The following is a 274,773-nucleotide window of genomic DNA, read 5'->3' as shown; positions in this document are numbered from 1 at the left end:
GCGGGGAAAAGCTGCAATGGCACCAATCTAATGGCTTGTTACGAGGTGAAGGTCAGATTTAGAGGAACGGAAGGTGAAGGAGACTCAAGGACGTGCTGACCAGGTGGGACGTTTCTGATGGAGGACAAGGGTCCTCATCCTTCTGCACCGCGCCAGATGAGGGACTCCAGGGAGGCGGAGTCAACCCCAAGCTGAAAAACAGCTAGATTTTATTTCATGTGTTCTTCCAGATTTTTAAGCTAATGACAAATATCATGTGTCTCCTTGCTTGGCACCCAGTATTTAAGGTTGGACTTGGAGCAATGGGATATTGATTAGCTGTACTGTTGATCACCACCAGAGGGCATTTTAGCCGTTTTTTCATAAAGAAAATACATAAAATCTTCACATACAGTTGTGGAGAGTTTAGCCAAGAGGTGAATTACGGGATCAATCTATGTTCCGACTCTCACCCGTGGTCTTTGGGACAGCACCGGGAGAGCTGGTGGAAGTGACGATCTACAGTAGGTTTCCCTGCTAAGGACACCGCCCCCGCGACCAAGACCTGAACAATCGGTGGACCACAAGGTGATGAGAATTGCTCCCAATCGAAAAGTGTTTAGTAAAGATATTAAGATGTTGTATTGGGTGTGGTTCAGCTGGCTTGTTATTGTTAGTATGGAAAGTCAGCTGGCATTGGCCAATGGGAAGGCTGCTCTTAAACCGTCAGAGTCTTCTGATGCAGCGTCAGCTGACGTGACGTTCGCTGCTTTGACCACACACCTGCTACAGACTTGTCACTCCGGATGGAGACCCTAGTTAGCTGTGAGTTGAGGAGGCCACCTCCTCCCCAAAAAAACGTTTCCACAATTCCGTCTTCACAACCAAACATGACTTTGGCTGTTGCATATCGCAACACCACGCTGACACTTGCCGTGACATTCCCGCCGGAATCACTCAGACACATCGAGGGGCGATGCCAGCATGTTTCAAGCTCTGTGATCAAAGGCCCAAAATACACACACACACGCACGCACATGCAACACAGAGGACATAACAGGCCTGCACAGGCATGGGGACATAAGACAGAAGTCCCACCCCTTTCATGCTAAGAAAACATGCCACTCATCCTGTGATACAGAGAATCTATCTATCTATCTATCTATCTATCTATCTATCTATCTATCTATCTATCTGTCTGTCTATCTGTCTATCTATCTATCTATCTGTCTGTCTGTCTGTCTGGTTGAATATGATGAACAGAAGATCAGAATGCAGACGATCTGATTGAATCAACAGATACGGATGTCTTTCTGTTTTTTAACTCGTGCGGTTTTGGTTTTTTGGTTTTCTCTGCCATCACTTCAAATCCTCTGAACAAACATTTTTAATGTCAAATCCAGCATCTTAACTTTTTCTGTGCTTGAATTCAAACCGACCTGCAACGTGTTTGACTTGGAGGTCTTGAAGTCGGCAAACTGATAAAGAGCTGACAAGGTCTCTGAAAGCCTGTGGGCTGTTTTTTTCCCCCTCAGTAGGAAGCTGAGGTGTTGAAACAGGGCCTAGAGGGAAAACATCAGGCGCCCAAACACACAAGTTCCTTTTTCTCACACTTCACGGTAACATACATCAATATTGGCTTGTTTACTAATAGGATCAGACAGCGAATACATGAAACCGACCGAGGAACTCCTTCATGTTTTTCTAACACACACACACACACACACACACACACACACACACACACACACACACACAGGACAGACACGCACATGCAGTGTCAGGTGGAGCTGTGGCCGGCAAAATTCCATGTCTCACAGGTTCATTACACGTTGCCAAGGGTCATCAATACGACACACTGGACTGAGTTACAGCATCAAGTTCAACATGGGGAAAACATCTGACACACACACACACACACACACACACACACACACACGCTCTCTCTCTCTCTCTCTCTCTCTCTCATACACACACACACACACACCAATTTTGTCTGGAAACCATCTAACCATCGGCTGATGTTAGGCTTTGATTTGGAGATTTGGGTTGAGGTGTATGTCATTTTTTCCGATATTTGGACGTGTTGAAATTTTGCATTTGACCACTCTGTCTCATGATAGGACAGTCGTTTCGGTGAGTTCTGACCAGATTTAGGTTTTGATTTTGTTTTTTTCTGTCCCAGGCAGTAAATACTATAGTATTTTGTTTTTTTCGGATATTCGGGCATGCTGAAAATTTGCATTCTCCCTCATCATGTGCTTAAGATTAATTTAGGGTTTGGAGTTAGGGTTAGGGTTGGTGTTTGGGTTGTGGTTGGAGTTGGGGTTACGGTTTGGATTACCCTTTGGGTTAGGGGGGTTGGGGTGACATTTGGGGTTAAGGATGGGGTTAGGGATAGAGTTGGGGTTGGACTTGTCGTTAAGGTTATTTTTGGGGCTAGGGTTATGGTTGGAGTTAGGGTTGGAGTTGGTTGGGGGTTGGGGTTATCCTTAGGGTTGGGATTAGGGTTAAGGTTGGGGTTCTCCTTAGGGCTGGGATTAGGGTTAAGGTTGGGGTTCTCCTTAGGGTTAAGGTTGGCTGAGGGATAGGGATGGGGTTGGGATTAGGTTTGGGGTAGGACGTTAGGGTAACAGTTGCGGTAAGAGTTGGAGTTAGGGCTAGGGATAGGGCTATGGTTGATGTTACGGTTGGGGTTACCTTCAGGGTTAGACCTTGGCCTAGGCTTGGGTTTGCAAGTGGACGAACACACACACACACTCTCTCACACACACACACACGCAGGTTGTTGGTGACACAAATAACAAGTTAAAGCCTCAGTCTCAAATTCTATATTATGTTTTTTTCCCCTTTAGGACTTTCAGTTAGGGATTTTTAAAATCAATAAATCTCTTAAATTAATGTCAGACATTTTAAAATAAAGCCAATACTTGCTTAAATTGTTCTCAAGATTTTATTTTAATAAATAGAATAAATTTCATCCAATTCATTTCTTAAGTTTGTTCTTGGGTTTTTAAGTATCTTGTTGGCTGTGTTGAGTTACAGAACAGCAGCATGAAACACTGTTGCTCCTCAGACTTCTTAAGTGCACAAGCCTGAGGAGCAACAGTGTGTGTGTGTTTGTGTGTGTGTGCCCGCACACACACACACACACACACACACACACACACACATGCATGTGTTTTCACGCATGCGCGCATGCGTGAAAACAGAGTGGCACCGTTGGGCACCGTCTGTAAGGTCCAGTGCTAAAACTTTCACTGGACCAGAACACCAGAACTCTCACTTCCTGCGGCAATGCCTCCGTCCTGTTTGTGACTGAAGGCGCCTGGCGCCGCATCACGTTTACTTTGACTGTTGTGTTTTTCCTGTTACCACAGTGGACAACACAACACGGTAAACACACATCCAAGTATGTTTGACAGCCAAATGGTTCTGCTTGACGGTAGCACGTCTCTCTTCTGAAGAGTGTGTTTTATTCCACTCTGTCAATAAGACGGCTCTTTGGTTTCCACACCCCATTTATGCACATTACGCTTTTTTTTCTTTCTTCTTTTTTAAGAATTGAAATCAAATCAAGGAAACCTATTCTGGCCTGCAATGAGAATTGATTGTTCAGAATTTCTTATTTCATTAAAGAAGAAAATAATGTGTGTGTGTGTGTGTGTGTGTGTGTGTGTGTGTGATATATATGTACATATATATATATATATATATACATATATATATATATGTATATATATATATATATATATATATGTATATATATATATATATATATATATATATATATATATATATATATATATATATATATATATATATATATATATATATACATATATATATATATAACTTTGATACATTAAAAATGGTATCAAAGTTCGTGTGTTCCACATATTAATATTTTAAGTGATGAGCTTCTTCCTTATGGAGATGATCAGCTGGCCCGGCCAGCCGGTCAGCTGACCCTGCCGGCCTCCATCCGCCCTACAAGTGAAAGTGAAAGTCCACGGCAGGAAGTTGCGGTCGTAAACATCCTCCAGCCGCCGCCCCGCTGTCATCCTGGGCCGTGAGGATGACAAACTCCCGGGCAGCTGCAACCTCTGGTCGGGGAGGACGGGAGGGAGGCCCCGCCGCTCGGGAGGGAGAGGCCCCGCCGCTCGGAGTGATCTATTGCCGGTGTCCGTCCGGCCAGAGGCGGCCCGGTCCCGCCCGAGCCCGGCGCTCCGGAGGCTCGTGTTTAGGCTGATCCAGGAAACAGACCCTTCCTCCGGCTAAACACGCCGCGGCTCTCCGCTGCAGCGGCGTGGGGGAGGGGATCGAACCGGTGGGTCAGCGGGGACGCGCGGAGAAGCTTCACAATTACATAAAGTTCAAATGAAAAATAAAGAAAACTGTACACTTTTTGGTCGGAGTTTTGTTACTTAATTTATAGGCACTAGAATCTATGCAGACAGACATCTTATTTTATTTTATTTTAATCTGGGACAAGTTTTTTTTTTTTTTTTTTTAAGTCGAGAATCTTTGTGACTTTGGACTTTGTTTCGGTTTTCTGCAGCACGAGGTCAGAAACTCATCAAAACTTCATCAGAGTCCATCCATCAGCCTGACAGAGGTCGTGTGAGAGGGAACTTTCTCCGCAGTCATCCCTCCCTCTCTCTCTCTCTCTCTCTCTCTCTCTCTCTCTCTCTCTCCCCCCCTCTCTCTTCTCTTCCTTCTTATTGGCTGATGGATGGATGATCTTCTGCAAGATAAGTTTCTGTCCAGACGCACAAAAAAGCTTTATCATCTCATTTTTAAAATACCCACATTTTTTTGAGAAAACCAGGCAACTATTTTTCTTTTCCTGTACTTTCCTACCAACGTAGAAATTTCGAAAAAACGTTTTTAATTATCTGTTTTATTTATTTGTTTTTTGCCTCAGAGATCCTGTTGACACTGGATGGGCTGCTTTGTGTAAACATATGATTTACAAACAAATGTGTGCAAATATTGACGCAGTGGGCCTTTTTTTTCAACATCATTTGGCCGATTAACAGTTGGATTTTTACCAAATAAGCAAAAAGGCAAATCTTTTGAATTGTTTTTCAGCCTTATACTTTCTTTTAAATTATATTTGAATCTTGTCAATTCAAACCTCTTACGCCGTCATCCGACATGTTTTTTTGTTTTCTTTTGTTTTCTTCTCAACACTGGGGTGTTTCTTAAAAGCGACAAGGAGTCCCGGATCGACTGACGGAGAGCTCTGCTCAATTCACCTCAGCCTGGCGGTGAATGATGGTCTGAGCTGCGGCAGGTTGGTGCAGCGGCGGCGGCGGCGGCGGCGGCTGTTTGGGAGATGGAGGCCCGACAGGAGAAGACCAGCGGAGGAGGGCGGCCAGGCACTATTGGGATCATCATCATCATCATCATCATCATCATCATCATCATCATCATCATCATCATCATCATCACAAGGGGGCCTCCAGCTGTTTTTCCTGGAGTTGTTAACATCCTCCAACGGATCAGCAGCAACTTCTGGAAACTCCGTCTGAATGAGAAACAACACCTCCATAAATCAATAACTCTGAAACGCTCGTTTCCTCCGCGCTAATAACAATGGAAGCGGGAGGCTGCTCGCGCGCGCACACACACACACACACACACAGAGTAGAATAACTGCATCTGCAATAACTGTTGATCATTTACTTTCTGAGGAAAAAGAAGAAGAAGAAATGGAGGAGAGGAGGAGGAAGAGGAAGAACGGAGGAGGAGGAGGGGGTGGAGGAGGAGGAAGAGGAGAATAAGGGGGCTGGTGGAGGAGGATGAGGATGGGGATGAGGAGGAGGAGGTCTCTGTCTGCTTTCATTTCCCACATAAATCAGGGATTCCTGCCGGTAAAAGTCTCTCGTTTGTCAGCGGAGTCTGGCGAGCCGCGTGACAGACAACGAGAAACAGAAGTCCCATTAGGTAAACCATTCAGCTGCGCAATTTATACTGCATAAACACCCGCGGTTGCGTCACGCAGCGTGTGTCCGGGGAATTTTTAAAACAGACTCGCAGCTCCGAGTGAGCAGCAGGCAGCAGGATGGAAGGTTAAATAATAATAATAATAATAATAATAATAATAATAATAATAATAATAATAATGGCAATGGAAGCCAACAAGCAAACAATGTCTCAATCTGTGTGTGTGTGTGTGTGTGTGTGTGTGTGTGTGTGTGTGTGTGTGTGTGTGTGTGTGTGGTCGCCGGGCAGCGTCCTGCAGGCGGACGTGGCCCGTCGCGGATCACCGAGATCGCGTCTTCCCACTCCGGCTAATGGAGCTATTAGTGGCTGCAGGCCTCCGCTATCTAAACATACACACCCGCGCGCGCACCCCAGGCACAGGCATGTATGTGCAAGACTCGCGCGCGCACACCTGTATGAAAGGCAGGCGGCGAGGCGCAAAATAAGTTTGTTTAACTGCGTTTCGCTTTTAAATAATCTCGGATGCTTATAGCTTTGTGGGGGAATTTTTTTTTTAAATTTGAAAAAAAAAAACGGAGAATTGGAATCAAATTTTACGAACTACATTTTCCAGCAAACAAAAGCTCATTTGAAACAAGTCTGTGGGAATTTTTTTTCTTTCTTTCTGGGGTGGAGGTTCGTCTTTAAAAGTGGAACTAAAAAATCTCGTGTTTTTGTGTGTGTGTGTTTTGTTTTGTTTTTTTAATAATAACTTTCTTAATTAATAATTCTTACAAAAAAAATAATTCGACTTTCAGTTTTCATCAATATCAGCAAACTAGTTAAATAAAGGGTTCTTACATTATAATGCATTGGGTGGAAAGTATCGTGTGATATCATACAATTGCAGCGTGGCTCCTTTCTTTATCAGAACAATTGATTTTAAATAATTGTTTTAATTTTGAACAAATTCCGAAATTTTCTTTTTTTTATCGCTTTGCTTTTTTTTCCCCTCCATGGCGGCTCTCATTTGAACTCAAAATAAATCACTTCTCTCAACCAACTCGTGTCCAACCGTCTGGAGATGGAGCAACAAAAAACACGCCGGCAATTAACGTGTGTGTCCTTAGACATTCATAAGATAGACATCTTCCCTCTGTCTCTCTCTCTTTCTCTCTCTCGCACACACACACACACACACACACACACACACACACACACACAGGCCAGATTATCTCTCCTTCCCCTCCGTCCATCCATCCAGAGCCGCCTGGCGCCTCCGCGGGGACGCAAATGACAGCAGACAAGAGGTGTAGCGTTTCCTATTGTTGCCTCGGTGCACGCGCGCACACACATAGAAACACACACTCTCACACACTCAAGCCACCTTGACAATTTAGAACTAATCTCACGGATATTGTAACGACCCCTCCTCCCCCACCCAACTAAAAAGTCAGAAAGCGACAGAGTTTTATTTCATAATGTCTCAATTTCACGACAAATGCGACGACTCAACAAGTCTCAAGTTCACAGACACACCTAATGGCAACATAATGACAAATAAAGCAGCTTTTTTTTTTTTTACATGTACAACAGACAAAAAAAACACAAATTCAACAAGAAGAACACACTTTGTAACTTTTGTTTTGTCTTTTTTTTTTTTTTTTTTTTTAAAGAAAGAAAAATCGTATTTCTATCCTATAAAACAAGTCTACTTTGAATTGTTTTTCTGTGATTTTTGATGTTCAGGAAGATTTATTCCCTCCCTACATTCTAAAGGATCGGGATTGGAGATTTGAATTTATTGTAGTTAGTAATTATTTAATTTCTCTCAGGCCTGGTAAACACGCAGAGGCCTGAGAAGCTCCACGGAGAAACTAAACCAAACCGCTGTTAGAAAAAAAAATTCATTGAAGACAAATTTGAATTATACACATATATATGTATATATATATATATTGCCTCTATATGATATCGAAAAAATAACATGCAATATTACAGGATGATTTTTAAATTTCACTGTCTGGAAAATATCTCCGGCCTGATTTTTGGGCTGAGTGGGGGGGCCGAGCTGAGGCCTGGTCAGGGTCACTCGTCCCCTCGGAGTCTCGGGTGCAGCAGCAGCAGCAGCAGCAGCAGCAGCAGCCGCAGTGGCAGCAGCTTCACTCAGCAGCTCTGTCAGCACCGGGTCGCCTCCAGCCAGCTCAAAGACTTCCTGACAGACATTTATCTGCCTCACAGTCGCGCGCACACACACGTTTGGCCACACGTGTGGCCAAAAAAGCAGTAGAACGAGTCAGTTCAAAGAGTCGGTTCAAAGAGTCGGTTCAAAGAGCCGGATACCGTCTGTGAAGAGCATTTCTTTATGAGAAGTACAGTATAAGGTGAGACTGCAGGTGCTCTGTGAAGATGATTTCAATGTGTTTTTACAGATGTTGGTCCAGTGACGAGGGGACAGAGAGCCAACAGGAAGTTTCTTAATTTCTTCAACTTCTTTAAAACGTTTCTTTTATTTTACTTGAGAGGAAAAGTGACCTGAATGGCCAACAATTAACATTTTCCATCAACCCTCCTCAAATCTGAATAGCAGCACCAGATTCTGAGGACCTGATTCCACCAGGACCAGCAGAGACTGACGGTGGTGCAGCTGGTCTAAGGTTCAAACCCAGAGTTTTACAGTGCAGGAAAGAGAGAAATCTCAGAAAAGAAGATGGACACTGGAAAGTTTTGAATGACTCAGAGAGGTCAACGGCAGAAACGTGAAGATGAATGTTGCAGGAGAAGTGGAGCAAGTGTGAAGGTGAAGGTTGGTGGCGCTGTGGGACTGTTTGCGATGCTTCAGCAGGTTCGAACCCTGCCTGCGACCATGTGACCCGAGCTTGACACTTAAATTGGAAGAAAATAAAATCAATGCTGAGTTTTTACTGAAGATTTTTGCAGGGCAAAAAGAGCCAAAGTTACAAAAACACATAATACATAAATTGAGCTGTTTAAATGTGTTACTTTTTGATTAAAACCGAAAATAAAAGCATAAATAAATTATTGAAAACACAAAAATAATTATAATATTAAAATTTGCACAACATTTTTCTTTTAATGCTCTTACTTCAGTTCATATTGAAATATTCTGGATGACTCACCCAGTCAACGTCTCATGCATTGCAGCCACTGGCTTTGCCCAACAGCATAACATCGTCTGATTGGTTGGTTTTCCATGGGGCTCCCTGTGGTGCGTCAGCTTCCAGTTGGACATTGAGATTTTCGCTGACATACTCTACCCTTTTCAAGGTTAAAAGGTCAACGGCATTTGTACCTCCTGACCAGTGGGGGTCGCTCTCACTCACTGTTCAGGACGGGACGGTGGCCGACAAGGGCCAAACACAATACAACTGCCTAATGCACCTTAGTTGGCGAAAACAGCTGCAGATAAATATGGAAACAAAATTCACAAACACAAATGTAAAAAACAAGGCACAAAAAGAGGATTGTGGGTCAAATGGAAAAAAAAAAAGCGCTGCAAGACATAGAAACATATACGTGATCAAGAAATGCGCTGCAAACAGAGAAGCGATGCAAACCAAGAAAACACATGCAAAGGGAGAAAAAAAAAAAAACGCTGCATAAAGCAGTCACTACAACAGGAGTGCTCCGAACCTGTAGGGGCGCTCTTAGCGGAACAGCTCAATGGAGAAACACGCATGTTTGCATGTTTTTCTGTTTTGTTTTGTTTTTTGCATCCGTTGTGTTTTGCATGGCTTCTCTGTTTGCAGTGCATTTGATGATTAAGTATATGCTTTCAAGTCTTGCAGCGTTTTCCATTTGCACCACGATCCTCTTTTTGTATCTTGTTTAGTCTTGTGTTTGTGAATTTGCATCGTTTCCATACCTGCAGCTGTTTTGTGTTTGGCCCTTGTCGGCCACCGTAGGACGGCACATCAAGTCAGTTGTCTTTAATTAGAATAATTTGCATTGTGAATTATTAACAAAACAAAATCCCCTGGTGGACGCGAACGCTGGCTGTCCGGTCGAGGCCACCATATGTATAGTTTTAATTTCATCCTGATGGCCTCGCCTCCTCGCCGCCCTCAGCGCGGCGTCGCTGGATTTAAAGCTTATTTAAAGAAGACGGAGGCGGCGGCCAGGCAGTCTAAACACCAGCGTCCTTCTTTTACGAGGACGCGCTGATGATGATATAACGTGATTTGGAGGGAGTCGCCGCTGAGTCTGCAGACCGACACACACACACACACATGCACACACATGTACGTACAAACACACACGCACGCACACACACACACTCACGCACTCATCTGCCTCCATATGTACAGCTGCACGAAAGGATATTTACTACCTGCCTGGATCGAGGGCCACTAGCTCGAACCGGGGCTGCTCTCTGGGTCCTTGAAATGTTCAACACACACACACACACACACACACACACACACACACACACACACACACACACACACACACACCTTGGACTGGTTTTTAAAAAATGAAAACACCATATATAAGGAAATTAAAATGCATTCAAAGTCATCAAAAGTGTCTGAACTTTGTGATTCTCAAATTTGAATTTTGATGTAGTGTTTTTTTTGCGTTGAAAGCAAACAGCAGAGGCGCTGAAGCGGTTGGAGGGGACAGTGGTTTGATTTCGAGGGTCCGAACCCGCAGAACGTTGCAGCTAAAAGAGGAGTCACGTGTTGTGACTGATCAGCTTTGATCTCTAAATGAATGATTCAGTTTCCAGCCGTCACATGTTGGGAGAGGAGAAAACACACACACACACACACACACACACACACACACACACACACAACCCAGAATCCCAGAATGTCGACGTGTGTGAGCTGGGTGGCGGTTTGGCCTCGTCCTGAAGCTCTTCAGTGGCTCTTCAGAGACTCTGACACTCTGTCAGGAAAAGGTTCCAGTTCAGGGCGACTCGGACCTCACAGGAAAGGCCTGAATAAACCCTCTCAGACCACGATTTATTGGCGGGATTTGATTCATTTCTGGAGCTTTTGCAGAATGTTCAGTCCGTCTCGGTGTGATTCTCTGTCACGACACTGGGACAGAGTGGAGTTGATCTCAAGAAAAGGAGCAAGGTGTACCCAACTAGGATCAGCTGACAAGCAGGGAAAACCCAGAACTTTCATTGTGTTGAAAAAATTTCTCCATTATCAGAGCGGCTATACATGAAAACTTTGCTTCATTTTAAAATTGTATCTCTCCTGTCAGATTTGGTGCAGGTTTTTTTTTTCTGATATCGTGTTTTCAGATGGACCTGGAGGTGCTGGAGGTCCAGAGGCGAGGGGTCCCACTGGAAAACGGAAAGGGGAGCTGATAGGAGCAGATTAGGTCTAGCTAAAAACGTCACTCAGTTTTCCTGCAGGAATCTTAATTGCCCCGCGGGGCCGCTGCTTATCGGCGCAGGGCGGTTATTAATACAACGGGCGATAAAGAGGCCGCAGGGACACTGAGAGCAGCTGGGACACTGTTTGGGGTGGGGTGGGGGGGTGGGGGGGAGTCATGAACTGTGCTTTATTCTGGAGACTCTGACACTGAGTTCCTCTCAAAGCTTCACTCTGATCAGATCTTCAACCAGGAACCTGGAGGAAAAACACTTCCACTGCAGGGTTGGATAATCTTCCACTACTACTACTACTACTACTAATAATAATAATAATAATAATAATAATAATAATAATAAATTGTACCAACATTTTTCAAAAAGCCCCTTTGACCTCTGATGAAGCTGCACAGATGAAGTGGAGCTCCAGCCCTGACTGACCTCACTGCCGACTTTCAGCTTTCTCATTCTACTCCTCCTGCTGCTCCTTCTCGTCCTCTCTGTAAAGTGACTCAGTTAGGGTTGTGAAACCCAACGCAAATGTTCAGACTCACAGTCACTGTGGCTGAAACCTGCTCCTGGATAGAAAAAAAAAAAAAAAATCCCAGAGACGGTGAAGACACACAAAAACAACCTCTGAGCACGTCACGTGGCACGCCCCCCCCCCCACACACACACACACTTCTTCTTCCACACCTCCCTCCTTCCCTCCCTCCCCGATCTCCCCTCCGGCCCACTCGGACTTTCCATTTCACTCACTGGCCGCCTCCCCCTGACATCAGAGAGGCAGCGGCGCTCCCTGGTTCCGGCCCAGGACCGCACAGTCCCCGCACAAAGAAGCGGCAGCGCAGCTCCGACAGCCCGGGGGGGGAAGGCAGCAGGGTACCTGGGAACACGGCGACCCGGGGAAGTGACGGACCACCGCCAGACTCACCGTGCGATGAGGGATCCAGGGAGACTTTACGCACATCCAGATTGCGCGCCGAGGACCGAGCAGCTCCGCCGTTCGTGATCGAGAGAGAGTGACAGAGAGAAGGTGAGAGAGAGCGGGAGAGAGGGAGAGAGAGGGAGAAAGGCTGAAGAGTGCGCGAGGGGGGGAGACCGGGGGCGCGTGCATGTTACTCCACTGCGGGCTCCACTTCCTCGGCGCTGCAGAGCAGGAGCAGCCGGGTGACATGATGCTGCAGAGCCCGCTCACCTCCACGCCGTTTTCCGTCAAAGACATCCTGAAGCTGGAGCAGCAGCAGCAGCAGCAGCAGCAGCAGCAGCGGCGGCAGTCCGCCTCCCTGGAGCTCCAGCGCCGCTCCCACCAGCAGCTCACCGCCTCCTCCTCTTCTCCTCCTCCACCTCCTCCCGGCGGGCAGCAGCACTACCACAGCCCGCCGTCCTGCATGCTGCTCGGGGCCCGGGACAGCCCTCCCTTCTCGGACGGGGAGGACAACCTGGCCTACCTGAGCGCGCTGGCGGTGCGTGACGAGGAGCGCGGCGACACCAGCCTGTCTCCGGACATGTACGTCCACGCCGGGCTGCAGGGAGCCAAGCTGGAGGCCGCCGAGCTGGAGGAGCAGGAGAGCAGTGAGTAGCCCGGCCTCGGTCACATCAGGACACACTGGGGGAGGGGGAGAGAAATATTAATATTGTTAGAAATCAAGGTTGGGAAGTGTTTGGATATTAAAATACACATTTATTTGTCAAGCTGCTGCAGCAGATTTTAATGCAAATTTGAAGCAAATGCTAACAAGGACAAAACAGGTGTGTTACAGTTATTTCTAAAATATTGTAAAAATTGATATATTTGTGAAAAAACATACGATTCATTTATTTATTTCTGTCTGTCAGATTTAAGCAGTTGAAATGAAACAGAAAACGTTTTGAGGTTGTTGTTGTTTTTTTGTTTTTTTAAATATATATTATTCTCTCCCGGGATGTTGAATAATTGTCTAACATTGAAGAAAAAAAAACTTCAAATAGAAAAACGACTAATTTCTTTAAAAAAAAAATATATATATATAAAAAAAAGTTGCCCTTTGACACACACACACACACACACACACACACACACACACACACACACACACACACACACACACACACACACACACACACAGGTGACGGATCCCATGCAGTCTGCACATGTCAAACACTTTCTAGTGGCTCGCTGCGCTTCTGTGTTATGATGTGTGGAACCATAAAGCGACAATTAGTTTGGAGAGGCCTGTAGAAGAGGTGACACCGGCCAATAAACAGCGGCGCCCTCATTAGAGGCCGCGTGCACCCGCTGCAGTCACTCATCTTCCGGTCTGGAGGAAGGTTACTAACTACCAGCAGCGTGTTTAGTTGAGTTTTGTTCCAGTCTTGTTCTTACATTAACCTCAAGAACAATTTTATCGTTTTGGTTTTAATTAAAGTCAAAAATTTAAAATAAAACTTAAAAAAATATTTTTTTTCATGCAATTAAATGAAGTGACACCGGCAGTCTAACGGTTTTTCTCCCCTCACTCTCCCACTCCCACTCCCCCCCCCCCCCTCTAGAGAGCTGCGGCTTAGTGTCCCGGGACGACGCACCGGAGGGCGGCCCGGTCCACGCGGAGCGGCCGGCCCAGAAGCAGCGGAGCCGGCGGAGGCCCCGGGTCCTCTTCTCCCAGGCGCAGGTCTTCGAGCTGGAGCGGCGCTTCAAGCAGCAGCGCTACCTGTCGGCGCCCGAGCGGGAGCACCTGGCCGGCAGCCTGAAGCTCACCTCCAACCAGGTGAAGATCTGGTTCCAGAACCGCCGCTACAAGTGCAAGAGGCAGCGGCAGGACAAGTCCCTGGAGGCGGCGGCGGGTGGCCAGCTGCACCCGCCGCCGCCCCGCCGCGTCGCCGTGCCGGTGCTGGTGCGCGATGGGAAGCCGTGCCTGGGTGGCGCGCAGGGCTATGGGGCAGCGGCCGCCGCCGCCGCTGCCGCCGCCGCCGGGTCCCCCTACGGCTCCGGGCCGTACGGCTACAACGGCTACCCGGCCTACAGCTACAACGGCCCGGCGTACAACAGCAACTACAGCTGCACGTACAGCAGCATCCCCGCGCTGCCGCCCTCCAGCTCCTCCAACACCTTCATGAACATGAACCTGGGGAACGTGGGCGGTCTGGGCGGCTCGCCGCAGCCGCAGCCGCACCAGGGGGCGGCGGTCGCCTCGTGCCAGGGCTCCCTGCAGGGGATCCGGGCCTGGTAGTGTAGCAGCCAGCCTCGAGCGGCCCCCGGACGGACCTTACGCAGACCCCGTGGAGCGAGGGAGGTGGGGTGCGCGTGCGCGCGCTCGAAACCTGCGGAACAGTGAGTGTGCGTGCATTCGGGTTGACAACCACGTGCCACACCAGAGGCTTGCGCGTGCGTGCATGCAAGGAGATGATGTCACGCGCTCTCCAGTGGTTAGTTGGTTGTTGCGTCTCTTCACCGGAACTTTGGGGAAATTATATCTTTTTTTTTTTTCCAAAGAGAGAAATCTAAAACATTTGTTTTTCTGCCATATTTTAAGAGTCGAGTATTTTGTTTTGTTTTTCTTTTGTTCCATTTTTCCTCATCAGAGAATTGTTGTAGTTAATTTCACATCTATCCAAATAAATCAGAGAAAAGAGTCACGACGACGTGCGTTTGATTCTATCACTCCGCATCTATTGAGGAAAAAAACAGCACCACCTACACCCCTGAGTGGTGATTAGCCAGAGTGCAGCGCTCCCGAGCCCAAGCCGCCGTCACGAGCCCATTAATTTGAGTCCGCGTGCGGGGGCACTTTTCTTGCGCCAGACCAGAGCGTGTGACGGGCAGCGCTGCCGGAGGAGGCCGAGCCGGGAGGCTCTTTGTGCCGCCGTGAAAGGAGGAAGTTTCTCCCCATTTTGCAAGGGGGTTGGGGGGGGGGTTCCCTTAAAAAAGGACGCGATTAGGCACCGAAAATACGAGCCGGCGAGCGGGAATAATGGCTCTCATTGGGCCGGCGGGACAAAAGGTGTGTGGTAGGCAGAACCGGCCACTCGGCAAAGACAAAGGCGCGCCGGGGCCGCGAGATTGACGTCCTAATATTCCCATTGGAGGGCCGGCCAGCGAGCGAGCGGCTCACCTTTGTCCCCTTCAGGAGGCTGCGCTTTGTTCCCGCAGAAAGGCGCTGCGAGGTCCCGCCGAGAGGCGCTTCAGCTGCCCTGCTGGCAGCGGGAGGCTCTTGTGCGAAATGAGGGGGGTATTATTGCTACAAGTTTCAGCGTTTCTGCTTGCAAGACCGGAGAGGAGAGACTACCGGCGGCTGTTAGTTCAGTCTCGGGGAGTTTTTATTCACGTCAGTCAAGTAGCCGTCTGGACCCGGGCCGAAAAGAAAGAATGTACATTTTTTAAAGGGAATGAAGCGGGGGTAATTGGTGATTTAAAAAAAAAAAAAAAAAAATGTGTGTGTTAATAGCTGGAAAAAGAAAATGTGGGACGCTGGGTGTTTTGTTTTGTTTTTTTTAGTCCGTGGCGTGTCATTTTGTTTTTAAACGCAGCGACGGAGAAAGTGAAGAAATGACGCAAAGATTTTCTACCAAAGAAAGTGGCTTTAGATTTTGTCAGTTGTGCGGACTCCAATAATTCTGCTCTAACTGATAAAGACATGGGAGATGAGAATTATGATAACAATACGAAAAAAATTAGCAGCGGTTTTTATTTCGTCTGGGTCGTCAGGATGAAAAGTAAAAAAAATAAAAAAATAAAAAAATAAAAACGGGGGAGAAAGAAAGCTACGTTGACTTGACAGATGAAGCTCAGCAAAACGAAATATTAATTGAAATTTTTAAACTAAAACAAAGGAAAATGGAAAAGTAAAATTATCACTGAATGAATTCTGCACACTGCGAGCAAAATTAAAGGACCAACCTGTTGAATGCTTGGACACTATTGAATGCTGGCCAAGCTAATATGAACAGTGTCATTGGGTCCGAGGTCCACGGTGGTCAATATTTGAATGCATTTTATTCTATTTTTGCCCTATTTGCAATTTTAACAAAACACAAAGTTTTCTTCTCGGGAAAGTAATAAATATTGGGCTAAATAAAGCTGAAGCATTTAAAATATGATTGGGTCCGTGCAGAGGAGAAGATGGATTTATTTCCTGCAGCAGGCAGTTCAGTTCAGATAATCATCGCGGTGTGAAACACCGAGGAGGAAAACATCCATTAGGGCTCCTCATTGTTCCTGTGCAGGACAGACGGCTCGCTGCGAGGAGCCGCTGCTGCCAATTAGACACACACACACACACACACACACACACACACACACACACACACACACACACACACACACACACACACACACACACACAAGCGGGTGGCTGACGGCGAACACTGGGAGTTTTTGTCCTTCAAATCAAATAAGAAAATTCTCGTTCGGTTTTAAAACAGCAGTAATTCAGCTTCAGCTTCCGGTTCGGTTCAAGAACAAACACCTGGCTGTGACTCTTCGGCTCCTCTGCTGCCCAGACGGTCAGTCTGAGCTGTTCATCCACTGATCGGATCAGCTGATCTTCTGCTGTGGACCAAACAGCTCCAGCAGTTTCAAGACGCAGCGAGTGGGAGAAAAAAAAAAATGTTGAGAGAAAATCACTTGGGGGGGGGGGGGGGGGGGGGGATCTAAGAATTTAAAAACGACATTCTAAAAACCAAACGATATATTTAATAATAATATATTTGTGTGTATACCTCATTTAAAAAGGTTGAAATGCGCTCTGCTTCTTGACCTGAAAATGTTTTGTTTAAGTAATCTAACCCGTCGCTGATTTAATGTTCGGAAATATGACTGTAAGGTTAAACTTCAAGTGAGGGATATCTGTTCTGAGGCAGTGAGAAAATTGTAATGGGAAATATGAATTTTTGAAAGAGGACAAACCATCTTTAACTTTTTTTCCCCTATAATTCAAAATAGATGTCTGAATTTCATCTGTTGCAACATTATTGCAATTTTTTGTGCTTAGCTTATATGACTAATAATATTAAAAATATTACTACTACTAGTTATTATTATTATTATTATTATTATTATTATTATTGTTATTATTATTATTATTATTATTATCATTATTATTATCATTAGTCGTAGTAAATATATGTGGTGTAACTTTTTAAACAAATATAAGTTTATTTAAAAAATATTGGTTAAAGTAAACCTTTTTCAGAACATATTGGTTGTAAAATAAATTCTATAACGTCAAACAACTTGGTGGAGATGGAGGTCGTTGTGGCGGTGGTTGTAGTGGTGGTGGTGGAGTTTAGAGGCGCACAAGGCACTCAGCTGAGTTTCTTGTCTGACAGTAAAGTGTCTGCTGCCGGCGGCTCGTCTGGTCTAATCTCTCCTGCATCAGGAAGCCTGAAGGTCTGAAGGTCCTCACTGTCACTCACCCTTTATTTTATCATGTCTTTTAATCTTGGAAAAACTCTGTGTGTGTGTGTGTGTGTGTGTGTGTGTGTGTGTGTGTGTGTGTGTGTGTGTGTGTACGTGCGTGCATCGCTGCAAGGCTCCATCAATCCATTTAACTTTTTCCAGGCTGACTACCTGAACTATGAGGTGTACACAGACACACAGACACACGCACACACACACTGTCAGTTTCTCCTGCCAGAAGGTGTTATGTTCGCTGACAGTCGGGGAATAAAGGCCTTAAATCTCATCAGCCCAGAACAAATCACGTTCTTCCCGGTTAAATAAATCATAAATCAGTGTCTGATGATGGCTGTTAATTCTGTGAGTGGGTGAGGAACACAAACACTGCAGCGGAAAACTCTCACAACTTATTAGTCAAGTGTCATTTTGTAGAGGTTCTACTGTATATTGACATAATATAATATAATATATAATATAATGTGAACAAAGGAAGTGCGTCAGCTACTGAGAAGTGACAACAGGAAGTGGCCCCATTCCATCGTGGCAGCTGATCTGATGCTGCAACTTTGACCGAAGAAGAAGAAGAAGAAGAAGAAGAAGAAGAAGAAGAAGAAGAAGAAGAAGAAGAAGAAGGGGTAAATCAGTTCCGACACCAATAAACTGTGGTGATAAAAAAAAATATGAAAATTGACAATTGAATTCTGTGTAAGAAATACTTGTACTTTGTCCAATCAAAAAAAATCCCAACAATTCTTGACATAAAAAAATCAAAACTAAAGAGAGTTCTAAACAGATTTTTTTCCTCAGTTATATGTTTAAAACTATATATATATGTGTGTATATATATAAATATATATGTATATATATGTGTATGTATATATATATATATATATATATGTGTATATATATATACACACAAACACACATATATCAAACCATAATTCTTCCAACATATTTTTTTTTCCTTTTTCTTTTTTTATTTATAAGAAAAAATATTTCATGGTTTCATGTCTGTCATATTCCAGCAAAGCGGTCGCTCAGCTCCAACATGCGACTCAAGCTTCTGTCTGAATTAAAAAGCCCTAAACTGATGCTAATGCTAACGTGTTAATGTCGTCCTCTCTGTTTCTGCCCAAACACACACGTCCCTTGTTTGTGCAGAAGCTGCTGCTGCCGCCGCCGCCACTCAGTCACGATTGGGCTAGGGGACGCAGAGCTCCGCCCCCTTCCATTAGAAGATGCCAGTTGTCCGTTGAGCTCCGACAGGCCTGAACAGGCTGCGTTCACTCACGGACACACCTCACCTCCCGTCACCGAGCAGGTCTGAACATCGCAGAGCATCACGACAGTTTTCACAGCAGCTCGGCTGATTCAAAAGAGACTTTATGTTTTGTTTGTGTTTTATGGGCGATTGAGTTATAAAAAGGGGAAAGTTCTCCTTCTTTTGGTTCTGATGACCCCTGTTAAAGATTCACCAGCAGGAAGTTCAGGAACTGGGGGGGGGGGGGGGGGTGGAACTGGGAGGAACTGGATTGGGGAAACAGCATAGAAACTTCACTTTAGGAGCTTTGCAAAGACAAAAACATACGTCTGAAAAACTCAACCGTCACGTCTCTTCCAGAAATCTGGACCTGCTGTCCTCAGATAACAGCCGGTGGGAAGCAGGAAGCCTCTGATTGGTCGCCACGATGGCGGCGGTGAGGCCTGACGTGTGTCACCACCTCGCGGCGAGTCTTGACTCCGGCTGCCGTTTCACTGGACCAAAGCCAGTCTGCAGTAGAGAGGCTTCACTCCTTCAGTTCTTCTTTCCACTGATGAAACATTTTGTCAGGCTGTGAACAGACTGCAGCGTCCATACTGGCAGCAGCCTCCTGTTTCTGTCACAGCTGAACCCTGGCTCTGGCTCCTCCTCTTCCTCCTCCAACAAATCAGATGAACCAGTTGAAAATGATCCAGAACATTGAACCTTGAACACTGATCCAGTTGCCTCGGGAAACCCTCTGATTTCATCTGAAAGTGTTTTCTGACCGGAAGTGAAAAGTCAGAGTTTGGAGACTTTTGAGACTCATTGCGTTGACTTTTACTTCCCTCATCTGCTCAACGGAAAGAGGAAACATCTCTGCAGATGGATCTCCAGCCGGATTTCACAGCAAATGGGTCATGAAGGTTCTCACAGCTCCAGCCGCTCAGTGAAGCTCCTGCACAGTGAGAACCTTTTTCAGACGGCTGAGCTGACTAATAGATGGGCCATGCTGGAAACCTGCATGAGTCACGACTCTGCAGAACATCAGCGGCTGCAGGGAGTTTCGGCTCTTCAGGCCAGAAAATCCTCCAATTGAAAATGTGACACCTGCGGCTTTAGTGCAAAGTGCTCTTCAGACTCTGCTCATCGTCCAGGCGCCGAGCCCACGTGGGCCAACATATGAGTGTCGTCAGCGCAGATAAGCTTCTTCTTCCCTCCCCTGACCTTTTTTTTTTTTGCAGCGATTCGTGATGTTTCTGCTGGTTTCCTGTGTGGAGGGGTGGGGCGTGGTGGGTGAGGATGGGGGGGCTGGACGCCTCGGCTCGTCCATCAGTCTGAGATATCCAAATATTTACCCACTGATGCACATTAATCCGTGCAGAGCCGCAGCTTTCTGGGTCAAAAACGCAACGTTTCTGGGAAGATACAGCAGCAGCGGTCAGTGTTTATCCACAGCTACCCACTGGGATTTATCCTCGGCTGTCACGCTTCACAATAACACACATAAATTCCAGACAGTGTGTGTGTGTGTGTGTGTGTGTGTCCCTGAAAATCATTAAAATCATCAATTTGGGGTTTGTGCAGCAGCTGGGAAAGTCTGGGTGAAACTCCATCGTCCTGTTTCCTGAAGCAGAAGAAACAGCAAAACAGCTTGACTGAGAGGTTTTAGGCCGAAAACTGATTCAGTTTCTTCAAGGAAGTCAGATGAAAAGGCTTTTAATAAATTCAATGTGCTTGTGACACCAAAAAAATAAAATAAAATTAAGAAAACATGTCTTCCAACAGCTGATTTTTTTTTTTTTTTTTTACATTTCATTTTATTTCCTTTCTCCTTTTGTCAAATTAAACTGGAAGGACTTTGCACTGGTTTATGGAGCAGGGCGGTCCAACTCCAACTCTGTTGCAAAAGCCAAATGGGAAGGGTCACATGTTTGATATTATCATATTATTAGCATATTTGTTTTCAGATTACTTTTTTGTCTGAGCAACAGGCACGCAATTAGTACATTTCTGTGCAAAAAAATTAGCTGCAATATCACAACTGACCACTAGGACAGTCACAGCTGGCCACGATCTGTTTTCTAAACTGTCAATGAAATATGATTTTGTTGCAGCCGCAGATACGGTGTATGTGTGTGTGTCTCTCTCTCTCTCTCTCTCTCTCTCTCTCTCTCTCTCTCTCTGTGTGTTAATGAGTGAAGGGTGTGGCCTCACACGCCGTGAAGTAGCTGGTTGCCTGATGGTTGGTTGTTGGGAAGGCACCAGCAAACGTGGGCGGCCGAGGAGCCGCTGCGGACACAATGACCGCCGGCTCTATTTTTAACTGCCGTGACTCGCTGTGATTTACGAGATCAGGACCTGCAGCGCCCCGCCTTTCCCATCGGAACAATCTGGGCCTCAAGCACAAGTGGAGGTACGTGTAGTTCTCAACGCCGCACCTGATAAATCTCCCGAAAACGGAAAACACTAGTTTACAGTTCGTCCGGTGCAATAATCATTCACACACAAAGGCACACTTACATGTAGGCAGACAGAAAAAGGGCTTGGTTTCTGCTGCTGGCGTGGAGAGATATTATATTAAAAAAGTGCCCTGATGCCAAACTGGAGCGGAAACTTCAGAACTCAGCAGTGAACATATATATATATATATATATACATATATATGTATAAACATTATATACATATATGTGTGTGTGTGTGTGTGTATTTTCTATATTCAAAATTGATGCTGAAGATTGCCAAAAATTCTATATGTATATATATTTATATATATATGTATATATATATATATATATATATATATATATATATATATATATATATATATATATATATATATATATATACAGTATATATGACAAACAAGGTCGAGGCAGGTCATGTTATGTTTAGCTAGTGGCACCCTCATTGGACGGCTGACTGGTCAGCTGAGCACCAATGGCCAAACAGGAGGTGGGGGCATCCATCTGAATCTGAACATTAGAATCTTCATCTTCATAATATCACCATTTAACACCATTTTCCATGTGACTCAAGCTGAGCTATGATAAGCCAAACTAAACTAAGCTAAGCTAAGCCGTAGCGCCCGCGGATGAACCTCCTCATGAGGCCGTCAGTGTCGTCACCTCGGATGTTGTGGCCGGTTGTCGCTGTTGTGTTGCGTCTCTTGATCGTGTCGCCGTGGAAACTGGAGTCGATGACGTCCGGCTGCTGTCACAACAAGATGTCGCCGCTGAGCAAAACACACAAACACACAAACAAAGAGAACGCTCACAGTGCGTTCTGTTTACCACAGAATGAAAGGCAGCAACCAACAACGTCCACCAGCAGAAAAACAGTTGTTGTGTGATTGCGATTCATCATCCGGGAGTCGGAAACTTCACAAGTGCCTACGAAAACAGGGAAATTTCTTCAAACTGAGTTTGTGTTTCTGGAGTTTTGAGTCACGCTGCAGCCAGGCCAGTAGGGGGTGCCCTGACAAGGAGGATGTGAAAACATCCATCTCAATACAGTCACAGGTGGCAGCTGCTCCACCTTCCTGCCGCTTTGGCAACCAACCGCAACAAATTGACAGCAGGAGGCGCCGCGTGTCAGGAAACCGAGACGGATGACAGAAATCTCACTTTGCCCCTGCACGTCTTTCATATGTATTTATTTAAGTTCCTGCAAATTTACTGTCTTGAAGTAAGAAAAGAAGAGTAAAAAAACCAAACAAACCTGGAACATTTCATGCAATTGCTGCAACAATTCATCATCGTCATACGTCTCCAGCCTCGTTCCTCTGCAGTGGTCCATGCCGGCACCCGGGGCGCCAACAGCACAACATGCCACGTGGCTGCGCGCAAGCATGATTAATGCTGCCTCAGCTGAGAGTTGCAGTGCGCTAGTGCGACCTGCAGGCGGAGCACCAGAGATCAACTGCTGCTGTAGCTAGGCACAAAAAAACAAAACAAAAAATAACCCCAAACATTTAACACAGAGCAGAGCAGAGCAGGAGGTGCTGGTTTCACCCGTCTCCCAGCACACACACACACACACACACACACACACACACACACACACACACACACACACACACAGTTGACCTTGGCTCTGCTGCCGTGCAGACGACCAGCTGACCTCCGTCAGCCAGACCTTCCTGTCGGGCCAAACACATCAGCGGATCGGCTTTCAGAGAGGGGGGAGGAAGGGGGGTAGTGGGTGAGATAAGAGGGGAGGGGCGGGGTGGGTGAAGTGATACATGAAAGACGGCGTTCTGAGCTTGTCGGCCGGAGGCAGCGACAACAAACAAGGAAACCGGATCAGCCACAGACGGAAGGATGGACGCAGCCTCGCTGGCACACAGCCGGGGGGAGGGGCCGCTGCCGGACCATTACCCACAATTCACAGTCACAGGCCCAGTCTGCCGCAAAGGGGTGGGATGACAGGCTCCGCCCACTTTACTGGCAGCCAATCAGGGTCTTGAACAGTCAGCAGGTCACCTTGTCATTTATTAATTTTTGGTTGTTCAGTTCACAGACGATGTGTGTGTGTGTGTGTGTGTGTGTGTATCTGTTTGAAATCTAGCAGCCCCTAGTGGTGAAGAAGTAGATTGGAGTGTGTCATGTAAAAGCTTTGCTAATGCTGGAACTTCAGCTTCAGCTACCTGATACATCACCGCTCATGTGGAATTAGAACAAAATCTCATAAGTGTGCCTCTCCCATCTATATTGGGACACAGTCCTCTCCAGAAATGTTTTTAGATGAGTCAACTAACTGGATTGTAACTCCTCTGAACATCTGGCACAAACATTTTAAAGACCCAAAATTTGAACGAAATGCTCGGCTATTGGAGGACAGCAGATTTAACACCGGGCAAATCTGGGTATTACCTCATATTGTAAGGTCTCTTCTATGTAGATCTCCAGGATCTACTCAACTTTACAAACGGACTGAGGTTTCTCTGCAATGTATATTAAATCAAGGTGGGAAAAAGAGGCCAAAACACAGTTAAATTAAGAGGATTGGCTAAACATTTGTTTTGGAGGGAATCCAGATGGAAAAACACAGCAAGATTCTTCGTAACTCCAAAAATCAAAAAACAAATTGCGGAGCAACAATCCAGACCACGGACAGTGTTGGAGAGGATGTGGTAATTTGTCTACTGGCCAGTTTCACATTTTCTGGGATTGTCCTAATATTTCCCCACACTGGGCAGACATAATAGCAGTGATCAAATCAATATTCACCTAAGAGTCTGATCTTAGATTCAGTGTTACATATTTAGGAAACCTTCCAACTCAGTTGAATAAACCAGATACCTGTTACAACTGCTATTAGCAAGTAGCAAAACGGCAATAACCAGGAAATGGCTGCATAGCGAATGTCCAACAATTTCAGACTGGATAAGAACAGAAGAAATTCACAGCATGGAGAGGTTGACATTTTCTTTGAGACACCGAAAAGAGGTAACGAATATTGGAAGACATGGAGATGCCATTTCAGTCAGAGACAATCACTAATCACATGCTTTTTTATCTTATCTGTGAAGGACATGGCAATTGTAATCCGGGTGGAGAACTTTGCACCTCTTGTGACTGTGTGGTGGAACACCCCCCTCTGGGGGTATTTTGTGTTACTGTGGACCAAAAAAAGAGGACAGTGGAATCTCCAAGGACAGCTGCTGTGAGCATTTACAACCCTCCTACACCCTCTTTGTCAGCCATTTCCCAGTCTGTCTATTTCATCAATGTATTTAGTTGTAGATGACCCTGTCTGATGTTTGCGGTCTATACATGTATTTTGAGTTGTTGTTCGTTGTTTTTGTGTTTACACACAATACATATGAGAAGTGAAGACAACGCAGACAGGAAGTAGTTGGAGCGCCGGGGCACCAAGAGAAGACCCTGCTTCTGCGAGGAGCTGCCACAGCGACTTTTATTTACAATTCACAAAATACAGGCGTCGTTCTCTATCGGTGCTTCACAGCTAGGCCCCCCCCCCCCCTTCTTCTCTCTCTTTCTCTCTCTCAATCAGTCTTTGGTTTTTCCTGGTCTCTCTCGCGTCACATGACGCCACCAGCGGGTCAGAATGTGAACTTGCTTTTTCTCCCTCGCTGCCGCCACCGCCGCCGCCACTATAACTTCCTGTTTCCATCTTCTTTGCCGTGAGTTGACGGACAGGTGAGTTTCCGCTTCATCAGCGGAGCAGCAGCAGCAGCAGCAGCAGCGTCACTATGGCTTCATGAAAACCCCGCCCACCCTCCCACCCTGTGGGTGTGTCCGAGGGTCTCTGTCGTAGTTGTGCGTTAGCAGGACGTACAGCGGCTGAGCGGGAGGCGGGGCTTAGCATGGCGGGGGAATAAAACGAACCGGACTCGATGTGCGTTTGGCAGAAAGTAAACAAAAAAAAAGGCGGGCGGGGCGGGACAACCTGAGCCTGACTCCGCCTACCCGCCCCGCCTATAGACCTACCAGGGGGATTTCATACAAACTCAGTGCGTGAGTTCAATAACATTATTATCTTTAGTTTATTTGTGTTTCCGAAAACACAACTATGTTGTTTAAATTTTATCCAAAACTAAATTCTTAATTTATTATTATTATTATTATTATAAAAATAAAATAAATAACAGCACAGATGTGGGACAGTGCTGCCACCTGCCTGCTGTAGCAGGGCGCCCCCGTGTGGCCACCAGTAGTAGTAGCAGCAGTAGTGGGGGGGTAAAGTTCAGACCCTCTTCTCAACTTTTAGCAGGAAGTCATGTGACTCGCACGCCTTCAAAAAAATATATAAAAAAATAAAATAAATAAAGCCAAGAGTTGAACTTTAACCCCCAATGCTGAGCTGCAGGTGGCTGATGGACAATTACATTCCTTCTTTTTTTTTAACATTACACTCTATTCTTCCTGCGCGCGCTAATGCTAACTAGCTTTCTGAAAGCAGGCTTGCGGGGAGGTTTGTCCTGCCCAGCACCGGAATGGAACGCGGCCTTGTGTGTTTAAATCGATACTTCCTGTCCGAACCAGGAAGCAGGACGCAGGAAACTGGCCCTCACCTGCTAGAAACTAAACGACGTGTGCAATCAATTGATGTCGGCCAAACTCCCCCACCCAAAACAAGAACAAAAAAAAAATCAGAAAAAAATAAGAAAAAAAAGAAAGGTTGACTTCCTGCTTCCAGCATTCAGGTGCCTAGAAGCCAGACGGTGGCGACCTCCGCGACCTCTACTTGTCTCCCTCGCCGCGCAGCCGGCGCTCGTGCTGCCGCTTGGTGATGATGTACTTGAAGAACTCGTAGACGGACCAGCTGATGGCGGTCGACGGCATCTGGTAGATGATGCGAGCCTGCACGCCCTTGAAGAAGGCCGGGGCTCCGCCCATCCGGTACACCGTCCGACAGGCCTCGCCCAGGCCCGAGATGTGGCGGCCGCCGGGCGCTGCCGCGGCCGCCGCGGCCTGGCCCGGGACCACGTGCACGGCCTGGGCCTCCTGCGTGTTGAGCAGCGTCTTGCACACGTCGAGAGGCGTGGTGGCGGCGGCGGCAACGGCGCCCGCCAGCGCCCCCGACAACACGTGCGAGGACGGGTTGTAGTGGCGGTGCGGGTTGAGCAGCTCCTGCAGGTACTCGTAGGTGATGAAGTGCAGCGCCTGGAAGGGCACGTTCATGGTCAGCTGCGTGGTGTAGCTGCGGTAGAACGCCGCCGGGCCCTCGCGCCGCAGCAAGGAGGCCACGCAGTGCGTGACGCCGCGGTACGGAGAGTTGAACATCTGCATCCGCTGCTTCACCACTGAGGAAGGGGAGGGGCGAGAGAGAGAATGAGTGGGTGAGTGAGTGAAAGTAAGTAAGAAATATTTCATAATCCCAAAACTGTGTGCTGAACGCCCGCTGCTGCTGCTGCTGCTGCTGCTGCTGCTGCTGCTGCTGCTGCTGCTGCTGAGGCTGGAGCTCCACCCGGTGGACAGATGATGCAACAGCACCAGAAGTTTTTTTTTTTCTATTTCGGGCCTATGAAGGTGATGGGTCATGGGCAAAACTATGGCCCGGGGGCTATATGCGGCTCGGTAAGCTTCTAAACCCGGCCCGCCGAACTTGAAGAAATGATATTAATAGTAAGTAAGCCATAAAATGGAACTAAAATTGCTGTATTTCATCCACTCATTTCAATAAAGAGCTCAATACCGTGGGGCTTCAAGGACACATATTTTGTCATAACTTTGCGTTTGATCATTTTTAATTGACATTAAAGCTACATGGTATGCTTTCTACCTTTCCCTCATACATATTTATAGGTACCTGTGTTCCATAAATGCAGCGGACTGAGACACTGCACAGACAGGAGCTTGTGTGTGTGTGTGTGTGTGTGTGTGTGTGTGTGTGTGTGTGTGTGTGTGTGTGTGTGTGCGCGTGCTGCTACCTTCAGCTGGGTTCATGATGGCATCGTGCAGCACCGTCGCCATGCAACCAGCCGCTCCTGCAGGACAGAAGTCAACATCAGATTTATTTATTTATTTATTTATTTATTTATTTATTCAAATCCTCCTCCTCCGAGTCGCTGGGATTTATCTGATGTCAACGGCGCCCCGACTCACCGTTGGCAAAGTGGCTGTTGGCTCCCGGGTGGATGGCGTCGCTCAGCGAGAACTTGATCTTCTCGTAGCAGGCAAAGTAGAGGGCGTGTGCAGGCCCCGCCCCCACCGCCAGCACGTTCACGCCTCGGATGGGCCGCCACACGCCCTCCGTCCGCACGATCTGCCGGAGCGCGTCCATCACGTTCCTGTAGCGGGCGCTGGGCTCCGGCTGCAGGCTCTGCATTCGGGTCTGGAGGAAGAAAAAACGTGTTTCGGACAACCAATCAGCTTCCGGCTTCGCTTGCACGAGGTTTGGTCCAGACAGAATCCCGACAAAAACTTTGACACATTTGCAGCAGAGACAGTAACAAAACATCCGATGCTGTTGAACGTTGAAACAATAATCATCTTTTGCTGCGTCTGCCAGCCAATAATCATCTGGCATCAAGATCTAAAGTGGCTGCTGATTGGCTTTCATATCACAGAGGCGGGACCTAAAGGCAATGGCAAACTTTTCTTGATGTCAGAGTGAAAATTTGCATCATTAGTGCCAAAGATGCTAAAGTGGCTCCACTTCATGAAGGTTGATCAGAATAAAGGATGGGAAGACAACAAAGCTGATTTGGAGGAAAATCCTGATCCAGTGAAATGGATGTGGATGGTTCTGGTTCTGGTTTCGGTATTGAAACCGAGGTATCGACACTGGCACTGTATCAAAACATTTGGAATGGAACTCAGCCATAAACCTGACACTAAAATTCGGGCCGCTTTAACGTTGGAACGGTGCTGTGTGGTCCAGACTGCTTCCTTCCGAGGGACACTCTGGTCACAGTGACACAACGTGGCCTCTGTCAGCCTCAGACACAAAGAGCTTCTGTGTTCAGAAGCGGGAAACGCCGAAACATTCGGAGCAGCATTAAACTTCACATCCACAGCTCTGTCAAAAACACCATCAACCCTCCGGCCAGACAGACTAGCAGACGGACGGAGGGCGGGCGGTGAGATAAGACTGTGAACACGACTGTCTCAGGCTGCAGATGGAGCAACCTGCAAACTGCTGCTGTGGCGCAACCTCCAAACTTCCGATATTTGACTTCCAGTAAATATTCAGAGGTCACGCTGCAGAGGAGGAAGCGCGGACATTCCCGCTCTCTCCGTGACTCACCGGGAAAGCGCCCAGTCATCCGTCCACAATGACTTCTAGTCTGCTGGGTATTTCCACTTCAAGTCTGTGGTCTGTCCAGTTTACACAAGCAGCAGCTCACGTTCAGTCAGAGACGGAACTCAGAGAATAAAAAGCAAAAGTAAAACAATAACTTGGCACCGGCCAATAGGAGCGCTGCTGCTCTGAGGGCAGTGGGCAAACTGTGGGATTCATCTGCAGTTCATCGCTCAGCTCAGCTGGTTCACTACGCCCGACTCGACATCCGGCACATCAGCGCTGATTGCAAAAATGAAGTTTTGCATACAGTTTTAATTACAGGAGTTCTTTTCCCTGCAATTCTTCCAAAGCGATATTCCTCAAAATGCACATGAAGAACCTTCATTTTTTCAAGATGCCTTGATTAAAAAAAAACCAACAACAACAAAACATCTGAGCTTTTGAAACTTAATTCATTGCTATAAATTACAAAAGCAGCCACAGAGTTTAATGAACTGAGTCAACAGGACCAAAGTGGCTCCACGATGACGAGCTAAAATAAAATAATTTAAAAAAAAAACTTCCTTCAAAGGTTATTTTACAACATTCCTAACTGTGGGACCATAAACGCACCATTTATCCAAACCTCTATAAAACTGTTCTGTTCCCATTGCTGTTGAGCACCAATGCACTAACAGCTGCGGGGACAAAGCCCGGCTCACCCGCCGCCGCCACCACCATGTGACGGATGTTGTTTTGTGCGACTAACAGAAGGAGGGAAGAAAGTGTGTGAAGGGGTCTGCAGCTCAGGGTTAATATGCCTTAAAACACACACACACACACACACACACACACACACACACACACACACACACACACACACACACACACACAAGGAAATCAGTGTTCCACCGTTTTCACACTCAGGGCTGTAAAAACAGTCTAATCACAGCCATAAAAAGTTTGGCCGGGAAGTTCAGTGAGAAGAGCTCGATCCATAAAGGAAATTCCGCCGTTTCATAAAAAGTGACATCAACAGTGGCACCTTCCCAGCTACATAAAACTAAGAACAGGCAGAGAATATGGGGAACTCCTGTTACGCCAGAATTGATCATTAATGGATTTTTCTTTTTGTTTTGTTTTTAACTTGAGAGATTTTTTTTTTTAAAGAGGAAGTGATGTCAGTTATTGCAAAGTCATTGCAACACATCTGTCCGTGACGTGGAGATATTTCTTACCCAGCTGCTGTGGCCAAACATTCGGGGATTTTTTTTTACATGTGATATAACTGAATTATTGACCATGTGCTCGGGCTGGATTCCTGTAAAAACATCATGTAACAGTGACGGTGGTGAATTTCCTGCTACTGCTTCCTCGTATTCACTTATAACACAAGGAACTTGACTAACAAAGGGGGAAGTTTTTTTTTTTTCTCTCCAATTGACGTGAACATGTTCCTGGTTTGTTTTCGAGACACAAAGTCAAGTGAGGAATTCATCACTAACATGATAATGCTTGTTTGTTCCCCTGACTGACTTGACGTCTGCGCACATAGAGAGTCAATAAGTTAAAGTTCAGCTCAAGTTGACAGACACTCACAGTACAATCGCACACATTACGCAACATGTTTGACTTTTGGCTGGAATGGTCGTAATCGATAAGAAGTCCGTTATCGTCAGACTTTTAATATCACATCTATTAGGTGCAACAGTGACTGGGGCGAAGGGACATCAGTCTAGTAACCCGGCTACGCTCACACACATCTTTACAACATCCAGCATCCACTATACACAAGTGATTCGGGCGACGAACAGTTAGCAAGCGGCTAATCGCGATCCATTCAAGTAAGAAGGGCACCAGTTTTAAGCTAGCGGTGACACACGCGACTGCTCAGATTCAGATTTCTTTTGCTGCTGCTAAAAGTAAACACGACTGTGAGCAGAGTCAACTTGGGAATGAAATAAAAGCTTTATCTCGAGCTAAAGGCGACCACCGCTGTTTGACATTCCACACTTGACCGCACTTGTGCAACCTTAAAACCTGTCCGGGCAGCGCTTGCCGCCTAGCTGACCTCTGTTAGCTGTTAGCATCCGGGGCTCAGGCTTCGGCCGCGGCCTAAAGACTCGTCTGTTTACGCAACCAGTGGCCGCTGTGGCGGTGTCGTCACGGGGCTTCGGAACCCTCACACGGCATGGTGTTAGTTACCTTGACACAGTCGATGGGGTACATGAGGCAGTGCTCCATGACTCCAGCCACGGCTCCTGCCAGCATGTGAGTGCTGGTGGCGACTCCCTGCGGCAGCCCTTCATAGTCTATTTCTGGCTCCGCGGAGGTCGTGCTCTCGGGAGTCGCTCGATGCTTCGTGGGGACAAACTCCTGCTCCACCGCCACCCTCGGTGCCAGAGACCCGCTGAAATCGCCCGTGGCTTCCAGCAGCCTGCCGCCCAGCCATCGGAACTCTGCCCCGGCTGCTGCGCCTGTGACCCGGCTGTCAACGCCCGGTGCGTCCACGGACGTTCGCCGGGACACGAAACCGCCCGCCTCCATTTGCAGGAAGAGGATGAACCTGTGTGGTGCCGTCAAATGAAGCGACCGGCCCGCTACCGCAGACTTCGCTCCGTCCCGGCCAGTTTACGGGCTCCTGTTGGCGGGACGCTTCCTCGGTGTGGGTGCGCAGCTCCGCTCGGACAGTGCGGGAAACTTGGAGAGTCGGGCGGGTTCATTCCCCGGGTTGGAGAGGAAATCGCTGCAGCTGATTGGAGGGATATCCAGTCCATCAGTTACACAGTACATGATTGGCCCGTTAAATCAAAACGCGGGGAGGTACCTACGGTGGGCGTCGTTCAACGGCTGGGCGTGACGTGATGTGCGGGAAACTGTGTGGAGAGAAGAAAAGAAAGTGCAACAGTAGAAATTTAAAGTGACAAAATTTGGAATGAAAACCAAGGGAGCATGACACACCCATGTCTTCACAATTCTCTTTTGATAGTGATAGCCAGAGGTTAAACATTAAAACAAAAACATATACTAAAACTAAATTGTTTTCCATCCAAAGCCTTAACAAAATCATCTACAAAAATGTTTTTTTTTGGTAGTGTATCAATCTTTATTAATAATCATTAATAAAGATTAATACAAACTGTGCGGATGGCAGATTTTTGACCCCCCCCCCCCAAGGGGGCCCTTTGCCTGCACCTTTCGATGTTGTTCAGAAGTTCACATTTTTAGATACATTTTAAAGTAATAAACGAATACAGTCCATTTTTTTTTAATTCAAAATAAGAATATAAGTAATACACTGAACAGTGTTTATATCTTTTCTCACATTAATAAACAACATTTGTAAAAAGAACGCAAATTGTACATTGGAGTAAATTTCAGATGTTGTCTTTAGGTGTTGCTCGGACACAAATCTGTACACTGTGCTTTTCATCAGCATCGTTTGTTAAAAGAAAAAAAAAGTTACTTGCAACTAAATATTAAAAGTTCATTTTACTCAGAAATGTTGCATTAAGTTCAGATCCCACCCTCCGAAACGGCTGTTTAGAGAAAGAAGGCGAACTCCCCGACCCTTTTCTTTCAGCACCTGAACGCACCAGTTCTACGCAATCAGAAACGTGCTCGGTGACGTAACACACGAGCTTAACGGAAGTTTGCGGGCCGTCGCTTCCTCTGCGCCTGTGCCGGCGACGCTGCCGATAGTCGCCAGGAGTGTAATTTTATCCTCGCCGTGGTCTCACAGAGGAGGAGGAGTAGACAAACAAACCAACAAAAACACTTGGTGACCGTCTCAGCCTCGAGGAAACACACTGTTACCCGGCCGGTTCGACTCGTCCCATGACGGCGACGAGACGTTTCTAGGTGAGTTTTTGTCGGAGCGGGTTTCAGGACGGAGCTTCTGGCTAACAGCTGCTAGCTGGCTAACAACCACAACATCAAGCTGCCGTGGTTGTTGCGGTCAGCAACGTTTTTATTGTGGGTTCTGTCCATCGAATCGATCGTTTAGAAGCAACGCGTTTGTGTTCCAAAAGTGCCTAAGGAAACAACAACGAATGAATTCCCTGCTGTGTGTTTTAAATAGGCGTTGAAATTACATTCCGCACGTTTAAACCCCCTGTATTTTTTGTTTGTTTGTTTGTTTGTTGTTTTTGTCTCAGCAGGTTTAAAAGTTCCGGTCAGATCCTGATCACTTTGGGTTGCAGACACAATGAGGTGACGACTGTCACTGTGTGTGTGTGTGTTTGTTTGTTTTTTTTTCAATCTGTTGACGTGGACCTTCTCCCATGGCCAGGTAACAACAACACACTGATAACCAGCTGTTGGTTACACAACACCTTCACACGGAGGTCCGAAACATGGGGCAGCTTTTATATAACACACAATCCGTCTTGGTTTCGTGTTGTTTGTTTGTTTTTGTTTATTCACGTACTTCACAAACATTGCCAAATATTTCAACGCTGAAAAGAAACTACCTCATAGACAAGCTTGGAAGAATTATAAATAAAGTTAATGTAAAACGAAATATTAAACCAGTGATAACCTTTTTTTTTATTATTATGCAACAGCTGACTGTAATGGCTCGCACACATGTCTTCACACGTTGTCCTCCTCTCGCTTCATATTTTGGTACCCACTGCAACAGGAAGTCTCATGGTCAGTTTTTCGTCCCCCCCCCCCCCCCCTCCCTCCTCCACCACCACAGGATCACCTTCTCCTGCCTGCCGGCCCCCTGCTACTGCAGCATCTCGCTGCTGGGCTGTGCCCCCCGTCAGAGGCTGCTGGTGCTGCTGGTGCTGCTCACCTCGGCCATCCTCCTGCTGGGGACCTACCAGAGGCAGCTGTGGGGGGGCCAGCGGCGGCGAGGACCCCGGGTCAACCTGTGAGTACACACGCTGGACGCACGCTGACGCTTAAAACGCAGCGGCGAGCCGTCAGGTCTGCCGGACGACTCGGCCGTCTGTCAGCAGGAACCGTAGAGCATATATCTGCTGGTGATTGGCTGGCGTGGCTCCCTCCCTTCCTCACAGCAGAGGTGGCTGGACTGATTGTGTTGCTGCTGGACGTGTGAGAGCGACTGCAGGTGTTGGAGAGGAAGAGATAACCTGGGAGTTCAGATGAAGGCATCTAGGGCCGTGTTTCCATACATACATACTGTACAAGGTCCCTACACAGTTCCACCCGTTACCATTACCCGGTACCTGCTTCCTTGGGGTTCCAAGCATGCAGACCAGGGACCATAGCGGTGATGTAGCACAGAGCAGGCAGCTGATTGGGTAAGAGTTTGGACGAATGCCATGGGCGAATGAAGAGCGGCAGACGTTTTTGTTCTTGGTGGCTGAAGAAAAAGGTCAATAGAGCTGGACGGACTCAGCGACACGCAATGAAAAAGTCTTCCTGGTTTCGCAGCCGGTGGCTGAAGTACAGCAAAACAGTGTCGGGAGGAATAATAATAAAAAAAATGTCAGAGGGACACCCGAAGCACAACAGTCGGAGTGGAATGAACAGAGAAGGTTTTTAATGGCGATAACCTGGAGGGAGTTGTTTTTTTTTTAGAATAGAATAGATGTACTTTATTGATCACATGTATGGGTAACTGTGATTTTGCAGCATTAAAAACAATACAAAAAAATAAACTATACAGTAATTTCAAAGAGTTGATTTAATCTATAACAACAAACAAACAAGAGCAAGATGTACAAAAGGCAGTCAGTCGGGCAGAGGCTGGGAAAAGCAAAGTAAGATGAAGATGAAAATTTTGTTTCAGACTTGTTTGGACAATTTGGAGATTGTAATTGGAGTGAGGCTGTTGCCGGTTTTGACAGTAGATGGCGTAAAAATGAGGATTCAGTCAATTGCATATTAGCTGGTCTATAAATCTAAATTCATTAGAGTTGACATCATTGTCAGAAAGAGTTCCAGCAGCCCTGAGAGACCACAAGAGCTCGGTTGATGATTATCTTGTCTCCGGTGTGATGATGATGATGATGATGATGATGATGATGATGATGATGATGATAGTGGTGATGGTGGTTGTCTTGTCTGCAGCTACCTGTCCATGGCCGAGTCCATGGAGGCCACGGACGTCCTGAACCCGGCGCTCAACTACGGCATCATGGTGGACTGCGGCAGCAGCGGCTCGCGGGTCTTCGTCTACTACTGGCCGCCACACAACGGGAACCCCCACACGCTGCTGGACATCCGGCAGATGAAGGACCGCGACCACAAACCCGTCGTCAAGAAGATCAAACCAGGTGAGCGGCTCCAGCCGGCAACATGGCTGGATGTGTTTACTTTAGCTGGGGAGGGGTGTGTGTGTGTGTGTGTGTGTGTGTGTGTGTGTGTGTGTGTGTGTGTGTGTGTGTGTGTGTGTGTGTGTGAGGGGGGGGTGGGAGGTGGGGGGGGGGGGTTGCACTAACTGCACTCAGCCTGCACTCAGCCTGCAAGTGTGCATCAGCTTGACTGTGAAGGTGCTAACTGCAGGTGATCGCTGCTTGCAGCAGGGGGCAGTGTGCAGGAATGGACAGGAACTGGTTTTCCTCCCGCCAACCATTAATTTGAGCTACGTGGCAGTTTACACTCTGTACTGTTTATCTTTAAGGAGGGCGTCACTGATATGATATTAATATATGTTGATATAGCATTTGAGATCTTTGGTCCCGGAAAGATATCCCGCTGGATGTCCCGCATGATGTCATCAGTTATGGACAAGCTATTTTGCTAGCAGCCAGCCCCCACTGGAACCACTCTGCTGAAACACGCGCGTCGCTTGCTGTTATGCTTCGATGCGGTTTGATGACATCATCAAGCGTAGTCGAGATGAGTAAAGTAAAGCATTGTCATTTACTATTTAGTAATACCAGGAAATTCGAGGAATTCATTATTTGGCATGGCTACTAAATTCGGGAATTTTTTTAAAAAAGATTATAATTTTTATAATATTTTTACCCCGATACCGATATTTTCCGATATTGATTTTTAATGCCTTTATTGGCCGATAATATCGGACTTCCCTTCCCTGTAGTTTCACTTGATCCATCATAGTTTACGATGCTTGTGCGTCTGTTCTGTCTAATGTGTGTGTGTGTTTCTAAGCCCTGTAGTGCCCTTTGTGATGTCACAGAAGATAGCACTCCAAGGCTGGAGTAGAGTTTTAGGAGGAGGCTGAAAACAAGGGGTTAAATGGGCTGTTTTCTGGAGATTTTTGCTGAATAATTTGTGCAGGTCTGTGGTTCTGTAATAAAATATAATGTATGTCTCTCTCTCTCTCTCTCTCTCTCTCTCTCTCTCTCTCTCTCTCTCTCTCTCTCCCTCAGGTATCTCCACCCTGGCCAACTCGCCCTCCCAGGCCAGCGACTACCTCAACTCGCTGCTGAGCTTTGCCGCCGCCCACGTCCCCAAGAACAAACACAAAGAGACGCCGCTGTACATCCTGTGCACGGCGGGCATGAGGCTGCTGCCGGAGAAGTGGGTGACACGATGCTCTCAGACACACACACACACAGAAAAACACGCGCGCGCGCACACACTCACTCGTGATTGGCTGTCGGTCGCCCCCAGGCAGCAGGAGGCCATCCTGGACGACCTGGCGGCAGACGTCCCCCGAGAGTTTGACTTCCTGTTCTCCCGCTCGCACGCCGAGGTCATCCCAGGGAAGCAGGAAGGTGAGCTGACTCCCGATTGGCTGCTTTGAAAATGGCTCAGCGGCACCCTGTCCTGTCCACCCCCTGACTGTGTGTGTCTCCTGCTCAGGAGTGTACGCCTGGATCGGCATCAACTTTGTCCTGGGACGCTTCGACCACCCGGACGAGGGTGAGCGACAGGCGCTTGAAGTGAAGCGGCGACGTTTTAATCAGCCGACTCACTTCCTCCCTCTCTCCCGTTCAGAGGACTCCATGGTGGAAGTGACCACGGGCTCCCAGGGCCAGCAGCCAATCAGCAGGCGGCGCACGGTGGGCATCATCGACATGGGCGGGGCTTCGCTGCAGATCGCCTACGAGGTGCCGAACGCCGTCACCTTCAGTTCGCCTCAGGAGGTGAGCCCTAGAACCACCGTCAGATTCATCCTCAGCAGGAGACCGTTGTGCCCTTTGTGATGTCACAAAGGGCACCGGTAGCTCTCCGAAGGGTAGCGTTGAATTTTAGCAGAGGAGGCTGAAAACAGAGGGTTAAACAGGCTGTTGTCTGGAGATTTTTCCAGATTTATTTTGTGTGTGTGATGTAATGCGCTGTTGTCCAGGAGGAGGCGGCAAAGAGCGTCCTGGCCGAGTTCAACCTGGGCTGCGATGTGGAGCACACGCAGCACGTCTACCGGGTCTATGTCACCACCTTCCTGGGCTTCGGCGGCAACATGGCGAGGCAGCGCTACGAGGACCAGCTGCTCAACGACACGCTGGCCAAGAACAGGTGAGAACCACACACACACACACACACACACACACACACACACACAGGGAAAATGTCCATCTTAATCACACTTGTGCGACCAGTAAATTTTGACGATTATTTTTTTTGATCAATAAATTTTATTTGTATAGCGATTTTCAAGAAACTCAAAGACGCTTTACATAAAATAAAAATCATAAAATCATTTAAGCCTCTGTCCCACTAAAGTTAGCGGGATGACACCATGTTTTTGGACGCGAGACGTCACCAAACCCAGCGGGGTGCCCCCCCCCCGCCGGTAAGCTGCCCCCACCCCCCACCCCCGCCGCGCTTTCAAGAGTCCGGCGGTGGCCAGTGTTCTTAGTTGTTGGCCACTTTTGGAACGATGACGTCGTTCACACCAGACTTGAAGCGAGAGGACAATGAACAATTATCGAGCGCTGACGGAACGTGACGGAAAACTTTTGCATCAGTGCTTGATATACGCCGCGACTGGCGCAATATTATGATTTAGCGCACGTTACGCTCAACGTCACGCCGTGCGGCAGGTAGAAAGAGGTGGTGATGTCCCGGGTGTCCCGATTCCATCGCAAGCCGAGCGGAGCCGATTATCACCCGGGTCGCTTGCCGGGTTGTTTGACCCGTTATGTCGCGCGGAACAGCGCGGCTCGGTGAGCAGATTCCACCGCCACCAAATGCCGATTGGTAGTGGGACATCACCACGTTTTTTTGGGCCAGTGGAATTGGGGCTTTACAGTCAGATGTGAATACAGGACAAGTACATGAATTCGGACATTAATCACGTTAATTATCAAATGTATTTTGCTGCTGACAAACTTTTGATCAATTTGCAGATCAAAAGTTTCCGTCTTCATCAGTAATACAGTGAAAATGAGAGCAAATGCAAATAATTACTCTGCAAGTCCATTTATAGTGGCGCCCCCTAGATTTTCTGCTCATGAATTTAAAATTTAGAATTAGGTGGCGCCACCGTCTTCCTAGATAAAAAAAAAAAACAAAACACACAGCAGCCAGGCTTTATTTTTAGTCCGACACAGAAAAAAAAGCCACTTCATTTTTTTAAGCCCGGTTTGTTTCTGCTGCCTCCACATCTGCTCCGGAGCTCCAACAGGTGGTGGGAAAAGATATTAAACAGCTACATGCCGCCACTGCCGCCGGCGCCGGCGCCGCTCTGCTTGTTTACGGTAATTACGTTTGATGAGCCTCCTCCTCTGACCCCGGAAACACAAAACACGTGTTGAATCGACTGCTGCTGGCAAACACGCGGAGCTGCCGACTGTCAGGATGTGGCAGTTTGAATTTTCTTTCAGAATAAATGTCACATTTTAATTGAGGGTTTTTTTTTGTTTTTTTTTGTTCGATGAAGCGATGAAGGTGCCAGGATGACCGAGTGACTCTGGTTTGGTTTTTCTGCAGGTTCCTCACGGCTCAGACGGGCCTGAGCGAGGACAAGCCCTACCTGGACCCCTGCCTGCCGCCCGACATGTCGGACTTGGTGGTGCGGGGCAACGACACGCTGCACCTGAGGGGGCGGGGCGACTGGGCCCAGTGCCTGGAGCAGGTCCGCCCCTTCCTGGGCCTCCACAACGGAACCATGTCGCCGGGAGGCGTCTATCAGGTGGGAACCGACCACATGTGTATTATCACAACTGGACAGTGGGACTGCCAACATGGCAGCATGATCCCCCCCCAGTGGCCACTAGAGGTACTGCAGCCACAAAAAATCCAATGTGGCCCAAAAAACATTTTTTTTCTCTATAAGATTTCAATGCAAAAATAAACAGCTGTACAACGGATAACAGGACGACCTTTGACCTGACACACAGTTCGTAATAAATCTTTGTGTTACATTTTTAAGGCCTGGACTTTCAATCTTTTTCAAAGATTTCTGCCACGTCACATGACGCGCTGCTGTGTCTCGACTTGTTCTGATTGGCTGATGCTTCCTGGTGCATCACATGACTTACAGAGGTGTGACGGGAAGTGGCATGACTGCTACTCGCTCATTGAGGCCATGTGCTGTGGAAAGTAACCGTGAAGCCATTTCAAAGTGATGGATATTTTCACTCGCTCGCGACTCCATCGAAATGAAAGGGCGGCCATTTTGGATCCTGTGGGTTTGGGGCTGACTCAGACGTTAACTGACTGACTGACTGGTTCATCTCCGTTTGGTTTTCAGGCTCCCATCAACTTCACCAACAGCGAGTTTTACGGCTTCTCGGAGCTCTTCTACTGCACCGAGGACGTCCTGCGGCTCGGGGGGCAGTACAACAGCCGCAAGTACTCCAGAGCTGCAGCGGTACGAGAAAAAAAAATCATCACCACCACCACCACGACACACCAGAGCAAGAGGTTGTCGGTCCGACTCACAGAGACTCACTGGGTGGTTTGTTTTGTTTCTGCCGTGCAGGACTACTGCGCCACCAAGTGGTCGACGCTGAAGCAGCGTCTGGACAACAAGCTCTTCTCGCAGCACGCCGACATCAACCGAGTCAGGTCAGCTCACACAACCTCACCCCACACACACACACACACACACACACACACAGGTAAAGGTCCAGTCCCATTTTAAGGGCCTTTTACCAAACATTTGATACATTTGTAGCAGCGAAAAAAAATCATCATCTTTCGGTGCCAAATTCCGATACAATCTCAGCGTCTCATTTGGCATCGATATCTAAAGTGGCTGGTGATTGGCTGTCACATTACAGAGGCGGGAACTAAAGACACTGGAAAACTGTTGTTTTACGTGCGAAACAACGTGGGAAAACTAGCGCCCCAGGCCAGACACGTGACCTCGTCCCTGCTGTCTCCCAGGTACCAGTGCTTCAAGTCGGCCTGGATGTTCGAGGTTCTTCACTCGGGCTTCCGCTTCCCCCTCGACTACCCGGACCTGAGCACGGCCCAGCTGGTCCACGACAAGGAGGTGCAGTGGACGCTGGGGGCCATCCTGTACAAGACCCGCTTCCTGCCGCTCAGGTGGGCCGCCCGACACACACACATCCATCCATATTCAATAGCCGCTCCTTCCTGCACTCAGTGTCACGTGGGTCTGCTGGAGCCTCTCCCAGCTGTCTTAGGGCGAAGGCAGGGTGACACCCTGGACAGGTCACCAGTTCATCGCAGGGCCACATAGAGACAAACAACCATTCGCACTCACACACACACACCTACGGACAATTTAGAGTTTCCCATTCACCTCACATGCATGTTCTTGGAGTGTGGGAGGAAGCCGGAGAACCTGGAGAGAACCCGCGCACATTCAGTGGAGAACATAGAAAACTCTGGCAAAACAGACATTATAAAAATCAGTCGAAAAGCAAGTTCTCGTCTCAAAGGTCATGACCTTTCTCACTCAAACAGTCGTACACACCAACAGGCTGTGTCCGAAATCTTCATTCACATACTATATACACCCTTTACGTTCATTATTCACTATATTGGGGCCATGGCATTTTGTAGTAGTGTCCAAATTCCCATTGGTACATCACTATATAGTCAACTCAACATATCTCACAATGAATTGCTAAAGTAGCATACAACTAAAGGTCACTAACCCGGCAATATATCCCATCATGCATTGCACTAACGCTGGCCCAAATTCTAAGGGCCAGATCCACAAAGCGATTGCGCGGCTTTTGCGCCAGAAACTCCGTGTAAACAGCGCCAAGAACGGTGATTCCGATCCACAGAGGGGACGCAAACGTGAAAATCAGTGCAAAATGCGCCGAGCTGCAGGTAGCGGCAGTATTGCGCCAGACTCATTTGAATGTATTGAAATGAGTGATTACGCGCCAAAGGAGGACACCCCCTTCTATGCAAATATGCCTCATTCAAACAGCGGCAGATCCAGAAAGAGTTTGCGCTGGTGTCCGCACGCAGTTTGACAGACGCAAACACCGCCAGCCAAAACCAGGCGCAGCTTCTGTCCGTCAGAGTGTTTCTGGCTTCTGAGTGAAACTTTCCTCTCTGAAAAGCCTGAAATATATATATGGCTCCCCAAATCTTATATATAGATAGGCATAGACTACAGTATATATGCCAATACTTTAGATAGGCTATGAAAAATACAAATGGTACTCAGGTGTTGGTGACTAACGCGTCTTGACTTTCTTTCATTATGGCAGCAGTCTTGGTAGACGGAGGAGGCATCGTAATGCCCAGCGCACACAGGAGCGTTTATCCTGGCAGAGCTTCGCTGTCAAACACACGCACTCACCAACAACCTTTGGCGCAAACTGCTCTCGGGTTGCCAGACCGCAACATTCGCACCTGTTTCAGGTGCCGCATTCGTGGGCGTGTTTGCGCCTGCATGTCATTAGCACAAAAACCTTTGTGGATCCCCGCATCTGTGGCGCAGATTGCAGCCGCAATCCCCCGTGTGTGTGTGTGTGTGTGTGTGTGTGTGTGTGTGTGTGTGTGTGTGTGTGTGTGTGTGTGTGTGTGTGTGTGTGTGTGTGTGTGTGTGTGTGTGTGTGTGTGTGTGTGTGTGTGTGTGTGTGTGTGTGTGAAATAATTCCATAGGATTCTATGGAATTATTCTACATTAACCCGGACCCGTGGTTGATTTCACACACAGCAACAGTGTGAACTGAGCACAAAGTTTCCAAACCACAATTTAAACCTTAAAAACAGCAAATTTTGGATGCACTGCACCTTCAGGATCCCACGTCTGCAGCACACACGTGCAGGTTTTTTATCACCACCACGTGTTTCTCTCTCTCTCTCTCCTGGTCGGTGCTCTAACAGGGACCTGCAGGCGGAGAGCCTCCCCCGGCCGAACCCCCCCAGCTGGTTGCGCTCCACTTTCCTGTCCACCCACCACATGCTGTCGCTGTGCATCCTGGTGGTGCTGCTCGCCATCCTGCTCTACATCCTGCGCCTGCGGAGGATCCACCAGCGGGAGCAGCGGCAGACCGAGACCCTCAACCTGCTATGGGCCGAGGAGGGCGAGATGCTGCTGCCGTGATGTCATCGGCTGCTCGCTCACGGGTCTCCCCCTAGAAATGGAACACCGCTGCTGCTGCAGCGGCTGTGAAACGCAGCGCCGACTGCAGTCTGTAGGAACTTCTCCCTGCTTGGACGCAGCCTGCTCTGAGCCTTTTTTTTTTTTTTTTTTCTGTTTTTAACTGTGAATTAGCGTCTGCCAAGTGAGAACAGGATGTTGGATGGATTCCACTTCCTTTGATTCATCCAGAGACTCGGTGATGCTGCTGCTGCAGGTCTGAACCAGACGACGACATAAAAAAACTGAAAAAAAAGGGCCAAAGAGGAAGATTTCAGGGAAAAATAACCTTTTTGTTTCTCTTTGTGATAATCTTTGCTCGCTTCTTTCTACATGTCTGACAATCCAGGTGATAATCTAGACATGTACAGTTGTGAATAATAATGATAATAATAATTATAATAATAATAATGATTCCAATCTGTGGGAATTAACCACTTTGATGTTTGGTACAGGTTTTTTAACGTTGTTTATCTGAGTCAGTAAATCTGAACTATTGAATCAGTGGGACAGACACACTGCCACCTACCTGTCGGAGGGCTAAATGCTGCGAAATGAAGCGTCGGTGGCGCAAAATTTAGCAAATCAGCTGCTTAAATACCGAGGAGGGGGCGGAGCCAGTGTCGATGGGACCAAAATGAGATGTTTTCAAAGCCATACACCCCCCCCCAATCTAGACTTTCTACCCACTGTGTCTTTTTTTTGTTGTTGTTTGTTTCATGACTCGGCCAGACTCATCCGTCCGTCCTGTTTAGAATCCTGTTACGTCTCCTCGTCCAGCCGCCCTTTAAATTCCAAGATGCTAAGAAATAATGATTTGATCCTTTCAGTTGACGTGTCTTTTTGATGTGGGACCAGTGTGCGACTCGTTCCAGAGCTGGGCACCGTGCAATGTTGTTGAACATGCCAGTGAAGGCGTCGCTGGACCAAGAAATGTTCAATAAAAAGAAAAAAAAGGAAAGAAAAACAACAATTGTGTCATGAAATCAACCTGAGCAGTTTGTCTCATTTACGAGCTTTGTGTCACAGGCATCATCAGGCAGAAACACAACCAGGAACCGGTTCAGCATCAAACAAAGTACTTCTCTATACGCCTTAAACGTTTTAAATTTTCAATTGCACTGAAGCTAAATCTAATATTTGCACACAGGCGCAGCTTAGTGATTCCACAGTCGGGCCTGGAAGCTCTTTGCAAACGTGAGAAATGGTGCAGACGGGGGGGAAAAAAAAAGAGAAAAGAACAAATTCCAATAGTTTATGGTCGTCATACTCACTTTGGATGTCAAAACTAATTTGGGAGAACTGGCCCTTTAATCACGGTTCAACGGGTTGAGCGGGTTCAACGGGTTCTCTGTTCTCTTGGCGTGCGGGGCTCGACAGGCTTCAGTTGCCAGATGCCACTGAGGGCTCAGACAGACACAGACAGAAACACAGACAGGCGGCAGATTCACCAGCAACATGGAAAAAAATGTTTTTCGCTTATGTGTATGTGTATTTCTTTTTTGTAATTTAACATTTTTGGGTGCAGTGACCACCGCTGGCCTGCAGGGGGCGCCTCAGAGGCCAGCGATAATGACAAGTCTCACTCTAATCTGTCAAGCGTTTGACAAACAAACAAAAACATCCTCGGCCTGATTTTATTTTAAAAATATACTTTAATACAACAGCTGCATATAAATATTAAAATATACATTATACAGGTGTACAGTACACACACACAAAAACAAACAAACAAAAAAAAAACAAAGAAATAGTAGTAGGCTTCTATTTGTACGGCACTTCTTGTATCTTTTTTTGTAATTTTTTTTTTTTCTTGTTGGAAACTATTTTGTCCAAAGTTTGTTAACTGACGAGAGAGTTGTGTTACTGGTGCGTTAACGGGTCTGTCCGCACGCAACGTCACCGTGGTCATGTGACTGCGTCCGGGCGGACAGACAGACAGACAGACAGACAGGTGGGAGTGGGGGTGGGGGGTTTGGGTTGCTGTACACTATGTGACACGACATTGTGGAATGTTTGCTCCTCTTCTAGTCAGACAACCAAGGAGGGATCTGACTTTTGAGGGTTTTTTTTTTTTTTTTTGTCTTTTTTTCTCGTCTCCAGCAATCTTTTGTTTCTTCGACCTTGACCGAAAGAAACGACTGACTTTTCCGGTTTTGGTTTTGAGCTACTCCAAACATCAGTCCGGCCTCCGTTCTGACATGAACGTCCAGGGAATCGTTCCGACAACCCCAAATACTTCTGCTTCCTCTTCTTACAAGGACGCATTTCATTAAAAAAAAAACAAGAATAAAATAAAATAAAAACTCGACAGTCGACCAGGAGCCTCAGACGAGCTGCTCTCGCTTCTCTGCCGTTGGTTCACACCTGAAGACTTGAACATCGGAGGCCTTGACGGGCTCGCTGGGGGTCGAGAGACTTTTACTGCCAATAAATAATAGAAAGAAAGAAAAAACTAGGGGCACCGATTGCCGATTTCTTTTTTTCCCCCTCCCTCTTGTTTGAATCAAAGCTACAAAGTGCAAATTCTGTCAAGCTCTGCCCACCATGAACCAGTCACAAAATTTATTCTAATTTTTTAAATGTGGATTAGCGTCGGATTTCACCCGACGAGTAAAATGCTGGCTGATCGCGCCAACACATCCAGTGTCTCGTCCTATATGACGCTTGACCCTGCCTTCCCGAGGCCTAAGCCCCGCCCCATCCCCACAAACTTGGGCCCCGCCCCCAGAAACAGGAGGGGGGGCGGGGCTGCGGCTCGTCCTGGGCAGCCGTCAGAGGAACCAGAGCGCCACTGATACACTAAACCCAGTCTGGGTCCAAGAAGCCAACAAGCCCCCCCCCCCCCCCCCCCCACCGCCTCTGAAACCAGAGACCGTCGCAGCGTCTCCAACAATGTGAGCGCCGAGGAGACGGGCAGCCAGAGGTCAGCGCCGTCCCACCAGTGTCGACTTACTGATGGGTTTATACAGCCAAGAAGAAGAAGAAGAAGGAGGAGGAGAAGAGGCTCTGTCAGGAGGGACGGATGGCGTTCAGCATCCAGAACTTTCCACCAGGCACTAGTCAGCAAACTGGGACTCGTCGACTCATTGAAAGAAAAAATAAATACATTTGAAAAAAAAAAGAAAAGAAAAAAATTGGACGAAAGGGAAAAGTTGGACACCAAGGAGTTCAAGTTAAAAATTGACCCTGAAGCGGAGCGAAAATCTTGATGGGAAATTGCCGAAAAATTGCAAACGAAACATTTCTTTTACCGTCTGCACTCAGCAGGGGGCGCTAGCGTCACAAACTTTGGAGGCGTAAAAAAAACAAACAAACAAACAAACAAAAAAAGATCGGCCAGTCAGTAAAGTGCTTAATTTAGAAAACAGTTTTGACGTTTTTTCTCGGGAGAGAGGGGGGCAAATTCACATTCTGGTCCTCAGTTTTCAAACCGAGCGTTGACAAGTTAGTGAAGAAAACAGACAAAGACAAAGCAGCTGGTTGAAGCAAATACAGACGCCTTAGCTTTTCCTCCAATTCGCTGACAAGGAAGTAAAAGTAGTAAAATAACATGAATTCTGCAAACACTTTTAGCGCTTGCAAGTGCAGCCAGAACCAGGCGCACCGTTTCCAGTCCGTATGCTAAGCTAAGCTAAGCTAAGCTAGCCGTCCCCTTTAACGACCGGGCGTCGCAACGTGCCTCGAGCTAATTTTCCTTTTGAAGGAGCTCGTAAACTTGAACCAATCAGCATCAGGCATCTTTGGGTCGTTCCAGCCTCCAACATCGAAGAGTCCCTCGCTGCCTCCAGGCATTCTGGGAAACGGGAGTCAGGGAGTGCGAGCGGAGACAGGTGGCCCCTCCCCCTCGTTAAAGCTGTGAGTGTTAAAGGGTTTTTCCGAGCATTTGTCTACCAGCTGGTGAAAAAACAACAAAAAACAGCGCCTCCTGCTGTCCGCCGTCGGGATCGACTGCAGAATTTGAACGCCCTGCAAGAGTTTCCTCCTCCAGCTGGGTTTTATCCCCCACGCCCTCGTCATATAGACAGACGCACACAGCAGATGGTGCCGCAGTTACACAACGGCCACTTTGCAGGAGGGGAAACATCAGGCTGGCGAGCTGGGAATGCCCCGCTGACCCCGGCGACCTCGTCCTCCTGTCGGTGCCATGGACGCATCGAGCCACTTCAGGGGAGCAACAGTTGTTTTCCAGTACTGCAGGGATGCAGGGGTCCAGGAAGGTTGGGGGCGGGGGGGTGGTTCAGGTCTACAGAAGATCTTCAGGGAGGAGGACAAACTCATGATGATGATGATGATGATGATGAAGGACTGGAAACGAGGAGCAGTGGCCTCTAAAGGTGGGTGTGGAGGATGGAGTGGGTGGGGGACGGGACAGAAACAGAATCCAGAGGGTGTGTGTGTGTGTGTGTGTGTGTGTGTTGGAACGAAGCCTAAACGGGAGCTCGAGGAACAAAATATAAAAAAAAAAACTTAGCAGCTTAGCAGTCACTTCTCCGCTAACAATTCCCAGAGATGTTGTTCACAGAAGCTGCAGCTGCCTCCTCCTCCAGCTCCTCCTCTACTAGCTCCTCCCCCTCTAACTCCACCCCCTCCTTCTCTAGCTTCACCTCCTCCTCTAGCTCTGCCTCCTCCTGGATTCAAAAACTCCCAATGATTCCATGGATCATCATCATCATCAGCCAAGTGTCACCTTGTGGCAGGTTTTCAGGATCAGGTGATGACTGATGGCCAATGACTCCGCCCCCTCCCCCGTCCTCCCGTCCTCCCCTCCGTGGCTCCCAGGCACTTCGGAAAGGCTCCACCCACAGCGACGGTTCAGGGAAACCCAGCCGGGGGCTCCGGTCTCAAGCTCACGGTTGAAACACTTCTGACTCCCCCTCCCCCACCACTGGGGACAGTAGCACCAATCTGAAACACACCCATAGCGTCGCCTCCAGGCGCCAACAGTCTAGTTTTTTTTTTTGTTTTTTTTGTTTTTTGGGAGGAGCTCGGCTCCTCCTCTTCGAAGGTGCTTAAGTTTGTTTGACCACAGTGCAATTCAAAAGTTCCTCCACTTTTCTTCTGTTGCTTTAACGTCCCACAAGGTTTAGAGACCGAGGACAGGCTGGTCTGAAGTCTTCAGCAACGAGCACAAAAGAAGAAGAAGAAGAAGAAGAAGAAGAAGAGAAGGCAGATATCTCAGCGCCGACGAGCCTCAACTTTGAGGGGGCGTCGCCCAATAATAATAATTATAATAAAACAACAAAAAAACAAAAACAAAACCCTTAACATCATAGTCATAAAAACAAACAAACAGATCAAGCTTATTTGCTTTCTAGATCTACAAGTGTTTTTTGTTTTTTTTTTCCTTTCTCTTTTTGCGGTTGCAGTTTTAGGAAGGTGCGCTACATGATCAAGGTCGGGGGGGCCGAGCAGAGGACGGGGCTGGGGTGAGGGGGGTGGGGCTCTGAGGACACTTCCCTTTTTCTTTTGTTTAAAATGAAACGGCGCTCCAGGCAGGCGGGTCACCACGAAGCGGGACACCTTGCCCAGTTCTGTTATTTCTTTGGTTGGTTTTGGTTTAAGGTGCAACTTCCTGTTTCGTTTTGCTTCTGGAAAAAACAAAGAAAGAGAGAAACACACGCCGGCCCTTCCCGACCTGGCTGGCCTGCGCCCCTACTTCCTACTTCCTGTGTCCTCAGAGGCCCCGCCCACCGCCGCCCTCGGCTCACTAGCGGTTCCCCCCCGAACAGCAACTACGACCATCTACAAAACAGTGCAATGTCTATTCATAGGCACACTGGGATACAGCACACACAGGAAACACTGGAACTCAGTACACACTAGCACACGGTATTTGTACACGTCCGTCCGTCTGTCCGACACACACACACACACACACACACACACACACACACACACACACACAGTCCCGCGCGCGCGCGCACACACACACGCGCACACACACACACACACACACACACACACACACACACACACACACACACACACACACACACACACACAGAGACATCAGCAGCAGTGGCGGCAGCTCTGGCCTGGTGCTGGTTGCGTTGTGGCCTGCAGGGGGCGGGGTTTGTTTCTGAAGGTGTCCTCCGTACGTGGCAGCGCCTCCCACTGTCTTGCTGGGGTGAGTGCAGTGTGACGGAGGAGGAGGAGGAGGAGAAGCTGGAAGGCGTGAAAGGAGGAGGAGAAGGAGGAGGAGGAGGAGGAGGAGCAGCTTCTATGCCGCTGACTCCTCCTCCTTCCTCTGCTGGGGCTCTTTGCGTTGGTTCTGGCCGCCACTGGCGCTGGCTGCCAGGATCCTCTGCACAAAGTCTTTGGTCCTCCCGGCCACTAGAGGGCCTGCACCATAAAAACATAATACAAAGAAAATAGGTAAGTGTGACACAAAGAAAAGCCAACTACAACAACAACAACAAAAACAGCAGCACAGAACGGACACGTGTATGACAGTTGCTATTTGCTATACATATTTTTATACTGCTTCCTGCAGTATAAAAAAACAGATCCAACTTCACCAGGACAGGAACCATGATAAGACTTGGGACCAGGCCTGAGACCAGGACCTGGACTAGGACCATGGCATTGAAGCCAGTGTTTTGTTCTACTGTAAAACACAACTCAGGCCGCCTCTTTAGCAGGCTAGCTAGTTGCTAACGTTAGCATCGGGTGCGACCAAGCAGCTGAACAGGCGGCTGCGATTTCTTCAACCCACCGCTGGACTCTCGCAGGATGTCCTCCAGGCGTCGGGTCATGCCTCGCTCGTCCACGTCGTCTTCCTCGCTGCTCTCCACCCGCCGCCGGATCACCTCCTTGATCCGCAGCAGCGCCCCCAGCAGGTTCTCTGCCAGAACCACAAAAGTGCATTTTTTAATTTTTCATGATTGACTCCTCCTCCTCCTCCTCCGAGCTGGACGTCTCCTGCTGCAGGTCAAAGTCAGGCCAGTCGTTTCCTGCGCCTGGAGCTCGACTCTGCCGCTGTGAATCATCAGCACCGTCCTCTCTGGAGGGGGGGTCATGTGACCTGACGGCGCCCCCTCCTGTCAACACACATTAAGCTCAGATTCGATCGACTTCCGCGCTGTTTAGCGTGCGTGAGTGAGTGAGTGGGCGAAGGAAGAGGGACACACACACACACACACACACACACACACACACACACACACACACACACACACACACACACACACACACACACGCTGGCAGAACATCAAAGTCTGTCTTGTTTGAAGTTCTTCTGCAGCTTCTGCTGTTTAATATGTAACGTGTGATTTGCATAGATGCTAATTACAGTGATGGAGAGACAAGGAGGAGGAGGGGGAGGGGGGGAGGAGCGACAGTGACCCCGTCCAACATCGCAGCCTCGCACAATCATCTTCCAGCGAGACTGCGGTTTGCCTTCCGTTCTATTTTGGATAATCAATAATTCCCCTCACGTGAAGTTTCTGCCCTTCAAAAGGTCTCGCAACTCTTTGATCAGATTCATCCCCGCCTCCTGAAGCGAACTGGAGCAGGAGCACAGTTAGCCCCGTGTTTAGCAGCCTCCTGCTAACGCCGCAACGCGGGGACAGGAGGTTGAGGAATTCCACTCTGGAAAAAGTTGGAAGAGATTCGCCACCAGGCCTCAGCTCAGCAGAGGAGGAGGGCCGGCGCAGTGTGTTTCGTCACAGTGAGTGTGTGACACACACACGTTGGAATAATGCCTGTCGGTCGTCATGGAAACTGACCAACCGCAATATTGCTTTTTTTTTTTCTTCCCCAGAATAAAGGGCAAATACCGGCGGAGAGCCCATCCCTTCATTCTCATCGCACTGCTTTCAAACGCTGAGCTGTCAATTAATCGTGATGTCGACGCCCCCTTTTCCAATTACTTCCAATAGCGCGACAAAACCGTGGCGGGAAAGTCATTGTGGTTCCAGGGGAAGTTTTAGTTTGTCGTTTGAGCCGCCGCCGTGTTTGGTGATGATGCAGTGTTTGTCTGCTGCAGTTGTTGTCGGGTTTTGCGTCGCTCTTTAGACATTTGTGGCGTTTTAACTGAGCTTTTTTTTTTTGCAGGGTTGTGTCGTCCGTGTTTGTTCCTCTGTGGGGTTTTTTTTGGGATTCTGCAGCGTCTGTGCTGGCCGGCTGCGGCGTGTCGATGAATTGATTTTATTTTTCTGACTCAGCGCGACGCGTTGGTGCGCCACACTGGGCTCGACGCCGCCATGTGCAACAGGAGGTCGAGCATGCGTGCGTTGTAACACTGACCGTACTCCTGGTTGAGTCCCCACAGCTTGATCTTGTTGGCTTCGTGCTGGGCCTTCTTCTTCAGCCTGCAGGCCCTGGAGGAGGAAGAAGAGGAGCAGGAGGAAGAGTAGGCAGAGTGTTTCACCATCAGTCGCTGGAATTCATCAACCGCCAACACACACACACACACACACACACACACACACACACACACACACACACACACACACACACACACACACACACACACACACACACACACACACACACTTAAAAGCCTCTCGCGGATTTCCGGTGCAGAGACGTCTGCAGGTCTGCTGCTTTGTTTCCGCTGCGCCTGCGCCTACAGTTACTTTTGCGATTTTATTTTGAAATTTATTTTGAAAGCTCAATCGCCGACGTCACAGAGGGAAGACCCAGGGCTAAAGGCCACGCCGGAGGACCCGCTTCCCGGACTTAGCACGGTGTCCACACAGAATTCAGTGGTCGATGGGAGCAGATTTGTTGACGACAATAAAATAAATAAAATAAAATAAAATAAAATACTAGCGAGGTGTGGAGGAGAGGAAGACTGGAACGTGAGGAGCTTGCTGTACGACCGTACGTCTGTTCATGGAAACACATCCGTTGTATTCTGTGTGTGTATGTGTGTATGTGTGTGTGTGTGTGTGTGTGTGTGTGTGTGTGTGTGTGTGCGTTGAGAGCCAGTAAATCAGTAAATCCAGCGACGACCTTTCAGCCGCTCTCATAAATACACCAGACTGTGACGTCCTAAAAGCCTGTGGACATGAAGCCGGAGATCAAACCTGGCAACCGGTCGCTGGGGGGGGGGGGTGTTCGGGTGGGGGTAGTAGAGGGTTCAGGGGAGGGGGGTGGGGTGGGGGGGTGGGGTCGGCGTCTGGAGGAAATGAATGACTCAGAGAGAGAAAGCGCAGAGTCACTGTGATGTGGGCAGAGCTGCACACAGACAGGATGTTTGGTTCTGCTGTTGCTCAAGTTTGTCACGATGAGTGTGCACGCGCGCACACACACACACACACACAATTCACAATGACAACACATCTGCATTGATTCTATTTGTATTGAGCCCAGATTGACAGGCTTTGCACGTCACTTGGTTTTTCAGTTCCGGTTGAGATCAATTTATTTTCACCTGGACTAAACACAAAAATCGCGCCCTTTGTGACATAACAACAGGCTGAGTGAGGCCCAAAACCGTGTGTCGGTCAGTCTGTCGCAGTTCTCCTCTGGTTCCTCCACCGCCACCGGGAGGTGCTGCTGAGGCGGCTTCCGATAATCCCGCCTGCCGCCAGGAAGAGGGAAAATTCCTGCACGTTAAAGCTAAACACGACCTCGGTCACGTGACCCCCCACCCCCCACTCCCCCCGCCTCGTCTCGCCCACCCTCCTCCTCCCACATCGTCTCTCTGGCGGCGAACTCAGTCGTGTTTAATCTACGTCTCGAACACACACAAAAAAATGAAAAAAATAAATATCCCAGAGCCTCCCTGCTCCTCGTTCTCCGGTGCTGAGCTCCGCCCCCTCCCCTTCCTCCCCCGCCTCCTCACAGATGAACTCTCCGTGACCCTCCTCCTCCTCCTCCTCCTCCTCAATCCTGCCCTGATTTCCTGTGATTCAGCCTTCCATCCTTCCTTCATCCACTCAGCCATGTTCACCACTGAAGGAAAACCATCAAAGAGCCTCAATCAACCCAATAAAAAGAGAACACACACACACACACACACACCATTTTTCCAGCCCCCTGGTGGCGCTCTGGGGTCGCTCGGCTAAAGGTCGTCTGCAGTGCACGGCGGCGGGATTCAAAAAGAAAAGAAAAGAAAAAAAAAACCCTTCGCCGGGAATTAAAATGCAGGACGACAGAATTCCAATCATTCCGTTAAAAGTCCACAGCGCCGCATTCCACAAGCACAAGGTTTTTTTTTGTTTTTTTTTCTTCCACCATTTCTCTCTTCCTCAGTTCTTCCTCTCTCCCAGTCCTCCAGTATCAGCACCCAGAGGTTCGGGATTTAAACCTGAAACTCGATCTTTTTTTTTGGCGAGCAGATTTGTTTTTTTTTAAAGAAGCGCCTGCAGGAGTTTTTTTTTTCTATCTCTCTCAAGAGAGGCGGAGCAGCGGGATAGCTGGCAAGCTCAGTAGCGCTACCTGGAGGCCAGCTTGTTCTTCTCCTTGCGGGAGCGGGCCCTGGCCACGGCCGGCAGCTCGTTGACGGGGCCCATCCCGTCGATGGCGGCGTTGAGCTTCTGCAGCTGCTCGCCGATGCTGTGCAGCTTCTGGGGGTTTGGCGTCAGGTCGCTGGCGTCCGTCTTGCGGGCTTTGCGACGCCCCTTTTTACCTGGATGAGGAGGTGAAAGCTGGCGGTCAGAGAACTGGCCTTCAGCCTTTAGGAGTGAAGGCTGCACATTGTCTGGTTTGCTTTCGTTATTAGCAAAGATCCCGGTTTAGTGAATTACTGAGCTGTATTTTTTATTTATTTTTTGTGTTTTGCTATATAAAAAGAAGAACGTAGCCGATTAAATTTGCGTTTCAAGATGAAAAATGAAAATAAGGAACCAGGACCCATTTGAGTCCCTTAATCTGGCTCCTCTGGAAGCTCCAGCTGAAGAACCCTGTTGGAACACCAACTTGACTTGTTTTGTTCGAGATCATCTCGATGTTCAATGTGCCTTTTGCAACTTCATCACTAAAAGCAGCCGATGTGCCTGATGTTCGGCAAGGCGCTCGTACAGTATGTGGAGGTGAATTTAAAGTGACATTAATGGTTTGCTGCGTGTGGACAAGTTAAAAATAAAATTCAAAGCCGATTTTCTGCAGCCGACTGAAGCGTCACGACCCAAAAGTGGGTCGCGGAGCTGTTTTGGCTGGGTCGTGGTTTCGTGGGCAGTATCCATTTTCTTTTTTTTTTCTTCTTTTTTTTTAATAGATTTTAATAGATTTCTAGAGAAAATGTTGGCCATTTATTTAGTAGGACACACAATTCAATTCAATAATTCATTAATTTACTGGACATGATAGAATGCGGGCTAGAAGTTTAAATTTATGTGGAATAAATTTTCAGTCGCAAAAAAAACAACAACACAACTGCGGGTTCCGAGACCCCACCAGTTGAGAGGCGCCGCTCTAAGCCAATCAGAAGCGACTGGGGTTCCTGTGCTCACCCTCTCGGCGGTACAGCGTGCTGGGCAGCGTGCTGGAACTCCAGGACAGCGACCAGCGCACGTCTCCGCCCAGCTTCTTCTTGGTGGCCGTCTCGCGGCTGCGTCTGTACTCCCAGAAGCAGCGGCGCTTGGACGGCCGCTCGCCGGGCTCTTTGGCCGGCTCCGCCTCCTCCGCCACCGCCTCTGATGGAACAACGGCACAGAACAAACAACAGGTTTCAGAACTTCGGCAGCCAAGCAAAAAAATAATAACAACAACAAGTACAAATGTTTCAGTCGGCCGCTGAAACGTCAGAGTGAGTCTCCGTCACTGCGGAAGATCGCGGTGCAACTCCTGCAGATGCACATCAAGCTCAGCCTGAATCTGCCACCCTGTGATCTGGAGCTGCTTCTCAAGCGTTTATTCGCACTTTGATGCAGCTATAAATACTGCTGCCGACAACCAGCCAGTCTATTTTTACACGACAACCACCCAGATTTTTTTTTATTTTCTTTGCACAATGGGGTTCCAGATGAGCTTTCACTCTACGATTCCTGATGCAGAAACAGGAAGCAGTCAACGCCGAAGTGCAGCGACGCGTGGTCGAGGACTCCTGCAGGGAGCTTCAATCCAAGTCACCTGATGGTGGCGCCGTCACCATCAATGCCACCGGCAGCGGCTGCTGTTGCTGCTGCAGAGACAGACACCTGCACCAGAGCACGGAGGCAGCAGAGGATTAGCCTCGGGTGCAGGGATCCGTGAATAATGATGTCATGAATAATGAAAAAAACATGGCGAGCAGCAGCAGCAGCAGCAGCTCCTGCTAGTCTGCAGGAAAAATGAATGACTGCGGTGGGATTAAATCACACACACACACACACACACACACACACACACACACACACACACACACACACACACACACACACACACACACACACACACACACACACACACACACACACACACACACACACACACACGTTGACCTCACTGCTATGAGCTAACAGACCAGCAGCAGCAGCAGCAGCAGCAGCAGCAGCAGCAGCAGCAACCTGATCCGGCCAGAGGCCTGTGAGTGGGGACAAGGCAGGCGGTGACGGGATCTCTGCGCCACCTCGTGATTTCATGTCCATGTTCTATAAATACTTGCTGTCCTGAGTGCGGACATGGAACAGCAGCCTGCAGCAGGTTGTCAGGTGGGGCTTCGCGTCATCGCCGGCAGAACAAAGAGCTGCTGAGGTGCCGTTTGGAATCTCGACCCAAAGACGATTTTAAGAAAAGAAAAAACTACCGGTACATTATTAGAGGTCCACATCAAGGAGCCTCTGCAGGTTCAGCTTGTCTGTGTGCACTGCGGGTTGCTGGGTTCCGATCACTGTTTTATCAAAATACTTTTTTCAGCCAATCTTTCTGGTGTTAGGTTACAGCCTTTCACTGCTGCTGCTGTTTTTGTCCATCCCCCAAGAGATTCAGTGGACTCTGGAGAATCTGGTCCTGGACTTCCTGAAGATGCTTTAAATCAGTTTAAGGATGTTGATGATCATCACTAACGAAAAGCAGAGAAAGAGAAGCTAAAACAACGGTCTTTTGTTTGGCGAAGCTCCGCCCCCTCAGAAATATTCCACCACCTCGCCACTTGGTGCCTCCAGCACCGGAAATCAAACCCACAACAGGAGGATGTTGTGTCCCTCTGAGGTCTGGAGGCCAGTCAGACCCTGACGGTCTGGTCATGTGACTCACCGCATTCACTCTCTGAGGAGCTGGACAACTCCGCCTCCTCCACGGCCGTCTCCTCCCCTTCCTCCTCCTCCTCCACCTCGTCCTCCTCCTCCTCCTCCTCCTCTTCGTCCTCCTCCTCCTCTTCCTCCTCCAGCTGCTGCTCCTCGTCCTCCGTGTTGCGCTCTGACCTGGACTGGCTGGCCTGGCCGCAAGGTGCCTCCTGCTGTGCCTCCTCCTCCTCCTCCTCCTCTTCCTCCTCCACCTCCTGCTGGGGGCCGTGCCTCCCCCCTGCTCCCAGCTCCTCCCCCTGGCTCAGGGAGTAGTTGTGCTCCTCGTTGCAGTGCTCCAGAGCCAAACCAGCTGCCGCCGCCGCCGCCACCTCCTCCTCCTCCTGTGCCACCTGATACACCTCCACCGTGCGCTGCCTGGACGGGCCTCCTGCTCCTGCTCCTCCTCCTCCTCCAGATCCTCTGCCCATCACAGGCTCCTCCGCAGTCCCAACAGAGGAACCTCCTCCCCGCTCTGCCTCCCCAGCGGGGGTCTGGACCTCCTGGTTGGCGGCCGGTACAGTCAGTCTGCTGCCCCTCCCCCTCCTCCGCTCCTCCTGCTCCTCCTCCACCTCCTCGCAGCTCGTCCCCCAGCGGCCCAGCAGGACGGCCTCCTCGGAGTAGGCCAGCAGCTCGCCGCCGACGCCGAGGCCCAGCTTGGTGAAGCGGGTCATCTCGTCCAGCGCCGACACGTCCCAGCGCTCCGGCTGCAGGTCCTCACCGAAGCTGCCGTCATCCACCAGGTCGCTGAGCAGCTCGAAGGGACGCTTCCGGGAGAGCGCCGGGGAGCCCAGCATAAGGAGCACGCTCTGCGGAGAGGAAAACAAGACCAGTGTTACAGTTTGTCCATATCAGAGTGGAGCTCAGAGGGAAGAAATAAATGAATAAATATTAGGGCGGGTTAGCGTTAACGCATTAATCGCGATTAGTTAAATACAATGCATAATGCGATTAAATTTTCTTTTTAATCGCATTTCAAACGTAAGGTCGGGGTCACACTGGAAGCGGAAGCGCTAGCGCTGTGGAACGGGGTCCCGCTTCCTTTCGGCGCCCTTGTTAGCGCGCACCTCCGCGGCGTACAGCGATCGTTTCGCCATCTGGTCTATTTTGTGCGCTAGCCGCGAGCGAAGCTAGACAGGAAGTCACTCAAAGAAACGCGAGAAAATACGGTAAGTCCACAAAATAAAAGCAATTCTCAAAAAAAAAATACAGTGATTGACAAATGCGATCATATTTGTGTGCGTTGTATTTGTCAGTATTTAAACAGAGTGCAACAGAGATGAAAACAAACTAACACTCACACGCACACGACACATGAAAGAGAGCGACAGAGTGGGCCGGCTACGGGGCGGTGGGGTGGGGGATTTGGGTGTGTAAACACACAAACAAACAGGGAAAGAGCGAGAGAGAGGCAGAGAGGAGCTGTCGTCAAGTCAAGATGGATGATGTAAAATTGATCTTGATGGAAAAAACAACTCTGAATGGGAACAAACAGCAGCTGAGCAGAAGCGCTTGTGGACCGTCGCGGAGAAATATGCGTCTGGTGTGAACAGGAGGGCTGAGGCTCGCAGGCGATTCGCAGGCGTAAACCTGGCGTAAACCTTCTTGTCCCTTTTACTAACCCATAGTCGGCCCCTCGGGCCGATTTCTTTGCATTATGGGGTTATAACTGCCATGAAATGCAAAATAACAGACTTTTACACGTGCAATACGAACCGAAGATTCTGCGATTAATCACGGTTAAAAAAAATTAAACGTTTGTCAGCCCTGATAAACACATAAATAAATGAATAAATAAATAAAATGAATGAACGAATAAATAAATACATAAATGTAATTTAAATCCTGCTGAGATATAATTAAACTCAACCTTCCAGGAAGCGTTTTAGTCATCGGCTAAATAACAGGATGCTGCTGTGGTCATGTGATCGTCACCGCAGGAAGCCCATATAATCACAGCCATTATTGTTCCGTAATAAAATTATCTACACTGGCTGGCTGGCTGGCTGGCTGGCACACACACACACACACACACACACACACACACACACACACACACACACACACACACACGGTATATTATCTCTCCGTGCGGCAACAAACAAAGGAACCAGACGTTCCATTTAAATGCAGGATGTTGGAGAGAATACATACTAAATAACTGTAAATAATCCAACTGCTCAGCACATGTAAATATCTTGATTTTACTTCTCACTCTAGAAATGAAATGTTCCTTCTCTTTGCAATACTTTTTGTTGCTGTAATTATGAAAATTTGTTAAAAACAGAAGTGACTGGAACTCTGTTTTCCGGAGAAACGTCCGATGGCAAGCGTTCCCGACGCTCTTGAACATCATAGCCAAAAGTCTATTTGCAAATTCTGTCAGCGTAATGAAGATTACAGTGTTTTACATATACATTAAAAAAAAACACTGGTAGTGCAAAGACACATTAGAAAACTGAATTTGTGCAACATAAAACATAAAAACACAGATATAAAAAAAAAGGTGTTAAAACTGTGATCGTTTCGTCGTACTGCCCCCTTCTGGGAGGATCTCACCTGGTCGTACTCAGTCCTGCCCCCTTGTGGCGACATGGCCAGAGGGTAGGGGCTCAGCAGACCCCGGTGACCTCCGTAGGCCTCGCCAAACGCCGGCTCCATCCCGTTCAGACCCGGCTGAGAGAGGGAGAGAGAGAGAGAGAGAGAGAGAGAGAGCAAAAGAGAGAGAGAGAGAGAGAGAGAGAGAGAGAGAGATGAGATACTTGAAGGAAACGTTGATCTGAAAGACAAAGTTCTCTTCTCTCCCTTTTACCTGAGGCATGCCCAGGGCAGGTGTGTGTGTGTGTGTGTGTGTGTGTGGGAAGGGGGGCGGGGGGGTGGTAGGGGAGGCCGAGTGGGGTGTCAGCTGGCGGTCACAATGTCGGATCAAGCAGCAGCAGCGGCGGTGGCAGCGAGTTCTGCCGAAGCTCCTCTCACATGCCGCTGCGCCGCAGGAAGCCTCCCAGCGTCCGAGCCTGCGGGGACGAGAGCAGAGCAGAGGGTGAAAGAAAGAAAGGAGAAATAAAAAGTGAAGGTATTTATTTTATTTCCCCGTGCAGGAAGAAGAAGAGTCTCTCTCTCTCTCTCTCTCTCTCTCTCTCTCTCTCTCTCTCTCTCTCTCTCTCTCTCTCTCTCTCTCTCTCTCTCTCTCTCTCTCTCTCTCTCTCTCTCTCTCTCTCTCTCTCCAGCCAGGTCGGCGCTCTGAGGCTCCGCCCATATTAAAGCCGCCACAGCCACTGTTGTTGTTGCTGCTGCTCGTCACGTTTTTAGCGGCTGATCTATTAATAAATCGATTCATTCAGCGGCGCAGCCAGGAATGTAGGACACATTAAAGACAAAACTGAACCAACGGCGGCTGCACAACCACAGGGGGCGCCGGTCGCTGCATTCTTCAGGAAAACGTGCCGCCAATTAGCAGCCAGCTGCCGCTGCCTCCAGGTTCACATTGTTCCATCGCACACGTCACGGAGCGAGCGACAAAAAAAAAAAAAAAGTCATGGGGACAAAGGCGCCGTTTCCAACGGCGCCACGGAACAGTGAACACAGCACAGTGGAAGTCGGTCACAACCGTAGCCAAGAAACTGAAAACCACAGAAAGAAAAGAAAAAACTTCATCCGACTGTGACGAGTCAGTGCAGGTCCCTTTGACGCTTGTTTCTAGCTTTACCCAGTGGCCACGTGTGGTACTGCAGCTACAATCTTGTTTAGCACAGGATTGAATTAAGATGAAAAGTCTGGAAAACGACAACGCTGCACCTCAGAGGTGAATGATTTCATTTAATTTGGAAAATGAGAGCAAAGTTTCTGAAAAGGGCATTTATGTTCTATACTCGGCAGTCAATCATTTGTTGCTCTCTGTTTTTTGGTCCCGATCCCATCGTGATTTTTCTTAATGAGTAATTGCAGATCCAATCTTTTTACTTACCTTAAATAAACTGAATTCATTGGATTCAGACTTTTCTCTTGGTGCGTTGCAAAATAAATTGGATTATTTTCTTCAATGATCAATCTACGCTATGCTTTTGCTTCACCGTTTTGTTTATTTTACAAATTGAAGAAGTGAGCAAACTATATAAATGAAATAAAATTATGTAAAATTGTGCTTATAAAGTGAGCACATTCATTTTCAAAGTGTCTTCAGAGCTTGGTGATGACTGCACTCTTTGCTCAATAAATAAATTTAATCACTTACTTCAGTTACAGTAAACCACCAAAGCAAAATAAACCTAAATCAGTGCAGCAGCTCACGGCGAACACAGCTAACTGGTCTTTTCTTGAACTAGCGAGCAGCGTCTGCCGCTTCAAACCAGCTTTTGATTTGGTAGCAGCGCTGTATTCCTTATATTCTGCTTCGTGTGTCTTGAGATGCCGAATTGAATTAGTTGTGTTAGAGGAAACTCTGTTGTAGAATCGTAGAATGGCCACACGGCCGACATAGTTGTGGTGTTTACACATGTGGAGCCGTGCGGCTGGGTGGAAACCTTCAATCTCCATACGTCACGTCCGTTCGGAGCACAGCAGTGATGACCAGTAGAGGGCAGACTAGCACCTCTTATTTATTGCAAACTACAAATGTATAACGTTATTGATATATTTCAAGATCGGATCGGGGATTTTGAACGCAGATCGGCGGATCACCAATCGACCAATAGACGCCATTGGTTGTGATTTAGCCCTGTACAAATAAAGTTTTATTATAATTATAATTATTATAATTATTATTATTATTATTGTTATTATTATAAACAAAATGTACTAGATCGGCATGCCGATCCGATCCAAATGATCAAATTGGGACATCCCTGGTATTATTAGATATAACACTGGTCATTTTGCAAAGCTTGACATGAGTCGGCATTATTGTTACACCGCTAGCACCGAATTTGTGTGAGAAAACCTAAATTTAGATGTCTCAGTTGCTTTCCAACCCCATGCAAAAGCATGTGACAAAAGCAGAGGGCAAAACTGAGAATAAGTACTGAGCCTTAAGCTTCATGACAAAAGTAACAAAAGCGGTCCATCTATATCGTCATCATCATAATAAAGCCGTTCGCCAGCTGCTTCCTCTGGTAAAGTGACCTCAGTGACTCAGGCTGTTAGAGAGAAAAGGGACAGAACAGGATTTGTGAACTTCTAGGAGAAAAAAAAAAAAAAAAATCACAGACTTGTGACACAATGAACTTTAGTGTGCGCCGGCCATAGAGTTCATTCGTCGCAACGCTGTCAAACGTGCAGCCACGGTGCTGTTGCAGAGATCCCCGAGTCTGCTGCAACCGTGCGTGTTTATGTGACAACAACACTGCGGCTTAAATTACTGAGTCAACAACTGAACCATTATCATACAAAAAGTGAATAGTCTCGCAGGGAAACGCCAGAAGCAAATATCAACCACCAGAGTTGAGAGTGTGTAAAAGTACTTAGTAATTTACTTCTAACTACCTCCAAGAGACAGCAACATCCCAACCTTTCAAATACATTTAAAAAACAAAAAAAAAACAAAACAGCTTTTCCAAAAACTGACGAGAATACATTGCACAGCTTTCTCGGCCCCGCATCCCCCCCCCTGGTGGCGAAACCCAAACGCAACACTCAGCGGCCTGGTTCCGCCGGGTCTGCACAACAAGCCGTCGCTTATCAACGACGTCAATAGCGCACATTCTTTCAGTGTGAACATCATCACGAGGAAATGACGTCAGAATCCATTTCACACACACACACACACACACACACACACACACACACACACACACACACACACACACACACACACACACACACACACACACACACACACACACACACACACACACACCATTTCCAGGTTTAAACCAGGCTAACTTTGTCTTCCGAGGGAAGCAGTGGCTCTGGCTCCGCCCAGTACGGATAAACTCCACCAATGGCGTCGTCCGCCAGGCTGCACCGGCAGCTCGGCACGACTTCACGTTTGTGTGACCAAAAAAAAAAAAAAAAACCTCCCAAATTCTCCACCGGCTCAGAGGAGTGATCCTACCAACAGGCTCCTTCCAGACAGCCACATGATGAAACACCGAGCAACACACACACACACACACACACACACACACACACACACACACACACACACACACACACACACAGGGCTAGGGAACAATGCAAAGCCCACCGCTCGCTACCTGTGGGGAGCCAGGAGGCTGCGGCTCACGCTGACCCGGGTTCAGTGACTCCCGAACAAAAAGCCAAAACACATTCCCGGACCGCAGGCACACAGGAATGAGGAAACCAGGCCCGGCTGACTGGTCATGACACTCACTGCCTTGGCACGCCCCGTGGAAAATTGCTGTTTGGCTCACACTCACACAGAGGACGAGTCAGCTACTAGCATGCTTATGTTCTCTCACACACACACACACACACACACACACACACACACACACACACACACACACACACACACACACACACACACACACACACACACACACACACACACACACCAAGGTTAGAAGTCAATAAGAAAGTGCAGAAAAGGAATGCAAGACGGTGAGATCACGAGGGGATCAGCGACTTGTATCAACAGCAGAAACCTGCTCAAGTGCCAATTACGCCTGTTTCCATCCAAACTGGGGGTGGGGGGGGAGAGACAACAGTAATTAGAGACGAGGACTCCTCCAGGTGCAGCCACGTCCTGGACGGAGCGGCTGCTACTGCTGCCACTAATCTGCTCTCTTTAGGCGTCGCATGTTCGCCAAACATTCGTCTTGTTTGCCGTGTACGGGAGGATAGGGAGCCGCGAAAATAAACCCTGCATTCATTTATTGTGTGTCAGTTTGATATCGGCCAAAGTGCAAAGGTCTGACTCACTCGCTCACACGCAGGCAGGCAGGCAGGGTTCACCCTGAGGTAAGAGGGAGACAAAAGCAAATTGCTTCACCTCAGATCCACAGCGGGTCAACAGTCGGTCAGCAGCTACCACGTTCAGCCGACCGTCGTGTCAGTAAACAAGCCAGAGCGAACCGACAAGGGTCCGCTTAAAAAAAAAAAAAAAAAAGAGGTCAAAGCGGCGGTGAGAGGTCGTGCGGCGGGAGGAAGGAAATGATTCCTGACTCGCTTCCCTCTGCTGCTCGCAAACCCTGGCCCTCTCACACTCACTTCTGAAATACGAGCTTCGCCTCAATTAGCAATTGTCAACGCAAAGAGAGAAAAAAACAACACAAAACACATGACCGCAGCAGCTCATTATGAAACACAGGGAAGGGCAGCGAGCGGAATTCACTTTTACAGCAGTGTTGCTGCAGCTCGAGATGATCTCATGTCACCACCTACCCATCTTGTTTATATATATATGACTAACACAACAATGTGCATGCTTGATACAAATTTTAACAAAACAAAAACATGAACAAATACTTTATTTATTTATTTTTTAGTAACAATCACCAATTAAGTAGACTGTAATACCTTATTATTATTTTTAGGTTGGGAAGATAATTAATACTGCAATATTTTTCAAATATATATATAAACCGTATGATGTTTACATAGTTTCTCATAAAACTGAAAAGATGAGGTTTGTCTGTGTCACATGGTTATGAGGCAAAACTTGTTTTAAATGCCAACTTTTCAAAATAAAGGCACTGGCTGTTGATTCAGCGGAAGAGAGAGAGAGAGAGAAAAAAATAACTCCAACGCTTCCTGAAAGTGAAGCAAGCCACTGTGAAGGTGTGACCCAAAAAACACACACACACAAAAAAACAGAGCAACAACATGACCAGCGTAGCCAGACAATGAACCTTTAGCAGCGGGAGGCCTCTTCAAAATAAAACAATACATGAAGCCTAATATATAATAGTACAACTAAATCCTTTGCACGGCAGCTAAAGGAAGAAGAGAGGCTGGAGGGTGGGAGTAAAATTAGGAAGGAGTCCTGTTAGAATAAAGGGGGCTGTGATGGCGGAGACTTGGCCGAGCAGCAGTGCAGGAGCGGTGGGCGGGAGCGGAGGGATGAGACGGTCTGGCTGCCGGGCTGTCTGAGAGGCTAATTTGCCAAATTAAACCTCCCCCACCTCCCCCTCCCAAAAAAAAAAACAAAAAACCACCAAACACTAATACTAATCAGAGCCGCGGTAAAAGCTTCGTCCTCGCTTCAGAACCTTTTTTTTTTTTTTTTTTTTTTTTTAAATATACATCTGCAAATTAATAATAAAATAAAGTGTGCTGGGACTGGATGTGCCCCCCTTGTATCTCCTATCCGTGTCCTTGGCGCTGAGCGACGGATGACCACAGTGGCCCCGTCCACCCCTCGCATCGGCTCGGCTCGACTCGCATGGATGGATAGATGGAAGGATGACCGTCCACACCACCACTTGTCGGGTGGGCACTTCTGCCGTCACACCTCGGTGCATCGGCGGCCAAAAGCTCGGGCGAAGCTCGGCGACGGTGCCGAGTGTCCCCCGCAGCTGGATGGAACAACAGGCAGGAGGGGAAGGTGCCATGGTGGCAGCCAGCAGTGTGTCCCGCATGGCACGGCGAGCTCCAGCCGCCCACCGACCGCACGAAAAACACACACACACACACACACACACACATCCACACAGACACACACACAGACACACACACACACTCCTTTCTATCCACACATAGACGCGTCCACAGCGGGACCTTCGGCGCACACAATATCTGAGAATTGTGTTTTTAGGAAGAAGAGGAACAAAATAAAGTGCGTGCTCTTACGGGCGTCGCGGAGTCTCCAGCTGAAACAACGACGGGGCTCCTCGCAGCGTAAGACAACAATAAAAACCAAAAAAAAAAAAAAAAAAAAAAAAAAAAAAAAAAAATGGGGCGCAGCTGGCACTGCCACCGGATGTCCAATATTAATTGTTAATACGCTCCATTTCTGGGCATGTGGTTTGGAGCTGCAGAAAGAAAGAACGAGAGGAAGGAAGGTCGCCTTCCACGCACGTTTTAAAAAAAAAAGAAAAAGAAAAAGAAAAAGAAAAAAAAAGTATGGTTTCAGTTCCCGGACCTTAGATTTCCTCCTTTTTTTGTGTGAAAGTTGAGACGGAGCGTAAATCACGAAGCAAGTCTGGCTGCTATTTGTCCACCTGCAGATGCTGCTGCAGGCCTGGGCAAGTTGGAAGAAGGTTTTTTCGACCATGGAAGAGATTTAATAAAAAAAAAAAAAAAAAAACTGTCAACAAGAACCAGCGGGGGGCGTTTTTTGTTTTATCAGACTTACAGGAATAGCTGGCACTCGTTCAGGAGTGGGATACAAACGTGAGCAAAAGGTTGCATTTCCGGGATGAAACGTGGATACACCAGGGTCCCCGAAAGAAGTAAAGCGGGGGACAAACAAACCAGTGAGGCTTCTCGAAGCACAGCTGGCGACTATTTGAAAGTAGACACGATATATATATATTATATATATATATATATATATATATATATACATATATATATATATTTTTTTTAATTGTTACAGAACACTGCAAAAAAGGAGCCCGACTATTTACTCTCCATAAAGTGCAAATGTTTGCCTTACGCACCGTATAACTCGCAGCAAACCAACCCCATCTCGCGTTTCTCCTGACGGGGAATAAAAAAGCCAGGAAAAGGTGGGCGTGTGTGTGTGTGTGTGTGTGTGTTAGAGAGAGAGAGAGAGAGAGAGAGAGAGAGAGAGAGAGAGAGAGAGAGAGAGAGAGAGAGAGATCCCCCCCTCTCTTACCGTACGGCGTGTCCTCGGATGTCCTCCCCGCCGCCTAACAGGCTCCTCCGGACCAGGGGGGTAAAATGTCGGCCTCGGCACTCTCCAGATGATATTAATGCGCAGCATCCACGGCGCGAGCGAGCGAGGGTGCGTGCGAGAGCGAGAGCCCGCGTGGACAAAAACGGCCGTGGCTCGAGCGCGCAGCAGTCCAGGAGCCCAACCGGCGGGAAGTTTTCAGTTGTTCGGCTTCAAGGCGAGCGGCGGCGACCGCCTTTACGTGGCGGACGGACGGACGGAGCGGGGCCCGAAAATGTGGTTCCACTAGTGACTGTTAGCCAGCAGCCCTCCCCGCCCCCCTGCTCCTCCTCCCTCACTCCCTCACTCCCTCCTCCCCGCACCGTTAGTTGCCTTTAGGAGAGATGAGACGAGCGAGTGGCACGAACAAAAGGCCAAGTGTGTGTGTGTGTGTGTGTGTGTGTGTGTGTGTGTGTGTGTTTTGTTTTGTCAATAAAGTTTTAAAAAGCGCGTAAAACAGGCCTCCTGTCTGACCACCCAGCCACACCACACGCTGCTGTCCGCCATGCCGCTTCCCACCGTCGACCCGATTCCACTTTGATGGGACGAAAACATTAAGACAAAAATGGAGGGCGTGGATTCAAAGGCTTCCGGACGGTCGGTGCCCGTTCGTGTTTGCGTGCCACCTACTGTCAGCGAACCTCCGCCGCCGTCTCCTTTGCCTTTACAACTGTTGTTATTGTTGTTGTTGTTGTTGTTGTTTGGGGGTTTTTTTGCACCCGGGTTGGCGGTGACGCGGCAAGTTAGCCGTCCGTGTCAGTGCTCACCGGAGCGGGGAAAGTTGACAGGAGGAGCCGCGGCCCGGGCCCGAGACGGAGAGAGTTGTCAGGTCAAGTGTGAAAACATGTTGCCGCTCTCATGGGGCGGAACGGAACGGTGGTGGTGGTGTGGGGAGGGGGTACAACTGAGTTCGCGGATAATCCCGTAGAAAGCGTACATAAATTTCGAGAGATTCGAGTAAAGATCGACTCTTGGACTTTCAGAATAAAAGTCAATGTGAGGAGTACGCTGTACAACTATATGGATTCTCAGGGTTTTTGTCTTTTTCTACGACTGAAACGTCTAAAATATCCACGTTTGTACAATTTGAAGAGAAAATGCCGAGCCATGATTTTTTATAACCACAACAAACCATACATTCACATTGAGAACATTTTTACTTATATCAATTTGATAGTTTACAAACTCACAAATGTACAAACCTTGTTTAGCTGACTGTTTCTATCATCATCTAACTTATCATAAGGTAGGTTAACAATTTCTGCAAACTCATTAGATCATCAGGAGTATATTGACCAAGGCCTGTATTAGTCACATTTTTAGACATTACCACACAGTACAATATTTAGAGATCTCAGCTGTTGTGCAATATGTACTTCAGCTTGAATAAAAGAGTCATACAATTTATTCAGTTGGCGTTTGTGCTATTTATTCTTAAATGTACAAGACACTGTTTCCGGTCCTGAGCACATGGAAAATCGTTAGCTTGACGTCTCGACGGCAGCGAAAGCGGAAGTGGTACGTTCGCGCGGCGGCAACAGGGGGCGGGGTCACACGACCCGTCTTTCAGGACACCAGGAAGACGGGGGTCTTATGAACCCACTGACCCCAACAGGATCCCGCCTGCTTCACAGCGGAATCCCCCTGGAACCACTTAGCTGGGAGAGTAGAGGACCCCGGCGGCACGACGCTGCAGGCTTACTGGAAACTGCAAACACAACTCCTCTGACAACTGAAGCCCGAGAAATCTTCACAAAGAAAAACAGAAAACAAAAAACCCTTTGTCTTTGCTATTCACTCACAAACTGACAACAAAACTTACCTCAGAAACTTAAATAACTTCTTTGGTTTCGACCACAAACAACAGCCGCTGGATGGTTTTAGTCTCCCAACACATTCTTGTGAAAGTTGTGTAACAGATATATAGATGTGGATGAATGTGTGGCTATGTATGTATGTATGTGGCTGTGTGTATATGTATATACTATGTATACATGCACACACACACACAGACAGTACATAGTTCTTTCAAGCTAAACTTCTGGTTGGTGCATTTGAGTTGATGTGGTCAGCACTGTGGCCTCACAGTGAGAAGGTTGCTGGTTCAATTTCTGGGCCTGGGGACCTTTCTGTGTACAGTCTGCATGGTACCTGGCTCCTCTCACACTCCAAACACAGGTATGTGAGACGAATCGGTAACTCTAAATTGTTTGTTTGTTTGTGTGTGTGTGTGTGGGGGCAGTTTATTGTGTTTACATGAGGCCCTGTCGTGAAGTAGCGATTTGTCCGTGATGTAGCCCCGCCTTCGTCTGATGGCGAGCTGTGATTGGCTGACCCCTCCCCTGGGTGGAGGAGAAAGCGGGTACAGACGATGAATGAATGAATGGATGGATGATGCATTTGAAAAAAACACTCCAATACATACTAATACTTTCATCCATCACATGACAAACACGTTGTGCCACTTAGAGCTCTTTAACTTGCAAATACGCTGCAGGCATAATTTAAGATTGTTCAGCATCGGGGGGGTTGGGATTAAATATGCATTAGCGGATTTTCAGCTGCTCCCTCTACATGAGAGGGACGGCAATGTCGGGCCATATGGGGTGTGGGGTGGGGGTGGGGGGTTTACATAAGAGGTGTTTAAATTTTAACAACCACTGGGAGGAAAGTAGGTCTTGACGGTGCACAACAGCAGCAGCGAACCACAGACTGCGAACATCGCCGAGGAGACACTGCCAGACCCACTCGGTGTTTGCCTTTGCCGGCGAGAGCTCATAGGTCTGTGTGTGTGTGTGTGTGTGTGTGTGTGCCCGCGCGTGTGTGCAGCTCAGGGCCCTGCAGGCGCTCTGTGCACACAACACTGACACAATTTGTCCTCCATCTGTTTAAATAAGCGACGAGCTGAACGACGTTTCACCAAATCTTATGTCCACAAAAAGTTACAAAAAAAAAAATCACATATATATATATATATATATATATATATTACACACACACATACAGTACAGGGAAAACAGCGTCCCTGAGCTTTCGCTCCGCCAGCTGGAGGAAATAGAGAAGGGCATCAAAAATATGAAGCAAATAAAGAAACAAGATTAGCTGAATGAATAAAATAAAACAAAATGGGCTTTCATGTCCATGAAATGGCAATTTTTGCAATTCTGTCCACACACTCCTCCAGAATGAACTTTCACAACATATTTGTGTCTCATTCTATTCCGTTGCCATCATGTTGATGTTTTTCTAACAGTTTTTTTTTTTTCAATAGTATTGCATATTTTCCCAATTTGGAATCATTAAAACCTATCTATCTATCTATCTATCTATCTATCTATCTATCTATCTATCTATCTATCTATTTATCTATCTATCTGTCAGAACCAATACCCCCCCTTTGGGCACAAATAAAGGTCTTGAATTAAAACAACAAGAAGTAGAAAAACAACAAAAGACATTCACTCACCTTTCCTCTCATCTCCTTCCATGTTTCCTTCCCTGAGAAGGGAAAGTCAGCGTGCGTTGGAAGCAGCTTCCCGGGAATCCTCGCTACATCGCCTCACCGGCACCCGCTGAGTTGGCCGACGGCCTGACGTGTGAATCCTTCGCCTTGCCGCCGGCCGATGTTCACCCTGAGTCTTCAAGGTAGGCTGGAGCCGGCAGCCTCCTCTAGACACCCCGCCCACTCTCTCAACGCTGCCTTATGTTTACAAGGAAGCCCTGCACTGTCTTTCTTTTTTCTGTCCTTCCTTCTTTCTTTCCTTTTTGGCTTTCTTTCTTCCTTTCTTTATTTTTTGTCTGTTTATAATGGAGAAAGAGTGAGTGAGTGAGAGGAAGAGGGTCCAGGCTGAAGGTTCTTTGGGTTTTTGTCAGTGGGGTGAAGGTCATTCATAGAAATGCAGCAGCAGCAGCAGGGTTGCATTAGACACATATCTCTTCCTCTTAATTTTTATTCTCTTTAATTGAGTCGCCAACATACAGTTCCACTCACATAGAAGCACTTACTGCACACTACCACAAGGTCACATTAGAGAGATTTTTTTGAGAGCCAGCGTTAAAGATCTGCCATTCAATACAGTTTTTTTTTTGTAACCATGGTGACTGCTCACACACACACGTGCACGCACGCTAACATAACACACACTAAAATCTATTTCAAACTATGTTGCCAGGAATATTTAACAGGGGGGGCGTGGGGGGGTGACGGCAGCCAGTTAGCGAGAGAACCCGACAGATATGTGAAGAGCGGCAGGGACGTGAGATGACGAGGCTCAGTTCGCAGCCAGGAGGGGGCGAAATGTTCCCGACTTCAGTGGCGACGATGAGTGCGCTGGTCGCCCGGACGATGACTCGCTGGGAATCTTTGGTTCCCTCTTTTAGCGAGATGCGAAGCTGTATAACTGCGGAACGTATCGCTGCGGAAACAAAGTGGGAACACAACGCCGAAAACTCCAGGTTTTCATCATGAGAAAAAAACAGTCCAGAATGATGCTAATACTTAAAAAAAAAAAATACAAAAGAACGAACAAACAGAAGCTCAACACTGCATTTAGAAAGTCAGTCTAGTGTTAAAATAACATTCCGGCCTGAAAATGCTGACATGTATCACAGAAGGGACGTCCTATCGGTCGTCCTAATTTGGAGTTGTTTTTTTCCCCTGGTGGCCGCACATGGTATTGCAGCTCCATCGCTAAATACAAACGTCAGTTGGGAGGTTTACAACTGCTTGCGCTGAGCAAAAAAAAAAAAAGCATATTTTTTTCCGACTGAATGCACGCTCGCGGTCAGCCGGTCGAGCTGACAGGAAGTGAGGACGGAGGCCTCGAGAGCAATTCTGACTTGAATGGGCGTCAAAATCATCTTTGTGCAGAGGAGCAGGTCCTGGCCACTAAGCGGCGGAGCTGCACCTCGCGGCGTACCACCACCACAACTATCAGAGAGGCATGGAGGAAAAGTTAGAACGCAATTTGGTCTTTCTAAAAAGTAGCTGTATATTGATTTTGATTCTTTTTGGCTGAAGCAAAGTGAGTTTGGGGTGGGGGGAGGGGCAGTAGGAGGGCCAGGGCTATCAGGGTTTGGGTTTAGGGAGGTGGAGGGCTGTCAGGGTTCGGGGGAGGAGGAAAGGGGAAGGGCTGTCAGGGTTCGGGGGGAGGTAGAAGACATAGTTGTGGTCGTGGTGGGCAGCCGGAACCCCTTAAAGCTTCACAACAATGGTGATGAGGAACCACCAGCAACTAATAGAACAACAACAACAACAAAAAAAAGAATAAAATCAAAATTAAAAAAACGCAAATATTTAAACAGACGACGGAGTGATGACATCATCAGCAAAGAATATTATGAGGCTGCATTATTTTAGTTTCATGTTTCAAAAAAAAAAGGGGGGGGCGGGAACAACACGACTGATGACAGCAGAGTGCTGAACACGAGATTGGATGTTGAAATCAGATCCAGTCGGTCAGTTTCCGTCAAAGGAGGAGAAACATCCCGGCATGTCAGAATCGGGGCTATGCTATTGCTATTCTGTTCATTTTTTTAATGAACAGAACAGCAATAGCAATCGTCATGCAGCCGCGCAAACAACAAACCGGCCTTTGATTAAAGAGCCGCTCGTCCATGTGATATGATCCATTGTTGGGTTTCTAAAAAGTTCCCTTTGTTCCACATCTTTCTTTCATCTGTCGCTGAAAAGAAGATGCAGAGGGAGGCAGGTGGTGAGGTGGGTGGGGGTGTGTGTGTGTGGGGGGTCACTGTCTGAAAAAAAGCTCCCCGACCCTGATAACCAACCTCACGTTGGAAGGTGGTTAGCAATGGTTTTTTTTGCCCTTTTTCTAATCCGTGGGTGTTGGATTTTGGGGATTTAATTCTCAATTTCAAAAAAACAAACAACGAGCAGAATAATAAAGAGAAAAAATATATATACGACAAGAAGCACCAACAGGCCAAAGTGGGCCGGCTCTCATGAATGAGGGGTTGGGTGCGAGGGGGTTGAAGTGTTGTGAAGTGGGAGAGAATCGCTCTTCACCTCCCACAGCTCTGGGAGATTCTCCTGGCCGCCGTCCAGCACTCGCACTAATGAACTCTTCACACACTCTCTCTCTCTCTCTCTCTCATACGCACACACACACACACACACACACCATATTACATCACAGATAATAACAGTTATATAACGAGGCGGTGCGGACACAGAGGTAATTACAACACTCTTACATCAATGTCCGCCGCACAAATAAATACAAATGTTTAAAAAAAAATTCACGTTCCCTGATGGCAGTGACACAAACAATAAATAAATAAAATGCATGAAAACCTGGACAGGAAATAAAGTGGATTTTAGAAAGATTGCACATTTGGTAGATTAATATCTACTAACGGATGAAGCTGGAATTCATTATCGGTCGCAAAACAAAGAAAAATTGGAAGAAAAAAAAAGACAAAGTTCCTCCTCAATCAGGACCTTTAGATGAACGGACGTGAGTTTTCAAAAAGTCCGGCTGCTGCTGATGGAAACGAACAAAAGTGAAAGCGACACTGACTTCTCAGCTGTCCTCTGGTTGGCGAGGGAGAGGGTGCAGTAACATCCAGTCAACAACAGGGGGCGGGATTTGTGACGGCGACCTGGTGCAGAAACAGACAAGAGCGGACGTCACGTCAGGGCTCCACTGGTGACATCACGACAGTGACGCGGCTCACGAGGCCAATACATATTCACTGCCATCAAGAGGAAATGAGAAGTTCTCTTTATTAAAAAAAAAAAAAGGGACTGTAAAGTTCATCCTCATTGTCAGATTTGACTATATAATTAATTTTCTAGGAAACTATATAAAGTAAAAAAAAAAAAATCATCATGACTGGGCAGTTAAATTTAAATAGACACCAAAAAGATCACGTAGTTGAGTTCATCAGGTAGAGATCAGTACTTTGGCCCCAACATGATGCAACCAAACGCAACTTCACACAACTTGAAGGAATCAGGGTTCTGAAGGAATCGGGGTTCTGGAAGTACCAGAGTTCCCGAGGAACCACGGTCCTCACTAGTAGCCAGAATCAAAACATGCACATGAAAAAGAGGCTCCACCTTGTGGCAGGATGAGAGGAAAACAGCCTGAGCTTCAACATCGGCTCAATAATAATAATAATAAAAAAAAACTCTTTCAAGGATGTAAAATAACCGACAGTCTGTGAATTCATGAAGGAACGAGTGTTTTTTACCTCTTTTACTACACAACCTGGAAACACCACACCTAAACAGCCAATCACATCTCAGCAGTGCTTTTTTTTTTTTTTTTTTTCCTCGTCGGCAGGCTGTCCAAAAAACCTGCTCAAATGTCGGACAATCTCACCTCGTCTTACTCCCAGAAGTAGCGCAGATACCAGATGGTCTCATTCTTCAGCTGGGGTCCGAACAGAGGGTTGGTCTGGGCCAGGATGGCGATCAACCAGCTGGGTGGAGAAGGGGGGGGCGGGGGGGGTAGAGAGAGAGAGAGAGAGAGAGAGAGAGTGAGAGCGAGAGAGGCTCAGCGTCACAATCTCAAAACCTGGAGATGTGTCCAGAAAGCGGCACACTTAGCCCTCTGTTTGCAGCTTCCAGCTGAAACTGATGCTTATTAGCTTATAGCTGATTTGTCACGCCTTCCATGAGTCTGGAAGTGGTTAGTTAAATTAAGGCAGTCGTAGAGGGCGGAGCCAACACCTGTCTGGGGCTGTGACATCACAGGGGGGTTGTACTAGCAACAAATAAAGGGTGGAGGTTTCTCATCTGATGGGAGTCCACTGACTGGACAGAGACATGGACGACTGAATGTGGAAAAAAATTAATCAGCGAAGTCAATTTTGAAAGTCTGATCTGGATGCATTTATGTATCATTTAATGATTAAAAGGTTTTCATTCTTCTATCTAATTTGCGTCTCTTATGCAGGTCATTGTGTTCTCTAGAGGTCACGAGGGAACTTCTTCACAGCTCCGCCGGCTCCCAGGGCACTGACGGCTTCACTGTGGCCTCCACTGTTTCACTGAACTCAACACACAGTTGACCGTCTTCTATAAAAGGACATGAGAAGACGCCGATTCTCCGCAAGCTTTTCTGGGCGAGCAGAGCAAACTCCACCCCGAGCGCCTGTTGACCTTGTCACTATTATCTTTTCACTGCCCCACTCAAAAGAGAAGAAAAAAAAAAGAAGAAGAGGAATCCGGAATGAAAACACTCCAGTTTGCGAAGGATGAAAACTGCATAATGTGTTATAAAAAAGGTATTGTACCACACACCTTTAACAGCCTTCAGATTTCAACCTTATGTCAACATCTAAAGTTTGGAGAACGCTTTGAATTTTATACAAATATTTATGTTAATAGTTTCCTGCTAACTGTTGCCAAAGTCATCCAATGTATACATAAATACATAAATAAAAATTGTGAACATTTGAACATTTAAATCTAGTATAAAAAAGCATTTCTGCCTTTTTTTTTTTTAACTGACTCCTATGAGGGCAGTGCTTTGAGTTAGCAAGTAACTTCTAAAGGATCGAAGGCTCTGTCACATGGTGAAAACTACCAAGTCTTAGCCTTAGTAGTTTTAGTAGTGAATTTTGACTTCAGAAGCCGCCACTTTGCTTTCAGATTGTTTGTTATCTTTCTCTGTCTCATTACAGTGGTAAGTAGTTCATCCAAACTGGATTGCAGGAAACACATCTATTTTGACTGAAATGTATCTTCAGAATAATCTGCCAATTCACAACCGTCCTGGACTGTCCCTATTGAACGGCTGTTTCTGCTGCAAGTGAATTAAGCAGGTCACCTGTATCACGAGACACTCTTACTATTAAGTAACACACATTACAGGGCTGTACAGTGCGACAGTTCACAACACATTTGCGAATTAAAATCATCCTGTGCGAAGAGAACTATGTTTACACTCGGACTTGTGCTAATGAGTTGCGCAGGCAGGCATCATGAACATGAGCATGAAGTGGGAAAACTAGTATTACTTTTGACCTACACGAGTAACCATCCGTTGTTGGTAAAACTGATCCATGGGAGTTGCAGTTCTACATGTATACTATCCATCTCAATTCAACTATTTAAGAACTACATTTCCTGGTTCAAATTAATTTCACAATAAACCTGTTAACTAACTGTCCATCCCGGTGTGCTACAAATTTTTTCTTTGTGCTACTAATTTTTTTTTTTTTTTTTAACTTGCTAGCACTGATGCTACCACTTAAAAAGGTAAGTGAACAGCCCTGCATTATTGCCTGGAACAAAGATGACTTGCAAAAACTCTGTAACAACACACGCTTCCATCTCCCGGAAAAATGTAATCTGGAAGTGATGAAGCCACGGCAGAAGAACGAGGCGAGACACAAGAAGAGAGAGAAGAGAGCTTGTACTCACAACAAGTAGCAGCAGACCGCTGTGAGAATGAGACTGGTCACGATCACCCTGCAAACACAGAAAGGGAAACAGGAGAAATGACAAAAAGCTACTTTTAAAGGTTTTAAAGGTCACCTGTTGGGAACATTTTAGATCTGAATTTTTAAAATCCTGGACTCGGACCTGGAAGTTACCTATGAAAAATAAAAACCCTCTACAAATCAGATAGCAGCATATTTAGCCCTCTGTTTACAGCCTCCTTTTAAAACTCAGGCTGTGTTCACACGTTTGGATGGGGGACAGAAACACCTGGCTAGAGGGTGTTGCCGCTAACATGGGAGAGCTATTAGTGACGTAGGGTGCCCTTTGTGACATCACGAAAGGGCCCGATGTCCGAGTACAGTGTTTCTCATAAGGGTGGTGGTGGGAAATAAAAAGTAAAGGACTGATGTCCAGTTCTGAGGAGTATAATGGGACAGAGACACATATCTGGTTAAGTGACTTAACAAGAGGCCTTTAGAGGCTAATAATGTTGATGGTGGGACATGATGATGATGGTGATGATGATGATGATGACGATGATGATAGGATGGAAGTGATGCGGGGCCTCCATCACATGACTGGCAGCGGCAGCATCAGCGCCGCCATCGTGTCCGTGTGAGCCGAACGGACGTGAAGCAAGCGTTGATAAACAACGTTGTTAACGAGCCAGAGTCAAATTACGGACACAAACAGCGTCGAAATAACACAGAGGCGACGCGACGCCAGCGCAACCGCCGCTGATGACGGCATCCAGGCACCCACAACCAACGCAACCTACCCCCGGTTGGGTCCTTTGGGCACCAGGAACGGGGCGACGACGCCCACCAGGCCCCACAGCGTGGTGAAGCAGATCATGGGCAGGGCGAGCGAGTGGGACACCATGGTTCCTGTTGGCAGGACGGGGAGGCGAGACGAGACGAGGGGTCGGTGCCGTTTCTCCCGCGGCGGGCGAAGACGAGCATCAATGGCGGATTAGCCGAGCGGTCACTTCCGCAGAGGTCCCGCCCACCTGGGGGGAAATTACGCCGTGTGATTGGCCCACTGCTTCGAGAAGGCGCTTTGCGATTGGTCCAGCTGCCTGTACGTCAACATTAAAGCCGCGGGGATTTAGACGGACGAGCATCAGAGCCAGCAGACTGCAGATAGTGGGATCAATACAATACAACGTCCGGTTATTTTTACCCGTTACTATCGTGTGCACAGTTCTGATTAACAGTGGTCATCACGTGACTGTAAACCCGTCGATATTACGAGGTATTTTTATTTCTGAACAACAAATGTTTTAAGAATTCTGGGTTATGAAATATTGAGAATGGAGTATCAAAAATGCATGAATTGAATTAATAAAATTCAATAACTGCGCAGGCATCCAACTAAGCTAGCAAGCAAGCAAACAAGCAAGCAAACAAATGTCCAAAATTATTAGATGGCACAAAATCATCTAAATGTTGTGTGAAATGCTATTACCGGAAGTCATTTTATTGTTGACGGCTGACCGCCGGAAGTCGAAGAAAGTCCTGGCTTGTCGAACTTTACATAGAGGGGACCAGCCAGAAAGTCCATCGTGCGTACCTCGACGTGGGCCCGTTCTTTCACTGGCGAGGTCTCAACAGAAGTTGACGCCCGTCTTCCCTTGTCGGTGTGAACTCTTGTGTGGGTCATGCGAGTCGGCTGGAAGTGATGAAGTTCCCCGGGGACCTGTGCCGGCGGCTGCTGCTCGGTCTGAGAGCCGGTGAGTCGCCGACAACTTGACCTGAAGTTATTTTTTTCATGGAAATTGTATTTATTTATTTATTTATTTATTTATTTATTCATTCTTGTTCTCGATTTTTTTCGACTGCACTGGAAATGCAGCTGTAATTACGTGGTATAATATATACACACACACACACACACACACACACACACACACGCACTCACACACACACACACACACACACACACACACACACACACACACACACACCGTATTAATTTGTCAGTTTTGTTCTTATGCATTTTATGATGGCACTTAAAACATACATTATTTTTCTTTATTTTTCTATACACAATATGTTTGTTTGGTTTTTTTTTTTTATTACAGTGCAATTCCATTTCCCCCTCTCTATAGCTGATAGCAGATACTTCCTGTCTGAAGTTGGGAACTTATGTAACATGTTCACAAATAAAAGTATCACAAATAGAAAAAGAAAAAAACATATATATATATACACACACACATACATACATATATATGTATGTATATATATATATATATATATATATATATATATATATATATATATATATATATATATGTATATATATATATATATATATATATATATACATATGTATATATATATATATATATATATATATATATATATACATATATATATATATGTATATATAGATGTACATGCCAAAATTTCTGGAAAATCGAATCACCTAAAAAACGTGGTTTGGGATGCAGTGGTTGAACTGGGGGATATACAGGACGACTGATGACTGCAGTGCCTCCCACAGTTGAAGGTAGGGGACGTGGGGGGGTATTTAAATGCATAGTCTGAAATGAAGGTAGGTGGCGCTGAACACTGGGGAGGTGCCAACCCCTCATGCCAGTGCTCAGATATCCAGACCATAAATACACCCAGAGGCATTTGACAGGCAAATGAGCCGATCAACTGAAGAATGTACAGAAACTGGTTCAACAGGACTGGTCCGTGGTCAGCTCTGATTTAGTGGCCTTCTGCCCGTCATGTGTCTGCAAATGCTATGACACGTCCCCTCAAACACAGTGAGGCCAGGAACCACTGAGAGGAGATGAGTTTTACTGCAACAGGTTCTTCAGATGCGATGCTTCATGTTGACCTGATGATGACCCCGCCAAGCCACCAGAGCTGCTTCACTTCCTGGTCGGCAGAATGCCTTGTACACATATTGGATTTGTAATCCATTTCCTGCCAACGTTAAGCAGCTGTGTTCCGACTCGGCTTCCTCCCGCAGGTTTGCCCTCATGTCTGCTTGTCCGTTAGGTTTGAGGAGCAAAAACCTTCAGAAATCAGTCAATTGGTCGTTGGTTTCTTCCTCAGCTTTTGATGGGAACACTGGTCACTGAGGTTCCATGTTACCCAAAGTTCTGGAAATGTTTTTGCGATTATGAAATGCTTTAGAAATGATGAACTGCAAATGGGCGGAGCATGGCTTGACTCAAGGTCTCGACTCTGGATCTCATCCTGAACATTTAGCGGTGCGTCGAGGTGAAGGTCACTCCTGACACAAGTGTAGAGAATAAAACTTTTCTGTTCTGTGGTATATTTTCCGGAACCCAATGAACATTTTTTGGTGACTTGTGTGTTGTTTTTGTTGTTGTTGCTGTTGTTGTTGTTGTTGTTGTTGTTGTTGTTGTTGTTGTTGTTGTTGTTGTTGTTGTTGTTTAAATTACTTTGTGGATGGGAGTGAGGCAGAGCGGAGGTTTTCACTTAAGGTTTCACTATCTGTAACTGTTTTTTAATACGCCATTTGATACTGAAACATTTGCCATTTCAAAAGATTTGCAGATTCTGATGGTTTACTATCACATTCACATGAAATTTTTGTTTTTATTCATAGACAGTAAGAGTTAAATATTTTGAGCGCAAACTGACAGATTAGGGAGGAGAGGTAAAAAAAAAAAAAAAACCCAGCCTGGCTGATGGTGAAGGAAGCTAAAAGTTCTCTCTGTTCCTGGAGCTGAGCAGACTGATAAGGTCAGCAGGAAGCCTCCCCTCTCCGCTCTCACCCCTCTGATCCCCCTCCATCCTCCTCTACACCACACATTTCATGATAGTGACAACAATCAAGCATTTTACTTTTACAGTATAGAAGCCAAAATTATTAGCCCCTCTCATGACAAATTCTAGATTTATCCATGGAAAGGAACATTGACAAAATGTGTTTGTGGTGTTTTTGTTTCCAAAATAACAAAGACATAATGTCTGCTAAGTTTAGTAACGGTATTTTACTGATACATGGTGATACACCATGATAGACAGCCCTCTTAACTGTGTTCCATTAAACCTCATCTTCAGAAGAGGCCAGGTCAGCAACAATCATCTTGGCAGATGTCCGCGGCTTTTTGCTGACAGCTCTTGACTATTTTCCTCTCTAGTGTTCTTGAAATCTTTTGCGTGTGACCGCATCCAAGTGTTTTTCTTTCTTTTTTTTTTTTTCATAATTTGTGTCCTTGTACTTGGTAATGATGCAACATAGAACAGTTCTAGAAACTGTGAAACGCTTGGACATTATGGTATAGCCTTCCTCCTTATCATGAACCTCCACTACGAAGCCTAATTTCTTTTGTCTTTGGCATGGTGAGTAAAAGTAGTCCCTTACAATGTTGTGTACAAGTGCCCTGTTCCTTGAAGTCTTTATTTGCTGAGGTGTTGTTAGGAAGCCAATTGACTGCACAGATGTGGTTTGAAAGCTGATTGGTGTGTTTTGAAAGCAAAACTTCACATTTTGATATAAAGGAAGCCTAAAAATGTATTTTTTCCCCCAAAATGTACCAAAACCTACGAAAAAGCACGAGTGAATGTTTCACTATGTCAAATTTTTATCAATTCTGCATTGGGAAGAATTTTAGGCAAATGTTCCATAATTCCAGGGGTGCTTTTATTAAAAAGCCATCGACACGCTACTGCAGGGAATTGCACAATTTGTTGCAGTGAGATAAATTTTAAGTGGAAGAAAAAAAAAGGACATTACTAACAAACAACACCTGGTGACTCTTGTGTGGCAGTGCGGTATCAAACCAGTTCTGTCGACCTTGAGGATTTGGAGACAAAACACTCCCTGACACTTACTCGAACACAGTGTTTCAAATCTTGTTGTTGAACTGGTGGATCAGCACTTAGACTGCCTATGTGTGTGTGTGTGTGTATGTGTGTGTATCGCGTAGAAGAGCCTGCTGAGGAGACACGGGTTCAGGATGGAAACTCGGACCAGGACCTGACGGACAGAAGGCAACAAGCTGGGTCATCGCAGGTAAACTGGAAAAACACACGACTGGCCAGGGCGAACCGCGGATCATCTGACACGCCCCCCTGCTCTGCCACGTCCTGCCCACTCGGCTGCCGACTCCACCTCATCTCACCAGTGTTTCACCTTCCAAACAACTGCTCTGCTCTGAAACCCCCCTCCTTTCTCAAATTGGCCACGTGCCTCCCTTGATGGCAACCAGTTGGAAGTTCTCTGATGTTCGGATGTAAAACTTGTCATTGGGAACATTGTGTGCTTTGTGCGTGTGCGTGCGTCACTGTCAGGAGAGGCTGGCCAGCGAGGAGGGTTTGGACGAGGAAGAGAGGACGCGGAGGAGAGCTGAGAGGAGGCGAGCAAAAAAGAGAGTAAGAAGAGGGGAAAGAATTCATTATCACTCAGAGAGAAAACAAATAAAAAAAAAAAAAAAAAAACTGAGTCACACAATTTTAACCTCAAGTTTAGTGATGTCGTTTCTATCAAATTGCCTCTTTAATTTGCACATTTCCTCAGAGATCACCACATGCAGTTCCTTTAAATCCATCCGGAACAAAAAAATGTGTTTTGCCACCATGAAAAGGACCGAGTAGTCATCAACACATGTAAAATAACTACGATCAATACCGATACCAACACTGGTATCGATATTAGCAATATTTGTATCAACACTCCCACCAATACTTTATCCCACATGCATCCATTAAAAAAAAACAACCTCTTTCAGAGGCAGAAGGAACGGAGGAAGCAGGAGCGGGCTGAGAGGATGGAGGACGGGGCCGGACAGGTGAGCTTCATGGGTGGCGCTGTGGTCCATCTTGCGTGGTTCCTTGATAGACCCCCGTCACAACCTGGGACTTCCTTTTCTGTGGTGGCAGGAAGAGGTTGAGGAATGTGTTGCTGCAGCGTCTCAGAGCGTTCGCAAGGAGCAGCGGGGATGGACCGCCAGGAGCCCTCAGTCACTACCTGCTCACCAGCGTGCCCAGAGCGGCGGCAACTGCAGACAACCTGATGAGGTAGGTTGGCCGGTGGGCCACGCCCCGCTTTCAAAATAAAACACAAGGCAGCTAGAACGCCGCTGGTTGCAAAGACTGAGGCTTTTGTGTTTATTGCTGGAGTTCATTTCAATCAGTTCAGTCAGTTTCAAGGTAATGAGAACAAATGTTTGAAAAAAAATTACAAAATAAAAAATAAATAAATATATATTTTAATTCGAACATCAAATCAAAGTTGGAGTCCAGTTTCCCCCCCTTCTTTGCTTTAATATCTGCACATCTGTGCTTTACGCCTCGCCGTGTTTGAGAACTTTGTGTTGCTGCAGGAACCAGAGTGGGACGTCAGCAGCGCCTTTGTGGCCAAAGTTGCCAATCACATCAGGCTCCGTAGCCAAATGGGCGGAGCAACGGTGAGCAGCAGCAGGGAGGATGAGGAGAACGAGGGCAGCGGCTCTCAGGTTCCACACACATGCACACACACGCACATACATTACATGCTGCTGCTGAACTTACATCTACATCTAGTGGTGATGAATGACATTTCACACTGCCATTTCCTCCGGTTGTAACATTGTGCCTCTAAAATTCCTCACACTGAAGTTTTCCAGGTTGTGCGCTTTTTTTTTTAAAAGTATCTCGTGTAAATAAGTTATAAATAATCATGATTCGCTTATGGGTTTTTGCTGCTGTTTGTGTGCATTGTGACTGCAGGGCGCTGAGGTAAAGAGGAGGGGCGAGGCCCTCACAGGTGATTCATATTTACAGCATCCACAAGCCTTTCACTTTTCCACATGTAGTGCTGGAAGGTTTTATTTCAAAGGTGATCGTACCGACTGTGCGTTGACAGCGAAGGGCATTCAGTTGTTCGGCAAGAGTCGCTACAGCCACGCACTGGCCATTTTCACAGAAGCCATCCACTGTGACCCCAAGGACTACAGGTGACCCCTCCCCCGGCGAGCTCCCGGGTCCTCCCCCTGCCATCTTCCTTGGCCTGTGTGACTCTGCCTCCTCCGCCTCCTCCTGCAGGTTCTACGGAAACCGCTCCTTCTGTTACCTGTGCCTGGAGAAGCACCAGCCTGCCCTGGCCGACGCCCTGAGGTCCATCCAGCTGGCTCCTGATTGGCCGAAGGGATACTTCAGGAAGGGGTGTGCCCTGATGGCACTAAAGGTCGCCCCCTATCGCCAAACCTCTTCTTTGGTTTCCCTAAAAACTATGTTGAAAACGCTATGTGACCCCTGTGTGTGTGTGTGTGTGTGTGTGTGTGTGTGTGTGTGTGCGCGCGCGCGTGTGCGTGTGCTGTAGCGGTACCCTGAGGCCGAGCAGGCCTTGGAGCAGGTGCTGGAGCTAGACCCTCGCTGTAAGGAAGCGCCAATAAAACTGCTCCGCTGCCGCCTCCTTCAGCTCACGGTAAGGAATTGCAGTGACGGGACGCCGGTTCACCGTCGCGCCTCCAAATCCAATATCATTTCAACTTCTTGTTTGTTTGTTTTTTGCTAACCACAGGCGCTGGGTCTGGACAAAGAACAGGGGCAGGGGCGGAGTGACACTGATAGAGGTGTAATTTTTTGGGGATTCTGAAAACATGAGAGCACACGTTTTAGTGGAAGGGACACAGCAAGTCAACAACATTGTAAATTACAAGCAAAATTAAAATTGTGAAATTATAATTTGATACAATAAAGATAATTCAACGAACTCCTGAGCCTGTTAACCGCTGATAAGTTCACACACTGCCTACAGTTAGGGAGGTGATGTTGGTGATGATGATGATGATGATGATGATGATGATGATGTAAAATGTTGTTTTTTTTGTTTTTTTAATCACCTTCCAGCTCTGAGGCCTCCATCTCTGCAGGACCAGAGCAGGTACAATGACGTCATCACACACCCACACCACACAAAGCCATCTGTGTATTTACACTTTGCACGCGACAGATGTGAATGCTGACCCTGCAGGTGGGTGGTGGACATGCACGTGTAATTGCTGGTGTGGTTTTATCCTCTCTGTGTTCCGCCTCCTCTTGCTCTCTTCCTCTCCCGCCATGGAGAAGCTGCTGCTCTCTGTGGGTTGGCAACGTCACAGTGGAGGTGACGAAGGGCGACCTCTGGGATCTCTTCCAAACGTAAGAACTGCACGGCCGCGCGAGAGAGAGAAAAACAGAGAGACAGAGAAAGGAATCAGTAGCAGAATACGGATAGAAAATCATGAATAGGTTTCTTTTTTTTTTTAACTGCATGTGTGTGTGTGTGTGTGTGTGTGTGTGTGTGTGTTTGTTTTACTTGCAGGTTTGGCGAGATCAAGAGCATCAGAGTTATGCATGAACGTTTCTGCGCCTTTGTCAACTTCCAGAACGCTAGCATGGCTGCCAGCGCCCTGGAGATGCTGAAGGTGATTGGCAGCACGGCCCGACGTGACATATCACAGAATAAACTATATTCTGGTTTTTAGATTTTTTTTTCAGACAGATTAAGAGTCCATGGCCTAAAAATGAACAATAGGAACATTTATTATGAACCATCATTTTGGTAGGAGGTGGTATCCTGTCAACCGTTTATTTTTGTATTTTTTGTCCATGGGCAAAAATGCTTTTTTGGCCACATGGGATTTCTAGCTACAGTACCTCGCGTGGCCACTGGAAAAAAAATTGGAGCGCCTCCATACTGGAAGCCCAGAATCCAGTTCTTATAAAACATCCATGGTATGTGTTAAAAAGGTCTGGGGTTTTCCTTCCTGTTTTCTTATGTTTATGCTCCGAATTAATTTTACTCTTGTTCTCCTTAGGTTTATGTTTAAAGCTAAGTATTCTAGGGATAAAGGCACCAAGTTTAAAGATAGAGACTTGAAAGAGGCTAAAGCTGTGAAGGCCTGTTTGAACCCGACAGCGAATAATACCACATTATTCTTGGGTTGTTGCTGCTTTGTTCTTTGGTTGTCCTAGATTTGTCCTTGTGGTCTTGGACCAATTTCCTATTGACCTTGCTTGCCTGTAACTCAAACTCTCCACCTGATATTAAATCCTTCTATTGCCATCAAGCCTTCCGACTCTCCACAGTGAATTATCCAACCACCCACCACTACTTTTCAGGGTGACCATGTGTTCTCCTCTCCAGGGGGTGGAGATCAGGGGCACCAGGCTGGTGATGAGGTACCCGGAGAACTGGACACAGCACACCCCATTGGCCACCAAGAGGCAGAGCCAGAGCGTCGACGAGACACCGTAGAGCTCTTTTGCAGAACTTTCTGTGAAGGTGAAAGTGAAAGTGACGGATCTGGTGAAGTTCTTTAAGAAATCAAAGACATAATGATTTCAACAGTTCTCTCTCCTGCATCTCCAGATGCTATGTGCTGATAGATGGGGACAGGTGCTTCTACTGGCAGACCTCAGGCTATTTCTACGGCAACCAGTGCCGCTTCTAACATGTCCCGTGACAATAAGACTGAGATGGTAAACAGTGACTGGCAGTGCCACAGAAACATTTAGATGATGGTATATGGAGCCATGAAGGTCCATGTAAAGACCACTGGGACCAAGAGTCCACAGGGGTCAGACGTCAGGACTCAGACACTGTTCACATTAAAGTTTAAAGACTTAATGTGTTTGAGAGCACCAAGAGAGGTGTCAAAAGTGTTGTAGCATCTCAGAGGAGGTTCCCTCCAGGAGAACCCTGGTCCCTGCCTAGAGTCCCCTGGCTGTGAGAAACCATGCCAGCTGCTGTCGAATGACTGCAATTATTTTGCCAAACACAAGTTGTATTTGCAGTTGTGTTTGTATCTTGGTTTCAGAAGACCCTGTTCAAGGTGATACCTGGCTTGAGACTGCAAGTTCCCCAGTTGGACCACAGTGCCCATGATGTTGTGTTGGCCTCTGCCATGCCGACACAGGTGTCTGGCATGAAAACAATCAGATGAAGTGACAGCCACAACCCCTTTGTATACAGCCTCACTCAATGGTTGTCTTTTGCCTGAAGAAGGTTACCAGTGTGAGGCGGCTTTTTTTTTTGTCTTCTGAGTGTCCAGCACCAGCACCTCCCTGAAGAACTCTTTTTCTACTGCCAAACACAAGTCTGAAAGAGTCAATATTTGCAACCTTTTCTGTATGTATTTCCATAAAATAAATGAAACCAACATGAAATGATTTGGAGTTGTTTTATTATTATTTTTTCACATCATAATACATTATTTCACATCTTCACATTGAAAACTGTTTTTAGAGTTCAAGAAGACATTTATCATTTTTTAAAGATAATTTTCTCGATAAGGAGATAATTGGCATGATCACATGTTCCTGATTTGAAATAAAGACTGTTGGAAGATCCTGAAAAGGGGGCTGGAACATCACCGAGAAAGTAAACCAAGACACTGTCTGTGGTTGTATTATGCCGGATGTGTTGGTCCAAACAACTATGAAACCACTGTTCCAATCCCTCCCACACACAATCGTCTGAGGTCAACATACCACTGTCCCTTGAAGGAGGAAGTATCCAGTGATTGACAGAATGTCCAGACCGTTTCCAGTTGATTGAGGCAAGAGGAAGTAAAAAAAACACTGGTTCAAGAGAAACAGCAGAAGTGGACTGCGAAAGGTTTCCTGGGACAGAAATTAAATTTCTGCAGAATTCTGACCCATTCCAGCCTGGTGTCTAAGACAGAGTGACTGGCCAGTCGATATTTCTGTGATTTTTGGGGCACTGTAAGTTCCAGGGGCAATATTTTCAAATGTCTGAGCTCAGCAGCTAAATCGGCCCCACCAAAAGCCGCTGGCTGACAGAGATAAGTTTCTTTTACTTATGTTACAAAGTCATGTTAGACTTTGACATTCTGCCACCTGTTTACAGCTTCTGTGCCAAACAGATCCTTGTGGTGACGCCTCTGTCGTGACCACATCCCTTCTCAACGGAAGCTGCTGAAGCTCAGTTTTGTTTTCTGATAAATCAGTTGCCTGTCTTCCGACTGGTGGCGTGCACCTTCAGACTGATAAACAGACCAGGTCTACATCGACGGACATAATGATTAGACTGTCCCTGTTGCTCTGCCTGGCAGGTACTGTGGACATTTGCCTTTTTTTCTTGCTTCCTTTATTGACATTACCTTGCAAAAATCTTCTCGAGAAGGTTCTGACACCTACATATGTGTTGTGTCTTACACACAGTTACTGGTAGGTTTTGCCCCATGCTGTTGTGTTCTAAGGTTTGGCAGCAGCCTGTGGACAATGTCTGTTACTTAATACCACAGTTTTTCTACTAAATTAGCCCAATTTTGATTTCTCCAAGCGTCATCTGCATCACTTCATCTTAGGGTTGTGTGTCTGTGCGGTTCCACCCTAGGTTTGTGTTCTGTTTCAGCGGCCCAAAGTGCACGTGGCCTCAGATGCATTTCCACCGACATTTGTGCCCTCAGAGGGTTGACTGTGGACATCCGCTGCATCCACGGGAAGTCGCCAGCAGCCAACGGAGTGTCTGTCAAACCCGGGAAAGTAGTGTGGTTCACCGAAGTGCAAGGTCAGCTACCTGTGGACCTGAGAGACGACCCAGCGTACTCTAGCCGAGTCAAGTACTTCTGCGATCGGACGACGTGCACTTTGTGGATTGCAGCTGTGAGAGAGAGCGACTCGGCGGTGTACAGGTTCGCTTTTAGACGGAACAGCAAAAGGAAACTAGACCTCTCACCCGGAGTCTCCTTGTCCGTCACAGGTACCAGCTTCCGATCCTCCAAACGCCCCAACATTTCATACAATTTTTATGCCCTGATCACGCAGTCCGTGACCCTTCTCTGCTCCATTTTTCACAGGTCCAGACGTACAGGTGCAGGTGAGAAGATCTCATTTGGTTTACGCCGATCTCTTCTGTCGTAGCAGCTGCTTCTTGCCCAGACACCAGTCTTATGTCTGGTACAAGAACGGGCAGAAAGTTGTGGATGAGACTTTGGCTTTGTATCCGGACTTCTTTGACCCCTCAGATAGCGTTTCTTGCGCTTTGAGTGCATTCGAGGATTTCCCCGCGCCAACAGTGTGTGAGTTGATTCTGCTCTTTGAAGGACCAGTCCAGGTGACTTTTGACTGTGCTGTTTCTGTTTGTGTGGTTTTATCCACTGGTTTCCTTTAATACAATGAAGACTTGTTTTCTTCTGGTTGAACATATCTGTAGTTGTGGTGAAGGAGTGACTTTCTGTGTTCAGTTTGCACATTGTCCATGTCTGAATTTCCCAGAAAAGATTTCAATTAAATTTTAGTGCACTAGATTTCTTTTGATAATCTCAGTCTTCTCTGTGATTGTTTGGAAAGAACCAGTCGATGAAAAACCCGCATCAGACATCCTGTACATCAGTCAGTATGTATGTTTGTTTTTTGTTTTTTTTAGGTGTCATCGATGAAAGCTGCAACCGAGTCTCTTACTCCACCAGGACCATCTGCGCCCTCAGAGGCTCCTCTGTCAACATCTCAGCCAACTACAGCAGTTCAGAAGATCACTTTGAAAGGAAGACGTGGTCCTGCAGAGGGTGTCCTGTCCAGTGGCCCAGTCCCTCTTCACCCGGGGACACCGGCAAGGACTCTGAGTATGTCGGTCGTGTTCAGGTGTTGGAACCAGAGCGAGGACTCTCCACTCTGATGATCACAGACTTGAGGAACATCGACTCGGCCGAGTATCGCTTCACCTTCACAAGCAGAGGCTTTGAGTGGACGAGCGACTTGCCGGGAACGACTCTGACCGTCTCAGGTGCAGGAAAAACACCAGCAACTTTCACTTTTGCTCTGACTGCCTTCATTCACTCTGTTTATAGATATATATTTATAAAAGACAAATACATGAGAACATCAAAAATCTTGATCGTCCCCTAGAACTCCTCCTCTTGACTCTGCCTTCTGCGTGACAGTGAGCTGGCATAGGTAACAGACTGCAGCAGGGTTTCAGGCAGTTTCTCAAATCTGCCCACATTTTGTTGTCTCCAGGTTTGCAGGTGCAGGTGAACAAAGCGGCCATGCAGCTGTCAAGCACAGAGGTAGAGCTCAGCTGCTTAATTGGCTGCACCCCGTCCACTCACCCAGTCTACGTCTGGCTGAAGAACGGACAGAAAACCCACCAGGTCACAGCCCGGTACAGGGACCGCCTACAGCCAGGGGATAAGGTTTCCTGCGCGCTCCAAGGACACGAGGTTTACAGTTCGCCTGCCGTGTGTGAGCTCGCCACCTCGTAATTTCTAGACTCCCGTTTTGCACTTTTCCTGCAGTTTTCCTCACTCTAACTTTATATCCTTTTTCCCTCCAGACGCCCCACAGTTTCCTTCCGTGTCGTTTAGGCCCCCGGGTGACATCATTGAGGGGACTCGGGTGACTCTGACCTGTAGCAGCGACGCTCACATCACAGCCAGCTACTCCTGGTACAAGGGGAACTTGAATCCTGTGCACATCAAGAGCGGAAGTGATCTAGTCTTCAGCTCCATCCGCTCCTTGGACTCGGGACATTATTTCTGTGCAGCCCAGAACCAGCTGGGCACCAGGATGACTCAACACATCATTGATGTGAAATGTATGGGAAGCTACATACAGACACACACATTATTCACTGCCTTCCAGGCCATTTGGTAGATATTCACCATATAACCATTAAAAAAAGACTGTATATATACATATATATATAGGGTTATATATATATATTAAAAAAAAAAAAAAAAAAAAAAAAAAAATAAAAATATATATATATATATATATATATATATATATATATATATATATACATATATATATATATATATATATATATATATATATATATATATGTATATATATATATGTATACATGTATACACATATATATTTATATAGTGCATTTAGGCACATCATCCAGGCCTAGCCATTGCTTTGCCCCTGCCTTAACTAACTAGTTCCCAACAAGATTTGTGTGTTTGTTATCTTGAGGTCCTGATGTTAGGGCAGAAGGAGTGCTGTGGGGTTGTTCTGAGCTCCACAGTATTGACGGGAGGTAACATCCAGAGGAATAAAGTTGTTCTGAAGCCTCGAATGAGGCTTTTTTTGTTAGCACTTCGATTTGTCTACAGCCTTTTGTGAGGCCTGATAGCCTTGACCCAGTTCATGCGACGTCTTAACCTCCTCCAGATGGTCCAAAGTTCTCCTCGGTGTCAGTGAGGCCGGCTGCTGAAGTACTGGAGGGCGCTTTTGTGACCTTGAACTGTAGCAGCAACGCCAATCCCGCAGCCAATCACACCTGGTACAGAGGGAATCAGGTGCTCCTCAGCCGTGGACCCGTTTTGGATCTCATCAACATCGGCCCCGAGGACAGTGGGAACTACAGCTGCAGGTCTAAGAATCTGCACGGGGAGGAGGATTCTGTGCCCGTCTTTGTGGACGTTCAGTGTGAGTACGAGACTCAAACCTTACCTGTTCTGAATCGGGATTGATGACCACTGTCCCCAAGTGTGTATCAATACCATTGTTTCACTGATCCAGAGCAATTCTCGGTGAAGGAAGATCTGCATCATACTTATTTGGTAGTTAGGATACAGCTCTTTTGTCGCTTTTGTCGCAGAGGACAACAGCAAATAAGAAGGACCGAAAATTAACATTTAAATGGACTTTTCAAAACAAGGATGGCATTTGTGGAATTATGGCATCAACAGTTGCTTCCCTTATGCTTGTTTTAATCAGAGAAGTTGTGGCAAAGGCCCATTGCTGCTGCCCAAAGGTCACAATTAGAAATTTGTATTGCTAACGCTCTCACATGCTTCTGCCTCTGTACCTGCAAGACAACTTCTCACTTAAATGAGAAATATGGTCATGTTTAGTCTCGTCAAACCATTTTCTGTCAATGTCATTGTCAGGACACAACTGAGTAACAGTTTTCTGTGTTTTCCAAGTCATGGGAAGCAGAAAACAAAAAAGCTTTTAGTCTCAACATTCAATTAAGCGAGCCATTGTTATTACTTTCACTCTGCAGACGCTCCGAGGCCCCCCTCCATGTCAGTGAGACCCTCCAGTGTGCTGGTTGAGGGCGGCTCAATGACTCTGACATGCCGCAGCGACGCTAACCCTGAAGCTGACTACATCTGGTACACGGAGGGCAAAGACGCAGAGCCAGCAGCATCCGGCCCGGACTTCACCATCAGCCCCATCCGAACCGAGGACAGCGGGAATTATCGTTGCAAGGCCTGGAACTCCAGAGGACACCAGAGCGTCACTCTACACCTGCTCGTTGTGGCAGGTTCGTTTTGCACTCTTTTTTCTTTGTTTTGTTTTAATTGTTGTCTTTATCCTTAAACCAAATGTTTCACTTTCCAATCAGTAATTCGAGATCATGTTCATTTAGTCTTTTTTTGAAGAATATTCAGATGCTCTTCTGTTCAGATAAACAAAGTGCAGAAGATGTTACCTGTTTGACAGTTTCAACTGCAGTTGTGGTCTTCGTCCGAAACGTTCGTCATCACATGGGCTTTGGATTTGGATCTCAGGGCCTAGAAATCAACCAGACCAAATAATTTCTTGAACTGATTGTATCACTTCCTTTATAGGAATTGCTTAGCGTTCTCTCATGCAGGACAAAGATTAGGAATTTTTCAGGAATTTTGTTTTCTTGCCAAAAATGCTGCCTTTCACATATCGTATGTGACAGTTAAGGTCAAGTCAAGTATGTCAAGTCAATTTCAAAAGTAATTTACACTTTAAAAAAAGTGAAAAGAGGTGACACTTCAGAGAACGATAAACTCATTCAATAGAAGGGCGGAATGTGAAAAAGAGACGGTGAGGCGGTTCACAAGGATGAAGCAGAAGAGGAAAACTTAAAATCAGCCACTGTCAAAGGTTACTGCTGGAGAAACAATCACATGATATACTTGGGCAAAGGTAAAAATAATCACCTCAAACACCAAAAAAACATGATCAGAAAGCAGGACAGCGGTTCCATCAACTGGCGGTTTAGGGGCATCTTGGGATTCCCTCCTCTTGAGACGACGAGGGTCTTGGCCAGCCGGGATAATTGGCACGTCAGCAAAATGTCACACGCTTCGGAGGAAGAACAGTACAAAGTTGAAACTGTAGCAATCGGGTAACATCGGACACACTTTGCGGGAGATGTCCCACAATACAAGTTGCCACTATATACTCGTCAGAACACTTTGCAATTGCCACAATTCTTGATCGCAGTAAAATGTTGATGTGTGATGTCACCTGACGATCCTGTGACCCCACGATTGAAGTCTGTGTTTTTTTTTTGACAGCTTCTAAGGAGGCATCAAGATTGAGATCTGACATGGTCAAAGTGTACGTCTTCATCCTGCTGTGCCTGGTTGTCTTCCTCTTGTGTTTCTGCTATGTAGTAAAATCACGCCGAATGACTTTACACTCAGTGTTGACCGAAGGCGAGAGAGAGGACGAGCCTGTCCTGCTTCTCAACACAAATCTATCCTAAGGTTTTAAGGTTTGCTCTTGATGACGAGTCCTTGCAGCTGCTTGCTGTTTGCTAATTTGGATAAGATAAGATAAGATAAGATAAGATAAGATAAGGGAGTGTTTCCACTAGCATATGTGTTTCCTTTGCATCCACATGGTACCAGCTCGGCATAGATGGACTTAAGACAGCAAGGCGGACCGAAGGTCCCTTAGCATTTTTTTATCCCTTCCGTGTCTCCAGAGTCATAGGTTTTACTTTTTTAAATTGATCTTGTTTTTGTTCTTAAAATTCTTTCTTTAATACTCTTGACTTTGGTTTTGGTTTTGGTGAAGAACTTGTGCTCATCTTTCATCAAATGTCTTAACCAATCAGTGCCTTGCTCTGTGTTTATGTTACATTTTGGTCCCTGCTCGACTAGCTTCGAACCCCAGCCAAGCAGGGACCAACAAAGTAACGGTTAGTACCGTGTTGGGGCAAGTGGAAGCACTCACAAACCGACCCCAGCCGACTGTGGCTTGGGAGGTAGAGAGGGTTGTCCAATGACCGAAAGGAAAGGTTGGCCATTCAAATCCTGCTCCATCCTAGTCCATCGTTGTGTCCTTGGGCAAGACACTTAACCCTAAATTGCACCCAATTGGGCTGGCAGCGCCTTGCATGGCAGCAGCCACCCATTGGTGTGTGAATGGGTGAATGAGAGGCCATTGTAAAGCGCTTTGGGGTACCGTGAAGGTGCTGGAAAAAGTGCTATACAAGTGCAGTCCATTTACTAGTGGAAACGCGCTCATGTGTTTTGTGCTAATTTGCACCAACGCACCATTATGCACAGATTAGGTGGTGGTTTCCCCTGATTAAGTAACGTGAACAATTTCAAAACATGTTTCTCTGGTGAACTGCAAAGGGTTGTTGAGTATTAATAGTCACTGTGGTTACATTCACAGCTTAATCAAATCATTGGCATTCTCCAATTAAAGGATTGGATGGGAGAAGTGTCCCTATTCCAAGTTCACATTCTGGGAGATAATCAGATTATAGGTTTAAGTATGTCTGCCTCTGTGACTTCAGGTGGCACTTAACTCTCATCTTTACTGGTGGTGGGTATTAGGACACATGTGAGTGTACTGTGACTCTTTTGAATAAATGGCCATTGACCCTGGGGCTGTTGGAGAACCATGTTTCTTTGTTGGCCCAGCAGAATGTGCTAATAGTTAGGATGCTATGGTGATTGCCACAACAATGGCGTTCTACTTATCGCGTCATCTCATTTTACTCACAGGTCAAAGCTGAGGGAACGGCTCTAGAGCACAAACAGAATGCATCCTCTGATTCCCATCAGATTTCTATGTGTGTCTGGCAGCAGAAATTGGAGTATGATTGGATAATCTGGGTCTCTTTCTCTGATGTTGAGAACTCACCCATTTCCAATCACATTAAAGTGTTTACATGCATTTTCTAAACTGATCACCGTAGTTAGACAAACCTCTGATTATCTACTGTAGAGTGCATGCAAACAGACTGAGTGACTGCTTTTGACTGTTTTCCATCTTCAAATTCTGGTGACCTCTCTTGGTTCTGCCTCCTTGCTGAAGAGCACTGAGGAGCGACGTCATTGCCAAAGTTAACTTGCATTGTTGCAACAAATTAGTGATGGTGTGAAGACTTCAAGGGTCTTCAGTTAAATACAGGAAAACCACATTTAATTTGGCAGCAGAGACAGTTTATGCTTTTATTCTGCAGAAGAGCAGGACAGAAGCTGCAAGTGGCCTTTCGTGACCACATCCGCACATCAACAATGTGAAAACATTATAGTGCAGGAGCTAAACTTGAAGTGTTACTAGGTTTTCAAAGTTTCCTGTTTATTTCCCTGCTCTCAGTTGCTCAAGCAAATGTTTTCTACAATGTTTGACGTAAAAAACAAAAGAAAACATACTTCACCGACTAACTGTCTGAGAGAGGGATCCATCCCTCTCATTTTATATTTACTTAAAGATTTCTATGGTGTTTTGTCATTTTTTTAAATCTTGTATTATTGTTTCAATTTGTTTTTGTTTGAATGGTCAGAAGATCTGACACCCAAAGCTTTTGGGTCCCTCAGCCCATCTTCAACATAGATCAAGGGTCTCAAACTCATTTTACCTGGGGGCCGCTGGAGGCAGAGACTGGGTGAGGCTGGGCCGCATGGGGTATTCCACAAGAAAAGCTTAGTTAAAAAATAAATTTTAAATAATAATAATAAATAAACAAAATAGTAGACATGTTTTAAGATTTGCAGCCTGTTTTGCTCTCTCATCTCCCAGATATTTTGCATACTCCTCAGCATGTCTAGTTGTGTAATGACGTATTTTGTTTTTTATATTGTATTCCTTGTGCACCGCAACTTTCTCTGTGTAAATAAGACACACTGGAGTGCCTCTGTGCTCAACAAAGAAATATTGAATCTCCCACTTTCTCTGGAATTGTCTTTGCTCATCACCAACCTTTCTCTTCACTATAGGCTTTGAAAAAGACGTTTGGGGCTGTGGAATTTGTTTTCATTCCACTTGGTGTCACTGTCGTATTTAGCCGACGCACGGAGAACGTCATTTCAGCAATGTGCATAATTTTCGCTTCTTTTTCCAGTAACAGCAGCACAGTGGTCGGTGGATAATAGCCCAGTAGCAGTTTCCTTTGCTTTTGCGTCAGATTTTAATATCTTTTATGATAAATTGAACCTCATGGTATTTGTAGATGGTAGAAAGTACCGGGACAGTGAGCGCAAAAAGGCGACTACTCCCAGAGTGTTGTCCGGCGTGTTGTTACAGGAAAAAGAAGCAAAAATGCCACCATGCTGTTGTTGTTGTGAATGTAAAAATAGAAACAAAAAAAAGGAAACAAATGACATATATAGAAATCTATGTAGTATTCATCATGTGAGGCAAAGCCAAATAACGATGCCACCCTAAAGTTTTCCAGGTTATCGGGGACTGTTATTGCCGACAGAAGGGTGTCGCTAAATAATTGCAGACCACATTAGGCTACAATTGAGCGGGCCGCGAGTTTGAGACCCCTGACATAGATGGATATGTTTTGCTGATGTAATAGAATACAACAGAATACAATTGAATAAAGTTGAATACCCTTTATTGTCATTAGATATATTACAGAGATTTAAGAGCTTCTCCTTTTTCTTTTAGTGCAGATAGTTAAAAAAAGGGGTCATTAGGACAGAGATAAAGTCCCTCAAGACAATACCAATTGGCTCTATAAACAAATATAAAGGTTACAAAATGAAGGCAACATAAAAAGACATCTAATATATTTTAAAAAACAAACAAACAAACAAACATGTAAAATGTATTGCACAGAATGGTTGGAAATTTACAGAATAACTGTAGTGCACAAGACGACTCACAGATGATTGTGTATGCACTGTACACTATACAATGTTTCATTGAATGTTAAATGTAAAGTTCAAATAAAATCGCTCACTTGTGCTTCTTTTGTCTTTTTTTGTTTTTAAACAAAACAAGAAGAAAGAAATCTAGCAAAAAGAACAGGGTGAGTGAAAACAGACTTACTCCTTAGAAAAACCAGACAGGACATGACAGACATTATGTTGATGGCAGCTCTACTTATACTACACCTGGTTTCACTCTAAACTCATTGTTTTTTACATTACATATTTTGATTTTTCAAAATAACTGGTTTAAATTAACTAATGATTCGGTAAATATCAATTTCGAGAGAAAGGTCTTTGTTAGGCCAAAGAAATTAAACAGTGTGCCAAGAAAAAGAACAGACCATGTTTATTTGTTTGAGTTATTTTTCCATTAAATACCAATTTTGAATCCACTTTATTCACACTTTAATTATTTTTGTCATCATATGTTATTCTAATTAAGTAATTTCTTCTTTACAACTTTCAAAAACTCAAAGATGCTTTGTGTTTAAAGTGAAAATAGGTGGGGCTTGGTTTCATGGTCTACGTGACACCAAAGTGTCCCAGAGATCAAACTGGACTCATAACCTTCCTGATGTATGAAGGTGACCTGCTGTTTTTGACGGAGACGCCATGAGTTTGGAAGCAAGGTGTGCATTGGTTGTTGTCCTCCTGTCTGTGAAAGGTATGTCTTAATCTAGAACACAGAGGAATTAGCGTTGTGATGTTCCTCTGAACTAACCCGTCCTGACTTTACGAAGATAGTAAGAGGTCTGTGCAGGTACTCGGTCATCCAGGTCATCTTAAAGTAGAGGGATTAAGGGGGGGCAACTGGACTTTTTCTTGCGATCGTGAAGACGTTTTGCCTTTCATCTGAAAGGCTTCTTCAGAACTGAAGAAGCCTTTCAGATGCGAAATGTTTGCAAGATCACAAGACCAAGTCCAATTGCGTGAAGTCAATGCCTGCCTTTCAAAGGTGCTAAGTAAAAACACAACATTAATGGCTGCAATCACTTCCAGCTTTGGTAAATCACAGTGCGTCTGATGAATAATTTATTTGCAAGATTTTGCCAGAAACACCCGTATCTACAGATTCAAGCCAAAAGCACTAATGGGACTCTGTGCCTTATTTTGCTCATGTGACACTTGCAACCCTCATTGCGTTCCCTCAGTAGATCAGTTAAGGCGGTTTTTACCACATCACTATCTAAATATACTATATGACTTCCTGTCAGACCAGGCCTTTTTGCTGATCTCGTGTTGAGTATAACTCTCTGTGTTTTCTGGTGTTCTCTCTGTTGTAGTGATGCATGCTGGGAATGATTTCCGAGTAACTTATTCCCAGACTTACATCTGTGCTGTCAAAGGCTCCACAGTGTCCTTATATTGTGATGTTGAACCTCAAGGACAGGAAGTGATCTGGGTTGTAGGATTTCGATCTGTTGATTTGAAAGAAGATCTGCAGTATCTAGGTGGAGTGAAGAACTATTCTAATGATAATTGGAGAAGATACACTGTGGAAATCAGTGACCTGAGAGAGAGTGACTCAACTGAGTACAAGTGCAAAGTCACAACTAAACCACCAAATGTGGAATCGACTGGTTCACGCAGAGTCACTTTATCAGTCACAGGTGACGCTGCCTCTCTTTTGCTTACTGGGAAGATTCAGATCATTTTAACTTGTCATTCTGACTGACATGATGTTGCTGCTCCCATTTCATGTGTCCAGACCTCCAGGTGAAAATGAAGAAGTATCCAACAGGTAGGATGACACTTAGATGTCACAGCAGTTGTTTGCCATCTGGATATCGTTCCTACATCTGGTACAGAAATGGAGAGAAAATTCCACAACAAACATCTTCCGCCTACTCGGGCTACTTACATTTTTTCGACAGTTTTTCCTGTGCTGTTGAGGGACAAGAGAAGTTTGTCTCTCCTCCAGTGTGTACGTTTTAAACAGTGACAAACGCAACACAGTTCATAGTTTTAAACCACTTTAACATGTACTGTTGACTGTGTTGAGTCTGAAATAGGTCACGTTTAAAATCATCCAATCACTGCTTTGTATTTCAGGTGTTGTGCAACAAAGTGACATGCGACTGCAGAAATGTCTGTGCCACAGAAGGATCATCAGTTGACATTTCCTCTTCTTACAGCAGCTATTTCAACATCACATCTAAACTCTGGTTCAGTGGTGAACGGCAATGGACTAGTTCTTCTGGTTCTGGTCTTCAAGATCGTGTTCAGGTCCTAGAAACAGAACAAGGACGCTCCAGACTGAGAATTACTGACCTGAGAAAGAATGACTCTGCAGAGTATTACTTTAAGTTCAAAACCTCAAAGTTTACATGGGAGAGTGATTTACCTGGAACCACTCTGACTGTCACAGGTGCCAAAAAGTATTGATCCTTCAGTATTGATCCCCAACCATACTTGTGACTGAATACTTTAGTTTCCCTTGTCTACAGCATTGTGTATTTACCATCCTTGTCTTTAGCTCTGCAGATTGAGGTGATAACAACAACAACAGGGCAGTTTGGTGAGGAGGTTGAGCTCATGTGTCACAGTGACTGCACTCCAGCAAGTCGCCCCAAATTCGTCTGGTTCAAGAATGGCCGCAGACTGGAAGAGACACAAACATCTTTTTATAAGGCTGGATTTCACTTGGAGAGGCTGTTTCTTGTTCTTTGGCAGGACATGAGAACCATCGCTCTCCTCCAGTTTGTGAGTTTCTAAGCCGACAACACAGACACACACTAATGTTTGTACAGACTGACAGTCTAATGGTCAGACTGGTCTGTCATCAGCATTCAGTTGATTTTCAGGACACAAAAACACCTTGTCACACCTTCTCCAGACTCTCCAACGCCTCCCACTGTGTCAGTGGCTCCCTCTGCTGTTCTGGAGGAGGGTAGCTCACTGACTCTGACCTGTAGGAGCAATTCTAACCCTGATGCAAACTACACCTGGTACAGAGAAGAAGACAGGGGCCGTGATCTTCGTGAAGGAACAAATCAACTTGTTTTCACCTCTATACAGACGTCTGACTCTGGATTATATTTCTGTAAAGCTGAGAACAAGCTGGGCTCCAATTGGTCTGGCTCCACACTGATTAAAGTGACGTGTGAGTGAAAATTGATTTGCAGCCAACTTTACCAAAATGTTGCATCACTTCCTGATTTGATCTGAACTCTTCTTCTCCATCCTTTGGTTTTCTCTCTGCTTCTCTAAGCATCTCCACTCTAACCATTGATTGGCCACAGCTGCGCTTTCCGACCTCTCAGTCAGGCTGCTCACATGTCAGTGCGTCTCTTAGCACCTTCAAACAAGTCACGTTGTCTTCTAGAATGTCACCATTATGAATCTGAATCTTGAATCTAGAGCCTGGAGGGACAGCTCAGGGTCAGGGCTTCTGTCCTTTTTTATCCATCATAGGTGGAGCTTGGTGATGGGTGGCAAGAGGGGTGGAAGGAGTGGGATATTTTAGGCGCAGTGGTTAGCGCTGCAGCCTCACAGCAAGAAGGTCGTGGGTTCGATTCCGGGGCCCGGACCTGGGACCTTTCTGTGTGGAGTTTGCATGTTCTCCCTGTGTCTGCGTTGGTTCTCTCCGGGTTCTCCGGCTTCCTCCCACACTCCAAAAACATGCATGTGAGGTCAATTGAACACTCTAAATTGTCTGTAGGTGTGCATGTGAGCGTGAATGGTTGTTTGTCTCTATGTGGCCCTGCGATGAACTGGCGACTTGTCCAGGGTGTCCCCTGCCTTCGCCCTAAGACAGCTGGGATAGGCTCCAGCAGACCCCCGTGACCCTGAGCTCGGGACTAAGCGGGTATGGAAAATGAATGAATGAATGTATTTTTTCTCATGGCAGCAATTGCTCAGCAGGGGTCGCCATCCTACAGGGGAAATTTGGTGAGAAAATTATAAAGTATGATACAAGAAGGCAGATGGATCATTCTGTTTATAGCAACCAATCGCTTGTTATTATAATTATTATTTTTTTAAATAGATTTTTTTTTTTTTTTAAATAGGGGTGGATCAATGGCTGACATTGTTTCCCTCAGCAGAGAGTTTATGGGGTGGAGATTTCAACACAGTGTGGACAGATGGTCCCCAAAGCCACAGACAACTGAGGGAAACTGAAAAAGTATAGACATGGCGCAACAAGAACAGATCCCTCCAATCCCACATAGATTTTTGGTTCACTTCAGCTGAGCTAGGAAATAAGATAGACGTCATCCAAATAGAACCTACAATGCTGACAGATCACAAAACTATATCAATTCAATTCCATTTTGGATCTGACAGGCAGAGGGTGAATGTAGATTATTGGAAATTAAACAAAATGCTATTATTAGCCTGTGGAAAAAAGTGCCTGTTGAAATCAGATGGCTGCAAGAAAAAAAGAGGCAAACAATTTTTATTTAAATTTCATTTGTTTTGATGAGTTTTTTTTTATTTGAAATTAAATTTTAGTATTCAACTTTGCTTGTTCCATATTTAGGTTGAAGCAAAAAATGTTTGTGTCCATATAAAAAAGTTCACTGTTAAATCTGGAGATGGATTTTTAGAAAATAAATATCAATGTTGGCCCGCGACTTTGTCCAGCTTTTAAATTTAAATAAATTCGACAACGGGAAACAGTCAAAAACCTCTTGAACATCCGGGAATGCGCCTTTCGCTTCCACATCTACTGCGCATGCGCCACTCACATAGGGCAGGTACTCACATCGGGTTGTGACACGGATAACTGCTTGGCTTGGAGGGGAAGGTGTTAGTGTGGTACTGTATGGAAAAAACAATGACAGAGGATTGAAGATGATTGGATTTAACATCAGTCATCATCGCTACATAACTGAGCTGTTAAATAATAATTTTATTTACTTTAAATCCATTTGTTTACATTAGTTTTATCTGAATGCACAACTTTTTTAAAAAAAAAAAGATACAGTGCTTAATTTATGATTATATATATTGATAAAAGCTTAGCATACCGTCCATAAAAATATAAATAAAAGTGTGAGTATGCATTTTATTTATAAAGATGTGCTGAATATATTTGCAAATCTGCTTTATAAGTAATCAGCAGGATGTATAATTTAAAAAGAATAAATAAATAAAATTCCTGAGCGACACAGTGGTGTCGCCTCACAGCAACAAGGTCGTATAACTGATTTGTGCAGTTATGTTTATAACTGAACAAATGAGCTGTGAAAGGTTCGTTTGTGAAGATGTGGCCTGAAATTTGTGTGTGTTACCAAAGGCTCTTCAAAGAGCTGCCCAAAGCTTCCATAAAGAGAGCTGTGGTCATCTATCTGCTCTTTTATCTGTGGAAGCGCCAACTACAAAAAAAAACAAACTCGTTTATAATTACATTCAGTGATTTAAAATCACACATTCGACAAAGGAGGCATGGATTGAGGCAAACTGCCTCAACTAACTATGATACTATACCTAAACCCGCCAAAAGCTCCCGGGTCAAAAGTCCAGCCAACCCGTTTTTGAATATTTGACAACGGGTTTGGTGCATTAGCGGTATTGTTTAAATACATATTCATTCGTAATTCCAACGCACAGTCGTTTCACAGTGGTATGGCACGATTGAAACGAAGGGGCCGAGGGGAGGAGACTAGCGAGACCCTTTGATTCTCGGTCTGTGTCACGCCAGCCAATCAGAAGAGGGCGACCACACAGTCTACTTTGCATACTGCCTGTATAAATATAAGTCTCCCTCAGTCCACTGGTCACTGCATTATCGCATCACGATGCCTGAGCAAGCAAAGTCCGCGCCCAAGAAGGGCTCCAAGAAAGCCGTGACCAAGACCGCCGGCAAAGGCGGCAAGAAGAGGAGAGCGCGCAGAAAGGAGAGCTACGCCATCTACGTGTACAAGGTGCTCAAGCAGGTGCACCCCGACACCGGCATCTCTTCCAAGGCGATGAGCATCATGAACTCGTTCGTCAACGACATCTTCGAGCGCATCGGCGGCGAAGCGTCTCGTCTGGCTCACTACAACAAGAAGTCCACCATCACCTCCAGGGAGATCCAGACCGCCGTCCGCCTGCTGCTGCCCGGAGAGCTGGCCAAGCATGCCGTGTCTGAGGGCACCAAGGCCGTCACCAAGTACACCAGCTCCAAGTAAACAGGCTGTTGTCTCCACAACCCAAAGGCTCTTTTAAGAGCCACCCACAGCTTCTCCAGAGTGACGTTCCTGCTCTTGAATCAAAACATTGTCAATACATGTTAAGTTGCTTGTTACCCACCCCCCCGGCCCCCTCCCATCTCCTCACCATGCAACAATAAATTAAGCATACGTAGGTCAGGAGCCGTTTATCTAAATATTCAATGTCCATGAATACCATGGACTTGTGATCAACTCATGTTTTTCTTCTAAACCACATATGACCTACCTGGCACAAGGCCGTCACAAATGTTGATTCGATTCAACTCTGCTCCTTCGTACGACGCTGAAGTTGGTGCCATATTCGCCGCGGTACTTAGGTTTCGATTCCACCTTAAAAATATCCCGCAATTTGACCGCTAGATGGCTGTGCTTACATTTAAAATCCCAACACTGTTCATCATATAAAATTCAGCGACTCATGTCTATGAGGTGGAGCTCTACTATCACAATCGGTGCACATATTTCACGGGAAATCATTTTTGGCCTTTTGGAGGGACTCCAAAGTTGACAACTTTGCCACTGACATTCTGATATTTTTCATTCACATGTTGGCAACACAATTCCGCTTTCAATCAAAATAAAGCATTTACTTGACTTTATTGACTTTGCCATGGCCAAGAAAAGTGTGAACTAAGACATAATGCTGCAATTTCAGCCTTTTGAGTATTTTGGGCTTGTTTTGAGGGTGCTCGTAGAAATATTGCCTGAGCTGTATGTGCAAAATCTCTTATCATTACAAAAAAACCTGCATCATGCCAAAAAAAAAAAAAAAAAAAGATTTTAGGATTAAAATAAGACAATGATATTTATAATTAACGGATTCGCTTCAGAAAGGGGACATTGATATGTTTTCCAATGAAATTTACAATGATACCTCACATGTCCATTTCTACTGTGGAATCTGGTAGAAAAGCTCAGCACACCCGTCCACACAGGTACGTAGGAGGAGGTTGCTGACCTTGGATCTCCAAATAATAAGAGAGACTTCCGCACACCGTGTTGCACTTCACCAATTTAATGTGCAAACATTTTGGTCCATGGGACCTTTATCAAGCATGGAAAAAGTAACCGTGCTTTGACAATATATAATGCGATCGGTGTGCAGGATGACCAATCATGGATCTGGCAGACTTAATCACTGGATGACCATCACCTGTCTGAGAAGAATAGAAAGGATACATTAGAATGAAAAATACAGTGATGTCAATGGCAACGTTGTCAACTTTGGAGTCGAAAGGAATCGAAACCTAAGAAGCACTGCGGCGATGTGGGGCCAACTTCAGCGTTGTCTGCTTTGTGCTATAAACGACATCCTTGTGAAAAGGTGACCAAAACCATCACAGTGTGACTCACTCATTTCTTTCCTCATTCCCTTGACTACTTGCTCAGATACCACTGCGACTAATCGGACATCATGCTGTTAATCGCCAGCCACGACACAGTGCTTGGGATATACAAGAGGACCATTAGAGGGCTCCAAAGCGCTCGATCCTTATGGTGCTTTGTTCCTCATTTTCGATGTAGGGCAGAGCTAAATGAGGCAACGCGTTCAGCTGTCTTGTGGTTGGCATCAGCGCAGCTCCAGCACCCTGGACAGAGACAGCGGCTCAGCTGCTTTTTGGACGCCCCTGCAACCAATCACAGAGCGTCCTGCAGCCCTCGAGTTGCTCACCTGTCTACGGATCAACACATACGACAATCTCGTTTCTCACTTGTGTCCTCACGTTTGACAAACACCCACACACAAACGCGCGCATTTCTCGTTGCTACCCGGTAGGTGGCGTACAACGCCACGACAACATGGGGCTAAACAGCGCCTCCACGGAGAGCCCCGGGAGGGCAGCTCTTTGGTTGTTGCTTCCATCCACGTCCGTACACTGGCCTTATATAACGGCACATGGGCAGCGACGAATCACTTGCTTTGTGCGATCGCAACAGCAATCATGAGTGGTAGAGGCAAAGGAGGAAAGGGACTTGGAAAAGGTGGCGCCAAGCGTCACCGCAAGGTTCTCCGTGATAACATCCAGGGAATCACCAAGCCCGCCATCCGCCGTCTGGCTCGCCGCGGTGGAGTCAAGCGAATCTCCGGTCTCATCTATGAGGAGACTCGCGGTGTGCTCAAGGTCTTCCTGGAGAACGTCATCCGCGACGCCGTCACCTACACCGAGCACGCCAAGAGGAAGACCGTGACCGCCATGGATGTGGTGTATGCCCTCAAGAGGCAGGGTCGCACTCTCTACGGCTTCGGCGGTTAAACTCCTTCTTCTCACATCTAAAAACCAAAGGCTCTTCTAAGAGCCGCCAAAATCTTCATTAAAAGAGCTGTCGTCCTGACTCCAAGTCAAGCTGGGAACGATTGGCTTGGCCCTAATTCATCAAACCCAATTCACCAAGTCAAATAGCAGTGCTAGCACTCTGAAACAATCACCATGTGTCATCCTAACACAATGTAAAAGGTAGACAGTGCTGTCTGGTGTAATTTGTCATTACATTCTTGTAGTTACTTTATTATCCACAAAACCAAGTCAGAGCATTTTCTGCTCCACAATCTTTTCCTAACCAGCCTGGATTTCAGCAAACCTGCCGCCGACACATGTACAATGGCAATTTTTAATGTGCTTGTGAAATGAGTGTGGGTTACAATGAAAAGCAAAGATTGACAAGGACCGGCTTCAAATACAACTGCCTGTCTAGGCCACAGCTCATTTTAGCCAGCCAGTGTTCAACTAAAAGAAATTACAGTGACTCAAGAGTGTGTGTTAAACTAATGTATAAACAGAAATGAACACTGTACTGCAAGAGTAGTTGAATCTTTCTGATGGAAACGGGTGGCATTTGCTGCTGAAATGCAACGCCGTCTACACACCTTCACAGTGCAAACTATCCTACGCAGATCCTCGTGGTTGCTCTGACCTGGCCCTTCAAGGACATTCAAGCCATGCTCCTCCATGCAACTGTTTAATATCAACCCAGCAAACTTGTCCCAATGTCATGACTATTCCAATTAGCGTCACTGTAATGCGTTTAATATAAGAGCTGCAATACTAGAAATGTTGGCTAGATGGCACTGCAGCTTTGTGGCGGTGTTGTAGCTTTGTGGTGGTGTTACTGTGTTGTTGTGGAGACCGGAGAATAAAAGTGGCAAGTTGATCACCAGACACGGCGTCGTCCATCACACATATTACAATCATTATCGTTAATATCCCAATTATTCTTTTCCCACAATAATCAAGAAGGAATTTGTCTTTTGTAAAGTGTTGAGTGGCTCTTAAAAGAGCCGTTATGTTGACTAGGCAGGAGACACTCTAAGCCCTCTCTCCGCGGATGCGGCGAGCCAGCTGGATGTCTTTGGGCATGATGGTGACCCTCTTGGCGTGGATGGCGCACAGGTTGGTGTCCTCGAAGAGCCCCACGAGGTAAGCCTCGCTGGCCTCCTGCAGAGCCATGACGGCCGAGCTCTGGAAGCGCAGATCGGTCTTGAAATCCTGCGCGATCTCTCTGACGAGGCGCTGGAAGGGCAGCTTGCGGATGAGCAGCTCGGTGGACTTCTGGTAGCGACGGATCTCCCTGAGAGCCACGGTACCGGGCCTGTAACGGTGAGGCTTCTTCACTCCGCCGGTGGCCGGGGCGCTCTTGCGGGCAGCCTTGGTGGCCAGCTGCTTCCTGGGAGCTTTGCCTCCGGTGGACTTACGGGCGGTCTGCTTGGTTCTTGCCATTGTTTCAGCGCGAAACTTTCTTCAGAATCAAAGTGAGCCCATGACGACAGGATCGCTCCTCTTAAACGCTCCGAACGGCTGCAGCGCTGTGACGTAGCGGTAGCTTCCCGGCTGCTGATTGGATCGGCCACCTTGCACCGCCTCGCCTCCGCCGCGGGGCGGGCGACAAACGGTCCGACGCTCTGCCTCCTATTGGCGGAGAGGTGAGCGTGGCAGTCCAGCAAAATTCGAAAACGGCCCGCGTCCGGCAGGCTTCTCCTGATTGGTCAGGCACGAGGCGCCCCTGCTGCTCTGACATATAACTAGACTTTGCCCGTCAGCTCGTCACATTTTCTCTGCGATCTCCCGAGAAAGTTTAGCTATCATGAGTGGAAGAGGCAAAACCGGCGGCAAGGCCAGAGCAAAGGCCAAGACCCGCTCCTCCAGAGCCGGGCTGCAGTTCCCGGTGGGCAGAGTCCACAGGCTGCTGCGCAAAGGCAACTACGCCCAGCGAGTGGGCGCCGGTGCCCCGGTCTACCTGGCCGCCGTGCTCGAGTACCTGACCGCTGAGATCCTCGAGTTGGCCGGCAACGCTGCCCGCGACAACAAGAAGACTCGCATCATCCCGCGTCACCTGCAGCTGGCGGTGCGCAACGACGAGGAGCTCAACAAGCTGCTGGGCGGCGTCACCATCGCTCAGGGCGGTGTGCTGCCCAACATCCAGGCCGTTCTCCTGCCCAAGAAGACCGAGAAGCCCGCCAAGGCCAAGTAAATGCCTCCATCTGCTACTCGACCACCAACTACAAAACGGTTCTTCTAAGAGCCACACACTCCTTCTGTACAGAGCTCCTTTCATCACGTTGCAACCCTCCTCAAAATTACTTTTACGGTCACAATTCTCTTCTCCTGTCAACATTACTTTTGCTGGCTCTCAAACTTCGTCATAACTGGGCTCCTCTCACAACGCAGCTATGGCAACGCCTTGTAAATCTATCATATTACTATTATACTATTATAATATGCAAAGTCTTGCAAAGTTTTGTCCGGACATCATGTATGTGTGTATGTGTGTGTGTATGTATGTGTATATGTATATGTATATATATGTATGTGTATATATATATATATGTATATGTGTATATGTATGTATATGTATATATATGTATGTGTATATGTATATATATGTATATATATGTATGTGTATATGTATATATATGTGTGTATATATATATATGTGTATATGTATATATATGTGTGTGTATATGTATATATATGTATATATATGTGTATATATGTATATATATATATGTATATATGTATATTTGATGTGTATATATATATATATATATTACTATTATACTATTATAATATGCAAAGTTTTGTCCGGAAAGGGTACTTGCACATCAAAACAAACACTGTGCTGAAAAAATCATTACCCCTTGTAATAAGTTGCACCGGCAAAAAAATGAAAGTAAAGCACTGCAGCTACTTTTGTTGTGCTAAAACTAACTGTACCAAATAAGCTGCATAATGTGGCTTCTATATACAATTATAACGGTTACATTTTTATACAATTCCTAAATTGCAGGTTTTTTTTTTTTAATAGCACATCAAGTTTTGTTTTTTTTTTCCTATAGCTTACCCACACTGGCCGTTGCCCAAAGAAGAAAGAGATTAATGCTGAACATCACCTGGAAAGATAAGATATGGACGCAAGTGATGGACATCATCGGAATGGTGCACAACATGGCAGGACATTTGACATCGATATCACAATATCGACCCCAAAAAATATTGATTATCATATCGAATTTGAAGAATACGTTATGGCCCATCACAAGTATTGATAGTGTGTCGGTATTGTGCTGTGCAGTCCATTTACGACAACACCTGATGGATCGCATTATGGATCGTCAGGGTGTTTTTTTCTTCTATCTTATTTTAAATCTTAATAGAAGTGTAAAATACATTTGATTCAATAAAGTCAATAAAACTAAAAGTGTGTCATAATGTGAAAATCAAAGTGAAAGTGTGAATGTAATGTTTAGAACGCCCGCTCACAAGACAGAGGACACCGGAGTACATACAAACTGTTGATACAGCTGGAAGAGTATTAGCTTATTAGCTGGCGTAAGATCAAAATGGTGCCACACGGCGGACACCTTCCTCTTCTTTTAGGCTTCAAAGTGATGATGCATTTCTTTATTTTGTTGCGGACACGTCCCGTTGACAGATGCATTTCCTTATCGACACAGCTTGACATTGCAGCGACGGGCGATACGGCGCCTGTACCGGTCACGTGACTTAATTAAAGCGATACACGCACCAAAACGGGGTATCGCTCTATGACCTATGATCAATGGGCCCTTCTCTATCATTCACATCACTGCTTCCCCTGTTCATATAATGGTGATGTGATGTGTACTTTAAAATTGGTTGAACACAGTATTTACATTGGCTGCACTGTTATATATTCACAAACATGGAATGAAGTCTTCAAAAAGACGTGTGTGGCTCTTAGAAGAGCCTTTGGTTGCATGAGAGCAAAAAATATAAGCAGTTTACTTCTTCTTGGCTGCTGCCTTTTTGGGGGCTGCTGCCTTCTTGGCTTTGGGCTTGACCACCTTCTTGGCGGGGGACTTCTTGGCTGCTGGCGCCTTCTTGGCCGGCTTCTTGGGGCTCTTGGTGGTCTTTTTGGGGCTCTTGGCTGCCGCTGCCTTCTTGGGAGTTGCTGCTTTCTTGGGCTTCTTGGGAGACTTCTTGGCTGCGGGCTTCTTGGCCGCCGCGGCCGCCTTGGGCTTCTTAGCAGCGGCTTTCTTGGCTGCGGGCTTCTTGGCTTTAGCGGGCGACTTCTTGACCGCAGCGGGCTTCTTCTTCTTGGGCTCGGCGGCAGTCTTGGCCAGCTTGAAGGAGCCCGAAGCGCCGGTGCCCTTGGTCTGGATCAGGGTTCCCTTGACGACCAGAGCCTTGATGGCGATCTTGACGCGGGTCTTGTTCTTCTCCACGTCGTAGCCTCCGGCGGCCAGATGCTTCTTCAGGGCTGCGGTAGAAACGCCTTTGCGCTCCGTGGACGCGGTCACAGCCTTGACGATGAGTTCCTGCACGCTGGGGCCGCTCCTCGACGGCTTCGACGCCGACTTCTTCTTGGCCGCTTTGGCCGGAGCGGCGGCGGCTGCTGGAGCGGGAGCGACTTCTGCCATGGTTTCTAGTTTGCGAGGATACACTGAGCTGAACACAGAGACAACAATGACCGAATCCCACCAGGAAGCGGCACTTAAACACACCATGAGAACCGTAGAGAGTCAATCCAGGCCGCTGCCTCTCCGGCGCTCTTGACGCAGCGGCACTTTGTGTTTTCTCCTCCGGATAAAACCGTCAAAAACCAAATATTGGAGCAGTGATGAATACCGACTGTCACATGAGCCGACAGCGGACGTGTCCACCTTTATTTCAAAGTGGTGTTGAGCTTCGTTGCGGCCCGTATTTTATTCACATACCCTCCAAACATCACGGACTCACCGCTGCGAGCAGCACAAAGTAGCGACTCTTGACACTTTTTTATCTGATAAAACATTGACATTTTTTACAGATGTTTGTCGAAAGTAGTTTTCGTGCTAGCAGACATGTTTGTGCAGACAACGAAGATAAAAATAACAACGTGGTAATTATAGGTTGATAATTAATGGAAGTTTTGTGGCGGCAGCAAACACAGCGGTCATGGCAGGGCTCCACGGTCAGTCTAAGCTCTTTGCAAAGCTGCCGAAAACATTTATGTTGCTCGTCACGCATTCAACTGATATAATATACTAATATAACTCAACTAATATAATATAATAAAATGGGTTTAAGTTTGGAATACATTTTAAAACAATAAAGTGAATAAATACCGAAGTGTAAGCTGCAGATTACTATGTTGCTTTGTGATCGAATAGCCTCCTCCAGCAGGACAGCATACAAAACCTGTTCAGATATATAAATATATAAAAAAATAAATGATTTCAATTGATTAGATTTCAATTGTTTAAAATATGTACTTGGTGGTACTTTTTAAACTAATATTTAGAATTAAATACATGTTGAAATGAACCTTTATTTATAAAACACTAAATCACATCAATTGACCAGACCCCGTCTCAGAAGGGCAGTCATCTTCTTTGACCGGTTAGAGTGAAAAGGAAATACAAAAAATAAAGAGATCAAATTAGAGATAGTAGAGTCAGAGTGGCGGAAAGGCCAGTGAACGTCAAAGTATTAAAAAAAAAAAAAAAAAAAAAAAAAAAAAAAAAAAAAAAAAAAAACTAATAGTAATTCCTTGTATACATGTTAAAACAGTGGTGTTGCTGGTGTGCATCATTAAAGGAAAACTCTTTTCAAAAGAACACATTAAAAGAACGACCTCTGTCAAAAAGCACAGGGTTAAAAATTGAGTTTACCTCAACTTTTATCAGTAGAATAAAGGTTTTGACCCAACTTGATAATAACAAGGCCTTCCTTGTGCCACCGTTATGTGCAATTACTATTCTGTTAAATGTTACACAGCAGCTTCTGTGTTTGCTGCTTTATTGATGCCACCGATACCCCGTCAAACAAATCTTGAAAAAAAAAACATTTTGACCAGAAAAATCATCCATGTGTTAATTTAATCACAAGACATTGCCCACATTAATTTCTTTGTCACCGCACTTCCAGTCACCCAGCTGATATAATACCAGAGTTTAAAATGGCTAAATGGCTGTTACTTTTCTCCTTCCATTTGAACCACATCAATCTTCAAGGTCACCTGCTATTGAAAGTTTCATAGGAGACAAATGACTATGCAACATGTTATTAATTCTTAGCTTGCAAATCAAGTTTTTATTTTTACAGGATTGACTGCCGTGACTGAGGTTAAAAGAACTATATATATATACATATACACACACATATATATACATATACACATATATATATATACACACATATATATACATATACACATACATATATATACATATATATACATATACACATACATATATATACATATACATACATATACACATATACATATATATATATATACACATACATATATATACATATACATATACACATACATACACACACACATACACACATACATGATGTCCGGACAAAACTTTGCAAGACTTTGCATATTATAATAGTATAATAGTAATATGATAGATTTACAAGGCGTTGCCATAGCTGCGTTGTGAGAGGAGCCCAGTTATGACGAAGTTTGAGAGCCAGCAAAAGTAATGTTGACAGGAGAAGAGAATTGTGACCGTAAAAGTAATTTTGAGGAGGGTTGCAACGTGATGAAAGGAGCTCTGTACAGAAGGAGTGTGTGGCTCTTAGAAGAACCGTTTTGTAGTTGGTGGTCGAGTAGCAGATGGAGGCATTTACTTGGCCTTGGCGGGCTTCTCGGTCTTCTTGGGCAGGAGAACGGCCTGGATGTTGGGCAGCACACCGCCCTGAGCGATGGTGACGCCGCCCAGCAGCTTGTTGAGCTCCTCGTCGTTGCGCACCGCCAGCTGCAGGTGACGCGGGATGATGCGAGTCTTCTTGTTGTCGCGGGCAGCGTTGCCGGCCAACTCGAGGATCTCAGCGGTCAGGTACTCGAGCACGGCGGCCAGGTAGACCGGGGCACCGGCGCCCACTCGCTGGGCGTAGTTGCCTTTGCGCAGCAGCCTGTGGACTCTGCCCACCGGGAACTGCAGCCCGGCTCTGGAGGAGCGGGTCTTGGCCTTTGCTCTGGCCTTGCCGCCGGTTTTGCCTCTTCCACTCATGATAGCTAAACTTTCTCGGGAGATCGCAGAGAAAATGTGACGAGCTGACGGGCAAAGTCTAGTTATATGTCAGAGCAGCAGGGGCGCCTCGTGCCTGACCAATCAGGAGAAGCCTGCCGGACGCGGGCCGTTTTCGAATTTTGCTGGACTGCCACGCTCACCTCTCCGCCAATAGGAGGCAGAGCGTCGGACCGTTTGTCGCCCGCCCCGCGGCGGAGGCGAGGCGGTGCAAGGTGGCCGATCCAATCAGCAGCCGGGAAGCTACCGCTACGTCACAGCGCTGCAGCCGTTCGGAGCGTTTAAGAGGAGCGATCCTGTCGTCATGGGCTCACTTTGATTCTGAAGAAAGTTTCGCGCTGAAACAATGGCAAGAACCAAGCAGACCGCCCGTAAGTCCACCGGAGGCAAAGCTCCCAGGAAGCAGCTGGCCACCAAGGCTGCCCGCAAGAGCGCCCCGGCCACCGGCGGAGTGAAGAAGCCTCACCGTTACAGGCCCGGTACCGTGGCTCTCAGGGAGATCCGTCGCTACCAGAAGTCCACCGAGCTGCTCATCCGCAAGCTGCCCTTCCAGCGCCTCGTCAGAGAGATCGCGCAGGATTTCAAGACCGATCTGCGCTTCCAGAGCTCGGCCGTCATGGCTCTGCAGGAGGCCAGCGAGGCTTACCTCGTGGGGCTCTTCGAGGACACCAACCTGTGCGCCATCCACGCCAAGAGGGTCACCATCATGCCCAAAGACATCCAGCTGGCTCGCCGCATCCGCGGAGAGAGGGCTTAGAGTGTCTCCTGCCTAGTCAACATAACGGCTCTTTTAAGAGCCACTCAACACTTTACAAAAGACAAATTCCTTCTTGATTATTGTGGGAAAAGAATAATTGGGATATTAACGATAATGATTGTAATATGTGTGATGGACGACGCCGTGTCTGGTGATCAACTTGCCACTTTTATTCTCCGGTCTCCACAACAACACAGTAACACCACCACAAAGCTACAACACCGCCACAAAGCTGCAGTGCCATCTAGCCAACATTTCTAGTATTGCAGCTCTTATATTAAACGCATTACAGTGACGCTAATTGGAATAGTCATGACATTGGGACAAGTTTGCTGGGTTGATATTAAACAGTTGCATGGAGGAGCATGGCTTGAATGTCCTTGAAGGGCCAGGTCAGAGCAACCACGAGGATCTGCGTAGGATAGTTTGCACTGTGAAGGTGTGTAGACGGCGTTGCATTTCAGCAGCAAATGCCACCCGTTTCCATCAGAAAGATTCAACTACTCTTGCAGTACAGTGTTCATTTCTGTTTATACATTAGTTTAACACACACTCTTGAGTCACTGTAATTTCTTTTAGTTGAACACTGGCTGGCTAAAATGAGCTGTGGCCTAGACAGGCAGTTGTATTTGAAGCCGGTCCTTGTCAATCTTTGCTTTTCATTGTAACCCACACTCATTTCACAAGCACATTAAAAATTGCCATTGTACATGTGTCGGCGGCAGGTTTGCTGAAATCCAGGCTGGTTAGGAAAAGATTGTGGAGCAGAAAATGCTCTGACTTGGTTTTGTGGATAATAAAGTAACTACAAGAATGTAATGACAAATTACACCAGACAGCACTGTCTACCTTTTACATTGTGTTAGGATGACACATGGTGATTGTTTCAGAGTGCTAGCACTGCTATTTGACTTGGTGAATTGGGTTTGATGAATTAGGGCCAAGCCAATCGTTCCCAGCTTGACTTGGAGTCAGGACGACAGCTCTTTTAATGAAGATTTTGGCGGCTCTTAGAAGAGCCTTTGGTTTTTAGATGTGAGAAGAAGGAGTTTAACCGCCGAAGCCGTAGAGAGTGCGACCCTGCCTCTTGAGGGCATACACCACATCCATGGCGGTCACGGTCTTCCTCTTGGCGTGCTCGGTGTAGGTGACGGCGTCGCGGATGACGTTCTCCAGGAAGACCTTGAGCACACCGCGAGTCTCCTCATAGATGAGACCGGAGATTCGCTTGACTCCACCGCGGCGAGCCAGACGGCGGATGGCGGGCTTGGTGATTCCCTGGATGTTATCACGGAGAACCTTGCGGTGACGCTTGGCGCCACCTTTTCCAAGTCCCTTTCCTCCTTTGCCTCTACCACTCATGATTGCTGTTGCGATCGCACAAAGCAAGTGATTCGTCGCTGCCCATGTGCCGTTATATAAGGCCAGTGTACGGACGTGGATGGAAGCAACAACCAAAGAGCTGCCCTCCCGGGGCTCTCCGTGGAGGCGCTGTTTAGCCCCATGTTGTCGTGGCGTTGTACGCCACCTACCGGGTAGCAACGAGAAATGCGCGCGTTTGTGTGTGGGTGTTTGTCAAACGTGAGGACACAAGTGAGAAACGAGATTGTCGTATGTGTTGATCCGTAGACAGGTGAGCAACTCGAGGGCTGCAGGACGCTCTGTGATTGGTTGCAGGGGCGTCCAAAAAGCAGCTGAGCCGCTGTCTCTGTCCAGGGTGCTGGAGCTGCGCTGATGCCAACCACAAGACAGCTGAACGCGTTGCCTCATTTAGCTCTGCCCTACATCGAAAATGAGGAACAAAGCACCATAAGGATCGAGCGCTTTGGAGCCCTCTAATGGTCCTCTTGTATATCCCAAGCACTGTGTCGTGGCTGGCGATTAACAGCATGATGTCCGATTAGTCGCAGTGGTATCTGAGCAAGTAGTCAAGGGAATGAGGAAAGAAATGAGTGAGTCACACTGTGATGGTTTTGGTCACCTTTTCACAAGGATGTCGTTTATAGCACAAAGCAGACAACGCTGAAGTTGGCCCCACATCGCCGCAGTGCTTCTTAGGTTTCGATTCCTTTCGACTCCAAAGTTGACAACGTTGCCATTGACATCACTGTATTTTTCATTCTAATGTATCCTTTCTATTCTTCTCAGACAGGTGATGGTCATCCAGTGATTAAGTCTGCCAGATCCATGATTGGTCATCCTGCACACCGATCGCATTATATATTGTCAAAGCACGGTTACTTTTTCCATGCTTGATAAAGGTCCCATGGACCAAAATGTTTGCACATTAAATTGGTGAAGTGCAACACGGTGTGCGGAAGTCTCTCTTATTATTTGGAGATCCAAGGTCAGCAACCTCCTCCTACGTACCTGTGTGGACGGGTGTGCTGAGCTTTTCTACCAGATTCCACAGTAGAAATGGACATGTGAGGTATCATTGTAAATTTCATTGGAAAACATATCAATGTCCCCTTTCTGAAGCGAATCCGTTAATTATAAATATCATTGTCTTATTTTAATCCTAAAATCTTTTTTTTTTTTTTTTTTTGGCATGATGCAGGTTTTTTTGTAATGATAAGAGATTTTGCACATACAGCTCAGGCAATATTTCTACGAGCACCCTCAAAACAAGCCCAAAATACTCAAAAGGCTGAAATTGCAGCATTATGTCTTAGTTCACACTTTTCTTGGCCATGGCAAAGTCAATAAAGTCAAGTAAATGCTTTATTTTGATTGAAAGCGGAATTGTGTTGCCAACATGTGAATGAAAAATATCAGAATGTCAGTGGCAAAGTTGTCAACTTCAGCGTCGTACAAAGGAGCAGAGTTGAATCAACATTTGTGACGGCCTTGTGCCGGGTAGGTCATATGTGGTTTGTAAGACAAAACATGAGTTGATTTTAATGGCAAGTCCATGGTATTCATGTCCATTGAATATGGGGGGGTGGGGGTAAAAAGCACGTTGACATGTATTGACAATGTTTTGATACAAGAGCAGGAACGTCACTCTGGAGAAGCTGTGGGTGGCTCTTAAAAGAGCCTTTGGGTTGTGGAGACAACAGCCTGTTTACTTGGAGCTGGTGTACTTGGTGACGGCCTTGGTGCCCTCAGACACGGCATGCTTGGCCAGCTCTCCGGGCAGCAGCAGGCGGACGGCGGTCTGGATCTCCCTGGAGGTGATGGTGGACTTCTTGTTGTAGTGAGCCAGACGAGACGCTTCGCCGCCGATGCGCTCGAAGATGTCGTTGACGAACGAGTTCATGATGCTCATGGCCTTGGAGGAGATGCCGGTGTCGGGGTGCACCTGCTTGAGCACCTTGTACACGTAGATGGCGTAGCTCTCCTTTCTGCGCGCTCTCCTCTTCTTGCCGCCTTTGCCGGCGGTCTTGGTCACGGCTTTCTTGGAGCCCTTCTTGGGCGCGGACTTTGCTTGCTCAGGCATCTTGATGCGATAATGTAGTCACCAGTGGACTGTGGGAGACTTACACTTATACAGGCAGTATGCAAAGTAGACTGTGTGGTCGCCCCCTTCTGATTGGCTGGCGTGACACAGACCGAGAATCAAAGGGTCTCGCTAGTCTCCTCCCCTCGGCCCCTTCGTTTCAATCGTGCCATACCACTGTGCAACGATTGTGCATTGGAATTACGAATGAATATGTATTTAAACAATACCACTAATGCACCAAACCCGTTGTCAAATATTCAAATACGGGTTGGCTGGACTTTTGACCCGGGAGCTTTTGGCGGGTTTAGGTATAGTATCATAGTTAGTTGAGGCAGTTTGCCTCAATCCATGCCTCCTTTGTCGAATGTGTGATTTTAAATCACTGAATGTAATTATAAACTTTTTTTTTTGGCGCTTCCACAGATAAAAGGGCAGATAGAGGACCACAGCTCTCTTTATGGAAGCTTCGGGCAGCTCTTTGAAGCGCTTTTGATAACACACACAAATTTCAGGCCACATTTTCACAAACAAACCTTTCACAGCTCATTTGTTCAGTTATAAACATAACTGCACAAATCAGTTATATGACCTTGTTGCTGAAGGCGACACCACTGTGTCGTTCAGGAATTTTATTCATTTATTCTTTTTAAATTATACATCCTCCTGATTACTTATAAAGCAGATTTGCAAATATATTCAGCACATCTTTATAAATAAAATGCAAACTCACACTTTTATTTCTATTTTTATGGACAGTTTTTTTTTTTAAAGTTGTGCATTCAGATAAAACTAATGTAAACAAATGGATTTAACGTAACTAAAATTATTATTTAACAGCTCAGTAATGTAGCTTTTCTTTTTTACTTTTCAAGATTGGTTGACTTTTCAAACTTTGCTTTAGGTATTTGCACCTCTATGATGTTAACAAATCCAATCATGTTCAATCCTCTTCACACGCTCATTTCGTTTGATTTTGTTACTCTCTCCCACCACATGAGGGCATGCTCAAACAACATTTGGACTGCACTTTCGATTTTCAAGCAAACTTGGTATTTATTCAGGTTTCCCCACAAAAACAGACATGAGCCAAAGCACCACACTACCCCCTTCCCCTCCAAGCCAAGAATAGTATCATTATTTAAAGCCATACAGCTGCAGATTCATTTTTTCCCCAATAAAAGAACATCTGTCATTTCAATTTTCACATCACTTAAACTAAACTAGATTTTATTTTGTGTGTGTCTCACTACTTCAGGCGACATGCAGATTTGGTTTCTTCAAACATGATGACAGAAGAATCAAAACAGAGATTTCACCCTGATGTCACACAACTCAGCTGAAGATTCATTCCCTACCGAAAGCGCAGCATGCAGTGGCTGAGTGAAGGTGGTCTGGACTGTGTGGATGAGTTCCATGGTTCCACACACGGCGTAGAAGGACAGGAGACCTTTGCTGTGGTCCAGGTACACCCCCACTCTGGAGTACACAGGTGCGTAGAGACGAGTGTTTTTGGCATTGTGACGGAAAATATATCCATCACTGAAAGGGGATAAACACCAGGCCTTGTCAGTGAATGTATAAGTACGGTTATCTCCTTCTGACTTTGGTGTTCTGCTGATGTCCCAGTAGGTCACTACTACACCAATATAATGACTACGACCTCCTAACTGCAGCTCCCAGTAACATTGTCCAGTCAGGCTCTCTTTACTCAGGACCAGGCTGTTGTCAATGAATCTGTCTGGATGGTCAGGGTAAGGCTGTTCTTCATTCACATATGTCACTTTTCTCTTGTCTTCAGATAATAACAGATGTCTGTTTGCCGTGTTTGGATCCAGAGTGACTGCGTGCCAATGCTTGAGGAAGTCCTCCCTGCTACTGAGCTCTGGTTCAAAAACATCAATGTTGCACACTCTTCTTGAGATGTCCACCTGCGTCTCCATCAGAAATTCCTGCATTTTATCTCTGAGCTCCGACACAGCTCCTGTAACCTCCTCAAAGTGTCCCACTGGACGGATCGTCAGTCTTGGGGTGTCAAAATCTACCTGCCAGAGAACTCTACTATAGGAGGCGCTCTTCATGGTAAACTTATAGAGATCCCGTGTGCGTGAGATCCTCTCTAGCCAAGCATCTCTCCTCTTCAGCTCAATGATCTTCTGCTCCAGCTTCCTCTGGAGCTCTTTTACTCGACTCACTTCTGCTTCCTGCCTGGATCTGACCTGTTGCTGCACCTCACAGCGTCTTTTCTCCAGCAGGTGAATCATCTGGGTGAAGATGTCCTCACTGTTCTTCACTGCTTTATCAGCAGAATCGTCGATGACCTTCATCTCCTTTTGAAGCACAAGTCTTCCTCTCTGTCATGAATTAACTGCTGAATTTGCTTCCTACTCCGCTCCTGACCTCCTGACAGATCCTTCATCAACTCATCATGGGAAGTGCACATGTAGTACTCTTGGAGCTCCTGGGTGGGTACCACCAGCTTGTGTCTCTGAAATGCTGAGGACTGATGATGAGGCTGGAGGTGAGAGTTACAGTAGGAGGCCCGGCAGTCCAGACAGGACTTGAGGGCCTTCAGTTTCCTCCCAGTGCAGACATCACAGGCCACATCTTCAACTCTAGCATAGCAGTGATCCGCAGGAGCAGCCTGGTGTTTAGTCTTCTCCAGGGCCTCCACCAAAGCTGCTAGCATGGTGCTCTTCTCCAACACAGGCCTCGGTTTAAAAGTCCTGCTACACTGAGGGCAGCTGTAGATTCTCCTCTCCTCCTCTGCATCCCAGTGGTCTTGAATACACTCACTGCAGTAGCTGTGTCCACAGAGAGTCGTCACGGGAGCTTTCAAAAGATCCAGACAGAGGCAACAAGAGAAGGTGTTCCACTCCAGCTTCACTTTCTGCGCCATTTCGCTTCTCTGGGAGCGACCGAGCCGTTTCAAAAGATGCCGTCTATGCGTGTTCATGGATGAGTACGGCGCTCTCAGATGCGGAAATACTTCGAACTGAGGGTGAGGGAATATTCAATCCGGGCTGTGATTGGCTGCGTGGATAAAGCGCTTTTTCCCCACAGAGTGCGGTTCGGGAACACGTCCGCACTGCAGTCTGAAGTGACGTCTAAAAGAATGAGTCGACAATCGCGACGCTGTTTAAAGTGTGCACTGAACTAAATACGTTCGTGGGATTCCGTCTGCAGTCGGATCGTCTGCGAATTTCAAGATTCCTCTTCAGAGAGAAAAAAAAGCCTCTCTCGGTCACCAAGAGTCATAAAAATAGCAGAGGGTCTCCGCAGATCGTGTCTCTGTGCAGAATTAGTGCGGGTGCAGAATCGTTCCGGGTGGAAGTGACTGCCGATACGGCAACTCCATTGTGACATACCTTTACATCGCAGTCGAACGTGATATACGGATAGGTCGCGGTACATTTACGTCCTAATAGTTGCCGTATGTGACGTAATTAGCAGTCGCCTCTGTCCGGTGGGCGACTGCCAACGACGTCACATACGGCAATTCCATTAGGACAAACTACATCGGTTGATTAAGCTTTTTTTTCTGTCAACCACTGGCGTATTTTATTGTACTTTGTATTAATGTTGTATACACGAAATTCTCTCTCTCTGTATAGATATACATACAAGGTAACTCAATATACAGTTACTAATGTATGTATTCAACATACAATCTAAATATCACCCGCGGAATACAGTTTTGACCGTGATCCATCCAAATAGTACGCCCGGAACGATTCTGCACCCGGACTAATTCTGTACCTACACCACCAGAAGCTTGTTTTCATTTCATGTTCAGTTGCTGCACTTGTCTATCAAGGTTCCTCATATCGGCGATCAGGTTCAACCAACAATTTCAACTGGTTTGATTATGATTATTGACTGAATAGATCGTAATTGCGATAGAAGCGAGTTCGTATTTGTGCACGACTTCACACTGTTTAGAAAAACAGTTCAGGTCACAATGTACTAGCACAAAAGCAGGAACGTCACTCTGGAGAAGCTGTGGGTGGCTCTTAAAAGAGCCTTTTGGTTATGGACACAACAGTCTGTTTACTTGGAGCTGGTGTACTTGGTGACGGCCTTGGTGCCCTCAGACACAGCGTGCTTGGCCAGCTCTCCGGGCAGCAGCAGGCGGACGGCGGTCTGGATCTCCCTGGAGGTGATGGTGGACTTCTTGTTGTAGTGAGCCAGACGAGACGCTTCGCCGCCGATGCGCTCGAAGATGTCGTTGACGAACGAGTTCATGATGCTCATGGCCTTGGAGGAGATGCCGGTGTCGGGGTGCACCTGCTTGAGCACCTTGTACACGTAGATGGCGTAGCTCTCCTTTCTGCGCGCTCTCCTCTTCTTGCCGCCTTTGCCGGCGGTCTTGGTCACGGCTTTCTTGGAGCCCTTCTTGGGCGCGGACTTTGCTTGTTCAGGCATTCTGCAAGTAGTAGAGTGTCGAGTGACGCAGCCGTAAGTCTGCCTTTAAACAGTCTATATGCAAAGCAGGCTGTGTGGTCGCCCTCTTCTGATTGGCTGGCCTGTCTCCTGATGGAAAGTGGGTCTTGTTTGTCGTGAAGCCCTCTGCCCTTTTGTTAAAACTGCCTGTTAGGTCAATTAATAAATAAATATTATAAGTCAGTCTTTACCGGTTGCCAATTACACATTTACTGTTTTGTTACTACTGCCAGTGGGTTTTAAACCTCTCCTTTTAATTAATATTATTCTTTTGCTTTCAGATCAAACTTTGTTTTCAGTTACAAATGACGTCGCGTCGAATTGTAGGTTCGTCGTTGATGTCATCTTTGCTCGGCTCCGCTCTCTGCTCATCCAGCAGAGGTGGTGGTGTGTCGTCTATTATAAATGGACTTGGAAAGAACACACACACACACACACAGCACCTCACAGCCCGCGAGACAACCGGGGGAAAAATAAGGAAACGAGCATTTGTTGTTGTTGTTGTTTTTAAGCTATTATAAACTGTTTATTGTTCGAGCTTTACTAACCGGGAACTGACTTGAGTTTTTTTTAAAAAAACAAACAAAAATTTTTTTCCTTCGAGCCGGATTTGAACCAGCGACCTAAGGATTTCAGCATCAAAGCCTCTACAGTCCTCCGCTCTACCAACTGAGCTATCGAAGGGGATACAAATAATGCGTCGATACAGCGATTATAAACGTTGTATAAACAGATTGACTTGTATTAATTTCGATTTCTGCCATGGATTTAAACCAATCGATTAGTTGATGTGTTGTTTATATATATATGTATATATATATATATATATATATATATATATATATATATATATATATATATATAAAGAAAAAAAACTTAAGCATACAATGTTTATCTTTATTAATTTTATCCAAAAACAAATGACTGAAATCAAGTATTTTGTTTTTTTTTCCCTCAACCCTCCCTACCCTGGTGGTACGGAACTTTCCATGTATTGTCTCATTCAACGATTTGTAATAATTCCTGTTACTCGTTAAATGTTAATGGCTCTCAGAGACACTATTAAATTTACACTCAGGTCAAACCAGCAACCTGAATAATTTCCCCATAACTATACATAAATAAATGTATACACATACATTTTGTTCCCTTAAAGTTGTATGCATCGTTTCAATATGTTTTTTTTTTTTTTAAATTTCGTTACACAATGGACAAAAAAAATCAAAAAGAATTTAAAAAAAAAATCAAAATCAGGAAATTAACAGAAATGTTTTTGTATTTCTGTTAATTTCCTGATTTTGATTCATTTACCATTCATTTGAACCACACTCCTCAAGAGTACATAGCTACGTGTGGCTACAAGCTAACTAGCTAAATTCACTGGGTGGCAGTAGTGCTCCACAAGGTTACTGAAAAAGAAGAAGAAGAAGAAGAAGAAGAAGAAGAAGAAGAAGAGGCGGACGGGCAGTTGCTTCGCTGCTTCCCTTCCTCCCGCGGTGCATGATGGTCGATGTAATGGTGAAACCCGCTGCGGTGCGTCCTGTTGTTTTGCTCCTACTTCCTCCGGTCTTCCCGTGATGGTCCATAGGGGAAACGCCGGCCGCGGTGCTTCACACGACAGGTACGGACGTCACGGAGCTTCTCGCGCGTAACTTCTGTGATTTCACGGAGCCCTAAGCTAATCTAGCACGCTAGCGGTCTACGTGTAAGCGCCCCTTGACAACATTTAGCTTTAGCATTAGCTTTTTAGCAGAGGCCGCCGGTGCTCGGAGCCCTGACCCGTCAGCCGGTGTGTTTTTAATCTGTCGAACCGTCAGATCAGCGAATAAGGCGCTGCCGAACTGCTGGGACTGATGCTGAGGCTGCTGACATGAAACCGACTGGCCAGCTTCCGGTACACCTGACCGGTGTCGGCAGCAGCATTACCAAGACGTGTATTTTTGATGTTTAGGTGTTAATCAGGAAGATGTGTCCGCTGTTTTTATATAAGGCTGTTGTTGTTGTGAAAGTCAGTTATTGCGTGTTACACTGCAGTTTATGCTGCCCCAGACTCAACCTCGGATCGTTTAGCTGTCAGCGTTGTCTGGATGCTCTGGTGCGGTGTGTTGTGCGTTGTGTGAGTCCGTCAAAAGACACTTTCAGTTGCTTGCGTACAGACAATAAAATGTGTCTATTCTAAATACGAATGTGTAGGGCTTCCCATGAAGATAGTCGTAGCCAACGTTGTAGTGTTTTTGTTGCGTTCTCACCAATGCGGAGTCATTTGTCTTTCGTGAAAATGTTATTCACTGCAATCGTGAACCAGTGGAATCATCTGAATTATCTCATAAATCTGATTTAATCTTGGCAAATAACCTAGATTACGCCGAAACCAACCAGGTTGTGTTATTCATTTTATTGATTTGGGGGGGGAATCAATGATTTTGTGTTTCGCTGAGTGATCACTGGGAGATGAGTGTCCTGTTTATTTTTGAAGAAGCAAAACAAGTTTATCAGCTGTTTCTATTTTTACCCCTGGACACGTCTGCACTTCTTGAAATTATTCCATTGATGATGAAGCTGAAGACCATGGCAGTAATTCTCTCATCACTACGATGGGATTAGCTGCGAAGGATTGGGGCTGTCAGATTACACACTCATCACAGTGACACGTCTCTGTTTCATGCCTATCAAATCTGCACCCTGCGGCGCAAACGTCTTTTGTGAGCGCGATGGAGACGAATCAGGCCAACATCTTTTAAGGGTTGTGGATCGTAAATTAGTTTAATTTTAAGAAAAAAAAAAGAACAGATCATACATCACAATGAAAACTGACACCATTTGGAAAATATCAATGGTAAAAATAACCCTGTTTGCAACTGACAGGAAACATTTGTGATGATTTAAAAAAACAAAAAAACAAAACAATCTTCCTCTGCACTATTCACTTCCTGTATAGTGGTGTGTGTGTGTGTGTGTGTGTGTGTGTGTGTGTGTGTGTGTGTGTGTGTGTGTGTGTGTGTGTGTGTGTGTGTGTGTGTGTGTGTGTGTGTGTGTCACGTGACCCGTGACCCGCAACCCAGCTCAAGAGTAAAATAACAGAGGAGTGACCGAATTCAGGGTGACTATTTTTATCAGCGCACAAGTCCACATTTAGAACTGTAGAGTGGGACCGTTTCATCTCGTCTTGTGTTGATATCCTTGCGTCTCACTCCAGTGTTCTCTCTCTCTTCCTCTCTTTCTTCCCGTCGCTGTCTCTCTGCCTGCAGCTAGCCTCCTGGGAGGCCGGTCCCGATGCCATGGCCTCCAGCCACGGCTCCTCTCCGCGGCCTCACCGAGGCAGAGGCGGGTTTTTTCACAAGGAGCAGGATCTCTCCCCGCCTCGCCGCCGCCCCGTCCGGTCGCTGCCTGACGTCTGTCCCAAGGAGCCCACAGGTGGGTGCCGTGCTAGCCTCCCCCCGCCAGGTCCTGACCTCACCCCTCCGCCAGGCTGACGCCACTAGGGTTGTCACGATACCAGAATTGCAGTAGTCGATACCGATGCCTTTGAATTTCCACGACTCTCGATACTAATTCGATACCATGATTTAAAAAAAACCCAAAAAACAGAACCCGTGTACTTTTAAATTCACTACTTTATTTGGAAACTGTTTCAAACATAAAGTAAGAGACTGTCAGACAGCATCCCATCGTGTCACCTTATGCATAATGACATAGGTGGTATGGCTACATTACGTTAAATCTCTATTAAACATGAGGGAGCGACTGAGAGACAGAGAAGAAGCCTGCGCAGCTGCGCCCCAGCTGACTGTCAAGCCCTAATGATGGAACGTGTGCATATTCGGGTAAACGTAACGTGACACACAGTGATGGTAAACGGAAACTCACTCACCTTGAATTTTCTGAACGAGTCGCCATTGATCGGATTTATGACATGACGCCCAATCACGAACGTTTCAAAAACTGCACTGACTGCTCTGCGCTGTTCACACGCGTATACTGCCCCCTTCAGTTTCGCCAGGAATCGACACAGCTGGCTGACGGAAAAGTTGCATATGTGCTTCTGACGGTACCAGAAAAAAGTGTACCGAATATTTATTTTTTTGTGTGTTTCCTGAACCGTCACATTTTCTCAACGCCGACCCGATCCCCCCCCCCTCTCCCCTCACCCTCCCCCAGGCGATAGGCGGGCTCTGTGCGACGGCCCCTCGGTGGTGGCCGAGCACGACAGGTGGACGGTGTTCAGCTCCAAGGTCAACCTGCCGGCGGCGCTAAACGACCCGCGGCTCGCCAAGCGCGAGTCCGACTTCTTCACCAAGACGTGGGGGCTGGACTTCGCCGAGACGGAGGTGATGCCGTCCTTCTGCCTGCCCAACGTCACCAGGGAGCACTTTGGGCCGTACCTGCAGGAGATGGCCCAGGTAGCGTGCGCGCACACGCACACGCACACGCACACGCACACGGACACGCGTGTGGGAACTGAAAGCTTTTCTGGGCCTCAGAGTGTTTTGTTTTGTTCTTGATGGAACCAAAGAAAGCACCTCCAGCAGTTTGCGACACAGCTGACTGGTGACATCACTGGGTCGCTCCATGCTACGGTTTTCAGTCCACACTGTGATGTGGCTCAGCAGGAAAATCAGTGTCTTGACATCGTGAGAGGAGAACAAAGTGCTGCACTATTTCTCTTTTTATTTTATTTAAATTTTTAATTTCAGTTGTGACGACTCTGAAACTAAGTGGCGCTCCAGCAGCACCATGACTCAGCCCTTTTTTTTCTTTTTTTTTCTTTTAGCCTTTTCTGGTTCTCACTTCCTGTTTCAGGTGTTATTTCTTTGACAGCGACAGATGGTCTAAAAAAAACAAACTCTCACAGCAAGAAACTTTGTGACACTTCCCTTCCCCGATTGTGTTTCTGTATCCATGTCTTTGTTGCTCCTTTAAACATCATTGTTTTTGCCTCTAGTGCCACACTGAGCTTTTATCATTCTTTTTATTTTTTTCGTAGAAGGAACGAATCCACGAGCGTTGTAAGACAATCTGTCCCATCAAAGACGATGCTGACGCCTCGTCCAGCGCCGCTGCCAACCACGGTAACCGCCACCACCAACCTGCTGCTGATCCATCAGCTGATCAAACGTCTGCCGTCTCTGCCCTGCTACTGTTAAAGTGTCCATGTGTGTGTAGCTTCCCCGAAAGTCTTTCACTGTTCCCCTGTTCTTTCCCCTCATTATACCCCAAAGAACCAAACCCTCATACTTATTTGCTCCTCATTGTAAAATATACAAACATGTATAACAAAAAAGAAAGAAATAGTTATGCCTATTAGAAGGAAATTGTAGGAAAGAGGCGTTATTGATCCAGAGCTTCTCGTCTTTCCTGCAGATAAATCCAGAGCTGAACTGGAACAAGTTCCCAAGGTAACGGCTTCGCCCCTCCCACCTCGGTTTATATATATATATATATATATATATATATATATATATATATATATATATATATATATATATATATATATATTTATATATATGTACACACACATACACATACACACACACACACACACACGCACACTACGGGTTCTCAAACAATTAATTTTTAATCGCGATTAATCACAGAATTTTTCATAGTTAACTGCGCTTAATCGCGGTTTGAATTGCATGTGTAAAATTATTTAGTTCAGTTATTTTGGCAGTTTTAACACCATAAATTAAAGTATAGAGAGGGGCCGACTACGGGTTAGTAAAAGGGACAAAAAGCCTTACAGTGGGTTCACATTGGCGCGAGCCGCAGCCCTCCTGTTCACACCAGACGGTCGACAAGCGCTTCTGCTCAGCTGCTGTTTACTCCCATTCAGAGCAATATTTTTTTTCCCGTCCATCTTGACTTGACAACAACTCCTCTCTGCCGCTCTCTCTCGCTTTTTCCTTGTCTGTTTGTGTTTCGACACCCAAACCCCACCCCCGCCCCATAGCCAGCCCACTCTGTCGCTCTCTTTCATGTGCGTGTTCCAGTGTGAACCCGGCCTTACGTTTGAAATGCGATTAAAAACAATTCACTCATTATGGATTGTATTCAACTCATCGCGATGAATGCATTAGCGCTATATATATATGTGTATGTATATATGTGTATGTATATGTATGTATGTGTATATGTATATATGTGTATATATGTGTATGTGTATATATGTATATATGTATATATATATATGTGTATATATGTGTATGTGTATATATGTATATATATGTGTGTATATGTATATGTATATATATATATGTATATGTATGTGTATATATATATATATATATATATATATATGTATATGTATATGTATATATATATGTATATGTATATATATATGTATATATATATGTATATGTATATATATATATGTATATATGTATATGTATATATGTATATGTATATATATATATGTATATATATATATATATATATATATATATATATATATATATATATATATATATATATATACATATATATAAATATATATATATGTATATATATATATATATATATATATATACATATATATATATGTATATACATATATATATATGTATATTCTCTTTCTCTCTCTCTCTCAGATTCTTTGAGAGGACAGTCAGAGGTCTTTCTTTTTTCTGGTTTTCATCATCTCAAACCTGTGTGTGTGTGTGTGTGTGTGTGTGTGTGTGTGTGTGTGTGTGTGTGTGTGTGTGTGTGTGTGTGTGTGTGTGTGTGTGTGTGTGTGTGTGTGTGTGTGTGTGTGTGTGTGTGCCTGCAGATCTTCATGAGGCCCGACTTCGCCCTGGAGGACCCGACCACCTTCAACTCCGTCCTGCCGTGGTCACACTTCAACAGCGCCGGAGGGAAGAGCAGCCGAGACGTGGCCTCATCCAGGCTTCTGCAGGAGAAGGTGGACACAAATACACACACACACACCTTGATCACCCACACACACGTTCTCACGCTAACCCGCCTGCCTCCGTGTCTCCTCCTCCGCCCAGCTGAGCCACTACCTGGACGTGGTGGAGGTGAGCATCGCCCGGCAGATCTCGCTGCGCTCTGAGGCCTTCTTCCACGCCATGTCGTCGCAGCACGAGCTGCAGGACCGGCTGCGGGAGACGCAGCGCGCCGTGGCCGTGCTGCGCGACCGCACCGCACACATCGACCGCGTGGTGTGCCAGGGGCCACTGCGGGCGCTGCGCGCCTCGCTGACGCGCAACAACTGCGTGAAGCTGCACAACAAGCTGAAGCTGATGGCGGCGGTGCACCAGACGCAGCCCACCGTGCAGCTGCTGCTCTCCACCTCCGAGTTCGTCGGCGCGCTGGAGCTCATTTCCACCACCAAGGAGGTGCTGCAGCAGGAGCTGCAGGGCATCCTCAGCTTCAGGTGAGCAGGCCGCTGTCGTCCTCCTGCACCTTTGAAAGCACCTTCTGTTCCACCAGCCGCGTCTGGCAGCCGAGCGTCCAGCGCTTGGCAGGTTCAAGCGAGGATTGCAACGCCGCACGATAATCCACAGAGTCGCATTTATTTAATGTCCAGTGTGTAATATTTGGCTTGGCAGAGATGCTGCAATCTAAAACGTAGCCACTTGATGTCGCAGTTATTTCTTCCAAATCTCCAAATATTCCACACAATAAACCTTTGAAGGAAAACAAAACCCTTTTTGTCTGTCCAAACAGAACTGTCTCACGTGTTGCCTTGTGAAATGATGATAATCGTAATCGTAACAACAATCAATCAAGCTGTTTGCATTTGGTATGATAATACCAAATGCAGGTATGTTCGGCCATTACTGAAAATAAGAGTTTGCTCTTCGTCCCCTGTCGAGTTAAATAAAGGTTCGACAGAGGTATTAAAATTGTACCTTGATTTTGTTCATTCTAGTTTAACGTTTGAAGGGAAAGCTGCTCTAATTTATTTTACAGTTTAACTGAACCGTGGTCAAAGCCAATACGTCTCGGTGACGATTCACAGTAAAATACAGCACGCATATAAAACCAAAAAAACAACAACGCGGTGTATGTTATTTCAACGCAATTGGCATCGTCTGTTCCCCTGCAGACACCTGGGCTCTCAGCTGTGCGAGTTGGAGAAGCTCATCGACAAGATGATAGTGGAGGACTTCACCATGTACGCCCGCAGTGACCTGAGCCGCAGCCTGAGGGAGGAGCCGCTGGTCCTGGAGAAGGTCAGAGAACAGCAACACATAGTTCACAGTGATCCCCTGTTGATTTGACTTTCATGCAGAAGCTGTAGGGGAATATAATGTATATATGTATGTAGTGCAATGTGTAATGTACAGTATATATACACACATGTATATTTTTTTTTATCCTCACACCCACCCAAATCCAAAGTCAGAAAAAAATTAGTGTCCACTCTGTGATGGTTTGTGTGTTCATCACAGGTTCACGAAACAGACACTGCCTCACGGAAGGTGACGCACGCATGCACGCACGCATGCACACACACACACGCACACTCGCTCCAGCCAGATCATTGGAATCCATCCTCGCACGACGGCCTGTGATTGGCCAATCAGCCTCGAGCATGAAAATGCGGACTTTACCACCACAAGGCTGCTGTGATTGGGAGATGATTTCCAAAGGGTTGAAATTCCTCCAATCACTGTTGGCCTGTGATTTTTTTTTCTTTACTTTTCTTTTTTTTTTTTTTTAAAGGAATAAGGGAATTCTTTGTTCCTTCCCGTTTCTGAGCTCTAAATCTCATCAATGTGTAGTTTTTTTTGTCTTTGCAAAATCGCACAACATTTAAAGTGATTTTATTCCCGAAAAAGTATTTGAGAATATAAGCAAGTTCAAATGCCAAGAACTGAGAAATTGTTTAGCGTTATAATCACTGTGAGAGTTTCCTTTTTTGTTTGTTTGTTTTGTTGAGATTTTTTTTTTTGCTTTCCTTGTTTTCATTGTCAAGTAATTCAAGTGTGCGCACCCTGCAGGAGCGCCTGGAGTCGCTGGTGTTCGGGCTGCTGCGGCAGAAGAAGTTGGACTTTGTGGACATTTACAGCGACGAGATGATCGTGTCGGCGAAGGCCATCGTCGCTCAGGTTGGACCGCACGCACACGCACACACACACACACACACACACACACACACACACACACACACACACACACACACAGTGATTTTCTTCAGTGGCAAAGCGGCGAGTTAACGTTGCGCCTGTGTTTGCAGTGTGTGGCTGACAGTGTTGTGAACATCGAAGAGATCGACACTGAAGTCGTCACCAAGTGAGTTGAATGTGTCCTGACATTTGGTTCCTGGAATTTGTGGGCGGAGTCACTGCGCTGTCTGTTCAAGGAGTCTTTGTTCAACAGGAATTATGCACATGAAGTACTCGGGGAGGGCGCTGCAACTTCCTGGTGGTTGTTCAACGGCGTTGCCAAGGGAAATTTTGAACATTTGCTCAAGAGATGGAAAAAAAACATTTTTGTTTTTTTTATCCATTTAAGTCTGAAAATATTTGACGTCCTGCATGATCAGCAGCGTAACTAAGACAGAAACTGTGAATTTGCTCAAAGGATTGTTTGCTGGAAACAATGTTAAGTCATGAAAGTGACTGTGTGTGTGTGTGTGTGTGTGTGTGTGTGTGTGTGTGTGTGTGTGTGTGTGTGTGTGTGTGTGTGTGTGTGTGTGTGTGTGTGTGTGTGTGTGTGTGTGTGTGTGTGTGTGTGTCCAGACTGGCTGACCAGATGCGAGTCATGACGTTCCCTCAGTGGTTCGAGCTGCTGCAGAACGTCTTTGAGTGTTTCCTGCTCTTCCTGAAGAGAATCAAGGTAAGCAGACACAAACACACACACACAGACACTCACACACACACACACACACACACACACACGGCTTCATCAAGGCGTCTCTCTCCCTCCCTCCAGGCCACTGTAAGCGTGATCAGTAACGTGGTGCTGGAGGTTCTGGCTTCCAACCAGAGGAACCGGCTCCAGGAAGTGGCGGCAGCGGCGGCGGCAGCTGCGTGTTCGGTGCAGGACTCCTCCCCGTCGCTGCTGCAGGGGGAGGCGGAGCTGGCCTACCTCACCCACGAGGGGCTGTTCATCAGCGACGCTCTGAACGAGGCGCAGCAGCAGCAGCAGCAGCAGCAGGTCCTGGATCAGAGCATCGCCGTCGGCACCAGGGTCCAGCCAAGCGCCGCTGACTCCGACCCCTCTGCTGACTCCGCCCCCTCCGCTGCCTTTGAGACGTCCGTCAGCGGCTTCATGTAGGGGCTCAACACCAAACACGCATCGGCGTCGTCAGCGTTCATGTCGCTCAAAGTAACACATTTTCCACCTTCAGCTTCCATCCAGCCGTTGCCTGAATTGTGTGTGTGTGTGTGTGTGTGTGTGTGTGTGTGTGTGTGTGTGTGTGTGTGTGTGTGTGTGTGTGTGTGTGTGTGTGTGTGTGTGTGTGTGTCCTCAGGTCTGGCGAGAGCACGATGCCCTCTGACCTGGAGCTCCACAGGATCGTCAACAACCTCAAGGAGCTGCTGTTCTCGGCCTCCGACATCAGCCACGACCGCTGCGTCAAGGTCCTGACGGCCAGAGCCAAGGTGCCCACTGTTTACAGCATAGGTGTCAAACTCTGGCCCGCGGGCCAAAGTTGGCCCGCAGTGTAGTTATATTTGGCCTGCGAGGCAACACAAACCCGCTACAAACACATATACAAAACATATATACCGCTAATAATACAAATCCCAGAATGCTCTGCTGGTATTATGGTGGTAATCAGAAGGCTGCAAATAGATACGATCTTTATTTATAGTTTATTTATTTTGATGATTTTTTTATTTATTTTTTTAATTGAAATTCAATTTTGCATGTGGTATTTTGTAGTACTAAGCTTTACTTGTTACATATTCAGGTTAAAGTGAAATTTGTTTGGGTTCAATGAAAAGGCTCAGTTTTATCTGGAGGAAGATTTTTTTTCCCCCCACTCAATAGTTGCATTTCCATAACAGTTTTTTGCAAAATAAAAGTGATATTTCAAAAATTTCGACAAAGTACAATTGCGATTTGCAGGTGTTTCCATTGACTAGTGTGAAGCGCATAGCCGTAATTCTTGTCAAATCTCGTGTCGCGGGAGGTTTTTCTCGTAAGATCTCGTCCCTCGAGATTTACGAGAATTACGTTTGCGATCGTTTGTTTACGTTTTTTCCCCCGTCAAGAATGGTTGTTACATTTTTCTCTTTGATTCCTTTTAAATAATCCGTTTCCTCCTCCGTCGAAACGTAACGCACCATTTGTACTTGAAGTGAACTGGCCACGTGACCGGCGATGTCACTTCCGGTGACGTACAAATGCGGAAAAAGTGTTTCCGTGACACGTTTGCGATACACCTCAATATCGATACGTCTGAAAAACCACCTCATGAGAGCGTAAAAAGCCTTTTTGCCATATTTGAGAGTTTTTTTTTTTAATTTAGGTGTTCCCATTAGCAGTTTTTGCGCACACAGCTACTGTCAGCCAGCAACTTTGTCCGCGTTTTAAAGTTTTACACCCCTGGTTTACAGCCTCCCGTGGATAACAGAGCCTCCTCCCTCTGTGACATCACAGAGGGACGACCTCCGTGACGAAAGGTGTTTCAGCACAGCAGTGAAAAGTGCAGCAAGCAACAAAACTTTTACTTTTTGTTGTCGCTTTTTAGTGCTTTAGTGCCGTCGTCAGCGTTCATGTCGCTCAAAGTGCAAACACATTTTCCACCTTCAGCTTCCATCCAGCCGTTGCCTGAAGTGTGTGTGTGTGTGTGTGTGTGTGTGTGTGTGTGTGTGTGTGTGTGTGTGTGTGTGTGTGTGTGTGTGTGTGTGTGTGTGTGTGTGTGTGTGTGTGTGTTCTCCAGCAGGACGGCTCACTGGAGCGTCTCACCTCGGCCGAGTTTGTCGCCCTGTCGCAGGCGGTGGAGGCTTTTGCCCGCGACACAGAGGAGCTGTGCGGCAGGCGCAGCGTCTCCCTGCGGGGGGCGCTGCAGAGCCAGGCCAACCGCTTCGTGCACCGCTTCCACGAGGAGCGCAAGACCAAGCTCAGGTGCGTTGCCCTCCGCACGTTTATTTACTGTAAGAGCTGGACGCAGTTGCACTGCCGCCGCCGCTGCTGCTGCTCTGCTGGCACGCCTGATTTTTTTTTTCCCCCACCCAGTGGCCACCCGTGGTATTGCAAGAATACGACCCAAAAAGCATTTTTCCCGTAAGAAAAAAATATGGAACATCCTGTCATGGACTTTTAATCTCGATAATGACCAGAAAGTCTCTCAAAGAGTTTTATTCCCGCCTCTCGTGGTGTGTCTTAGCTCGCTCTGATTGGCTGATACGTTCCGATGCGTCGCGTGAGCTACCGAGGCATGATGGGATGTGGCACCGCTGCGTGCTACGTGCTCTCTGCCTCGCTGGCGCCTCCTGCTGGCGGCAGCTGCTGCAGGATCCCAGTCTGTGTGTGTCCTGATGTCTGTCTGTCCGTCCTGCAGCCTCCTCCTGGACAACGAGCGCTGGAAGCAGGCCGAGGTTCCCGCAGAGTTCCAGGATCTGGTCGAGTCCATCGCCAACGGCAGGATCTCGTTGCCCGAGCGCAAAATCCCAGGTATCGTCCGTCGGTTCACGGACGGAGCGCAGATCCTGTTTACTCCACCTGTTCTAGCTGATGGTGTTTTTCCCTCCTCCTTGTTTGCAGGTCCAGATGAGAAGAAACCCGCTGAGTTCCTGCTGGTCAACGGGCAGAAATACGCTGTGGTGGGGTCAGTGTCTCGGACTCGGAGAGAGCAAGCGAGCGAGCGAGTGTCCGAGCCTCACCCTCTCTCTCGCTCTCACTCTCGCTCTCGCTATCTGTCTCTCTCTCTCTCTCTCTCTCTCGCTCTCACTCTCGCTCTGGCTATCTGTCTCTCTCTCTCTCTCTCTCTCTCTCACTCTCGCTCTGGCTATCTGTCTCTCTCTCTCTCTCTCTCTCTCTCTCTCTCTCTCTCTCTCTCTCTCTCCCTCTCTCTCTATCTGTGTCTCTCTCTGTCTCTCTCCTCAGGACGGTCTTGCTGCTCATCCGGATCTTTCTGGAATACTGCCAGTGCGTCAACGACATCCCATCCATCGCCACCGACATGCTGACGCGTCTGTCGGACCTGCTGAAGGTGGGCTGTGGCTCCGCCCCCTCACTCGCCCACGTCTCTTGCTTTTAATTGTCTTTTCTTTTTTTTCTTCTTTTTTTTAATTTCGTCATGCTCAAACCTGTTTTTTTGCTCCTGCAGCACTTCAACTCGCGGAGCTGCCAGCTGGTCCTGGGCGCCGGAGCTCTGCAGGTGGTCGGCCTCAAGACCATCACAACCAAAAACCTCGGTACGACCACGCACGGTGCACACAACACACACACACACACACACAATTTACTCTGATTGCAGTTGCTGCAATTGTGTTGTTAAAGCCCTTGTCAACGTCTGTAAGGGATGTGGGGGGAAAAAATCGATTTGAATTCAAATCACGATTCTCACGTCGTTCGATTCAGTATCGATTCTCATTTTCGAAACAAAAATAGATTCTCCCCCCCCCCCCCCTCGCTCCCGGCAATGTGTATGTGCCTTCTGGGCTGCCATAGGAATAGCCTAAGCCTACCAATTGTACTCTATTGATGTTACAGTCACAGAAGTTTTATTGCTGTAATTTATTGTTCTGGTTCCTGAGTGAGAAGCAACTGAGCCTCAGATTCAGTCAGAGGTTGAAACGTTTTTGGTCGAGTCAGACAGCGAATTGTCGTCCTGGATTTACATTTGTTTGTTTACCTTATTACAATCAGTTGATTGAAACATTGTCCTCCACAATTATAAAAGCGTTTTACAAAAATCCATGGCTCTGCTTTCATGTCACCAGACTGGCGTAGAACCTGCTGAAATCCTACGCTTTGAATGAGTAGAGAATCGTTTTCAATCTGAAAAAAAATCTATTTTGAATCAAAAAAATCGATAATCCAAACAAAATTGAATGGAATCGTGGGACACCCAAAGATTCGCAGCCCTAACGTGTGTGTGCGTGTGTGTGTGTTTGTGTGCGCAGCCTTGGCCTCGCGCTGCCTGCAGCTGGTGGTTCACTACATTCCCGTCATCAGAGCTCACTTCGAGAACAAACTGCAGCCCAAACAGTTCAGCGCCCTGCGGCACTTCGACCACATCACCAAGGTGACCAACGCATTGCTGGTGTTGAGTGGCATGCCCCCCCCCCCCCCCCCCATCCCCCCTGCTGCTTTGACTGACGCGTCGCTCAAACTGTCGCTTGTGTGTCTGCAGGACTACAACGACCACGTGGCCGAGATCTCTGCCAAGCTGGTGGCCATCATGGACAGCATGTTCGAGAAGTCTCTGTCCAAGGTGAGGGTGCAGAAAAAACAAACGCCCTCTAGTGGCTGCTGGTGACAGACCGATACAGACAGTCTGGTGCTGCTGCAGATTTTGTGCGTCATGTGACCGAAGGGACTTTGTCCCCCCCCCCCTCTCAGTATGAAGTGAAGGCGCCGATGCCGTCGGGCTGCTTCAGGCACGTCTGCAAGCAGATGACCAAGATGCACGAAGCCATCCACGAGCTTCTGCCCGAGGAGCAGACGCAGGTGAGCACCAGCAGTTGGTCTCCGCTCTCCAAGTCACTTCCGGTCTGACTCGTATGTGTGTATGTGTGTGTTTGTTGTTTGTTTTGGCCTCCCTTCGCTCCCAGATGTTGTTCCTGAGGATCAACGCCAGCTTCAAGATGCACCTGAAGAGGCAGCTGGCGCGACTGGGCGTCGTCAATGACGGCGGACCTCAGCACGGGTGAGGAAGAACCAGGCTGTGAAACTGTCTGACTGACTGAATGTCTGACTGACTGTCTGGCTGACTTATTGACTGACTGACTGAATGTCCGGCTGACTTATTGACTGACTGACTGAATGTCCGGCTGACTTATTGACTGACTGACTGAATGTCCGGCTGACTTATCGACTGACTGACTGACTGTGTGTCTGACTGACTGACTGACTGACTGACTGACAGAGTGACTGTCTGACTGACTGTCTATCTGTCTAACTGACGGATTGTCTGACAGACTGACTGACTGACCGAGTGACTGTCTGTCTGTCTGTCTGACTTACTGACTGACTGACTAACTGGGTGACTGTCTGTGTGTCTGACTAACTTACTGACTGTCTGACTGACCGAGTGCCTGTCTGACTGAGTGATTGTCTGTCTGTCTGTCTGTCTGTCTGTTGGCAGGCTGGTGGTGGTGGACGTGGCCTTCTACACGGAGAACGTCCAGGTGCTGAAGAGCCTGGAGCGGCTGGACTTGAACATGGCCGAGATCTGGGAGCAGAAGAGGTGATGGAGGCCGACTGGGGACCAAAAACAACAAATAGAAACCTTCCGAGAGGAAGAAGAGGAGCAGCAGCAGCAGCTGGGTGGAGGAGGGGCCTGGGGCCAGTTCCGCCCCTCTGAAAGACTGTCTTGGAGCAAGGCATGAAGCGATCCTTGGACAAGTGCTGCCACCTGCTGTCTCATTGTGTGCAATTCAGCTGAAACACTAGTAAATTATTGGGGGGCTGTTTTAGTGGGTGGTGTAAAGAAAGTGGAATCAGAGGTCTTTGGGTAATTTATTTATCCGGTAACATTCAACACTGTGGCCGACTCTTTGGCTTTCTTTTTCTTTTTTTTTCTTTTTTTAGGATGTTGGGATTTCTGTTTGATTTTTTTTTTTTTTTTTTTACCTCAGCTTCTTCCTGTGCTCAGAGGATTCTACAGGTTTCCTTCTCAAACCTCGTCAGTAACTCCTTCAATCAATTTTTATATCCATAAACCTTAAATATCTTGGAGGAACAGCTCTCTTTAAGACCCAGGGGAAGCCTGACACACCCTGTTTGTTGGCTACTTCCTGTTTCATCACCAAAGTAAAACGGGACGACTTCTGAGTTTTTGAAATCAAACTCACTGCACATTTTTTTCTCCCCCCATTGATGATAATAATGATGATGATGATCAAAAGAAATCTTACAATGCATGAATATGTAAACTTGAAACTCCTCTTGAAAGTTTTGATGGAATCTGCTTGAAATTTTTGTTTCTTGTGTCGCTGAACGGAGCAGAAAATCTGACCTCACCTTTAATAAATGAAGAATAAAAACAGATTTTTTTCTAACACTTTTCCTACAGATCAGTTGATTTTTTTTTTTCTCTTGACCTCAACAATCAATCCTCCCACAGATTAATCTCTTTTAGGCCGTCAGATTTTCTGTTCCGCTCCGTCTTGAGCTGGCGGCTGCTGTTTGTTGCTGCAGGAATTAGTTCTCTTGAGTTCAAGGTGCTGGCACCTTAAAGCCCTTTGACCCCAGGGTGTCACGTGACCACAGCTTTCTGTCAGAACAAGAAAGAAAAAGGCAACTGGGCCGCCGTCTCTGTCTGTCTGCTTCAGAAGTGCCTCCAAATCAGATAAAAAAAAACAAACAAACCCTGTCACGTCTGAGCTCTCTGACTTCAGTGTGCCTACCATACCTGTGTGTGTGTGTGTGTGTGTGTGTGTGTGTGTGTGTGTGTGTGTGTGTGTGTGTGTGTGTGTGTGTGTGTGTGTGTGTGTGTGTGTGTGTGTGTGTGTGTCTTGGGGCTGCATGTTTGACGATCCTTCAATCTTAATGTGAATAAAAACAGGATTTTGGAGTGACTCCTGTCTGTCCATTTTCTGGGCTGGATGATGATGATGAATGTTGTTGATGATTTTGTGGTGAATTTTTGACTCCACAAGTGAAGTTCCATCTCCATTATTCTGGATGAGATGGGATGGAAGAACTCCAGAGAGGAAGTAGGTGGTGTTTGATTTTGGAGAGGATTGTAAATATTATCTGATTAACAGGATTTCAGTTTCGTTGGCATTTTGTCACATCCTACTTTTCCAAAATTCAAATTTTGACAAATATTCCTTGAGGAAGCAGTACTTCATGTAAAGAAGTGATTATTGATCAAGGTCAAGAATTTAAATGAGCAAATAGTTTAAGTTTTTTTTTTTTTTTTTTTGGGGGGGGGGGGAGAATAAAAAGAGAGATTCAGATGATTGTTCTATGATAGTTTAGCATGAAATTCGATGCTAGCGTACAAATTCTTAGAGTGATTAAAGTCATAGCACTGTCTGTTTTTGTTTTTTATACGGGGATCAAAAAATGAAAAGTCCCACATCGACCCAAAACCCAGTCCAATGAATGTTCTACGATAGTTTCAAAAATCTAAACGCCCAAAATCCGGGGGGGGGGGGGGGGGGGGACCCCTATCCCCAATCCAAATCTAACCATAACATGTTGGTTTTTTTTTTTTAGCAGGAACCATTGACTTGCACTAGCCTGGCCTAGCACCAGCAGACTCTGCTGAACTAGAAGAACCGGGTTAAAAATGTGTTGAAACATGCTCCTACGGACGTGTGTGCTTTGGGGCTGCATGTCTGACGATCCTTCAATCTTAATGTGAGTGAAAACCGGATGATGAAGTGACTCCCGTCTGTTTACTGGGCTGAACGTTAATTCAAACTTTAATCATCGAAAACTCGCCCTCATTTTCTTAAACCGCATTTTGCCCACTTGACGACTGTCCAGGAGTTTTTGCTTAATTGGTGAACTGACTTGACTTCAAAGCCACTTCGTATTTGTGTCAGCTCTTTGGAGGTGGGAACAAACTCCTGACAGGAAGTAGGCAATGTTTGGTTTTGGGGCAGATTGTAAATATATTATGATAAACTGGATTTAAGGTTTGTTGACATTTAGTCACTTCCTACTTTTCAATTATTGAAAACCTTTGACAAATATTACCTCAGGCGTCATTACTTCCTGTAAATGTAAAATGATCAAGGTAGAGAGCTTAAACTACCAAACAGTTAAAGCCAAAAACAAATATGCTCCTTTACAATGAAAATAAATTTAAAAAAATGCAACGTTAAATGTGCAGATGATGCTTTTTATTTTGTTGAATCGATGTAAACTTCAAAACCCAACGACGTGCTATACAAACACAGCATTCTACCGACCCATAATGCACTTCTGTCACGCCCCACAGCAGCTTCAGGAAGAGGAAGTGTGAGTTCACCTCTTCTTCTCTGGAGTTTCCTCCAGGTGCAGGCAGCTGTGTGAGTGTTTGTGTGTGTATGTGGATTTTGTTTTTCCCCAGAAGGCCTCAGTGATCGAGGATGCGCAGGTTTCCTGAGACGATTTTGTTCTCCAGCATGGCTCCGGAGGGGATATCGATCCGGTCGCCGTGGTTGGCGATGATGATGACGGTGCCCTGGTGTGAGAGGAAGAAACACGAGTTCAGACACACAATTGACAGACAACCCGGCGCCGGAACCAGGAACCACTTTGCCCAAACGCTGGGTCTGGATTCTCTAAGTGTGTTACAATGTCCCTATGTCTGTCATTCCCACCACAAATTTATTTTAAAATAATAAAAACAATTTAATAAAAAAACTACTTTTCCTAAACGTTAAAAAAATACTTTTTTTTTTTTTTATATATATAATCTACCGTGGTTATTTATTTTTTTTAGTTGATGTAATAGTTGGTGATTGTTTGTCTTTTATGTCCTCAACTTTACATTTCCAACAAACAACATCTCTCTAAAAAAAATAAATAAACTTTTTTAAGTTAATTTGATTTTTCTCTCATAACAGAAAACACTGATCACCTTAGCTTGAATTATCATTATTATTACTATTTTAGACTCCGCCCCCTCACCTTCAGAGAGACGTTCTTCCCGAAGGTGACGTCTCCTGACACCGTCAGGTGGTCGAGTTCAAGCATGTCGGGGATGTTGTCGAACCTGGACAGAAACTCCTGAACCTGCAAACAACAGAAAAAGAAGAACACAGTTCAGCTTCAGCTCCCAGTGGGAAACAAAACAAAAACACTGAAAAATAGTGCCTGGGGGTTCCAACCTTGGTGAAGGAGCTGCCCAGCTTGACGTGCGGCGTGGTGAGGAACTCCCTCTTCTTGCTCATGGTGAGGGAGCCGGCGTCCAGCGTGTAGAGGTTGGACATGACCAGCAGCAGGTCGGACGACGTCTTCACCGGCAGGAAGCGGCTGCGCGGCACGTTCACGCCCATGGCGTTCTTGAAGCTCTTGATGGCGGCGCCCACCGCCGTCTCCAGCTGGATGACGTTCAGGCCGCCGTCCAGCGTCTGAGGAGAGGGAGGGAGGGACGGAGGTAGAGAGAGAGACAGAGAGAGAGAGAGAGAGAGAGCGAGAGAAGAGGGAGAGAGAGAGAGAGAGTGGGCGTGGTTAAAGCCTCCTGCAAAACACCAAGAATCAGCTGAGAAAATACAGCTTTTTTATTGCGTCAAAAATGTGTCTGTAAGCAACCTAACAAAGTACACAAAACCGCAATGAACAAAACAGGCCTTTACCACATTAACCCCCAGCGTCTCTCTTTGGGCAAACCAAGTCGAACATTTCCAATTCGAGTCATAAAACTCGATAATCTTTCTCTTCTCCGTTTGAAGAGAAGGATTCTCTGACAAGTCTGTGTCAGGGCGCATGCAGGTCACCCAACGTATCAACATTAGATCACTTAACCCATTTTCTAATATTAACACGTATAATAGCATATCCATGTAAACTGATTTATTTTCAGTCTGTCATGTATTATTATAAAGTCCCATCATCTATTATTTGACCTGGCCCAATCCCTTCTCCACCAATGCAGTGAGTTGACTGGGCTCAGCTCGCCCATCACCTTTGGGTTCACGATGATTTCCAGGTCCAAGGTGTTCTGCTCCTGCAGCCTCTTGATGGCCGGCAGCGAGATCCACAGGTTGTTGGTGTTGAAGATCTTGAACTTGGTGACCGACTTGAACTCGTCCACGTGGGCCTTGGGCACCTGGGCGATCTCCAGCAGCCTCAGGTGGTCCTCGTAATGGATCAGCGTACCGCCCTGCGAGCAGGCGCGAACAGGCAACGTTGACGACTCCGCAAAGTTCCGTCAACCTGACGTACGGCAACCGCGGTAGCATTAGCACTGGCACGCCACGCTACCTTGACGTCGGCCCGGGTTTTGTCGGTGACCTCCATGACGAACTCGCAGCGCTTGTCAGCCGGCTGGCTCATCAGCTGGTTGAGGACGAAGAGGTCGACAGTGGCGCCCAGGTTGTCGATGTTGGACACGAAGATGTACTCCTTCCCCTCGGCGATGAGCTGGTCCAGCAGACCGGAGTTGGAGAAGCTGGTGTAGATGTCGCCGTGTCCCGGCGGGTACCAGGCCTCGCCGTTCTCCCCGCTCAGGCCCATGTTCTTGGCGATGGGCAGCAGGGACTCCTTGTTGATCCTCGGGTACCTGCGGGAGGAGGAGAGCGCGAGGTCGATCGCAGCTTTGGTTTACAGCACCACGCGGCCGCTAGCACGCTAACCAGCTAGCTCCAAAGGAACGACGGGAGAGTGAGAGGTGCCGCTTCATCGCGAGTGTGACGGTCTGATTGAAACGGGACTGGATCACGCAGTGATTGCCGGGTGCGGCTGGTGCCGCTGCCCACCGCTCCCTCGGGGGATTGGGTCAAATGCGGAGGACATATTTGGCATCTTTCGGGACGTGACAGTCACTGGGACCTTGTCTTTGACGGTGTGGGTTGAAGAAGCATTGAAATGAAATGAAACATTTTTCTTCAATGATAAACAATACTTGCCGTGTATCTGAATTGATGCATTACATTAAATAAAGGGGACGTGACCTAAGAAAATTGATTGATTAATTGAAGAAAAAAAAACTGTAGATTAATCAAAAAAGAATCAATAAATTAAACGATAAGAAAATAATTGTTTGGTGCCGCCCGACACACAATAGCTACAGCTGCATCAGCGGCGCACCTGCTCTGGTTGAAGGTGTGGATCTTGACCCGGTGGTGTTTGTACTTCTGCAGGATCTTCTTGGTGTCGTCGTTCGTGTTGAAGGAGTTCATGAGGACCAGCGGCACGTCGGCTTCAAACGTCTTGTTCAGGTGCTGCGGGACAAACAGGAGGGAGGGCAGATGTGAAGGTCTGGGTTAAGCGGCGCCAGGCCCGGACCGGTCCCCACCATGCCCCTCCCCTCCCCTCCCCTCCCCCCCGCTGGCCGCTCCCTGCCGCTTCACCTCGATCTGCTTGACCGTCAGGTCCAGGAAGGTGTTCTCGTTGCGGACGCTGATCAGGCTCTTGGGGCCCTTGCACCCCATGCTGGTCCCCAGGCCGCCGTTGAGCTTGACCACGGCCAGCTTGTTGAGGGCGGCGCTGACGTCCGCCGGGAGACCCCTGGCTTTGATCTTCTCGTAGGGCTGAATCTGGGGCCATGGAGCAGACGTGCGTACAAATAAGGATTAACAAAAAACACGTTAAATTCAAACCGGTCTGGAGGTAGCAGCGGATCCGTTCCTTAGACCCTCGTTCTGGCACTTGTCACACGATCTGTCACGAGCGCAGAGTTTGTTTTTGGAAAAGGGGAGGGGGGAGCATTCAAAAAAAGAAAAAAAGAAAGGGTGATTCAAAGGAGTTAAAAGGTCAGCGGCTGAAACAAGCTGCTCAGTTAGTCAAGTCTGTAAAGAGTGAGAGACACTGTGGCCCCTTCCCCTCAGTCTCACACCACACTCAGTATGTTTACATGACACTCGGGAAAAACCGAATTGTTGCCTTAGTCCGATTATGATCGGACAACTGAAGTCAATGTAAACGCGTTGGTCCCACTGAGAGTGTGAGAACTGTACGGAAACGTCCTGCCAGTTGTCCAATCACAATGTTGGTTATCTCGAGTGTCATGTAAACGTCATGTAAACTTACTCAATGAAGTCACATGACATGTGACCTCACCATCCTAAAATCAGACGTTCAAATGCTGCACCGGTCAACCTATTCTTAGCCACGACCTTCCAAGTGCTTTGGGAACACTGGTGGGAACACTGGTGGGAACAGTGTGTGTGTGTGTGTGTGTGTGTGTGTGTGTGTGTGAGAGAGTGTGTGCTTTGGTTAGCTTGTGTCCGACACCTTGCACCAGCACTTGCCAGTGCTTAAAAGTTTTCGGAAAAAGTGGAAGTTGTATTTTGTCAGAGCAGGAACGACTCGTCAAAACTCAGCAAAAAATAAAGTTAAAAAAAAAAAAATGAAATCAATACATTTTAATAGTAAAGAAAAAAGGTAAAAGTCTTTGCCGAAACTGCAACAGTAAATTGAAAGAAAAGGTCTGCATAATCCACCGGCATCACGGCTTTTAAATCTTTTAAATCCACCAAGACTTTAAAGGCAAACGAAAAAGTCGCCAATTTTAGTGCCACCCGGTGGCAAACGGGAGGCTACCAAGCCAAACTAGGACTTTAAGCCAATGACGGTAAAGTAAGATAACTCCACCGTCAAATCAAACTCACATCCAGTAGAAAACAACCGGGTTGGCTTGTCTCTCCTAGATTCCTGGCTCCGCCCACCTACCTTGTCTGGCTGTCTGTCCCTGTCAACCCCATGACGGGAAGTCATTTTCACCAAACAACCAACCAAAAAAACCCCAAGAAGCTCCGTCACTGACTCGGCATGGAAGCGTCGTCGCTGCTCTCTCTCCGTCTTTTTTGGTGCTGATGTTGAAAACGAAGCTCTGCCTTTTTCACACGTCAACGGTAAAGCCCCCCCCCCCGGGGCAAAACTGACACGGCCGCGGAAATATTGTCCTCCAACCAATATTTGCATCGTACAAATATGAGCGCAAACGCACCACTGCTGATTTCAATTTTTGGGGCTCCGCCCACCGGCTGGGAGTCACGTCGTCGCCACATTGAAGAAACGGCGGAATTAGTTGTCTTCACGTTGTCTTGTGTAAACACTGCACAATCAAGAAAGAACAACAACACCTGCCTTCACTGGGTTGGTTTTTCTGCAGCGAGGCCGCAGCCAATCAGAGAAGATCTCTCTGCTTCTTTTATCTACGGTCAATCTGACCAATTGACACCAACCAATCCTCCCATTTACAATCTAGCATCAGCTTCCTGTTTCCTGTCACAGCTGAACGCCCCCCCCTCCCCCAGGGTGTGGCTCCGCCCACACTACCTCCGTTAAAGTACGATGATTGGCCCGGTCATATTCTGGGTTGAACACTAAAAACGTCACAGGACTTTCTATTGTTTTTTTATTCCGGGACGTTCCCCAGACGAAAATGTCGAGCCTCGGCTCCCCCCCGTGGACGCGTGGTGAACTGCGAGACGTTGTGACCTTTGACACCCGCTAGCTCCGCCCTCTCCAGACCCCTGAACCTCGTCACAGGTGACGTTTCGCAAAGGTGCGCTGCGAGCTTACCGCGTCCTCCGGCGGCCGGCTGATCTTGGCCCAGTCCACCGAGGGACCTTTGACCTGCAGGAATCTGTGGAAGAGCTTCTTGAAGCCATCAAAGTCTCTTCTGCAGATCTGGAAGAAGAAAAAAGAAAAAGAAAGAAATTGTCACTTTTCTAGCGACTAAGTAAACCTCGACAATCTCACCAGACTTTGGCTTTCACGTCCTGTTTCGAGACCTCATACGTGTGTGCGTGCGTGCGTGCGTGTGAGTGCGTGTGTCCGCAGGGTCGCTGGCCTCCCGTCCCTCCACAGCGACCTCACTGCACGATAACACCACCTCATCAAATATTTGTTCTCTGAATGCAACCAACGGCAACATATTGTGACATATTGTGACCCCCATATTCCCTCCTCCTCATCCTCCTCCACCTTCTCCACTGCCGTGTTCCTGGTTGGTTTATTCCCCCTGCTGCTCACCTCGGCCTGGGCGGGCCCGGCCGTCTGGACCAGCGCCTCCAGCTCGCGGTGCATGGACTCCTCGTGCTGCTGACGGAGCTTCTCCTGGAACTCGGTCATGGCTCCTCGGGTCAGTTCTGCACGCAGACGCATTGAAAAAAAAAAAAAAAAAAAAAAAAAGCTACAGGTCACCACTGAGAACAAGAGAGTGTGTCAGATGATCGGTTTTAAAAAAAAAAGGGCGAAAACACACTATGAAAGTCATTGGAATGACTTTTTCCGTCCGCACGCAGCAAAGGAAAAATAGTTGGTCCTCAGAATGTTTAAAGTAAGAAAAAAAAAAGAAAAAAAGACGAATAAGAAGAAGAAGAAGAAAAAACTAAAGCGGCACTAAAGCAGTTCTGACACTGATTCACCTCCTAAAAAAAATCAGTTGACATTGAGACCAAAATCTTGTTGTGTAAAAAGAACCAGAACAACAAGGACCAACACATTAAAGCCCGTTGAGAGTCAAACCAGCAGAGAAGCGGGTTTCTGAATTGTTTTTAACTGACCCAGCAAGTTTTTTTTTTGTTTTTTTATCAGAATAGATGACAAACTTACCCGACACGTTCAGATACATCTTGCGCGCTTTGACTTTTCAAAGCAGGAGATAAATGAAAGTGATTGGCCTAAGCCGAGAGTCTGAGAGCGGCGGCGGCGGCGGAGAAGAAGAATCGGACTGACTGAGGCGTCCGGCGGCTCAAAGTGAGTCCCGACACACACACACACACACACACACACACACACACACACACACACACACGCACACGCTTACACACACGCACACGCTTACACACACGCACACGCTTACACACACGGACAAACACAAGAAAAACCCAGCAGCCGTCAGGGGACAACAGACGTCCTCCTCATCCTGGACTCACAGGAAGCTGCCTGACCTGCAGCGTCCAGCCTCCAGCAGCCCCAGAGCCGGCCCACTCACTCACTCATACACACCCACACACTCGCTCGCCCACTCACTCACACACACACTCTCTCTCTCCTCACTGTGACAAGCTGACTGGGAGATGAGGGACCAGCTGGCGGCACTGCTTTGAAAGTTTATCTTTGTCCAACAATATCCATTCATTCATTCATTCATTCATTCATTCAAAGACAATGCAGTCAAACACGGTTACAAAGCTCGCAGCTAATCTGATGCATGCATACAGAGTTTATAGTTGTTCTTCTGTAATTCTACTTGTCGACTGCCGTCCCCGGATGGGCTTTTCCACAACGTTGCAGTTACAATCCCAACATCTTTTTCATTCACAACGTCGAGCAGAGATTGAAAAACAGTGTTGGGTGTTTTCAGTTTTTTTTTTTTTGTTTTTTTTTTTAATAACGAGGTGTGAACGTCCACGTGCCGACGAGACCGAGGGCAGCTGCAGGTTCTATTTTTAATTCTGTGACTCTGCAGGAACGTCTCGAGGAAACCCAAGCCATCGGGGAGCTCCGCCCTGCCCTCCAACCACCCACTTTTATTTCTATTGTTGGTGCCGACGTGCGTAGCGTCGGTTTAGGTGACACTTTAAGTCAGCCTTTCATGGCAATGCATATACTGTACCATGCTATCAAATGAACTACACTATATATGTGTAGTCTAACTGTACATATACTAATGCCTCTTGACCGATGTGCTGTAACAGCGCCTCTATCCAGTCTATCCCGAGTTCTGGGTGGATCAGCCCTCTATGATGTCAAAAAGGGCTCTCACACACCTCCCAGGTGAGTGACCACACCCCTTCTCAACATGAGGGGAGGGAGGGGCGGAGACATCTAGACATGGCTTGAAAATGGGTACACTGCATGCCAGAGACAAGAATCAACAAGTTTCATTGTTTGCGTTTACGATTTGTTTCATAAAACACGTCTGCAGGTCAATTCCAACTATTTTCTCAAATGTAAAAAAGGAAAAGAAACAGAATATATTGATGATAACTTTTACTGGCCTCTTTATTTTATTCGTCTACGGCTTCTACGTCGGTGGAGTTAAAGAGGGTTCCCAACCTGCGTTGTTGAGTTCTTGATACGTTCTTTATTGGTGACGTGCTGTCAGAGAAGTCTTTCTCTCTCTCTCTCACTCACACACACACACACACACACACACACACACACACACACACACACACACACACACACACACACACACACACACACACACACACACACACACACGTCTCCTCAACGCTCTGCCTTCTACTCACCCACCTGAAAACACTTTCCAAAGTAACGAAAGCGCCTCAAAGACACCGTCAAGAACAACCTGAACAAGGGCTGAAGGGTGGGGAAAAGGGTGTAAACAAACAAAGAAAAGCACCGGAGGAGGTTTCTGTGCAGGAGAGGTTCAGAGGAGCCTGTTCAGAACCGCGGCGGTTCCATGTTCCGCTGCTAGCTTGTCGCGGGGCAGCTGACAGTCAGTGACAGGTTAGCTTGACTGCTGCCGCCTGCAAAAACCCAGCCCCGCCCTCATCCACGGCTCATGACGTATAGGGATGGAGCCCGGAGGAGAATGGTGATTGGTCGAAAACTGGACTTGCGGAAGTAGATAGCCCCGATGTGTGTGTGTGTGTGTGTGTGTGTGTGTGTGTGTGTGTGTGTGTGTGTGTGTGTGTGTGTGTTTGTATGATTTACTACGATGAAGAGAATGCTCTGCGCTATGAAATTCTGCTCCCTCCTATTTATGTGATGTTTTAGAAATTGGACCTCCGGATGATCACATTGAAATAAAAACTCATGAAATAAACTGTTGTCACCTGGAATATTAGGAATATTAGGATCTCTGCTTTCAGGGTAGTTTGGCGCGAAATTATTTGGATTTTCTTTTACTGTTTGTTTGTTTGTTTGTTTGTTTGTTTGTTTGGTCTGTTTGATGGTTCACTCGTGTTGTGCCAGTCATTAAAAACACAAATACACCAGCAAAGAGACACGGCCACTGCCACTGAATGCTGAAAGTAATTTATTGACAGGTAGCTGAGCAAGACGGAGGCTCTGCTGGTCCTAGTGGGGGTCTTCAGACCTCTCCAGCCATGACCTGTTGAAGCCGTTAGGAGAGATGAGTCACTGACTCCCACGGGAAATGCTGCGCTGGACAGACAGACAAATAACACATGTACTCACGTTGTTCATCCATGAGATGTAGGCAGAGACTCGAGTGAAGACGGTGGGTCTCTTCGGGATATTACACCCTCTGCCCGACACAAAGCTGGCGACGCCGTGGACGAAATACTCTCCCCCGACCTCGCAGTTCAATGGGCCGCCAGAGTCACCCTGTTTTGAATGGTTCAGTGTGAGTCAGGTATGGTCACATTCAAGGGAGTATTTCATTTTTAAACTACTTGCGAGTCTTTCATGTCCGCTTGGGCTCATGCGAACACTGCGGATAGTTTTCAGAGTGTTTGTTTAATTATTTAGATATTAGTGTCTTAAAACACGGCCGTCCTCTCTGACAGGTCTTAACATTTTTCCATAGATTATTTCATTGTCAGCTTATTTCACTTTTCAAACAAAGATATATATTTTTAATCGCACATGTCAACATAGTAGCATTCTTTCGCATTCGGCATCCAAAGGACTTCATCTATCAAACGATGGATGGACATTTTTCAACATTTTGAGTCTAATGTCAGGTCGATGGTTTACAGTTTAATTAATGGGTGTAGTGATGGGATGGTGGGGGTAATATCTACATAATGGCTGACATCTGAATGATAAAAACAAACAACTGTCCATGAGGTTTACGTGAACTCAAGTAGACACAAAAATCTGTCAACGATAGATTAAAATCAAAACACACATTGGACACACATCACACGATGTTGGAGGCAGAAACAAGATGCAACATTGTTTGTTTTTTTTTAGACTTACGTGACAGCCAGACAGAGCACCCCCGCCAGCGCACACCATGTTGTTATTGACGGTGGAACCCCACCAGTCGGCACTGGAGCATGTTCTGTAGTCGACCACGGGAAGGAGGGCCTGCTTCAGCCGAACGGACGACCTGCCACCGGCTGGAAAAGATGCCATTTCAGTTTGTTTAATAAACACAATGAATCAAAGGAAAAAAAAACACAAAAAGATCAACTGACTGGCGGTGCGCCCCCATCCGGTGATGTAGCAGCGGTTGTTGTTGGGTAGAACCTGGCCAGACGGAGGCAGAGCGCCCAGGGCCACGTATCTGTTGAGCATGACATTCCCAGACAGGCGCAGCAGGGCGATGTCATACCTAGAACCCACCACAACGCCACAGTCAGGGAGACGTTTCATTTCCACAATCTTGGCTTTTAAAACTTTCTCTGTAAGTTCCCCAGGGCTCATTTGCTAGCCAATGTTCCTGAGAGACTCGCGGTCCACTGTGATACATTTAAGTCAATATTTCATTTCATAGTAAATCGCTGTGTAACTATACAACAACATTTATTTGTGTACATATAAAATTTTAAATATGCCTTATACTTATGATTGTCCTTGTGTATTTCTAATTGATTTAGTGCTGTACAAATAAAAGTTGATTGATTGATTGACTCATGGATCCATTAACCCTGTATTTCATGTGTGTGCGTGTGCGTGTGCGTGTGCGTGTGCATGTGCATGTGTATTGCAGCAACCAAGCAAGGTAAACACAGGCTCGCGGGGTCCTGCTGGGTTGGATCATCAACAATGATTGCACAAAATATACAAAAATGGCGGCTTGACGCACCAGCTCGTGAACATAGAGAATGGGAATACAGTGCAAACATACCCACTGGACAGGCTTTTTCTGTTCCACTGGGCATGTACGTAAACGCGAGCAACGGGCATGATCTGCTCCCTGCCGCTCTGGGTTTGCAGGTCGTGTTCGCCGGCAACAACACGAAAAGTCCCGGGGCTGCAGGCAACACAATAAAAGGACACACACACACACACACACACACACACACACACACACACACACACACACACACACACGCACGCACACACACACACACAAGGTCAAGATTATGTTTGAATGCTGCATCGACACATTTGCATCAATGTAATCAATGTAATCAACGTCATCATCATCATCATCATCATCATCATCATCATCAATGACATGTGTCCAGGTGGAGCCTCTATCACTCTCCTCTCCCAATCAATCTTTGACTCCGCCTACTCTGTCCAAACTAGCTCTCATTATGCTTTGTATAGTATGCTCGATATGCATGATGCTGCCGCAGTCTCTGTGTCCCCAGCAGGTGATGACCACTGCGCCAGGAGCTGGATTGTGCTGTCCTGGGGGTCTTGGTGTCATCGCTTCATCCCACCACCACACTTAGGACCTGGACTTGTCCTATCGGCAGATTGTCCATCGAGCTAGGCTCTTGCCTCCCAAAGCATGGACACTTACACTTACATTCCACATGGACAGCAGCCTTGAATTATTTCCTATTCTTTGTGTTTATATCCGTTTTGCCTGGTTGGTGTATCTGTTTTTCACTCTGTCCTGTCTGCCACCCTGGCTCACTCTGCTCCTTTCTCTCTTTCTCTGTCTCTCCTCTATCTTTCTACTTCACCCCAACTACTCATAGGCAGATGATGGCCCTCTGGAGTCTGGTTCTGCCCTAGGTTTCTTCCCACAGGGGAGTTTTTCCCAGCCACTGTCGCATCTTGCTAGCTCCGGGGGCCCGGTTGCTTCTCTCTGATTGTATAAAGCGCTTTGGTTGTGATTTGTGATCTGTACAAATAAAACTTTATTATTATTATTATTATTATTATTATTATTATTATTATTATTATCATCATCATCATCATCATCATCGTCATCCCCACCACACTGGGGTCAGACATTGTCCAGACGTACTCCAGGTGCTCTGAGAAGACAGATCTCTTGTCCACACAGTGAGCAGCTGTCATAACCCAGTTGCTCTGAATCAGGGTCCCTCCACAGAAGTGTCTTCTTCCAGCCTGCAGAGAGACCTTAAAGGGGAGGAACCAATCAGAATCTCATGTTGCTCTCCTCGCTGTTTACTTCTCCCTGCTGGAGGGCAACCTGATTTGTTTCTACCTGCCACGGCCAGGAGTTGGGTTTGGCCTCCGTCCCGCCTACGACATCTTCTGGGCCGTCCTTGAGGAACACAGGCTCCGCTTCAGGGTCCTGCTCTGGATCTGTCTCTGGCTCTGACTCTGCCTCCAGCTCCGCCTCCGCCTCAGCCACCATCTGTGCTGGCTCCGTGTCGTGTTGGGCCAGCACTGGATGAAACACAAGACCTAACTTTACACCCACAGTTGTCATTGTGTGGACAAGAAAACTCCAAAAGGATGGGTCACTAGACTGGTTTATTACACTGGGATACATGGATACATCTGTCAACACTAGGGGCTGCCATGCTGTTTTTTTTTTTTTGGTAAGGTGATTTTTGTCCTATTGCTATTATGGTATGTAATGTTACAGTTTTTAGCTCATGGATGAATCATCAATTTTTGCTACACTCTGGCTTTTCTCTCAGTTCACACATGGGTCCCTGGACTGATGAGAAAAAAAAGCAACAGGCTGATAATGACCTGCAACCTTCACTTACCGACGACTGCAAGGACCGTCAACAGCAGAAATCTGCGCATGTCTGCAGTGAGTCTGGACAGGAGGTTCCACTCCTCAGCTGCTGAATAAGGAGAGAAATCAGTTAAAGAGCAGCAGCATAAAGCAACCAGAAGACACTTTCTTTTTATGAAGTCCTCAGTGAACCTTTGGATGAAGAGCAACAACACTGAAAAGCAACTAGCTATGGACATCACACCGCGGCAAGTTTACCTTGTGTAATGTAAAGACCAGGTGGAATCAGTTGTGAAGAAGGCCAGGGAGCACTGAGTTCCTCCAAGAGACCTGGGCAACACTCTGACTGTGGCACACTTATAAGGTGTAAAAAAGTGGAAGTGAGCAAAGGCATGGCCTCCCTCATCATGACCAGGCGACTTCAACATCTGCCAACGGCTGCAGATAACGAGATGTTTCCACCGACAAGATCAGCGACTCACAGTATTGGGTAATGCCAGTTGGCAACCGACTCCTCTGAAAATGAACGTACCTTCTTTTGAGCATATAACACACAGAGACGATTCAATGTACATGTACAAATCCATCCATTTTCTATACCCACTTAGTCCTGCTCTCAGGATTACGGGGGTCTGGAGCTGTCGTAGAGCAAAGGACAAGTTGACAAGTCGCCTATTTATTGCAGATAGACCAACAAACATACATCCATTCATACTCACAACTGCGGATAGTTCAGAGTTCCCAGTTTGCCTCACATGCTTGTTGTTGAACTGTGGGAGGAAGCTGGAGAACCTGGAGAACATGCAAACTTCACACAGAAAGGCCCCAGGCCAGGAGATCAAACCCGCTAGCCACTGCACCACTGTGTTGATGTTCCAATTAGAAATAAGAAGAATTCAGTCGGTGGGGCTGTGGAAGAAGCCAGAGAAAGGCCCGGGCTTGGGAACTAAACCAGTAACCTTCAGGCTGTGTGACGACAGCGCTGACACCACGCTATAGTGCCATGTCACCAACCTATTTCTATACAAACCAGATGATTTGCTCATTTGTGAGAAACACTCTGTGTTGGTCATGGAGCCTGAACAGTAAGTCTAAGATCAAAATGCAGACATTTTTCTTTCCCACCTTAAAAACAGTCACCAGTGTCCTAATATTGAACTTATGGCCTCTGAAGCCTTCCTGTTTTTGCCCCCTTCCAAACATGTGGAAGATCCAACAAAGCAGCAGCTTTCACTGGAGCCAGTAAACAGAGAGGTCAACCAAGTCATCTGCATTAGTCAACAGAAAAAATAAAGACCTTAAAGAGAGAGAACATTTTGGCAAATTTTTTTTGTTGCCACGATCGCTATGGGAACATTGCCTCAACACTGTTGTTTTGAGATCAGGGCAGTGAACGGTTCTGCTCTCACTTTGAATAAACCACTGGCAGTGAGTGACACAGCGGGGCCCCGTTGCACGAAAGGAGGATTCCGTCATCCAAGATGAGTAACTGAGCTGTTCAACTAATCCACAACACATGTGTCCAGGCTTAATCGGCTGCAAGAAGAACACATTCAGGATTTCATCAAGCCAGGTGACACCTATCCTGGATAATTGCGCCCACGTGGTTTGAGATTGACCCCCGTTATCGAGCTCAGAAACGAAAAGGATTCGCCATGACGAGAGCGCCAGCCTTTTCTCCGTCCGAGGCAGAAATGCTCATGGAGGCTTATGAGGAGGAAAAATAACAACTAAAGAATGAAAGGCAACACCACCACAGCGATAAGACAGAGAGAAAAGTGTGGCAAAGTATTGCGGACCGTCTGAATGCGTCAGTAGTGCACAAATACAAACTCGCTGCTCCGCTTAACCCGTCATGGGTTAACAGAACTCACAAGTTATCAGACAATTGTATGCCCACCATCTCCAGCAGCAAATACAACTGGCCGATTTGGGCAAACAATACAAGAAGAGAAAGATTGAATTCATGTTTATATGGGATGTGGATTTTTATATATGATTCATGGGAAAGTGTAAGTTCTGTTATAAATGATCAAATGATTGCAACATTATCTCAACTGATTTTTCTATTATGATTGAAATTATTCCAAACGTTGAAATAATGACAGTGTTGAATGTGATAACAATGTGCAGTGTTCAGCGGTTTCTATAACTATTGGTTTCTGTTGGTGGAGAGTGTTTACTGAGATAAGGGGTGAGATTAAATAGATCCTGTAATTTAGCCTGGTCTGGAGCAGGCTCACCCCACAGAATAAATCTCCATGGTAATTTATACCATAACATATCCCACTTCCACCTATCCCACTTTTGTGCAACCGCATCACCGATAAGTTGATCCAGGATAACCAAGATATCCCGGCTTAATCCCTTGTCCTTGTTTAGTGCAACGGGCCCCTGGTTAGTAAAGAAATCATTGTTGCGGCCACAGTGATCAGATTTCCACTACTTCTTGTTTTTGATGATGGGAGTAGCTGCACTGAATACGTGCTTTTGAAATCCCTCCACCCAGCAGGCTGCTGATAAGGAGATGTTTACACTGACAAGATCAGCAACTGACCGTATTTTGTAATAACGGTTAGCGATCGTCTTTCAGAACAGGTGTATTTTGTAAGACTGCCATCAGCCAGAGCATCACACAGCCACACAGAGAAATCTAGATAGATGGCTTGAAAATGGGTACACTGCATGCCAGAGACAAGCACCAACAAGTTTCATTTCTCGTGTTTACGCTGATTCTTTTCATAAAATAATATAAATACATATAAAATACATATAAAAATTTAACGAGGGTTCCAAACCTGCGATGTTGATACATTCTTTATTGGTGACGTACTGTCAGAGAAGTCTCACTCACACACTCACTCACACACACAGATAACCCTATGTTTAGATACTTCATTAAAATTTGGCACGAGGTCCACAAAAGCCTAGGATTGAAGATGGAATTGTCCCCTAAAACAAAATTATCTTATACCCATTACTCTTAAAAATAAGATCCTGGACCAATGGCATCATAAAGAAATTCAACATTTGGAGGGCTGCTTCGACAATGGACTTTTCATAACATTTGACCATCTGAAGAGGAAATATAACTTGTCCAACCAAACTTTTTTCTGTTATCTCCGATTAAGATCCTTTCTGAGATCTGATTTAGGTTCCGAAATGACCCAGCCTGTTATGAATGATGTTGAGAGGCTTCTTCATGAGAGGAACACACAAAGATTCATTTCTAAGATGTACCACCTGCTGTTGAATGAGAGCCCTAAGCCAGGCTTACATAAGTCCAAGATGAAATGGGAGTCAGATCTGAACATTATAATTAATGAACAACTCTGGGCAGATCTTTGTCAAAATACCATGTCAACTATCATCAATGCCTGATATAGATTAATTAACTATAACATTTTACATCAATTATACCTCACCCCAGAAAACTTACATTCATTTAAATCTGATGTATCAGATAGGTGCTTCAGATGTGGCATTGAAGTGGGTGGTTTTTTGCACTGTATTTGGTTATGTACTAAAGTGACACCCTTCTGGCATGATATCTGCTCCACTTTAACCAAAATCACTGCAGTTGAAGTTCCAGTCAACCCTGAATTGTGCCTATTGGAAAACTTGGCAAGTATTGGTGGCTCGCGAAACAAAACGCAACTCAAATTAATGGGAATTGCTCTATGTGTAACCAAGAAATGCATCATGGTGTCTTGGAAATCTGACTCCCTCCTTTTCATTGATAGATGGTTGCTTGAATGAATAGTTGCATACCCCTGGAAAAAAATGACATATTACCTCAGAAAACAGTACAACACTTTTTTGAAAATATGGCAACCATATCTGGACTATACTCATTTATATGTTACACCAAGTGTCTAAATCAGTAATCTGTAATAGTTTCATACACTGACCTGTTTTTATTTTATTTTATTTTTGTTTTTTGGGGGGATACTGGGGGTGGGGGTGAAGTAATGGGTTCCTTGATAAGTTCTGTCTATTTACTGTTGGTATATTGACCTTTATTTGTTGATTCTGTTAAAAAATGTATAAAACTGAAAATAAATTATTCCCAAAAAATATATATATTCGTCTATGGCCTCTGCGTCGGTAGATTTAACAAGGATTCCCAACCTGCGTTGTTGATACGTTCTTTATTGGTGACGTGCTGTCAAAGAAGTCTCACTCACTCATTCACTCACACACACACACACACACACACACACACACTCACACACACACACACACACACACACACACAAGTCTCCTCAACGCTCTGCCTTCTACTCACCCACCTGAAAACACTTTCCAAAGTAACGAAAGCGCCTCAAAGACACCGTTAAGAACAACCTGAACAAGGGCTGAAGGGTGGGGAAAAGGGTGTAAACAAACAAAGAAAAGCACCGGAGGAGGTTTCTGTGCAGGAGAGGTTCAGAGGAGCCTGTTCAGAACCGCGGCGGTTCCATGTTCCGCTGTTAGCTTGTCGCGGGGCAGCTGACAGTCAGTGACAGGTTTGCTTGACTGCTGCCGCCTGCAGAACCACATCCACGGCTCATGACGTATAGGGATGGAGCCCGGAGGAGAATGGTGATTGGTCGAAAACTGGAGCTGGAGACGCTATTTGCTGAAGTAGATAGCCCCGATGAGATTTTGTGTGTGTGTGTGTGTGTGTGTGTGTGTGTGTGTGTGTGTGTGTGTGTGCTTGTATGATTTAGTACGATGAAGAGAATGCTCTGCGCTATGAAATTCTGCTCCCTCCTATTTATGTGATGTTTTAGAAATTGGACCTCCGGATGATCACATTGAAATAAAAACTCATGAAATAAACTGTTGTCACCTGGAATATTAGGAATATTAGGATCTCTGCTTTCAGGGTAGTTTGGCGCGAAATTATTTGGATTTTCTTTTACTGTTTGTTTGTTTGTTTGTTTGTTTGTTTGTTCTGTTTGATGGTTCACTCGTGTTGTGCCAGTCATTAAAAACACAAAGACACCAGCAAAGAGACACGGCCACTGCCACTGAATGCTGAAAGTAATTTATTGACAGGTAGCTGAGCAAGACGGAGGCTCTGCTGGTCCTAGTGGGGGTCTTCAGACCCCTCCAGCCATGACCTGTTGAAGCCGTTAGGAGAGATGAGTCACTGACTCCCACGGGAAATGCTGCGCTGGACAGACAGAAATAACACATGTACTCACGTTGTTCATCCATGAGATGTAGGCAGAGACTCGAGTGAAGACGGTGGGTCTCTTCGGGATATTACACCCTCTGCCCGACACAAAGCTGGCGACGCCGTGGACGAAATACTTTCCCCCGACCTTGCAGTTCAATGGGCCGCCAGAGTCACCCTGTTTTGAATGGTTCAGTGTGAGTCAGGTATGGTCACATTCAAGGGAGTATTTCATTTTTAAACTACTTGCGAGTCTTTCATGTCCGCTTGGGCTCATGCGAACACTGCGGATAGTTTTCAGAGTGTTTGTTTAATTATTTAGATATTAGTGTCTTAAAACACGGCCGTCCTCTCTGACAGGTCTTAACGTTTTTCCATAGATTATTTCATTGTCAGCTTATTTCACTTTTCAAACAAAGATATATATTTTTAATCGCACATGTCAACATAGTAGCATTCTTTCGCATTCGGCATCCAAAGGACTTCATCTATCAAACGATGGATGGACATTTTTCAACATTTTGAGTCTAATGTCAGGTCGATGGTTTACAGTTTAATTAATGGGTGTAGTGATGGGATGGTGGGGGTAATATCTACATAATGGCTGACATCTGAATGATAAAAACAAACAACTGTCCATGATGTTTACATGAACTCAAGTAGACACAAAAATCTGTCAACGATAGATTAAAATCAAAACACACATTGGACACACATCACACGATGTTGGAGGCAGAAACAAGATGCAACGTTGTTTTTTTTTTTTTAGACTTACGTGACAGCCAGACAGAGCACCCCCGCCAGCGCACACCATGTTGTTATTGACGGTGGAACCCCACCAGTCGGCACTGGAGCATGTTCTGTAGTCGACCACGGGAAGGAGGGCCTGCTTCAGCCGAACGGACAACCTGCCACCGGCTGGAAAAGATGCCATTTCAGTTTGTTTAATAAACACAATGAATCAAAGGAAAAAAAAACACAAAAAGATCAACTGACTGGCGGTGCGCCCCCATCCGGTGATGTAGCAGCGGTTGTTGTTGGGTAGAACCTGGCCAGACGGAGGCAGAGCGCCCAGGGCCACGTATCTGTTGAGCTTGACATTCCCAGACAGGCGCAGCAGGGCGATGTCATACCTAGAACCCACCACAACGCCACAGTCAAGGAGACGTTTCATTTCCACAATCTTGGCTTTTAAAACTTTCTCTGTAAGTTCCCCAGGGCTCATTTGCCAGCCAATGTTCCTGAGAGACTCGCGGTCCACTGTGATACATTTAAGTCAATATTTCATTTCATAGTAAATCGCTGTGTAACTATACAACAACATTTATTTGTGTACATATAAAATTTTAAATATGCCTTATACTTATGATTGTCCTTGTGTATTTCTAATTGATTTAGTGCTGTACAAATAAAAGTTGATTGATTGATTGACTCATGGATCCATTAACCCTGTATTTCATGTGTGTGCGTGTGCGTGTGCGTGTGCGTGTGCATGTGTATTGCAGCAACCAAGCAAGGTAAACACAGGCTCACGGGGTCCTGCTGGGTTGGATCATCAACAATGATTGCACAAAATATACAAAAATGGCGGCTTGACGCACCAGCTCGTGAACATAGAGGATGGGAATACAGTGCAAACATACCCACTGGACAGGCTTTTTCTGTTCCACTGGGCATGTACGTAAACGCGAGCAACGGGCATGATCTGCTCCCTGCCGCTCTGGGTTTGCAGGTCGTGTTCGCCGGCAACAACACGAAAAGTCCCGGGGCTGCAGGCAACACAATAAAAGGACACACACACACACACACACACACACACACACACACACACACACGTGCACACACACACACACACACACACACACAAGGTCAAGATTATGTTTGAATGCTGCATCGACACATTTGCATCAATGTAATCAATGTAATCAACGTCATCATCATCATCATCATCATCATCATCATCATCATCATCATCAATGACATGTGTCCAGGTGGAGCCTCTATCACTCTCCTCTCCCAATCAATCTTTGACTCCGCCTACTCTGTCCAAACTAGCTCTCATTATGCTTTGTATAGTATGCTCGATATGCATGATGCTGCCGCAGTCTCTGTGTCCCCAGCAGGTGATGACCACTGCGCCAGGAGCTGGATTGTGCTGTCCTGGGGGTCTTGGTGTCATCGCTTCATCCCACCACCAGGCCTAGGACCTGGACTTGTCCTATCGGCAGATTGTCCATCGAGCTAGGCTCTTGCCTTCCAAAGCATGGACACTTACACTTACATTCCACATGGACAGCAGCCTTGAATTATTTCCTATTCTTTGTGTTTATATCCGTTTTGCCTGGTTGGTGTATCTGTTTTTCACTCTGTCCTGTCTGCCACCCTGGCTCACTCTGCTCCTTTCTCTCTTTCTCTGTCTCTCCTCTATCTTTCTACTTCACCCCAACTACTCATAGGCAGATGATGGCCCTCTGGAGTCTGGTTCTGCCCTAGGTTTCTTCCCACAGGGGAGTTTTTCCCAGCCACTGTCGCATCTTGCTAGCTCCGGGGGCCCGGTTGCTTCTCTCTGATTGTATAAAGCGCTTTGGTTGTGATTTAGCGCTGTACAAATAAAACTTTATTATTATTATTATTATTATTATTATTATTATCATCATCATCATCATCATCATCATCATCATCGTCATCCCCACCACACTGGGGTCAGACATTGTCCAGACGTACTCCAGGTGCTCTGAGAAGACAGATCTCACCTGTCCACACAGTGAGCAGCTGTCATAACCCAGTTGCTCTGAATCAGGGTCCCTCCACAGAAGTGTCTTCTTCCAGCCTGCAGAGAGACCTTAAAGGGGAGGAACCAATCAGAATCTCATGTTGCTCTCCTCGCTGTTTACTTCTCCCTGCTGGAGGGCAACCTGATTTGTTTCTACCTGCCACGGCCAGGAGTTGGGTTTGGCCTCCGTCCCGCCTACGACATCTTCTGGGCCGTCCTTGAGGAACACAGGCTCCACTTCAGGGTCCTGCTCTGGATCTGTCTCTGGCTCTGACTCTGCCTCCAGCTCCGCCTCCGCCTCAGCCACCATCTGTGCTGGCTCCGTGTCGTGTTGGGCCAGCACTGGATGAAACACAAGACCTAACTTTACACCCACAGTTGTCATTGTGTGGACAAGAAAACTCCAAAAGGATGGGTCACTAGACTGGTTTATTACACTGGGATACATGGATACATCTGTCAACACTAGGGGCTGCCATGCTGTTTTTTTTTTTTTTGGTAAGGTGATTTTTGTCCTATTGCTATTATGGTATGTAATGTTACAGTTTTTAGCTCATGGATGAATCATCAATTTTTGCTACACTCTGGCTTTTCTCTCAGTTCACACATGGGTCCCTGGACTGATGAGAAAAAAAAGCAACAGGCTGATAATGACCTGCAACCTTCACTTACCGACGACTGCAAGGACCGTCAACAGCAGAAATCTGCGCATGTCTGCAGTGAGTCTGGACAGGAGGTTCCACTCCTCAGCTGCTGAATAAGGAGAGAAATCAGTTAAAGAGCAGCAGCATAAAGCAACCAGAAGACACTTTCTTTTTATGAAGTCCTCAGTGAACCTTTGGATGAAGAGCAACAACACTGAAAAGCAACTAGCTATGGACATCACACCGCGGCAAGTTTACCTTGTGTAATGTAAAGACCAGGTGGAATCAGTTGTGAAGAAGGCCAGGGAGCACTGAGTTCCTCCAAGAGACCTGGGCAACACTCTGACTGTGGCACACTTATAAGGTGTAAAAAAGTGGAAGTGAGCAAAGGCATGGCCTCCCTCATCATGACCAGGCGACTTCAACATCTGCCAACGGCTGCAGATAACGAGATGTTTCCACCGACAAGATCAGCGACTCACAGTATTGGGTAATGCCAGTTGGCAACCGACTCCTCTGAAAATGAACGTACCTTCTTTTGAGCATATAACACACAGAGACGATTCAATGTACATGTACAAATCCATCCATTTTCTATACCCACTTAGTCCTGCTCTCAGGATTACAGGGGTCTGGAGCTGTCATAGAGCAAAGGACAAGTTGACAAGTCACCTGTTTATTGCAGATAGACCAACAAACATACATCCATTCATACTCACAACTGCGGATAGTTCAGAGTTCCCAGTTTGCCTCACATGCTTGTTGTTGAACTGTGGGAGGAAGCTGGAGAACCTGGAGAACATGCAAACTTCACACAGAAAGGCCCCAGGCCAGGAGATCAAACCCGCTAGCCACTGCACCACTGTGTTGATGTTCCAATTAGAAATAAGAAGAATTCAGTCGGTGGGGCTGTGGAAGAAGCCAGAGAAAGGCCCGGGCTTGGGAACTAAACCAGTAACCTTCAGGCTGTGTGACGACAGCGCTGACACCACGCTATGGTGCCATGTCACCAACCTATTTCTATACAAACCAGATGATTTGCTCATTTGTGAGAAACACTCTGTGTTGGTCATGGAGCCTGAACAGTAAGTCTAAGATCAAAATGCAGACATTTTTCTTTCCCACCTTAACAACAGTCACCAGTGTCCTAATATTGAACTTATGGCCTCTGAAGCCTTCCTGTTTTTGCCCCCTTCCAAACATGTGGAAGATCCAACAAAGCAGCAGCTTTCACTGGAGCCAGTAAACAGAGAGGTCAACCAAGTCATCTGCATTAGTCAACAGAAAAAATAAAGACCTTAAAGAGAGAGAACATTTTGGCAAATTTTTTTTGTTGCCACGATCGCTATGGGAACATTGCCTCAACACTGTTGTTTTGAGATCAGGGCAGTGAACGGTTCTGCTCTCACTTTGAATAAACCACTGGCAGTGAGTGACACAGCGGGGCCCCGTTGCACGAAAGGAGGATTCCGTCATCCAAGATGAGTAACTGAGCTGTTCAACTAATCCACAACACATGTGTCCAGGCTTAATCGGCTGCAAGAAGAACACATTCAGGATTTCATCAAGCCAGGTGACACCTATCCTGGATAATTGCGCCCACGTGGTTTGAGATTGACCCCCGTTATCGAGCTCAGAAACGAAAAGGATTCGCCATGACGAGAGCGCCAGCCTTTTCTCCGTCCGAGGCAGAAATGCTCATGGAGGCTTATGAGGAGGAAAAATAACAACTAAAGAATGAAAGGCAACACCACCACAGCGTTAAGACAGAGAGAAAAGTGTGGCAAAGTATTGCGGACCGTCTGAATGCGTCAGTAGTGCACAAATACAAACTCGCTGCTCCGCTTAACCCGTCATGGGTTAACAGAACTCACAAGTTATCAGACAATTGTATGCCCACCATCTCCAGCAGCAAATACAACTGGCCGATTTGGGCAAACAATACAAGAAGAGAAAGATTGAATTCATGTTTATATGGGATGTGGATTTTTATATATGATTCATGGGAAAGTGTAAGTTCTGTTATAAATGATCAAATGATTGCAACATTATCTCAACTGATTTTTCTATTATGATTGAAATTATTCCAAACGTTGAAATAATGACAGTGTTGAATGTGATAACAATGTGCAGTGTTCAGCGGTTTCTATAACTATTGGTTTCTGTTGGTGGAGAGTGTTTACTGAGATAAGGGGTGAGATTAAATAGATCCTGTAATTTAGCCTGGTCTGGAGCAGGCTCACCCCACAGAATAAATCTCCATGGTAATTTATACCATAACATATCCCACTTCCACCTATCCCACTTTTGTGCAACCGCATCACCGATAAGTTGATCCAGGATAACCAAGATATCCCGGCTTAATCCCTTGTCCTTGTTTCGTGCAACGGGCCCCTGGTTAGTAAAGAAATCATTGTTGCGGCCACAGTGATCAGATTTCCACTACTTCTTGTTTTTGATGATGGGAGTAGCTGCACTGAATACGTGCTTTTGAAATCCCTCCACCCAGCAGGCTGCTGATAAGGAGATGTTTACACTGACAAGATCAGCAACTGACCGTATTTTGTAATAACGGTTAGCGATCGTCTTTCAGAACAGGTGTATTTTGTAAGACTGCCATCAGCCAGAGCATCACACAGCCACACAGAGAAATCTAGATAGATGGCTTGAAAATGGGTACACTGCATGCCAGAGACAAGCACCAAGAAGTTTCATTTCTCGTGTTTACGCTGATTCTTTTCATAAAATAATATAAATACATATAAAATACATATAAAAATTTAACGAGGGTTCCAAACCTGCGATGTTGATACGTTCTTTATTGGTGACGTACTGTCAGAGAAGTCTCACTCACACACTCACTCACACACACAGATAACCCTATGTTTAGATACTTCATTAAAATTTGGCACGAGGTCCACAAAAGCCTAGGATTGAAGATGGAATTGTCCCCTAAAACAAAATTATCTTATACCCATTACTCTTAAAAATAAGATCCTGGACCAATGGCATCATAAAGAAATTCAACATTTGGAGGGCTGCTTCGACAATGGACTTTTCATAACATTTGACCATCTGAAGAGGAAATATAACTTGTCCAACCAAACTTTTTTCTGTTATCTCCGATTAAGATCCTTTCTGAGATCTGATTTAGGTTCCGAAATGACCCAGCCTGTTATGAATGATGTTGAGAGGCTTCTTCATGAGAGGAACACACAAAGATTCATTTCTAAGATGTACCACCTGCTGTTGAATGAGAGCCCTAAGCCAGGCTTACATAAGTCCAAGATGAAATGGGAGTCAGATCTGAACATTATAATTAATGAACAACTCTGGGCAGATCTTTGTCAAAATACCATGTCAACTATCATCAATGCCCGATATAGATTAATTAACTATAACATTTTACATCAATTATACCTCACCCCAGAAAACTTACATTCATTTAAATCTGATGTATCAGATAGGTGCTTCAGATGTGGCATTGAAGTGGGTGGTTTTTTGCACTGTATTTGGTTATGTACTAAAGTGACACCCTTCTGGCATGATATCTGCTCCACTTTAACCAAAATCACTGCAGTTGAAGTTCCAGTCAACCCTGAATTGTGCCTATTGGAAAACTTGGCAAGTATTGGTGGCTCGCGAAACAAAACGCAACTCAAATTAATGGGAATTGCTCTATGTGTAACCAAGAAATGCATCATGGTGTCTTGGAAATCTGACTCCCTCCTTTTCATTGATAGATGGTTGCTTGAATGAATAGTTGCATACCCCTGGAAAAAAATGACATATTACCTCAGAAAACAGTACAACACTTTTTTGAAAATATGGCAACCATATCTGGACTATACTCATTTATATGTTACACCAAGTGTCTAAATCAGTAATCTGTAATAGTTTCATACACTGACCTGTTTTTATTTTATTTTATTTTTGTTTTTTGGGGGGATACTGGGGGTGGGGGTGAAGTAATGGGTTCCTTGATAAGTTCTGTCTATTTACTGTTGGTATATTGACCTTTATTTGTTGATTCTGTTAAAAAATGTATAAAACTGAAAATAAATTATTCCCAAAAAATATATATATTCGTCTATGGCCTCTGCGTCGGTAGATTTAACAAGGATTCCCAACCTGCGTTGTTGATACGTTCTTTATTGGTGACGTGCTGTCAAAGAAGTCTTACTCACTCATTCACTCACACACACACACACACACACACACACACACACACACACACACACACACACACAAGTCTCCTCAACGCTCTGCCTTCTACTCACCCACCTGAAAACACTTTCCAAAGTAACGAAAGCGCCTCAAAGACACCGTTAAGAACAACCTGAACAAGGGCTGAAGGGTGGGGAAAAGGGTGTAAAAAAAAAAAAAAACAAAAGCACCAGAGGAGGTTTCTGTGCAGGAGAGGTTCAGAGGAGCCTGTTCAGAACCGCGGCGGTTCCATGTTCCGCTGTTAGCTTGTCGCGGGGCAGCTGACAGTCAGTGACAGGTTTGCTTGACTGCTGCCGCCTGCAGAACCACATCCACGGCTCATGACGTATAGGGATGGAGCCCGGAGGAGAATGGTGATTGGTGAAAACTGGAGCTGGAGACGCTATTTGCGGAAGTAGATAGCCCCGATGAGATTTTGTGTGCGTGTGTGTGTGTGTGTGTGTGTGTGTGTGTGTATGTGTGTGTGTGTGTGTGCTTGTATGATTTAGTACGATGAAGAGAATGCTCTGCGCTATGAAATTCTGCTCCCTCCTATTTATGTGATGTTTTAGAAATTGGACCTCCGGATGATCACATTGAAATAAAAACTCATGAAATAAACTGTTGTCACCTGGAATATTAGGAATATTAGGATCTCTGCTTTCAGGGTAGTTTGGCGCGAAATTATTTGGATTTTCTTTTACTGTTTGTTTGTTTGTTTGTTTGTTTGTTTGTTTGGTCTGTTTGATGGTTCACTCGTGTTGTGCCAGTCATTAAAAACACAAAGACACCAGCAAAGAGACACGGCCACTGCCACTGAATGCTGAAAGTAATTTATTGACAGGTAGCTGAGCAAGACGGAGGCTCTGCTGGTCCTAGTGGGGGTCTTCAGACCCCTCCAGCCATGACCTGTTGAAGCCGTGAGGAGAGATGAGTCACTGACTCCCACGGGAAATGCTGCGCTGGACAGACAGAAATAACACATGTACTCACGTTGTTCATCCATGAGATGTAGGCAGAGACTCGAGTGAAGACGGTGGGTCTCTTCGGGATATTACACCCTCTGCCCGACCCAAAGCTGGTGACGCCGTGGACGAAATACTTTCCCCCGACCTTGCAGTTCAATGGGCCGCCAGAGTCACCCTGTTTTGAATGGTTCAGTGTGAGTCAGGTATGGTCACATTCAAGGGAGTATTTCATTTTTAAACTACTTGCGAGTCTTTCATGTCCGCTTGGGCTCATGCGAACACTGCGGATAGTTTTCAGAGTGTTTGTTTAATTATTTAGATATTAGTGTCTTAAAACACGGCCGTCCTCTCTGACAGGTCTTAACATTTTTCCATAGATTATTTCATTGTCAGCTTATTTCACTTTTCAAACAAAGATATATATTTTTAATCGCACATGTCAACATAGTAGCATTCTTTCGCATTCGGCATCCAAAGGACTTCATCTATCAAACGATGGATGGACATTTTTCAACATTTTGAGTCTAATGTCAGGTCGATGGTTTACAGTTTAATTAATGGGTGTAGTGATGGGATGGTGGGGGTAATATCTACATAATGGCTGACATCTGAATGATAAAAACAAACAACTGTCCATGAGGTTTACGTGAACTCAAGTAGACACAAAAATCTGTCAACGATAGATTAAAATCAAAACACACATTGGACACACATCACACGATGTTGGAGGCAGAAACAAGATGCAACATTGTTTTTTTTTAGACTCACCTGACAGCCAGACAGAGCACCCCCGCCAGCGCACACCATGTTGTTATTGACGGTGGAACCCCACCAGTCGGCACTGGAGCATGTTCTGTAGTCGACCACGGGAAGGAGGGCCTGCTTCAGCTGAACGGACGACCTGCCACCGGCTGGAAAAGATGCCATTTCAGTTTGTTTAATAAACACAATGAATCAAAGGAAAAAAAACACAAAAAGATCAACTGACTGGCGGTGCGCCCCCATCCGGTGATGTAGCAGCGGTTGTTGTTGGGTAGAACCTGGCCAGACGGAGGCAGAGCGCCCAGGGCCACGTATCTGTTGAGCATGACATTCCCAGACAGGCGCAGCAGGGCGATGTCATACCTAGAACCCACCACAACGCCACAGTCAAGGAGACGTTTCATTTCCACAATCTTGGCTTTTAAAACTTTCTCTGTAAGTTCCCCAGGGCTCATTTGCCAGCCAATGTTCCTGAGAGACTCGCAGACAGCCCACTGTGATACATTTAAGTCAATATTTCATTTCATAGTAAATCGCTGTGTAACTATACAACAACATTTATTTGTGTACATACACAATTTTAGATATGCCTTATACGTATGCCCTTTTTACAGTATCTATATATGTATAGTATATACATTATACATATATATACATATATGTATATATATATATAGTGTTTCTTTATTATTTTTTTCAGACAGGGGAGCTTTGAGACGTCTTTGGATGTGATTTAGTGCTGTACAAATAAAAGTTGATTGATTGATTGTACCATTGAACCATTAATGCTGGATTTTATATGTGTGTGTACTGCAGCAACCAAGCAACGTACACACAGGCTCACGGGTCCTGCTGGGTTGGATTGTCAACAATGATTGTACAAAATGTATAAAAATGGCGGCTTGACGCACCAGCTCGTGAACATAGAGGATGGGAATACAGTGCAAACATACCCACTGGACAGGCTTTTTCTGTTCCACTGGGCATGTACATAAACGCGAGCAACGGGCATGATCTGCTCCCTGCCGCTCTGGGTTTGCAGGTCGTGTTCGCCGGCAACAACACGAAAAGTCCCGGGGCTGCAGGCGACACAATAAAAGGACACACACACACACACACATACACACACATGGTCAAGATTATGTTTGAATGCTGCATCGACACATTGGCATCAATGTAATCAACGTCATCATCATCATCATCATCATCATCATCATCATCATCATCATCATCATCATCATCGTCATCCCCACCACACTGGGGTCAGACATTGTCCAGACGTACTCCAGGTGCTCTGAGAAGACAGATCTCACCTGTCCACACAGTGAGCAGCTGTCATAACCCAGTTGCTCTGAATCAGGGTCCCTCCACAGAAGTGTCTTCTTCCAGCCTGCAGAGAGACCTTAAAGGGGAGGAACCAATCAGAATCTCATGTTGCTCTCCTCGCTGTTTACTTCTCCCTGCTGGAGGGCAACCTGATTTGTTTCTACCTGCCACGGCCAGGAGTTGGGTTTGGCCACCGTCCCGCCTACGACATCTTCTGGGCCGTCCTTGAGGAACACAGGCTCCACTTCAGGGTCCTGCTCTGGATCTGTCTCTGGCTCTGACTCTGCCTCCAGCTCCGCCTCCGCCTCAGCCACCATCTGTGCTGGCTCCGTGTCGTGTTGGGCCAGCACTGGATGAAACACAAGACCTAACTTTACACCCACAGTTGTCATTGTGTGGACAAGAAAACTCCAAAAGGATGGGTCACTAGACTGGTTTATTACACTGGGATACATGGAGCCACCAATATAAAGACTTAGATAACTTTGACAAAGACACTGCAGCGGCACATCTGTCAACACTAGGGGCTGCCATGCTGTGTTTTTTTTTTTTGGTAAGGTGATTTTTGTCCTATTGCTATTATGGTATGTAATGTTACAGTTTTTAGCTCATGGATGAATCATCAATTTTTGCTACACTCTGGCTTTTCTCTCAGTTCACACATGGGTCCCTGGACTGATGAGAAAAAAAAGCAACAGGCTGATAATGACCTGCAACCTTCACTTACCGACGACTGCAAGGACCGTCAACAGCAGAAATCTGCGCATGTCTGCAGTGAGTCTGGACAGGAGGTTCCACTCCTCAGCTGCTGAATAAGGAGAGAAATCAGTTAAAGAGCAGCAGCATAAAGCAACCAGAAGACACTTTCTTTTTATGAAGTCCTCAGTGAACCTTTGGATGAAGAGCAACAACACTGAAAAGCAACTAGCTATGGACATCACACCGCGGCAAGTTTACCTTGTGTAATGTAAAGACCAGGTGGAATCAGTTGTGAAGAAGGCCAGGGAGCACTGAGTTCCTCCAAGAGACCTGGGCAAAACTCTGACTGTGGCACACTTATAAGGTGTAAAAAAGTGGAAGTGAGCAAAGGCATGGCCTCCCTCATCATGACCAGGCGACTTCAACATCTGCCAACGGCTGCAGATAACGAGATGTTTCCACCGACAAGATCAGCGACTCACAGTATTGGGTAATGCCAGTTGGCAACCATCTTACAAAACGGGAGCGTTTTGTAAGACTCCTCTGAAAATGAACGTACCTTCTTTTGAGCATTTAACACACAGAGACGATTCAATGTACATGTACAAATCCATCCATTTTCTATACGGTTCTGCTCTCACTTTGAATAAACCACTGGCAGTGAGTGACACAGCGGGGCCCCGTTGCACGAAAGGAGGATTCCGTCATCCAAGATGAGTAACTGAGCTGTTCAACTAATCCACAACACATGTGTCCAGGCTTAATCGGCTGCAAGAAGAACACATTCAGGATTTCATCAAGCCAGGTGACACCTATCCTGGATAATTGCGCCCACGTGGTTTGAGATTGACCCCCGTTATCGAGCTCAGAAACGAAAAGGATTCGCCATGACGAGAGCGCCAGCCTTTTCTCCGTGCGAGGCAGAAATGCTCATGGAGGCTTATGAGGAGGAAAAATAACAACTAAAGAATGAAAGGCAACACCACCACAGCGTTAAGACAGAGAGAAAAGTGTGGCAAAGTATTGCAGACCGTCTGAATGCGTCAGTAGTGCATAAATACAAACTCGCTGCTCCGCTTAACCCGTCATGGGTTAACAGAACTCACAAGTTATCAGACAATTGTATGCCCACCATCTCCAGCAGCAAATACAACTGGCCGATTTGGGCAAACAATACAAGAAGAGAAAGATTGAATTCATGTTTATATGGGATGTGGATTTTTATATATGATTCATGGGAAAGTGTAAGTTCTGTTATAAATGATCAAATGATTGCAACATTATCTCAACTGATTTTTCTATTATGATTGAAATTATTCCAAACGTTGAAATAATGACAGTGTTGAATGTGATAACAATGTGCAGTGTTCAGCGGTTTCTATAACTATTGGTTTCTGTTGGTGGTGAGTGTTTACTGAGATAAGGGGTGAGATTAAATAGATCCTGTAATTTAGCCTGGTCTGGAGCAGGCTCACCCCACAGAATAAATCTCCATGGTAATTTATACCATAACATATCCCACTTCCACCTATCCCACTTTTGTGCAACCGCATCACCGATAAGTTGATCCAGGATAACCAAGATATCCCGGCTTAATCCCTTGTCCTTGTTTCGTGCAACGGGCCCCTGGTTAGTAAAGAAATCATTGTTGCGGCCACAGTGATCAGATTTCCACTACTTCTTGTTTTTGATGATGGGAGTAGCTGCACTGAATACGTGCTTTTGAAATCCCTCCACCCAGCAGGCTGCTGATAAGGAGATGTTTACACTGACAAGATCTGCAACTGACCGTATTTTGTAATAACGGTTAGCGATCGTCTTTCAGAACAGGTGTATTTTGTAAGACTGCCATCAGCCAGAGCATCACACAGCCAGACAGAGAAATCTAGATAGATGGCTTGAAAATGGGTACACTGCATGCCAGAGACAAGCACCAACAAGTTTCATTTCTCGTGTTTACACTGATTCTTTTCTTAAAACTTTAGGTTTACAAATAAGAACCCGTCCAGCAGGTACCATCACTGTTGATGTCCGGGGTAGTGTACTGGTACTGACGTGATCAAGATGGAGTCAACTGAGACCAAGACACTACCAAGACCAACGGGTTGTGAGACTACAACAAGACAAGACCAGGATGTTGGGGGCCAAGACAACACAAAAATTGTCTTGAGGCCAGTCTGGGGTTTGGAGTTGTTTAATAGTGTACTTAATGAGTTTTGAGGGAGGGAGACCTGTACAGATTAGCTCAAGATTTTGAATAAATTGCACTGAACTGGGTCATGGGTTCGATCCCCAGGCCTGAGGCCCCCCGTGTGTCTGGTTGGATTCTCTCCAGGTCCTCCTGCTTCCTCCCACAGTCCAGAAACCTGCATGTGAGGCAAATTGAGAACTCTAAATTGTCCATAGGTGTGAGTGCGAACGGTTGTTCGTCTTTTAGCGTGGCCCTGCAATAAAATGCCAACATGTCTGAGGTGTAACCCTGTCTTTGCCCTATGACAGCTGGGATTGGGTCTAGCAAATCCCTGCGACCCTGACTGCAGGAGAGAGGGGGGGGATAGAAGAGGGATTCATGGATGGTTCTGGGACAGGATGTTCTGTGTTACACCTGCTTGAGGGGTGTGTTTCAGTCAGAAAAGACGCCGGTTTGTTCTGTTTCCAGGTGTCGTTTTATTGGTGACAAGTTGTTCTGTTACACTGTCTGAACAGCTACTGAGTGTTTCTCATCTACCAAACACAAACATTCCCTCAGCGCCCAGAAGATGGAGGCCAGGTTGGGGTTCAATACACGGGTTTTAGGAACCCGGGGAAGTGGCCTCGTTACACGCACACACACGCACACAGGCACACACTCAGGTGAAGCATGGACGGTCAAGTACAAGTGGAGGGCTTTTGTTGTTTCTTCAGTCTTCAGAGCCGCGAGCCACCGGAGTGCAGTGGCGACTCTCGGCCAGCAGGGTTGGATAGTCAGAGGGACAAAGCCATGTCACGCTCCTCCACCAGCTCAGCCGCTGTGGCGTCCATCTTCTTGCGGGAGAAGTCGTTGATGGGGAGCCCGTCCACGATCTTCCAGGTCTTGTCCTGTGGCAGGCGACAGCGTGAGGAGACAGGCGGCAAAAAAGTGCCATGGAGTACGTCAGGACATCAGCTGAGCGGACGAACTCACCTTGATCTGGACGGGGAAGGAGTAGATGAGGTCCTCTGCGATGCCGTAGGAGTTTCCGGCAGCGTAGACACCCATGGAGATGAACTCACCCTGTCAGGAGAGGAAGAGTCACACCAGGAGTCAGCAGTTTTAAAAATACATTTTTAAGCGGTGACTGTGACATCACTCCACCACTAGATGTCACAGTGGTACACTGCAATGTGCACAACCCACACTCCCTGACAAAAAACCAAATACAACTTGTAACTTTAAACTTTAATAAGCTGTACACGTTCTGGTTTTAAATACAGCTCCAAGGTTGGTCATGGATGTGAGTGGATACCGGACTGCCAATATGGCATTGCAGTGATTTTTATCCAGTGGCAAATCGAGGCACTGTAAAAGGCATTTTTCCCAATAGACCACAATACAAAGATTAATGCCTGTTGACAGGGACAACCTTTGACCTGAAACACTGAAAAAACGTTAATAATAAGTCTTTCTATTGTAGACTTTTAAGTTCTGGACTCTTTCTGGAAAAAAATTTATAGAGGCTAGAAAAGAGTTTTCTATTCCCTGCGTGACATCACAGCATCCTATGTGCTCCGGTGTCTCGGCTTATTCCGATTTGCTCATGCGTCCTGATGCATCGTGTGTGTTACAGAGTAAACGCACTAAATGCCACATGCTTTGATGGGCCCCATAATGCGGAAGTAACCGGGAAGCCGGTGCACTGACCTCCTTGGTGCCAAACCAGATGTTCCTCATGTGGTCGCAGATGGCCTTGGCGGCGGACATGGCGCTGGAGAGCTTCCTGGCCTTGATGATGGCGGCGCCACGCTGCTGCACCGTCTGCAAGGAGAACGAGGAGAAGAGTTCAGAGGACGGAGGGACGGAGAGAAGGGGAGGAGCGGCGGAGAGGCTCTAGGGGGCGCTCACCGAGATGAAGTCTCCTCTGAGCCAGGCCTCATCCTTGACGGCGTCGTACGCGTCTGTCTCGGCACCGTTGACGTCGACCTTGGCGTGGTGCACGTCGGGGTACTGGGTGGAGGAGTGGTTCCCCCAGATGATGACGTTCTTCACCTTGTCCGAGGAGACGCCACAGCGCATCGCCACCTGCAGGAGGATGGAGGTTAAGCGCATCAAGTACTCCACTCCTGCTGTGTGTTTGTATGAGTCTGTGTGTGTGTGTGTGTGTGTGTGTGTGTGTGTACCTGGGAGCTGGCTCTGTTGTGGTCCAGTCGGGTCAGGCAGGAGAAGTTCTGTTTGGGGATGGATGGAGCCGACTTGGCGGCCACCAGACAGTTGGTGTTCGCCGGGTTTCCCACCACCAACACCTAGTGTGAAAATCAAACATCCCATTTCAGACACATACACACTCCCTCCCTCCCTCTCTCCCTCCCTCTCTCCCTCCCTCTCTCTCCATCCTCACCATCACTTCTTCATGGCTCCTTCATATTGGGTTTGGTTTTTAATAGATTCGAGCCAACCGGTTTCCCTGTGCTGCCATCTGCTGACCGCTTTACCGCATTGCAGCCCAGTTAATGTGTTTCAGATTAGCCCAGACTTTGCACTGAGGGACTCTTACTGGAGTGTGTGAGCGTGTGTTCTGGAGGATCACAGTCCGTGACCTCCACGCTGGGGGCCCCAAGCTGACCTTTGCACCGCAAACAGCTTGAAACCCACACAGAGGAACTTTGGCCGGGAGCCTCGGCGTGACGGCAGATGCTGGTTGAGCACTTTCACTTCCCCCTGCAGGCACGTGGCCCGTCGCTCTAGAACCGGAACCCTGCCAGGTGGCTTACCTTCACGGTCTTCTTGGCAAACTTGTCCAGAGCGGCACCCTGGACCTTGAAGATGTTGGTGTTGGCCTTCAGCAGGTCCTTCCTCTCCATGCCCTCCTTCCTGGGCATGGAGCCCACCAGGATGGCGGCGTCGCAGTCCTTGAAGGCCTCGTCGGGGCTGGCGGTGGGGAGAACCTCTGCAGGAGGAGGAGGAGGAGAGGAGTTTAGAGCTGGAACTTCTTCCAGATGGCGAGACACTCGAGATTCATTCAGCGACTCCGCACATTACAACATGGTTTAGCCCAGCGTTTCTCAACTGGTGGGTCACAGAGCCGTTTTGATTGGGTCGCTGCGTCGCGGGCAGCCCCCCACTCCCTGCCTGTTTTTTGTTTTTTTCTTATTAAGGAATTTTAAAATATATAAAGACATAGGTAGAGATAGAGAAAATGTTGGGAATTAATTTTGCAGGACACACAATTCAATGCAATAATTCAATGTATTTACTAGACATGATAGAAGGTGGGCTAGCGCTCATATTTTTGTGGAATAAATCTGAGTAGTGAGTTCATTATCAGGGAGTGTTTCTCCTTCATTCAGGTCTCATTGGTCTCATCAGATAAACTGCTGCTGATAAGATGTGCTTTGAGTGGCTCCGCTATCGGACTGGACTTCAGCCGAGAGGAGGGTGGTGATGGTGGTAGGGTCAGTCCCCTCACCTCCCTTCCCCTCCCCTCCAACCTACTGCTCATTGAGCTGCAGTGGCTCCATCACCAGCAGCCAATCAGAAGCCTCATTTCGGACCCTCCCACTTGCCCGCCCGCCCCCCCCCCTCTCCAGACAGCAGTTGGGAAGTTCGAAGGACAAATGATTCTCACACGCATGCACACACAGGACCCACCCCTCAGCAGTGGGAGGGCACAATCCTGCAGCTCCATCACGACTCCTTCCAGCACCGGCACCATGGGGGGGATGTCCAGCAGGACCAGGACGATTGGCTGCAAATCACATTGAAACTCTTCAGAGGAGGTCATCACTTTGGGTAAAAGGTACGAACAAAAGTCAAAAAGAACTACGCTGGAAAAAGTGTTTCTTTTGTAAAATGACAGAGACAAACACGCATCAGGTAGCTTCTCCTGCCATCAGGAAATCAAGCTTGCTGCCTCCACACTCGAAATAGTTTGAAGGCTACTTTCATGAAAAAAGAACAAAAAACAATAATAGCAAAATCCAATTGTGCTCTCGCAATGACTGATGAGCACTGGCGACCTTGACAACAAAACACATTCTTTGTTTCCCCATTCCCCACTTTGCTGCAAAACCCGTGCGTCGGTGCTGAGCTGCCCTCTGATGGCATGGAGGCATCCCGGAGGCATGACCATGCTTTATTCATGGTGAGTCCGTTATGTAACCGCGCAGCAGCCAGATGCCGGAGCGCCGGTCGGCTGCAGCTTATGCAACCAGAGCTCAGTCTCACCTGGTCTTTGCCGAACACATCTCCCTTTGCGATGCTGTACAGCAGGGAGTAGGCGATCTGGCCAGCGGCGCCGGTCACCACCACACGGATCGGTTCAGCCTGAACACACACACACACACACACACACACACACACACACACACACACACACACACACACACACACACACACAGAGTTATTTGGGACAAGGTTTTAGTACATAAATTGAACCAACAGACCTTAAAACTTATGCAGGAACTCTACAAAACACCAGCATTAATCAACGTAACCCCATTTTCAAAATGGCAAAAATCAAAAATGCGTCCTCATGCCGAGGCGACAGTGAGTGACGTAGAGTTCCGGTTCGAGACCACGTGAGAAAATTGTTCTCAATCTTTCATTCGGCCGTGCAGCAGCGGCTTAACGCGCTTTTGTGACCGATCACGCAAATCCCCCGGCGTGCGGAGGAATGAATGAGGAAGGGGGAGGAAGCAGTGAGACAAGGGCGATACTTAATTGCAAAAACAACAACAATAATAACGATCCCTCAAGGCAGATTGTGTCTGGAATGACTTTCGTCAGCTACCACGTTTCACGTTCCGCAAGTTCTGCCACCGAGGCGTTAACGTCCACTTCTTCTTCTTTAATTAGCACATTCGGAACGACGAACGCTTGCGATGCCGTGATTGGTTCCCGCAAGGCCGAAGGGAACAAACAGTGCTGGTGACGTAAGAGAAACGACGCCGCTGATCGGCGGCCTCAGCCTGCTCATTAAAATGGAGGCGGACGTGTGAATGTGCACCACAACAAAATCCGTGTCCGTTTATTAATTATTTAGCGGCGTAAATAAGGGTAATCTGCAGGCTTCTCATGCGATGACGTCCACGGCCAGTTGTGCAGCGAGCCAACGGCGCCACGCACTTGGCCTCGTTACGTTGCACGCGCAATGCAAAACAACCACACACAAAAAAAACACGACAAATGTTGAATGTCTAGCGTCAAGACATCGACCTGTGAACGATGGCCCTACTGTTAACTCGGCAACGTCAGAACCGAATCGTCGCGATTCCGATCTATTTTCGAATCAACACGGAGTTCTGATTTAAATTCTATTAACTATTTTTTTTTTTTTTTTCGTGTTGGACTGACCGACCGACCGCACCGGACATGCACGACCTTACCATCGGTGCTAGTGAGGAGGAGATGCTCGGGTTGTGCCTGCTTCCCTGCTCGGAGTCGGGACTGGACGGTAGGTCACCTCTGTGGCGCTGCTGTAAAGTCATGCGGTGAAAAACGAGTCGTGCGGCGCAGCGCGACGGGAGTTGTAGTCCGTCAACGGCACAGGATCGGATATGCACGAGCGGCTCGTTTCGGCGAGCGGGACACACTCTCCCGTGATGCACCGCGCTCGTCTCAACCGCGCCCCCAACCCCCTCCCGAGAGAGGCTCGCCCTGGAAAGGGTCCGCGTGAACTGGACTCGGGGAAAGCGCACTTTGGCGACATCTTGTGGTAAAGTAGATGAACCGTATGAGTTGTGTGTACTCGCAGACAGACAGACATTTCATATGTAAATAAATGTCTATAAATTAGGGGGAGATACAGATTAAAAAAAGAGTGCACTGTAACGTGTGTGAGTTTGATGGATAAGTGTAAGTTATGAAATACTATAAAATAATGGAAGAAATTCTAAATAGATCTAGATCCGGCAGAGGAAAGGAAGCAGTACTCAATCGTTCACAGACAAAGGTTTGTAAAGTGTAACCATTACCCATGTATCTTGTGATTTGCACCTGGATACAACAAACAATATGTACAGAGTGCACTTGAGGTTCAGTCCTTAGTCTTTATAGATGGACGGTCTGGTCCACCTTCAACAGTTATCACAAACCAAATTTTATGTTACAGAAGAGAGCCATAAGAATAATTAATAGAGAAAAAAAAACATACACACTCATTATTCATAAAATCACGGGCCCTCAAATTCAGTGATTTGGTAGACCTCAAAACTGCACTGATTATGTTTAAAAAAAAAAAAAAAAAAAAAAAAATCTGCTTCCAGAAAAAAATCCAGAAGTTGTTTAAGGTCGGAGTTAGTCAGTACCATATCAGAGGGGTTTGCATGTTTCAAAAAGAAATGTAAAACAAAGAAGTATAACAGTAAATTATGTAAACTAGTGGAATGATTTAAAAATAGAAATTAAACCATGTAAAACACTCCACATGTTCAAAGCAATATTTAGAAATATCATTAGTAAATACAACAAAAATTATGAACACAAGTACCATTACCAGTAGTACGACTGTTGTTGTTGTGCTACTGTTAATGTTGCAAATTATCATTATTACTATTATTTATCTTACTTCTTTTTCATCTCGTCTTTCTCCTACTTTATTAATGCAAGAGGGGTGGGCAGAATAAGCAAAGCCTTCAGCCTACACCTTTTTGGTCGATGTATATTATTATAATTATTGTTTTGTTTAATTTACAATGCAGGTACGATATTGAAAACCGACCGAAATAAACTCACTAAACAGGCCCAAAGGAAAACACCTGGCCTGGATAAAAACTTATGTGTATCCACTTCCAAAAATAAGTCCCATAATGACAATTACTAAATGCAGAGAATTAATACATTTGAAATAATTGAAATCAAAATTGTATTACAACCTTGCAATCTAAAAAAAAACAAAAAAAAAAAAAACGAGACACGGTTAAATCTAGTTGCAACCAATAACGTGACGTTCATGAAGTCTGTAAATCGCGACTATTACAGACGAACGCATTTATAAGGCTACGGATAGCACACATGGCATTTACCGATTCCTTTCACACAACTCAATCATTGCGAGTCGTTCGCGTTGTCGCTCGTACGAGTGGCATCTGCAGGTTGAGAGCACAACATTTAGAAGCGATCACGAACCGAGAGATTTTATAATATCTCAAATGAAACGCGCCCAGCGTTAACGCCGTAAACACCGGTGCGCCAAATTTAATCTCGCTAACCGAGAACGCGAGAATCGTAATTGTCGCGAGATTTCTCGTGTCGCTAGGGCAACGAAAAGTAAACGGAAGCTGGGTTACAGTAACCTTTTCTGAGCCATTTCAAGTCAGGCCTCGGATCTGGATCAATTTGTGACTGAGAAATCCATCCACACCCTCTAACCACAAAACAAACAAACAAACAAACAAAACTGTGAGGGTGAACAAAAATGTCTATTCTGCAGCGTGCAAATGCAACACTGGCCTTTCAGTATCCCCAAAATCATTCAATTTCCCAAAACCTAGCATGTTTGGGGATGAAGAGCATTTCAAAATAACATATTCCATGAAGCTCTCTGGAATCCTTCCTGACTTTCAACATCGTTCAACTATTTGTAACTACAATTTAGGAGATTAACTCCATTAGATAAACAAGAAGGAAGTAATGTTTTGTATATGTTTCACAAACACTTCATCGTTGTTGCTGCCGCTGTCGTTGCTGAAACTACAGTATCGGCCACAAGGCTTACATTGTCATGTGTTGGGTTTAAAATATTCTCTTTCAGAACATCAGATTTGTTCCTCCACAGGTATGGATGTGCATATGTATCGTTGTATGCCTCTGTGGGTTGGCCCTGTGCTGAACTGGAAACCCAGCCTTCTAAGCCAGACCTCTGGGACGTGCTCCAGTCCTGCAACACTGAGTGCAGTACAGGTTGCTGGAGAATGGATTCATGAATGAATAACATCTAACCCCAGTTGTCAAAGTCTCTCTGGATGAAAGCCTGAGAGAGAGAGACAAAAAAAAAACAACAACAACAACCCCAAAATACTTCTTGAAGCCTACCAAAATCGAACAGATATGTTTGGACAAGTAGTAATTCTCTTGTAGTTGATCCCTTACTTTCTCATGTCATCATGTCATCATACCCATCATTGATTTGTGCTGGGTCTATATGTGCAGAAGCTTTTCAAACAATAAACTTTTCAGGTCTCCTACATTTTCTCATCCAGTGTTAGTTAGTGTTTGGTATCATGCTCGAGGATAGGAGGGCGGTGGCGGAGATGTCCTTCCGCTGACTGCACCAAGTTGCAGGGTTCACGCCGTGGCTCGTCAGGGCTGTTGTGTCTGCCGCAGGTAAATCTTGACAAGGCTGAGCCGTCGGATCAGAGTGTGTTTATATAGCACGTCGGCAGGGAGTTCAGACATTACGCACGAGATTTAAACTCCACAAATTTAGTTCTGTATTGATGACTGCTGACAAACATTATTTCCTGCACCGCTGATGTACGCATGACATCTTGTCAGGCAGCCACTCCCTGACTGGAGAAAGAGGAGCTGTTCCTGCAGAGAGCCTGGACAGCTTTGGTTTCGGACAGTTGAGGTAAACTTCCCGCCTATCAAGGACACCGGCAGCCATTTTGGATCACTTTTAAGGGTTCAGTGCTTTGCAGGCAGCAGTCCAGACCGGAGCTGCTGGCAGGAGCTGACCACGGTGCTGATACCCAAAAACAAGCTAGCGGTGAGATAAGGAGCACAACCGGAAGCCCCATCGCAACCTTTCAAAATACATGATTTTCGCTTTTTAGTGTATATGATCTTGTGTTTGTGTATTGGTTGTGCATTTTTTTTCCACTTTCACATTTCAAAGTTTGTATAGACATGTTTAAAAAAATAAATAAATAAAAAATGCTTGGAGATGCTTTGAAAACTCTTGTCGATGGCCTAAGCTCCAATATAGTAATAGCCATAAGTAATTAAGTCAGTACATTTTTTAAACTAACTGTGATGGACGGACAGTGTTTTGTTCATTCAAGAAAATATAACTACGTATCTGTTCATTTCACTAATTATATGCCATGTTTTGCAATGGAGTATAGAGGGATGTGCATTTTTAAGTGGTCAATGTTTGTTGCAAGATTAACAAACTGCCTAGATGTAATTATCTGTTGCTATATGAAACTTAATCTTAATTAAGATAAAGATTGATCTTGGTTGGTTGTTTTTTTTCAACACTCAGAACTGTGGTCATTGATAATCACATTTTCTGCTTTTATTTTGAAATTTCCGGAGGGATGTGAGCTTTTTACTCTGACCCCTTCACTAATGCGCTGAATGACTTTCTGGATGTGCCAAGAAGAAAAGAGTCTCACGGAATTAATTTGATGACGAGATCTCCGAATTCCTTCACCTACACGGAGGTGGTTCCGAGCTCCGGCCGCCATGTTCACAGCTCAGGTGGTGGAGTGAAAGAGGCCCGAGTTTAAACACGCACGCGTTAGTTTTAGTGTTTCAACTGTCCATCCGCACAAGGTGAATAAAACACGTCAACAAACACGTCACGCAAGCAAAGTAGAAAAAGAAAAAAAAAAAATCGACCAAAACCTTGAAAATACTAACTGGTTACATCCAGCGTAGATGCTGCGTTTACGGACCAGTCGGTTGCTCGAGGCGATGCAGGCAGTGGTCGAGCGTCCGTGCTGAACTTCAACTCACCTGGGAGGAAACGGCCCGGACCACCAGGTACATGGAGGTCAGCAGAGTCAGCATGGTCCCGCCAGTGGTTCACCGTCTGTCACCAACCGAAGAGCTTCCTTCCGAGGCAGGAATGGCGGCGCTGTGCCGGCAGAAGAAGAGGGATGGGCGGCAGACAGGTGAACACCCACGGAGAGGGGAGGAGGAGGAGGAGGAAGCGAGACAGGCTGGCGGGCAGAAGCAATGCGGCGACCCGGTGAGACGTGAGACCGGCACGGCTTGTTGTTCCGCGTTTCACCGGGACTCTCTGACTCACTGCCACCGCCGTGACAACTTCACACACACACACACACGCGCACGCACGCACGCGCACGTGCGTGCGCGTGCGCCTCTCTCGGTCTAGTCCCTTAATAAGATTTTGAGGACGCAAATAGCCGCTGAGCGCAGTGATCAAGCCTTTCACAATTGAGGATAATGTAAATATCAGTAAAAAAAAAAGAAAGAAAGAAAGAAAGAAAGAAAAGACAACAGAGGCAGATAATGTGAGTGACGTCACGTCGAATTGAAGTTGGGATTAAGCAAGTACAAAATCCATCCATTTTCCATACCCGCTTAGTCCCGAGGTCAGGGTCACGGGGGTCTGCTGGAGCCTATCCCAGCCGTCTTAGGGCGAAGGCAGGGGACACCCTGGACAAGTCGCCAGTTCATCGCAGGGCCACACAAGTACAAAATGAAAGGTCTTATTTTGTACATTCCCACAAGTAATTATCAAAAAACAAAAAACAAAATAAAAATAAATAAAAACCCTCATGTTTAAAGCCTCCTGCTTTGTTGGATCTTTCACGTTTGGAAGGATGAAAAGACAGGGTGGTCTCAGGGGGCAGGGCCAATACCTGGCTGGGTGTGTGGTCAGGTGACGGTGACATCACAAAGGCCTCAACACCAGAAGTGTGTTGGGGCTGTTGAAGTTGCTGATTTGAAATTTTGACTGAGCAGATTTTAACTTTATTACATCAGTTTCAGAGTCAACGCAACCTGTTTTTGTTTTTACAGTGGACCTTGGTCAAAAATAGTCCTGTGTGTGTGTGTTTAGATGCCTTGGTATTTGTTTCTGTGATAATCAGATGTGTCTGACGTGTTCAATGACTAGTGTTGCATGGTCATGAGCAATGGAAAGATAAGAGGTTGTTTGAATTTCCCTTCATTTCCTGAAGGTTGTGTTGAGTCAGCTGTGTTGAGGCATCATCTTCAGCTGAAAAGAACCAATTATATGTTTTTTGCAAGCTGCTTCACACTTAATTTACTAGAGGGCAGTGTGGCAATACACTCTTGAATTATGTAATGAAGTTATATTTTAAGATGAGAGTTGTTGCGTTTTTATAAGATTTTTTAGTTGTATAAGTAGTGGAACTTTTGCGACTACAGAGAAGTTTGAATAAAGGAAATAATTTTGCTTTTCTGTTAAGATTCTTATTTGACCAAGTCATCATTGTTGACACACATGATTTTTAGCACACAGAATTTTCCAGGAACTGTCACCTCTGCGCTCTGGTTGCACATGATGGAGAGTCCCATGTATTTAACCAACAAAGCCTGAAAAGTTGTCTGCTCTTCCCTAAGTTCAAACGGTTTTTATACCTTAGGTTCGTGTAAGCTGCTGCTGCACGGAAAAGGCAGATGTTGTTATCACACATAGTCTTCCAGGAACTAACACCCGTGCCCTCTGGTTGTGCACTCAGCTGACCTGTTAATCACACTTCTTGTTATGCAGTCTACACTAGCTGCTACATCAGAATTCACACAAATTTCTTTTTACAACGTATATATATATATAACGCATTTCAAACCTTGCAACTGTTTGAAAGCTAAAATTATACAGCTGGTTATGTGTATATTGGTCAGTTTTGTTTATGGTTAAGCTTCTTTTTGAAATTGTAAGACGTCATTCAAGACTTTAAATGTAGTGACACACAGACATTTAAAGTCTCAAAATGTAGTTACGCAAATGAACCACATCCCCCACACTTTTTGGCTGATTCTTTGCACGCAGAATTTTCCTGGAACTGTCACCTATGTCCACTGGTTGCACAGCCGCAGACATGACACATGAAATATATATTTTATATCATTTACCCTACAATGACCATACATGGGTTTCACTCTATCAGTGTAACAAAACCCTTTGCGAATAGGATGGGTAAACACCTATTAGGACCACCTCCGAGTGTTTTGCTCCACCTTGGTAGTATAAGTGGGACTCGCCAACCAATTTCTTAGAACTGAAGAAGCCTGTTGAATGAGAGGTGCAACATCTTCAAGAAAGCAGAACCAGTCCAGATGCCTCAACTTAATCTTCAAGTACTTTGTCACAGTTGTTTCCGGCCTGTTGCAACGGCAAACAACCTTCTAGCGAAGGTAAGACAACTTCTGGACTTTTCAGGGAAGAAAAACAATCAAACTGACTGAAATTAATTTAATATGGAACAAAGTTTTTCCATTTGGTACTTTTTTGTTGCGTATTGTATATTTACTGATCATTGATGGCAGAGTGTCCAGTTTCTGATGCTCAAACTTTTATTTTGTGATACCTTTTGGTCTAGATGTTTATCCTCTACTGGACGGCAGTGAGTCTCAGTGTCCTGCTGCCGCCAGCTGGTGGTATGCCGGCTGTGGAAAACGGCCAGTTGACTCATGTCGTGACTGACCTGCTGAACAGGTGAGTCTGAAATAAAGAAAGTCATACATTAACCAATTTTTCCTCCTGGTGATTGCTCTCCATTTGGAGGAGATAGTGCGCATTTTATCAGTTTTAAATAGCTGAACGGGAAACATTCTTAAAAAGATGATATGTTGAAAGCTTTGTTTTTTTTTACTGGACCTAATATCCCCATTGAGGATTTGTGTGGAGCACTGTGGCAAATCTTCTCCATGAGTCAGTGGAATTATCATTATTATTATTATTATTATTATTATTATTATTATTATTATTATTATTATTATTGTTATTATTATTATTATTATTAAGGCTCAAAATGACAAAAATGATATCAATATTGTCTAATAGACTAAGCTCAGTTTGATATTGTGTGAATGTCTGAGTCGGTCTGTTCCAAATGATGAACTTTAAGAACTGACTGATTGAACAGAAGTGACAGAAACAATAAACATCATCCACATCTGTTTTATTTGGCAGGTACACACCGAGCTACAAAATCAATGGTTCAGTGTAAGTAAACACTTTTTTTTTTTTTTTTCAAATAATATTAAGGAAGTTGTAAAATTATCAAAAAATTGCAGCTTCTAGTGTTGTTTGTCAAGTTTTGGACATCACTCTGCCAACTTGTTTTCGTGGACAGACGGTGGCCGATGTTCAGCCTGGTGGTCAGCGTCTCGCATGACACAAAAACAGGCCTATATGACGTCAACACAGTGACGGACAACTCCGAGACCGTGAGGGACAAAATCCTGAAGTGTGACGTGTATGTCGGAAAGAGAGTGGTGGCAGCCACCGTTCTGAGGTGGCCGAATGTCCTGGGGCAGTGTCCTGGTGAACGGATGCAATGGCCCTCCTTTCTGAAGAAGTGTAGTTCCACTCCTCGGACCTGGGCTGAGGTGAAGAGTAAGTGCCCTCAAAATACTATCCCAAACGGCACGGCCGATCACGCAGAGTTTCGCACTCTACAGAACATTCGCACTCTGGTATCGAACCATAGCAAAGGAAGCAACGATTTGCTGGTTTTTTATGTTCTTGCCTCCCCGTGTGACAAACGATGTACGAACAAAACACATCACTGGAGCATCCTCCAGTCCATCAAATCCATTAAGAAGTGGAAGAACTACGCAGTCGTCTTTTCAAATATCTTCGTGCCCCGGAATGGTACACAAATCCCTGACAAGCAGCGGCAGGGAGCCTTGAAGCGACTGGGCAATTCTGTTGGCCTAAACAACATATTCCGCTGCTTCAAAGACAAGGGTAAAATGCAGTGCATCAACTGTTCCAGCTCTGGAGCGGTTGCCCGCCCCTGTTACTCAAAGGAGTAACAACCTCATGTCAAACGGAGGGAAGCATCTCCTTGTCCGACATAAGAGCAACAGTTATTAACCAATTATAGTGCAAGAGTGAAGTTATATTTTATGTTTAAAAGTTTGACAAAGTTCAATTTGCAGCAAATTCACTGATGTCAGTTTGAAGATTTAACCTTGTGATTGCTTCTGATTAAAACGTGGCTGAGCATCAATCCTGTGTTCACGTGTCTGTGTACTCCAGTAGAAAAACAAACAATGAAAAACACATTTCCTTTCCATCATATTTGATTTAAATCTCTCTTGCTTTAATGGATTTTTGATTTCAGTGATACCCACAGTGTTCACTGTGCACGGTGCCTGGGTTGCCTTAGTCGGGATAAAATTTAACATTACAGTGTTTCCTCATACAAGGAAACGCCATTCAAAACAAAAAAAAACTTCTTCTTTTTTTTAAAGCACTACATCTCCCAAAATGCCGCGCCGCTTCTCCAATTTCACGTGATGCGCGGCGCACTATGTCACGTGACGCTCTCGACAAGCCCCTGGCGGTCGTTGGGGAGCGGGATCATGGCGGAGGCGGAAGCGGCGCGTGCCCTGAGCGGGCTGCTGAGCGGAATCGCCCAGAAGGTTTTCTTCGACAAGGCTGAAATCACCGAGGAGCTGCTGAGGGAGCAGCTCTTCCCCGAGCTGTCGACGGGCGACTTCCGGACTCTGTACGACCGGATGAGCGGCCTCCTGAAGGTACCGAAGCGCCGACACCCTGCCGGCCGACAGGGTGGACTGCACTCTGCTCCCGTCTCGTGAAAACAAACCTGTGTACTTCAAAACCGCGGACGGTCCACACGTTTATTTATTTTTTATTATTATTATTATTTTTTTTTTATTTTTTTTTTAACAGATTACACTTAGTAAACATTTATGCACACACATGCTGTATTTGCAATTCAAATGTTGTGTTCGACAGAACACAAGTTTTTTGTTTAGCAACTGATTAACTGCACAACTCACTGCGGATAGTCTCCAGGGCCAGTTTGTGTCATGTTGTCATAAGTAATTAATTCGTTTGTTGGTAGTTAGAACACTGGTCAGGGAATGAGTTGTTGTGTGAATGCAGAATTATGCGTCACACCAGTCAGCAAAAAAAGTGTATTCTTGATGTGAGAACGATTCCAAAAATGATGACCACATTTTGTAAAGTTCTTCTTGACTGCACACCGAAGGTTGTGTGAACTATTAGAGTGTGATTACCAAGAGAAGTTGGTTCCACCAGTGAAAGTTGACTAACAGTTGTTAGACTGAGTCACAGTGATACTTTGTGTCTAGACCCGTAAGAGTCTTTGTTTTACCTTGAACACCGGTAACACTGGCACAAATCAAAGTTGTTGTAGTTCAAACCCTCAGTGTAAAATTGGGATAAAGGTTGGCGACAAAGTCACCCATGATTGAAGCTCTATTAGAGTCAATAACAAAACAAAGTGCAAGATTCTTCATCAAGGTTATCCGACAATTTTTAGTCTCCATCCTGTCAGTGAACTCCAGGTTATTGGGAAAAAGTCCAATCTTTTTCAACTGGTTCCTAAACCTTCTGGACAGTCAGCTCATGATGTCACAAAGGGCAGTGAGACCTCTCCCAGCCATGTATTGGCTCCGGCCTCTGAGACCACCCTGTTATTGTTCTTTTCCAGACACGTGTAAGGATCAACAGAGCTTCAGCAAGAAGCTAAAGTGCAGCCTTTTGACAGGAGGCTGTAAACAGAGGGCTAAATATGCTTCCTCGTGGACATGCAGAGGTGTTTATTATTGATATTTTATAGTGCCACGTTGCTCCGATTGGAGTCCAGGATGAAATGTAAAGATCTGAAATTAGTTTCCGCGATGCAACTTTGATTGCCGTTTGTACTTTTGGCCAAAACAAAACTCAGCCCTTGCGGTGCCTCTCGTCCTCACACAGTCTATCGCCGCGGCGGACATGGACCACGCTCAGCTGGAGGCCTTTCTGACCGCGCAGGCTCGGCGGCAAGGCAGCGGCGGGGTGAGTGCCGAGCAGACCGCCGCCCTCTCACGCTTCTGGAGGAGCCAGCGAGCTCGCGTGAGGGAGAGCCTGGTGGCCCAGAGCCGCTGGGAGCCCGGCCTCAGAGGCCTCTCCTGGAGAGTGGACCTTCAGACTGGGGCCAGCAGGGGGAGCCCTGCGCACGGCGGACCAGTGGCTCTGGTGGAGCTGGAGCTGGGCAGAGCCGGACAGGTGAGACCGACAGCTCCTTCAGTTCAGTGGGTAAAAGTTTTGCTCTTAAGATTTCCTATTTTTTAAAAAAAACAAAAAAAAAACACATTTTTTCCTGTTTCCTGAAATGTGAGTCCTTGTCTTCTATCAGTCCTCACTGAATTGGTCTGAGCATTTCATTTCAATTACTTGACGGTGTACTGACAATGAAGTGGCTTCTATTCTGTTCCTTTTACTTTTACTTTCTTAACACACGGCCTAGAGTTTAAAAATCTGACCTGTCGCTGATCCACGTCGCCGTCCTCAGGGCTCAGAGTTTGTTTGCGTGGAGCTGGACGAAGAGAAAATCGGCGACGTGCTGAGGAAGATGGGCGACATCCAGAAGAGCATCGACGGCATTGTTCACCGCTCGTAGAGCGTCCGCAATGTCCGGCGTCTCCTCTGACAGAGCAGACCACGAGCGGTGGCTGCTGCTGCTGCTGCTGCACCTGCGGTCGGATTCCGGGCAGGAAGTGCATCCATCATCAGCTGACTTGACATTCCAACACATTCCGATTACCACGTGTGTTCCTGCAGGAGACTGACCACCGTGCCGTCGTTCTAAGGATCCTCATCTTCTTATTGGATGAAAGTTGCTGTGAGAAGATGCTGTGGATTTTGAAAAAGCAGGAAAAAAAGACTCTTTGTCTAGACTGAACAGAAAGTTGAATGTGGGTAAAAATGTGCCTCTAAAGTATCTCAGATCAGCTCCGTTTGAGCATGAAAAACTTTGACAATAATAATAATTAAAAAAAAAAAAAAAAAAGAATGACATGTTACTGCAACTCTGGTTTACACATTTTAGAGAATCACCTGTAAAAAAAAGATGAATGCTGTCCTGGAAAGTTGCACGGTGCAAATCTGTTTTGAAACATGTTCCCAGATTTTCTGCTTTTCGCTCTGGTTTCTCTGCCATGTTAATGACAGCACGCAGAAATGAGAGGATGAAGTAAAACCCTGAAATTGCAGCAGGGAGTGACTGTGTGATGAAGAACCTGGTTGAGACTGTTTGAGGCTACAGGGATAAATTCAAAATGTGTTTCAGGACTACTAATTGGCCCAAACTATTCCTATTATTAGTATTATATTTTCCCAATGTCTTCATGAATTAGGACTTGAGTCTTCTCTGGCCTCACATTTATTGATAATTGTACCAGGGATGATCTGGTACCCGACCTTTCATCAGTCTGTACAAATCTGTACAAATAAAGAATCAATCTGAAGATTTTGTACTTTCAAGAGCCGAAACGGACTAAGCGGACTTGTCAAATTTTCTGTACATACCAGATGCAGAGGAGTAAAATACATTTGTTTATCCACGGCGCAAGCAAATACAAATACATAGAAATTTTAAAAAGTTAATCTGCAAATGTTATTAGTCTGACACTAATAACAGACTTTTAATTGCTTATAAATAACAATTATATCATCATCATCATCATCATCATCATCATCGGTAGTAGTAGTAGTTGTAGTTGTGTGGGGCTTTGTGTTTCCACTCCGTCCGAAGGAGGAGCCGCTGCGCGCGCAACACCGGGGCGGTACCCGGCCGTGACTTTGCACCTGTTGTTTACAGCCGCCGGCGCTCGCGCCCCGAGCCTGCCTCTCATGACGTCACGGCGGCGGAACCGCGTGCGTTCACGCGGACTCTACTTACCTCAAACGCGGGCCTAGGTCTTCAGAAGGCGGACGCTGCGGTCCCGATGGGACTTTGGTTTCGGTCCCGCTGCCAGGGGGAGCCGATCGGCTGGTTTTAGAGGTAGGCTTGGGGCTCTGGGACGGGGCGCCGCAGGAGCAGCCCGCTCCACTCTTCACCTGGTGTCGGAAGCAGAGCATTTAAAGTGACAGCGAAGGCAGCGTTGTTCACACTAAAATATAGCCCGAGCGCGCAGATGTTGGCTAAACATCGATATCTTTCTTTCTTTATTACTTTTTGAATGCCGACATCAAGACTTTACGCCACTGTCGTAATGGGAGTTTGCAAACGTAAAAATATAACAACCTGCAGGATTGCAACAACCTGGATATTTACATTATTTATTAGATTATTTATATTAAATCGCCAGTTTATTATTATTATTATTATTATTATTATTATTATTATTATTATTATAAATAACATACATTTATAGCCATAAACAGCTGTTTTTGTTCATTACCCCAGGCTAGTGAGTTCAAATTGCTTGGTATAAGCCCGGCAGCCAGAAAGTTGACTTTGAGCTTCATGGTGATAAAAACGTCCTGTTTATTATTCTGCAAGGTCGTCTTAATGGCTTGCATTCTGCGTCCAATAAAATGAGTCAAGATTTGAACTGGAGGTTAATGATTTGACACTCCTGGCCTACTCACCGGTCCCTGTTTCGCTTATGTTTTAGGTTTGACTCATGGAAGCAAGGGTTCCAATTGCAATGGGAGGACAAAGCAGGCGACTGTCACTGGCGCCACAATCTGGCTATCTTCTGCAGGGACTGAGGATATTTTTCGATAATTATGTCCAAGATGCTGCAACTCTGGTTCTGCAACTTCCATCACATTTGAATTAATGTGGCAGTTTAGTTGGGCCAGAAAACTAAGACTCGGTTCATGTGGGGTTAATTTCAAGATGGACCTGCCAAACAGTATAGTGTTACGGAGACTGGATGCTAGCCACCAGACTGCCGGGTCATGGTAATCAAAATCCGAACAGAACAGAACCAACGACTGCATGTAATTTGAAAAAGACAGAATGAACTGACGCAAAGTCTGTTTACCCCATACCACAATTATAAAAAACAGAGGATCTACACTTTCTTAACTCCAATTTTTTTTATATTCCAGATGACTGCAGACTGAGACGTACAGAGCTCCTTTGCACCTCGACTATTGACATCATTGTCTGGTGACGAAGGAGTGGTGACCCTTCACAGGTGAAGCGTCCACTCTGCTTTACACTAAGTACGCACTAGAACACTCAGAACAAGTCAACCCCATATCAATGTGAACAGTCCAGAGGAATGGGGGAAAAAAAACTCAGTTAACTCACTGTAAATTCAGTTAAAGACAAACAAAATATGAGGATACTGCTGTGAAAATATTTAACATTACTTTCTCAAACACCAATCAAACAAATTATATTTTTATAGACCAGGTTTGCAAATGCTATTTGCCTAAAATGGGCTTAACAGTCCCTACAGATGCAACAAACACTGCAAAATATTCTTAAAATAAACCAAACAAGTTTCTACACCTCTCAATCGAGATTTAGTGGTTCAAAAACCTGACTTTTGATTATGCATCTGTCACCTTCTTCCTAAAACTTTGTGGTGTCCACTGTGCCGTATATGAGAAAGGATTCACATACTTCAGGCAAAAAAAGACGAAACACAACAAAAATCTGAATGCATTGTAGAAAAAAAAGTCTCCAGATTGACTGCTATTGAAAACTATTGTGTTGTTGCTGCGCGTGTGTTCATTCAAGCACATGCCAAAGACCAGCAAACTGGCGTCATGTGTGCAGCGTGTGATTGGAGGCATGTGATTCGAGTTTAGTGTAGGGAGGAGAAATAGTTCCTGTGCTCAGAGTTCCTGGGCTCTGAGTTCCTGAGTTCTGTCTGAAAGGATTTGTTTGAAAATAAAGAAATAAATAAAACAAGAAGGAAAAAAGTGGCCTTAAGTGGGAACCAACATTCCCACTGAGCTGTTCTTCTGTTTCTGCCTGGGTGTGGTAATGTGTGGTTTTATCTGGGGATTGTTGTACGTTTGACTCTGCAGACGTCAGACCATGAAATATTGTCATTACCATCAAGTAGGGGTGTGACGATACACCCAGCTCACTGGAGGAGACAATACACGATATTGGGTGCACAAGAACTAGATGAGATTTTCACATTCCTTTTAAGAAAACTAAAATGATAAAACGTGACTGAACAAAGTTTTTATTGAACAGAGTAACAAAACATTACAGAGTTATTTTGTAATGTTTTATAGCATTCATAACTTCCATGTATTAGCTGTTGAACTACATTACACAAACAAATTAATTGTTAAATTAATGAAATATGAAATATGAAATAAGTGCAAACAATATTTGCAAAACTGTAAACAATGTAAAAAGTGCAAACAGAGACTTTCTTTTCTAAGCTTGGGAACTATACAGCCTAGCCTAAGCTGTGGACACACACACACACACACACACACACACACACACACACACACACACACACACACACACCTGCTTGTTCACTAGTATGCTGGTGTAGTGCTACTAGTAGACGCAGCAAAGGCACATTACTGCACCCAAAGGTCACGACTAGAAGTGTGTCCGTGAGACAGCTTTTCACTTAAACGAGAAATATCGGCACCATTTAATCTCGTAACAGCCTCACCATCACTTGATGATTATATTTTTCTGTGCTTTGCAGAGCAGAGGCACCATGAGGGTGTCAGGCAGAAGACACAACATCTGCTGCATGGCGGTGGCCTTCAGCGTCTTCTTCTGCGTACTCTTTGGCCTGCACACCAGTTTCAGCAGTGGCCCTCGGCCCAAGATCTTGGTCCCATTCAACAGGTTTTGGCGCCGGCTACTTTGGAGAGAATCCTTCTGGAACAAGGAGCAGCAGCGCCTGGACATTCTTCACAACCCCCTGTTCAACTGGTCACGCAACTCCTCGGAGGTGCCTGATTGGTTTAATAACACCACCCCCCTCAACCTGTGCAAGCCAGACTACAGAGTACGGACACAAATCCGGGACTACAACACCCTGCCAGAGCAATTGCAGGACTTCCTTCTATACATGCGCTGCAGGACATATCCAACGCTAATTGACCAGCCAAATTTCTGCCATAAAAAGCCCTACCTGCTGCTAGTGGTCAAATCACTGGTCCAGCACTTTGACAGGCGGCAGGCCATCCGTGAAACCTGGGGCCGTGCCGGCATCGTTGCCAATCGGACTGTGGCCACGGTGTTCTTGCTGGGCAGCTCCTTGTCCACGGATTACTTGCCAGATCTGCAAGGAATGCTGAGTCACGAGGCAAAGTTCCACAAGGACATCATCCAGTGGCACTACAGGGACACCTTTTTCAACCTGACCCTGAAAGAAGTCCTTTTCCTGGACTGGTTCCGTCAAAGGTGTCCCCACACCCGCTACGTCTTCAAAGGAGACGATGACGTCATTGTTAACACTTTCAGAATTGTCGAGTTTCTCAAAAACCTGTCGCTGCACCAGAGGAAGGAACTTTTCATTGGCAGTGTGATCATGGACGGTGAACCAAAGCGAGACCCGAAGCTGAAGTACTTCATCCCGCAGAGTGTGTTTGAGGGGCAGTATCCGCCGTACGCATCGGGCGCTGGCTATCTGTTCTCCGGCAACTTGGCACTTCGCCTGCATAGTGTCTCTCACCGGGTGCTGCTGTATCCCATTGACGACGTCTACACAGGGATGTGCCTGGAGAAACTGGGCTTGAGTCCCGAAGAGCACAGTGGCTTCAAGATCTTTGACATAGACGACAACATGACACCGTGCATGTACCGTGGCCTAATGATGGTCCACAGCCGGACACCGCTTGAGCTGCTGACCATCTGGTCGTGGATCGTCAAACCAGAGTTGGACTGTCAGTGAATTCACATGGATGACAGCTGATGACAGCATATGAATAGAAACAAGAAAAGGGGGTAAAGAAAGACTTGTTTTTCTGGGATATAATATATAGTCCTTCTTCTAGTTCAATTAGGTCCTTTCGTCCTGTTTTTTGTATTAAGAAAATGTATAAAAAATTAAAAAAACAATTTTCTATCCATACAGAGGTGGCCTCTTTAAATATATTAAAATCAGGACGGACTGGAGTCTCAAAGACTAGACAGAACGTCTGATGATGCAATCAGCCTGCAGAACACGAAGTAGGTTGGATGAGGTTCCACAGCAACTCTGCTAAGTAACAGTAAACTGGGTGTTACAAAACACACACACACACACACACACAATTGAGGGAAGACAAAAAACATCAGCCCATTACTTTTTTTCTGAAAAAAACTAAACAAAACTGGAAACACTGACCTCTGGAGGTCAAATCCAACAGCTGCACTCTCCAGAGGTGAATCTCAATCAGCTCACTGATGGTTTTCAGCTGCTGCCCACAGCTCAAAGTGGCAGCAGTTTAACTGAGGTGATCAGCGTCCACCTCACCTTTATCTCAACAAAGTTTCACAGACGTTTAAAATGTTGCAAATGAGAATCTCTGGCATTAGACGTAAGCTGCTACTGCTGTTGCTGAGTGTTTGGTGGACGCTTGGCGACTTACAGGTGGGTCCAGTCTGCTGAGACAATGATTTGTGGTCGACCATTTCTGTCTTTCTGAACCGGTTTCTTGTGCCTGCAGGTGGACACAGCTGCAGCTGATGGACCTTCAGGTGATATCTGACTTTGTTTCATTTAACAATTTAAACGTTTCACTTCACTTCCACAGTCTGTTGAAATTAGATGTCAATCTTTGAGAGATACAGACCAAAAGCCATGAGTTAAAGTGGTTAAACGTTAAAGTCCCAAGTCCTTCGACACTAGATCTTTTCCGGGATCTGTCAGTAAGTGAGATGTAGTTTGAAGTCCCAGTGTGTCAGAATAAACAGTTCCTAAAAGACAAACAAGGAAGTTTAAGTAACAGGAAAACAGGAAACACGATTGTTTGTGATTTGTTATTGTGTTTGGTCAAGGGACATACTTTTGAAGCGATGAGATAATGTAGTTCGCTAACATGAAGCTTACTCTGCCAGAACCTCCAGAATGAAAGCAGGACGTGGTACATTTCTAACTGGTGCTGGTCACATTTCATGGACACCAGGGGAAAAGTATGTGCATGCGTGTGTGCATAAAAATAGTGCGCTATATAACACGGGATCAGTGTCAAGATGATGAAAAAACAATAACAAAAAGTTATTTTAAAGGCTGTCAAGTGTACAAGATTTATGGCCCTCTAGTAGAAGTAAAATACAATGCTGACAATGTTAATCCTGTTCACTGATGACAAACCTTGCTTTGGTTGTGTTTCGTCCTCAGACCCTGACAATGGGCCATTCTTTGCCCTACGGAGCTGCCACCAGCGACTGCAGGCAGACACCGGCGAGTTCTTTTCACCTGACTACCTGTGCTCCAACCCGCCCCTGTGGTGCAACTGGACCATCCAAGTGGCTGCTGGGAAAAGGGTCCACCTCGACCTGGAGGACCTCACCCCCGGCGACAGCTGTCGCTTCAAGAGGGACCAGTTGCACGTGGAAGATCCGGCAGGGGAAGGCGGTGTCGGCCACAAGGTGCTGCAGAGGTGCTGGCGAGAGGCCACTTTCACCTCCTCCTCCAACTCTCTGGGGGTAGTGCTGCTAATCGGCAGCAGGCCCGGCGCCCCCTACAGGGGGTTCCATGGGCGCTACCAAGCGTTTGGCCCCCTGGCCGTTTACAATCCACAGGAAGTACTGCCCAACAGCCGCCAAGTTTCTGACCTGCCTACTGGTCCTGAGGACTTTATCTGGTTGGACGAGGAGGAGGAAGAAGAAGAAGAAGAAGAAGAGGAGGAGGAGGGTGGTGGTGGTGGTGGCGGCAGTGAGCATGTGGATTCAGAATTAACCACAGCCTCAAATTTGGATGATGACATTCAGCCTTCGGCGCTGTTGGCTGAACATGACGTCAACACTGAAGTGAGTGCAAACAAAAACCACCACCACCACCACAGAGCCACGAAGTGACTGGTAACGAAATTGCAACAATGATTGGCCACTGGGTTGCTACTGTTGCCAGACTCTTTGCTTACTCACCTGATATTTACCGAACAATAGTTGGCTGAACATCTTTTACAACTGGTTTCTCTTGACATTTAAAGGATTAAACTCGCCAAAATCGGCAGCTTCACCTCTTTCCTGCTGTCTCTCATCTAGAAATGTTGCCATCAAACTGGTATTTACTGATGGCAGAAGCAGTGGCCAGTTTAGTTTCCAATTTGCTTTCCATTTATTATTCAAAAAAACACATTGGGAAGGAAACATTCACATCACAAGTACACATATCCCCAACACAGATAAGGTCCATGATGACTTTGAATCAAACTAGACTGTGATGGACAACACTGTCCTTTCCTCTTCCTTCTCTGTGAAACTCCACAAAAGGTGAATGGGCTACAGGAAATACTTATTCTTTTAAACTGTCTTTAACCAGGTCAAAGACGACCACCAATCAGCTTCCAGTAGCCTCCTCTACTCAGCTGCAGCACTTGGTCCGACCCAGGGGACCTCTCGATCTGAGAGAGGCGCAGCTCCGGCCCTGTTGGAACAGAAGGTCCATCTGCAGCAACATGACGATCAGAGCAATGAGCTCAAACCTGTCATTCACAGCCAAAAGGCGAGAGAGAAGACGGTGGGAGAGGATTCAGGCCTTCCAGAAGAGAAGGAGGAGGTTGAGGTGGATGGATCACAGGGCCTGACAACAGAAGAGTCAGTTGGCCACAAGGACTTGATGGCGGACACTAGACCCTCTGAAGGAGCAGAACCCGCACAGCCGCTTCCTCAGCCCAACATGATGGAACCTCTGTCGGACTTCAGAGTAGACAGTAAGCAGTGGAGATCTTCACAGGCTTTTACATAAACTTTATTATAAACTATCACTGTTTAAAATGTGTATTTACTGTACCTTGTTTCCGTGACAGCCACCAAAAAGAACCACTCAAACCGTCTGCATCTTCCGGGCGGTGAGAACACCTGACCAATTTTGTAATGTGGTTCACTGAAATTTCCACTTCCCGCCCTTGACCTCTTGATGGCAGTGTTGTTTGGTTGTCATCTGTGACAGATCACTTGTTTGAGGTTGCAGTGGAGGTGAGTTTCAGTCATGATCGGGACGAGTCCTGGGACCAGGTGGCCCGCTCTCTACTGCTCTCTGTCAAGACTCTGGTGAGTCCATTGTGGCAAACCAAAACCTCCCAGTGTTTCCTTCTACTAGGAAGGAACCACAGTCTAAAATTCAAAATGGGTTTCAAGAAGCGACAATGCTTTTCTGCAGATCAGTGAGCAGCTGAAGCATCTGAGTTTGACACCCTCCCTGTCCTCTAAAAGAATAAAAAGGTCGGTGCTCGGACTCGGCCGTGTCCGACCTATCAGCTCCCCAGTGACCATGGTCATTGTTGTGACTGCCTGTTTTCTGGCTGCTTTCAGGTTGAGTGGAGGAGTCCTCTACATCCTGTGGCTGCACGTCGGGCAGAGCGCCGGAGGTCAGCAGGTCCACAGGGCTGTCCACTCGGCACTGCAGGAGCTCATTGCTACTGATGTTGACGCCAGAGGACGCCACAGCAGGGCGGTCATCATGTCGCTGTCCACAGCAGGTACAGGAGAACTCTTTGGATTCAGGACTTGGTGATATATCTCAAGACAAACAAATGGATGGACCCCTGGTGGCTGGCGGTGATACAGGCCAGTAGTGGATGTCCTCGTCAGTGTTTTCTAGCATTAGTGGAGAGATACAGTCTCCAGAGGACGATCAGGAAATATCATTGGGAGCTGAATATTTTATTTGAAAGCGTAATATACTTTACACAATGGGGTCGCTGTCTGCCTCATCTGTATCATATTTTTTTTGAGACACTTCTGCCTGAAGCAACAGAAACCCTGTTGGTGTGTTTCAGACGTGAACGAGTGTGGCACCCAGCTGGTGCTGTGCGATGCCAACGCCGACTGCCTCAACTGGTTTGGCTCCTACTCGTGCCGCTGCCGGTCCGGTTTCCAGGACGTGTCCCGAGTGGGTTCAGGGGGAACTGTGTGCGTGGATGCGACAGAGGCTGCAGGTGCAACAGCTGCTGTGTGTCAACGTGGAGTGCCACAAATCAACAGCCATCCAAGTCATTTTTTTTTGGTTGCAGGTTGCAGCTCGGGCCTCTCAGCTGAGACCAAAGGCGTCTACGTGCTCTTCTTCCTGCTCAGTGCTCTCATCGTGATGCTGCTGGTGGCTGCTGGCATGTTGTATCGCCGCCACCACCGGGGGGCGTTCCTGGTCCATTGCCAGAAGACTGGCAGCATCGCTTCACACGAACCCAAAAAGGAGGGAAGCTTCTGTCCCAATGCTGAGCTTCCCCCGCCGCCACTGCCTTCTCGAGGCTATAGGGAGGCATGGCCTCCCTTGAAGGAGGGGCACCCCCCAGTGGACCTGCCACTGCTGCGCTTCAACCCACTGCTGCCTCCGGAGGATGCAAAATGAGTCCGACAGAATCATTGTAATGGTCCTTGACCCACGTTAGATTCAGTTTCTATTTTTTTTCTGTATAACCAATTAAAGTGCTTGAAACTGAACATCTCCACTGCCTTCAGTTTGACAACCATTACCCCAGTCTCTAGATATTCAGCCACCTGCAGCCAATGCAGCGATGTAGCTAGGAATGCCAATATTACAATAGCAGAGGGGGACATTGATGTGGTTTTGAGACGATGAGTAAATTTCTGCCGACAAGTAATGTTGATTATCTTTGGATAACAGCATATTTAGCCCTGTGTTTACAGCCGCCTGCTAGAACTGACGCGCCTTGGACAGAAACAAAAACAGGGTGGTCTCGGATGGTGGGGGTAGCACCTGGCTAGGAACGTGGTCACTAAGGAAAAGTATGAACACCCTTTGTAACATCCCGGAGGGCTGTCTCAGCATAAAACACCGGCAGCAGCAGGAGAAAGACTTAAAAAAAAAAACTGCAGAAAATTCAACAACACAGCAGGAAAAACTTCTAAATCCACAGCCTGTTTGTTTCAACTCTGGTTAAACTTCTTTTCCTGGTTTATCAGTAAATCTGGGAATATGTGTCGGATTATGGGCCAAAATGAAAGTACGGGGGTTGGGAGGGGTTCACATTTTTTTCACGGCAAGGAACTGCGAGCCACCGGTGAGCCTCCTGGTCCGTATCAGCGCCTCATCAGTGCTGAGCAGGCCCGGCGGCGTTATCGGGCCCCCGCCAAGCCGTGCCTCCTCGGCCAATCACACTTCACACGGCTCGGCTAATAGAAAAATAAATTGCCGGCCCGCCGAGAGGCTAACGGGAGGCCGATTCCTCTGATATAATGAAGCCGGTGACACCGGGATCAGGTTATTAAACACTGATGGGATTAGTGGGCAGCTCATCCTGACGGTGATGCAGGGTCAGCGTTCCTCAGCCAGCCTGTCGGCAGAGCCAGACCCCAGCAGGGTCTGCTCCATTCACACCACCACTGTAGAATCTTGCCATCCAGGCTGTTAAGGAAAAAATTTAAAAATAACTTTAATCGCCATCCAAAGAGATATTCATCTTCTAATAAAGGAGAACAAAACGCTATCAATTTCATTATCTCCATCTGAAATGGTGAAGCTGTGTTTAATTAAATCTCTCCAGATGCTAGGAGAGGTTTCGTTCTGAAAACCCTCAACCATCCCTTGCCAGATCGCAGAGTCATTGTCAGGGGTTTAGTTAGCTAGTTAGTCACAAACTGTGTGCTCAGTACAGAACAGTGGTTGTGTGACGCATTAATTTCGACATGTCTAGTCTTAATTAGTCTTCCACTGTTATTTTGGTAACAGTGACATGACATGATCTGTTCTTATAGGATTGTTGTTATTTTGCTTTTATCACAGACATAATATTTTTAGATGTTTTGGTACCTTGACAGGTTTCGATGTAAACTTCCATCTTCCTCAGAAGGCCACACGGATGTTGTGACCCGTTTTATCAGCTCATGTCACAGAGCTCAGTAAGGTCAATTCTTCCTCCTCGTACACCTTCATGAATACACGTCACAATGTTTCAAGTCTCTAGTTTCCTTGAGAAAATGTAGTGGTGGATTTTTCTTTTTCAATTAAATCTGAAAAATTGTACCGAATATATACACATTGAAGCTAGTTGGCTGCTAAGGGGGACATTTGCCTTCCACGGAACAACCAACCACCTGGGGGCAGAGAGGCAGAGCGCAAACCTAAAAGGAAATTTTACCTCAAAGCACAGACTTCCTGGGAACTGGAGGTGACATGTAAGTGAGGTGGAAGAGGAGGGAGAAGGGGTATCATCGGCATTGTCTCTTGGACGACAGGTAGAGGCTCCAAACAGGGCACTGCTAAAGAAACATCATCATCATCATCATCATTCCAGGAGCCAATGCAGTGAGAAAGATGGTCCTATAGGGGGCAGTATGTTGCCTCTCTCTCTGCCAAGCGGGTTTCTACTCACTTGTCGGGAATAACGGCAGAAGCATTTATAGTCATATCCTCTGTAATAAAAGACGTGTCTCTCTTTGTCCTCTGCCATTCAACACATTGTCACGAGCCAGAGCCTTAATCCTACACAAACTGACGGACAGTTGCATCCTGGGAAAAAGAGCCGCATGCCATTGTTCGAGGGAGTCAAATCTGTTAAGCCCCCCAATTCTTTTGTGGGCTTATTTGCATACTCGGAAGTATTCTTTTAGCCAAGGGCCAAATCCTCCCTCTGTGCGTCGGCCCGGCATTTTCAGTATCATTTGTGCGAGTATCTACATGCACTATTAGTGCCGCATAATACCCACATATAATATGCCAGCATTATCTGGAAGATAAGGGGCTGCTCCTCTTAAGTATAGCATTACGTCGGGATGGAACGTCGCAATTCAAAGGGGCTCAAATGTCATCAGAAATGTCAAGTGCCTCCACAGTGACAGGATAGCGGAATGCCGCCGCCTTCTTTTTTTTATCGTTTTCATCAGTCGGATGATTTTTAAATTTACCTCCTCGGTTGAAAGGCGGGGCCCAGCTCAGACCGCTTGCCATGTAATGGCTCTGCCGCTTTAATAGAATCCGTTACCTCTGACTCGGCTGGGCCTCTTTCTTCCCGCCTCTTTTCCCCACTTCACCTCCGCCTCTAGCCTCTGATTATCGCCGGACGGCTTCCCCGCCTGTCCTCCAGCGGCGTTCCTCCGGCTGGCAGATAAAGGGGCTTGTTATCAATCCAAGGTGCGCGCACATCCTCGGTGGGGGCCTTTTCCCTTGTGCCTCCTCTGCAGTCCCGTCTGCAGTGGCTCTGATAAGATTGTGGACTCGCGATGGAAGATGGGGAAGCGAGGAGTAAAAGCAAAGTGTGACAAACCTTTAGCTTGTTGACTTTTTGATATCTGAAAGTGGGCGGAAATCATCACAAAGTTTCATCCGATCATCTGTCCTTCTGTGTTTAAACAGAAACATTTATCATTATTGCTTTGAATTGGCAAGAAAATGACTGCAGGTTTAAAAACAACTGGTGGTTACTGTTCTGTGGTCTTTCAGAAAAATCTATTTCCATCAAACCCAAGACAACTCAACTCATGCTATTATTTTTCACATAATTTCACCGGTGGGGAAAGTTGAGAGTGCTTTTCACAAATGTCTCGACTTTTAAACTTTTTTTTTTTTTTTTAAATGTAATTGAAGCCAAATTCATTAATTGAGGAAAGCTTTCTACCAGAGCGCTGTCATCAAGGCAACAACCTCCTCCAACCTTCTGCAGCACACACAGTCTGAGCCACCCATTCTGATGGAATCGTGTTATCTGGATCTGGTGATGAAATTAAATTATTTTTTTTTCTCCATCACCTGTGTTCATTAGACCAATACAAATGAGCTACTGTCAGGTCACTGTTTGGATGGGAATATTAACAAAACGTTTATTTAAAATATATGAAGCAAAGAAAAGACGAGAAGATCTTTTAAGAGATGGATGGTGATCATCTTTGAAACAACTTCAGCAAAATAAATAAATAAACAAACAAATAAAAGCCCATCAATCTCTTTATGCTTGAGTCATCTTAAGTCACTGGAGGCCTGGAGCTCCTGTAGTGCAGAGATCTTCACATCAGCCTGCTTTTTTTTCTTCTTTTTTTTAAAAACTTTTTTTATGATGCTTAATTGCCTACATGGTCCAGGAATAGAGCTCCAGAGCCTCAATCTGTCGTCATGCAGTATTTGTGTGTTGGTTTTTGCTGTGGACGTTTCAGGATGATGCTGCATCACTTCTCTCTCTCTCCCTCTCTCTCCACCGTCTTGCCGTTTGGCATCTGTTCTCCTGCCGCTGTTTGTTTCTTTGTTTGTTTGTTCTTTCTTGTTCCTCTCTGTGTGCTCATGCATGAATTCCTGCCAGCGGAGGGACATGAGAAAAGAGCCACGGCACGGAGAGAAAACAAGCCCTAGGGGACCACGAGAAGGAAGCCGGAGAATCAGGGCCCCAGGAATAAAAAAACAAAACCAAAAAAAAACAAACAAAACATAAAACCAATCGCAGAGATGATAAAAGTACACAAACACAACAGTCAATAAAGAGGCAGAGTGGTGTGTGGAAAACAAAACACAGCTGGAGAGGTGGCAGGAGCCTGCGAGCAGAGGACTTCCTGTCCAGTCTGATGAGCTGGCAATCATCAATCATTTCAAATCATCAAATTAAACCAAAATGGTGAGAAACCAGAATCCCACACAAACGGTCCGCAAAAACACACGTTTGGAATTATGGTTTGTATTGCAACCAGCCACCAGGGGGCTCAAAACTGTAGGCGAATGCAAATTTAATATTTCCCATTTTCAGATCCTGGACTCCAGTGCTGCAGGCTCGTTAGGGGGGGTTTAGCAGTTAGTTTTCCGCAGTCTCCTGCTGAAAAATGACACTAAGATGGACCGTTCCTGTGTTTGGAAAGAGGAGCAAGGTGGGCAGAGACAGCATCTCACCGGGGGTGTGGTCACTACCCTGTCAGGTAGAGGTGTCAGCGCCCCGTGTGTGACATCAGCTTTGTTGTGGTGCAGAAAAAGAAAAAGGAAAGGAGGGAGAAACTGAATACATATCTATAAATAATATTTGAACGCTAAATTAAAATGACGAAATAGTAGCTGCAGTGGGGGGGATTTTCCCTTTGGAGAAAAAAAAATAAATTGGCTTCCGCCCCCTCAGCTTCATATGTGTGAAAGACTTTTAATAAGTGAATAATTATCCATTGAATGTTCATTTTCCTTAAAAGGGCCGATATTATTAAAGACACACGAAAAGGCTGCAATTTATCTAAAAGTGAATGTGAACTTGGCAGCGTGTCTATGTGTGTGTGTGTGAAAGAGAGAGAGAGTGTGTGTGCTGTTCCGACTCAGCGGCTCTCTGACGTCCTGACTCTGAGGCCTTTATGACAGATGAGGGCTTTCTGTGCGGAAGCAGTGGAGCTGCTCCTCTTAATTAGCACTTTGTCTCTGCTCACAAGTGACCTTCTCTGCCTCTCTCTCTCTCTCTGCCACACCAGCTAAATGGACTCGGCCACCAGTATGCGTCCTCCCCCTCTGCCTTACATGGCTGCTGGCGCGAGACCGCTCCGTCACACCGGGGACCAGAGAGACACACGTTGGGATTTGTTTTGCCTTCGAAAACACATTAATGCCAGCCTGCAGGTTCACTTCGAACAAACTCATCACCCAACTGTCAGCAACTATCTACTAACCTTCAAAGTCCAGATCCTGAGGGCAGCATTACTTCCCTGCTTCCTACCATCCCAGTTTTGTTATTGTCAGAAATTATTATTATCATTATTATTATTACGATGATGATGTTAGAGTGGATCTTTATATATGATAAATCTGTGCAGCTTCTTCCAACAAGGTACAGACCAACACACCAGGAGCTGTTTTTGTTTGTTTGTTTTGTTTTGTTTTAAATCAATCCCCGTTAATAATTTAATTCCAATTTTTTTTTTTTGGTTTGTTTTTTTGTTTCTTATTTTGGAGAACTTTCCCTGTAAGCGCTTCTCCTGCGCAGAGGCTGAAAGCGGAGCAACAATTTGGCAAAGTTGGACGGTCACGCATTTTTCACTTAATTTCACCTCACGTTGCTCTCCTTGTCCAAACCTTTTGCGATTTCAAACTTTATTTTAGAAATCTTGGATCTGTTGTCTGTGTTTTTCTTGTCCATCTTGAAAATCTCCAGGCTGTACGAGTGAAAATGCTTCCAAAAAGTGTGGTTGTGGTTGTTTTCCAGTAACAAACACACAACCATGCTGCCTGTTAGCGTGACAAGCACCAGCAGTGAGTAACGACCCAACACCAGTGACTAATGCATCCTAAGTGACACTGGTTTTCTCCAGCCGCCACCGGGCTCCTCCATTTGGAGAATCACAGATGACCTTTTGCGTGAAAAGTCAAAGAGGATTAAGGTGGCAGGGACCTTCGCAATGTCGGCGGCAGAGCAGGTGTGTCCTCCACCAGGACGTGGCCTGAGTGTCGATGTCTTTTTCTGCCAGAAGAGGGCCACGAGGAGAACCCAAACAAAACAAGCAGGGGGGGGAGAATAAAAAAAAAAGTCTTCATCTCTTCATCTCGTTCTGAAGATTTAAAAGAACAGCTAGAGTTGCTGTTCTTCCCTCCAGGTGAAGAAGATTCATGGTCTTGTTCCGACTTCGCACATTACACCTCAACTGCTGGTTGGCTGCTCGCTGAATACAATACAAAGTCTAATCTGTCTTGTGTTCAATAGCATATCTGTCCATCACTCCACCAGGATTACAATCATTTAGATTAGCGCTAGCTCTCCTCGCGGATTTAGCTAGCACCCATCTCCATCAGGATTAACGTTCATTTGTTGTTGTTGCTTCTACAAGAAAATAAAAAACACACCTGTCGGGATTGTTCAACTTACAGCAAGATATGTTAGAAAGAAGACACTCGAAGAACTGCTGTCCCATTCTCAGCTCCCGTCATCTCTTTTCTATTTCTTCTCTGCTGCTGCCTGAGGCGGAACAACGCAAAGCACAAATTAGTTTTGAAAAAAAATAAAGAGAGATAGAGAGGTGCTGTTGTCTTTAGGACCCTGGTCCTCATTCAGCACCACCAGAGGCCGTCGCTGAAACATTTTTCCAAGATCATTTACCGGAAAAACAAAAGGGTGAAAGAAGACGGCGGAGCGGGTGCTGAGGATTATTCTCCTTGTGTTACATGGATTAGCAGCAGCCCCAACCTTTGACTCCTGATAGGGACGACTTGACTCACAGATCTGTTCAGGTGGATGAGGGAGAGTGGGACAGAGGGGTGGGGGCGGAGCTGAACAGGTGATCTGCGTGGGCTCGACAACAGCTCCGCCCGGTGAACAAACAGCCACTTACCCCAAAAAGACAATAATAAAGGATAAAGTATTTCCCGCCATTTTAGTTACCGACAGTTCCCTCCTTCAAAAACTGGGTTATTGCAAAACCAGTTAACAGCAGGATATCATTTGTCCTCTGTCCTCACTAACAGAGGTTGAGTTTTGATTGGTGGATACAGGCGGGCCTGCTAGTTGCCTCACTTTTATCACCCTATGTTAGGTTAGACCAGGGGTCGGCAACCCACGGCTCTGGAGCCGCATGCGGCTCTTCTGCGCCTCTCCAATGGCTCCTTACTGCGTTGGGGAGAAAGAAAAACACAAAAAAAGCATGTAAATACATTTTAGCCATTTTTATGGCCCCGTTTACAAGGAGAGGACTTTTTAAAAAAAAATTGAGCATGTTAAGAAAAGCATTTGAAAAAAAGAGATTACATGAAGCCACCTCCAAAAATATCCACATGTACACGGAAACGCTGGAAAGTACTCACGCCAGCCCTTATTTGGCACTGTGATTTTACTCCCTAAAGATGGAAGAAGAAGAAGACCTGGAGCCCAGTGTATTTACACAAGTAGCAGCTCGCTGACATAGCACGGGGAAGACAGCAAAGAACACGGTGGGGGACGGTGGGGACAGAAAACAAAGTTGAAGTTCTACTTCGAGTTACTTACTTACTAATAGGGTTCAGCGGCTCCCATTGTGTTCTTTTCTGGGGGAAATGGGCCCAAATGGCTCTTTGAGTGGGAAAGGTTGCTGACCCCTGGTCTAAGCAAAGATAATATAACTCTGATATCCTCTCTCCATTTTGAAGTGACTTCTGGCGTTAATTACGCTAGCTACACCTTTGCTAACATGCCAATGTCAATGATACTGCTACTGCTTTCTGTTGAAACATTGTATTAGGGCCACATCACCACAGACGTCGATGTATAATTTGAATGAACACTAGCAAAGAGGGGAAACATGAGGTCCAACAGAACCATCTGAGGTTCATCCAGTGTCACAGTCACTGTGGATACAGTTTGTCCTCCTACCTTTGTTTAGAATAGTTGCTTTGTTTTCTTCATCGTAGCATCAGCAGACAAGGCTAATTACTGTCTGGCTTTCATAGTTAGCCAAGGCTGCTGCTGAAAATGATGCTAATGACTCTGGCGAAGAAAAGTTTAGATGGTAAAATTACCTCGGAAAAACAAGGAGCAACGGAAAAAAAAAAAAAAAAACAATTCCCACAATTCAGACTTACTCCACGATTTATAATTTATTCATGTCAAAGTTTACCTAAATTAAGTCTTCTAACACAGATTATTTTCCTTGACTGTAAGCACCTGATTAACTCCAACTCCTTAATTTACACCTTGACTTTGGTTCCTGCAATGCCTCGTGTTTTCAGTCAACAGCAGTAGAGTAAGAATAGCACTCCTCCAGTACGTGTGTGTGTGTGTGCGTGTGTGCACGCACGCTCTGAACACTTGCGTTAAGTCGCTCGCAGATCTCCCAAACACCCGTGCACATGTGTATAGAAACAATTTACAAAGCCCTGTGTAATCTTCCTTTCCTCACTGTCGCCGGTCCGGACGGCAGGGGATTACTGTACCACTTTCTCTTGTGTGGCGTCTGCAACAGGGGGAGGGACGTACAAAATGGCGGAAAAAAGGAAAACAAATTGTAGCGTAATCTCCGCAGAGAAAGGAGCGGCTGAGCGAGGGAGTCCCCATGGACCCTCCATCTTTTTTTTCCCTGGGCTAGAAAATCCCATAATCCTCCATGTTTGATGTCTCAAAGCTAATGGCGTTTATTAGGACGGGCCAAAAAAAAGGTGCTTTGTCCGCCGGGGCGGCCGCTGTTGAGGTTTTGAATGACATTGCGGGGAAAGAGCCGGTAACTTTAGCTTAATCTGGGCTTATCCGGCCCCGATGCATGCACAGGTGTGTGGCCCTTAAGCCCAGAGGAGGCCGGGCTCTCCTGAGCCAGCCAGAGATCAATCCTGCTCCGGGGGGCCGAAGACGTCTGAGGGATCGGTGGCTGGAGCTTCGGCCTGGTCAGCTAGAGCCTCCTCCTGAACCCGGCCGGCTTTTATCACATTTTAATTAAGGCACGTGGCCTCTCGTCCCGCACACGCTCCAGCAGGTACAGGACAACCTTTTTCCTACTGACCCAGTTCACATTTCAAGAGGGGAGTCAGGCTGGTGGAACCGCACATTCTTCTGGGAGTTATTTGTACCGCCCAAACCCAGACCTTCTGGACCCAAGTTCTGCCGGTGTCATGAGGTCTGAAGTGATCCTCTCTTCCAAACTAGAACACGTTCCATGGACTTTAATGTCTGAATTAGTGTTACGCTACATAGTGCATGGTGGTGCCAATGAGGAGATTTTAAGACCAATGCCTTGCCTATCCACGTTGAAAGCCTCCAGGAAACTAGTCACCAATCAGCATCTTCCAAGGAGAGGAAGAAGAAACTGTGGGCGGAGATTCAGAGTGCTGACGCTCCAAAACATGATCCTCCTTTGCTGGATGGGATGTGAGTAAATTAAACATTTTGAAATTTTGTATTCAAAAATAATGCTTTTCGAATTTTTAGGTCATATTTACCCTAAGCTGTGACTGATGTGCATTAGCACATATGCTATCTATAAAAATGTTCCCCCAACATTTTGGTGCATCTGTGTATTATGTTGGGTGAACATATGGGTGACATTGCCGTTGCCTCTGTGTGGTGACAGCCGCCACCACAGCCGCTCCAAGGACTGCTGACGGCCTTATTGGATTTGGAAGCCACTCCTTCAATAAAAAGAATGAATTTCCCATAATTCAATAAAAGAAATCAAGGCCAGCGGCCCAGTGATCCATAAACACTACGATGATGAGGTCATCTTCCTTCTCCATGCCAGCACATGATGCAACCCGGGCTCCAGAGTGGCGGCGACGGCGGCAAGGGTGCTTGGGTTTCAGCTTCAGAACAAGGGCCCCGTATTTTGTTTCCGTTCACGGCCGCTGGCTGAGATGTTTTCAGCACCTTCAGGGCGTCCTCCATATTTTCACTAATACGCCCTCATGATGTGTCCAAACCCTGCATTTCTTCAATTGCTACCATCATCCTCCAAATAACACGCTGCACGGCTCTATTTTCCTGCCGGGGGGGATTCTGGCCTCTCAGCCCCACAGCTCCGATCCCTGTGGATTCAGTGTTCCCCCCCCGCCCTTCACTTACATCACTTCCTGTCCAGCTGAGGAGCATAAAAAAAAAAGAATTCTCAGCCCTGACTTCTTGCCTTAAATACACCGGCGGCTGATTCCAGGCTTCTTTGCACCATTTTTGGGCAGCGCAGAATTAAATTCCACTTCAGTTTTGAACGTGTGTGCATTTGACGGCCAACAGGGGGCACCAGTCAGCAGCTTTCCATGTCTCTCTGTGCTCCGATTTCACAGTGATCTCAACCCAGTCTCTGTCGTGTTGTGAAGAACTTCTGCGAATAAAGGCTGCAAAAAAAATGAACTTAAATTCAATTTATTTTGGCATTTACTCTGTTTCTGTTGAGGGGGAAACAAAGGGTGAGGGTGAAGAGCCGCTTAGCCTGAGTGTAAACATCTAAAACACATCTCTGTTGTTGTTTTTAATCATAACCAGATTTCTCTCTTGAACCAGCTGATCCGTCCTCTAATCCACCACTCGATAACGCTTCAGAGCGAAGCGTCATTAACAATTTTTCCCTGATTGTCGGCAGCTGCGAGCGAATGACCCTTCATGACTAGCCTCATTATCCCCATTCAACAATTTGCTGTTTGGACTAAGCGTGCCTGCAGGGCTCGTCTGTTTTTTTTGTTTTTTTTTTTGTCTTGCCGACGACTTGAAGATTACGACCGTTTCCGCCTCCAGTTGAGGCAAATGTGAGCATCTAATCCAAGTTAACTGTTTGCCCAAGTGACGCTAAACCAAGGGAATAAAATCCAGGACAAGGTTTTCAGTTCAGCTGTTTTTAAAAAGTGTTGAAGGTGTGAAGGTAGTGTTGACAAAAAGTGTGAAGCTTTGGTGTGATCAAAAACCACCATACATTCTTATCTTTTATCAAATTCATTTGGCACCTTTGCAGTGTCGAATCACAGAGGGGGCACGCCCTGTGGTCAACCATGGCAAATGAGACAAAACCAGAGAAACATAAAAAATAAAAAAAAAACTGCAATCACAGAAACAATGCAGTAGAAAAAACACAACAGAAGCGAAAAGAAAATTCTGCAAATAAACAAACACAAAATCCCCCCTCAAAACTACACTGCAAATTCAAATGGTAATTTGCTCAAAAATATTTATAAACGATAATAATAATAATAATAATAATAATTTCAGCAAGCAATAACATTTGTCAAATCCCGCTAGCCATAACAAAATCGTCAGATCACACGTTGCTAAATATCATGTGTCATCTTGCATCTGGTGGAAGAAAAATAATGCTATCCTCCTTTTTAAATTTTTTTTGTTATATCTTTGACCGTTTTCACACGACCTGCTTCTGTACTAACTGAAAACTGGGGGTTTTAAGCTAGGCATTCTGCTGTGTTTTGGTAAACAAAACTCGTACCTACCTCAGTTCTGGGAGGGTCCTGGTTGCGTTGCGCTGAGGGAGTCGCCCCGTCATGCGCCGCGCTAATGTGCCGTGCTAATTGCAGCCTTTTGTGCAGAGTCAGACTCCCGCCTGGCCGCTTTTTGATGTGACTACAGTGGTTTGCGTCTCCGGCCGGGGCCTCAGCTCCAGCCGAGCGTGGCCGCCTGTTTTCTCTGCCGGCCCTTTGATTTGCGGCGCAGCGGCGTTAATTATTTTGTACTGCTCATCGGCCACTCCCCCGTTGGTGGGCGCCGTTAATTTCCAGCGACACCAGAGGCGGACCCCTGTGTGATGTCAGGCCCTGCTGCCCTCAGAATGCCAGTAATTAGGAGGCTGACGTTTGGCGCAGGAGTTTGACTCCTCTTTGTCTCCGCCTAACAGGGCCAGGAGACTTCTGTGGACTGTCAGCGCTCCTCTGTAAGCAATCGTCGCTGATTTTTAAAGACCCTGTTTGGATGTGAGAATAACCTTCTGTGACCATAAGGTTCTAATTTTATGTCAATGTTTTTTCCTATAACATGTCCATCGGTATGAACTTGTGCATGGGACTCATCTTTGAGTGCCAACCACTCGACACCTCGACAGCAGATCATCAGTAAAGCAAAAATAATAAAAAAAAAAAAACACAAAAAAAAGATTCCATGATGCTGGCCATGCCGGGCCTCGAAAAGCCTCCCGGGAGTCTCGGAGGCTGAGGTGAGTCCTTGCAAGCGACCAGGAGTCCAGGTGAGCCTCATCCTCGTGATCACTGGCATGTTAGAATCAGTTTAATTGGGCTCTGTTTGATTTTCACCGAAGGCCGCCCCCCCACCTCACCAGCGGACAGAGAAACACGCCTCCTCCTCCCCCCGACCCGTCCCCTCCTCCCTCTTCCCCTCCTCCTGCTCGGAACTTAATGGCCGAGCGGCGACTCGTCAGAGTTGACAGTGACCTCGCCGTCGGAGGGAGGAGAGCGACTCAGGAACTCCTTTGAAGTGTCAGCCACTTCCCTTTGGTCTGCTCCTTTAAAGGCTCTTTCTGGACCAGCGGCTTCAAAACACATCAACACCTGCAGGCCTTGCTGGGCTGCTCTGAGGCTCCGTCGTTACTTTCAAGTCAGGGCGGACATTTCAAAACTCTGCGTCCAGTTTAACTCTTGTTGATTTGGGAGCTCGTCAATGTGGCTCCGCCTCCCTTTCAAAACTGTAGACGGCCACTGGCTGAGTTGCAGCGTCAGTACTGTTTGGAGCCTCCCAGTTTCCCCCAGCAAAACAATTCTGGATCTTGGAGACTCAGACTGGAAGAAGCCAATCTGATCATGTGATCCTATCCAGAGATTTAATTTTTTAACACACACATAGTGTCTCATGACAGAGTGAAAATAAGATTTAAGAGTGAATGACAAACCATAATAAACAGCAGCTTGGCACAGCGATCCAAGTACTGATGACATCAATACCTACTGGTAGCGGTGCTGATCGATATCTGTGTCATGAGACTGATTCTTTAGATTTACACCTGGATATTGTATTTGTATTACTTCAAAAAGATCTCTTAGGTGAGAAAGGAATTAAGTGGTGTGGACAAGAATTTTCTTTTTACCTAAAAGGTCAAAATACTCTCAAATGTTTTAACTTGGGGGATCAGTGCCAAATCTGCGGGTATCACAGACAACTAATCATGACACCGTTGGCATTTATTTGAATTAGGTGTGTGTTGAAATGACGGACTGCTTTGCTCAACGGTTTCTGGCAGACAATTTTCCTCGCACGGACTGCATCAATAGGTTGTGAAGGTTATTTGTATTTCCCTCCAGAGACTTGACTCTCCTGACTTGAGTCACACAAGTCCAGTTCTTACAAGCCTTCTGGTCATTGTTTGCCAACACGCTAGAAGCTGTACAACACTGGATCTTGGGTTTCCCACTCCCATGCCGACGTCGTCAAATCATGTTGATTCAAACGCTTCAGTGTCGAGGCACGGCTCCAGATATGCAAACTACTTCTTCAAAACTACTTTGGCGTTGAACTTTTTAAATCCGTCCTTATGACCAGCCAATTTGTGGTCATTATTATTTACATGGCTGCTCCGCCCTTTAATTGGAGCACCAGTTTGTTTCCATCCAAGTCGTGATAAAAGGAGGTGGAGGGGGAGTAGAGGGAGGGGTTAGCCAGGCAGATGCGTCATGCTCTCTGGACACCTTCCTCCATTAAAAGGAGGCTAATTAGGGCTCAGGCGCCCCATCACAGATCTTCCGATCAGGTTGAGGGCAGAAACAAACACAGCCAGGATTCCTCGTTAGCGTGCCCAGCACGAATCTCCCAAATTGAGATTTTACACAATCTCAATTGTCATTAAATATTTGCCAGATCATCATTTTTTTGTTTCAAATGGTTTGGGTGCATCCAAGGTTGTTGTTTATAATTAATATGTTGTAGTTCTTACACTCTGGATGTGTTGCAACAAGTGACAAAGTCATCATCCTGAAACATCCAGTCCTAAGCTGGATGGAACAGTGCAGCATGTGGGTCAATGTCAACTTTTTCTTGGATCAATGCAGTACATCACAAATGAATGACATGTCCAAAAACTGATCTCAATGCAATGCGATGCAAAAACAAAACTGGGCAATTGGGTTGCAATGCAAATTTCATTCAAAATCAACTCAAACAGGTAAAACTGGTTGAAACGGGATGTGAGCATATGTGGACAACCCAGAGCGTTTGGACCAAAACGATTCTCCACTCAACTGGTGATTCCTGCTGGGGGTTTCTGCCACACGGAGCCCATGTGGAGAAGCTGGCAGCCAGAGGAGTTTTGGTGCCGCCCCATCGGTCTGCATTCTGGAATCAGCGGATCAAAGGGGATCCTGTGCCGGCTGGAGTCCGGCCAGTCGGACGCCGCCGATCGAAGCACCAGGCGGAACCGAGCGTCCTCGCTGTCCGCTAACTCAGCGGGGGTCACGGCTGGATGCGGGCACGCCAACGATTTCTCCAACTGACCTTTTTTCCCTCGTTGGTGAGAAACAGGACAGCAGGAGCACGGCTCAATCATAGAGGAAGAGCAAAAACCGGGATGCATCGCCGCCGTGTTTTGTCTCACCAACAACCTGCTTTATTGGCAAGTGGCGTAACTCTTTCTTGACACTACTCTCTAGCATAAAAAATGTACTCATTTGTTACCTGGTGTTTAATTTTTCAGGCAAAAAACAGAAAGAAAAAACAATGTCTGAATGAATGAAGATGAGAAGAAGATAAGAATCTGAACAGTGGGAAAATGCAGGAATTCTGGAATAAATATTCTAAATTATAAGAAAAAGATGGACAACAAATTTAACTCTGGGGATGGTTTCACATGCATATGTTTACTATACAAATACATGACATTTACATGTTTGATTGTGATGACTTACATGGTACATGCACGGTTTTGAACCTATCAATTTTTTTGTAGGTTTGACTGGAGGACAACTTTTAAATCAGGCATTGACGGATAGATTGATGGACACCTTTGTCCAGGTGAAATGCTGCACCAAATTGATTTCCTTTTCAGAAAATGGTCCGTTCAAAAAATAAATAAATAAATAAATAAGTAACAACCCGTCACCTTTCTGGCTCCTCTGGACTCTGTCGGTGTGAAAGATCTCACAGGAAGAAGGTGTTGCTGTCTCAACCCTCCACCACTCAGGAATCGTGGGTATTGTAGTTCCTTTCAAACGCCTTGATCTCATTTCCATCGTAGCCCCTTCCCTCCCCTTTCCAAACCCCCAACCTCGCTCACCCCCCCCCCACCCCCTGCCCAAATCCCACGCAACCCCCTCAACCCCCAACACACACACACACACTCGTCCCACTCCAGTCCTGCCATATCATCCTCTCACACACACGCCGCATCATAATTAGGCCATGTACCGAGTTCCCCGATAACGTGTGCAGTTTATTTTCTGTCTTAATTCCTTATCGGATGCATCGATCGCACGGCACGTCGACTGATCTGGGCCGGCTGTCTGGAGAGCACCGATAAGCCGCCGCCGTGTGCGTCTCTGCAGCGCCCTGTGTGTTCAGCCTCTGCAGGGAGTGAGTGTGTGTGTGTGTGTGTGTGTCTGTGTGTGTGTGTGTGTGTGTGTGTGTGTGTGTGTGTGTGTGTGTGTGTGTGTGTGTGTGTGTGTGTGCGCGTGTGTGTCAGCTCGGGATTTGCACCTTATTAGCACCGCAGACTCCGCTAACAAGGCTGACACCTCGGCGGTTGACAGGCTAAAAAACCAATAAACGCTTGAGGAGAGGTGCGCTCTGATGTTTTGGACGGTGGTAAAACGCCACCAGCTACTGCTTTGGACACCCTTTTTTTTTGGAGATTCAGGATCTGAGAATTTGGGATCCAAGTGTTGCCCTTTTTTGGACGGTGGCTGACCTACAGAAAAAAACCCAACGTATTAGCACTTGTTCCAAAACCTAAAAAGAATAACGGCCAAGGAAAGAGACAGAGACAGAGACAGAGAGAGATCGAGGGAGTGAGTGAGTGAGTGAGTGAGTGAGTGAGTGAGAGAGAGAGAGAATTTGGTTTGTTTCGGGACCAAATTCTGAATGTTTGGTTTGATGCTGTGCCACAGAGACATGGACCAGTGTTAGCATGTTGCCTGGCTGACACCAGCCCTTCATGCTACCACCTGACACACCCTTGGCACCCTTGGCTCCAAGAGGAAAAAAATGTGCCAGTCTGTTCTCGTCACGTTTGGTCAAAGATTCCAAATTATTACAAAAATAAGTAAATTACCGGAGATTTTTCATGCTAAACAGATGTGATTTGTACATGAGGGTTGGAGGCCAACAACAAAAAAAACTTTATTTGTAGGGCTTGTTCTCGTTTTCTGTCATTTTCATTTCTCCCCGACAGGTTTGTGCATCTGTTTTCCTGTAGGCATGTTGTTTTGACCGCAAGGTCTCAAATTGTGTGGTGTCATTTGTAGGTATTAGGCAACAACATAATTCCAACTTTTTTAATTTCTAAAACCACAGAGGTGCAAAGTGACGTGCACAGTAAGTGTGACTTTGAATTGTGTGGTAATCTTCATTTCTTGCTGTTGCTGTTTTGACCATTTGGTCTTTGTCAGCTTCTCGTCAAAAGTCCCGACGTTTTTGGACAAAAATGCAGTAATGGCTTTAATGGAGTGTTAAAAAGAATTTGCAAGAAGAAAAACCTGACAGATGTGGATCTCCTCTCCTCTTTTCTAATCTGTGTTTACGCTCTTTCGCCGTCCATATGTGTTGTAAACTGTAGATGGTCCCTCCCCAGAGAACCTCCCTTCATCCCTGAGGGAGGAGGGTGAGTCGTGTGTGTGTGTGTGTGTGTGCGTGGAGGGGGGGTGCAGCGGGTGAACTACCACGGCCCCTGGGCTCCGTGCAGTGAATGGGCCCCCATTAGGACGCTGTTACTGGGAATCCGTCATTAGCATCACCGCCCCATTGTCTTCGCACACAATGGCCACAAACAAAACATTAACATGGAAATGGGTGAAATGTACCTAATTAGTTTTCTCCGGTGGCATTGTTAGGCAGAATTAAGATGGGGGCTAAATGACTTGCGGGTCCGCCTGCATGAGTTCTGACGTCCCACAGCTTTGCAGTGAATTCTGGGGAATTTACCAAGGGGGGGAAACACAAAACACTTGTTTGGTTCTATGCTGATGTCTCAATGCAAAAACTGATGACAAGATCTGAACATTTTTTTACAGAAAAGAAGCCAAGATTCAACTCTTAACCATGACAGAGCCGGTGCAAAGACGTGAAGTAATATGGGTCTGTCATCACAACCAAATTCTGAACAAGTGCCTAATTAGCCAATCACTACATCGTCACAGTTAAATCTGTTAACGACTGTACCAATGCAACACAGTGGCAGAGACCCACTGAGGCCAGGTTGACCGCAGGGAAAGCTGCAAGTTGGTTTTTCGGGGGTTTGTTTGCTACTTCTGTTTAGCCTGAGTTAGCGGACGTTAGCCCTCCGGCTGGCTAATTCGGTGAGTGGTAACTGTACCATGGGACTTAGAACCGTTATCTTCACATCAGGACAATCCGTGAATCACCTGAGGAAAAGGACGTCCTGTCTTCGGACCGACCTCGGGTCATCTACACAGCTGTGATTACCACTGCCCATGCCTCTGTTAGTTAGCATTAGCAAACATCATGAAAGCAACAAGATGCGGTGAAAAAAAAGTGTTGGTCACTCCGGGGCTGATTTTCTTCATTCAGTTTGATTCTGGTTGATTCTGTCCAACCATCCACATATGTGCAATACTGTTCATTTCAAGACATGATGCATCGGAGTGAACTTTCACACAGCTGAGTCATCATGAACGGGACCCAAACATTTGCATAAAACAGTTTCAGCGTTCAAACACTGTGTGTTTAGGTGCAAGGCTCTGCAACAGGTTGTTCCGACACGCAGACGATGAGCGATCGGAAGTGAGCCGACGGTGGATCAGCGCCTCCGGGTGTCGTCTGCTGAGCCGCACTGAAGAGCAGGATTAGGCCTGTTCATGGGCTTTACTGGGCTTAAATCTTTAATCCAAAACCATAATATAGACCGCACCTTCAGTAGCTGCCGCTCATCGCGCCCCAAAGATAAAAACCCGCCACTTGCACACTCGGGTGTCAGAGGCCATTCAAACAACGACTGTTTGTTTTAAGTCTCCGAAGCCCGAAAGAGGCTTTAAGCGTGTGAACCAGAAGTGACCACATGGGCGGCGAGCAACCGGGGATCAGCCGGGATTCATAACACTCCAAGGTCCTGCAGGCTTGCTGGGTTTCTGCCAACTTTTGGTTGGCATGTCAAAAAAAGATAGGGGGTAAAGGGGGGAGAAAATAAACTACAGAATTTAAATAAATCACATGCAACAACTTAACTATAGAACTTTAGATAAATGCATAAGTGGTGATGCTGAGATTGGAGGAGCGCAAGGTCATAATTGGAAGGTCGCTGGTTTGAATCCCAGGACCAATTATGGAATAGTGGCCACTGCTTCTCTCTACCCTTACCAACACCACTAAAGGCCACTAAAGGCCCGACTGCAGAGAAATTATTTTCCCAAAGGGATCAATACAATTGAATATGAATTTTCTTCAGTTCCACCAAAGAAGAAGAAGAAGAAGAAGAAGAAGAAACTCTCTAAAATTCCCTAAAAATCCTCTCTCCTCTGCCCTCATGGTCTTTATTAACTAGTGAGACACTCAATCGATTGGCTCTTTGATGCTTTGACGTTCGACTGCTCAGGAGCTCCACTATAAACTGCTGAATAAAAACAAAAGTCCCGGTACTCAAGAAGATTCTTTTGGCCTCTCGAGTCGCTGTTGTTGTTCTAGTAGTTGTTGCTGCTTCCACTTCACACTTGAGGTGGCAACAATAAAAGCAGCTGTGAGGAGTCGGCTAGAACAATGACCATTCGCGGAGATAATAGAGACTGATGTGAAGTTAACGACAAGCGTCTGCTGCGTTAGAGTCACAGCGCTACAATCACGGGTGGTTAGACAGGCGCAGTGCCGATGCCTGGCTGTCACAGTTCATCACCACGGACGAGTCACTGCACGGTTGGATCGCTAATCAGTAGCACTGTGGCGCTACAGCTGGATAGATGATGGGAGCACTGAAACTGCAAAGACCGAAACTGCACTTTTCCTCAGGGTGGATACGTTTGAAAACGCCGCCTTGCCCAGATTCTTGTAAACGCCGAAACCAACCTTTTTGTGGAAAAGCAGATTTCACAGCTCTAAACCCCACCCACCAACCTGCAACTGAGGGGCCGTGAGGTGCAGACGACCACTCACAACAACAACAATAACCACGTCGGGCAACGGACTTGTTATTGCTACTAATTCCCATTAACCTCCACTACAACAAACCGCAAACAATAGTGAACTATAATACATGGTGGTCATGGATCCCTTGTGGATTGTGTGAAAAGTGAAAATGAGCGCAATGAAAGCGGTTTGCAAACCTCCGGTTTTACTTTTTATTTATTTTCTTTTGGCTCACAGACTGGGATGTTGAGGCAGGAAAGCTAAATGACAAAAATGTTAGTGAGCTTTCACTGGCACGACTCCGAGTCACTCTTTAACATGGACCTTTGGAGGCTTTGTGTTCTAAAGCAACTCAAAGCAGAGGGTCAACTGTCATTTATCCACACCGTCTTTTCACAAGCGATCTTTCTTCATTTTCTCAGTGGTGCTAAATGTTGTTAGAGAGCTGCAGCTTCTTTAAACACGGCGTGCTTTAGGTGTTCCTCTTCTGCATTCAGGGAGTAAACTTGCGGCGCCACAATAGGCCTGGCATAGGTACTACATAGTTTTCAGTTGTTTCCACTGTATCCGTGAAACTGAATTTATTGTTCATACAGTTTAGTGTAAACACATTTTTTTTTTCTTTCGAGAGCGTTTTCGTAAATGTGCTGTTTCAAGAAAATCTGTCTCTGTGTAAACGGCCGCTGAGGTTATGGTAATGTCAATCAAAGTAATTTGTATACAACTTTTTTGTGAAAAAAGGACCCTCTTTCAGTGTGTAAAAACAATCTGACACATCAAATTGAACTAATCTAATTCAGATTTCACTAATCTGAAATCTGTTCACCCATCCACAAGGAAAATAGTCCAGACAAAACATTTGGACAAAGGGCCAATCAGACCCTTTCTCCGCCGGTTAATACCAGCTCATGGCTTCAAATTGACGCCAGTGGCCAGCAATGCATGCCGTGTCATCTTGGGGCAGCATGCGGCGATGGTGAGCGGAGCTTTCGATGAGGAGAGAAGAGTCCAGTTGTGATCAGGCCAACCACACACTGCAGTGTTCACGCTGAAACAGACTTCACAAAGAATGCTGATCTGGTCCAGTCAGACCATGGCCGGCTGCAAACAATTTGGATTTTTTTTTTTTTTTTTTTTTTGCTAAATTGGATTTAAGAGAATGTATGGTTTGAAGTTACAGCTCTTTATTTTTGTTCAGAATTCTTATTTTCTTTTTGAGACTTGCTTCCTCAATTAGAGTAACAACCTCCTGACTCAGATTTCTTGTCCTTGTGTCCAAACTTGCGTATGAAGCCGACTGACTCCTTATCCCTCTGCCTCAGACGGAACTGCTGTGGCGTAGTGGCGGTGGGGGTGATGAGGGGCGGTGGGGTTGGGGAATTTCCCAGCCTGCCTCAGTGCTGCCGGGGTTAATAGGTGTTCAACCCCTCCTATTATCCCAGAGCGCTTGTGAATCGCTGGCCGACTGATGTTTACCACTGATATCATATATATGCTAATGAAGGGAGCTTAATTGGAGGGGAGGGGCCGCGGGGCAGGAGGGCGATCATGTGTAAAATTGATTTGCGAGGGCTGATATTTGACGGATGCTGGGGGAGCTGCAGGCGGGCCTGAGTGCATCAATGCCGCTTCAAAGTGTTTCATCAATTATCAATAATCAAGCCACTCTCTTGCTCTCTCTCGGTGCTTAAACGTTAATTGTTTCCGTAGTTTCTCACCACCGCTAATTAGCGATGGGATGAGGCTAAACGTGTACATTGACATCGATGCAATTCCTCAAAAGATTTTGACTAATTAGTACACATCGCAGAGTGACTGCTGGAAAGCACTGAGGCTCAAACTGAATTGGTGATATCAATAACAGCTGTAACATAATAAAATATCTCAAATTCTTTGAAAATCCTGCTTTCCTTTAGATAAGAAATTTTAAATTTGGGAGAGTACAAATACAAATACAAAGTACAAATCTAATAATCTGTTTAGTTTGGTACAATTGTTTAAAAAAAAAATCATCAATTAAAAAGTTTGATTAAAGGAAATCTTGGTTTGGATAAGCATTTACTTTGCAAGGTTATTTCTTTTCTTTTGCTTTGTTTATTTAGTTTATTGAGATATCGTAGAAGTTTTAATCCTTTTTTTCCAAAATGGTAATGTGTAAATTTGTATATTTTCACAGTCAATGAAAACAACAACACTATATAAATAAAATGAAAAGCAATAATCAATGAAATAAACACTATTTCTGCACTGTTTTAGGAAAATGCTGCCTTTGACTCGCAGGTCTTTACACATTTGTGCTCAGAAAAAAAAGAAAAACGGGGGCAAAGTTTCGTCAGTGGGCCGGTGTAAACGGAGCTCACGGAGACAAATATGTTTCCCTTTGATAAGTGGAGTTTCTCTGGCGGGCTCATTGTGGCTGCAGCCGAGGGTTTTAAGCTGCCGTACGTGAGTCGCATGGGTGAGCGTCTGCCAGCTTTGAAACAAACAGGCGAACGCCGAACGCTTTAAGTATATTATCAGCCAATTTCTTTTGGGGACGTATTGCTAAAGGAGCTTACCATTTAATTAATGTAACTGGGGCCAGATTACACCCGGGCCGGCCTTGTAAGCGGCGGCCGAGTCTTATTGACCTCCCATGCAAGAGCTTAAAGACACAAGAATGGCGTTTTTACTCAACTTTGATGGGATAACTCGTATAATCTTTCACGGGGACGGAGGAATAAAGTGTTTTACCCATAATACTCTGAGTGGGATGGTGGTGTCGCTCAAGTGTCGCACTGACACAGCAAATTTGTGGTTTGAGCAATTCTGACTTCTTCTGAAACGTCTCCTAACCGAGGTGGGGAGGGGGGGAAAGCTTCTTTAGGCCTATTTGGAGATGAAATGAGGCAGAAAAAGCAGATTTAAGCAAATTGGAGAACACAAAGTGCGCTCGCCTTTTGTTTTATCTTAATTAAGTTGAACTTTTTGGTGAATGTTTAAAGTGTTTGAATGGCTCGTGAACTTTTTTCTCTTGAACGTTTTTTTTTTTTTTCTCTTTGGCTCGCTTAACTTCTGTTTAATGCTTTTATTTTACCGACAGCTCCACTTGCTGCAAACTGGTGGTGAATTATTATTTTTATATTCTTGTTTCTTTCTACTTGTGGACTAAATACAACGTACACAATACAAGTTGTCGGCATTATGTTGAAGATGCAATAAATTATTTGCTAAACTACTGTGGTGTCCATTTATGGCTCAATTCAATTTATTTATCTGTAGTTGGAGCATTAATTCCACCTTCTTTCAATTGATGACTCAGCAAAGAAAAAGATGGCAAAACCTTATTTATGCTTATGTTTAAGTAGTGCTAAATAAAAAGTAATTTAAATTATTGTAGCTCGTGGGAAAAAAAATATGTTCCTTTTACTCTTTCATAAATATCAACTCTTTATTTCTTCTTGCCCCCTTCCCCCAATACCCCAGATGTTCCCTCTCCCTTCCCCCATTCCTCTTTTTCTTTTTTTGGAGTTTTCGGTGTCGCCCTTTCAAACATTCTTTAACAGTGGGATAAAGGAGGATGGAGGGATTGGGGAGATTAGGCTACGGGATCCTCCAGGCATTGTCTGACAATCTGCAGATAAAAAAAAGAATTGCTTTGGTTTTGATTTGTCGGGGTGGGGGCAGGGAGGTGGCCGGGGGTTGGTAGGCGGAGCCGGCAGACTCGGGTGGCAGGTGGCGTTCTTGCTCGCTCGGCTGCTGCTGCTGCTTTCTAGCATTTCAGAATGAAAAGAATCAGACATATTTGGATGCAGCAGCTGCTTCCTGTTTATTGTTTTGGGGAATAAATATCAGCTTCCTGTTTGGATTTGGTACAGCGGGAGGATTTGGAGAATTACCACAAGTACCACAAATAAGAGGTGGGAATCAGGAAGTGAGACGATAACAGCTACCAGGCGTCTCTTCCCAAAATATAATCATGGCTGGGACGAGACAACGCTGAAACTTTGCAGAGCCCCGTGTCTTTGTGGGTCAGACGTGAGGCTCTTGGATCTCTGAGTATTGATCAGTCGGTGAACTTATCGATGGAGCCATTAACACAGATCGGCTGCTGATTGATCACTTCATTTGGCAAATCACAGAACAAGGCAGCTAAATTCACTTCATCTCTGTCGTCCACGTTTTAACATTTAGTCACTCCCTTCCTTTCCTTTATGAGGATTCTTGCTTAATCTTTATGCATTTATCTTATTACTTTTATCTTTTCCTCTTTATTTCTGCCGCTTGAGCATTTGTGAGTCATGTTTCAGCTAAGAATTATGAGAAATCAACAGGTCAGTGCCTCAGTGTTGTCTCAAACAGTGGAATATCAAGTTTTTTGCTATTTTTATTAAAAAGAGAGACTAATCCCACCCAATAATCCAGTGATTCAAGCGGCCGGCTGGCCGGCTGTACGGCCCGCCTGGCCATGTGCCGCCACAACCGCTGTTTGCGGATCAGCAGGTGGTTATCAGTGGCGCGTCGACAGCCTGTTCCAGGCTCCATTCAGATGCTCATATCAGTTAATTAGCAGCGGCTCAATGTGCAGCCATTCAGGTGCTAAAGCGGCCGTCCCTTCTACTTAAGGGGGTTGTTATTTCCCCTTTGTCTTTAATGCCTCTTAGTCAAAAAAGGAAAACATCCACATGCCACAAATTGTGATACACCTGACAAAGTGCAGGTAGGAGGAAAAGGATTTAGGTGTTTTTCCTCGCCGAGATAAATCTGATAGGTAGAAGATGTTATCAGAGTTATTTGTTGTTGTTTTTTTTTGCGTTTTTTTTACAGGCTTAAATACGTCCAAATGCCTGTCAGTAGAATCTTTAAGAGGTATTTTGTTTGCCTAAAACAAGTATCATTGTTAAGTATGTTAAGTAATTAATATTACTTTAAATATAATGTTAATTATTAACTATCTTTTAGCAGCTTTATTGCAAAACCACTGATTGTCACACTTGTGAGATGCAGTGTTTGTGTGTGTGTGTGTGTGTGTGTGCATAAAAGCACAGAGATGTATTCATCGCCATTTTGGCATGCGCTAAAGTTCCCACGACAAGATTTGACCCGCCATCAGGCGCTTCCTCGCAGCATGATGGTTTGCCTCCGACAGCCGTTTAGCCGGGCAGATTGATTCATTACGCTAATGTGAGTGTAACCCTGCTGGCCCTGTTGAAATGCGTGAGATATGACACTCCTCAAATTTGTTCTAACACAGGCCCTGGGGAGCCAAACAGAGCCGCCGCTAATGGAGGAGGTGGAGCCAATTATGCAGAGAAGAGCCAACTGTCAACAGATATTAGCACAATATCAGTTGTGTGTGTGTGTGTGTGTGTGAGAGAGAGAGAGAGCATGCACGCGCGCGTGAGTGTATGTGTGTAGATATTTTGTGGATGCTAATATGAGAGTAACTGTGGTTGTAATTCCTGTTCAGGTTGGTGGTTGGTGGAAATCCCTGCCAACTGAATGTGACAAGCATCTTCAAGAACCAGTGCCATCATCATCAGCCATGTTGTGTGACATTACACAGATTTGGCAAATATTAAAATGCTCTGGTTCTGTCTTGCACAAATTGGTTGCGATAAAGGAGCGGAGCTAAACAGGGATTGTCATCTGGGTAAGCTCGCAAGATGTTCCAGTTGACAAACGCTCAGAGCAAAAAAAACAAAACAAAACACTGACTTCGTATCATGATTTGTTGGTATATTATTGCAGTTTTTTTTTTTAAAAAGACAGTTCAGTTGTTTATTTCTTTTACTATTGACTTATTTTTTATTTCAAACAATGACAATCTTTTACAATGCTCCACTGTGTCACTTAAAAAAATGTATGTATGCATGTATGTATGTATGTATGTATGTATGTATGTATGTATGTATGTATGTATGCATATTGTGCATTTCATTGAGCCATTATGTAAAATTTTTATTTGGTCCAAAAAAGCGTGTGGATTCCACAGCGATGATGCGTTTATATTTGTTTGTATGCTACTGTAAGATGGATTCAAATTTTTTGTTAATCTGTATGGCGCTACAGGTGACCCTGTCCAGCAGGTGACGTCTCCTGAAGCTCAGTTGTGCATTTTCTGGCCCCCACGTTTGCTCATTTGAGCAGAGGGCGACAATGAAAGGGCTCCAGATTGTGGTACATCTGCTGTTCTGGGCGGAGCGACGTGGTGGGGGTGGTGGTGGTGGTGGCGGTCTGAGGCCTTGCCACCACCACGCAGGTGCTGCCCCCGCTCTCCCCCGACCCCCATAGAAGGCCACATTCTTCTAAAGCCGTGTGTGCCTGAGCAAACTGCGGCTGTGAGCGGGCCGGTCCCATCGCCGACTGGCCACTGCCCCGGCAACACGCTTTGTTGCTCCATGCAAATCCGCTCACACTGGGACAGAGGAGCAGGGAGGGGCCGTCCTGAGCTGAGCGGCCGGGGCTGAGGAACGGAGGCCGGGGGCCAATAAATGAAAGTTTGCCTTAAATCCTTGGGGGATAATAGAGGCAGAGGTTGGGGCCGAGCCTCCAAGCCGAGATAAACAGAGGGATTACTCCTCGGTTTTGCATCACTCGCTCTCCTCTGGGTGGCCCCAGACCGTCGGCGGAGCCAAAGAGGGGTGGGGGGGTAAGGTGGGTGAGGGTCGGCGGGCGGGAGGGCGGGAGAGAAGAAAAAACGTTTAACGCATGGACATTCACACACACAGCGCATTGGGGGGGGCGGGGGGGGAGTAGAGAGAGGAGTGAGCCTAATTCCATCAAAGACTGAGAAATTAGCAATTAATTTATTCGGCTCCTTTTCTACTCGCAGCCCAGATTGTCGGTTAGTTCTACAACATCTGGTCCAGAACAGGCCGAGCAGCGGCGGCGGTGGCGGAAGAGCCAGGGAAAATCTTCCCCTCCTTCATTGCTTCCTTGTCCACGGGAGATTAGTTTGGTTCGATGTGAAAAGTAATCATTAAAAATGTTGCTCTTTTTTTTTTTTTGGGAACACCCCCCCCCGCTTCTCAACCCTCCCCGTCTGTCCCTGCCATGCAGAACCGCGGCGGCGGCGGGCAGCACCTTTATTTGCAATTGTAATTTAAAGAATAATTAAAGAAGTTAAATGATTCTGTAAATGTAGAACAACTTGAGTCTTTGTGCTCAAGGGTGCATGAACCTCCGCCGTATGGCTGGTTGCTCTGATAAACTTGGTAATGAAAGGACGCGGCGCCGCGCTAATGACAAATTTTGTTGAAGTGTTGTGGATTTGCTCGCCCTGCCGTCGTCGCCAGCAATGCCTGGACTTTTAATCTGGCTGCTGCTGAGAACGGCGCCGTCAAAGAGTTAGTTGGGTGTTGTTTTTAAAAGCGCATTTGTGGGGAAAAAACATCATAGTAGCCTATTGAATCGTTCATTAATGGAACTTTTTTACATATAGAGTATTAGATTCACTTTCAAGTCAACAAAAAGCACACTCAGTGGTGCTATCCGAAATTCAATCAACCAACGGTAATGTGTCCCTAGGCCGTCGTTGTGATTTCCCAACCGATATCTCTGCTAGGGGAGTGACCACGCCGCCAGCCCCCAACCAGGTGTCGGCTCCGCCTTCTGACAGGTCCTATGTTTGGGATCTTACCAAAACATTTCAAAGGTCCAATAAAGTATCAGTTTCAGTCTCGAGAGGTCACAAACAGAGGGCTAATCAAGCCATTTTCTGGGGAGAGTTTGAGATGATCAAACTGATGATGATCAAATGTAAAGCAGCGCTAGACAGTATGTTCACAGGCACAGTCTAAGTCACAGAGTATGTCCAACATGCAGAAGATTTTTTTTCAATTATTTATTTTGTAATAAATTTATAATAAATAAATTCAATAAATCAGTTTTTTGGTTCAACTGTCACCGCTAAAATATTATGTTTAAATATTCATTTTTTCAAAAATTTTTTTTTGAAACAGGAACCAACGTTACGATTCTTGTTTAAACCCGAGATCTATACATCTCAAGCGGACAGCGAGGTGGCTTTGTGAGCCAGCCACATATATATATTTATATTTTAAATATACATCTAAATAGAGCTTTAAATCTATTTTCTTCCTCCTCATGTTCTACTTATATCAGGTCAAATCCTGTAAAGTTCAGCCAAAACAGCGGCAAATACACCTCCGCATGCGCTTGTATACACACACACACACACACACACACACACACACACACACACACACACACACACACACACACACACACACACACACACACACACACACACACACACACACACACTTCTGCCAAAAGCCGCAGCTGTGCGTCACTCAGCTACTTCACGTTCGACCACTTTAAAGTAGCTTTGTTATCATTGGTTGTCTTTCCTAAAAGTAGCAGTGAACAGTCCAGGCTCACCTCAGGGTTCCTCCACGGATCCTACCTGGGTTCAGGGCTGTTGGCAGCTGCTGCCTCAGTGACCTTGACGGTTTGTCCTGGGCAGGTCCGAGCCGTCGCTGTGGGAAACCGTCCCAGCATGAGGCAGAATGGAGGTGGAAACAGCATCGCAGCTTTGAAAAGTCTCCTGGAGGAGTCACAAAAACAAAAAATGTAAAAATACCAGCAACCCCTAAACAAGACCACAGAGGGTATGAGGCCGAGATCACCAATTGAGGCTTCAATTTGTCCAAATACTTGGAGGAATGTTTAAAGACATGCAACGCAATAATTGTGGTCTCCTATTGTGTTCCTGAGGATCAGATGCTATGAGACATGAAGTTCAGAAGCCAAGGTTTAGGAAACACACTTTAAAACATTTTGGTTTTGTTTCCACTCAAACTTTTTCTTTTTTTCCTTGTCTTATTTATTTACATTTATTTGGAAGGCACAGTAAACAATAGCTAACTGACAAATGAATGGTTTATTGGTTTATCTGTTGTCTCTGACCTGAGGTAATGTGATCAAAAAAAAAAAAACAAGACACCTCTATAATCTAGACCTCTGGTTCACAATAAACACTCAGAGTGAACTAAAAGTAAAAAAAAATAAAAAATGTTGGTCTAAAATTCGACCAAACATCAAAACGGCGTTTCACTTTCACTCAATATCGACTTTGGCAAAAAAAAAAACCTGCCCAACTGCCGCGATATTGTATTTTCCCATGATCCTCTTGGCAACTCCCTGCCACCAAGCAAAGCAGCCCGACATTACCCCCAAGCAAAAAAAAAAAAGTGAAAGAACACACAAAGGCACAAAGAGGCGGAGGGCACAGCAGTGATGGCGGCCATCTCAGGCCCAGAGGACGGAGGAGTCGGGCCACTCCAATTCTGAGCGAATGCTAATGAGATTGCTCTGATCCCTCCGGTGCTTCCCATGTTTTCAACACCTTCAAGGACCATATGGCGCTCGCAGCATAAAGACAACTAAATGAGAAATCTGAACGTTTTTTTGTGACGCCGGGGCCTCTTCGCTTTTCAACCTGGCCGCCCATTCAGCGGCGCTTCCCCGAAGAGCAGGAGGACGCGGCGGCGGCGGAGGAGGAGGAGGAGGAGGAAGTGGAGAAAAGATAAGAAAGACGCTGCGACATGGCGTGTGGACGGGTAAACTTTGGGAGGAAAATATAGTTTATTTGCAAATCTCAGAGTAATGATCAATTTATGGGTGCACGAGGGGCCTTTCGAGTCCTTTTGAGGCCAGAAGGGCAGAGAAAGAGCTGGAGACGCTCAAATTTGAAGGCTGGTTCTCACAACCGCCGTAATGAGATCACTAACATCTTGAGCCGGCCTCCACTATAGCCACCAAACAACAGGCTTCCCAGATGAAAGGTGAATGGGCCTGGGTTCCCGCTGGCTGGTTCAGAAGCACTTTTAATAGTGCGGCGCCTTAAGAAAGGTTCCCGGGCAGTGGCTCATATTAGTGGCAGAGCACACTGCTTAATAGGATGATGCCTTTTGGCTTTTGTCATGAGATGATTAAGGGCTTCGTTGTCACCGCTGCCTGTTGAGCACAAGGCACTAGAATCCACTCCGCTGGGCGTCATTGTCTGGATGTGCGCGGTGGAAAAAAAAAGGGGGCTCCTTTTGATGAAAACACCTCTCAGGGATCCATCAGGTGAGCTCGGCTTTTTGGACCCTCACATCTCTGCGGTGCTCTTCAAAATGATCTTGAGTGCTTTGTTTTCCCCTAAAGACCCTTGAATCTTGCTCAAAGACAAAAGCCGCCGAGGGGAGCAGCGCCTGGACAAAACTTTCCGATAGTGGTCCTTCAAAAAGGAAAATATGTACACATCACCGTGATCCATTTGCCCCAATGAATCGCCTGTGCTGCCTTCTGCCAACAAATACTTTGTGCCGCTTGATTTCAACAGTGATGCCGGTGGAACTGCGCAACAGACAGAATCTCTTTTTTTGTCTTTAGAGACCGGGTAACGTCGATATTCTTAGAGACAATGCTGCGAATGGCCTTCGCTCAGTCAATCGAGAGCGCTCCACTCAGGTTTCAGAGCAATCCTCCAGGCAAAAAGCACAGGCGAAGAAAGGTCTTTAAATTAGCTCTTTTTGTGTTCCAAATAAAGCAGAGATTGCGTTTGTCGTGCAATCGCCACAATTTAGCCGCAAAGGTGAATGAACAGAGAATCGCACCGTGTCCATTTTCCCCCCAATCAATGCGGGTCCTTTCAATCAGGAGGGCTTTATACTGGGGATTAGTTTTGGTGACTTAAGAGGCTGGACTACCTCCGTACCCCCACCATCTGCAAGCGTACCCCCGACCCACCCTGCGCCAGGGAAAAAAAAAAAAAAAAACAGCACCAGGATACTGCCGGCCTATTCACTCCGTCCTAACAAGGCGGCTCAAGAGAACAGACCCACTCCAAGTAATTAAATCAATCCCTTTGTGTTCCCCAATATTCCCCTTCAGTGGGTGACTGCCCAAGATCTGATTATGGCTCTAACTGCATATTCAGGCTCAAGCTACAACTTGTCTACAACTACCTTCTTTAATACATAGAGATACATAGATATGTATATGTACATATATATCTATTGAATTGCAGTCAGCATGGCCCGTCTCCGTTATTGCACCTTTTTTTTTTTTTTTTTTAATAGCAAATAAAGTCAGAGCTTAGCGAGGCAGGACCTGAAAGACCAGGGCCAGTCATGGACTCCAGAAGGCGTATTCAGAGAAAGCAGCGAAGACTAGGAGAAGTTCGGGTGGCAGACCCGAAAGACAAATTGGATTAGCAAGTATTGGATTAAAGGTAAATCGGAGGGATAACAAACAAGAAAAGCTGCCTGTGATCACAGGGTTTAATATATTTCTTTTTCTCTGTGATCCCTTTCTTCTTTCCCTCCCCCCATTTCACCCTCTTTCTTTTCGAGTAAAGATCGCAGGCTTAAGACAGACTTATTAAAACTGGGATTAATTTGTAATGCTCTCTGAACCCTCGGGTCAACCTGAGATTTGTTATCTAAAGCAAACAGGAAGAAATGTACTATAACAACACGGCGAGGGCTTTAAATTCATGTCTGGGGGATCTCAGTCATCCCTGAGATATTTATTCATGCAGAGCAAGAAAACCCCTGAGGCAAAATTGTGGAATAATTTGACTAAATCTCTGTATTTTTTTTATTTTTTTTTTTAAAGAGTATTTCTTCACAAAAAACACTTCCAAGGAGAACAAACACATCCGGTAAAGTCAAGACAATTTACTATCTGTCATCCTTGGGAAAAAAAAAAAGTAACTACATATTTAATGGTAAGAGGAAACTTGAGGACACTTCTCAATATCCTTAGCGTTAACATAGCACCGCCTCAGATTGTGATCTTAATCTTATTTGGTTGCCGTTTGCTCGGACAGAAAATTTCTGCGGTAGCTTGTGAGTTTGTTCCTCCCGCTTCAAGGGGCCGAACTGAGCGGCCTCAGAGCCGAGCAGCCTTTAAATCTCTTGGCTCGCTGCCTGTTCATGTTTTGTTTCATCAAACAGTCTCTGTTTGAGACCGTCTTTGTTTCCTTTGCACTCACAAATGCTTTTAGACAGTACATATAATATATGTATATACAGTATATACACTGTACATATATGTATATATATATACACACTACACACACACACACACACACACACACATATATGTTTGAGTGTGTGTGTGCATGTGTGATGTGTGTTACTCCTTTTCGGTTCATGCTTCAGGGTCAGTGTGTTTTGGCAGGTGATTCAATCTTACTTGTTTTAAAAGTGAGTGGATCAATAAAACTGGGATACAAATTAAAATCCATATGTGTACATCCATATTTTTTTCTAACATAAGTCACAGACTTTGGAAACACTAGCTGGATAGGTTAGCCTAGATAGCCTTTAGCTATCCTTAGCTTTCACTTACCACTTATCTTGTGTTGCTAGTTTGCAATGAAAAAACGCTGACAATGAAACAAAAGCCTCCAAATAAATTAAAACCCCTCAAAGGCTAAACATTTACATTATTAATAAGGGATGTGTGGAAACCAGGTTAAATAATGTGGTTTTTAACCTAGTTGTGACATCAGGACGTGTGCATACCTGCCTTACATAGTGCCACCATCTCTCTGAATTCTTTAACAATAACGACTCCATTTTAATTTGTGTTAAACAGCTCGTTGACCCCTGCAACAAGACGAAAGACGGGATGCCTCTCTCCCGCTGTTTCATCCTGGCGTTGGAAGCCGTGATCAATTTCTCACATGTCCATTTTCAATCCGTAATCCTCTACAAATTGCCCTGCGTTGCAGTTTGTGTATCAGCTATTTGCACTGGATTAATGTGACTCACTGGTGGCGAGTGTTCAAATCAATGTTTATTAATGGTTTCTTTAAGTGTTTAAAGATTAAGTCATTAACATATTGATGAAGTTTTCAAAGTTGCCCAGGGAGAGAAAAGGAGCCGGAGTTGGAGAGGGTTTTGAGGAGCAGCTGAACCGCCGCCAGCCGCCTCAAACAACAGACGGAAGCAAGAGGAGAGGAAGAAGAGTAGAGGAGTTGTTTTATTTTTTTGAGAGGAAGATGCTACCTCTCATCGATGAGGAGTTCCTTCTGATTATTTATACGGTTGTGTTGCCAGAGAAAATTTCACTTTATACAGGACAAAAAAAAAAAAAAAAAAAAACAGAAAGCCACAAAATGTTTTGTAGTTTTACATTTAAAAACTGCATAATTTCAACCTCCCCGTCAATATTGAAATAACAACTGTCCCAAAATATAAACCCACCAAATTACATCACTTGATATTAGGGATGCACCAATACTGATACCAGTATCAGGTGTCAATCCCGAAACTGGGGTTGACTGCTCTACTCATACTTCTAAAATATGAGCCGATACTAAGACGCCGATACCAGTTGCATCTGTATGTACATGACAATTTTGTTAGATTTCTGTTAGTACTGTAGTGAAACTTGTGACAGCCACCCCATGTTCTACAAAAGCATGCTGAGGAATGTTGTTCAAATAAAAGAACAGCTGTGGGAAAAAAAAAGTAATTAAGCACTCGGTATCAGCATTGGTGAGTACTGGAAAGCACGTACTCGTAGGCTACTTGCTCTGTAAAAGAAGTGGTATCGGTGCATCCCTACTTAATGTAGTAGCATAATGTTTGACATCAATGATAAAACACATTAAACGGCTTCCTTCATTTGTAACTCCATTCAGACTGATAAAGTTGAGTCTCCCTCTTGTCTTGTGAACGGCGTTGTGTTACAACGCTGACTTGACTGCAGTAGGTGAACGGCCTTAAACACAAAATGTGTCCGTCTTTTGATCTGCAATCTACTGCACGGTACCTTTACTGGGTTTCAGAAAGCCAAATCAGGCAGTACAAAAAAAATGATCCTGATGCATTTAGAATGCTTTAGAAAGGTATTTTTGTTTGTCACGGTGAGTCAGCAGACATTTAACAGTAATTTTAACAGCTGAACCGAAACAGTAGCAGAGAAACGGCCGGAGCAGAAGGCGCTCGACCGCGTTTGATGCTAAACCCATTTTCACGGTGTGGATTTTCAGCGTTAATATGTGTATTCTCGCCCAATTTTTTTCACAGCGCCACAGCTTGTCCCCCTCTCGTTGGGATGCAGCGCACTCGACCAGGATTGATTTTACCATTCAGCAGCGACCCGCCGCAGCCCTTTGGCTCACCATGGTAATTCTCTTTCTCACCTGATAAGGTACCTGATCCATAATAAATCAATTCTAATTAGTTTTATGTTTGGGGGGCTGGCGGCTGCTCAGCCTCCTTCCTGCCGTCATCCTCACTTGTTTTTCAGCCCGCCAGTCATCTGCACACCTGATATCAGTTAATCTCCTGATTATTAAGTGTGGATTATTGACGGTTGGTGGGAGGGGGAGGGGGGGGGGGGAGTTGTGTGTGCTGCCGCCTGTTGTATCAAGGACGTGTCGGGTTTTTCTTTCCTCTGCTTGTTTTAAGGTTGACTTGTGTGGAAGGGCGTCAAAGAGCGGGGCTTTGGTGGGTACCACATGTCCTCAAACTTCTCCCAGATAAAATTTCCTCCTCCCGCCTTCAGCCTGAAGTAGCAATGTGATGACATTCAGCTGCGGTTGTTTCAAGCGCAGAGCGCTTTATCAGGCGACAGTCAAGGTGGAGCAGTGGGGACAAACATCATCACACCTTGATTGTTGAGGCCCTTTGTCCTTTAGCAGCCGAGCCAAATCACCTCTTTATTATCAGTTACTTATCCTTCCTGCAGGTAGATTGGTTGCGGAAGCGTTTATCTGATCCTCCAAAAAACATGTGCCTTTGGACAACTAGGACAGGACAATTTTTCATTTTTGAAGATACCCACTGTTTTCTGAGATTTCTGTCCCCTGTTCAAATGGTTCAAATCTTACTTGTGGAGTTTTGTGAACCAAAACCACCCAATGTAGGCTTTCGTAAAAAAAAAAAGAAAAAAAAAAAGACTTATTACATCGCAAAATAAAGGTAGTACATGTGCCTCCCAGCACCATCACCTCATCCCATGCAATCGATTCCACAGGGAATTCATTTCTGTTTGGTTCATGCCCGGCGTCTGTGCATTTGAAAGTTGATGCTACTCTCTTGAAGGCGGATTCATGCATAGACGTGGCGACTTTTGTAGTCGGCAACGGTTTTATATGATAAGCTTTTTTAGACGTTCATAAAATCAATATGTAATCCTGTGCAGGGGCTTATCCCCAGGACTGGGCCATTTGTGGGGCTCTTTGAGCTTTGTTACAGGTCTTCTGGCAGCTCTGTGCAGCACATTGATTAGCTGGACTGCCAGAATCCTATCAAATGGCCGGCTCTGATGATGGAGCAAACTCTCCCAGCGCCTCTAGTTGACTGGACCGGGAGATAAGGACAGAGGGTAATTCCCTCCCTTCTGCACAGCCACCAGGGTGGGGAGGGAACCTTGTTTCTGCCCTCGGAAAACAGAATCTGGAGCATTTTGGGGTACGCGCCTCCCAACGTTTAGAGACATGACACCCAGCTGAAGGTGGATATTTCATGTTGGTGGAATCCTGGAAATTCAAATAAGAATTTATGCAGATTTAGGTTGAAAAGCTCAGATCATAGTCACACACAGGGGAGTGACAGAAGTAGGACGCAATTGCCAACTTTGTTAACTTCGTTAACATTGTTTATGTCAGAGTGGACGTTGCAGTTTGATCAGACCTGGGCAACATTTCTTCATCAAATGAAGAGCAAAGAAAAGCACGAAAGGACCTTGACTGGATCTTAAAATTGCTGCTTATCACGGGTGGAAACACACCGAGCGTTGTACCAATAGGAAGGTCTGCACTGTTACCAACTAGTGCCAATGGGATTGAATGAATTAATTGGTGAAATGATGCCCATCCAGTCACCTTGCGCAATTTTAAAAATGGTTTCCTGCGACCTCTTTATGGGAATGTGGTGCATCAGATTATGCAAAAGTCTCACCAGAACAAACTCAAGTCTTGATCTGGTGTCAGTTTTAAAGGACTGTGAAAAGCCAGAACAGCCAAAGATATCTACCGAGGAAATACCCTAATAGCTCCCTTCATTTAATATGTATTCATTTTTTTTTAGTACAGAGAGAGGGGGTCAGGGTGCAGAATGGTTGCATTCCTGCGAGGCTTGCTGGCGCTCACATGGTTACGGCTGCTCGGCATTGTTAGAGATATGTGAATGAGCACTGGCCATGCAAGTTTTAACGTGATTGCCCGAGGGGCAGTGGAGTGAAAGAGCGAAGAACAGAGCCGGAGAGAACAGAGAAGGGGAGGGGTGGAGGGGGGGGAGGGCATAATCCTAAAAGGATTGAAAGTCGCCCCCACCACACACACGCACACACACACACACACACATACACACACACACATACACACACATCCACCTCTGTGTTTCAGGGGTGATGGGTACTGGATGGGGTCAGTTGCTTTCGTGGCTCTGGTGTCTGATCACAGCCCCTCCCCCACCCGTTTCATTGTTTGCCTTCCTAATGAGAGGGGCGGGACCAGAGAGCCTGTGATTGACGGCTACAAGCTCCTCTCTCTCAGCGAGGAGTAGCTGCTGTCTGTACTGTACTCCAAGCCAAGTAGTCCTTCCCCGGGCGTCCGTCACTCAAAACAGCTGACACACACACAACTACACAGTGAACAACAAAATACAGAAGACAAGAAAAAACAAGCCTGCTGTTTACAGCACGTTTTACAGTGCCTGCCTGACCTGGGTCTGTTTTTAAACATTAGAGGGAGTAAACGCTGACTTATTCAAAGTTAGTCTAGATTTTTTTTTTTGGCCTTTTTACTTCTTCCATTCTTCCATTCAAACCATTGTTTGTGAATTGTTGAGAGTTGAAGGGATGAAAAAAAAAAATCTGACTTCTTGCCAACCTCATAAAAGTTTATGGAAATTAAACTTGCGGCGTTTAGAGAGACCAAAAAGCTGAAGTCGGAAGTCTTCCCAGAATTCACAACTTCGCTGTTGCTCCAAACAAATCATTGAACTGCATTCAAACAACAATCCACTGTGAGCATTTGTAAAGAAATGTATGTCTTTTATATTCATGTAGTTATAATGTACTATAAAGTTTGTCTTGTTTCTTGGTTCTTTGAAAATAAAAACTGATAAACAAATGCAGACAAACTTTACACATTCAAACAAATCCACCTGTAGGACAGGTTTCTGTGGTCTGCACTTAATTAAAGAAAGGCATATATGAAAGCAAAATAAAATAATTAATTAATTAATTAGTTACTTTTCCTTAGTGCCTTCAGTTTCAAGTGCTCCCTTTGGTGCTAACGTGCTAACTCTGCTAAACAAGAGTCGCCCAATAACCTCCAGTCTGTGTTGTTCCAGTTAAGACAGCAATTTTGTCTTTAAAACTGCTGAATTAAACCTCAGTTTACTCACAGCAGGTTTCTAGGAATGTCACACCGGTTCAAGTTAAAGCTGTTCTAAGTCTTTACAGGAATGTGATAAAGGAGATATTTACCATCATCTTTCTTATATTTGCTTTTTTTTTTCAGTGTGACATTATTTCAACTGCTAACGGATTCATGAATCCTTTTTAAAGATCAAGACATGAGAAATCAGCATGGGGAACATTATTTTTGTGTATTGTTGGTTTTTAAATTGAGAACTTCTGACACTAATTAACTTTAAATGTGTTCTATATTTTATTTGTTTATGTACATTTTGTTTCTCATACACTAAAATTGAACTGATTCTGTAAAGGTTAGTTGTGCAGAATAATACAATCAGCCAGTTTTTTCTTTATATTAAAATTAAAATAATTGAACACTTGCATTTTGTTCTCACGCCATTAATAAAAAGAAATAGTGAGGTCATGAATAGTTAAGTTGCTTACACTGATGGAAAAAGAATATTTGCAATCTTAAATAAGGAGTAGAAGGGGGTAAAATCCTACTGATTTTTGTCATTTTATATGCATTTATTTTGCTGGGGGGGGGAAATGAGATGTAGGGTTTTAAATGTATGCATATAAAAGAAACATGAGGTGCGTGGAGGTGGAGGTGGGGCGCTGTGAGGTGAGCCTGATGTGACGTGGAGGAGTCACATGATCACACTTGAGCTGAAATCCTGCACTTTCTCTTTGCCGAGTCAGCTGGCCTTGTCAAACGCTATCATGGCTTCTCATAAATGATAGTCTCTGAATAGTTTTAACTCTCTGTTAAGCAAACGTCTTTAAAATTATAATCAAATGTAAATAAAGCCAGAAAAATTAAAATTCAAGACAACAAAATTCACCTTCAGGTAAAAGAAATTTCGTGGCACTCATTTTAAAGACGCTTAAGACAAGACAATTAAAGTATTTAACCAACCTGAAAGCTCCAGCGGAGAACCATCAGTTTGCTCATGGATCCACCGTCAGAACATCTCACTCCATCCTCCCACCGAGCTCCACGGTTCCACCTTCACCTGAGCTATGACCTCCTGCGCACAGCGGCAAAACTCGTCAGCTGATTTTCATCCAGCACTGGCACACACACACACACACACAATTCTGTGTGTGTGTGTGTGTGTCCTCTCTAAAGTCTGCAGGAGCCTCCTGGCTGAAGCCTCCTGCATGCTCTCTGACATCCCGGGATTTTAATGCATCATGCTTTTAATGAGCGCCGACAGTTTGAGAAGCCTCTCCAAACTTAACCCCCACCACCTCCCACACACACACACACACACACACACACACACACACACACACACACACACACACACACACACACACACACACACACACACACACACACACACACACCTCTTAAGGCCTGCCTGATCCCTGGATTTACAGGCTTAGTATTAAGAAAATACTCCTGCAATTTGGGATTAGAGCCCCTGAAAACCCCTCACAACAACAATGGCGCCGTCCATTTGATATCTTGATACTTGTGATCAATCGTCAGCTTTTGTCAGACAATTTTCTGCGGACACGCAGACGAAATGAGATGAAAGGAGATCTGCAGAGTATTCAAATCGATTTACCCTGAACACTGGCCAACCTATTTTCTTTTCTTTTTACTTTCCTTTCGTTTATTGAAGAGCAGCATATTTATGCAAACAGTTAGAAATAAAGACATCTCAGAAGTAGAACTTGTATTTTGCATTGCTCGTGATTTTAAAAAAAAATGTCTATGTTGAGTTGCAAAATCAGATATAAAGGCCTGAATGAAATTAAATTGCTAATGTCAGAAATGTAAAAAAAATAAATAAAAATAAAAATCTGACCTGTATAAATATATTCTATTCCATTTAGACCAGGTGAGGAGGGCCCGATTTCATACAAACTGAGCAGTTGAGCTTCAACAAACCTTTGATTACAGACCACTATTATAGTTAAACAACGGTCCCTGTGGATTATCAAATCCAACAGACTTCCCGAATCAAAGGTTGACTTGTGCGCTGTGTAAACCGTACTTACACAGCGCGACTTCAAAATGAACGTAACTTTTCACCTACCACATATCACCGAATCACAAGTTTGACTTTTTATGCTAGCTCAGTGTTATAAGCTAGCTCGAGAGGGCCGCAGTGGCGCTCTTTTACTGGGCCCTCATTCCAAACAGAAACCATATGATGACGTGCTTACCCAAGGAAGGGTGTTAACAAAAGGGGTAAAGAAAAAAAAATCCCAACCATTCCTGATTATTCACTTGATTGGAGGCCCTGAAACATTCGGCACCAACAACCGCAGCGTTCCACCGCTGCCGTGCCGCTTTCTCCGTCGACTCTCTCCGACCGACACGTCGTCACGTCACGTCTGCCAGCCGGGAGGAGGACCTCACGGCTACCGATCTCGCACGCCAATTGGTTGAGCGCCGCGCTACCGGAACCCGCAGCGCCGCTGCGATTGGCTCGTCGGAGCGACAGCAACGTGCTTCCTGGACTCATAGAGGCGCGGGCCTCGGAGTCGAGCATCAATCCCCATCCGTCAACACCGGCAGAGGAAAGTGGGACGCGACGGCTTGAAAGACTAATTTTGTTTTTAAAATAGTAATTATAAAATTCACCATCCGGGGTCATCATGACAGAGCTATAGTTCTAAAAGAGCACGGGGAGCTGGTAGTCGCATTTTATTTTTCCTTTTTGGGCCATAAAAATAAACTTTTTTTCCCCTGTCTTTCCGTGGATGTGGATGTTTCTCAAACTGTGGATCTCATTTATTGACATTTAAGAGGATTTTTGTGAAGGGATCGGAAAGAGGTGAGAATCCGTCATTATTCGATTTGTGTGTGTGTGTTTTTTTTTTTTTTTTTTTTTTTTTTTTTTGTTAGTTGTCAAAGTTGTTTGCATGAATTTCGTGTTGTTCTTGACATGGCGAAAACATCTGCCAGACAACTTTAATTTAGCCCATTCAGAATCAACTACCATAATTTAAGCCATATAAAGACATACATATAAAATCAATTTCAGCATAACAATAACATATACAACGGATTTTTTTTTTTCCAACCCCAAATACATAGAAAACGAAACGAATGTCTTTGAACAAACCCGCAGCAGGTCAAGCGGAACTGACGGGCCGTAATGTTCCTAAATTAAAGGCACATAAAGTCAGTTTAAAAAAAAAAAAAAAATGGGTCTGATTGTTCAGGTGAGCTTTATCTTGTGTCGAGCTCATCTGAATTCTAATGCGGTTCATTAGCACCCGTTGTTGTTTTGTTTTTTACATTCACTTCGCGGTACTCCTTCCTGCGGTTATGGAAATGAGGAGCAAAGTTGGGGTTCACCAGGAGGCCCACGGACCCTTTTCACAGTGCATGGAGCTTCTGCTGCTGCTGCTGCTGCTGCTGCTGCTGGTCCCCAATTTGAGCATTTACCTGCTGAACGGACCCCGGGGGGTTTATGGAAATTCTTATCTAAATACATGGCCGCCAACAGCGACTCATTATCGGCTGGTTTATCAAGGCTGTAGCCAAAAGAGAAGGAATTAAGATTTAAATTATCTAAGGTTATTCTCTAAATATGTGATATCATCGAATGCATCCATAAAACGTGTTTTATAATATATACATATATATATATATATGTTATTACGTGCGACAACAGAAAAATGCTTATTTAAAAAGAAAAAACTGGACAGCATGGCTTCTAATTTAATCACGTCGTTTTCAAAATACTTTACTCGTTTGAAATTAAAAGCTGTTTTAATGAAACTGTGACATCCTGGCAGAGGCCTGCTTTTTCCTCGCAGGTCAATTTAATTGCTCGCTATATTGAGTTAATTAAAAAAAACATTGGTGGTGATGATCATGGTGATCATGATGTGCGTGATAACGAGGCTACGTGAAGGCCGCGGAGGGAGGGGAGTAAACAGAAGTCTGTGTTTGAGCAACAGTTAAAAATGTTTTGCCCTGTGAAAATGAGCCATTTATTTTATTTATTTTATATTTGTATTATATAATTTCTTGACGAAATACGGCGTTTGGAACGAAACGACTCCTGCTCCCACTTTTGGAACTATGTTGATTTGACTGTTTTTCACAAAAAAGAACAGGTCAAACAAAAAAGTTTTCGTTTCAAACACACATTGAATGAAATGATAAATTTAAAAACATTATGAATATGGCTATGTTTGCAACCTGTAAAACTGCAAACGTGTCATGTAGTCGTAGGCTACGTCAGGCTAAAGTCAGATTCTCAATTATTTAAATTACCAGAATTCTTCGTCTGTATATGTGCAACAAATACTTTTATGGCTCTAAACCGTTCAATTTGAGTTTCAAGTCATGTATATTGAAATTATCAAATGACTGTGACGAGATGATTCCATTTGTATTAGTAATAAATGTCCCAACCCTCTCTGTTGTACAGCGGCCGAACCAGCACCTGGTTGCCGGGGAGAAGGTGCACCTATTCCGGCCGTCCAGACTCCGGTCTCCCCGCTGCGCTCCGAGCATGATGTCTTACCTCAAACAGGCCCCGTACGGCATGAACGGACTGGGCCTGAGCGGAGCCGCCATGGACCTGCTGCACCCGTCAGTGGGATACCCCGGTACGGGCCGGAACTCGGTGGAGGGATCTATTTTAGACAAAAAACAAAACAAAACAAAACAAAAACAAACAAACATCCAAATTATTCGTTTTTAACACTATTCCGGAATCATCCTGATACGGAGCTCGAAACTCTCTGGCGTGCGTGAAACTGCGTTTAGCAGCTTCGTTTAGAACTCGATTAAAGCGAATAATAAAATGTGGCTTTTCTTCCCGTAAACGTTAAGAATTAAAGCGCGATGTTTCATGCGATTTTTTTAAAAATGTATTTATTTGTTATTTTTTTACTCAGGCATATAATCTAATTTTTATTGAACCTTTCAAAAAAAAAAAAAAGTTTAAGTGAGACAATTAAGTGGAGTTTTTCTACAAACAAAACCACCGGACACAGCCAACTCTTCCCAACAATACTTCCCGGTGGAGAGGTTTAAGTTAAAGGCGGGCTGAGGGGAAATGTATTGAATTTGAAAGTTGAAGAATTAAATCCGCAGAAATGACCAAATGCAATATATTTAACTAAGGTGTGTGTGTGTGTGTGTGTGTGTGTGTGTGTGTGTGTGTGTGTGTATTATACCTGTGTGACATCACGAACATCACTGAAACTTTCCCCAATAAATTATTATTATGCTAATTATTTGTCACGTCACTTTTGAGTTAATTCAAATATATCGAAAGACTTCAATTTATAATTGAAGAGAATAAAGAATCATTAAAAAAAAAAAAAAAAAAAAAAAAAACACCTAACTTCACAAATGCTGAATGATGACTTTTTTTTTTTGCACCCGTCCACAGGGAACCCGCGGAAGCAGCGCCGCGAGCGCACCACTTTCACGCGCACGCAGCTGGACATCCTGGAGTCGCTGTTCGCTAAGACGCGCTACCCGGACATCTTCATGCGTGAGGAGGTGGCGCTCAAGATCAACCTGCCGGAGTCCAGAGTGCAGGTCAGTCGGTCAGCCAACCACCTCCCGCCCCCATTCCCCTCCCGCGTCCCCCATCCCCTTCACTCGCCACTCCCCAACCCCACACCCACCGCGTGAGGGGCTGTTTCACAATACCTGCTGAAGTTGAATCGATCTAGTCTTCTTCTTCTTCTTCTTCTTCTTCTTCTTCTTCTTCTTCTTCTTCTTCTTCTTCGTGAATTAGACCTGAGTTGCTGCTTTACAGTTCAGCCAGAGTTCACAGTGCAGTTCCTCTGGAGCTGATCCCATCCTGCTGCACACTGTTGTTTTTTTTCCTTCATGGACTCCAGTGGAGCAGCCTTGCATGAACGAATACCCAAAAAAAGGGAAGAGAAAAACTTCGAGGTCTCCACAGAACAGCAGATTTAACCCTATGTCCTGCCGAAACATTTGGAGTGAAAGAAACTTGAAAAAAGTGAAAAAAGTGAAAAGTGAAAAAAACTTTTCTCAGGACAAAAAAACTAAACTTTGTGATAGCAGTTTTCCAAGACTGTGACCTTCTCAGATCAGTTTTCCCACCCACCTTTTAATCAACTGCAGTTCTTTAACTGGGCGGGTCTGCAGTAGAGGTCAAAGGTCAGAGCATCGTATTTGTGCGTATTTGTGTGTATGTGTGTGTATGCTGACCTCTGCCTGCCTTGTCCCCGCCCACCTCCACAGGTCTGGTTCAAGAATCGGCGGGCCAAGTGTCGGCAGCAGCAGCAGAGCAGCAGCAGCAGCGCCAAGTCCAAGCCCATGAAGAAGAAGTCGTCCCCGGCCAGGGAGAGCACCGGCTCGGAGAGCAGCGGCCAGTTCACCCCACCGGCCGTGTCCATCTCCTCTTCCTCCGCCTCCTCCTCCTCCTCAGGCTCCGCCCCCTCCTCCTCCATCTCCTCCAACCTCTGCGCCGCCGGCCTGATCAGCTCCTCCACCTCCGTCACCGCTCCGGTTTCGTCCATCTGGAGCCCGGCGCCCATCTCCCCGGCGCCGGCCCCGCCAACGCTGCCCGACCCGGCCGCCCCCACCAGCGCCTCCTGCATGCAGCGTTCAGTGTCGTCGTCCTCCTCATCCTCCTCCTCCGGGGCTGGGAGCGCAGCCGGCGCCACGCCCTCCTACCCGGTGTCCTACAGCCAGGCAGCAGCGGCGGCTGCCGCCGCAGCGTACAGCCAGGGCTATCCATCCTCGGCGTCGGGCTCTTACTTTGGCGGGGTGGAGTGCGGCTCCTACCTGGCGCCCGTGCACTCCCACCCCCACCACTCTCACCCCCCCCACTCCCACCACCACCCGCACCATCAGCTCAGCCCCATGACGGGCGGCTCCATGTCAGGACACCCGCACACCCATCACATCGGCCAGGCGTCGGGCACCGCCCACCACCCGTCGCACCACCCCCACCACCCGTCACACCACCACCACCACCCGTCGCACCACCACCACCACCAGGCCTACAGCGGCCCCGGCCTCCCCTTCAACTCCACCGACTGTCTGGATTACAAAGAGCCGACAGCAGCAGCGGCGGCGGCCTGGAAGCTCAACTTCAACGCCTCCGACTGTTTGGACTACAAGGACCAGGCCTCCTGGCGCTTCCAGGTGCTGTGACTGCTCCACCCCTTCAAGTCTCCTCCCCTTCCTCCTCCTCCTCCTGCTCCTTTTTCTCTGAGTCCTTCTCTCTCTGAAGATCCCGGCATGGACATTTGAAACGGGAGTTTGAGCTCCAGCCTGGTCAGCGGAATTATTTTTTTATCCACTCCAGAACATCATCACACTGACCCCCGCATTGCCTCTGCTGAAGGCCTCGAATGTTGAAATTATTTGGTGACATCCACCAATCAATGAAGAAGTCCACTTTCATCCGGATTAAGACGGGAACAAAAAGCTTTTTTTTTATTATCATTATTGGTAACATTATGAAGACGGACAAGGAGAAAAACGTATGGACTTTCGAACTTTTCTAAGACTTTCTATCAACAACAAAAACAAAAGAAAAACTTGATGCTGCTGCTGCTTTAATTTCAGGTTGATGCTCTTCACTTCTCTGAATCTGACCTTTCCCCTTAGCCCCCACAACTCCTCCTGACTTGTAAACTTGAATCCGGTTGGTTGGTGTGGATGTGGCTGTTTGGAGAGTGAATTGCAGCACTTCTTTGTAATGTGAAAGGTTCGACTTCTTTGTTTTATGGGCTCGAAAGAAATAAAATAAAATAAAATTTAATTAACAAAAAAAGATTAAACAACCACAATGTGAATGAGACACGAAATGTCAGTATTGCATTGAAATTTTTCTGAAAGGTGTACGTTCGTGTCTTTATAATAAAGTCTTGTTAAAACACTGTTGGTCCACAGAAACTGTTTTTCTCTTTTACTAGCTAATTACAGTCACACAAACATTTCTTCTTATCACTGACTACAAGAGGCGGCTTTGATGTGTTTGATCCAGTGCCCCGCTTTGGCTGTCGACCAAGGCATTCGTTATGCGATCACGTTTTGATTGATTCATTTTACAAACAGAGCCCTTTATTTGTCTGGTGAAGTTCTGGCTCTGTTCACACACTTATGCTTGGAAGCTGCCCAGTATAAACAGTGTCTCGCCTGTCTAGCGACTCGCAGGATTGATTTTAATATTTTCAACTGTATCATACAAATTAGTGGATTCTCCAGCAGAGAATTAGTGTATTTTCTGAGCAAACGTGACATTTGTTAGAGGCTTTTTTTTTTTTTAAACAAGTTGTCGTCCCCAGCTTGGCAAGGTTAGCTAGCCTTTAGCCACTAAATGCATTTAAACTTGTTTAGTGCAAACAAACGGGGGGAAATATTTTCACATTTGCCTCTGAGCTAAAAAGCTAATGCAGCGCCATTGATTATGTGGTAAAAAGAACATTTTAAACCAACCTTTAGAATTTCATTTCACGATTTAAACTGAAATTTGCAATTGTTCTTGGTGATTTGCAATGCGGCAGCTACGTGAAACGCGTTGGTTTGTCTTGGCCTGTCAGCAAAACCGGATGATATAAAACCACGTTTCTTTAGACAAGACACAATGTCACTAACTGGATCTGCCATGAAGATGAAGCGGTAAAAGTTGTCCTCTTCTCGCACCACCGACAAGTGATGACGGCAATCACGTGACAGAAGATCCTTGAAGAAACTATTGAGAACTTTTACATTCCAACACACAAACAATAACAATAAAATACAAAATTAAAAAGCACTTCTTGAACAGCTGAGGATCTGTTTTTACACTCTCAACACTCAAAATTCACATCTCTAACCCAAACCCTTAAATATTTGGACTTATAATTGACAGAATTCTCCCGTTTTTGAAGAGAAAAGAATCGACAGAAGTTCCAATTCCAGCTCCAGGAGCGGCTCTCCGGAGCAGAAGCAAAGTGATCAATATTCAGACCCCACCCCACCTTCGCCACTGCCTGCCACGCCAAGTCGGGCCACTCCGCAAACATGTACACTGGCGTCCCCTCTGTTTGCCCGCCTCCTTCCGACAGCAACATACAACTCATTTGATCCACGGGAAAAAGGGACGAATCACGATTTTAATTAACCACCGGCCCACTTCCGCACAGCCGTCCCTCCGGCAGCTGAACAAACAGTTTGTCGGCAAACACGGCGTCCGGGACGTGGTGTTTGCCCACTCGGCATCCTGCTGGGCCCCACCGGCACCGTGCATGGCAGCCGCGTGCAAACACCGGCCCAGGGGATTTAGCACATTAGCACGAAGAACCGCGTTGAGGCAATCACAACGGCTTATTCAGAAGAACAGCTGCTGGAGATGTCTTGTTATCCCCTTTGCCGCTGGGACCTTGAACTTCTGATTCCTCATCTTTGTGAGCGACTCCAGCTCTGTTTTCTGGCTTCTTTTTCAGAAGAGCTGTATTGTCTTTGAGGGGAAATGTATACCCATTGTCCCAGTGAGACTTTCGGGGGTTCTTCAGAGGCCAACAAAGTGTCGCCAGTTCCTGCGGTCCTCAGCGAGGACGACAACTAGGAGCCGCTGATGCAGCCAAAACCCTGGAAGAGTCCTGGAGATTTTCTTCACTTCCTCTGTGGGGTCAACAAACAGGGCCTGTCGCCTTATTGAATTTCTGGGATTTTTAGTTTCAGGCTTCAAAGCAGTTTAGCTCCGAGACTGCCAGAGTGCTAAAACCGCTATTGTAACCACACGGAGACGATTATGAGAACAAATATGCTTCAAATAAATTGTTATTGCTGGTTATGTGATATTTGAAACAGTATGTAAACATGCCAACAGTTGTTCCAGTGGATCCAGGTAGGCTAATGGTAGCTATGGTCCAGCAGTAGGGAAGATTTTGATGTCAATCACTAACCAGTAACGACTCGGTGCCAAGGGATTCAGTAAGTAATGGAATGAGTAAATGAATAATGGGATGCTGTAAATAATGGGCCCTTAAACTTCCAAAAAAAAAAAAAAAAGATTTATTAGCCCTCTGTTGGTGTCCAGGTGGTTTCTGCGTGGACATAGTCTCCTCTGTCCTCTGATAAAAGTTGCACTGTAGCGTCGGTGGCTCTATGGAATGAAAAAAACAACAAATAAAAAACAAATAAACAGCACGCACACACACACACACACACACACACACACACACACACACACACACACACACACAAACACAATGAAGGGGGGAAGAAGCCAAATGATGATTTGTGATTTTTCAAGCCCTTCCAGCATCTCTCTGTGTGTGTATAGTTTGCTATGGAAATCCCTTTTTGCACGGCGGCTAAATAGATTAGGATATAGTGAGGGATTAGGGGCTGCCTCGCCTCTGGCCCGTTAATCCCGAGCACAGACTGTCAACAGCCCCGACATGTCCGGGACTCCTCCCGCACAAAATGGCTCCTCGGCTGTTTAAGGAGCCAATCTGGAGACAACAACGCTCCCCAAGCCCCCGCCAACCTCCCCGGCAGCATGAATATTCCGATCAGCACCACGTTTCCACACAATGATGCTCGTCTTCAGAGGAGGCAGATTTAGATGATGCACGAGACAAAACCATGCGCTTTGATGCCGTTCCCGCTCACATTCCAAAAGCCTTATTTTTTAACGTACGGGAATAAAAGTTTATTTACTTTTCGCTAGAAATTGGAATGTTTTAGGCTACTTAGCTGTTTTTTTAGCCCACACAGAATTGTGTTTGTCATTAAAAGAATATCTTTTAACTTTTGTGTTAAACTTCCAGCTTTGGATGTTTTTTTGTTTGTTTTTGTGATATAAATTCATTTTACACAAGCCGATAGACAAGTCTAAAGTTCTCAACCACTCAAAAAAATCTTTGTACAAATAAAGTCACCTCCAAAAATCTTTAACGCTGAAAATGTCTAAAACCACTGCAGTACTTATGCCAGGACTGACTGCTGTATTCATGAAGACCAGAGAAGAAATGCACAAACTCGCATGGACATCGCTGTTTCCAAAAAAAACATTTTGAACAAACAGCTGGTGACTGCTTTTTCAAACATTCCCAGACAGGAACTCGGTTTCCAAAACATGCGATTTCAACCTCTGAAAACAGCGACTTTGTTAAGATGGAAAGACTAAATGACTAAGAGGAAACCTGACCGTGTAAACGAGACCTGAATTCTTCCCGATTCGCACTGGAATCTGCAGTCTGAATTGTTTTTATCGTCACAATACGACCGGACCAACCAGCATCTGCCATTTTTTTGTTGTCATTTTTTAAGTTCACCTCTGCAATACACAATCTTGAATTCTGCGTTCATATCCATCTTGAAAAGGTCCAGTGTGAATCGTTTCCGTTCAGAGTTTGACCGGCCAGGAAAAGAGACAAGGTTCTTTTCCTACTGGCTAGCACAGCTAGCAAAGACCAAAGAAGGCTCATCAGCTGAGACTCGATGTCGGGTCAAAGAAGGAAATGTCTTAACATCGGCCTTTCCTCCTGCCATTTCCTCCTCTTGCCAGGCTCTCTTTCTCAAAGCGAAACATGTCCCCGCCCCTCCAGGACGGGCGGCACTCTCCGCTAACTCGATGTGTTTTTGTGTGCAGCAGCAGCATGTGAAGAAAGTGGAGAGTGTTTGATGTCGGCGATCTCCAAGAACCTCTTGCTTCTTGAAGCCGAGTCGCTCCTTGAAACAAACGGGGGAATCTCTTTGTTGGTGGTGGGGGGGCCGAGCGAGGGTTGGGGGGGAGGCCTGGGTTGCTGGCTAAGCCTAATCTAATGATTCAGATGACTGGGGGCCGTACTTAGTTGGACAGCCAGTGGCTCGCTTCAAACGAGCCGCTATGGGTGGAAGTTTCCCGAGGATTAACACTTGAAGAGGCGGCGGAGAGGAGAAGGAGAAAAGAGAGCCGCTGCCTTCCAGGGAATCCCCGTCAAGTGGCGCGGAGGAATGCGTCTCTGCCGCCGACAGCTCCGCCGCTAATGGAAAAAAAAAAATAAGAAAAAAAAGAAGCTGCCCCGGCACGTTTTGATCCCTGACAAAACAATAGAAACTCAGGTGACGCGATTCTCTGAGTGGCTGGAATCTGACTCGCTTTTTCTTTTTTTTTTTTTTTTAAGTGGAAAAATTTGCAATTTCCATTTGTTAAATGAGTTTTTGGACTGTGACTGAAGCCTAATGTAGACACGTTTTATGCATATTTTCACATACATGTACACCTAATGTGTGTTGTGCCATAGTAAAGTATCGTATGAGCGACCCACATTCAAACAGAACAGAGTTTTTTAAGGTTGTAGATACAGTCACCATTTTTTCGATTAATTATGTCCTAAAGTTTCGTTTGCCACAAAAGTATTTACAAGTCTCCCAGACTTGCCGGCCTTCACTTAACAGAAAAGCATCAGGCGACACCAAGCTGAGCCTCCGACTGGAAACTCGCCAGCGTTGAGGAAATTCAAGACAGTGGTGTCAGAATTCTCCCCGTGTTTTCAGCAACAACGGGGAAAGAAACTTGCGGGATTTGCCTGGGAATCAGGAAGCACTCGTGAAAAAAGACTCTGCAACATATCTGGGGTGGGGAAAAAACATAGCCAAACATTACCTGTTGCTAATTTACTGCCTAACAAGGTAAAACTGGACAAAACAGGGAATTAGTTCATAAAGTTCAGGATTCACGGCCTGTTTTTGGTTTTACACAAATTTCAAAAGACCGCCCTCAAGTACTTGTTTGAAAGAAATCCCTAATGTAACCCATAGCCTTCGGTTAGCTTTGATTGAATGCTAGTAGCTGGCTGTGTCCAGATGCTTCTTTGTGATTAAAATTTTTAAACTGAACTTGTCACTTGTGCTTCTGCCAAAACATTATTGTGTCAGTATTATTTTGGACAATTACAATAGGTACACGTAACAGTAGAAGAGTATGATCTCACACACAAGAATTAGCAGGTGGGAGTGGGGGGCTTGTTCTTTTTTTTTGCATTTGCATTGTTATCCGATCACTCTGAAGACTGTTTGTGGCTAATTGTGCCTCACCTGAGGAGGCATCCCTGCCTGTTTGTTTGTTGTGGAATCTATTTCTGGAGCTGCGGTAACGAGTTGGTGCTTGTGAATGGGTGCCGGCTGCTTAAGTTGACCTTCAGTACTGCTGTTACCGCTTTGACTGACAGGCCCGCACCTCACAAGAAAACTACGGGATTAAAGCTAGCCGAGCGTAAACAAATGCTAGTGCTTCGAGAGGAGCCAGAGTTTGGAAGGACCCATGGCCCCTTTAGCAAGGTTGTTTTTCTGCTATTCTATTGTTCACCTTTATTAAAACGGAAAACGACCCACTGAGATCGGGATCTCTTCTACAAGGGTGTTGCTGTTTTTGGAATCTCAGCTAGACCATATTCCTCAAAAAAAAAACAAAAAAAACAATCCAAAATGCATCAGAAAGATTTCAACCTTTACTCGCACCCTAGTGGCCTCGCCTCCCTAGACAATAAGGTTTTAAAGGTGTTTTTGACAAACAAGTACCATCAATTGTAGGTAGCCTTTAGCGTGAGTGGTCATCAGGACACCTTCTAGCGGTAGCCCCGGGACACCTGCTAGCTTGCCACGCTGTAATTTCGCAAGGGACACCCAGTCAAAGTTACAGCACAGCGAACTAGCATGTGTCCTGGCGTAAAAATACAGTTTGGACATCGACAACAACATATCAACAACACCAAAAAAACACAAAAAACAAACAGACAAACAAACAAACAAAACTTGAGCGGTTCTGTCCGCCCGTTTAGGTGATGGGAGCTGATGCAGACAACGTGGCTCGCTCGTCTGATAGCGCTCGCCTTGTTCACAAATGTAACATTGGATATGTGCACTAATCTTATTTATTTAAGGGCTTTAGGGGCTCACAATGAGGCTTTTTATCTGAGCAGCGGCGAGGCATTAGGCAGGAGAGGGAAGGCGATTAGGAGCAAATTATAAAACAAAGACGGTGCGTCGCAGAGCCAATCTAGATGAGATCTCTGTTAAACAAAATCCGTTTAGAGGAGTGTGACGGCGTCCGGACCTTACAGCTGTGGAACATTTGACGAGGGAGAAATTAGTTGTTCATTCGTCGTCATCTATCTGTTTTTTATTTTTTTTTCCCCCTGCCGTCGGCACACAGTGGATAGCACTGGGTGTTTTTCCCCCTTTACATCAGAATTTAAAGACATGTTCTTTTTTCTAAATACCTGCATTTAATACTGACTGTGCAGATTGCTGTACTGTAAGAAAACTAAATAGTCAAAAGTAATTTTGAATTCCAACTTGAATTCCAATTAAAATAAAATGTGAAAAGTCAGCTTACAATTTGTGTTAACTCCTGAACTTTGACTGTGATGAAGAAAAATTGATAATATCCGTTATTGTATTATACTAATAATAATAATGATGCACATTGTCAAGCTAAATTAAAAGCAGATAAATAAGTGTATTACAGATCCTGCCGCACTGAGACATGACCTTTTTTTTTATTTTATTTTTTATAAACCTGTTTTATAAAAAAGTTTATGTTTTGTATCTGTCTGGATTTTCTACATATACTTCTCTTGGTGTTGCCCAATGTCTAAAATTTAAATATATTTCATATTTTCTTCTAAAATCAAATTATGTTTTATATTTTTTCTTTGATAGGAGACACTTTCTCAATTGTACATATATCAGAACAGAGATAGGAGTCATTGAAAAAGTCATTCATATATTCTAAAACTGAAGTATTGAAGTAAATACTTTGTTCCCGTGCATTACAAAAGTCAGAACCAACAAACAAATGCACAAAAGAAAACTTCACTCTCTCTGCGTTTTAAAAATATTAAATTGTCTCATGTTTACGCAGATGTTTTTTTCAATTGAGTCTTGTGCCATGAAATACAATGCGGTCTCTCCCTTCTATTACACTTAACTTTAGACGGCTTATTTAACTTGAAACTGAAAGTTAGTCTTGTGTATGCCAAAATAGAATGTACAAGAGGAAAAGTAAAAATTATCAAAACATTTGATCTATGTCCAAAATAAATAAATAAATGAAATATCTTTTTAAAGGAGAATTTCTTTATTATTATTTTTTTGTATTATGCAGAGGTGCACTTAATAGTTCAGGAGATCCGGATTCAGGCCACAATTGGCCTCCATCTGTCCTAAAAGCACAGAAAGACCTTTTTTCTGTTTTGGACACTTGGAGACGAGCTGATCCTGAGTACGTGGGTCTGCTGGAGCCCGAGAAATGAAAGAAGCAGAAATAAAAAAACAGCAGGAGGGGACGGCGACTGCGGTGGAGCAGGCAGGATGGTGACGCCTCCCATGTGACCCCCCTGAAAACACATCAGAGGGGAAAACAGCGGCGGAACGAAGCCGCTGAGCCGAGAGAAGATTGAGGAGGAGGAGTCGAGTTTGCAGAGCATGAAAGAGGATCGTAGAAGAAGAAGAAGAAGAAGAAGAAGAAGAAGAAGAAGAAGAAGGAGAAGACAACAGGAGGACAGAGAGGCAGAAGAAAGGGAGTGTGTGTGTGTGTGGGGGGGGGGGGGTCAAACAAGAAGGGCGGGGCCAGTGTTCAGACGCCGCCGCCTCCCATCAACCCCGACACTTAGAGACGCTTGAAGGGGTCAAAATACAAAAAGCTCCCACTGCCTCTTTAAATCTTTAAAGATGGGGGGTGCTGCACTTTAGCCTCCACTTTAATTAGTCACCAAATGAACACACACACACAAACACACACACACACACACACAGTAACTGAATCTATTTCTTGTGTAAAAGTCAAAGTTAATTTTTCCTCCTGCTCGACTCTCCACAGTGAAGCAGCAGCAGCAGCAGCAGCAGTCGTCCGCTCACTGCCAAAAATGGAATTAAGGGAGTCGCCAGGCGGTCGAGGAACGACGGTCTCTTCCTTTTCTGTTTTCTCTTTGGACCAGATCCGAGGAAAGGCGGGCCATGTGCCGAGGAGGGGCGAGGATAGCTGCGATCCCTGCCAGCTTCTCCGCGGAGACCACATCAGGCCACACCTGCCCCAGCCCCCACCCACAGGCCCTCCCACCCATTGGAAGTCTGGCCTACAGGTGGGGCCAGCGGCTGGTGGGGCCAAAGTTTTATCTTGGAGGGAGGACACACCTGGCTGGGTCTGGTTCCAGCTGGACCTGCTCACCTGAGGAGACGGCGATTTTCAAAACAAATCTCGGCAGCATCGCGGAGGAAGTTGCCGTGTGGAAATATTGTGCACTGTGAGAGGCATCATGGGTAAAAAAAAAACAAGCAAAGAAAAACAAGACAAAACAAGCAAACAAAAAAAAAAAAAACACTAGTCGTACTTTTTTGACCGGTAGCAGTCCAAAGTGTTCCACAGTTCCACTTCCTCCAACTGGGAACAACCTAGTTTACCTTCTGGGAACACTGGTGAGTCAAGGCGATCGGGACCAAATCACCATAAAATAAATAATTAAGCTAAATTGTCAGTAATTAAGGAATTCATTTGAGAGTCAGTTGGCAGTGAAACACCACAGCGACAGAATCAAACGACCATTTTGTACAAAAAACTTGGTGTCGCCTGAACTCTTCCTGCTGAGGTCTCAACAAACATCTGCGTATCACTGGTGTTCTTCGGGTTATTGGGGGCAAGGGGGTAATTTGTTATCTGTATCGCAACCAGCCACCAGAGGGCAGAGCATCATCCTGTCATTCATTGACTCAGTGTATCCAAGAAGACGGCTCTGATTCCAAAAAGATTTTTAAAAAAAATGTCAAAAAGTCAGTAAACAAACAAACAAACAAACAAACTTTGGTTTTAGTTGAAGGAACCTTCTGGAACGATGTTCTGCAAAAAGGTCATTAAAAGGTTTCAAGCGTCAACTCTTGACTTCAACTGCCGCCAGCCCAGAAGTTTTGATGGTGACGTAGTTGGAAAAGGTTGCAGTGGATTCATCTGCTGGTGCCTCCTAGGGGAAGATCTGTGTTGTGGAACTTTTTCTGTCTCAGGCCGTTAAACACTGCCGGACTGGTTCCTTAGAAGGAACTTGGGGTGAAGCAGAGGACCCCCCCCCCCAAAAAAAAACACTTCCCCCTGGTTACTGTTCCATTAACCCCTCCCTCCCTCCTTCCCATCCCCACACTCAGTTCTCCAAAGAGTGATTTGGAATTTAAAGCCCTCAATAATTGGGCCTATATTTTCCCCGGCCTGCCGCCACCAAGCTTATCAGCGAGGGGTAAGAATTAAGACCACATAGGGAACCAAATAACGTTTTTTTTTTTTTCTTAGGAAAAAAAAAAGCTGGGGGGCGGGGGGCTTAAGTAGAAAATTGGCTTAGCGTGCAGATAGCGCAGTCAACAATGGGAACATACATCCCGGCTTGGAGTGATTGAAGTCAGCGTCTTCCTGAATAACAAAGTGTTTGATTTCCAGTGCGGCTCTTACATAAACTGCTAACTTGATTTCACACCCCAGATCTGAGGGTGACAACAAACACTTTAATTAGAGGGAGATGATGCCAGGAAGGGGGTGACAGACGGTAACAAATCCCCTCCGCCGCCGCCCAGACAGCCTAAATATACAGCCCAGCAAAGCCAAATGTAATAATTTTCTTCTGCTTCCTCTTCTGCCTACTTTTCAAATCTTATTATTTTTTTTCTCCTCATTGGAATTGGGAATATTTTTGCATAGCTTAGAGTGGTGGTGGTGGTGGTGGTGGTGGCACTATCTCCACCAGACCTGCGTGCTTTCATTTGCATGGCGGGTGACACCCAGGTCGTGGGCGCCCTAATCGGGTCGCTTTTTGCTTCTTTTTTTTTTTTTTTTGCATGTTTTGTCTTCTTGCACTGGTGGTGCTGGTGGCACCTCGCAACCTTCTCACAGGCTTCTTCACACCTATTCAGAGGTTTTTTTTCCATGCCAGCGGCAAAAGAGAACGAAAGCTTGTTGCTGTTCCAATTACGCGGCGAGGCCGATCGGCCCCAAGTGATTAACAACGTCAAATCAGGGCCACCGCTTATACAATCAAAGAACACAACGCCATCTCCGCCCTCGCTTTCACCGGTCAGCAAATAATCATAGCACTTTCTTCTTTTTTTTCATCTGAAGGGGATTAGAGGGAGTGAGGGGTGGGAGTATGGGGGGCGTGGAGCCTGCCGGACCAGACACCAGCAGCGAGGCCAGGGGTCTCCTTATCAGGGCCGGGCTGCAGTGGGACAGATTGCTTGCAGTGACGGCCGTCTGCGGCACAAGAACAAAGACGATCCCCATCCTGTGCGACACCGAGGGGCTCCGGAATACCCCTTTATGTATTCATTAGGATGAGCAGCGAGATCATACATGGCTCCACCCCCGCCTGCCTCCATCCTTTATCCCCCGCCTTTCATCCACCCGCCTGGCCCCCATTAAACAGGGTTAATTTCCTGCTGGTAACCTGTTTCCTCCAATTCTGCCGGCGGAAGATACGGAAACCGTCCATCAGAGTCCTACATGCACAAGTGTTTGGCCAGTTGGCTTCTGTCCGTCCGATCGCTGCACCGAATTTCATCGCTTAACCAAATTAGTTATAGAGGCTCCAAGGAATTTCATTGCCACCACTAGGTGTCGCAGTTCTGTGCTGCACGGCTGCCAAAACAAAGCGGATCCCTGCAGGATCTTGGCAGCCTCCAGTGCAGCAGCACGGTGCAAAATCGGGTTAGGAAAGATAAAACTGGCCAATCACAGTTTGGTTTCGAGTGATGATGTCACTGTGATGTCACTTTCTACTCTATATATCGTCACGCTGCTAGTTCTGCAAAGAGCAACGTTGAGCTCCTTCAATTGGAATTTAGTTGAACTTCTAAGAGGTTCTCAAATCTGTTTCTTGGCACTCAGCCACTGGGGTCAGGGTCCATTATTTTTTTATCTATCATATGTTATAGTCAGTGAAAACATTGTTCTCAACAGGGCAAAACACGAAGTAAAGAACATTTACCTCCTGAGTGTTGTTTCAGCTCTTTCCAACAATCACAAGTCTTTCATGCACACACAATCTGACCTCATGGACGGCAGTGTTGGAGCATTATTTTTCACTTTATTCACGTAAATGATACTGGTTTTGGCCTGACTTTGCAAACACACACACACACACACACACACACACACACACACACACACACACACACAGTTTTGCTAAAACTGTTGGTGTCGTGTGTCCACAAAACACTCAAACTGTCAAATATTCCTGACGAACAAAACCTGTTCCATGGCTGAACACCTTAATCCAAGGTGTGTGCGTGCGTGCGTGTGCGCGCGCGCACATTCCACCGTTTCATGTTTTTATGTAAGACAGTGGGTGCAGTGGAAGGGGCTGACAGCCATCCGCTGTAAACAGTCCAACTTTAATTGCTCTTGCTGGCGGCTATGTCGCGTTATGCCATGGCTGCATTGCATCCAACACCAATTTGCGTCACGCTAATTCTGAGTTTTGGATTACAAACATCTTTCTGTGGCAGTCCACTCCTCCAATCTCTAGTTTCTCCTCGCCGCTGCCCCACCAGACCCCCGGGGGCCGGTTGGCTTGTTTCTGGCTGAGAAGAAAGACGAAGCAAAAAGCGACAAGAGTGAAGCAGAGTAGCCCCAAGGAGGCAAGGTGGCGTTAGCGGACAGAGTGGCGCCAGGCCTCCACGCCCATGCACAGACACACACACACACTCTCTCTCTCTCTCTCTCTCTCTCCAGATTGCCCAAGAATAGATTAAGACATGTGACACGTCAGGGGAAAGTAACCGCAGTTTGACCCTCATGGAAAAGCTGCTCATATTTTTTGGATGAGACTGACGTTGGCTGCAAACACGTGAATGGGACTTTTTTTTTTTTCCATCTAAATCATTTTAGTTTCATATTTCAAACCTTTTCAAAGTTTCACAGTATTATATTATATCATTATACACTTCAGGAAAGTCAATGTCAGGCTATTTCGGGAACCGTGACCTACTGCCTAGAAAATTACAAAACATTGCTATCCTGACATGGAAAACTAGCTCGATGATGATAGCTGGTCAGATTTTCAGCAAACTAGCTACCAGTCGAGTTTTGAAAAACATGACTTAAATGTGAGGTGAAATTCTCTACCAAAAATTAGCCATCAGGAAGCAATGGGACATGTTAGATAGAAAAAAAAAAACGAACATCAGCAAAGCTTCCATATGTGAGTGATGAAAATCACTGTAGCTATGAGTAATCTGAAAACATTAGCAAGCTGCAACAGCTCTGTGAGGCATGTCAGCAAGTTGTACCAAACATAACCATGTGAGAAAGCTATGGAATACAGTTGGAAGGTAGAGCCGACTGGAAATCAGCAAGCCATGAAAGAAAGCATTAGATAAAAGACATAACCACCAGTGAAGTTGCTGGAAGATGCTAATAAACTGGAGGACGGATTAGCTAGCAGGCATAAATCACCTGACATGGTAGCCTGGCGGTGCTCTAATTTGATTTAATTTAATTTAACTTCAGTGGAAATTAAAGAGATATTCTGTCCAATCAGGTGGTCGACGTGAACTTCTACTCCTCTCAGTGACACGTCACATGACTCTCCTTCTGATGTTGATGCCGATCCAACATGGCCGCAGGACTCGCAGCCAGGCAAGAGGTGACACGATGGCATGTTTTTTCCCCCCCTGAGGTCATCGTGCACAGACAAAGATGCAGAGCTCTGCAGGCCCTCTCCTGGAGGACGAGGGCAGAGTTGAAGGGTTGAAAAGTTCAGTCACAGGGGAGGCGGAGAAGGTGAGCGAGGCAGTCATGCAAAAATCTGACATGAAGACAGGAGGAGGGCGTGTCTGGGATTATCTCGGGCCAAGGTGACAGGAGGTGGTGCAAATGTGTTTACAGAGACGTTTTGTGTTTCCTCTGCGGATGGTGGTTGTTTCTTGTTTGTTTGTTAGCAGGAACTCAGTTTGTAAAACTATTTAGAATTTGCGATGGGAAGTCCAACTAACAGCCAAGAGTTTAGATTGGGCAAGAGGGATTAAAAGGAAGAGTTTGTAACACAAAAAAAGTGTATTGCCACATGATATGTTATTGTATTTTTATTTCATGGAATGTTGGAATGCCATTTGGAGTATTCTTCTTTTTTTTTTTTTTTTAAAGGAAACTCCAATTCCATTGGTCAGTAGGCAGCAGTGCAGCTCAGTCACTGACACGCTAACTGAAGCTACTTCCTCGTTCTGCTGAGGAGGATTGGAAGAGAGAAAATGGTCACTTGTGTCTCCACCAGTTATTCCTGTTTCAACAAGTTGGTGCCAATTTCACGTGTCCTAAATGACATGCACCAATGATAAATATTGTTATGTAGAATTTAGTTTTGAGATGCTAGCTTGACTTTTGGAGGGTTTGGGCTCCAGATAATTCATATCATATGTGTAAAAAGATAGAATCAGTAAATAAGCAAATCAAACCCAGAAGGAGAAGGTCGTGACCTTCCTGGTTCCTCTGCGAACAAAAACCCTGATGTCACGAGACGGTCTGGTGGAATCATTTCAGGTCTTGATAATTTCCTTGTTCCGCTTTTTTAAATTGTTTTTTGATGCCAAATGAAGAGGGTTTTTTTTCCATACAGACGGAGATGGATGCCGCGGCTTTGACCTGACAGCAGTCGCGCGTCGATTCCACATCAAGGGTGTGAAAACAGCTGCGTTTTGCTTTTGTTCAGCTTTTTCTCATCAGAAAATGTTCAGCTCTGCTGTGCTTTGACTCTCAGACAGCCATTTTAGTTTAGATTTTACACGGACGATCCTGATGTTTGTCATTATTCCTCATGATGCCGCGTCGATCCGAGAACGAGCTGCTGCTGAGGAGGAAGGATGTAAAAAAAAAAAAAGATAAATTAAGAATAAAATAGCAAAGCACCATCCCACCACCATCAGCCACTAATCAGCGCCCAGGCAGCCTCCTGGCCCGCCACCAGCACTTCAGGGCGTCTTCTATCAGCGCCGTTCCAGGCAGATGGCGGCCCGGAGAGTGATTGGCATGAGAGGGGGGAAGCGGCGACTGTTGCCTAGAAGCGGAGGGGCGGGGGGGGTTTGGGGTGTGTGACCAGCCTTGATTATCCCAGGGAGGAGCCAAGTGCCACCCCCCTTCCACCAGTGACGCCGGATCAGAGCTGAGACTTGTGCCGAAGCATCCTGGGTCCGCTGACAGTCGGTCTCACGGTCAGACGAGACAGCAGAGTTCAGGCCCAGGTCAGCTCCCACAAGGCCCCTTGCTTTCCCTCGGAACGCGCCAGCAATCGGCCAGTATCACTTCGATGCAATCAAAGTCGTCCTCTTCCTCCGCTGCTGCTGCTGTTGTTGTGTTGTCGGCCAAGCGGATCTTGCTAAACCCCCGCATGGCGTCCGCGCCAGCCACAACAAACAAACCACGAGCGATGGCGCCGAACCCAAAAAGTGGCTCCACCCTCAGAAGGCGGGAGGCCAGCTCCTTCTGCCCTGGTGAGAAGAGATGAAAGAAGCTGCAGGTTAGTGGGGGGGGGGCGGGGAAGCTCTGCATTCCTTGCGACCGTCCTGGCAGCCTGAATTGCTGAGTGATTCCCCTGCCTGCCGCCCAGCCCGCTGGATCCCCTTTACTGTCACACTGCAAAATAGCAAAAAACCTTTTGCGGTTCTAAGGTACTGAAGTGAATGATGGGAAATTAGTGTTGATGACATCACAAGGTTACATTTTAGGTTGCAGCGATACATACTTATATATATATATATATACACAGTATACATATATATATATATATATATATATACATATATAAATATAAGATATATACATGTATGTGTGTGTGTGTGTGTGTGTATAGGAAAAACAAATGGAAAAAAAAAAGACTTTTATTTGACTGAGATTATACAGTTTTTATTAACCTATTCATATGCAGTGTTGTAAGCTTTTATCAATATGAAATTCATAAATCAAGCCAAATATTACACACTGGACCTTTAAGATGAGAAAACATTCTGGCTCCCAAAGCCAATGTAGAACTGTTGAAAAACATGCATTCTATCATTTGGCCAGCAGGGGGCGACAAGTCCATTTGCCAAAAATACTCAAAAGGAACAACTGTCAGTGTGGAAATGGGTTGAAACTGTCCAGTTCCGGCCCGATTTTGAGTAAAAATAAATAACAAAAAATAAAAGCCTATGGCGTTTTCAAGGGGCCTTTCTGACTAGTCCGGTTACATTCTGAAAGGATCAAAAAATGTTGGTGATCCAGTTAAATTTTGTTCGCTTTTCAAATAATTTTCCAAATTCACAGCTGCTGCTTGCTGTGAATATGTGACTCAAAAATTCTTTAAAATTTCTCTATTTCAGAAAATTAAAGTTCCACAGTAGACACCACCCAGGAACGAGAGCCGCACTGAACCTGGTCACGACTGCCTATCAGGTGGCGGCTGAGGTGACTCATTAGTGGCGGCTGATGACTGGCAGCTCCAGCACAGTGGCCAGGAGATTCCTGTGACAAGATCTCACCCGTGAAACTTCTTGGTCAAGCATTTTTCTTACTTTGGCCTCTGCGATCAGAACAAAAACGCAAAATAGGGCTCATCTTACCTCCTGCAGGATCAGGCAGAGTTCAGAAGGGGCGGAGCTACCATCGGCATGACTTCAGTGTGGCTTCAGGCCAAGGGCAGAGGTCGTGCTAGACTTTTATGCCCGCTAGTGCGTCATACAAGAAACCTTTGATACTCAACTACCGCAACATTTTTCTTCTGAGTGAAACCACCGAGGTCATGAATTAAGACAGACAATAACCTATTAGTATTGTAACGGTAGGTTGAACTGTGTTCTCTTGTGTTCTGCTCTGTGTTTATTTGACGTTAATGGTGTTGGTGAACGTTGTCCAGTGAAGGCAACACACCTGCAATTGGCTGAGGTCAGGTGTGCGTGTGTGAGAGTGCGAAGCGAGAGAGAGCGCTGAGACACGATAAGAAACTGACTGACATTGCAATCTGCTCATTGTTACCAAGTGGTCAGGGGTGTGAATTGCAACTTGTCAATATGACCGACGTCTTCAGATTTTTCCGTAAAAAAAACAAAAAAACATTAATGAAGGAAAATATCCAGTTAACGCGACCTCTGGCCAGGGAGTGATGGAAATGGCAAAAACAAACAAATAACTCACATCCCATTAAATCAAGACTGAACCAGTGGGATTACATGATTGCATCAGCAACATGAAACAACGAGTGAGGAGTCCTGGTCATTTTCACGGACCTGATTTCTGGTACCTGAACTCTGCCTCTCCTGCCTGTCATCCACTTGCTGGACTGAGCTTCTTCCTTGCTTTATCACAGCAGCTTTGTTTAGGTACCGTGCCTCTACTGCCATCTACTGACAACACCAGGGTGGTTCATCGAACCTCTGTTTACATCGTCTTCTTTAGAACTCTCACAACATTTGCTTTTGAGATGTTTCATCCATCCAAACATTTTCTTTTTAAATAGCTGCTTATCCTGCACTGCTGGGTGGCAGGGGCCGAACCTATCCCTGACAGGCAGTGTTATCAACCATCCACACTCATGCTTACACCTTTAGTCAAGTCTAGTTTCCACAGGGATGTCTGAGTGTGACAACAACTTAATTCTGAGTCCTTATGACTTTCAGACTTTCGTCAGAGGGGTTAAAGTTAGTTAACGACTCTCGCTATGTGTGTGTGTGTGTGTGTGTGTGTGTGTGTGTGTGTGTGTGTGTCTGACTGACTGACTGACTGCCTGACTGCCTGACTGACGTTGTTCAGTGGGTTGGAACCTGCCATCTGAATCACTGCAGGCTGCCTAATCAAGCGTCGCTGCACCACCGACAGCAGGAAGGAATTTCAAACCTTGGCTCGCCGTCACTGCCGGTGTTAGCGGAGTCAGGCAGGAACGGACCGGATTCAGGAACTTCCCCTGTGGCTGGTCGACGTGTGGAGATCTGAGATCCAGGTTGTGGAGCCTCGAGGTCTCGCTTCTCCCCCATCGCCATCTCTCTCTCTCTCTTTTTTTTTTTTTTTGCCTAAATCAAAGGATCCCCTGCACACGAGAGACGTATTTCACTGAAAAGTTTAAAATTCTTGATGGTTTCAGCTTTATGTTTATACAAAGCCGTCATTTGTATATTTGTATTAGGGAAAGTGTGGAAACATTAGTTGGAAACAGTGATGTCACAAGCCCACCCCCTCCACCCCCACAGTGAGCAGCAAACAACAGTGGGCATTAACGCAATAACTCACGGTGCTCTTAAATCGATGGCGAATTGTGTAAAAATAACCACAACAAAAAGTGTGCAAAATTCTTCCTTACATTTTAGTTATTCTGCTTTTTCTTTTTTTCTTCAATGGGTGGGCTGACTGGGATACCGAGCCAGAGAACCTAGTTGACCAAAATGTCAGCGAACTTTGACGTTCTCATGGAGCTTTGCGGCTCTGTGTTCAAAAGTCACGTGTTTTTCGCCATCGTCCTTGTGCGACTCTAAAGTTTTCCGAGCTACTACTTTCTGTCGATATGCCATGTGAGGTTAATACGAACGCTCCGGGTCCTCTTCGTCTCTGTTTCAAGGAGTTCTGTGGCTTACAGTGCCATACAAGAGCTGGCCTCGGTACTGCAGCCTTTCCAGTGGTTTCCAGCGATATCCGTCTGAACACTAACACTTTTGAAAACTGTCTTGTCTGTGCAGCTTTTTTTTTTTTTTTTTTTTTAGTAGTGTGGAAAACGGTAGGTTTTGCTTGAGTGTGAAACATCTTGTGACAAACGTTAGGAGGCTTTGTATAAGGAAATAGGGAGAACATGTAGAATATGTAAATTAAGCAGTTTGTACTAAAGGGTCACCCTCCTGTTAGGGCGTGTTTTCATTGCCTCGCCTCGCCACGGTACGGTGTTAGGGTGTGTGCACTGGCCGCTACACGGTTGTAGTGGGTGCTGTTTTTGTACCTCTATCGTTGAGGGGCCAAGCGAGACAAAGGAAAGGTGAGAGCGACTCTCCGCGAAAACAGCGCGAAAACCCAACCGCCATTTCTTGTTTGTAGCGGTTCTAGTAGGTGGCATGCGTTTTAGTTGTGGCGATGGCTGAGTGATTTTTGCCGTTGACAAACTCCGAGGTCCACGCTTTTTCGTCACTAGCGGAAGACAGAATTCAGCGGGAAATGGAATTGCACGGGTACACACGGACTGGCGTCGCCCGGAGTCTTTCCTGAATTCTTCGACTTTCGTCCATTTTTTTCTTATTAAAAAGCAACCACAGACCGAGCACCTCTACGTTGTCCATTGCTGCGCTGTTGTGTGTCGCAGAACTGACGAAAACATTGTCTCGCTTTACTGTGTCGACTCTGCCCATGGTCTCGTGATCACAGAGCCAATGAAAACACAATCGTACCGAGGCGTGGCGTACCTTGGCGAGGCAAGGCGAGGCAATGAAAACACGCCCTTAGCAGAAAGGTTAATCTGAAGAAAGGATTTGTATGCAGCTCCATACATAACATCCTTCGTGATCGTCCCCATACAAACATTTCCCATGTGACCATTGACCCTATGCATTCTGATACAGTTGTGTGCGTTCTCTCAAAACAATGATCATCTACTCATTAGATCTGTATATATGATGTGGTGTTGGGCCTGTAACTTTAGAGTTGTCCGTATTAACTACGAGACCTCGCTCAGGTGGACCGTTGCCTGAGTGATGCTTGACTTCTTTTAGAATAAACTTACTTCTATACAATCAAGTCAGTGTCAACAAGGATTCCTTCATAGTCTACACATCACTGCTGCCGGACAAACCACCACTGTTTCAAAAAACACTGTCTTTATGTAAACAGGGGAAGAAGCTATGGCAGCAGCAGTTATTGATTATGCCGCATGATTTAACTCCCTGCCTCCACTGTGCGTTGGGGTTTGTTTGCTGAGACTGGGCTATTTCTGCTTTCTCGCCCTGTAAATGCTTCTTCAAAATACTTCTAAAAACAATGATGAATACATAAATCTGTGCTAGAGTTCAGTGTTCATTGAGTGCTTAAACTGCGGATACTGTATAAGTCTGATTTGACCATGAGTCAGCTAAAGTTGAAAAAAAACATTACTGTTACGTCATATTTTACAGCTCCCCATAAAACTGGATTGCTGACGAGCGACGAGCACACAGGTGAGGTTCACATTGCCTGCCGTCTGGCCTGGAGGAGAAGACGTTCCAACCAATATGGGCCCCGCTGGTTTGATTCGGGTCGGTCTCCTGCTGCTGGTTGCTTCCCTCGGTATCTGCGCTACATCAGGACCCATAGGTGAGTTGACACTCAATACAGACCGAACACAGAGGTTGAATCAACCTGCTCGGGGCTACAAGTTGATGTCATAGAAACTGAGTTAATGGACGTCTGTGTTAACTTGCGGCTGCATCTGATCGTATGCTTTCATGAACATTTGGGTGTCCGTGTGTGTGTTGTTCAGTCAATACACTGATTGACTGACTGCTCTGCCGCTGCCATCCAAAGTGAATGCCGATCACATGACAGACGTGTTATTGCTATTGTTACACAACTGTGATGTGACTCTGTCTTTCTGTCAACAAAGCTAAAATACAGCAAACAGCATGGCGTCACAGGTAAACACTGGTTCACCAGCTATGACAGCCACTGACCAATACAGTCTTTAACAGCAGTTTGTTTTTTTGCTCCCCAAGGTACTACAGAGATAGATTGTGGCAAAGAAAGTCACCAACATCTGGGCTATGCGAAAGAAGGCTTTGAAGGTAGGTTTCAAAAGCCCTGTTTAAAATTAGATTTAATAATTTTCCCCATTCTGATGTTCAGTTGGAACTTCAAATTGTCTTGATCACGTCTCCTTGCCTAAATACATTCAGCTGATGCCGTGTGACTGGCTGATTAGCTATTTGTGTTGAAAAAGCAATTGAACAAGTGTACCTAATAAAGTGGCTGGTGAGTGTATATATGCATTTATGAACCTTAGAAAGGTTCTCTTTTTTTCCTGAGTAAAAAATAAACTCTACGGCCGGGTGTTCTGTCCTAAAATCAGTTGCTGTGTTGTTGCAGGAGTCGTTGAATTGGTGACAGGGTTCCCAGCAGGAACCAATTTGGTACTGGACTTCCACTACTTCCCAGAACAAAGCCAGTTCCTGGAGCTGAACTTCACATTTGGAGAAACAAGTGCAACAATTTGCACCAAGAAGCCGCTGGATGCTAACACATTACAGAATGTAAGTTACCTGACAAGCACCTATGTTTAGAAAGCTAAATTTAAAGCTGTGAACCAGTCTCTTGCAGACCATAAATTCTCTGTGTATGTGTCTTTCAGACTAGTGGCCTATTGTATTACGACATTAATTGTCAAGACTCAAAGGTGGGTAAAATGTTTAAAGATAAAAGAAGTCTGATGTGTCACTGATAACACTGATGGGATTTCACTCAGGGTTGTAAAGTTCAACCAGAAAAAGATGGTCGAAACTAACTAACAAACTACTACTGTTTCACATGAGTGTCTATTTTCACTGCAGTTCATCAACAGAAGGACACTTACTGTCAGTGACACCAATGATAGAAGTCCAGTGTTTACAAAGGAGGTTTACAGTGCCATCATCTCCGAGGTAGGCCACTGGAATTTTTCGACATCTTGAGAAGACATTAACGGGTGATGAGAAGGAGGCATGTCTTTGGAAGATTTCCGATGCTTTTCTCTAAAACTCAACTTTACTTCGTCTGGATATTCAGTTGTGGCCTCTGCATTGTGGCCACTTACTGCTTGATACCTGTTTTTTTCTGACTGATTTTTGCTTTAGACAGTAGCCATTCAAGTTTAGCAGCTAATGGCAATTTGCAACAAGTAAGTTCAAATAAGACATCTAGTTGTCTTATAGTTCAAACAACTCAGAAATCAAAATTTCACCCAATTTTCAACACTACGAAAATGGAGGCGACTTACATTTTCAAATCCAAGTAATTTTTCAATCATTTCGCTCAGGTAAAGAATCTTAGCCAATGCCAACACAGAGGGCATGCCCTAAACATCAATCAACTTTTATTTAAAAAGCACGAAAGCATCTTGAAGTGCATAAAAAAAACAACAAAGGAAGGCCAAAAACATCCACATCCACATCAACTCATAAACTATTGAGTCAGTTGTAGTATTTTTGTTATTTTCTTATGAATTATCTTTTCTTCTTTATTGTTCAGGCAACAGAGGTGGACAACTGGGTTTTAAAAGTCACCGCTGAGGACATGGACATCAGCCCTGAATACAACACAGTGACATATATGATTGTAATTACATTCATCCTTGTGCAATAAAGCTGTGTAGCTAATATCTGTAATGACATGCTTGTTATAAATATAATTTATATAATTTGTAGCCACAGAGTGGATAAATCTGTCAGGCTCAATGATGCTAATGTTTCCTGCTATGTCTGAGCTTCTCAATAAAAACTACATTTGTAGTGAAAGGAGTCAGAATTTTAGTAATGCTTCAGCTCAACCTACAGCTTCAGATTTTTTCCAAACAATAATAATAGTATTAAATATCTCAATTAAGGTTCCGACGTCAGAGGACTTTTTGGTAAACAGCACCGGGTTTATAATTCTAAAGAGGAGTTTGAACTTCAACGTTTCACCCAAGTACAAATTCATCATGTTGGCCGAGGCAAGTTACACATTCCTGACACAGTTTTGGGTTTATTAAGTGGCCCCCAATACAACAAGACTGCTTGTTATTGTTCTTGATAGGACAACGGCGGATTGAACGACACGGCCACTGTGTTGATCGATGTGAGGGACTTTGACAACCTCAATCCTTATTTCATCCACAACACATACCATGCTGTTATTCCAGAGAATAAGGTGAGTCCAAAAACCACCTAACAATTAAAGCCTACCGGTTGATTATTGTGGTTTATGTGATTGTAAATTATCATGTTATGATGTAGCACAAGTGTTACATCTAACATTTATGCACAAAATATTTCAGGATGGGTCTTTGAGGACCATCCTTCCAGAGGCCATAAAGGCACAGGATGGAGACAGTGGGATAAACATGACTGTAACATACAACATCAGCAGTGGTAAACCAATCAAAAGTTCAAAAACTGGCTTGGACCATGAAAGGGAAATCTAGTATTCCGAAACAAACCCTCTGACAGACATGATCTTTGTTTAGTGCTTCCCGAGAAGTATGACCGACACTTCAGCATCGACGCCAGCTCTGGAGTTCTGTCAGTGCAGACATCCTTTGACAGAGAGGAGATGAGCAGCAACAACATCCTCATCAGTATCAAGGTACTGACGTTAACAGAAAAAACGGTCGGAGGTCCGAGGTGGTAATAGAAAGCCCGACACCAAGCCCAGAGGATCCCAGAGACACTCAGAAATCAAATAATTTCGATTGAATCAAAATCAAATAATTTCTTATCATATGTCCTGCCTGCAGGCGACGCAGACAGATGATTCACTGAAGACTGCCGACGCTGTGGTCTTGGTCACTGTTGAGGATGTGAACGATTCACCCCCAGTGTTTGACCAGAACTCTTATTCTGTCACACTCCTGGAAAACTCCCCAAACAACAACACTGTGTTCAAAGCCATTGTCACCGACACAGATGAGGTACTTTCCATATTAAATCACTCCATAAAAATTAACTGGAGAGTGGAAGCGATGTCTTACATTATCTGTTATATTATCTGTCCCAGGGAGGATTTGTGGGGACACTGAAGATCATTCCGGAAGCCACTCCTTTCACCATTGATGCCGAAGGGACAGTTAGAGTGAAGAACTCTGAGGCTCTCGACAGAGAAACCAACGCTAACATCACCTTTCAGGTAGTCTAGAATTCAAGTTAACTCTGGTGCAAAAGATACAAATGGGCCTACAAACAGAAATAAATCCTTCTCTATCTGGAATAATAATGTCTTAATAATGTCCTTGTGTTATTCTTCCCTGTAAGATTGAAGCATTGGATACAGATTCAGCTGAGAGGGTAGTCAAGGAAGTCCTTGTTATTCTTGAGGATGAGAATGACAATAGTCCATCTTTCACAAGTAACATGTACTACGGACACGTGTTTGCCAATCAAACTGAGGGAATGTTGCTGGTTCAGGTGAGCTGCTAAATTTTTCTGCAAAAACTACTGGACTACTAATTTAGTCGCAATAAAAATCTAAGACATTTTGCCACATTTTCCTCACAGTTCAGTAAACAACAAATAATTTCTACACACCATTTTTACAGCTTGTGTGTTGTACCCCAGCATGCGGTTTCTGGCGTCTTTTTCTGTCATAATTAACGAGACGGAAAAAAAATTGTCTACTGTTCATTTGCTCATTTCACACTCTAAATAGTATAAAGATTTTGTTCTCTTTAATTTAAAGGTAATGGCTGAAGACCAAGATGCAGGTGAAAATGGACACGTCAAATACAATATTGACTTTGGAAACAGCGAGGGCTACTTTTCCATTGATGAAGACACAGGAAAGATCACATTGGCTAAACAAATTCCCCTTCAGGAAAAAAAGATTCTGGAGTTCCCTCTCTATGTAACAGCTAGCGATGGTAGGTTTTTCACAGGATACACAAATAGGATCTCTATGTGAAGGGTCAGAATCTTAAGGTTTCAGGAGGACCCAAAAAGCAGTCTTTGTGGCATGAAAAAAAAAAAAAAAAAATTTATTTGGCACGTAGGTCCAGAGAGCGGCAGTGAGTGACTGAGTGTGCGGAGACACTGGAAAAACACAAAGAGAGACACAGATTGGTCACAAAAATGTCCACTGGAAAGACTTCTCAAAATGAGAATGCAGGATGCAGATTCAGGATGCAGGAATCATCTGGCACTGTGACGAGTCTTCGGGAGGAATAAATAGGCGCTGGTGATCACTGACCTCCTGCAGGTGCGCTGAGATCTGTTGCAGCTGGAAGCTGCTGCAGCAGGCAGCAACGCCAACTCATCAGTGTGAGGGAGCTGCAGGAGCAGGGGGCCAGAGTGGAGGCTGGAACAGTCGCATTCTCTGCAAATAGAATGGTTCTTCCTTAGAGACACAGATTGTTAGTTGTTCATCATTGATGATTCCAACGGAAACAAGATTCTGTCGGATTAGTTTTTAATGAAAGCTTTCGAGGCTGCCAAGTTTAAATTCTCCATTTATCTTTCTTCCAGGGGGGGCAATACCCCGGTCCTCTTCAGCGCAGGTGAAAATTCTTGCTCCCGGAAACTCAATCCCTCAGTTCTTGCAAAAAGTCTATTTGGGAACTATTGTAGAAGAACAGAATGATGTAGCTCTTGTTCTGAAAGTAAGACTTCCGGCAATTTGACAGCACACACACACACACACACATACACACACACACACGCACGCACACACACACACACACACACACACACACACACATATATATATAAAATAATAACCATGTGTTTATATTATATATGTGATGACTTACACATACATATATGTGGTTTCAGATAAGCTTTTTTGCTTTAGAATCTGATACGGTGATTCTTATGGTGGGCACAGAAGTAGACAAATTCAGCATCAACCCAAATGGTGAACTCTTTACTAAAAAGAAGCTTGACTATGATGAAGCACCACACAACTACTCTGTGAGGATCTCCATCACTGACGGGGACAGCACTGACGAAGCAGTGGTGGAGGTGCAAGTCACTGACATCAACGACAACAGTCCCGTTTTTAACTCGACGACTATGGGAGTATCAGTCTCAGAGGATGCGACGGAAGGATTCAGTGTTACGGCTGTTTCAGCAACAGACAAAGACAGCGGTGCAAACGGGGAGATTAGATACTCACTGACTGGAGGAGAGGGCAGGTTTGTTGTCCATCCTGAGTCTGGGCTGGTGACACTGGCTGCTGGCCTGGACAGAGAAGTCAAGGCAGAGTACCAGCTTCAGGTGCTGGCTGAAGATCAGGGTCTTCCAGCCAACACAGCAACTGCCTCCCTGCTGATCAATGTGACTGATGTCAATGACAACGCCCCTGTATTCTCACAGGCATGGTACCAGCTCCAGGTCCCGGAAAATCATTCAATTGATACAAGCTTGCTGACGCTGTCAGCTACAGACCTGGATGAAGGAGAAAATGCAAAAGTATTTTACAAAATTGTCCATGTGAGTCCCTCATCAGCTCTTCCTGTGTTTGAGTTGGATTCCAACTTGGGCACTCTGCAACTGGCTCAGCCTCTACTGGACTACAGTGAGGTGAAGGAGTACACACTAGTGGTTGAGGCTTCAGATGGAGGAACGCCCACTCTGGTTGGGAACACCTCAGTGGTGGTGAAGGTGACGGATGTGAACAACAACGCACCTGAGTTCGACAAGGGAAGCTACGATGTGAACGTCACTGAGAATCTGGTTAATGGTGCACCCATCCTGACCGTGAAGGTCACAGACAACGATAAGGTGAGTAAGAAGAAGCAAGATAAACTTTTGTGTGTTGTACTAACTTTAACCTAACCACAATTTGGCTCACTCAAACGGGTTCCAAATTACTATTTCAAAAAGACTCAATCAGAGCAAGTTCTATCTCACATATGAAACAAAAATAGCAGCAATGTCTCATGTCAGCAAATCATCAACTCTCCACAGGGAGGATTTAATGGAACTCTGAGGGTTCTTCCAGAATCGGCTCCGTTCTCCATCAGTTCTGATGGGACCATCACTGTTAGGAACACCACTGCTCTGGACAGAGAGACAACTGACACTATCACATTTCAGGTAGCCTGAAGAGGCCCAGTCAGTTTTTGGGATCAACATCCCTGACCTTATCTTGAGGTAAAATTCTCTTGTCCATTGAACTTTCAAGGTTGAAGCCACAGAAGCAACACCACCAAACCAGGTTGTCACAGCAACCGTACATGTAACTCTTCTGGATGAAAATGACAACAGTCCAGAATTTCTCCATAGCAATTATGAGGCCAAACTGTTCAGCAACCAAACAGAAGGGATGTTGGTTGTGAGGGTAAGTAACTGGTTACAAAATGTTTTCTTTCCAAAGTAGTTGTTCAGTATGTTGAAAGAACAATCAAGAACATTCACAGCCTATCAGTGTTGGATAAAGGCAGATCTAAAGTCGGCGAATATTATTATCAGGGGTGTGGCTGGAAACTTGTTATCCAGTGTTATAAAAGCGATGGTCCATCAACTGATCAATGCCCCCACCGTCCTTGACAAAAAAAGTTCTGTCTCTATCTGCAGTTAAGTTATAAAGTTAGATAAGAATTCTATCATCATTAAATGTAACACTCAGATTAAAGTAATTACTCATCAACACTCAAATATAAGTTTCTTGAAAAATCACTGAAATTAATTATATAAAATAGTTTTTTTTGTGTATTAGCCCTGAACAATGGAACTGACAGAAAACACCAGGGCACAAGTAGAAAGCCTTTTATACAAAACAAAGAACACATTTATAGATGTCTACATGGCATACAAGTTTTTGTTTGTTTGTTTGTTTTTTAAATAATATATAATGGTTGACAAGTAATCACAAAAAGCTGTGCACCAGGCAGCCTTTCAGGTGGGACAGAAATTGTTATGAAGTCTTAAAAAGTCTTAATCCATGAATGTATGGATTGAAAATTAATATAATGAATCTACGCAGCACAACTGTTAGTATACAGTGGTGTTTTGAAAGGCACAGAGACTCCTCAATATACTATAGTTTGGGTCTTAGAGGATAATGCTGGAAATGTAAAATTCAAAAGGTCAAGAAGAAACTCATGAGGCAAGCCACAAATTTGTGTTTTTGGAATTCTCAGGTTGAGGCTGTGGATCTTGATGCAGACATCAACGCACAGATCAAATACTCCATTGATTTTGGGAATCAACAACGCTACTTTTCTATTAATGAAAGCACTGGTGCCATCACTCTCACTGAAATCATTCCACTGGAGGCGCATCAAACTGAGGAGTTCTTGTTGTTCATAACAGCCACAGATGGTAGGAGCTTACAATGTCCCGCGGCAAGGTCACTTTTTCTTGATTATCTGTTGAGAAATTTAATCTTTCATTTTCAGGAGGTGATGTGTCACGTTCCACTTTGGCTCAGGTGCAGATTAATGCTGTTGGAGATAAAAAGCCCCAGTTCAACCAGAGAACCTACCAAGGCACTACAGAAGAGGAAAGAGACACAGGAACAGTCATCGTTAAGGTGAGACATGCAGATTCTTTTCATTTTTATGGAAGATGATGGTCCTGTGAATATATATAAAGATTTGGAATGTTATCGCCTGACATTGGGGGTGGGGATTAAAACTTGTTTCTTTTGAAAATTGATGCCAGGTCCTGTTAAACTGACTCTTGGGTTAGCTCAAGTGCAATTCTTTTATTGGATCTGCTGAAATGATTTAGAGTTGATCTTTGTTTTGTTTACACACAGATACTGTCAGATTAGTATCTACTGTCTGCTTTTAAACTTTCAGGTTGGTTTTCTTGCAACTGACGAAACCCCAGTGACTCTTCAGGTGCTATCAGTAGAACACAAGGACATATTCAGCATCAACCAGGCCGGTGAACTCTCAAATATAAAAAAGCTTGACTACGATGAAGCACCACACAACTACTCTGTGAGGATCTCCATCACTGATGGGGTCGACACTGACGAAGCAGTGGTGGAGGTGCAAGTCACTGATACCAACGACAACAGTCCAGTTTTTAACTCAGCGTCTATGGAAGAAGCAGTCTCAGAGGATAAGGAGGCAGGATTCAGTGTTACTACTGTTTCAGCTACAGACAAAGACAGTGGTGCAAACGGGGAGATCAGATACTCACTGACTGGAGGAGAGGGCAGGTTTGCTGTCCATCCTGAGTCTGGGCTGGTGACACTGGCTGCTGGCCTGGACAGAGAAGTCAAGGCAGAGTACCAGCTTCAGGTGCTGGCTGAAGATCAGGGTCGTCCAGCCAACTCTGCCAATGCCTCCCTGCTGATCAAAGTGATTGACGTCAATGATAACGCCCCTGAATTCTCACAGGCAGTGTACCAGGTCCTGGTCCTGGAGGATGAGTCAACTGATACAATCTTGCTCGAGCTGTCAGCTAAAGACCTGGATGAAGGAGAAAATGCAAAAGTATCTTACGAAATTGTCCACGTGAATCCCTCATCGGGTCTCGCTGTGTTTGATTTGGATGCCACGTTGGGCACTCTGCAACTGGCTCAGCCTCTACTGGACTACAGTGAGGTGAAGGAGTACACACTAGTGGTTGAGGCTTCAGATGGAGGAACGCCCACTCTGGTTGGGAACACCTCAGTGATGGTGAAGGTGACGGATGTGAACAACAACCGGCCTAAGTTTGACAAGGGAAGCTACGATGTGAACGTCACTGAGAACCTGGCAAGTGGTGCAACCATCCTGACCGTGAAGATCACAGACAAAGATGAGGTGAGCCAAAAACCTTTTTGGTCACCAAGATCACTTTTTCAGTAGACTTGTAAATAATAATAATAATAATAATGATAATAATAATAATGATAATAATGATAATAATAATAATAATAATAATAATAATAATAATAATAATAATAAAAACAGAATTCTCAACTGTAAATCAATAGCATTTGATCAAGTTAAGTTTTACTATAATATAATACTTATTATATTAGCCGAGAAAGCCAAGGATGTCCAAAAAGAACAGCAATTGTTTTGCTTTAATGCTATACATTTGCTACCTTTTCTCCACTTCACTTCACCACTCCCTATATCTTTTTATTTTACTCTCTCTTTTTCTTCTGTAGGGTGGATTTTCTAACGGCCACTTCCTGTACATTAGCGATACCTTTCAAATCAACAACCAAGGTGTCGTCTCGCTGCAGAAAGACGTTACTTTGGACAGAGAGACACAAGACAACTACATATTACAGGTTACAAGTAAAACGTCAGCTATATCTCTCCTAAGCGTGTGAATAACCTCTGAGCCGCAGCTTCCTAAGTGGTAAACATAATTCTTGGTCAGTGACAAAAAAAATAAAATGAACGAGTTGAACCTTATTTGTCCAGGTGATAGCGGTGGATCAGCCGTCCAGTGGTCTAAGTGCAACTGCCGTGATCAACATCTCCATCCTGGACTACAATGACAATGCACCACAATTCCCCACCATTCCAGAACAGTTTGAGATCCTAGAGGGCGACTACTCAGAGGAGAGGCCAGCAGACATCATAAACATGATGCCCACAGACCCTGACATTGGTCCCAATGGAGTGGTCACCATATCCATCTCCCCCCCACACCCACTCTTCAGGTTCAGAGAGGTGCGGCAAGAAATGCTTCAACGGACTTCTGTCTTTCAGCCCTATCAGCTCTCTGACACCTCAACTTGTGTTTTAGGATGGGACACTGATGGCTGTTGGCTCTTTGGACCGAGAGAGCAGAGACACTTACGAGCTGGTAGTCACAGCATCAGACAACGGAAACCCACAGAGACAGGTGAGAGGCCTTGTGGTTGTGTGTCTGCCCTCAAACTGAAAGGCTGTAGGCTCAATCCCCACAATGGCCATGCCAAAGACTGTAAGAAATGAGAGCCACTGCCTCCCTCATGGGCACTCAGGGGAGAACAACCTGTTTTCATAGCCTTGAACTGTTTTTACCTTGTGATCCAGAACATCACCACCGTCAGAGTGCATGTTACCGACGTTAACGACAACAAACCCGAATTCAGCTCCAGCAGCTACATCAGTAGCATCCTGCTGAAAGAGGCAAATCCAGGGAAGTTGGTGCGGACACTGGAGGCAACTGACAAGGATTCAGGGAGCAACTCACTCATCACCTACAGGTCTTTGCTCATGATAAATACATTATAAATAACTTGTGAGTTCACAGCCTACTTGTAATGGTCATTGGATAAAAGAGATGTTAATTCACCGGAATATATTTTGGGAATTTCATGTTACTGTAGTTGGGCTAATATATCAAGGTTTTATCTCAGCACTGCCTTGATCAAAAGTTTCTTGTCTGTGCATTTGTTCAACTCACTTTGTTTTTTGTTTTTCATTTTACAGCACAGATACTGTATTCCAGAGTAATATAAACCCATTATGCTAAATTCAATAAAGACCTGGTTTTACCACCCATTACCAGGCTGAGGTTAATGTTTCACCACAGGTAGTAAGGAAACTTATCAAAGTGCTGTTTTCCTCTGCACTTGTTCAATCGAAATAAAGGCAGAAGTGTCATGTCAGCCAGCAGAGACAGACTCTTAATGATAGATGTCAACTGGGTTAGCATCTTTTAGCCATTTCTCACTATTAGTTGCTCCCTGTGGTAGATGTTAGCTAGCTCTCTTGTGCATTAGCTTGTTGTCTCAGTCACTGCTAGTACCGTGAGATGTTAGCTGACTGTGTAAAGTACTGGCTAGTGGTAGCCATTAGTGAGAGCAGTGATTAGTTAATTGAAGATGTTTCTGATGTCATAGCAGAGGGTGGCAATTACCAGGACATAAAATCAGAGTGGAGTGCAGAGCCAAGTTTCTAAATCCTTTTACCTCTCACCTGCAGTTTCCTGGGAGGAGGTTCTCCATACTTGAACTTGGACAGCACAACTGGAGCTATTACACTTACGTCTATTGTCACTGGTGTCACGGAGGACACCATGTTGGATCTCACCGCGATGGCTCAAGATCATGGCGAGCCTCCTCTCAATGCCACAGGTCAGTCAGGTGGCAGCAGGCGTATTTGGAGACCAAAGGAGCGGGCTGTGTCACAACGTTTTGTCGGAGCAACTCCAAGATGTCTTAACAAGCCTGTGTTACAACATCCAAAGTACATCCTCTAGAGTTTGGTGATTTTCAAGATGAATGTGCAAAACTTCTGAATCTCACTGACCCAACAGTTTTGGATTTTTTTCTTTCCCTTGGGTAAGTCATGTAGTTAAACTACCCTTTTTCTTGCAGCCACTGTCATCATCAACCTGACGGTGGTGGCCATTTCGGAGGGCGTAGCCTTTCTCAGCTCCTATTACAACTTCAGCCTGCCCGAGAACCAACCAGCAGGAAACCTGGGGAAAGTCCAGGCTTCCTCAGGAAGTGACCTTTACAGCATCTCGTACAGCCTGAGAAACCACAATGACCTGTTCTCTGTGGACACCAATGGGTTTCTTCACACAAAGGCATCTCTGGACAAAGAGCTACAGGGGTTGTACATCCTGGAAGTGGAGGCAGAAGACACACGGTCACCACCAACGTCTGCTGTTGCCATTGTAAGACCTGGTTCTGTTAAAAACAATAACATCAATCGTAGAATAAGGCTGCAGATCTTCTACAACCATCTGTTTTCAGTTTTGGTCCTTGTCCTCTTTGCTGTCAGGGAGGTCAAGGTTAAAAAAAAATGACCTCGACCAGCCTTCAAGGCGGCATTCAGCTTGATTCTATGCCTTTTTCAGGAGCATTAACCCTTTCAAACTGTAAATGTTTAGACCAACATGTGATATTGGTCAACTGACTCTTAAACATGTGCCCGTTGAACCCGTTTTCTCTCTCCTAGGTCACAGTTTGGGTTTGGGATGAGAATGAGCCTCCACAGTTTCACACCAACCCATACCAAGCATCTGTGTTAAGCATCGCTCCCTATAAAACACCAATTGTCACTGTCATGGTAAACACACTCAGCTGCAATCAGCTTACAGTTGTTGGGAAATATTACAGTCAGGGGTATGAAGTCCAACAGAAGAAGTAATACACACCAATACAGGCAAAGGTCATGCAAAGTAGTGGCTGTTCTGTTTTTCCGGAAGAACACAAGCTGCAGTGCAAGGTTTATGACTTAGTAATGGCTGCAAAAGCAGTTACATCACAGAGTTGTTAGTTGATTTGTACTCATGTTATCAGAACGCTAATTCAAAGTTTCAACAAAGTTTAATAACTCTTATGTCAGCAGTTCATGGCTAATCACCACAGATCAAATCATCCGATAAAACTTGATGGACTCATAATCTCATGGGCAGACTTTTGGAACGCTGTAATTTATCTTGGCAAATTTCATGGGATGCTTCAGTATTCACTGTTATTTTGAGATTATTCAGTGTTATTTTTCTGACAAACAATGTAGCGGAAAATAGCGTAGGCATCAGTCTTGCAGGGACTAATCCAAACGTACTGATGCGGGGCAAACCTTCACTGTGTGACTCTCCAGGCTACCGATCCTGACGTGGGTGACGGCGGCTTGCTGACCTACAGTCTCGTAGGCCAAAGTCGTCACTTCGACGTGGACTCATCCTCAGGTCAGGTCTATGTGGTCTCAGTGGCGGATCTGGCTGGATTCAAGGCTACACTGGAGGTTAAAGTGTCCGACCCCAGAGGACTTGAGGCTGTGACGAAAGTGGAAGTCAGTGTTAAAAACGACAGTGGTCTTGTCTTTGACAATTGTGTTATGTGTTACCAAACCAAATTCAAAACATTCCAATTCCTGAGCTTTTACCTAAGGGGGAAATTTTACAAAAATGAATTATGCTGCCTCCAGGTGGTGGTTAATGGAGCGGCAAACAGCAATGATGTGGTGGTCATCGCCATCAACCAGCCTGCCAACACAGTTGAGGAGCAGATCACGGAGGTGGAGAGGTGAAGTTCTCTCGGACACTCATCATTCAGACCTTTCTGCAGACGTGACTGGCTCATGTTCACTCTCTGGTTCTGGTGGTTCAGTGCCTTGGCTTCAGTTCTGGGTTGGACCGTCAGTATCCTGGCCGTGCAGAGCAACGGAGTCTTGGAGTCCAGATCCCCCAGGGAAACCACCACGACGCTGGTCAGCTTCATCAGTCTGGATGGAGAGCTGGTTGTCCCGTCCAAGGAGGTTATCAAGTAAGTCTCAATCATTAACGTCAACCATTACTGCTTTCCAACATCCAGTGCGTTGAGGTAGCCACGACGGATTTCATCTGCCCTAGGGGCTCCACCACCACAAAGTTGTTTAACTGCATGTACAATTTATATATTAGAGATTAGTTGCCCTCCACCACAGGTCTGCTTCCTGTATGGAATACATGTTGGTGTCAAGACGGGAGCGTGGAGGCAGGACCCAGAAGCGGACCACTCAGGATTTTCAGGGGGAAAAAAGGCTTTATTTTAAGTAAAAACAAAACGGGTGTCCAATGAGGGTAACTAATAACAAAAACACACTGGGAGACTTAATAAAAAGACAAAGCAGGTACAAAAAAAAAAAATTGGAAAAAGAAACTAGGAGAAACAAGAACCAAGAACAGACCTAAGAACACTGGGGCAAAAAAACAGAGGACGGCATGAACACTTGGGCAAAACCGAGCGCGGCGTGACCACGTCCCTCAACAGAAGACACAATGATCCCACAAGGACAAATTGGGACCAGACTATTTATACACAGGGGCAGAGGAACACAGGTGAAAACAATCAAGGGCAGGGCTGACAACGAGACACAGGTGACAGGCGTCAAGCACTAAACACAGGAAGAAAAACTAAAGATGCTGACAACAGAATAAACAGTCTTCAAAATAAAAACAGGAAATACACAGAACATGACAGCTGGTAGGATAAGGAAGCCCTTGAAGTACTCCTTCCCTCTTGTGACTTGCACAGAAGTGCAGTAACTAAAACAACGTTCATGTTCAGATTGAGCAGGCCCTTCCTCTGAATAACGCCACTACAGGTTGCGCTGTCATTGTCTACATGACCCCACCACTTAGGTAACGTGTCAGTTCAAGGAGGGGTCTTTTTTTTCCTTTTTCATAAATTTGAAAAGCATTTCTATGTTCACTCGGTTGTTGAGTGAACATCGGTGTGAAAATAATTCAAACAATTGTAGCATTAGGCTGCAACAAGGGAGTAGACACGTCAAAAAAGATATGTAAAACGTCTCTAAATAAATCTGATAATTATCTTACATTCACACACACACACACACACACACACACACACACACACACACACACACATATTTATTTGTGTCTACCCGTCTACCCGTCTACCCGTCCTAAGGAGAAGGATCCCTCCTCTGTGGCTTGGAGGTTGTTTTTTTTCCCCCTTTCCAGTGTTTCTTTGGAAGTTTTTCCTCACCCGGTGCGAGGGTCTAAGGGTGGAGGGAGGTTGCATTTATGTGTATATAGTTCATTGACATGTATATATACAGTAGTTCTTTTCATTTCAACATTTAGGTTAGACATTCTTTATTATTCAAAAGTTCCATGAGTTCAAAAATGTGTTTTTCTTCTATTATCCTGTTAGGTGTTCTGGTAATCACTTTCTCAGTTCATATAGTTGTATATATGGTGTCCCAAAAAATGATTGGCTATTCTTGTTGAAACAACCTAAAATTTTCAAAGAATGTATAGAAACAGATCAAGATTTTGTATTTAATGTTTTATTTTTGTTCTATATTCAGGTTGAGCCATGTCGTTAACTCGCAAAGAGAAATCATTTTGAGTCTTGGAATGTGCTCGCACACAGTCTCCCAGTTGTGACACGGCACACCCAATTGTTGTGTGCCATGTTACAGGCGGTGCACATTTTGAACACTTATGAAATAGGTCCCATAATAAACTTATGATGTTCAACACCTAAACTGTTCAATTTCATTGAGCTAGACTTAGTAGTTTTCAAGATACATTTTTTTTAAAATGATGCCCTGCATATACACATATATACATACACACGTTTTGAAAGCCGGTTGTATCAAACAGTCAACTGGAATCTTTGTATTTTTTCAGGAAGTTGAAGAGCCAGTCAAATGCTTTGCAGGCAGCACTCAAAAGCCTTTTTGGAGAAGATGTTGACGTTGACGTTGAGAGTGGTGGAAACATCGAAGACGGAAACAGCAGCAGTAAGGCAGTGGTCATCGCCCTGGGAGTCCTGCTGGGACTCTGCCTGCTGCTGCTGATTGTGGCTGCTGCACTGCTCATCAGGTGAGACTCTGTGTTGCCACCCAGTGGAATCAGTGAGCGGGGAGCCCACTGGTGCTACAAGTCACCGATCTCAATCAAAAAATCAAATCAAATCCAGGGCTGCTTTTCTAGGTCATGCTGCACTTTCAGCAACAACCTTTTGTTTCTTAAAAAAGAAAGTTATTGTTATCATACAAAATGAACCTAACTAGTGTGTGTGTGTGTGTGTGTGTGTGTGTGTGTGTGTGTGTGTGTGTGTGTCTTCAGTATCCACATGAAGAAGAAGGGCTCTCGCCAATCCGACACGTTGGAGATCAGCCAATTGGACAATAAGTATGTTCTCACTCTTGCCACATAAAAAAATCACCACATTCTGAAAGGCAACTTTTAACATGACTCCCCCCCACCCCCACCTCCCCAATTATGATTCAGGAATTGGTTCCAAAAGAATCCTGAAACGAGTGAATGGGTAAAGGAGCAACAACAGGACGGCAGTAGAAGGTCAGCAAGCAGCAGCAGAAGCAGCAGCAGCAGAAGCAGCAGCAGCAGCAGGTCCAGCAAAATCCAGGATGAACTGAAGGGCGAACACCAACAAAAGAAAACGTCTTTCTGAAGCCAACCGCAGGAAGTCACAGCGCCACCATCAGTGCAACCGGAAAATACATTTTCATGGACATTAATTCCTCATCCAGTACCAACACGTTGATCTCTGTAAAACCCTTTAATGACGCACATCAGACAACATCCCCAAAAAAAATTTCAAATACTTCTTTGGTGACAAATACTCCTTGGTGACAACATGATGTCACCAAGGAGACTGATTCCTCACACTAACCAAGGTACTGGCTCGGTGGAAATGAGTTTGCTTTGTTTTGTCCCCTTCCTTACTCCAAGTGGAATGTTTAGTGAAGTATCAGTTTTAGCAGGAGGCTGTAAACACAGGGCTAACAAAGCTGTCTGGTTCAGACAGCTTCCCCAAAGCTCAATTCGAAGAGCTTTCAGGCGTCTTCCACATCTAGTATAAAGAAATCTTCAAGTTATTTAACCTAATATTTCTTTTTTTTTATTTAATGTTTTCATTGAACTTGAAATTAAATCCAAATAAAAGCCAAAACACAGCAGCAACATCTGTGTGTGTGTGTATTGTGAAAGCATAAATTACATAAAGGGTCAGGTCCACAAAGTGATCGCCTGGCTTTTGCACCAGAAAATTTGTGTAAATAGCCCAAAAACCAGTGCGTCCTATCCACAGAGGGGATGCAAACGTGAAAAGCCGTGGAAAATGCGCTGACACGTAGGTCATGGCAGATCTGCGCCAGACTCATTGGAATATATTGAAATGAGTCATTATGTGCAAAATGACACCCCGTATATGCAAATATGTCTCATTCAAAACAGCGGCAGATCCACAAAGAGTTTGTGCTCATGTCCACTTGTAATTTGGCATAGGTAAACACCGCCAGTCTGTCAAGTGTTTCTGGCATCAGAGCGACTCTCTATGGTGAGGTGTATGTATATAGATAAATATCATACACACATCTTATCAAATATAAAAATCTATTTATTTGATAAGTTACAAATTCACTTACACTTGAAACCTGCACCTGCACTTTTCCCCACACACCCACTCTTCAGGTTCAGAGAGCTGCGGCTAGAAACACATTAGAAGGACTTCTGTCTGTCAGCCCTATCAGCTCTCTGACACCTCAACTTGTGTTTTAGGATGGGACACTGATGGCTGTTGGCTCTTTGGACCGAGAGAGCAGAGACACTCACGAGCTGGTAGTCATAGCATCAGAC

The 274,773-nt window shown here is 45.7% G+C and overlaps 30 protein-coding genes, 4 long non-coding RNA genes, 1 other non-coding gene and 1 pseudogene across 48 annotated transcripts in view; 19 read left to right on the top strand and 17 right to left on the bottom strand.

Moving 5' to 3' along the window:
• Positions 1-12,373: 12,373 nt before the first annotated feature.
• Positions 12,374-14,875, top strand: LOC142903353 (homeobox protein Nkx-2.3-like). Its single transcript, XM_076048921.1, has 2 exons — positions 12,374-12,835; positions 13,793-14,875. Exons 1-2 carry the CDS (start codon positions 12,376-12,378, stop codon positions 14,467-14,469), a joined length of 1,137 nt encoding a protein of 378 aa, XP_075905036.1. The 5' UTR covers positions 12,374-12,375; the 3' UTR covers positions 14,470-14,875.
• A 9,857-nt stretch (positions 14,876-24,732) lies between these two features.
• On the bottom strand, positions 24,733-31,283 carry LOC142903218 (mitoferrin-2-like). The gene is made up of 4 exons (XM_076048741.1): positions 30,775-31,283; positions 27,450-27,678; positions 27,275-27,331; positions 24,733-26,647 (listed from the first exon to the last, which is right to left on the bottom strand). The coding sequence occupies exons 1-4, from the start codon at positions 31,114-31,116 to the stop codon at positions 26,085-26,087; spliced, it is 1,191 nt and encodes a 396-aa protein (XP_075904856.1). The 5' UTR covers positions 31,117-31,283; the 3' UTR covers positions 24,733-26,084.
• Positions 31,284-32,176: 893 nt separating this feature from the next.
• On the top strand, positions 32,177-42,085 carry LOC142903217 (ectonucleoside triphosphate diphosphohydrolase 7-like). The gene is made up of 14 exons (XM_076048740.1): positions 32,177-32,430; positions 32,730-32,860; positions 33,272-33,448; positions 34,615-34,820; positions 35,883-36,033; positions 36,127-36,230; positions 36,319-36,378; positions 36,454-36,602; positions 36,806-36,972; positions 38,389-38,590; positions 39,152-39,271; positions 39,383-39,468; positions 39,790-39,951; positions 41,722-42,085. Exons 2-14 carry the CDS (start codon positions 32,853-32,855, stop codon positions 41,939-41,941), a joined length of 1,812 nt encoding a protein of 603 aa, XP_075904855.1. The 5' UTR covers positions 32,177-32,430; positions 32,730-32,852; the 3' UTR covers positions 41,942-42,085.
• A 6,092-nt stretch (positions 42,086-48,177) lies between these two features.
• On the bottom strand, positions 48,178-57,967 carry LOC142903394 (uncharacterized). Its single transcript, XM_076048979.1, has 8 exons — positions 57,944-57,967; positions 57,691-57,807; positions 55,106-55,940; positions 53,383-53,565; positions 52,370-52,559; positions 50,228-50,301; positions 48,696-48,824; positions 48,178-48,322 (listed from the first exon to the last, which is right to left on the bottom strand). The coding sequence occupies exons 1-8, from the start codon at positions 57,950-57,952 to the stop codon at positions 48,201-48,203; spliced, it is 1,659 nt and encodes a 552-aa protein (XP_075905094.1). The 5' UTR covers positions 57,953-57,967; the 3' UTR covers positions 48,178-48,200.
• A 10,902-nt stretch (positions 57,968-68,869) lies between these two features.
• On the bottom strand, positions 68,870-75,343 carry atpv0e2 (ATPase H+ transporting V0 subunit e2). Its single transcript, XM_076048746.1, has 4 exons — positions 75,121-75,343; positions 74,322-74,369; positions 72,274-72,373; positions 68,870-71,548 (listed from the first exon to the last, which is right to left on the bottom strand). Exons 1-3 carry the CDS (start codon positions 75,222-75,224, stop codon positions 72,280-72,282), a joined length of 246 nt encoding a protein of 81 aa, XP_075904861.1. The 5' UTR covers positions 75,225-75,343; the 3' UTR covers positions 68,870-71,548; positions 72,274-72,279.
• An 89-nt stretch (positions 75,344-75,432) lies between these two features.
• LOC142903302 (uncharacterized) lies at positions 75,433-81,911 on the top strand. Its single transcript, XM_076048856.1, has 11 exons — positions 75,433-76,074; positions 79,264-79,349; positions 79,628-79,708; positions 80,065-80,124; positions 80,216-80,365; positions 80,659-80,790; positions 81,044-81,080; positions 81,180-81,270; positions 81,359-81,500; positions 81,636-81,740; positions 81,837-81,911. Exons 1-11 carry the CDS (start codon positions 76,023-76,025, stop codon positions 81,909-81,911), a joined length of 1,011 nt encoding a protein of 336 aa, XP_075904971.1. The 5' UTR covers positions 75,433-76,022.
• A 210-nt stretch (positions 81,912-82,121) lies between these two features.
• LOC142903225 (uncharacterized) lies at positions 82,122-84,430 on the top strand. Of its 2 annotated transcripts, XR_012929214.1 has the most exons (4): positions 82,122-82,199; positions 82,385-82,456; positions 82,620-82,722; positions 83,445-84,430. It is a non-coding gene; the product is annotated as an uncharacterized LOC142903225 (long non-coding RNA). The 2 variants fall into 2 exon arrangements; XR_012929213.1 differs by having other exon boundaries at positions 82,128-82,456; positions 83,445-84,406.
• Positions 84,431-85,178: 748 nt separating this feature from the next.
• LOC142903347 (sialoadhesin-like) lies at positions 85,179-92,944 on the top strand. Of its 2 annotated transcripts, none has more exons than XM_076048915.1 (9): positions 85,179-85,374; positions 85,677-86,024; positions 86,122-86,343; positions 86,691-87,047; positions 87,281-87,505; positions 87,597-87,857; positions 88,445-88,702; positions 89,283-89,546; positions 90,559-92,944. In XM_076048915.1, exons 1-9 carry the CDS (start codon positions 85,341-85,343, stop codon positions 90,747-90,749), a joined length of 2,160 nt encoding a protein of 719 aa, XP_075905030.1. In that variant the 5' UTR covers positions 85,179-85,340; the 3' UTR covers positions 90,750-92,944. The 2 variants fall into 2 exon arrangements, with proteins under 2 accessions (XP_075905030.1, XP_075905029.1); XM_076048914.1 differs by having other exon boundaries at positions 85,183-85,374; positions 85,659-86,024.
• Positions 92,945-96,329: 3,385 nt separating this feature from the next.
• On the top strand, positions 96,330-97,171 carry LOC142903349 (uncharacterized). The gene is made up of 3 exons (XR_012929226.1): positions 96,330-96,535; positions 96,644-96,870; positions 97,004-97,171. It is a non-coding gene; the product is annotated as an uncharacterized LOC142903349 (long non-coding RNA).
• Positions 97,172-99,888: 2,717 nt separating this feature from the next.
• LOC142903248 (histone H2B-like) lies at positions 99,889-100,331 on the top strand. The gene has a single exon (XM_076048786.1). The coding sequence runs from the start codon at positions 99,912-99,914 to the stop codon at positions 100,284-100,286; it is 375 nt and encodes a 124-aa protein (XP_075904901.1). The 5' UTR covers positions 99,889-99,911; the 3' UTR covers positions 100,287-100,331.
• A 1,500-nt stretch (positions 100,332-101,831) lies between these two features.
• On the top strand, positions 101,832-102,743 carry LOC142903329 (histone H4). The gene has a single exon (XM_076048894.1). It carries the CDS (start codon positions 102,272-102,274, stop codon positions 102,581-102,583), a length of 312 nt encoding a protein of 103 aa, XP_075905009.1. The 5' UTR covers positions 101,832-102,271; the 3' UTR covers positions 102,584-102,743.
• A 720-nt stretch (positions 102,744-103,463) lies between these two features.
• LOC142903361 (histone H3) lies at positions 103,464-104,061 on the bottom strand. Its single transcript, XM_076048932.1, has one exon. The coding sequence runs from the start codon at positions 104,042-104,044 to the stop codon at positions 103,634-103,636; it is 411 nt and encodes a 136-aa protein (XP_075905047.1). The 5' UTR covers positions 104,045-104,061; the 3' UTR covers positions 103,464-103,633.
• Positions 104,062-104,266: 205 nt separating this feature from the next.
• LOC142903362 (histone H2A) lies at positions 104,267-104,939 on the top strand. The gene has a single exon (XM_076048934.1). It carries the CDS (start codon positions 104,409-104,411, stop codon positions 104,793-104,795), a length of 387 nt encoding a protein of 128 aa, XP_075905049.1. The 5' UTR covers positions 104,267-104,408; the 3' UTR covers positions 104,796-104,939.
• Positions 104,940-106,471: 1,532 nt separating this feature from the next.
• On the bottom strand, positions 106,472-107,255 carry LOC142903343 (histone H1-like). The gene has a single exon (XM_076048910.1). The coding sequence runs from the start codon at positions 107,221-107,223 to the stop codon at positions 106,585-106,587; it is 639 nt and encodes a 212-aa protein (XP_075905025.1). The 5' UTR covers positions 107,224-107,255; the 3' UTR covers positions 106,472-106,584.
• A 2,027-nt stretch (positions 107,256-109,282) lies between these two features.
• On the bottom strand, positions 109,283-109,946 carry LOC142903344 (histone H2A). Its single transcript, XM_076048911.1, has one exon. The coding sequence runs from the start codon at positions 109,810-109,812 to the stop codon at positions 109,426-109,428; it is 387 nt and encodes a 128-aa protein (XP_075905026.1). The 5' UTR covers positions 109,813-109,946; the 3' UTR covers positions 109,283-109,425.
• Positions 109,947-110,163: 217 nt separating this feature from the next.
• LOC142903345 (histone H3) lies at positions 110,164-110,751 on the top strand. Its single transcript, XM_076048912.1, has one exon. It carries the CDS (start codon positions 110,177-110,179, stop codon positions 110,585-110,587), a length of 411 nt encoding a protein of 136 aa, XP_075905027.1. The 5' UTR covers positions 110,164-110,176; the 3' UTR covers positions 110,588-110,751.
• A 726-nt stretch (positions 110,752-111,477) lies between these two features.
• LOC142903326 (histone H4) lies at positions 111,478-112,409 on the bottom strand. The gene has a single exon (XM_076048892.1). The coding sequence runs from the start codon at positions 111,947-111,949 to the stop codon at positions 111,638-111,640; it is 312 nt and encodes a 103-aa protein (XP_075905007.1). The 5' UTR covers positions 111,950-112,409; the 3' UTR covers positions 111,478-111,637.
• Positions 112,410-113,609: 1,200 nt separating this feature from the next.
• On the bottom strand, positions 113,610-114,044 carry LOC142903291 (histone H2B-like). Its single transcript, XM_076048842.1, has one exon. It carries the CDS (start codon positions 114,027-114,029, stop codon positions 113,655-113,657), a length of 375 nt encoding a protein of 124 aa, XP_075904957.1. The 5' UTR covers positions 114,030-114,044; the 3' UTR covers positions 113,610-113,654.
• Positions 114,045-115,204: 1,160 nt separating this feature from the next.
• Positions 115,205-117,337, bottom strand: LOC142903359 (tripartite motif-containing protein 16-like; annotated as a pseudogene).
• Positions 117,338-117,881: 544 nt separating this feature from the next.
• Positions 117,882-118,541, bottom strand: LOC142903371 (histone H2B-like). Its single transcript, XM_076048943.1, has one exon. The coding sequence runs from the start codon at positions 118,452-118,454 to the stop codon at positions 118,080-118,082; it is 375 nt and encodes a 124-aa protein (XP_075905058.1). The 5' UTR covers positions 118,455-118,541; the 3' UTR covers positions 117,882-118,079.
• Positions 118,542-119,067: 526 nt separating this feature from the next.
• Positions 119,068-119,156, bottom strand: trnay-gua (transfer RNA tyrosine (anticodon GUA)). The gene is given in 2 exon segments: positions 119,068-119,103; positions 119,120-119,156. It is a non-coding gene; the product is annotated as a tRNA-Tyr (tRNA).
• Positions 119,157-119,914: 758 nt separating this feature from the next.
• vps54 (VPS54 subunit of GARP complex) lies at positions 119,915-135,118 on the top strand. Of its 2 annotated transcripts, none has more exons than XM_076048781.1 (23): positions 119,915-120,093; positions 121,721-121,886; positions 122,631-122,872; positions 123,457-123,541; positions 123,834-123,868; positions 125,239-125,370; positions 125,462-125,847; positions 126,523-126,649; positions 127,421-127,528; positions 127,657-127,712; positions 128,162-128,258; positions 128,355-128,695; positions 128,896-129,025; positions 130,315-130,496; positions 130,933-131,045; positions 131,136-131,199; positions 131,478-131,583; positions 131,701-131,788; positions 132,500-132,621; positions 132,730-132,810; positions 132,939-133,046; positions 133,151-133,245; positions 133,684-135,118. In XM_076048781.1, the coding sequence occupies exons 2-23, from the start codon at positions 121,751-121,753 to the stop codon at positions 133,787-133,789; spliced, it is 2,940 nt and encodes a 979-aa protein (XP_075904896.1). In that variant the 5' UTR covers positions 119,915-120,093; positions 121,721-121,750; the 3' UTR covers positions 133,790-135,118. The 2 variants fall into 2 exon arrangements, with proteins under 2 accessions (XP_075904896.1, XP_075904895.1); XM_076048780.1 differs by having other exon boundaries at positions 130,312-130,496.
• A 1,251-nt stretch (positions 135,119-136,369) lies between these two features.
• LOC142903292 (UTP--glucose-1-phosphate uridylyltransferase-like) lies at positions 136,370-144,593 on the bottom strand. 2 transcript variants are annotated; one of them, XM_076048844.1, is made up of 10 exons: positions 144,414-144,593; positions 142,182-142,297; positions 141,729-141,836; positions 139,553-139,738; positions 139,290-139,423; positions 138,465-138,762; positions 138,166-138,363; positions 137,369-137,611; positions 137,169-137,273; positions 136,370-136,719 (listed from the first exon to the last, which is right to left on the bottom strand). In XM_076048844.1, the coding sequence occupies exons 2-10, from the start codon at positions 142,278-142,280 to the stop codon at positions 136,612-136,614; spliced, it is 1,479 nt and encodes a 492-aa protein (XP_075904959.1). In that variant the 5' UTR covers positions 142,281-142,297; positions 144,414-144,593; the 3' UTR covers positions 136,370-136,611. The 2 variants fall into 2 exon arrangements, with proteins under 2 accessions (XP_075904959.1, XP_075904958.1); XM_076048843.1 differs by lacking the exon at positions 144,414-144,593 and adding an exon at positions 142,764-142,917.
• Positions 144,594-145,144: 551 nt separating this feature from the next.
• Positions 145,145-149,128, bottom strand: LOC142903293 (elastase-1-like). The gene is made up of 9 exons (XM_076048845.1): positions 148,972-149,128; positions 148,742-148,822; positions 148,228-148,412; positions 148,048-148,139; positions 146,944-147,066; positions 146,291-146,427; positions 146,070-146,212; positions 145,323-145,472; positions 145,145-145,236 (listed from the first exon to the last, which is right to left on the bottom strand). Exons 1-9 carry the CDS (start codon positions 149,120-149,122, stop codon positions 145,216-145,218), a joined length of 1,083 nt encoding a protein of 360 aa, XP_075904960.1. The 5' UTR covers positions 149,123-149,128; the 3' UTR covers positions 145,145-145,215.
• A 4,601-nt stretch (positions 149,129-153,729) lies between these two features.
• LOC142903358 (elastase-1-like) lies at positions 153,730-157,715 on the bottom strand. Of its 3 annotated transcripts, none has more exons than XM_076048928.1 (9): positions 157,553-157,715; positions 157,323-157,403; positions 156,808-156,992; positions 156,631-156,719; positions 155,521-155,646; positions 154,874-155,010; positions 154,653-154,795; positions 153,894-154,055; positions 153,730-153,808 (listed from the first exon to the last, which is right to left on the bottom strand). In XM_076048928.1, the coding sequence occupies exons 1-9, from the start codon at positions 157,701-157,703 to the stop codon at positions 153,788-153,790; spliced, it is 1,095 nt and encodes a 364-aa protein (XP_075905043.1). In that variant the 5' UTR covers positions 157,704-157,715; the 3' UTR covers positions 153,730-153,787. The 3 variants fall into 3 exon arrangements, with proteins under 3 accessions (XP_075905043.1, XP_075905045.1, XP_075905044.1); XM_076048930.1 differs by having other exon boundaries at positions 153,730-153,821; positions 153,906-154,055; XM_076048929.1 differs by having other exon boundaries at positions 157,323-157,400.
• A 4,602-nt stretch (positions 157,716-162,317) lies between these two features.
• LOC142903231 (elastase-1-like) lies at positions 162,318-165,676 on the bottom strand. Of its 3 annotated transcripts, none has more exons than XM_076048756.1 (9): positions 165,514-165,676; positions 165,284-165,364; positions 164,721-164,905; positions 164,544-164,632; positions 164,184-164,309; positions 163,457-163,593; positions 163,237-163,379; positions 162,482-162,643; positions 162,318-162,396 (listed from the first exon to the last, which is right to left on the bottom strand). In XM_076048756.1, the coding sequence occupies exons 1-9, from the start codon at positions 165,662-165,664 to the stop codon at positions 162,376-162,378; spliced, it is 1,095 nt and encodes a 364-aa protein (XP_075904871.1). In that variant the 5' UTR covers positions 165,665-165,676; the 3' UTR covers positions 162,318-162,375. The 3 variants fall into 3 exon arrangements, with proteins under 3 accessions (XP_075904871.1, XP_075904874.1, XP_075904873.1); XM_076048759.1 differs by having other exon boundaries at positions 162,318-162,409; positions 162,494-162,643; XM_076048758.1 differs by having other exon boundaries at positions 165,284-165,361.
• Positions 165,677-167,898: 2,222 nt separating this feature from the next.
• On the bottom strand, positions 167,899-172,880 carry LOC142903232 (malate dehydrogenase, cytoplasmic-like). Its single transcript, XM_076048760.1, has 9 exons — positions 172,816-172,880; positions 171,656-171,754; positions 171,080-171,176; positions 170,203-170,378; positions 169,612-169,734; positions 169,337-169,513; positions 169,136-169,249; positions 168,419-168,508; positions 167,899-168,333 (listed from the first exon to the last, which is right to left on the bottom strand). Exons 1-9 carry the CDS (start codon positions 172,816-172,818, stop codon positions 168,220-168,222), a joined length of 993 nt encoding a protein of 330 aa, XP_075904875.1. The 5' UTR covers positions 172,819-172,880; the 3' UTR covers positions 167,899-168,219.
• Positions 172,881-179,286: 6,406 nt separating this feature from the next.
• LOC142903369 (uncharacterized) lies at positions 179,287-181,306 on the top strand. The gene is made up of 4 exons (XM_076048941.1): positions 179,287-179,506; positions 179,692-179,807; positions 180,285-180,317; positions 180,448-181,306. Exons 1-4 carry the CDS (start codon positions 179,429-179,431, stop codon positions 181,130-181,132), a joined length of 912 nt encoding a protein of 303 aa, XP_075905056.1. The 5' UTR covers positions 179,287-179,428; the 3' UTR covers positions 181,133-181,306.
• Positions 181,307-181,651: 345 nt separating this feature from the next.
• commd1 (copper metabolism (Murr1) domain containing 1) lies at positions 181,652-184,600 on the top strand. The gene is made up of 3 exons (XM_076048895.1): positions 181,652-181,858; positions 183,069-183,359; positions 183,646-184,600. The coding sequence occupies exons 1-3, from the start codon at positions 181,685-181,687 to the stop codon at positions 183,751-183,753; spliced, it is 573 nt and encodes a 190-aa protein (XP_075905010.1). The 5' UTR covers positions 181,652-181,684; the 3' UTR covers positions 183,754-184,600.
• Positions 184,601-185,754: 1,154 nt separating this feature from the next.
• LOC142903333 (N-acetyllactosaminide beta-1,3-N-acetylglucosaminyltransferase 2-like) lies at positions 185,755-189,154 on the top strand. 2 transcript variants are annotated; one of them, XM_076048900.1, is made up of 2 exons: positions 185,755-186,283; positions 187,783-189,154. In XM_076048900.1, exon 2 carries the CDS (start codon positions 187,790-187,792, stop codon positions 188,972-188,974), a length of 1,185 nt encoding a protein of 394 aa, XP_075905015.1. In that variant the 5' UTR covers positions 185,755-186,283; positions 187,783-187,789; the 3' UTR covers positions 188,975-189,154. The 2 variants fall into 2 exon arrangements, with proteins under 2 accessions (XP_075905015.1, XP_075905014.1); XM_076048899.1 differs by having other exon boundaries at positions 185,757-186,283; positions 187,778-189,154.
• Positions 189,155-189,335: 181 nt separating this feature from the next.
• LOC142903332 (uncharacterized) lies at positions 189,336-193,671 on the top strand. Of its 2 annotated transcripts, XM_076048898.1 has the most exons (10): positions 189,355-189,655; positions 189,732-189,762; positions 190,406-191,037; positions 191,552-191,942; positions 192,039-192,080; positions 192,182-192,282; positions 192,392-192,453; positions 192,544-192,710; positions 193,011-193,169; positions 193,245-193,671. In XM_076048898.1, exons 1-10 carry the CDS (start codon positions 189,572-189,574, stop codon positions 193,577-193,579), a joined length of 2,004 nt encoding a protein of 667 aa, XP_075905013.1. In that variant the 5' UTR covers positions 189,355-189,571; the 3' UTR covers positions 193,580-193,671. The 2 variants fall into 2 exon arrangements, with proteins under 2 accessions (XP_075905012.1, XP_075905013.1); XM_076048897.1 differs by having other exon boundaries at positions 189,336-189,655; positions 193,011-193,671.
• Positions 193,672-209,600: 15,929 nt separating this feature from the next.
• Positions 209,601-218,169, top strand: LOC142903365 (uncharacterized). Its single transcript, XR_012929230.1, has 3 exons — positions 209,601-209,749; positions 210,298-210,342; positions 218,047-218,169. It is a non-coding gene; the product is annotated as an uncharacterized LOC142903365 (long non-coding RNA).
• Positions 218,170-220,973: 2,804 nt separating this feature from the next.
• On the bottom strand, positions 220,974-234,812 carry LOC142903352 (uncharacterized). 2 transcript variants are annotated; one of them, XR_012929227.1, is made up of 3 exons: positions 234,695-234,812; positions 231,112-231,223; positions 220,974-221,364 (listed from the first exon to the last, which is right to left on the bottom strand). It is a non-coding gene; the product is annotated as an uncharacterized LOC142903352 (long non-coding RNA). The 2 variants fall into 2 exon arrangements; XR_012929228.1 differs by lacking the exon at positions 234,695-234,812 and adding an exon at positions 232,374-232,517.
• On the top strand, positions 232,714-238,049 carry LOC142903351 (homeobox protein OTX1 B-like). 2 transcript variants are annotated; one of them, XM_076048919.1, is made up of 4 exons: positions 232,714-232,987; positions 234,599-234,779; positions 235,571-235,722; positions 236,401-238,049. In XM_076048919.1, the coding sequence occupies exons 2-4, from the start codon at positions 234,683-234,685 to the stop codon at positions 237,316-237,318; spliced, it is 1,167 nt and encodes a 388-aa protein (XP_075905034.1). In that variant the 5' UTR covers positions 232,714-232,987; positions 234,599-234,682; the 3' UTR covers positions 237,319-238,049. The 2 variants fall into 2 exon arrangements, with proteins under 2 accessions (XP_075905034.1, XP_075905035.1); XM_076048920.1 differs by lacking the exon at positions 232,714-232,987 and adding an exon at positions 233,383-233,735.
• Positions 238,050-257,237: 19,188 nt separating this feature from the next.
• LOC142903374 (protocadherin Fat 3-like) lies at positions 257,238-259,814 on the top strand. The gene is made up of 7 exons (XM_076048953.1): positions 257,238-257,407; positions 257,806-257,874; positions 258,176-258,339; positions 258,438-258,482; positions 258,637-258,726; positions 259,313-259,399; positions 259,668-259,814. Exons 1-7 carry the CDS (start codon positions 257,326-257,328, stop codon positions 259,812-259,814), a joined length of 684 nt encoding a protein of 227 aa, XP_075905068.1. The 5' UTR covers positions 257,238-257,325.
• Positions 259,815-259,851: 37 nt separating this feature from the next.
• The window catches only part of LOC142903373 (protocadherin Fat 4-like), a 74,416-nt gene continuing 59,494 nt past the window's right edge, over positions 259,852-274,773 (top strand). Inside the window, exons 1-14 of one of the 2 annotated variants that reach the window (XM_076048952.1) lie at positions 259,863-259,972; positions 260,100-260,193; positions 260,289-260,407; positions 260,559-260,732; positions 260,819-260,947; positions 261,073-261,225; positions 261,497-261,677; positions 262,279-262,412; positions 262,585-263,535; positions 263,722-263,850; positions 263,939-264,094; positions 264,897-265,077; positions 265,155-265,288; positions 265,560-266,516. In XM_076048952.1, coding sequence (XP_075905067.1) covers positions 260,166-260,193; positions 260,289-260,407; positions 260,559-260,732; positions 260,819-260,947; positions 261,073-261,225; positions 261,497-261,677; positions 262,279-262,412; positions 262,585-263,535; positions 263,722-263,850; positions 263,939-264,094; positions 264,897-265,077; positions 265,155-265,288; positions 265,560-266,516 — 3,426 coding nt within the window. In that variant the 5' untranslated portion in view covers positions 259,863-259,972; positions 260,100-260,165. Of the gene's footprint in view, positions 259,973-260,099; positions 260,194-260,288; positions 260,408-260,558; positions 260,733-260,818; positions 260,948-261,072; positions 261,226-261,496; positions 261,678-262,278; positions 262,413-262,584; positions 263,536-263,721; positions 263,851-263,938; positions 264,095-264,896; positions 265,078-265,154; positions 265,289-265,559; positions 266,517-274,773 lie in introns of both variants that reach the window. The other variant, XM_076048951.1, reaches the window with a different exon arrangement.

This window comes from Nelusetta ayraudi, unplaced genomic scaffold (assembly GCF_046127955.1).
Source record: "Nelusetta ayraudi isolate G7.1 ecotype Tasmania unplaced genomic scaffold, CSIRO-AGI_Nayr_v1 ptg000109l, whole genome shotgun sequence".
Classification (NCBI taxonomy): domain Eukaryota; kingdom Metazoa; phylum Chordata; class Actinopteri; order Tetraodontiformes; family Monacanthidae; genus Nelusetta; species Nelusetta ayraudi.
Note: the sequence above shows the minus strand (reverse complement) of the source record. Positions and strands in the feature narration are given on the sequence as shown.

What these genes read in the sequence shown, in the direction of transcription:
- LOC142903353 (XM_076048921.1), top strand. Translation starts at nt 12,376, where the DNA reads ATGTTACTCCACTGCGGGCTCCACTTCCTCGGCGCTGCAGAGCAGGAG. An exon ending in GCTGGAGGAGCAGGAGAGCA is followed by an intron (nt 12,836 to 13,792) that starts GTGAGTAGCCCG and finishes CCCCCCCTCTAG; the next exon opens with AGAGCTGCGGCTTAGTGTCC.
- LOC142903218 (XM_076048741.1), bottom strand. Translation starts at nt 31,116, where the DNA reads ATGGAGGCGGGCGGTTTCGTGTCCCGGCGAACGTCCGTGGACGCACCG. An exon ending in ACCCCATCGACTGTGTCAAG is followed by an intron (nt 27,679 to 30,774) that starts GTAACTAACACC and finishes TTCTTCCTCCAG; the next exon opens with ACCCGAATGCAGAGCCTGCA. An exon ending in CAACAGCCACTTTGCCAACG is followed by an intron (nt 27,332 to 27,449) that starts GTGAGTCGGGGC and finishes TCTGTCCTGCAG; the next exon opens with GAGCGGCTGGTTGCATGGCG.
- LOC142903217 (XM_076048740.1), top strand. An exon ending in CGAGGACCCCGGGTCAACCT is followed by an intron (nt 33,449 to 34,614) that starts GTGAGTACACAC and finishes TCTTGTCTGCAG; the next exon opens with CTACCTGTCCATGGCCGAGT. An exon ending in CGTCAAGAAGATCAAACCAG is followed by an intron (nt 34,821 to 35,882) that starts GTGAGCGGCTCC and finishes TCTCTCCCTCAG; the next exon opens with GTATCTCCACCCTGGCCAAC.
- LOC142903394 (XM_076048979.1), bottom strand. An exon ending in GCAGGACTGAGTACGACCAG is followed by an intron (nt 55,941 to 57,690) that starts GTGAGATCCTCC and finishes TCCTCTCCGCAG; the next exon opens with AGCGTGCTCCTTATGCTGGG. An exon ending in AAGAACAAGCTGGCCTCCAG is followed by an intron (nt 50,302 to 52,369) that starts GTAGCGCTACTG and finishes TTCCTCCTCCAG; the next exon opens with GGCCTGCAGGCTGAAGAAGA.
- atpv0e2 (XM_076048746.1), bottom strand. Translation starts at nt 75,224, where the DNA reads ATGGTGTCCCACTCGCTCGCCCTGCCCATGATCTGCTTCACCACGCTG. An exon ending in CCCAAAGGACCCAACCGGGG is followed by an intron (nt 74,370 to 75,120) that starts GTAGGTTGCGTT and finishes CTGTGTTTGCAG; the next exon opens with GGTGATCGTGACCAGTCTCA. An exon ending in GCGGTCTGCTGCTACTTGTT is followed by an intron (nt 72,374 to 74,321) that starts GTGAGTACAAGC and finishes TTCTCCACCCAG; the next exon opens with CTGGTTGATCGCCATCCTGG.
- LOC142903302 (XM_076048856.1), top strand. Translation starts at nt 76,023, where the DNA reads ATGAAGTTCCCCGGGGACCTGTGCCGGCGGCTGCTGCTCGGTCTGAGA. An exon ending in CTGATGAGGTAGGTTGGCCG is followed by an intron (nt 80,366 to 80,658) that starts GTGGGCCACGCC and finishes GTGTTGCTGCAG; the next exon opens with GAACCAGAGTGGGACGTCAG. An exon ending in TGTGACCCCAAGGACTACAG is followed by an intron (nt 81,271 to 81,358) that starts GTGACCCCTCCC and finishes CTCCTCCTGCAG; the next exon opens with GTTCTACGGAAACCGCTCCT.
- LOC142903347 (XM_076048914.1), top strand. Translation starts at nt 85,341, where the DNA reads ATGATTAGACTGTCCCTGTTGCTCTGCCTGGCAG. An exon ending in TTTCCCCGCGCCAACAGTGT is followed by an intron (nt 86,344 to 86,690) that starts GTGAGTTGATTC and finishes TGTTTTTTTTAG; the next exon opens with GTGTCATCGATGAAAGCTGC. An exon ending in AACGACTCTGACCGTCTCAG is followed by an intron (nt 87,048 to 87,280) that starts GTGCAGGAAAAA and finishes TGTTGTCTCCAG; the next exon opens with GTTTGCAGGTGCAGGTGAAC.
- LOC142903248 (XM_076048786.1), top strand. Translation starts at nt 99,912, where the DNA reads ATGCCTGAGCAAGCAAAGTCCGCGCCCAAGAAGGGCTCCAAGAAAGCC.
- LOC142903329 (XM_076048894.1), top strand. Translation starts at nt 102,272, where the DNA reads ATGAGTGGTAGAGGCAAAGGAGGAAAGGGACTTGGAAAAGGTGGCGCC.
- LOC142903361 (XM_076048932.1), bottom strand. Translation starts at nt 104,044, where the DNA reads ATGGCAAGAACCAAGCAGACCGCCCGTAAGTCCACCGGAGGCAAAGCT.
- LOC142903362 (XM_076048934.1), top strand. Translation starts at nt 104,409, where the DNA reads ATGAGTGGAAGAGGCAAAACCGGCGGCAAGGCCAGAGCAAAGGCCAAG.
- LOC142903343 (XM_076048910.1), bottom strand. Translation starts at nt 107,223, where the DNA reads ATGGCAGAAGTCGCTCCCGCTCCAGCAGCCGCCGCCGCTCCGGCCAAA.
- LOC142903344 (XM_076048911.1), bottom strand. Translation starts at nt 109,812, where the DNA reads ATGAGTGGAAGAGGCAAAACCGGCGGCAAGGCCAGAGCAAAGGCCAAG.
- LOC142903345 (XM_076048912.1), top strand. Translation starts at nt 110,177, where the DNA reads ATGGCAAGAACCAAGCAGACCGCCCGTAAGTCCACCGGAGGCAAAGCT.
- LOC142903326 (XM_076048892.1), bottom strand. Translation starts at nt 111,949, where the DNA reads ATGAGTGGTAGAGGCAAAGGAGGAAAGGGACTTGGAAAAGGTGGCGCC.
- LOC142903291 (XM_076048842.1), bottom strand. Translation starts at nt 114,029, where the DNA reads ATGCCTGAGCAAGCAAAGTCCGCGCCCAAGAAGGGCTCCAAGAAAGCC.
- LOC142903371 (XM_076048943.1), bottom strand. Translation starts at nt 118,454, where the DNA reads ATGCCTGAACAAGCAAAGTCCGCGCCCAAGAAGGGCTCCAAGAAAGCC.
- vps54 (XM_076048780.1), top strand. Translation starts at nt 121,751, where the DNA reads ATGGCCTCCAGCCACGGCTCCTCTCCGCGGCCTCACCGAGGCAGAGGC. An exon ending in CTGTCCCAAGGAGCCCACAG is followed by an intron (nt 121,887 to 122,630) that starts GTGGGTGCCGTG and finishes ACCCTCCCCCAG; the next exon opens with GCGATAGGCGGGCTCTGTGC. An exon ending in ACTTCGACCACATCACCAAG is followed by an intron (nt 132,622 to 132,729) that starts GTGACCAACGCA and finishes GTGTGTCTGCAG; the next exon opens with GACTACAACGACCACGTGGC.
- LOC142903292 (XM_076048843.1), bottom strand. An exon ending in CACACCTTCAACCAGAGCAG is followed by an intron (nt 138,763 to 139,289) that starts GTGCGCCGCTGA and finishes CTCCTCCCGCAG; the next exon opens with GTACCCGAGGATCAACAAGG. An exon ending in TGGGCAGCTCCTTCACCAAG is followed by an intron (nt 137,274 to 137,368) that starts GTTGGAACCCCC and finishes TGTTGTTTGCAG; the next exon opens with GTTCAGGAGTTTCTGTCCAG.
- LOC142903293 (XM_076048845.1), bottom strand. Translation starts at nt 149,122, where the DNA reads ATGATGAGGGAGGCCATGCCTTTGCTCACTTCCACTTTTTTACACCTT. An exon ending in GACGGTCCTTGCAGTCGTCG is followed by an intron (nt 148,413 to 148,741) that starts GTAAGTGAAGGT and finishes TGTTTCATCCAG; the next exon opens with TGCTGGCCCAACACGACACG. An exon ending in CCAACTCCTGGCCGTGGCAG is followed by an intron (nt 148,140 to 148,227) that starts GTAGAAACAAAT and finishes CTCCCCTTTAAG; the next exon opens with GTCTCTCTGCAGGCTGGAAG.
- LOC142903358 (XM_076048928.1), bottom strand. Translation starts at nt 157,703, where the DNA reads ATGATGAGGGAGGCCATGCCTTTGCTCACTTCCACTTTTTTACACCTT. An exon ending in CGGATGGGGGCGCACCGCCA is followed by an intron (nt 154,796 to 154,873) that starts GTCAGTTGATCT and finishes CATCTTTTCCAG; the next exon opens with CCGGTGGCAGGTTGTCCGTT. An exon ending in TGAACAACGTGAGTACATGT is followed by an intron (nt 153,809 to 153,893) that starts GTTATTTCTGTC and finishes TCATGGCTGGAG; the next exon opens with GGGTCTGAAGACCCCCACTA.
- LOC142903231 (XM_076048756.1), bottom strand. Translation starts at nt 165,664, where the DNA reads ATGATGAGGGAGGCCATGCCTTTGCTCACTTCCACTTTTTTACACCTT. An exon ending in TGGTCTTTACATTACACAAG is followed by an intron (nt 165,365 to 165,513) that starts GTAAACTTGCCG and finishes CTCCTTATTCAG; the next exon opens with CAGCTGAGGAGTGGAACCTC. An exon ending in GACGGTCCTTGCAGTCGTCG is followed by an intron (nt 164,906 to 165,283) that starts GTAAGTGAAGGT and finishes TGTTTCATCCAG; the next exon opens with TGCTGGCCCAACACGACACG.
- LOC142903232 (XM_076048760.1), bottom strand. An exon ending in ATGTGTTCGGCAAAGACCAG is followed by an intron (nt 171,177 to 171,655) that starts GTGAGACTGAGC and finishes TGTGATTTGCAG; the next exon opens with CCAATCGTCCTGGTCCTGCT. An exon ending in TCAGAGGAGACTTCATCTCG is followed by an intron (nt 169,250 to 169,336) that starts GTGAGCGCCCCC and finishes TTCTCCTTGCAG; the next exon opens with ACGGTGCAGCAGCGTGGCGC.
- LOC142903369 (XM_076048941.1), top strand. Translation starts at nt 179,429, where the DNA reads ATGCCTCAACTTAATCTTCAAGTACTTTGTCACAGTTGTTTCCGGCCT. An exon ending in GTGACTGACCTGCTGAACAG is followed by an intron (nt 179,808 to 180,284) that starts GTGAGTCTGAAA and finishes TTTATTTGGCAG; the next exon opens with GTACACACCGAGCTACAAAA. An exon ending in TACAAAATCAATGGTTCAGT is followed by an intron (nt 180,318 to 180,447) that starts GTAAGTAAACAC and finishes TTTCGTGGACAG; the next exon opens with ACGGTGGCCGATGTTCAGCC.
- commd1 (XM_076048895.1), top strand. Translation starts at nt 181,685, where the DNA reads ATGGCGGAGGCGGAAGCGGCGCGTGCCCTGAGCGGGCTGCTGAGCGGA. An exon ending in GGATGAGCGGCCTCCTGAAG is followed by an intron (nt 181,859 to 183,068) that starts GTACCGAAGCGC and finishes GTCCTCACACAG; the next exon opens with TCTATCGCCGCGGCGGACAT. An exon ending in AGCTGGGCAGAGCCGGACAG is followed by an intron (nt 183,360 to 183,645) that starts GTGAGACCGACA and finishes CGCCGTCCTCAG; the next exon opens with GGCTCAGAGTTTGTTTGCGT.
- LOC142903333 (XM_076048900.1), top strand. Translation starts at nt 187,790, where the DNA reads ATGAGGGTGTCAGGCAGAAGACACAACATCTGCTGCATGGCGGTGGCC.
- LOC142903332 (XM_076048897.1), top strand. Translation starts at nt 189,572, where the DNA reads ATGTTGCAAATGAGAATCTCTGGCATTAGACGTAAGCTGCTACTGCTG. An exon ending in CCGTCTGCATCTTCCGGGCG is followed by an intron (nt 192,081 to 192,181) that starts GTGAGAACACCT and finishes CATCTGTGACAG; the next exon opens with ATCACTTGTTTGAGGTTGCA. An exon ending in TCCTCTAAAAGAATAAAAAG is followed by an intron (nt 192,454 to 192,543) that starts GTCGGTGCTCGG and finishes GGCTGCTTTCAG; the next exon opens with GTTGAGTGGAGGAGTCCTCT.
- LOC142903351 (XM_076048919.1), top strand. Translation starts at nt 234,683, where the DNA reads ATGATGTCTTACCTCAAACAGGCCCCGTACGGCATGAACGGACTGGGC. An exon ending in CCCGTCAGTGGGATACCCCG is followed by an intron (nt 234,780 to 235,570) that starts GTACGGGCCGGA and finishes ACCCGTCCACAG; the next exon opens with GGAACCCGCGGAAGCAGCGC. An exon ending in TGCCGGAGTCCAGAGTGCAG is followed by an intron (nt 235,723 to 236,400) that starts GTCAGTCGGTCA and finishes CCACCTCCACAG; the next exon opens with GTCTGGTTCAAGAATCGGCG.
- LOC142903374 (XM_076048953.1), top strand. Translation starts at nt 257,326, where the DNA reads ATGGGCCCCGCTGGTTTGATTCGGGTCGGTCTCCTGCTGCTGGTTGCT. An exon ending in ATGCTAACACATTACAGAAT is followed by an intron (nt 258,340 to 258,437) that starts GTAAGTTACCTG and finishes TGTGTCTTTCAG; the next exon opens with ACTAGTGGCCTATTGTATTA. An exon ending in TTAATTGTCAAGACTCAAAG is followed by an intron (nt 258,483 to 258,636) that starts GTGGGTAAAATG and finishes TTTTCACTGCAG; the next exon opens with TTCATCAACAGAAGGACACT.